At 31.1% G+C, this 206,140-nt stretch overlaps 9 protein-coding genes and 1 long non-coding RNA gene across 12 annotated transcripts; 5 read left to right on the forward strand and 5 right to left on the reverse strand.

The window, feature by feature from the left end:
• Window positions 1-3,716: 3,716 nt before the first annotated feature.
• Window positions 3,717-4,776, forward strand: LOC134709296 (uncharacterized). Its single transcript, XR_010105943.1, has 2 exons — window positions 3,717-4,199; window positions 4,392-4,776. It is a non-coding gene; the product is annotated as an uncharacterized LOC134709296 (long non-coding RNA).
• Window positions 4,777-16,442: 11,666 nt separating this feature from the next.
• Window positions 16,443-102,696, forward strand: LOC134710664 (spectrin beta chain, non-erythrocytic 2-like). Its single transcript, XM_063571050.1, has 86 exons — window positions 16,443-16,493; window positions 24,715-24,839; window positions 27,982-28,149; window positions 33,313-33,429; window positions 36,267-36,337; window positions 39,422-39,502; window positions 40,048-40,163; window positions 40,416-40,528; window positions 41,102-41,289; window positions 43,582-43,764; window positions 44,151-44,193; window positions 44,588-44,719; window positions 45,180-45,262; window positions 45,396-45,534; window positions 46,128-46,336; window positions 46,832-47,009; window positions 47,664-47,864; window positions 48,328-48,423; window positions 49,090-49,203; window positions 51,499-51,711; window positions 52,364-52,601; window positions 52,835-52,932; window positions 53,489-53,575; window positions 54,094-54,159; window positions 54,454-54,584; window positions 55,108-55,167; window positions 56,154-56,280; window positions 56,566-56,630; window positions 56,933-57,014; window positions 57,344-57,421; window positions 57,754-57,881; window positions 58,220-58,379; window positions 58,869-58,946; window positions 59,312-59,451; window positions 59,753-59,876; window positions 60,179-60,325; window positions 60,592-60,765; window positions 61,436-61,656; window positions 61,965-62,151; window positions 62,784-62,984; window positions 63,422-63,538; window positions 63,758-63,871; window positions 64,110-64,292; window positions 64,796-64,941; window positions 65,786-65,900; window positions 66,618-66,728; window positions 67,322-67,501; window positions 67,915-68,118; window positions 68,617-68,766; window positions 69,135-69,239; window positions 69,680-69,865; window positions 70,220-70,375; window positions 71,804-71,992; window positions 72,476-72,562; window positions 74,281-74,399; window positions 75,067-75,295; window positions 75,565-75,686; window positions 76,054-76,114; window positions 76,387-76,488; window positions 76,829-77,017; window positions 77,398-77,475; window positions 78,125-78,388; window positions 78,784-78,930; window positions 79,332-79,469; window positions 79,850-79,975; window positions 80,329-80,459; window positions 80,786-80,972; window positions 81,305-81,505; window positions 81,898-81,993; window positions 82,554-82,688; window positions 83,032-83,214; window positions 83,618-83,809; window positions 84,293-84,448; window positions 85,051-85,268; window positions 85,823-86,012; window positions 86,463-86,561; window positions 87,133-87,315; window positions 87,667-87,780; window positions 90,514-90,608; window positions 91,305-91,909; window positions 92,388-92,576; window positions 93,650-93,703; window positions 95,813-96,079; window positions 96,412-96,465; window positions 96,927-96,955; window positions 100,277-102,696. Exons 1-86 carry the CDS (start codon window positions 16,475-16,477, stop codon window positions 100,499-100,501), a joined length of 12,402 nt encoding a protein of 4,133 aa, XP_063427120.1. The 5' UTR covers window positions 16,443-16,474; the 3' UTR covers window positions 100,502-102,696.
• A 977-nt stretch (window positions 102,697-103,673) lies between these two features.
• Window positions 103,674-108,575, reverse strand: LOC134710552 (uncharacterized). Its single transcript, XM_063570922.1, has 3 exons — window positions 108,506-108,575; window positions 107,401-107,560; window positions 103,674-103,980 (listed from the first exon to the last, which is right to left on the reverse strand). The coding sequence occupies exons 1-3, from the start codon at window positions 108,549-108,551 to the stop codon at window positions 103,674-103,676; spliced, it is 513 nt and encodes a 170-aa protein (XP_063426992.1). The 5' UTR covers window positions 108,552-108,575.
• Window positions 108,576-110,282: 1,707 nt separating this feature from the next.
• LOC134710667 (cysteine-rich PDZ-binding protein-like) lies at window positions 110,283-116,001 on the forward strand. The gene is made up of 6 exons (XM_063571054.1): window positions 110,283-110,405; window positions 110,940-111,005; window positions 111,321-111,375; window positions 112,077-112,156; window positions 113,049-113,066; window positions 114,082-116,001. Exons 1-6 carry the CDS (start codon window positions 110,315-110,317, stop codon window positions 114,144-114,146), a joined length of 375 nt encoding a protein of 124 aa, XP_063427124.1. The 5' UTR covers window positions 110,283-110,314; the 3' UTR covers window positions 114,147-116,001.
• Window positions 116,002-119,544: 3,543 nt separating this feature from the next.
• LOC134710668 (uncharacterized) lies at window positions 119,545-123,636 on the reverse strand. Its single transcript, XM_063571055.1, has 2 exons — window positions 123,597-123,636; window positions 119,545-121,276 (listed from the first exon to the last, which is right to left on the reverse strand). The coding sequence occupies exon 2, from the start codon at window positions 121,256-121,258 to the stop codon at window positions 119,552-119,554; it is 1,707 nt and encodes a 568-aa protein (XP_063427125.1). The 5' UTR covers window positions 121,259-121,276; window positions 123,597-123,636; the 3' UTR covers window positions 119,545-119,551.
• Window positions 123,637-127,042: 3,406 nt separating this feature from the next.
• Window positions 127,043-130,196, reverse strand: LOC134710553 (E3 ubiquitin-protein ligase TRIM71-like). The gene is made up of 2 exons (XM_063570923.1): window positions 130,141-130,196; window positions 127,043-128,771 (listed from the first exon to the last, which is right to left on the reverse strand). Exon 2 carries the CDS (start codon window positions 128,750-128,752, stop codon window positions 127,043-127,045), a length of 1,710 nt encoding a protein of 569 aa, XP_063426993.1. The 5' UTR covers window positions 128,753-128,771; window positions 130,141-130,196.
• A 2,922-nt stretch (window positions 130,197-133,118) lies between these two features.
• Window positions 133,119-180,132, forward strand: LOC134710676 (myosin-9-like). 2 transcript variants are annotated; one of them, XM_063571062.1, is made up of 25 exons: window positions 133,119-133,273; window positions 141,534-141,619; window positions 143,346-143,457; window positions 143,740-143,875; window positions 151,672-151,749; window positions 152,606-152,660; window positions 153,521-153,619; window positions 154,389-154,444; window positions 156,150-156,213; window positions 156,553-156,662; window positions 157,375-157,456; window positions 158,084-158,156; window positions 158,574-158,637; window positions 159,330-159,440; window positions 161,258-161,329; window positions 165,816-165,951; window positions 167,042-167,173; window positions 168,048-168,186; window positions 170,903-170,982; window positions 171,593-171,745; window positions 172,720-172,822; window positions 173,695-173,738; window positions 174,017-174,179; window positions 175,339-175,362; window positions 179,809-180,132. In XM_063571062.1, the coding sequence occupies exons 1-25, from the start codon at window positions 133,213-133,215 to the stop codon at window positions 180,072-180,074; spliced, it is 2,499 nt and encodes an 832-aa protein (XP_063427132.1). In that variant the 5' UTR covers window positions 133,119-133,212; the 3' UTR covers window positions 180,075-180,132. The 2 variants fall into 2 exon arrangements, with proteins under 2 accessions (XP_063427132.1, XP_063427133.1); XM_063571063.1 differs by lacking the exon at window positions 175,339-175,362.
• Window positions 134,216-140,715, forward strand: LOC134709297 (uncharacterized). Its single transcript, XM_063569462.1, has 4 exons — window positions 134,216-135,942; window positions 136,223-136,347; window positions 139,299-139,457; window positions 139,779-140,715. The coding sequence occupies exons 1-4, from the start codon at window positions 135,837-135,839 to the stop codon at window positions 139,875-139,877; spliced, it is 489 nt and encodes a 162-aa protein (XP_063425532.1). The 5' UTR covers window positions 134,216-135,836; the 3' UTR covers window positions 139,878-140,715.
• A 984-nt stretch (window positions 180,133-181,116) lies between the features above and the next one.
• On the reverse strand, window positions 181,117-192,595 carry LOC134710677 (sorting nexin-6-like). Of its 2 annotated transcripts, XM_063571064.1 has the most exons (15): window positions 192,548-192,595; window positions 192,400-192,453; window positions 190,524-190,625; window positions 189,999-190,109; window positions 189,350-189,471; window positions 188,533-188,656; window positions 187,974-188,069; window positions 187,504-187,521; window positions 186,550-186,655; window positions 185,834-185,909; window positions 185,243-185,282; window positions 183,986-184,168; window positions 183,560-183,623; window positions 182,161-182,246; window positions 181,117-181,506 (listed from the first exon to the last, which is right to left on the reverse strand). In XM_063571064.1, the coding sequence occupies exons 1-15, from the start codon at window positions 192,551-192,553 to the stop codon at window positions 181,453-181,455; spliced, it is 1,242 nt and encodes a 413-aa protein (XP_063427134.1). In that variant the 5' UTR covers window positions 192,554-192,595; the 3' UTR covers window positions 181,117-181,452. The 2 variants fall into 2 exon arrangements, with proteins under 2 accessions (XP_063427134.1, XP_063427135.1); XM_063571065.1 differs by lacking the exon at window positions 187,504-187,521 and having other exon boundaries at window positions 192,548-192,566.
• Window positions 192,596-196,070: 3,475 nt separating this feature from the next.
• On the reverse strand, window positions 196,071-200,061 carry LOC134709298 (DNA ligase 1-like). Its single transcript, XM_063569464.1, has 5 exons — window positions 199,894-200,061; window positions 198,992-199,153; window positions 198,321-198,364; window positions 197,164-197,434; window positions 196,071-196,485 (listed from the first exon to the last, which is right to left on the reverse strand). The coding sequence occupies exons 1-5, from the start codon at window positions 200,057-200,059 to the stop codon at window positions 196,103-196,105; spliced, it is 1,026 nt and encodes a 341-aa protein (XP_063425534.1). The 5' UTR covers window positions 200,060-200,061; the 3' UTR covers window positions 196,071-196,102.
• Window positions 200,062-206,140: the final 6,079 nt, after the last annotated feature.

Genomic DNA, 206,140 nt, shown 5'->3' on the forward strand with positions numbered 1-206,140 from the left:
TTAATAACTTTCTTAAACTATCCTGGGTTTGTACCAAATATGGACAGAAGCTTGTTTATGATCTAAAGATGATATACATAAGTAAATTTTGTAAAAAGATAAATCCGTTTTTTTGGTATTTTACTTTTAAATGGACTTAAGATTTTCTGCCAGGAAACAACACATTTGCTCTGTGGTTAAATTTTTTTTAAATCTTATAACTTTCTTATACTCCTTTTACTTTGTACCAAACTTAGACAGAAGCTTATTTATGATCAAAAGCTAGAATTTAGAAGGAAATTTTGTTAATATTTTGTACCTGTGTATCTGTATTTTACTTATAAATGGACTTAGTTTTTCTTCCAGTTAACATAGCATACAGTCTGCAGTTAAAGTTTTTAAACATTTATTAGATTCATAAATTATCCTTGATTTTTACCAAACTTGGACAGAACTTCAGAAGATTCTTACAATCAAAAGATAGTATCAAAAGGAACATTTTTTATTGATTTTTTTCCTCATTTTTGTTGAGCCTGTGATTTTCAGCAAAAGTAGGCGAGACACTGGGTTCCGCGGAACCCTTACAAATTTTTTCTTTTGTCCAGTACTTTTGTGTATTGTTTCTACTTGTTAGGAAGATGTCTTCTTTCCCCTCATGAAAGAAATGTGTTTAAATTTACACTAGAAAATTTGCCGAGATTTTAATGTGTTCAGTGTATATTTCTGCACTTTCTGAAATTTTATCAATTGTTTAAATTTTATACAGATATGTATGAATTTTTGTGTTTTTGTTTTTATGTGACCAAATATTTTATTGATGACAATGAAAGGCTGTGCTGTTTCAGAATCAAAATTAGTGTTTATGATTTCACATCTAGATATAATTACACTGTTTGTGTTATATTCATTCTTTCATACCAGGTTGTTTTCCGATAATGACAATAATATCATTTCATTGTATGATTTTAAAAAAATACCCAGAATGCTTTAGATTCTGAAACAGCCAATGAAAAGTTTTGTTTTCTAGCTGGTTATATAAATGTTTATCCCATACTCATTACCAGTAACTTACTTACAAATGTGATAGTTTAAGTTAACAGACTGAAGTTTTTAATTATATTTTAATCATGTTGTAATTATTTTAGATTGTAGAAAGTCAGTGATAGATCATCCTAAGTTAATTAAAAGTGTGTGTCCCTCGGACTCCCTCCCCCGGGGTTACTTCCTATTTTTAGTGGTACGAGTTTGCAGCAAAACTTTATCAGGGTCAGTTTTTCATGCTCTACTTGTTAGAACAGGGTATACATTTTCTGAGTGTTTGTAGAACAGGGTATGTTTTTCAATATTTCTGTTTAGAACAGGGTATGTTTTTCAATGTTTTCTGGTTAGAACAGGGTATGATTTAGCAAGTAGTGTTGGCACAATTTTACTCGAAAGGATAGTCAGTAACCCCCCTGTGTCCCTCTAAAGTAGTGTTGAATAAGAATTATGCACGATATTTCAAATGTTTTGATGAACAGAACTATTTTATAATTTGAAAAACAAAGTAAGCTCATTTTTCATGAATTGGGAGCTATAATTCCGTCACAGCTGACCAAATAAAAATGTCTTCTGCTAATGCTTTACATGTCAGTACCAAAAGTCAATATTTTATAGCTTTATGTATCTTCACAATTTTGAACCGTGTTGAATTATGTTGTTAACAATTGTATTTTACACATGAAATGTTAAATGTGTTGTTTAAGTTGTTTTTTTATCATTTTCCATTAGCTATTAATTTTGGGCATCAGAACTTATATTTTAAGTTAACTCCCCACAAAAAATGCAGACACATTAAGCCAGATTTAGATATTCTATTTTGCATAGGGGAGATAATCCAATTTCTTTCATTTATCCTTATAGGATAAGGATAATGTCTAATTATTTAAATTATGTCCTTTAAAAAACATGTAAAAGTCCAAATGGAAGGAAATCAGAAGAGGAAATGATTGGTATTGAATATAAAACCTTACAAAGGTTGTAGATTTAGTAGTTTTTCTCCCAAAAATGGAGAGGGGAGCATAATTGCCAAGTGACATGATATTCGCGTGTAATACACGATTTTTCAACGATTTACACGCGTGAATTTTGTCACATGGTGTGTACACGCTTTTCACCACTTGACACGCGTTTAGGGGACATACATTTGTTTTTTTGTGATTGTTGATTATAATATTTAAATGGTTGAGCCAAAGAACTTCCAAAACTTACATAAACAGCCACTTATGGTTTATTGTTTTTATCAAATAGAAAATGTGGTTTATGTTAGATTTTAATCATAAATGTTTTGAAACTGACTAAAATGGTAAAAGGGCCTATATGGTTAAAATTAACAGATTTTTTTTGTTGGTGGTTAGAAATTAATTTGATATTGCTAATTTCATGTCTCTATGATTGTAATATTAACCTGCATTCAAGACTACAGTAAATATATCCAACTTTTTTAATTTTATTTTACTTTTGCTTAAGACCAGACTATTTTTCCCCACCAAATTTTTGTTTATTCAGTGCAAAGTTTAACTTTGATAATTCTAGTCAAATGATGAGCAACTGCTAAAAAAATTGTAAATTGAAAATGAAATCAGTTTTGATAATTGAAACATTGCATCATATCAATATTTTGGGCATACAATACTGTAGTTATTGCATTAGAATATTTTGGTTAGAGATTACTATTTTTCTTATCCTTTTTAAAATAGCTATCATATAGTGCACACAAACCATAGCTTAACAAACTGAAAAATAGAATGTAAAAGTATATAATTCAAGAAATTTTATGTGGAAGGGCATCAATTGAATGTTCTCTATTGTACAAATATTCCTATGTTGATTTTTAGTCTGCAATATGCCATAGATTTACTTGTTACATTGTATTTTTTAGTTTTTATTAATAAAACATTACCTCATTTTAATCGTTTTCTTTGATGTCCTAGTCTTTTAATAATATGCAACTTCAAAAGTGTTAGTAGATATATGGTCATGTAGATGTCTCTTATTCAACAGTAAACCCAGGCTTACAAAAGGTCTTCCATTTGGCTGTGCAGGATGAAAAATGTGCAGCTTCTCTGTCAGAAAGGAGATTTTAAAATTATTGCGTCTTGAGCTAGGAAATTGCCATGCTCTGTAATAGTTAAAGAACCATTACAAGAACTTAATAAATGAACCCATAGGTGGCCAGTTGCAAGCTTAAAATGATCTCTTATTTGGCCATGTATAATGAAAAATGTGCAGCTTCTCTGTCACAAAGGAGATATTTATTCTTGTGTCTTGAAATTGCCATGCTCTGTTTTAGTTTAAGAACCATTACAAAAAAAATATAAGTGGACCAATATGTGGCCAGTTGCAAGGGAAATTTCTGTCCCAATGTACCAGTCTAAATTTACCACCCTTCATTTCTGTCAACACACTTTGCAAAGCCTACAAAGAGGTTTATTCTTTTGTTCTCATCCTGAATTGCGTCAGATATTTGCCACTGGACTTTTAGCAAGCAACAGTTAATCAATTTATAATCTGTTTGATCATTATTAAGACCGATATCAAACTGCTTAGTGTTGATAGTGTAGTAATTGCAGTTGAAGACAAACTCACTTAAACCACTCAGCCATAGATGCCCATGTTCCTTAGTACATGTACTAGTAGGTAAGCTTGTCTGTTTACAGTAAGGATTTCTCTTCTTTGAGTATTGAATAAGGTCCTTTTTGTCGAGCCTTCGACTTTAGTCGAAAAAGCGAGACTAAGCGATCCTACTTTCCGTCGTCGTCGGCGGCGTCCACAAATATTCACTCTGTGGTTAAAGTTTTTGAAATTTTAATAACTTTCCTAAACTATACTGGATTTCTACCAAACTTGGACAGAAGCTTGTTTATGATCATAAGATAGTATCCAGAAGTAAATTTTGTAAAAATAAAATTCCATTTTTTCCGTATTTTACTTATAAATGGACTTAGTTTTTTCTGCGGGGAAACATTTCATTCATTCTGTGGTTAAAGTTTTTAGAATTTTTATAACTTTCTTAAACTATCCTTGGTTTGTACCAAACTTGGACAGAAGCTTGTTTATGATCATAAGATAGTATCCAAAGTAAATTTTGTAAAAATAAAATTCCATTTTTTCTGTATTTTACTTATAAATGGACTTAGTTTTTTTCTGCGGGGAAACATTACATTCACTCTGTGGTTAAAGTTTTTAGAATTTTAATAACTTTCTTAAACTATCCTTGTTTTGTACAAAACTTGGACAGAAGCTTGTTTATGATCATAAGATAGCATCCAGAAGTAAATTTTGTAAAAAAAAAAATCTATTTTTTCTTTATTTACTTTTAAATGGACTTAGTTTTTCTGTGGGGAAACATTACATTCACTCTGTGGTTAAAGTTTTTAGAATTTTAATAACTTTCTTAAACTATCCTTGGTTTGTACCAAACTTGGACAGAAGCTTATTTATGATCATAAGATAGTATCCAGAAGTAAATTTTGTAAAAAGATAACTCCATTTTTTCTGTATTTTACTTTTAAATGGACTTAGATTTTCTTCCAGTTAATACTTCATACAGTCTGCAGTTAAAGTTTTCAAAACATTTATTAGATTCATTAACTATCCTAGATTTTTACCAAACTTGGACAGAAGCTTCTTACAATCAAAAGATAGTATCAAGAGGAATATTTTTATTGATTTTTTTCCTAATTTTTGTTGAGCCTGTGATTTACAGCAAAAGTAGGCGAGACACTGGGTTCCGCGGAACCCTTACAAATTTTTGATTTGATCATCTCTTCAAAGTTTGTTTAAGAATGAGGGACGAAAGATACCATTGATTGTAAACAAACTGACAATGCCATGGTTAGGCTAAGGTTAATAGGGTTAGGGTTTTGGATTTTCAAATATTTGAAATTGGCACCCTTTATGTTAATAACCTGATCAATCAGAAATTATCTTGCATAACGAGATGAATCTGTATGTATCAATATCTGTTCACATTACACTTTCATTTCAGTAATAAAAGCTACAAGTTAAATTTGCCAGGGAGCCTGTATTATGCTCACCTGGTATCCATTTCGTTATTCAGAATAAGATTTATCAAAGGTTCCATTTATCAAATCTTATATAGTCCTTATATACTGGGACTGTTATACTAAGTGAATTCATTAGAAAAAATAGGATAAAATTGAGAATGGAAATGGGGAATGTGTCAAAGAGACAACAACCCCAACCAAATAAAAAAAACAACAGCAGAAGGTCACCAGCAGGTCTTCAATGTAGCGAGAAATTCCCGCACCCGGAGGCGTCCTTCAGCTGGCCCCTCAACAAATATATACTAGTTCAGTGATAATGAACGCCATACTTATTTCCAAATTGTACACAAGAAAATAAAATTAAAATAATACAAGACTAAGACTTTATATGATAAGGAGCCCTTATCATATAAAGATGAAATATTTTTTTGAAGATCTCAAAGAACAATTATTAAAGGAGATGCTTTGAGAATGTTTGTCAATTCAAATAAAATATTACCTTAAGTGATCATAATATTCTTTCCAAAAAAAACAATTTTTGTGGAGGACCAACCATACATCATTTCTGTCAAGATATGTGAATATTGACCAAGCATTTTCAGAGAAAAAGACAAAAATGTTATCATTAAGGCTTTTAACATTATGATTAAAAGTTGCATCTGGAAGAAAGATGGAAATATTTGTATTGGCCTAGTTGATTTATAGAATTAAAAACAAGAATGTGTCCATAGTACACGGATACCCAATCTGCTATATCATTATCTATGTTTAGTGGACCGTGAAAATGGGGTAAATCTCTTATTTGGCATTAAAATTAGAAAGATCATATCATAGGAAACATAAGTACTAAGTTTCAAGTTGATTGTCCAATTGTTGATTGTTCAACTTCATCAAAAACTACCTCGACCAAAAACTTTAACCTAAAGTTGGACAGACGAACGAACAGACGGATGGACAAACAAACGCACAGACCAGAAAACATAATGCCTATAAATGGGGCATACAAACAGCGATGTCCCACAATGACTATGTGTCAATGGGAACCCTGTGCCATGAATGCATGTTCGCCACCCAACTAACATTGAGTGAGAATCGTTTGCATAGGTCTTTCAATCATTTTCCCTCAAAAGTTTTAACCAGTTTGCCATTTAGTTCCTGATCACTGGTAAATGTTGTCAATCATAACCTAAGATTGCCTGTGTTGAACATGTTTCCCCTTATGCTATTGGAACCTTATTACGTTTGTAGGATGATTTTTCAACAGGGATTTCATTTATCATTCCTTATTTTTTTGTTAAAACAGAGGCTTTAATACAAAAATGTTTTAGGATTGTTTGAATAGGGTCTTTCCAATTATGAATTCCTGCAACTTTCCTATTAGTTTGTGTTGTTGTTTCTACAGAGGAAATTTGTTATTTTTTTCTTCAATATAACGTTACTATAAACAGCTGTCATTCAATTGGGAGATAAAGCTAACTATAACACCGAGATTAATTAAACAAAGGCAACATTAGTATACATATTGCTGTTCAAGCGTCAGCATATGTCTGTACAAAGCATGAAAGTCAGGAATATGACAGTTATTTTCCATTCTTTCTGTTGGTTCATATAGTCGAGCGTTTCCCATTTTGTCATCATCGCTTTTTTGGACTTTTCAATTTGCCTTGAAGTTCGTATTCAATTTGTTGATCATTGGCTTTTTTCCATACACGACTCTTGACTTGTCAAGTTTTGTTTATATAATTGTGGTTTAAATTGTTCCTATGACCGTTTACTTTTTATTCTATCCAATACGGCAACATTAACCTCGTCTGATGAAAAATCAATCCCCTTAAATTTCAAAATATTTCATAGTTATATAGGCAACGTAAATTTGTGTACATTGGCAAATCAGAATCAAAGGTTGTCATTGACAGCTAGCCTATGTTTTTTTATTGTATTGGATTCAAATTAGAAAATGTTTGTAGAACATCTTTTTATACGGTCTTCCAATTGTTAAGCCTCTCAATTTTAGAACCGTTTTACTTTGTAGTCAAGTTCAGAGAAGATAAATTGCATGGTCGGTCAGCATCAAAGTTTGCCTTTGTTGGCAATGGTTCCAATCCTTGAGTCTGGAACAAATCAGTGATTATCAAAGATATGGGTCTCTTTCACACTGAGTCATTCCTGACGGGGGTTGTTCAAATTGGTTTAATGGTTTCAGATGATACTACAAAAATGTGAATTGCCCAAACGATGGACGGACAGACAAACAAAATGTAATGATTAAAGCTCGAAATGACGTATGGGTCATGCGTGATGAAGATACACTGATCGTTACTTTAAAAGAAATTATCAAAACCATTCGTTGTAATTCGAAGGGAAATAACTCTTCTTCTCTTATTTCTGTACAACTTAATTTCACCGACCAACAATAACACTAATGAATAAATATCTGCATATATTTAAACGTATGTATTCGGAGTATTTTTTAAACCGTCAATAGTTTTTCCTGAACATACAAAGAATCCATCTCATCTTACTTTTACTAAATTAAAGAGATGTTCTTTTTACTGAAAACATAAATATTTGAATTACTTATTTATGGTAATCTTCCTACCAATATTTATTATGACTTTTCTTTCCTAATTTTTATGTTAATAGTGAAATTTCGTTGTCTTCTTCGTGTGGATTATCCTTTTCAAAGTTGACTTGATATGCGTGTATTTGAAGAGACGTCTCAAATTTCAGTGAATGCAACAATTCCATTACTAAAGTCTTTTATAGTGGTAATCTTCACATAACTGCATCATAAATTATCAAACTTTCAATCACTTTTTTTTACAGAAAACATGAAATTTATTATGGAAATGTGGCTTTTCACAATCAGCTTTTATGGTAATGTTATTAAGTAAGCTTACGTGAGTTTAGAAATTATCCTCAGAACCTCCTTGTTCGTTATTAAAATAGACTTCTTAAAAAGGGTTATTGTTTGATCATTGGGTCTAGAATGCTGCCTTGCTTTCGCTTATTTTTAGTTTAGAGTATGCAAAACGCTTAAAAGTCAGTAAAATAACAAAAATACCGAACTCAGAGGAAAATTCAAAACGCATCAAATGGTAACACCAAAAACTCAAACACATCAAACCAACGGATAAAAACTGTCATATTCCTGACTTTGTACAGACATTTTCTTACGTATAGAAAATGGTGAATTAAACATGGTTTTAAAGCTAGATGAACCTCTCAGTTGTATGACAATCGCATAGAATTCTATAATATTGACAACGATGTTTATTTTATTTTATTTTTTTAGCATAGAAATCTGCACGCAGGAATTTTTGTGTTATAAAAAAAACTTATTTTTTAGGTCTTTTTAGTATGGAGCATCGTTAAATGGAGCAAGTAACACCAGTAATCAAACATGTTAAACTTTTGAAAATGGGCTTCCTATAATACTTGTACAAACGGTGATTAATTGCAAATCTTTTTGTTGAGAACTAAAACAAAAATCAATTTAAGAAATAAGAAGATATGCCAATGAGACAACATAACTCTCCGTCAAATGACATTGTGTAAAAAATAAACCATTATAGGTCAAAGTATTTGTACACTTTAAAGAGAACATTTCAATCTTATTTTGTATAGCAGGCTTAGCTGCTAAAAAATCCAATTTTCCTCTCTTTTCACATATAAAATATAAAAAGTATGAAACCATATCTAGTTAATATTTTTGAACTTTTAGACATCATGATTACGATATTGCAGACCACTGACTGATTGTGCTTGTTAGCGGCACTGAACGGTAAGGATTGCCTCTATTTATCAGTGGAACCTCAACCTCAAAATATCATGGTATACTATCATATTTTTGACATCTAATTCCGCCCAGTAGGCCCTTACCCAGGTCTTAAAAAAATGTCGAACCACTGAAAGAAGTTCAGTTGTTATATGCTCGATCATTTGTATAGTTAAAATAAATCATTGAGTTTTGACTAAAACAATTGTTTTTTGAACAACTGTATATACTATACTGATCTATACTGTGTGTCTCTGGTGACACACTGAGTTAATGCAACTAGCTATCTCATTATTATTGCACAAACAATATTGTTTGTGTTATTTTCAAATTCAAACGATTATATAAGTACTTTATCTACTTATTCCTGTTTCATAAAATTAAAACACTCTATTTTAAACCTGAAATCAGTTACTTTTTTTTTTATCTGACACGAGTGACTCAGTTATTTAATCAATGAAACATTAAAGGGAAAATTCACGATTTTTTACTTATGGTTTAAATATGTTCATTATGACATAATATATATATTCACAAAGTTTTATCGCTATATGTGCAGTAATAAAGGAGAAATTCAATATTAAATGAAAAAATATTAACTACTTCCTGTAGGTCGTGACGTTTTCTCCTGGTTTTTGCATGCCGGGATTTAAAATACAATCATTAAAAGTCTTGGTTTTTAATCATATTTTAACGTAATCGTAAGCGCGCCGATGACTTATGCTTTATCTAAATAACCATCCGATAATAAGAAGATAAAACGCACAGGCGTTCAATTGTTCATATTCATGAGATAAATTTTCTATGTTAAACGTATATATTCGAATTATTTTTGTAGACAACACAAAAAGTTATAAATTTATTTTTTAATTAATATATTTTCGGACTGATAAAGTGAACAAAGTAAAGTACAATAATCTGTAAAGACAATATGTTGGTGTACTCTTATTGACCTTTTACTATCTCTGCTATGACTTGGTTGATACGATGTGTGTATTCACGGTTCTGTGGCAATACTCGTAGATTGGTTGTTGAAATTGTTATTTGCACTTCGGTATTTAACCACGCCTCTCGGGCACACCTTGCCAGGTGTGACTGTCTATTCGGATCAGTGAATTATAAGACAAGAGAGCATTCAATACACATATTTAAAATATATATTCAAGTTGGTGACAAATAAAAATTGATCGCCGTGGAATTATTTAATTATGTTTGGTGCTATTATTCATTTGAATTCAAATAAGTTAATTTACTAAGAAATACACAATTTTCGGTTAAAGACGGGAAACTTAAATCATATGTCCGATTAAAATGATTTACACCTTTTACCTTGATTGATGTCTAATAAAAAGGAGAACTTAGAAATTATAAATAGCTTTACCAAAGTATTTTTATTTGTCTTTATTAGGCAAATAAATGAATGAGAACACTTAGATTTAGACTTTTTAAAAGCCACGTATAAATTAATAACTGGAACTCACTGAAGATAACTGTACCGAAGCGGAATATAATATGAACGAATAAAGAAAAAATATTTTTCTACTTGAGAAGTTTTAAAAAATTGACAGCAAATTTAAGGTCTTCTTGGAATGGAATCGAAAAATTACGAATAGATATTCTTTATCAAGTGTGAAAAACGTCAACCAAATTTAATCATAATCGGGGACGTCCTGATAAAATTATATAGTCTTCGTCTCACAACGTAAAATACTTAATAACTATTTGACCAAAGATGTTTAAAAACAAAAGACAACGAATTTAATGTCATCTTTCCCTATTTTTGAATGTAACTATAAGTCTGTTCAACTGGCAAGAATACCCCTAAAGCGGACAAATATCTGACAAGCAGTTTATTCTTTAAATTTGCTGTCACTGAATATCAAGAAAGAAAAAAATTCCGAAAATGATTTGAAACTTTAATACTCAATAGCTTTTCTATAAAATATTCACATCCATCGGGGATTATTAGTGAACGTTCAGTTGCATATGTCGGAACAATTGTGGTGATGACGAATTTCTTTCTTTATTCGAGAACAATCTAATTGATATATATATCTGTGATTTTACTATGTTCATAACTTCGATGAACCAAAGCAAGTTATAGATAGACCTGTATTTCAATCAAATTGGTCCTCTTCTTCTTCTTCTTTTGGTATACAATAGTCTATCGAATTGGATGATTACATACTGTTGGTATACGTGGACTAGTCTACTTACAAAACTTTTACCCCAATTTGCACAAAATGTATGTTTCTTTCTTATGTTCAATGTATACATGTATATATTTTAAATTGCGCTGTAGTTCTGTAACTTTCTATCCGGGCGTATAAACGAATCGTCGACAAGTGCGCACATTTTTTTAATCAACATTTCTGGAATGATCCAACTATGTCCTTTACTATTGACAACGAGTAAATATTACATTTTCCCAGAGACATATAATACAATTATATGTCTCTGATTTTCCCAAATTAACCCTTGGAAAAAATACGTATATTTGTATATCTTCAATTTTTTTTGTTTTTGTTTCATTTTTTTTTTTATATAAATAATATTCTTTACACCAGAAATTTTATTTATAAACAAGTGTATGAGTTAAGTAATGACTAGTATATAATATCACTTTCGGACACGCAAGACAGAGATGTATATTATACATGCACCTGATAGTTCAAAATGGAAAGTTATAAGTTATTAAGTTATCGGCCGTGTACACTAATCAATACCTACAGAAGTGAAACGATGCATGAACTTGCAAGCCCGACAGGAAATCGGCTGAATACCTGGAGGTGTCACCTTACACCCCTCACAATACCTTTGGGAGTAATACCTTAAGCCATGCGGGTGATCAGTGGAGCGAAGATCCTAATTTATTTGAATAAAGTATATTACGTTAAAGAATTATGAACGAATTAGATTTTCGAAAACAATTTTCACGGAACACTTATTTATGATTTGAACTTTGACTTTTTAACTAATTCCAATATTAACAGTTTAAAAATAACAGACTATATGGTTATTAAAAAAATAAGAACATTTTCCGTATCAAGTTAGTTAGTCAGATAAAACAACCGTACGATTGACAAGATATCGACACGTAATTAAGACTACATCGGTTACTGTAGTTTTGTTTCTTTGTGGTTTATAGACATATCGTGATTTCTATTTGGACATTTTAACAAAATGGCGGAAGGCAGAGAACTGATACTCAAAATTTAAAATCGATGGTGATCTCTTATCTAGCGGAATAAAACTTTAATATTTATAAATTTGAGCATTTTTATACAGAATGTACATAATATCAATTTTTGATTTTTTTGCGAAGTTTCCCTTTAAAGAAGAAACATATTTCGATAACATAAACTTGATCACAGTCCGAAATATGTCTGCGGTTTTAATCCTAGAGTTTTAATAATTTAAGCATTCTGTGTATTGAAACGTATTACGCTACTGTTGATCTTCAAGGGAACCGCCCACAAAATTGTATTCATTCTTGTCACTAGATGTCGCTATTTAGGCGCACCTGTGTCAGGTAGACATCGGGTGGAAGCCATATTTAGCACCTTATGTTTGAAAAGTTCAATTGAATATCTGTTAAATAATAGTTTTGTTATAATACGAGGGAAATACAAACAAGACAAATATATAATACATCTGTAAAACGGATTATGATATTGTAGCGTGCATAACTTGGTGAGTTTACATACCTGTGACAACTATAAACACGGGACACTTATTGCACATTGATTACTTTTATTTCATGAAATGTTGTTCTTAATTTATTTAATGACAGCTCTTCAAAACATATGCATAGTGATCCTGAATGTTAAGATGACTAGTTTTAATATTCGAGAACAGGTTTTATGTATTTGATTAGCATGACAAAACGTCTATCTTTAGACAACAGGTGAGAGACCGAGGGTGAGAGAAAACTCTTTTGACCTTGCAAATTAATACATTGTTTATAGGTTCTGTTTACATTAGGTACTAAAAAGTATGTTTTAGTAACGTTTATGGACAAAACTGTAAAGACAAAACTCATAAATACACGGATTATGCACGTACCCTGTCCCGCCAAACTTTTAAAAAGTGATACATCTTAACACCAAAAACCAGCAAAATTACAGCTACCATCCTATTTTGCCCTCACAACTTTTACCTTATCCATTGATACACGATAGCTACATACAGTTTCAGTCCTAAGCCTGCATGTATGCTTGCATTGTTTCAATTTTTGATAAAAAAAAAAACATCAACCATTATCGTTATGAGGGGGATAGGAGAGGTCCTGATCCTGAAGTCCCGGGCTTAAAAACACAAAATCCCGAAATCCAGGGCTTAAAATCATGAAATGCCAAGACCCCCAAATTCTGAAAAAGAATTTCCAGATCCAAAAATGTTCAACCCCGAAATCTGGAGCTTAAAAAGACCTGATCCCGATGTCCTGATAAAGGTCCTATCCCCCCTCCATTATGTCATGTATGTACAAGGTACATAAACTTCTGAGGTTAGGTTTTAGAACATTTATAAGATGGGGTTTGGAGGGGTCCTGATCCCGAAATCCCAGCTTAAAAACATGAAATCTTGAGGTTCTGAATTTAAAGAAATTTAGAATTCTGATATCCTGAAATTCGAAAAAAGAATCCTAGATCCCAAAAGAACCAACCCCGAAATCCCAAGCTTAAAACACCAGATCCGGAAAAAGGTCCTGCCCCTTGTTATGATATTGTACTTATTATGTTTATTTATGTTGGCCTAATTTGTGTTGTATGGCCTGATAGTTGTTTACCAAATAATCTTATAACTGTGCAGTTTAGGAATCACTGGAACAATCACAGAATGATTAGAACTTTCTAGAATGATCCTTATAAAAGATGCGTAATTTAAACTTCTACGTTATTCCAGAAACTTCCGTTGTAACTTTCCAGAATTTTCCACAATGTTCCGTTCTAGCGTGTTCTAGAATAATCCGTCACAACTATATATATACAGACACTAAAGTTAAACTCTCATAATTAAACTTGGACATAGACATTAATAGACATTAGTATTCACAGCATTTGGATTGACACTTTTATTCTACAAACAACATCATACTGGATTGTGACATTAGTAGTGAACGTAATATTCAAATTGGATTCCGAAAGATTTCCGGATACAGATAAAGATAACAGATTGGACTCATATTTTGACAGTTAAGTTAACAGTAATATTTGTGTAATACCTTTTGTAAACTTTTGTATATTAAATATTGTTAAATTTTACTATTGATTTGTGTCTTTTGTTGGCTACAATTTAAAGGCGATTTCTGGCCGTAACACCCTTTTTATTAGAGGAAAGCTATTCCCTTTACCGTCAGGGGTCAATAACCATTTTCGGCTACCAATAGCATCATATTCATTAAAATTTTAACATGAATTGTTAAAATATCCTTATCATGATTTGTAAGGGGTCTCAAATAATTATCGTTACTGTTATTTTTGGAAAAAAATAATGTGATTCTTCAAAATCATTTGATTTTGTTATCGTCTAAAAGAAAGGGCATATATTTTCATGCATCAAAAATTACCGTCAACATCATTCATCAAGAATTTTTACCGTTATACGTATGTTATTCGTCATGAAAGTACTCCCATTATCACCCTCTTATAATGCACAATATTTATTATTATAATATAATAATCATGTTTCCTTTATTGTTAAAGTATAATAAGGTCAGGGTTTTTTAATTTGTTGGTTTACAGATTTTCTCCATGAAAAAGTTGGGTCAGCCAGTCAGAAATTTTCTTAAAAAAAAATCTCTCAAAACAGAAAAATTTGCAAAAAATATCTATTTCACCTTTCTAACAATTAATCAATATGTTTGATTTGCTATTTTATCATCATTTCTTATATAATAGTTTGATGAAATATTATTGCTTATACATGTAGATGCCATAAACATCGCATGACATTGTCTAATAATTTTAAGAAAAAGGGGACAAAGACAAAATTAACTCGTCATTTCACAAACGTAGCCCTTTTAGAATAAATTTCAGAAAACTTGGTCATAATGATCTTCAAACAGAAAAAAAAGAAAAAATGTTGTATGAGAATAAGTCTCAACACACATGTCAAAAACGTAATATTTCATCAACTGGAGAAAGGAAATCAGGTTCTTCACTTGTCATGCATTCTCCTTTATTTATATCCAAATGGAAATGAACTTTATGTGAAATGGGTTTTAAACATGGGTTTCGTTTTGAAAAATTATTTGTGTGAACTACATTTCAAGGTCAGTTTTGATTGATTTGTCTATTTTAGAGATGTAAATTGGAAGTTTTAGTTTTCACACCAGATTAAAGTATTATCTATTCCGTTAGTGGTGAATGCATTTCATTTCATAAAAAAAAAAGATTTTTTTTGCCATAATTAATGTTTTTGTTAGTCGGCAGGAATAAAAAACCATAAAAAGTCTATTTTATTTTTATACTTCAAATTGGCAAAATTGGGTAAGCAGATACGTAAACCAACAAATTAAAAAATCCTGGCCTTATATGTAAATCAGGGTGTTGTTTTCTCTTTTGAACTGATTCACTATTTATCATTGTGTGGATTTGTAACGATTACTATAAATACTTTACCATAAAGGTTTTGCTCCTTGTTAAAGGCTGTTTCAGTGACCTGTATTTATTCACATCTTTGTTGAGTTTTTTTCCTGGTTTTTGATACATGTACATTTTCTGTAGTTATCTCATTAGCATAAACCAAATTTTGTATGGTTGTTTAAAGCAGGTTTGAATATTTGCATGAATTCTGAGATAGTTTTGTATGAGTACATGTAGTTTAAATTTATATGTATGATACATTCATTCGGTTTCATACATTCCATTAAAAAAATGACACTTTTACCATTTTTTTATTTCTTAAACTGGGAAAAATGGGTTGCCATTTGCTTTTTCGTTTAAGTTAAAAAAAAAACCAAAAAAACCTACAACTCTAAACAAGCTGTACTTGAACATAATTAAGAAAAGAATGCTCACTTTAATTTTTTTTTCTTCTATAATCTGATTTGTTACATAGTTGTTATATCTTGCCAAAGAGGGAACCAATTTTGAACAGTACTATTGATTTAGAAAAAAAAAAAGAATGACATTGCCTACATGTAGATACATTGTACATGTATGCTTATTTAGAGAAATTTTTTTCAATCAAATTTATATAATTAAGAATTTACTTGCAAATAACGAGAGATAATTGCCACAAACTCTCTTTCATGCAAGAGAAAAAGTACTCGCTTCAAATTAATATTATACAATCTTTATTCATGTTTTAGCAAGTTTTGCAGATATTAAAAGGAAATAACATAACCGATTTATATTTTTGAATAAAAAGGAAATAACATAACAGATTCATATTTTTGAATTATGTCGATATGATGACCTGACAAGGTTGAATGTGATCTCATCCCTATAGCCCTTTAGCACATGTCACACATACCTACGTTTTTAAATACATGTATATTATTGAATTCTTCAATGATAATTCTGATTAGACATGACACTATTTTGCACTTTGAATGTATTTGTCATATCTAATATGCTCTTGGGGCTATGTTTGTAAAATCGTAGATGGGATTATAGTATAATTTTATACAGGGATTTGAAATCAGAAGGGTAAATCTTTCACCATGAGTGTTTGTTTATCGGGTAAATATTTTTGATTTCATTTAGAGATAGGGGTTTTATGAACATTAACAGTTTGTTTATGGACTTTGGTATTATGAAGAAAGTAATAGAATTTCAATTTATTGGTCATTTTGACCACAATACCCTTTGATATGGCCTCTTTTAAAAGGGTAGGACGATTTGCTTTCATTTATAATTATTTAACTTGTGACCTGATAATCAGAATTAAGATAGTTGGCTGAATATTGAATTACGTTTACTATTAAAATTTAAAGTCCACTGTAGTTTGACCAAAATGTAAATACATGTCTAAATTTGTTTTTCGTTTTTATCAGATTTATATATTTATATATATTCTCATTGGTCTAGATCTTGAATTGTCTTTCAAATTGAACCACAAAAAATATAGAAAAATAATCAAAATTATCTTGTAGCTATAAAAAAATATCTTGTAAAATATCCATATCAATTTTCTAAAGCAGGTATATTATCGTCTTTTAAAGTTTGACATTCCAATGTGTACATAAGTTTTTGAAGGGTCATCGACTTTCAAGTTCATAAATATTTCTTTTGTAAAACTAGATTTGTTTTATCATATAGTTTTACATACTATATTTATAGATTATTATTTATGAGCTAGTATTGTGCCAGAACTAGTAATTTTTCATTCGGTATTTTTCATACATGAACGAAGAATCCTAGGTATTTTAATCCTGTTTCATAGACTCAAAATGTGATCACATTTGTGAATGATACATGTATAAAACATAATTTGTTCTGATCAAATTGCTTTTTTGGATAGAAGGTAGCAGCAGAGCTAAAAGCAGAAGTTTGAAATCCTACATTTAGTCCTTAGAAAAGTTGTTTTGAGGGGGATATGGGGGATAGCTTGATATTAACAGTTGAAAAGAAACCAGGCTGTTTGTCTTCCCATTTTGTCACATCAGGCTTTTACAGATAAACTACATGTACATGTGTATGGGTTCTGGTCTTTGTTGAAGCAGTATGGTACCCAAATATCCACTGTTACTTTAATGTATGTCATTTAATTAGTATGTTTAAAATTATTGGGCATTATGCATTTGAACATTGTCATACATGTACCTATTCTCCTTATTTGAATAGCACAAAATTTGTAAGGTCAACTCTGCATTTAGAAACAATTACCAAATTAATAAACTGCTTACATTCAGAAACATTTGCCACTGAACCATAAGTAATCAACAATTAATCGGCTTTCAATGTCTTGGATGATGGTATGATGTTTTGTTTAAAATGACTAAGTTGGACATAGTATGGCTCTCCATTCCTCATTAAGTTGCAATGAAGTTATTGAAAAGGGTACCTGTTAACATGGTTAAACAGATGTGAGTTCTCAGTACACTTGTATTTGCTCTACAGCTAACATGGCTAAAGAAAAAAACATGCTGACATCTGCATCTAGTAATTTCTGTCCTGATATTGTGTCTGATCCCCATATAAATATATACAACGTCCAGCTGATATGAAAGTACCTGTATGAGGTTTATGGCCTTTAATACTTACATGTCCACTGAAATATACCTCATTTTGTACTTGAGAGTTCTTTTGACAGTAATAACCTTACACTTAAGTGTTTGATGGTGTGTTAAATGACTAGGAATCGGCTATACATTATAGTATACTATATGCTTACTTGAGCATGCAACGTTTTACTACCATGTGAAAGTGTTTTATGTTGTATTTTTATATGGGAGGTTGAAATTTTCTTCCTTGTTAGCATTTGGTTATGTCATAGAAAATGTTTGGAATATTATTTTTAATTAAACAGGTTGTATAAAAAGTTTATGATGTGTGATATTATCAGATTTGGTATTTTCAAATCCATATGCTTAAAAATGTTACAATACTATGAACTAAAAAAATGCTGTTATTTTGTAATGAAAAAATAGTTTCCTTCACAAGTTCATGGTCTTTATACATTGTTATACATGTAATAAGACCAATGAAAGTATTTGGGGTCATTTTGCAATTGTTTTGCTCAACCATTATTTTTTGGAGGTGTACATTCAAACACATGATCACTCTGTCATGATACTTGAGTTCCTGAATATTAATGAGTCTTATATTGTAAAAAGAATGAGCTCATATGCAGTAAGAAGAACAAGCATCGAAATGAAATTCATGCAGTTTCAAGTCTAGTACTAAAAATTTCTGAAAAGCTCTCTTAGTAAGATGTATAGAATAAAACCCAAAATTGTCTTGTTAGTAAATTCAACACAGTTTTTTAAGCAAACATTCCAATAATATAGGTTTTAAAAGAACGATTGCAAAGATATTTAAATTGCACATTCAATGCTATCTTCTTTGGTCTATTTCAAGTGATCTATCTATCCTAGTTGTTTGCAGTGTATAGTATGTCAAAAAGCTAGTTAGCATTGTGCATAGGACATGATCTGTACCGGTCTGGTTGACTGGTTTGAAATAACGACACATGTTAGTTGAAGACCCTGAACCATAGCTTTGTGATATGTCACAGAGACAAAATAATAATTTATTCCTAACATGGAGGATAGTTTATTACTGCTATAAAAATAAAAAGTTGTCATATTGCAATGCATTGAACCTATTAAACAGGTGTTGAATGCATTCTTTAAATTTTGGTGCAATGTGATTAACCTCTTGTTAATATCAGGGAGTCTAGTTTAAAGAAATGAATGTACATATAAAAATGTAACATTGGGATGCTAAGTAATGTAATTAATGTATTTCTAATTAACTTGATTCTTATGTTGACAAAAAAGTCCATTTGAAATAAAACAGACTGGAAGTGCTGTCAGCTGAAATTTAGAGATATAGTTAAAATTTAACTCCTGATGCAGTTCCTACGTGTAGCTTGATCAACCTGTAGGCATATAAGCAGGAGATAGGGTTATAACCATATTGGTGTTCGAACATGTTATATTTTCTGTTTTCTCTGTTGAAAAGATGTAATAATATTATAACTAACGGTGCATATTTACTGCACCATTTGTCTCTTCTGTGAAGCTCATGGCCAAATTATTTGAAAATTCTAAACTTATTAATAAATTAATTGAAGAGATGGAATTTTAGATTGTTGCTTTTTATTTTTTTTAAATCTTATATATTGGTTGACATTTATATTTGCCTTCCTTTAAAGTTTAATGTCTTTATCTGCTTTATCACATGGAAGTAATTGTTTCATGGGTTCTTATACATGTTATATGTATGATAAAAGGAAATAAATCTGATTGAAAGTTGTCTCATTGGCAATCATACCACATCTTATTAATGCATGATGATTATTTCTTTGTGAAATATTGAACAATAGCTCGGAGCTGGATGTACTTTACTGTACTAATGTGTGTTATTGAAATGAAAGTTCAAGGAAAGTTTTTAGGCAATTCAATAACAAACAAGATTGCTTGAGGTTAGATTTGAGATATGCTTTTAGAGTTGACTTTCGTCCATGTTGCAGTCAACTTATTTCGAAAAAAAAGGTCAGCTGTAAAAAAGTTTGGCAAAGTTGACCTTAAATGGATTTATCAGGGCCTTTTATAGCTGACTATGCGGTATAAGCTTTGCTCTTTGTTGAAGGCCATACAATGACCTATAGCCTTTAATGTCTGTGTCATTTTGGTCTTTTTTGGATAGTTGTCTCATTGGCAATCATACCACATCTTCTTTTTTATATTGGTTAATTTCTGTTTGGTCCCTTTTGGATACATAGCTCTGCAACTGTTTCGATTCTTATGCACCATTGGGTGTCATATACTTAGCTTTAAGCTTTCCCAATGACAGTTAATCTAGAACACATGCTATTTATAACTTGTTGATTTCATTTTTTCTGGGATTTCCTTTGCACGTTGTCACTTATCTGCCCCTGAGGAAAATTGCCATACAAAAAAAAGTAATAATAACACAGGATTATTGAGAAACAGTAGTTTATTATTCAGTTTAGAGACTAAGGGACTAAGTTGATGGTCAGCCAATCGAGGTATTGATTACCTATTGGTCATCATTACTGTCAATCGATTGACCATGTCCCTTTGATCTCACCAAATTAGGTTTATGGTCAGCTTGATCTCAAGTGGTTTAAATCCTGACAACCCCCTTATTAAAAATAATTGATTCTGTATTATAAATCTTGGAGGAATTGTTTGTTTATGAATTGTCTTTTGTTTATTGTTACTTGAAGGATAATGTACACATGCCAGTCAATGGGGTATGACAATAATTGGCCAGGATGCATGGGTGTGTCACTAAAAATAGGTCCTCAATATAACTGTTTAGAGCAGGAAATAGCTGATTTTGTTGCAACACTTTGAATAGTTGACTGTCTTTCCTTTAGGTGACTTATCACCTCTTAAGCTTCCATCCATATTGACTTTTGATGAATTATGCAGCAAAATTTACTTTACTTTGTGTCTTAACATTTTAGATACATGTAGCATATAAAATGTATATGTCTCTGAATATTTTAAAAATAATTACATTGCATCTACATGTACATGTAAATAGATAAAGGCACTTATCTTATTTCATAATTGTTAAGCTATTTGAAATAAAATATTTTGAAGTTAAATAATGTATGTTTCATAATGTCACAACAGGTTTTTGACCCTAACATTTGCTATGAAATGAGATTTGAAAAATTATTGCTCATTTGAAGCTAACGGAAGCAAAAACATACATTTGACGCTTGACAATTAAGGGCATTTCCAAACCTTATATGAGTCAATGATTAAAGTTCAGTTTATTTCACAAATTCATGTTGGTCATATCTTGTAAAGGCAAACAAGAACAGTCTCTGTATGTTTGATATGGGTTTACATTTTACATTTCTTGTCATTATGGATCATAAGTAATATGGCTATAATCTCCTGCAAATAATGTGCTTGTTATCTTTGGAATTTCTGGAAATCACCGCCAAGTCAATACAATATTAATTTGAAAATTTGACGGAGAAATTAGTCTAAATTAGAAAATTATCCCAAATGTTTGCTATTAAAAGGAATCTCCATGTTTGCTCAAGACATAATATTTAGATAAGTAGTGTTCGATATTAATAATTTAACCGAGGATGTTAATCTTGAACACAGTTTCCTATAGGAAATACCTGGTTGTTTATTGAAGTGCTTAAACACAACATGACAAGATTTCTAGTTTATATTTGAATCTATTGTTGTTTATAGACGGCCTTGAAAAGTTTGGAAAGGAATTGAATGGTTTGGGTTTCTTGCCAAAAATTCTTGGACCATACTGAATATAAATTATATTTGTGTTTGAAAGTTTAAAGTTTCTGATGTTAGAGATTTTTAAAAGTTGTTGGCAAATCTTGGATCATACGGAATATTGACCGTATTCGTATTGTAAGATTAAAGTTTCTACTGTTGGAGATTTTAAAAGTTGTTGGAAATTCTTGGACCATACTGAATATTGAACGTATTCGTATTTGAAAGTGTAAAGTTTCTGATGTTAGAGATTTTTAAAAGTTGTTGGCATTTCTTGAACCATACGAAATATTGAACGTATTTGTACTGTAAGTTTAAAGTTTCCGATGTAGAGATTTAAAAAAAGTTGTACGGTAGGCAATTCTTGTTATATGACACGAATAAAAGTGCAATTATCGTGATTAAATTTCTTTTCTATACTTTCATGATGTAAGATTAATCACATTAAATGAATCCAATGCTAGACTAATTCATACTCGATTCAAATGTAAATTTCCATTTAATCAGAGGATATACAAGTCTTTGGAATACCTTTTGTTGTCCAATTTATGCATTACACACACAATAAAGTTAGGGAGTCTATATATTAAATGCATAATTTATGGTTATTGACTATCGTATCAATATAGTATGGTAGCTCGATGAATTCATTTCAAGGTAAGACTAGAATAAGTTTTTTGTTCTCAGTTACAGACTTGACCGAATTTCTTGATCGGTTTTTGGTTTCAAGTATAAATATTTTTTTAAGTTAAAAAAAGGGAAATCATTTGAATATGCGTTTTACATAACACTTTTTGAAGAAGCTATTTAACTGCTTGTTTTTGATTCACCCTGGTTAAAGTTAATGACCCAGAAAGATAGGTATATTGTATCTATGTAAATTTACAGGTATAATGTGAAATATTTTCATAAGGTTTTTTCTCAAAAAATGGAAGGTAGGAAACTTTATTTTTCTATTTTTTTTTATTTACACTTTTTGAAATTATTTAAATTTTTGTTATTTTTATGTTAATTCACCTAGCGCAAGCCATTAATATTATTTATTACATGCATAAGGAAATTCAAAGAACAAATTTAAAAGAAAATATGCAATAAAAAGGTTTAAAAGCATTCTTTTGATGATTTTCATATTTAGTACATAAAAAGTAATAAATTGGCAGGTACATGTATATGCACATCATGGCTTGCTTACGGTTAAATAATCTCTATGCACTTTACTCTTAATTTAATCGTGCTAAAATGGGTGTAATAGCGGTAGCAGTTTGAACCAGTTAAATATGATAATGTATATGTTAATGTCTCAACAAAAGTACGCTGGTTGCAAAGGATATTTTATTGTTATTCACCTGAGTGATCTTTTAAATGTTGTCGAATAAATTACGCAACACATATACATGTATAAATAATGTGTCTTGCATGTCTTGTATGTGGTGTCCTCTTAATTGGATAGTCTATCTCATTCTTGTTGAAAAAGAATAGACATCTCATTTTAATTTTAGTTTCTTGTGTATAATTTGGAGTTTAGTATGATGTTCATTATTACTGATCTAGTATACATATTTGTTTAGGGGCCAGCTGAAGGACACCTCCTGGTGCGGAAGTTTCTTGCTGCATTTAAGACCCATTGGTGGCCTTTGGCTGTTGTCTCTTTGGCACATTCCCCATTTCCATTCTCAATTTTATCTCAAATTGTTACCGATGTGATTCTAATTCTTGATATTAACAAATAGACATCTCAAATTGTTACCAAAGTGATTCTTGATATGACTGCTTTGTAACCTGTGTTGTTGTAAAGGAAAGACATTTGCCACTGGACGTCAAGCAAACAACAAATAATCATGAAATTTTACCCTGCTAGCCTATGGGAGCATTAAGGGACTCCCTTTTCTGTCAGTCCGTACATCTCAAAACCACTTTCCATTCTTTAACTTTAATTTGCCTTAACCAAATGATATGAAACTTATACACAATGCTAAGTATTAATAAACACAGATGAAGTTCAAACTCTGTTGGTGTCTCTTCTCTAATGTTGTGTCCCTTTATAATGTTATACATGTATGCAAGCAGGGGCATCATCTGCATCCCATAGATACATGATTCTCTATTTATTTGAATAAGTCGTTCGAATAGATCCTTTGTCATGAGTGTTGCACTATGTACTTTCTAGTTTTCTGGCTCAATTTGTCAGACATAAAAAATTTAGAGGGCTATACAACTTGAAATAGCAGAATTCAAGTAACAGAATATCATTTCAAATTGCATGTACATGTACAATGTATTTCAGTATTTCATGTATTTTGATATATGTACATGTAATTTGGTCAGTATCGATAAATCATAAAAGTAAAAATCACGAAAGAAACTTTGACCATAAGCCATGCATAGCTAACCCTCTTAAGTTGAGTTAGTTTTCATTATACATTTCTATTCAATTTGCCAGAATTCACAATTATTCCAGATTCAAACTACTCCCTGTTTGTAGATGCTTTGAATGCTTTGCTATTTTGCATTCTATACTTGATTTTGGAGCCTTCCATGATAAACCAAATGTGCAAAAAGCTGTCCGGCACTGTACTAGTACTTTATGTTGGCTTAACATATTTATTGAGTGTCTTGATATTCATATGATAAAGCAAGATTACATCAAAATGTGAAAAAACTTAATACTCCTTATTAAAAGAATGTGTATGCTGGTTGTTAAACAGAATTGCAATAAAAAATGTGTACCAAGTTTGCAACCACTTGCAAAACTGGGAAATAGCAGAGCTTGGGCTATGAGTATAGCAGATTTTATAGGGTTCTGTAAAGCATATGAATTACCACATATGGAGCATTGACCTTTCCTTAATCAAATAGTATTATATGGCTGATTTAGCCAATTATGTGTTAGGGCAAACATTTGTAAACTAGAGTATAGATTGAATAAACGAAATCAATGCTAATGGTAGCCTCATCTGTTTATTTGTATTTTAAAGGTATGTAACAGATTTTCTTGTTTTTTTCTACAGATGGAGGCATGTCGGTGAAGGATATTCATCAGTTTGAGAAGGGCCGAATCAAGGCCCTTCAGGATGAGAGAGTCTACATCCAAAAGAAGACTTTTACAAAATGGGCAAATGCCTTTCTGGAGAAGGTAAATTTTAGATATGTTATGCACTGTGATGTATTTATAAGAACTAATGTTTTCATTTTGCTTAATTGAAATCAATAATAAAATAATTACTCTATGAGGCTTAGGTAGCCGGGTTGTCCAGGTAGATGGTAGAGGTTAAATACTATACACATGTAGTGATTCAGCTAAAAAACCAGCTTGAAGCTGTGAAAATTCTAGAAATTTGATACTGAAAAAAACAGGGAGCAGAAAAGGTCAAGGATTTCTTATGACCTTCAATTTTAATTTTTTAATATGGAACATAATGTTTTGGTTATTTCTAATATTTCATGGGACCGTTGTTTTGTGTCATGCATACCTCCTAAATCTCTTCTTATCCTATTAATGTGTGATGAATGCTATTTTAATATCTTTGTGAAAAAAATGATGAGAAAGCCAGTTTCTTGAGTCTTTTTATTACAAGTTATTGATGTATTATAAAGAAATATGAGAAATTTATTCTCCTTTCACCAGCAAGACAGCTTTATCACACGGTAGAAAATCTACATAATATTATCAGCTGTGCTTTTGTCCGTTTCCTTCCTGTGTTTAACTAGACTTTCATCCCAATCACCTGGACATTTGGTTTTCCAATGGGATTTCCTGTCTGTTTGGATACATAGGCATTAGGTTCGACCGCTCAGACCACATACCACAAAACAATAAATAGTTTTCATTTTATGAACTTCGTTTTGTGTAAAAATGACAGTTGAATATCATTTTTGATTATGACTATTGTCAGGTGGATTTGCCGTTACTTAGAAACATAAATAGTCTTGCTGTTAGATTTATTTCAGTACTTTTATCAGAGATATCCAATAAAATGATTAGCTAAGAATTTAAATGAAAATTCTTTCAAACTATATTGTTTGATAATAAGAGGTCTGGTGACCAGACTGTTTGACTCAAGTTTAGTTTGTCTAGCCTGGACACTTTTCTCATGATACTCATAAACAAATCTTACAATTTGTACCTTCAGCATGTGTCCGAGTGTCTACGATTTTAAAATTTTATGGTGTTCTTCAACTTTCTTTAAGTATACAAAGTCTGGTGAAATTTTATTTGATGAATGCCATACTATTTCATTATGTTTGCATGCAATCTAAAAACATGTAGTATCTTTTAATACGAAATTTAAAAAGGAATTAAATATTTAAACATTATTTTGTTAAAGATTAACGTTACAGAAGATGATAATCTAGTAGAAATTCTGGAGCCACGGGCAATTTCATTAATGATACCTACTAAAATGTTCTTTTCACGAAACTTGACTTATCATATATAAACTTTATTATGAAATAATTGTAAGATCACAATTATTTGATTGTCTGCCCTTAATCCTGTGTAATATTGTTCAATGGTCACTGCTTGATTTAACGATATAATGGCATACAAAACATATCTACCCATACAGAAAAAATAATTATCTTGGCACACAAGATTGTCTGTTATCCACAAGTGAGTGGTTTTGAGCTATTTAAAGTAGGTCAGATTTATTGTTTGTCAACACCTGATTTTTTACCGATTTTTGTTCTTTTAAAGGTCTTCGGGGCTTTTACAATACGTTCAACATGTTCAATAGGTTAATAAAATAAAAACGTTACCGATATCTTGTAAACCAAATACACATACATATGCTTTCAATGCACCTATTCAATGCATTAAATGTTTAATTTTTCCCATCGCATTCGAGAGGTGTGCATTTCAACACAGGTGAAATGTATCACCTTTTATATTTTAATATCAGGTAAAGTCATTAGGCACTTTAAAATTCATTGTAAGAAAACAGGTTTTCACCAATGCATGCGGTTACAGTGATTCGTCTTATTTGTGTAATATACGAGACATACTAAACATTCACAGTCATACCATTAGACTGCTAGGTTTTTTTTAAAGAACAATCCATCTACTTTTATAACAAGCCAATAAAAATGACGATAATTTGTAAATGCCTGGAGATATTTGTTTTTACTCACTTTGAAACTGATGATTTGCCAATTTTAATGACCTAACATAACTTAAATTTTTATATGATGAATTTGACAGATGTCCAAATTCGTCTTGTCCATCATGTTCTCTTTATAGGGCAATGATCTATATGTTTCAGACCCTTTCAACAACAAAAACACGTAATCTTTTATAATGTGTTTTTTCACTTGTAAATGAACTGTAGGATTGCCTGATCCTCATAAAATATTTACTGATCAATGGTCTCTACACTGAAAGTATTTTATACTTTCATCAAAATACCTGCAGATACTTTTTGAATTCTTACACAAAATGTCAGCTGCTATGCACCCGTGATGCAATCTTGAAATTCATAGGAGATTGGTCCATTGTATTACAGCGTCATTTGTAAAGTAGATTTTGATGGTAGGATGTATTTTTAAAACACTAAAATATAAGATTTTGATTTAAGAATTATGAATTAAGGTTTTAAACTAATGTAAAACAAATTTTAGCAATGACATGGCACCCTCTCAGTCTCTGAATGATAGTACAACAGTATGATACTAAATGAGTACTATCAGACATAGATCTTTAAAACGCAATTTACAATCTCAGCATCTACTAAGCAATAATACAACAACCTTATTTATGACAGTAAAATCCTTAAATAAACGTTTGGTACAGCTTTTCCCTAAAGTGGCAACCTAAAAAGGTTTCCCATAGCAAAAATCTGAAGCTCCACCTAATAAGTATGCCAAACCATTGTCTTGATTTAGATGAAACTTTCTCAAAATCTTCTTAACTAGTGCAATTGTGCACCTCCAACAAATGTATTTCTTAATTGATCTCAATAATGTTGGGGGTGGCATAGAAAAGCAAAAGACTTTCATTGTATTTGACTATTTTGGTGTTAGTCTTTGAATTTAAAAGCTCTGTTCACGTCTTCTATAGGATATACTATGTGATGGTGGTCATATTCAAACTTAAGGAATTGAAATTTGTATTGAAAAGAACTCCATCTATAAAAATAAATATAAAGTAGGAAAATAAAACTAAGAATGGAAATGGGGAATGTGTCAAAGAGAGAACAACCTGACCAAAGAGCAGATAACAGCTGAAGGTCTCCAATGGGTCTTACTTGCTTACTAAAAGTATCTTTTCTTGTTTCTTTCAGGCCAGATTAGAAATAAAAGACTTGTTCACAGACTTGGCAGATGGAAAAATACTAATGAAATTATTAGAAATTATTTCTGGTGAAACAATAGGAAAACCCAACAAGGGGATGATGAGGGTACAGAAAGTTGAAAATGTCAGCAGATGTCTTAAATTTCTTATAACTAAGGTAGGTGTCTACTGTTTAATGATATACATAAGGGAGTAGACCTTGGTTCAGGGAGATAACTCTTAAAAAATCTGTTATGCGTTTGTAAAACTTAAGTTTCATCAATGTATTCCCATAGCATTTACCTAAAACAAATCAGAAATAATCTATGTAACTTAGAAGCTTAGAACATATTTTTGTGAAAATTGTTGACACAAACGTACTGACGATTTTAAGAGTTATTTCCCTTAACATAAAGAAATAGTTGTCCACATATTTTTGTTTCATAGTACTTAAATAATAGGAAATTAAGCAAGCTTCAATCAAGAAAGTAGGAATCATTTGTTGTTGTTTATTACCTTTTGTTTTTTATCTGAAGAATTTGGTGTTTGTATCAGATATCAAGTCAAGAATTCAGGGCAATTTAGAGCTTGTCTTCTTGTGGGCAACTATCCACTATTTAAAACTCTGTGGTTATCTTGATTAACTTGTATTTTGTGGTTGCTGTCTCACTGTTCAGTGCCTTCTCACTCCGTCTATTTATACCAGTTATATATATTTTCCATATATAGAAGTTTGAAAATTGCTTCTGTGACTATTGGTCACAAACTATGAGGGACAGAGGGTTTATAAAAATGTTCTTTTTGTCATTGTCATGAACATGTATAAGGAAACTAGCTGCAATATATGAAATTATTTCAATTACTTTAAAATTTTATCTGTTAAAAATTTCACTCTCATGCTAAGGCCACGGTTTTTTAATTTGTTGGTTTACGGATTTTCTCCATGAAAAAGTCGGGTCGGTCGGTCGGAAAAAAAAAGAAAAAAAAAGATTTTTCAAGACAGAAAACTGATATGCAAAATAAAAATATATTTCACCTTTCTAATAATATGTTTGTCATACTATTTTGTCATCGTTTTTAAATTTTAGTTTGATGAAATATTATTGCCATATTATTGCTCAGCTGTAAGAGACATCGCATCACATTGTCTAATAATTTCCCGTGAAAAAAGGTGGTAAATGGAGAAAGACGAAATAAAATCGTCATTTCACAGACAAGAAAAACAGATTCACGGCAGTTATTTGATTTAGCTTTTAATCAAAACTTGGTGAAAAATAATAAGCACGAAATCTGATAAAGAAAAAAAAAGAAAAACGTCGTACACAAATAAGTTTCAACACGCGTGTCAAAAACGTAATAGCCTAGTCGACTGGAAAACGAGAATATCAGTTTAAATAATCTGTTGTCATGCATTCCCGTTTTTATCCAAATGGACGATATTTTTTTATTATCTATGAAACAAGAAAATATCAAATGATTTGTTAAAATTCAGTACTTTAACTTGATGTCTTGAACTTCCACCTGTCCACATTTGGACAAGTCTATTTCTATGAGAACATGCATCTTACGGACTGATGACAAATAAGGGAAACGAAGTTATTGTGTAATTGGTTTTAAACACCAGTTTCGTTCCGCAAAATTATTTGCGTAAACGACATTTCAAGGTCATTAATAATTGATTTGTCTATTTTTAGAAACGTAAACTGGAAGTTTCATTTTTTCACAACAGAAAGTGTCATCACTTTTGTAAGGGATTAATGCATTTCATTTCTTTAAAAAGGATATTTTAATTATTTTTCATGGATAATGCATTTGTAAGGGTCGGCGAGAATAAAAAAAAGCCTGAAAATTCGATTTTATTTTTATTCTAGAAATCGGAAAAATCAGGTTGGCGGATCCGTAAACCAACAAATTAAAAAATCCTGGCCTAACAAGAGAACTTATGTTTGGTTAAAATGGAATTTGTTAACTAGTTTATAGATAGGTTTCTGGTTAAAAGGCCATCTAAGTTATTTTCTATTATCAGAAATTGTTTTTTCTATATCTAGTATCAAATATTTCGTCTGGTTCTTTACAAAAATGTCCCTTATTCATTTTGTTGTTGGCAATTTAACAAAAAAATAACATAAATTTGGTTTTAGGTACTAGTACTTTGAATAGAACTCTGCATTAAGATGCAAAGAATGAATACATGCTATTTGATAATGATTATTAAGGAAATGTAGTCCAGGTCTCATTACATAGAATGTGAATTTAAAATGTGATTTGATTAATTACCTCATAGGACTTACACAGAGTGCTCACAGAGCTTTGATTATGTAATTTTCCTTTTGATTTATTGTGTTCTAATGTATAGTGACAAAAATTGAAGCACTTTCAATTTAAAAGCACCATATTAAGTATAAAATTTGTAGGAGGTTGAAAAATGTACAAAACAGGTGCAGTAATATGCATTTACTATTTTGTTAACTCCACATCACTGATAGGAAACTTGTGAAGCTCAAATGTTAATTCAGATGTTAAGTCTCCGTGTTACGGAAAGAGGCCAGGTGCCAAGAAGAGCACTTTGATATCTTTTGAAGTATTTCTCTACTGGGTACGATACACCCCTATATAACTATGTTGTCAGCTTAAATCTCAACATTCTTTATCGTACTGTGAATACTACACTATAATCGTAACAGGTAGCTTTTTACCAATGCAAAGTTTTAAAGGTTTACAATACGATAGTATCTGAAGATTATCTCTCTGCATTGAATGACTAATTTATTTTTAGTTATCGTATATAAGAAAGTACACGCTTAGTTGTTTAACAAGTTGACATTTAAAATGTACAAAGTTTTCTTAATTTGGTGTTGTTTCGGAAAACATGGTTGAATATGTTTATTGAATCTGATACAATTATTTGATATTTGAACCAAGAGAGTATTTATTAAAATAGGAAAAAGGAAATATTTATACATGTATTTCTTATATGGGCCTTGATATTGCTAAATGATATTAAAATCAAATGAAACATTAAAAATAAAAACTATTAAAGTTCTATAAAAACAAGTAAAATTCATTTTATTAGTTGCCAAAATTTTATTCTATATTTCCCTTACCTTCACCTTATTTTTAATGGGAAATAATTATTACAAAATATCCAAAATCCAAGGGAAATTCAAAAATGGGAAGTCCATATTAATTGAAAAATCAGATGCTTTTGATAAACGAAACAAGTGAAAAACAATGCCATATTCCTGACTTGGTACATGCATTTCCAAAGAAAATGGTGGGTTAATATATATAGATAGCATTTGAAAACACTTTTATGCTTGCTGAAATTAAGACTTAAACCAAAATCAGTCCTTGATGTTGATTGTTGATTCAATAATCAAAAATATAAACACAAATATCGAACAGTATTCGTGGGAGTCAAAGCAAAGAGTGCAAAAAAATGTTTTCGAAAGATTGATGGATAGATATATGTCTAACCTCCAGCAACAATCTTACAAACATTTTCAGGATCAAAACAACTTAATAAGACACCAAAATAAACCCTGCTATGTTGAATTCTAACATGTTTTAGTAAAAGGTAAAGACAGTTTGCAGGTATGCATATCACTCCATGTGAACACATTAATATGACAATAGGTCGTCAACCCGTCTACAGTTCTCACAAAATGCACATGGTGATTAAGTCTTGTTGGTGAATCCTGGTGTTTGTGAGTGTTTCACTCTGATATACCTCCAACACTGTATATTCAATAGTATATGACAATAGTGAAAAATGAGAGTGAAATCACTCTATATTATAATCACCCAAAATTACCCAGTTTCACTAAAATTCACTCGACAAGTAATATTTTTTAACATAATACTTTTATGTGTGCTTGTATTGCCCTTTTTGTAAAAATAAGTCTGACTTTACTTTTGCCCATAATTGAAAGACAAAAAAGAAAAAAAAGAAAAATAAAGAAAAAAGTTGAAATGCAGTAAAAACAAATTTTAGAAGCTTTAGTCTGACTTTGGAGGTATATAGTTAGTGGCATATGCTAAAGGATTAAGCAATGAGTTAGGCAATCTGACTGTTAGCAAAAAATAGGACCTCACACATCCATGGGTAGACTGTAATATCATGAGACCACAGAAGCAGTTTACATTAAAAAAATATCTTAGTTGACCTAAAAGTAGATAAGCTTATTGTCGACATAATTTTAAACATTTTAAAGTAGTATATTATTTCTATATTTATGCAGCACAATTATATATGATGAATTCTGTATGATATTAAATAGATTTATTTCGTTTTACCTTATATAGTAAAAACCCTAGTGTTAGTCATAGTGGTTAAACACAACCATTTATATTAAAGTAATGCATGTCTTTTTTTACTTGCGGTTTTGTATGGTACAAGTAAATATTGAATTGTTTTTAAAAGTGACGATGCAAAACTGTAAAGCTTTAAAATCAAGTAGTAGCTTGTATACGATCAATCTAGGTTTAGGTGTGTTATTTTTTTTCAAGGCCATCTTTGACATAAATAATGTATAGATAAATATACTTCATTTACATATATTACATATCAAAATATCTTTACACATTCGTATTGAATGTTAGTATAAAAGATAACAGATTTGTTAGATCGATATTTAATATCTGTCATAACTGAGCTGATATGTCTTTGATATGTTTTATATTTATAGAAATATTTAAGATCAGGGGTTAGAAAAACGCAGTATTCTCTGGAAGGTCTTTAGCTCATATGAATTATGATGGGCCAGCAAGACCCTAAGTTAGCTTGCCTAGTTAATTCTATTAGAATACGTTATACATTGAAACGTTAATTTTGGTATGGTCTATGAAATACAGGTAGTTGATTTGTACGGTCTACTTTATTTTGTAAGGTCATTGTAATTAATGAAGGGACTGTCTGGTTTTTTTGCCAGATGAACAATTTTATTTTTTTAAACATGTTTTTAAGCAATCATATAAAAACCCAAGTATATGACTTACCAAGGTCATATATTAAATGTCATCATCACCCCAAGTTTTTTCTAAACTTTCTTTTCATTTCCTAAGCAAACATGCTAAAGAATAGGTTTGTTTTTTCTAAGCATGTCAAGCTTCACATGATCTAGGGAACCTTTCTACTTGTCAACAATAGAACTTTTTCACTTTAATTGCATAGCTCAAAATATTCAAGAATTTATTTTACTGATAAAAACTATCAGGTGAACAATTTTTTTTTCTTTCAGCCAATTCAAATATAAAAATTGTTCAGTTGAATAAATAATTAATTGCAGTTTGTAATTGAAAGGAATACTGTAATAATTTGCAATATTATTTCTATCTTCAGGTGTATTTTGAAAATATTGGAGCAGAAGATATTGTCGATGGAAATCCACGTCTGATCCTTGGTTTGATATGGACTATTATTCTCAGGTTTCAAATCCAGGAAATTACTATTGAAGTGGTAAGTACTGCTAAGACACGTTCAGTAATGACTGCCTTGAACTTGCAGTGTAGCATGAAGTTTTGCTCCATGTTGAAGGTCTCACTGGAATGTTTTTGTCAAGGGCATGTAGCTATTTTGAGTTATGATTTAATACGCCAAAATAGATATAGGAAGATGTGGTATGAGTGCCAATGAAACAACTCTCCATCCAAGTCACAATTTATAAAAGTAAACCATTATAGGTCAAGGTACAGTCTCAAACACAGAGCTTTGGCCCACACCAAATAGCAAGCTATAAATGGCCCCCAAAAATTACTATGTGTAAAACCATTCAAACGGGAATGCCTGTATTTTACATAGAAGGGTTGTCTAACTATACTGGAATTAATATTGCTAAGAGGCCTTTGCAACCCAAAATTGCTGATCAGACCAAGCCTTTTTTTTAATTTGAGACGTGGGTTGTCAGCAAAAAAAATCATATCGATGACATCATTATTTCAGAAATTTGGGTGGATACCAAACCTTATCTACTTTATAAAAATTTCTTTACCAGGAAATAATCATATCAGCAATATTTTGCATATTACTGAATTAATATTGTACTGCAAAAGTACACATGTAAAGCATAATTTTAAAAGCACTGTGTTTTATGTGATAAAGAACAAACTTTGAATATCCTGATTTCTCTAATTCTATGGAAATTTATCCCTTTTCGAACCCATTGTATAAAAAAATTTAATCAACGTGTGGTTGCTGGTGATCTCAGAAGATCATTGGATGATTTTAAGGGTCATGACCTTTTTGGCTGACTGGATGAACCAAAATATGATAACAGGTGTTAATGAAATTGACAACTTCGTGCAATGTGAAAGGCACTCGAAGGGGATTTTCGGTAAACAAAAAAAGAAAATGTCTTTTTAATCATTAGAGAAACAGATTCTTACATAGTTACTCGTGGATTATCGGATTTATCCAATCTCGATAGTTAAATTATAAATTTTAAAGTACTCGCCGAGGCGGCTCGAACTTTAAAATTGATAATTTAACTATCTCGATTGGATAAATCCGATAATCCACTGGTATCAATGTAAGAATCTATATTTACGATAATCATCCAGTTGAACAATTTAATTTACTTTATTTTTTAACTAGTTCAAATACATAATTATGTTAGTATGTTTATAATCAATAAAAGGTCACCATGAGGAATGATCACTGCCAAACATTCTTGACAAAAGACGTCTGCTGAAAGATCAAAGGTCGAATTTCTGGGTGTGGCTTAAAACAAGTGCAATAAAATCATATGAACAAAAATATTGCATGAAATATATTATTCTTATGAACAGCTTGTCTATTGATGTTTTGAACAGATAAATATACATACTTGCATAACAATAAAGTTTTACAAAATAAACAATGGCTGCTTTGTACACTTCATGAATTTATAATTCATAGCCAATTGTAAATGCTGATGGGGTTGTTACAGTGAGTATTTACACTATATTCAGGATTCAGAGTACAAATGTATATAAAACTTACCCTGTATTTACAAAAGAGATGATTTAATGAATTATAATCAGACAAATCCACTTAATCCAGTTCTCTTAGCCTAAAAGAAAAAATTTTAAAGTACAAAATATATGGTATATGAATTTGAAAAAAAAAGATAGCCTCGTTTAATCTGATGTTGAACATTGAAGATTGTAATAAAGTTCTCTAGAATGTGTTAGAAAGAAATGAATTTGAACGAACTGATTGTAATTAGTCCATTTGAAACTAAGTTACTTTTGGTTTGAAAATGCAATTGTTGCACTATAGGTTTTGTTGTCTGTCCTTATCAAGATAGTCTATTTCTTACTAATTTGTTCATACCTCTTCCCATTAATTGTTTAATGCATGATATAAAAGACAGGCAGTTGAAAGTTCCCTATTTAAGAATTTGGATTGATGAAATGTTCAAGAAGCCCGGTGAATAAATCAAGTTGGAAAAGGTTCAAAATAAGACCATGTTAGGCTGTAAATCTTCACTGAGGACCAATTTAAGACAAATTTCCAGCTAGGAGCCTGTATCTGTAGTTTTAAATGGGATACACTAACTTTAATCTTGTTTAGAAAATATGTATGCCTGGGTCTACACATTATGTTTTGCATCTAACTTTCTGTTAGTCCATCTGTACTGTATCTGGTTCAAGTAAAAGTTAAAGTAACTGATTACTAAGATAATGTTTCGTGTTGTCAAAAATATCAATTGTATTTGATAAGTAATTCATACCCTATAAGGAGATCAATTTGGCAAATAAGTAATATTATAGGATGAAGATATTCTGTATGTCGATCATCAGTGGGTCATATATTTGTATGATCAAAATCTAAGTAAAGCCTTAAGAATGCTTAAATCCTTGGTGAAAATATTGTCTGCTCTTATATGAGATAACTTTGTCATGAATGTAAGATAATATGTCAGTAACCTTTAAGAAAGTAAAATGTGAGGGGATTTGTTCTTTTACATGAATAAGTCATTTCATAGAGACTGTTTCATACACACAGAGCTAATTGAGAGGCATCCTCACGAATTATAAATGAAAGCTTCCAACTTGGATCTTTCTTAAAAAAAAATTATAATGTGAAATTGAATAGAAACTGTATTGTCAGTGTTAAAAGTCTGTGAAAATATCTAACTGGAATGGATGAGATGTAGATTACCTGGTAATAATGAAAAGAGAATTTGTTTATGCAGCTTTATTAACTTTTATTGCCATTTCATTGTCTAAGTGCAGGTGAAATCTTTTTCAGCTGAGGTGGAAGCAATATTGAAATGTCTTATTCTTTAAAAAACTACATTATGTATATTTTAGGATGAGGAGTCCACGGAAAAAAGGTCTGCTAAAGATGCTTTGCTATTGTGGTGCCAAAGAAAGACTGCTGGGTAAAAATTAGAATTAGCAACTTTTAAAGCAGTGCTTTTGACATATTATGCAACCTATTGATAATTTGGTTAATGTTTGTAAACATATTTCAATTAGTCCATGTTTATTTTTGCATAGATTTGACACTTTTAAGTTATTTTTTGATCTTTTGGTACAATAAGGTCCTATGAAATATTTAAATTGTGTTTACAAATAAATTTTAAGAGGTAACTTGTCAGATATTACAAGTATTACAAGCAAGTCAGGTTTCATTTTATTGTATGAAAGGTTGTATAGAAACCACATTGACAAAAAAAGATTGGAAAGATACATCTTTGGCAGTACCACTTAAATTTATAAAATTTAGATTTTTGATGAAAGTAAAACTAGATTGGTCATCATACTTTTATATTATATATACTTTTGTAAAATGACTATTTATACTTCAACAAAGGCATGCACTAAGATATCTTTTAGAGGATTTTAAATGTATTCTAACTCTGATTGAATATAAATTTAGTCTCGAAAGGAGGTCTAAGCACACATGAGAATTTAAACCAAGCTATGTTTTTGACACCATCTTGGTTCAGGGTCAAAGAAGTAATTGGGATTTAACCACAAGTTAATTTTACTAAAAACATTTAAAGAAACCGGATACTTAAAAATTCACACAGTAGTACCGGGTAATTAATACTTTGATATTGAATGATACCGAAATGAAAAATGTCATGATGAACCAAATAATTGACGGCAAAAAAAAAACTGTTCTGTGAATTTCGTGCATTGTTTGTTGTAGACCTAAGCAGGATCAAATACCTCAAATGACAATAAAATGTTTTTCTAGGTTGTAAAAGTAAACATTTTGAATTGCAATAGGATATTTTGAGATCAGTATATATGATATATCTTTTTAAATGTAAATTTTTAGTGTAAATGATCTAAATAGCTATACCGTGTGAGTAGTGCATTAGCTTACGGATGAATTATAAAAAGAATGAGGAAGGCATTTTATTTACTTTATTTACATTTTTTTATCTTTAAAGTTGAAACAGCAATGCTTTGCATGGGGTAGTTAAAAAATAATTTATAAGACATAAATGTTGTTACTTATTAACTCCACCCAGTAATATTTTTTTAGTTGGGACTGAATAACAGATGTCAAAATGAGAATTATATATCAAAAAGAAGATGTGGTATGATTGACAATGAGACAACTCTCCATAAGAGACCAAATGACACAGAAATAAACTACTATAGGTTACTGTACGGCTTTTCATATAGCTTGTAAATCATTAAAACAAATGACAAGTTTCAGAAACTTTAAAATGAAAGATTTGAAATATGGCCACATGACGTATTACTTTAGTTTTCTTAAATGTTCTCATCCAGGTGAATGACATTCTTAACAACAACAATAATATAAGGATAAGATTGAATTTATGATGAAAGAGAAAAAGTTTCACCACACCCTTGGACTAGAATGAAAATGTAATAGATAGGCGAAAAGGGATCGGCAACTCTTTTTACAGAAAATCATAAAAAAGAAAAAGTGCTTGTAGTTCGTGAACATTTCAGTATAACTTACTATTGTCTTTTATGGTATGATTTTTTCCTGAAAAATTGCCTTGTGTATTTAACTTAATAAAACTTTGTTTGTGCATGAATGTGACAAATGTTCCCTTGGTCAAAAACTGTCCTGAATTAAACTTAAATTAGTCAAGAGTTAATGCTTTTGTCATCTTGGAGAATAATTGTGATGTCATGAGACATAATCAAAATTAAGTTTGCCAAATCAAGTTTTTTTGGTATTAAATAGGTAATTTCACAACTTTATCATTAATTTATGTGAGTTAAACTGAACGGAAGTTTTTATGAAATATCAGGGTCAATTTTGACCGTTCTTGAATCTGCTGCTGTTTATTTCACCATTTTGTTTGCACAAAATTTATATTAGAAAACTATGTTCAAACGAAAAAATAGTTTAGTGTGGCCTTAAGAAGATTATTTTAGCCAATAATTGTGATATGTGTAACATTATATTATAATACTTGTGTTTGACAGGAAAGGAGGTCGTAGCAGGTGACACATTATATAGATTGCTTACCTCACATTCCATTGTCACATTTAACCTTTACCCTTTTTGATTTAAATATATAATGTGTGATAGTGATTTGTTTATAAACGAGATATATATACAGCCTTAAGCTGTTCTTGTGAAAACGTGGTCAGTTATATGGTTAAATCATTGTTAATGTAAAATTCACTTTCAAATTTTTGCTTTATATTTGATTTTTGTCAATAAAGTTCAAGGCTCTTTAGAATTTGAAGTTTCACAGCTATTTATTTGAAAGAAAACAACAATGAAAACATTTTGCTTAGTAAGGGACATTTTCAAGATTTAGCAATATTTTTTTATAAAATAAACAAGATGAATGAATTTTCCAATTGCTTTATTTATAGTTTCAATTTAGGATAAGGTTTATGTTATTGTTTAGATTACTATACATAGACCTTATTTTTCCACATATATTGCAAAAGCCTTGTTGCTTTATCCCTTATTAGATAGCCCCCTTCAATGCATGAACAAATCAGCAACCCAGCAAAATCTAAGCTAAAACATAGAGAGAAAAATAATTTTGAGTTGGAAATTGTTATACATAGTAATGATTTCTGCAAATCAGTAAAAAACAAAATTAAGTCATATAACATTCAGTCATGCAGTCTGGCCAGATGTAGAAATTGACTGTTTTTCATGTCATAGTGTTAGAGCACAGTTTGACGTTGGCGTGTTTTCACATTTGTTTATTTGTTAATTTTGTTAATTCTTTTTTTTGAAGAAGGCATGTTAGTTGCTTAATTTTTTTATGTTATATCTATTTTTACAACGAATATTTATTCACAGTACATGTGTACCAAATTCTAAAGGACTATGGGTAATTCTCTGCTGAAAAATAAAGTTATGCCATTGGCTTAATATCCATTGAATAGACTGTTGTTAACCAATCACAACAGTCTGATGTACTTTGAAAATATTACCCAGAATGCTTTAGAATCTGAAATTCCACTTTGATCTTCATAACATTATTTCACTTTATTTTCTTCAGGTATCCAGGGGTTAATATCACGAATTTTACGTCAAGCTGGAGAAATGGGCTTGGATTCAATGCTCTCATACATGCACACAGGTATGAATATATAGAATAAGAGTAAATATAATGTTAGTAAGAATATAAGGGAATATGTCGTGAATATTTTTGGAGCAGCACACAAGCAAATACACAGCAACCAAGACTATTAGTAACAGAGTTCAGAATATTTCAAGAAACCATGCAAGCAAGATGAATGTTCACTTCAAAAATCAGAATGATTTGCATGCATGCCTTGTAGTCATAAAACTTTAGAGCATGATTATCGTACTCAGATTTTGAAATCAACCAATCACGATACATGAATTGGAACTTCAAGCACAAATATTACACTCCTGTATCTGTATTCTCAGACCTATTGAAAAAACCTTAATAGGAAACAGTGTTTAGCGGTCATAATATTTCACCTCAATCAGAGGAAGCATTCCTACACCACACAGCAAGTTCTAGTGGAAGATACAAAGCATAAAATATTACAATACTGGTATATATAAATTTTACTGCAACCATGCAAATTCATGCAAAGAAGATGCTCTTTACTGAAAAAATATCGCCTTTGTTACATGTTAACTTAATATTTTCAGACCTGACTTGATAGATTATGATGCCTTACACCCAGAAGAACATGTGAGCAACTTGAACAATGCTTTTCTTACGGCATCTAGAGAACTGGACATCCCTAGAATCTTGGACGCTGAAGGTATGTCCAAATTATGTTTGTTTAACAATTTTCCTCCAAGTGGTCGATTCTATTTAAAAAAAACACCATAGTTTTGAACTAAAAATTCTCAGTTGAAAACAAGATGTTCAACTTTGGCAGCTTTGATTCAAATACTTAAAACTTGTTTAAATACTTTAAATAGCTGTACATGTAAATTTTAAAGTGATCAATATTTTGGAAATGCTTTTGTGCAAGTGAAACTTATTCTTAAATATATATGTGTTATTGTAGATGTGGATGTTAACAAACCAGACGAGAAGAGTATTCTTACTTATGTAGCTTCATACTATCATTATTTCGCCAAAATGAAGAGTGAAATGACTGGTGGAAAGAGAATTGCTAAGGTAGGTTATTGTACAGGAATTTAAACTGCATCTCAGTGGTTCCATTACAACTTGTCTCATGTTGAATTGATGCATCATACCTTCATAGTTTTAATTTTTTTAGATTTCTTCTGTATACCACACTATAGTAAGCTATAGAAGTCTGTGGCATAATAAATTGTAAAATAATTCAAGAGTATTATACTGATTTAAGCATAACTGTATAAATGAAGTTCTTTACAGTAAAATAAGACTTTCAAATACACTGAAACCAGTTATCTAAATCAACCCCCTTCAGGACTGAAGAATTATTTTAAGACAAGTGTTTGATTATACAGGTTCTAATTAATAAATGTCTAGAGATCTTTGGAGCAGGCTAGGTCTGATTAAGACAGGTTTCTAGTTTAATTAGAGTTTGACCAGACCACTTTTTCTATACTAGAGATATAAATGTTCCATAGAAATATATGCTGAAGGAGGCCTAACCACAAAATCAAATATTCACAAAAATGGAAGTTTTCCTCAATCTTAGAAAATAAATACACAAAATTGAATGAATCTACAGCATATTTAAGGAATCTTACAATTTTACAGATCTTGGGAAGTTTAATGGACATGGAAGCCATGGTGGACGACTATGAAACATTGACTTCATCTTTACTGGAATGGATCCAGTTCACAATCAAAAGACTTCAAGATAGAAACTTTCCTAACTCATTAGAGGGAATACAAAAAGAAGTTGTCAAATTTAAAACATACAGAACAGTGGAAAAACCACCAAAGTAAGTCTTATTAATGTTTTATCTATGATGATTGATAGCCTATCTTTGCTGGGTGATACTGATAATTGATAATCCCTGACAAGGAAGTGGGTATTTATAGGTTTTATAATGAGCGAGAATCATATATTGCTTGATATCAACTTGAGTTATCTAATTTTAAATGAAGACTTTAGCAAGAATATAATTACTATTTAAACAAGATAACTAGACTATATGTCAAGGGATATCCAATTTTAACGAGTTGTTGAACCATATGGTCAGCACTCTTTTTGTACAAAGTGATCTAGTCTTTATAATTAACACATACAAATATGACATTGTATGTCTTGTTTGGTCATCAAACTTTAACATCCAACATTTTAAAACTTTGGTGCGCTTGGGTTAATTGTTGCACCTATCTAGATACTGATGTGAAAACTTCAAATTCAAATAAGTAACTACTGATGGCTGATACACTCATGTCTTTCAAACTTTGGTAGGATGTTATTTTGTAGTTTTCCACAATTTGTTGTTTTTGAATTCTTGATTCTAAAAAAGTGCCCTTTATTTACCTGGTCTTCACAGTTTGTCTTTACTAAGTGATTATGATGTTTACATATTGCACAAGACACTGGTCCAGGGTTGAATTCTGTTTTTTCTGTATACTTAAAAGATGTCTTTTATGATATAATTCATACCTGCCAAGTTTTCGAAATGCCCATGGGGGTTTTGCGTGCAAGATGGCTGCCATACTCCTAAAAAACCTTCAATGGGGCCTTCAAATTCAGTGTAATATTGTTTTTTGGCTTCTTCATACTTTTATAAGCCTCAATTCATTGTAAAATGAATTGTTTTGTTAAAATTGTGGACATAATTGCTCTTTGAAAATTTCAATTTGGGAGCCTCCATGGGGGAAATCCCCCGCAAATAGTGACAGTTGGCAGGTATTGATATTTTTCTGTAATTGGGTTGCTAACTCTTTTACATATACCCAATTATCCTTTATGATATTTTAGTTTTGTTTTAATTCCTTTTTCATAAAAAAAAATCAATATGGCTTAATTATGAATAGTGAACTATAACAGATAAAATAATTTTCTTAATTAAATATCTTGCAGTTTTTAAACATAGAAATATAAGGATTGGTTTTTTCGATTTTCATCAATAGCAGCTTAATTTTAATTTTTAAGTCACAAATTGAAAGGCGGTTTTCATTTACACATTTATATCTATGATAGGACATAATTAATAAAATGTCTGTCAACAATAATAGTACAGATAAAATTGAAATATTTGTTGATCAAATTTTCGTTGAATGGGATCCAAGATTGAGTAAAGTTATCATTACAAAGTCAACAAACATATCTGTCGTCTGCTGAGATAAATCTATAAAATATTTGAATTATTTCAAAATTATATAACCTGTATGATTAGAATTTTATTGCATAATGTTATTGATTTGTAAAATATTAAATGCAAACATCTCGTATTCTTATTTAAATAAAGGAGTTGTTGATGTGCAATGTTAGATTACATAAAAGCTTGATTTTATGACACATGAAAATCATATAGTACTTAGGATATATGAGACATGGCACATTAAAATACAAGTCCACTAGATATTACCATAATCTGTTTTGCTGATATTTTTTGTTTTTATGGGGAGGTTGGGGGTTTGTTTTGTTGCTAGCTTTACCTTATTGGTTACCTCTAATTGATTTTATGAGTATGCAATTTATGGAACTATGAATTCTAGTCAGAAATTGACAAAAAACATTAGTTTTGGACATTTTCTTTGTAGTCCCTTTTGTTTTGTTCCTGTTGGATGTGGTTTTGTCTGTTTTTCTACCTCTGACATTTTGTGATTGTCTTTACTGTCCTTCCTGTTTTCAATGATAGGTTGTCATTACTATTTTTAATTTTTTTGATCAATTGTTTTGCTTGTCTGTCCTTTCCAGGGATTGAGTAGTTCATCAACCGTCATCACTGAGGTTGCAAAGTTCCAACAATGGTCTTAACTAGTGGGTGTGACTGGTCTTAGTTGACTTAGATTGCCTTTCGTCTGTCTGAAATTTTGAGACTCTTTCTTTGAGAAGTCTAGCAATCAACGTCAGAATGAAAAAAACTCTCTATCTTTTAAACACAATTCTCCAAAAGAAAAATACAAATATCATTGTTTAAATAATAAATTCACAACAAGTTGTAGCATTGGGTAAATGCAAAGAACTAAAATGATCAGAATGGTATAAAGTTTATTTCTTGAATCTGAATTTGCCAATTATATATTTTTTATTTTTGAATGAAATCTTTCAGGTATAAAGAAAAGGGTAATATAGAAGTACAGTTTTTCAACATTCAAGCCAAACTGAAAGCTAATGGACAGAAACATTACACACCACCAGAAGGCCTATTGGTACATGATATAGAGTCAGCATGGTTAAAACTGGAAAAATCAGAGCATGAACGGGAGGTAGCCATGAGAGATGAAATGATAAGGTATGTAATCTTCCCCCTCTCCCTCCTTGCTGTTAATAATATTTAGGGCCATTGTTACCTATTACCTGGTTGTTATAGCTTCTGAGCATGAACCAAATGCTGAAAAGATGCAGTGGAAATAAGATCATTTTTTTTACACTGGTGGTTAGAAAAGGACTAGAAAAAATTGCTTACTGGTTCTTGTATAAAGGGATAAACTGAACAAACACAGAAAGAACCACAGTTTGGTAACTATAAAGATCTATGTTTTGAATACCTAGTTCTTCAAAAATGATTAGATTGATAATAGATTTGAAAAAAAAAACCAATTAATTCCACAGGTCTTTTAGAGCAATTATTTTGTCAAATATTAAAGATCATTTTATTACAAAATTTTATCTTTTCAGGCAAGAGAGATTGGAACAGTTGCATCAAAGATTTCAGAAAAAGGTAAGGAGTTATGTCCCTTATATGCTGTTCCAGAATTAAACACATTGGAGATGGTATTAACTTTTATAAGACCCTGACCATCCATAGGATAAAACTATTCATTTTACTTGTAATTTTTAAAACAGAAAATGCATTATCTATTTAAAATAAAATTGAGAATGGAAAAACTTTATGATATATGTTAATCAAATGATATGTGTAAGGTTCATTTTGAACATTTCCAAGTGACATTTAAACAGTCATCAGATTATGAATGCCAGATTTTATTATGGCAATACTCGTCCAGTCACTTTATTGGCATAAATAAAAACCTCACAATAGATTCTGAATGTACAATATATTTTATCTGATGTACAATTTGAATTAATTGGTTTATAATTATTAACTTTTACAGGCTGAAATACGAGAACAATGGTTATCAGACATGTCTTTGATATTAGACGAGAAACTTGTCTGTAGTAATGCTGCACAGACAGAGGCATCCATCAAGAAACATGAAGCTATCAGTGCAGAAATACTGGCTAGGGTAAGTCTTGAGAATTATCAAACCTTGAATCCTTCAGGTTTATCTGGGTTTAAGTTTGTAAATTCTTAAAAAGTTAGAATGTTTTGTTTAGAGATGACCCATGACAGAAAAGTGCAAGTGCTTTGATATCCAATTATCCGATTACAAGGTGTGATATGGTTATGACTAGAGTTATTGTCTGGACAGAGAACACATCTCTCAAAATTTACAGTAAAATAGATCAATCCAATTTTTGACAAGTATTAGTTGCTTTTATTACATAAATTAAGGAAATGACACAAAACTTGCCATGAACCAATTTTAGAGATCTGTCCAGAAATAGAATTTGTGTTTTGTAAAAACAATATAACAGCAGAAAAATTTGAAATCAAATCTATTATTTGATGATAAAAAAAATTATGCCAAAGATGAATTTGTATAGCCTATATAAACTGACATTTTGATGATATTTTATTTACAGAAAGACAGATTCAGGGCTTTAAACGGTTTAGCCAAGGAACTTGTCCAAGGGAGCTACCATGCTAAAGATGCTGTAAACAAAAAGTAAGATAAAGCTTTATTCAGAGGATATTTTGATTTTTTTCTTCCTACATGCTGTAAACCAAATTCTTTGCAAGTATTTTCAGAGTCAGATCAATTGACGTTATCCAACAATAATCAAATGATTTTTTTGTAGAGATCAAGACATAATGATGAAATGGAAGAAGTTATTAGACAAGTTAGAAGCTAGGAAGAAAACATTGGACGGGTTCAGCAATTTGATGAACAGCTTCAGAGAGATAGAAAGTATTGTGGAAGAGCTCAAAGAAGCAGAGGTATTGCTCATCTTTATTAAAAAAAATAATTTAAAAAATGGAAACTTATTTTTACCAGTTTGTTTGTAATTTTTGGCCTATGTTTAATAACTCCTTTTGAGAAAATTTCAAAATATCTACCTGATTATTTAAAGAAATTTTGGGTATTTATTTTTACTGTTTGAAGTCACAATTTTATAGTACCTTAGTTTTTTTAGGGGTGTTAATTTTTAGCTGATTTTTGCGGATAGAACAAAATCACCAAAATAAATTCTGTCAATTTAAAAGTGCACATGCAAAGGTATTGATTAAAGTTTTGAATCTGCCAAAATATTTTGTATGCCTTATTCAATGAAAATCGCAAAATTTTGCACCGGCGAAAATACCCCCCTATACAGTATTATACAGCTGATATAGTTTTTAACCAAGATTCTTGCAAATTGTTATTTTCATTTTCATTTTCATTTTGATTGTTGATGAAGTTTCTGAAACATTATTAGCTATTGAGTTGAATATTGCTCAATTGAAACAGCTTAAGTTTAGTTAGCCAAGATGCTATTCTTAATGATTTTTTTTTTGAAAGCATTTCTAATCATAAACATTTGTTTTGTCAGGCTAAAGTGAAAATAGACGACAATGGTAAACATTTACAAGCCACAGAGGATTATTTACAACAGCATGCCTTGGTGGAGGCTCAACTTCATGGTCTTGGTAAACGTGTTCGTAACTTAAACAGACGATCTAAAAATATGACAGATTTGTCAAATACAGAGGGAGCTGTGCTAGATAAAAGATTAGAAGATTTAAATGCAGAATATAATAGGTAATAAGTTAAGTTTGATTTTATGCTACTATACTAACAACTTGTCGAAATTGGTGAAGAAAGGCTGACATAGTATCTTGATGTACTCCAAGAAAGAGATTCTTATTTGTCACTTTGTATTATAAAAAGGAAGTACAGGAGATAAAACTGGAAACCAAAATTGTTTATTTATTGTCAAGTAATATACCATAAAACAAAATCAAAGACAGTCAAGTATTGAAACTGCAATACAGAAAAGGAATTTCCTTTCATCCAGACCCATGTAAAAAGTTGGATTTCTGGTGTCATATATATAATGAATGAAACAACTATGCATTCAGTTAGGGCGTGCATATATGAATCAAGATTGCAGGTCATAGAAACAAGGTAATACTAGGTATAATCTCCAGTCATTTTGTATATGCTGTTGCAAAATGGACATTAAGCTAGCAACAATCAATGATTTTTAAATGTAACTTACAAACCTATAGCGTAACAATATTTATCTTTATACAGAGTAAATGATTTAGCCAATGATAGAAGAAAGAAATTAGATGTAGCAAAGAAATATTACCAATTCTTACAAGACGCTGAAGAAGAAGAGAGATGGGTTCAGGAGAAAATAGATGTTTGTGGTGCTTCAACAACGGGCAAAGATTTAAATGCTGCTCTAGTCTTACTCAAGAAACATGAGGTAATATGTTTACCATTAGTTTAGTCCCAATATAAAGATTAGAGGGTTTGGTATGATTCTTAATGAGACTTATATCCTTAAAGAGACCTAAAGATTTGGGTGTAGACAATTACAGGGGACCATGTGGCCTTCAACAATGAGTAAAATTCTATGAATTATGAAAACCCAGATAATGAATTCAAAACAATACTTTTCTGAGAAAATAATAACAATCTGATATAAGCAATGAATATTTTAAGAAAATTAATTACAGCAACCAACATAGACCAAGGTTATTACAGAAATGTGTCGTACCAGCTGAAACTGGTATCATATTACATCACAAGAAAGAAAACTTATGTGAGGCTTAATAAGACTATGCTGTTCTGAGGCACGGGTCGAAAGAAAAGATTCCATGGGATATTATGCAGTTTGACATTGGTATTGAAATTGAGGGTCATCAATTTTGCATATTTGCCAGTTTGAACATTCTATATTGTATTCTACAATTGAGAGTTAATTTTTCCTACTTTTGTGAAAAATAATATTTGTTATGAGATTTTATGTTTAAAATCAGACTGAACATAATTGATATGCTTTTATGATATCTTGAGCAATTTTACGATCTCGAGAAACACTTTTCTATTTATTTTAACTAATATGATTTTAATTTAGGGCCTTGACGGAGATATGAATGGAAGATGGCCATGGTGTGAGAAACTTTGCAACACAGGCAAAGAACTAATGAATGGTGGTCATGAGGCAAAGAAAGAAATCAATTCTAAAATAAAAAATCTAATAGAGAAATGGGACAGACTAAAGAAATTAGCAGCTATTAGAAGGACAAAGATAGAAGATGGAATTGAAGCACATCAGGTTTGTTAAGCAGACGGTCAATTAAGCTTGAACCCAATTGGAATGTTAGTGTTATGGGTCAAAGATCAACAAATGAACTTGGAAAAATCACAAAAGTGTATATTGAAACAAGATTATGGTAAAATGTGAGATGAGAGACATCATTTTAAGATTTTTTTGTATGGTTAATTTGAGATAAAAGAATACAGCAATTCATCATGTTGTGTGATGGATAAAGCAGATTATTTATAGAATTGATTAGAGGATATTCTATCTAAGATAAGAATTCTTTTGTACGGTTCTCTTTTCAACCACAAAACACCAATGTTTTTTTTTTAAGTTTAACTAACACAAGTTTTAGTCAAACTTTTTTTTCCCCAATTACCTGTAATAATTATTATGTTTTTATTTTCATTACATACTTATTTTCACCATATCCACTCAGATGTAATGAAGTATTAATTTGCTTTATATTTCTTTGTAGTACTATGCTGATGCTGATGAAGCTGAGGCATGGTTGAAAGAAAAGATGCCCTTGGTTTGTAGTGACGACTACGGAAAGGATGAAACTGGTTCACAGGTAAATGTCTTTTACATTATAAAGACTTTTTTTATTGCTGGCATGGTCACTTATGAAATCAGTACATGTATGAACCTTTGGTTACTGCCTAATAAAGCTGAAAGAAAAGTTCTGAGTTTTGATAATGAAAGGAAGACTCAAAAACATTTTTGACCAGTTTTTTCTATATGTACATTATCTAAACAAGAATGTGTGGTTCCCTAACAGCTCTTCTATAAAAGCATGCAAAACAAAACTTTGATCAACTTGCTATGTTTGCTTTGATGTTTGCAAACAATAGGTAGGCGGAGTTTCAGTCTGTTTTATATATACTGGGATTTGATTGGACAATAAAAATTGATATGAAATGAAGTTAATGTTTATTGTCCAATCCAATTCCAGTATATAATAAACAGACTGAAACATACTACCTACCTGTTGTTTACAAACATTCAAACAAACATAGCAAGCAAGTTGATCAAAGGTTTGCTTTGTATTCTTTTATAGAATAGCTGTAACAAACAAGCATATTTAACTTTTTACACAAAGTACTGGTTCATAGGGTCCAAGTTTAAAGTGGTAAATTTGCCTTTAGATAGAATAATGATCAACTTCTGTTTAGGCATGGGAGGAAAGTAGCATAGAATATTGTTCCATTAAAATGCAAAATTACACTATTAATTTCAGGCACTTCTGTCTCGACACAATAGATTGGAAGGGGAGATAAGAAGTTTTCGCAGTGAAATAGGTCGACTTGATGAGTTGGCTCAGTTAATGACCAAAGCTGCCACAGAGCATAATGTAAGTAGGATTTGTTTGTAACCTTTTATAATATATGTTTGAATAGTTTTACACTAGTTATTTTTGGGGCCCTTTATAGCTTGCTGTTTGGTGTGAGCCAAGGCTCCATGGTGAAGACATTAATTTGACCTATCATGGTTAACTTTTTACAAATTGTAACCTGGTTGGAGAGTTGTCTAATAGGCACTTATACCACATCTCTACGTATGCTTTAAAAAGATGTTATGTTAAGGATGTACTTTGGTGATTTAAGGTAAAATTAAATGAATCAAGAATTCAAAATTGATACTTTAAACTGAAAGAGTATTGGTTAAGGATCAAAATAAGCTAAAAATATTGATAGGTCATGGAGCTCCTTTTTAAGATATTTGATTTATAAAATATGGAGGGGAAAAAGCTGACTCAGACTTTTACCTTATATTCGCATTGGAATTATTTGTGTCTCGATCAAAAGAAAGAAAATCAAGAATCTGCTTAAATTTTGTCAAATGACTTTTTATGAGCTGTTTAGTCTTATGAAGTTATGTTAAAAGATAAATTTGTGTTATTGGGCAAAATATTTTACCTTGTATAGTATGGAAAAACAGTGAGGAGTCCGAACATTTGACACTTATTCCAAAACCCCACCTAAGTACATCCTTAATGAGAAGTTGATTTTGGACTTGAAGATTCCAGACATTAAACCGAACAGAAGAAATCATTCTTGCTTGTGATGAGTGATGAATGAAACAGAGTGATTGATAATGATTTGGGATCACAAAATCCTGTCATGTTTCAGAGTGAAAATTCACAATAATAAATGCTTTGATTTGATTTAAGAATTTTACAATGTATCAAAAATATTGTCACTTTTGTGCATGTGGGAATTCATTAGACTTGGTTTGAACAAGGAGAACAAGCTTGATGTGGAAACCAGGGCTTCCAAAAAAGTCATATATTCCGGTCATTTGTATAATGTCCGGTAAAAGACCGGCTGGGAAAAGCATGAAACGGTCATAATTTTTTTAGTTTTCAAGGCTTTTTCGGTCATTTTAATATAATTCACGATCTTTTTGACCCAACATTTTGCCTTTAACAGCCATACATTTCCGGTCATAAAAGTGACATGTTGATTAATTACTATCAAAACAACCCTTACTTCAATACTTTCTAATTTTAATCAAGGCTAATAAGTTGTTGGACAGCTGAAAACTATACCTGTTCAGGTGACAGGTAAACTAATTTCAGTACCGGACATCGTATAAATTTAATCGTTCCATTCACAATTACTTTCGTACATTTCAGCGGTTTGTATCTAATTGATTTAGTCCAAAAGATCAAATTTATAATAAATACATTTATAAACTTGATTTGATGAAACATTTAAAAAGGTTTTACATGAAAAAATCGTCAGAACTACGTTGTATGAAGAAGAACACGTGTGCGCATGTGCACAGGTGTGAAATTCAATTATGCATCCTACATTTCTTCAAAATTCTAAAACTATCATTGATACCTGTACCTAACATTCATTTCAAGTATTTTGTTTAAGAAATAACGTGGAAAGAGCTTCTTCGCTCAGTCGTGCTATGTAAACGTACACGGATTTTACGTATCCGTTTATGGTCCATGTTTTACCATTGTCAAGTCAACATCCGGTTTTGAAAAATGTGACTTTAAAAAGGAAAATAAAGTTCTAGACAACGTCAATTTGCACAAATAAAAAGTCTTATGCAGATATGACCACGCTGATGTGCAGCCTTTGAATGATGCAATGCCAATTTTAACAGTTTATGACAGAACATCAAATTTTTATCAAAGTAAAGTTTAATATCGTTTTTAATCTAATGTCAATCATTGGGATGGCCATCCATTGCCATCTGATTACTATAATTGCCTTTTGTGACTTAGTCTTGGGGATTAAAATTCGGATCAGATATAAAATGTCCGGCTGGCTCAGAAAATTTTTGGAAGCCCTGGTGGAAACATTGAAAAAATTATAAAACAAACAAAAAATCTTTTCTCTGAGCTGTCGTTTTACTCTCATTAAAGCTATTTTCCAAATGAGTGTAGTTTAAAGGTTTGGTTGGCTTGCTTGCTTTGTTTATATAAATATTGCCCAAGCATCCAATAACATTATACAAGCATAAGCCTGCCTATCTCTTTATTGCAGATGTAAATCTTATTTACAATGCTTGTACAAACATTTATACAAACAAAGCAAGCAAGCCAACAAAACATTTAAACTACATGCATTAGGAAAATAGCTCTAATGGTTATGTTTCTTTAAGTTTATTTTATGACATCCTGTTTCAGATTTCCATAGAGAAGTTTATACCACAAGAGAATGGAGATAAATCAGAGGATGAAGACTCAGTGGACGAGATGGTTGATGTTCCCACGGAAATAGAGGTAGAGGAAGAAGTAGAGAAGGAGGTCATGCAAGATGTGATAGAAACCAGGAAGATTCCACAAGTCAAGGTTTCCCATGCATATATAGGACAGGGAATGAAAGTGGAGAAGGGAGATGTAAGTAAAACAGGAGAAATAGAAATGTTTCTTTAATTCTTGGTGGACTTTTATCCTCCATGGATGCAAGATACATTTGATTATTTTTAGGCCCCTGCTGCAGCAGAGGGGAGTGGATTAAGTTTGACCCTTGTCTGTCTGTATGTCATCTCTACGTAGGTCTGTACATCCCTAAATTGTTTTATTATCAACTATTTGTTCATTTGATCTCAGTTCTCCATTAGTCAGACATTTATTATAATGACACACTGTCTTGCCTTTTTCTGATTTTTTTATCAATAATCTTTCGAGTAACAGATTCTACCACAGAATTATATGCAATATGCCATTCCTCCATTCAAAACAATTAGTTTTAAAACAAATTAAGTGATTTATGAAATCATACTGGCAACTGAAAATATGAATATTGCAGGAATTTTTAACGTTGTTATCTCATGTAAAAAAAGACTTATATCAGTGTTTTCCATCCAAAAAGCTATGCTATTCACTATATAAAAATAGACTATATTTGTTACTTTGTTTGAAGAAAAGTATGCAGAATTCACTGAGATTATTTGTCTGTCTATCAAAACTGGTGTTTTGGTTGCAGAAATGTTGATATATAAAAGTAAATTATTTGATATGCACTTTAATTTCCAATTCTTACTTTTAGCTACTACTCCTAATTCAAAGGACAAATTCAGACTGGTGGCAGATCAGAAAAGGTGACGGAACTGAGGGATTTGTACCTGCCAATTATGTCAAGGAGGTCCAACCTAAAGTGTCTCAAAAGGTCATACGTAAACCAATGAAAGTCAAGGAAAAGGTCAAGGTCAAGAAGACTGTAATGAAAAAAGAAGTTCAGAAGAAAAAACCAGAGAGAGCAAGTAAATTAAGAAGAGCTCCTTCAGGTAACATTTTGATATTTTACAATATTTTTTTTTAAGGTTCTTATGTTTCTTCTGCATTAAAAATGGAAATTTTAGTAAAAATTGTAGGTCCTTATTTGCCTGAACGAAATGAACTTATGAATATTTTTTGGCAAAAGAGTAGAATACTGTTTCTTCATATTATATTAAAAAAATGTATATTTATACATTAGATGCAATAAGATTTAGAATGTATCATCTTTAATCTATTTCAGTGAGATCTAAAACTAATCTTCATTTCGACAAGGACAATGTTGACAAGAGACAAAAGCAGCTTAATCTGAACTACAATAAACTTGTCAAATTATCACAGGTATTTATGATATACATACATATGAATTGAAACAAGAAAAACGTACAAGTGATGCATATTATTGAATGTAAAGAATAAAAAAATGGGGAGGAAAAACTTGACAGAGATAAGCAACAGTGATATGTAAAATTTCTTTAATTTATATCAAGAATCATATTTTTTATTGTTCATTTTATATGAGGGTGGTAATGGGGTACTTTCAGGATGAATAATGGTAAAAATTCTTGCCAAATGATGTTAATGGTAATTTTTGGTGTATGACGATAAAATATGCACTTACTTTTAGACAATAAAAAAAATCCAATGATATTGACGAAATGAAGTTAACTTTTTTTTTAAAGTAATGGTTATGATCTCCAACAAATCAGGATAAGGATATTTCGACAAATCACGGTAAAATTTTAATCAATTTGAAAATGGACATTTGACGCCTAACGGTAAAGGGCATTACTACCCTCTTATATGTGTCTTTATCGGTGTTTTATATGGAAAAAAATAGCTTTTATGGTAAATTTTTTATTCTTGAATTTCATTCAACATTGATTTTATGTTTAAGGCCAGAAGAATAGCATTAGAAGATGCCAAGAGGTTATTCAAGTTCTATGGCGATTGTGAAGAATTTGAATCCTGGATGGTGGAAAAGGTAAATCTATTATTGTCATTTGTTTTGTATTCACAGGGAATTACTTAAGATATAAATAAAGAGTTTCTTTTGAATGATTTCTCAATTTATTAAAAAAAGAAAATCATTTATCATCAGGTTATTTTTTTTAATCATTGAGTTTTGTGCAAGTTTGCCATTTTAGAGTCTTATGCGCTGTTGATAGTTCTTTTTTGCTCAGTATAAGAAAATAGTTTTACATCATGAGGTTAACTTGTGTCTTCTTGGCGTTTATAAAATTGTGACTGGAAATGGGGAATATGTCAAAGAGACAACAACCCCACCATAGAGCAGACCTTCCAAATATTACCTAGCATCCTTTAGATTGTGACATCAATTTGAATATTTTGTGATCAGTTTAAATTCATAAAAAGTAAAAATCTATCAAAAGATATTGGAAGAAAGTGTGTCAATTTTTTTGAATTTTTAAATATTTCCAATTTCAATGTTTTTTATATAAACAAGATGCAATGTAACATTGAATACTTTTTCTCTTACAGGAACAAATTCTAACGAGTAAAGAAAGCCTGTCTGACAACATGGATGCTATTAGAAAGAAGTTTGAGGTAAAAGTTAAAAAGAATCTATAAATTCAAACTTTGAAGACAAAAAAATAATTTCAGATGAAAACAAATTGAGCCTAAATACAAACTAATCAAGGTGACCACTTCAGTTTGAAGGGAAGTAATTTATCACAAGATACCTTGTTATGGGTTACATTTTGAAATAGGTGAAATTAAGGACATTTACAGAATTTCTTACTACATGCATTGAAACGTGCAATGCAAAAATGATTATTGTCTGTTGTGGAAGCGATCCTATACCCAATCAGAATTGGCAAAATCTGCTTTTTCTTGTAGAATTTATTGACAAGTTTAGCTGCCAACAAAGGAAGATTAGATGATATAAACAAACTTGCAGACGAAATAACTCAATCAGGAAGCGGTCAAAAAGATATAGTTAAAAAACGTCAAAAAGATATTAACGACAGGTATGTTATAAATACAAAGTAGATAAATATTAACATTGGAGAAAGAACTTAAATAAGATTTACATAAAATACCATGTAATGATGCATCTGGTATTAAATAGGTTTTGTTGGAATTGAATAATTCAATTGGTTAAATGTTTTAAAAGAATAGTAGGGTTTTAAAAATTAGAATTCATCTTTGAGACAGACTAGGGGTAAATCTTAATAAATTACCTGAAGAAAATTCACTCAAATAATGAATGTTGATTATGAGATGTGATAAATTTTTGAATTTCACTTCTTCAAATTTTAATTGATCTTACTGCTAGAAAATAAAGCAGGAAAGTAGTGTTGTCTGACTTCATTATTATTTTTGTAGACTTTCAGAATTTTCTTAAGAATTGGGATTAGCGAAACATGACAGTTCTACATTGTGAAGAAAATATCAGTATGCAAGATTAAGTTGGTATCTCTATGGCAAACACAATTTGTATTACATATAAAGGGAAAAACAATGTATTACATATATATGTAATATTTACAGGTGGATCAGATTGAACAAACTGAAAATGGAAAGAGAAAAGAATCTGGAAGGTGCTTCAAGGTAATTTTTCAATACTCATACATTTAAAGCTACAATAGACCATTTTCATATTAACGACTTTCAACTCCAACGTTTATACTTTTTCAACAGATTACCTACTCTGTGGTAGGACATCCTGGTACCGAGTTACATAAGAGCAACATAAAGAAGTAAAATCAAACTTAAACTGTACAATTTTCAGCAATAATTACAAATGTAACTGCTTCATATATTTTTTTACATGACTTAATCATTGGAAAACAGTAAACTTACCCCTCAGATTACACTGATTATATGTTTGGTTTTACTTATTTTGGATGCTCTTACTCAACCAGGATGTCTTAACAAGGTAACCTGTCAAAAAAATATAATTTAGAATCAAAAGTCTGTAATATGAATATAGGCCAGTTGTGAAATAATTTGACAATGAATATTTGAAACTACTTACATGTATGTATTTATCTGATTGTTACTTAGAATAAGCTGTAATGAAAAGAGGCTTTTTAAAAAATAAATGTTCAATATAGTATAATGGTATTGATCAATTTTGGTGTCTTGCCAACATGAGTATATAGTTCAGTATGGTTTGTAGGAAAACCTCTGCAATTTTATGTGAATTTTTATAAGATTAAATAGAGAGATATGAAACAGAGAAACACTAACATGTTATTAATAAAATTGAGAATTGAAATGGGAAATGTCAATGAGACAACAACCTGACCAAAGAGCAGAAAACAGCCAAAGACCACCAATGGGTCTTCTTCACAGTGAGAAAATCCTATGCCCTGAGGAGGTGTTTAGCGTGTTTAGAAAAAATTATGTACAAGTTAAGTGAAAATGGCCGTCTTACAAAACTCCAAAACATATAAATGAACTAAGTTTAATAACATGTGCTTTTCTCATCTGTTATACACCTACTCCCTGTTTAATTATACTTTGAATTATGAGTGTAGGTATGCTTAGCACTTCAACATTCTTTTTATCTTGACGGTCATTTTGTATTACAGCATTGAGTTGTTCCAGTCAACATGTGATGAATTAGCAGACTGGATCAAGGAGAAAGATAATGCTATGAACACTGATGACTATGGCAAAGGATTACAGGCAACTATTGCCTTACAAAGGAAACATGCTGTAAGTAGTAGGCAAAGTTTAAAGGCAATTATAGTAGGCATAGAATTGTAAGAAACTTTGACAAAAAGAGGAAACATGCAATATGTTTGACAAACTATTTCAAGCCACTTCAAAAACTGTTGCATTTAGTTTGAATATTTACATTTAAATTTTCTTCGGACAATTACATACATGTAAAGAAGATTGGAGTTAAATTTAATGCAGGGTAAAATATCCTAGTTGGATTTTTGTTTAAGAAATTTTGCATGCCATGTTCTCAGTTGAGCAATTCATTTTGTTTTTCAGAATTTGGAAAGAGAATTGAATCCAGTTGGAGAAAAAATGAACAGGATGAATTACCTAGCCGATTCGTAAGTTTATATTTATTTTTCAGTTATATTATTTTATTGCTAAATCCCCTTTTAAGTTCTTTTACACTTAGAAAATGAATGTATTAATATCTTCTACCAACAAATAGATATTATTTTTGTACCTAACAAGAGTAATGGTAAGGAGGAGTTAACCTTATCAACTTTTCCTCCATTTTACTTCCTTTTTAAACCCACCTTCGGTTAAATGTCAAGGAAAAGAATTTGTAGATTTTAAAATTGATTTAGTTTGATCAGTTGTTTTGATTGAAATGGAATATATTTGATTATACATGTATTTGTAGAGTGAGGTCAGCCTATCCCGATGAGAAAGGATATGTAGATAAAAGACAGAAAGAATTACAAGACATTTGGGATGCATTAAAGGTTTGTTTTAGTCATACAGCTATATCTTTTTTGAGATGGTGCAATGTACAATGAATTTCAGTAAGCTTTGTTAAATGGATTATCTTCATTTACAAAATTGTCATTTTAGCTAATCAAATCATTGAAGAGGTAGCAAAAGAAATGATATGCATTTGTTTCAATATCTTCAATGGCTTATGGAGAATTCATGGTTGACCTATTGAAACATTTACATGCACTTTAAAAAATAATGCAAAATTGAATTTTAAACAGTTTTGACAAAGTACATTGCTGATTTTAAACATTTATTTAGATTGAAATGTAAAATCATTTGTGTGTTTTATTTACAGAACAAACTGGATGATAGAAAGAAGAAATTAGACGATGTTGGTGAATTACATCAGTTCAATGATGACGCCAAAGATCTGGTGAGTAAAGGGTAGATTGCCTATTAGGAAAATGTATACTGTAAATTCATAATTGAATTATTCAAGCTAATCGTTGATGATCTATTATATTTGAAGGTAAAAATAAATAAATGGGAATCATGTACTACCATTTGAGGTTCAAAAAATTGACATGTTCATGTACTTGCAATGATTATTTTAATTTTAATCCTGCTTTATTTTTTGCATATGTAAAAACTTTCAATTTTTCCTATTCTTCAATGTGCAAATATTTTTTTATGTTTTCACATAAATTTTCACATTATTTGTTATAAAATAAGCTGATTATTTAGGTTTTTTTCTCAATATTTTAGTTATCATGGTCTGGTTTAATGAAAGCCAAGTTGGCCAAGTCAGATATGCCCAAGGATGTACAGGCAGCAGAGATAATGCTAAAAGAACATGCAGAGTTATCTGAAGACATTCAGGCACACAAACCAAAGTAAGTGTATTGTATACTTTTGAGATAAATTTGTGCAGCAGGTTTTCCAGCTGATTTTATAACTTTCGAATTATGTTTTTAAAGTTCTCATGCTTTGAAATGAATGACCTTTGAATTTATTAACCCAGACAGTGATTTGAAGACAGCCAAATACATTGCAAAAAATAAAGGGAACCCTGATCAATATCTGGATATCATTAATTTAATTATTATGTGACCAGTATTGTATCATGTGGTGAATATTTTTTTAAATGTGAAGTTTCAGTAAATCAGGATTTTGAATTGAAAATAGTTATTTTATTCTTGAGTGCATTTAAAAAAAAAATCATTTTTTTAAGGTTTGTTGATGTTCAGAAGTTAGGAAACAGTGTGTTGAAGAAAGATCCTAAGAATGATGACGTAAAAGGTAAATTACACAAACTACACGAGGATGAGGCTGTTATTGATGACATGTGGCAGAAGAGGATGGACCAATTACAGGATGCACACGACCTACAGGTAATTATCATAGGGGTCTTGTTTTGGTCAAATGTTATGTGGCTGGTCCACATTTGTGTGTAGTTTTAATAATTAGTGTTACAGGATGCAAATCTTACTTAGAATAAGGAAATAATCTGATGTAAAAGTGATTAGAGTATCTTCATACTAATTGTACAATTTAGGCTGTTCAGTTAATATGAGGGTCTCTTGATAAAAAAATTACTGCTGCTTCTTACAAAGGTAGAGACAGGTAACTATTATACAGAGAACCTCCTAGCTAGAGATAGACATTTATAAGAGCAAGCAAATCACATTTTATCTTTTCCATTTCTGATTTCTTCTCTTTTTAAAGCCATGAAATAGATCCGAAGGTGGCGTAAATTACAAATGAGTGAATCAATCAATGCAAAAAAGACTGATGTGATGTGACTTTAGTAGTTATTTGGAGAAAGGAAAAAATTAAGAAATTCGAAATATTTTACATACTAAAACTATTTTTTCTTATAGGTATTCAACAGGGATGCAGACAATATTGATCTGGTTACTGGAGGTCATGAGAAATTTCTGGAGTTTGCAGAAGTTGGGGTAAGTTTGCATTTAAAACCACATTTGATTATAAGAAGATTGAAATCATTTATCTATATTTCAGTTCTTTTGTATAACATACAATAGAACTGCAGTTTAGGAATTCAGACTCCTTGAGGTTGTAAGTTTTATACGCAGAAAGTGAGAATGAGAATGTTATGAACATTTTCTAGAAAAATATCTTAAAGTAGGCAAAATTTGATTTGTATTTGCAAGGATATCTGAAAATTGCTCAAATATTTATTTTTTACATAGAGAAATAAATGAAAATTGCCATGTGATACTCATTTCCCCAACTTCAGCATATACTTATTTCAGAAACCTGATAATCAGAAATTTAAATGTTTAAAATTATTTTTTTGTAGAAAACAGTTGATGATGTTGAATCTCTAATGAAAAGACAGGAAGATTTTGAGAATACCTTACAAGCTCAGGACGATAAGGTTAAAGCCATGGATGAGTTAGCAGACAAACTGATTCGTGATGGTCATCCCGATAAAGACCAGTATGTACAAATATGTCTAAAAAAGAATAAAGATTTTAGATCAGATTTACTAACTAAAAAATAAAATGCATGTGCTATGTATTATTTTCCAATTGGGCAATTCTCTAATTATATCAATAGCTTTTTATAAAAAAAATCAGGCTTTAACCACAGCATATTTCATTCCAGCATTTTATTTTCAATAGACAACATTTTTGATGATATAAATTCTGTGAATTCTAGCATATGGCTTAAGATTGTATGCAATTTTTGTTATACATTAATGTAAAAGATTATTTACTTAAGATGTTTTCTATTTCAGCATTGATAAGAGACGACAAGAGGTTCTAGATAGAAGACAGAAGGTGAAAGACAGAGCAAAAGAGAGACGGGATGCTCTGAATGCAGCTCAAGGATTCCAAGAATTCAAGAGAGATTCTGATGAAGTAAATATATATTAAAATTTTGTGTGTTAGTGTTTATCTCTTTCTAAATAGCAATTATGATATTGTTCATTAGTCAGTGGTGAAAATTTTTTTGTATATTTTTTTATAGATGGACTATACTTGCAAACATGTCTTACCTAATTCCTTTGCACATCAAAAACCTTTTCAAATTTGACTATTGCATCATCACATACAGTTAAAATTCTTTGGTAATTTAATCCTTGAAGTTGAATCCACACAACATTCTGTCTGAAATGGGTTAGGTCTAAACTGGTGTTCATTGTGTATATTTTTGTTTACAGTTATCTTCTTGGATGAAAGAGAAATACAACACAGCAACAGATGAGTCTTACAGAGACTTGACAAATCTGACAGAGAAACTGAAGAAACATCAGGCATTTGAGGCAGAACTTAAAGCCAACAACGACCGTTTGCAAGATATTAATGAGGTGAGTGTGATAAACTAGATAATTATGGATCCTTTAAGAATCAGCAATTCTAACATAATGTGATGCTCATTTGTTAAATCTGAAATTAAATACTTTTTAAAAGTGTCACTGTCAAAATTGAAAATTTCAGAAATATTATTGACAGTCTAAACCAACAGCAACAGCAAGTTCTATTGTAACTTGTAGAAAGGAAAGTTCAAAATATTTTGAAATGATAACTTAATTAATCGTATACTTCTTTGACAAATTTTATTTTAAAATTTCAGCGAGGAGATGAATTGGTATCAGCTGACCATCCAGATAGTCCAATAATAAAGACTATAGTATCCGACCTAAATACACAATGGAAAGATCTGTATGATAAATCTTCTGATAAAGGAAACAAACTGAGGCAGGCAGCAGATCAACAGACACTGAACAGGGCACTAGCTGATGCTCAGGTATAAACTTGTTTATCTCCCCTTTTTATGACTGCAGAAGGGGATCGATCTTACTATATGACATCTACAGTTTCATCAATGTGAAAAATTTATTAAGGTTTATTAAAGACTTTTAAAGGACAGATACATTGTAAATTTAAATTTTCCTAATGAGTTCAATTTCTCCAAGCACCTTCAAGGTCGTTAAACGTGCCCAGTAGTATTAGAGCTCAATTTGATGGGGCAAAGAATTTACTGAGTGCTGACAAATTTGGTAGTTACTGACCTTTGTCATAATGTTTTATTTCTGTTAAGGTGGTACCCAACACTTTCACTTAAATTAATATGGCTCGTTTAATTTTCATAAAATTTTGTCAAAGTATTTACTTTGAACCTTTGACTAAAATATACGAATTTCAAAAAATTTGAACCAACCGTTTTATCAGAAAAAATACACTGGTTATATAGCAGTTTGACAAACACTTATTTTGATCATTGAGAAGCTTAATATTCTCTTATGAACACTACGTCACTAAAACGTTCTGCTGATTTTACAGAGTTATCTCCCTGTAGTGTTAGGTACCACCTTAATATCTTAAAACATGCTCATTATGACAACAACCTTTTGATCAGTCAGTCAGTCAATCAAAATGTGATGCCGTGGTTAATGTATCAATTCAATTTGTTATAGGATAAATTGGATGAAATGGAGAAATCTGTGGCTAATCCTGACCTTGGATCTGACCTTAGAGGAGTGAAGGAGTTGTTAAAGAAGCACCATAATCTAGAGAATGATCTAGTAGGATTGTCTGACACAATACAGGCCATTACATCTCAAGGTCAAGAACTGGCCAAATCTGGACATTTTGACAAAGCTGGAATTCTTAAAGCTGTTGATGAATTTAACGACAGGTAATGTACTTTCCATTTTTTAAAGGAGATTTATATTTTATTTTACAAATAAGGATAATTACAAGGGTAACGATCATGTACAAATACCATTGGTGAATTGAAAAATGAAATGCATGATAAACCATCAATTATGTTGAAATACCAAAATATATTAGAATTTATTTTAGTTCAATATGATAGTGTCCCAATGACTAGTACATATGTTATGTGATATTCACTATATTTGTCTTTAAAAAATTCAAAGTTTGCATTGAGTTATCTGTTTGAAAATTAAAAAAAATATAAAATATATTTTGTTTAATATTCAGATTTAAGACTTTAAAACCAGCAGTAGATACCAGGAAAAACAAGCTACAAGACTCGTTACATTTCCATCAGTTTAAGTTTGATGCTGATGAAGAATTACAATGGATAAAAGAGCATCTTCCTGCAGCATCATCCACTGAGTATGGCAAGAGTTTGATTGATGCTCAGAATCTTCACAAGAAACATCAGGTTTGTAGCGATATATAAAGATAAAATACAGTAGAAAAAATATTTCAAACAAAGTTCTCACAAAGTGGTGGAAATAAGGTTTTGAACACTATAAAGACTAAAGTTTGCAAGGAACTAACACAACTTTGGTATTTTGCAGTAGGCACAGTTCAAATGATATTGAGGACAAGCAAATTTTTTCAAGGACTACCAAGAGAAAAATTATTTCGACAAATATTTTGAGAACTCTGTTTCAGTTGAAATGCTCTTGCAAACCTTATATGCGGTGTGATGTATAGAATATACTCATGAAATTTATAATTTACTTCAAGGCTATTTTATTTCAAAGCATAGATGTAAATTGAAAGTATCTTGGACAGTTTAAACTATTATAACAATTGTATATGTTGATAACTATTGTCACACTCACATACCTTTACTGTGTTGATAACTATTGTCACACTCACATACCTTTACTATGTTGATAACTATTGTCACACTCACATACCTTTACTGTGTTGATACAAAACTTGTTGGATATCAGTTTAAACTGATTAAAAAGGAGATGTTATTCAATGACCAAGATGCATTTGTCATGATAGTATGGTTTTATGTTTCAACATCTATAAAAGTTTACAATTATTATTTTTTAGAAACTTGAATTAGAAATAAGTGGACATTCACCATTCTGTGAAAAAGTGTTACAAACTGGCAATCAGTTGATAGATCAAAAACATTTTAATTCTAAAGCTATCAAGGACAAATGTCAAGAATTACAGCTATCATGGGACGATTTACTGAGCAAGTCTAAAATACGCAAGAAGAATCTGGATATGTCTGTACAGGTCCAAAAGGTAAATTTGATTAATAGTTATAAATAACAGAATTTTCCATAACTCTCTAAGTAGAAAGAACAGCCATTGAAGACCTCTAATTTTTGAAAAAGAAAATTTTACATTACAAGAACAAACTATTCTATGATTATCTCCCCTAACATGGCTTACTGCATTATTTCAACAGCACAGTCAGAAGCATATGCTATTTCTCCCCTCAGCAGGAATTTAATCATAACTTGCTTAAACAGCATTCTGCCAAAATAAGATATCTATTATCTTCATGAATTGATATAGGTACATAAGATTTTTTTAAGGGAGGCTTTGTATGTATATTGTATGAAATAACAGTAATGAACCTGGTAATCCTTCACATAAAAAATGTATTTAATTTAAGAAATTGTTTTTGTTTAATTGCTCATAGTTATCTTAATATGAATAATCTATTTGATTTTAAGGTTTTATCTGAAGTAGCAGAACTAGAGAACTGGATCAATGATAAGATGACTCTAGCTTCCAGTACTGACTATGGTAAAGATGAGGCGTCCGCTGACAAATTACTCACAAAGAATAAGGTAAGTTGTTTTGAAAACCAAATTGAACATTAAATCTATATATAAAAATATTTAGTAAATAAAAAGGATGAATGAAACTTATACACAAAAAAAAAAAAAATGGAATTTTCAACTGTTGAAACTACCTTTTTCTCTGAATCTCAATATTTAGAAAAAGAATTTGTTTAGCCTGGCATTTTAGTATACATGTTTTATTCATATTGTCTATATCTATTATAGGTGCTAGAAACCGACATTCAGACCTATCAGGGAATAGTAACAGGTCTGGGAAAAGAAGCTCAGAGATTATTTAAAACTGGTTGTCAGGACCCAACCACACTCAGGAAAGCTCAGGTAAGGAAAATAACTATCAATTACACCTCATTTGTTCAAAATCAAATGATTATATTGAAAAGATTTTCTAAAATCATGACAGTGCAAATTTATTTTACAATATTTTTTCTTCCATCTGATAACAAAAAATAAGTTTCTAGTGAAATTATTTGATGAAATAAAAAAAACCAAAAAGACATTTTCTGATACAAGAATTTTAGTAACATGTAAATTTCAATAAAAATATTTGAATTTACAGGATAACCTTCAGGATCACCTGAATAAACTAAAGAGATTAGCAGCAGACAGAACTCAGAACCTAGAACAATCCAAATGGATGTTTGCCTTCAAGAGAGAGACCACAGACTTTGAGGAATGGATCAGTGAACAGATGCAGTTGGCTGCCTCTGAGGAATATGGACAGGATTATGAACATCTGCAGGTATTATATATAAAGTTATCTGGGATTTTCTTTCAAAGCATATGGTGCACCAAGGGTAGGAACTTCTGTAAATGTTCTGTGGATACTCTTGTTTATATCCAGCGAAAAACCAAATTTACCTCTATATATTGATGGCTTTCTTAAGTATGATATGTGTTTTTAAAAGAACAGCCCTGGTATATTGTATTTATTTGTACAAAATTGATGAATGTATTGGTCTTTCATACTGAATACTGGTGGCGGAAAAAGCAGGCCAAATGCATGAAGAAAATTTGGAGCTTAAGAATAATTGACCATAAACCTGTGAACAGAAAATTATTGTAATTTAATTTTGGAAAATATTGCATTTGCCTGACAAAAATTTTGCGTAGGTTTGCTTCCAAACTACGACATAGATTTTTATATAATTGAGGGAACAGTAAAATAAGTTTTAAATTATTCAAATAAGTGACAGAAGTTATTGAATTATATTGTATGTACAAATTTAACATCTTGTTTTATAGATATTACGGAACCGATTTGATGAGTTTAGGAGGACAGTAGAGGCAGGTACAGAGAGGTACAATAGATGTGAGAGATTAGCTAAATGGTTACTAGAGGATAATACTCCATATGAGGATGTGGTGAAAGAGAGGCAGGAACAACTCAGGTAAAGCTATTTCTTTTTAATGTTGACTTCAGAAATATAGATTCTTACACTGCAACAAGTGTATTACGATATTTCTCCACTCGAGACAGTTAAATTTTAATATTTAAAGCGCGAGGCTTGCAGAGCTCTTTAAATAATAAAATTTAACTGTCGAGGTTGGAGATATATCGTAATACACGAGTTATAGTGTTGAAATCTGTTTCTCTTATGCTTTTTTATTATTCTTTTTCAAATATTTTCAAAAACTTGTGCTCTTTAAATGCGACGTCATCAGGCATTGTAGCCTTTTTTCGTGACGTCACAATAGGAAAATTCAGAAGAAAACAAAACATTTAGATGTCATAATCAAAATTTGACTAATCATTTGCCGAGAACAGATTTTTCACTAGTGAGGAGAAATATTTTTTTCACACCAGTCAGGAAATGTGAAAATAGTACAAAAATTAGAGAATTAAAGTTTTATGTTTGATTTCTGTTTTAAAATAAAAAATATGGTAAAAGAAATGTTTGATTCTAGATTATCAATAAAATATATCATGTGCATTTTAAAGAGAGTTGGAAGATACTAAACAGATATTTAAAATGATGAATTGATGACAAACTAACAAGACCTTAACAAAAATTTAAAAAAGATCAAAAGAAAAACAACATATAAAACTAACAACTGAACGATGGAAAACTTATTAAAACTCATTTAATTCAAGTTAAAAATTAATTTTTAGTTTTATTGAAGACCAATTTATAACTGAATGTAAACAAAAAATATTATGTTAAAACATTATTTACTTGGCCTATGAAATTGAAACTTATATTACATGCCATAAATGTGCTTGAACATTTACAGGGAAGCTTGGAATGAGTTGTTAGAACAAATAGAGAACCGAGATGTCAAGTTATATGGTGCTGGAGAAATCCATAGGTTCAACAGAGATGTGGAAGATGCATTACAGAGAATACATGTAAGTTACAGGTTTAGTGGTCTCAGAACCTGTCTGTTTTCTTGCGATTCTTTATGAGATGGTAATTTCAAGATGACAAAGTGTTTATCGAGACTTGAGACAATTTATAGGATGGTATGGTTAGTTTTAGTTATAGTTATCAAAGGTACTAGGATTATAATTTGGTACGCCAGACGCACGTTTCGTCTACATAAGACTCATCAGTGACGCTCATATCGAAATAGTTATAAACCAAACAAATACAAAGTTGAAGAGCATTGAGGATCCAAAATTCCAAAAAGTTGTGCCAAATACGGCTAAGGTAATCTATGCCTGGGATAAGAAAATCCTTAGTTTTTTTTGAAAAAAAATTCAAAGTTTTGTTAACAGAAAATTTATAAAAATGACCACATAATTGATATTCATGTCAACACCAAAGTGCCGACTACTGGGCTGATGATACCCTCGGGGACGAAACGAGGCATCGACCCAGTGGTGTAAATAGTTATCAAAGGTACACTTGCCTATTGTAATGGTGATTGTAATTTTTAAAGGTTGTTTGGAATTGAGATACTGTCTTGCATGTTCATGACACATTCCATTTAACATGAGTGCAAGTATGGTTGTACAAAAGAAAGTTTTTATAAAATGAATATTTTCCAATAAAATTTGTAAATTTCAATCATAAGATATATATTTTTATGAAGCCTGACACAATTTTACTTCTATTTTCTTTAGGAGAAATATGCCAGTATACCAGATGATACAGGAAAAGATTTGGCTACCACACAGATGTATATCAAGAAACATGAAGGTTTTGAGAATGAACTGGTGGCATTAGAGGCTCAGGTAGGCCATGGTTATTTATATGAATTCTGCATGCATTCTTGTATCTCAACATAATAAAATCAAATACTGTAAATTCAGAAATTATTGCGAGGTTTTTATTATTGTGAAAACTGGACAGAGTTGTAAAGGCAATAATTTAAACTCGCATTTTGAAATGTTTTATATGAATTAAACAGGTTTTTTCTCAAAATCGTAATAATTAAAATCACATTTAAGTCTAAAATGACAAATTGCAATAATAAATGCACACAATAATTTTTGAATTTACAGTAGTGATTGAGTGTGTGAGATTTAAATTTTTAAGGATGAAATCATGGAATTTTTCATGTGGATCATTGTCTAGAATGTTCAAGATTGTTGATAAAGGTTTAAAGGGATATTCATCAATAGTCTGATCTTTGAACAGTGTCAATTCTTTGAAAATACCTGGATGCAGATTTCATATGAGTTGACTGTATTGACTTCTCAAATTACTGACTTTTTTGCAGTATTATTTTTATTAAACATAATTGCCAGAGTTTAATGGATAACTTTTCAAAGCGAAAATTAAAAACAAAAAGAGCTGCAGTAATAACTTTGAAATTGTCTTGTAGTTGCAAGTTTTGATAGAAGATTCTACAAGATTACAAGAGACTTACCCTGGAGAGAATGCTCAGCAGATAGAACAATTACAGGCCTCTGTTGTAGAAAACTGGGGTGTGCTACAAGACAGGGCAGCTCAAAGGAAGGATGAACTCTTGGCAGTGGCTGATATGCACAGATTCTTGGCTGATGTAAGAATTATGAGATAAATTAACTTATGAAAACAATAATACAATTCAGTTCAAATTGTAAGGATTCTGACTGGTTGAAACACTTATTGCATCTTTAACTAAAATAATGAGATGAAAACATTGATATGAAATTTGATAGGCCTGATTCCAGTGCATGCTCAATCTGGAAACAGTTCATATGTCATTGGGACAAATTTTGAAATGGAATAATCAAAAATCTGTTATCTCCTGTAATAGAAAATTGAGTATAAACAAATGTATGCTTATGTTAGCAGAATAACTAGTGGAATTAGAACTAAATGGGAAAATAATTTTGATTAATAAAACTCAACTAAAGTATTCATGACTTAAAAGAGAAAGGAAGATAAGAAAAAAATGCATTCTTATTTTGACACATCATGTGAATATTTTAGGTCAGAGATCTTTTGAGTTGGGCTAAAGAGATAGAGAATGAGATGTTATCAGAGAAGACAGTTAGAGATGTACATGGTGTTGACTTAGTACGGGCACGACATGAGGAGCTGAAGCTTGAGATTGATGCTCGAGAGGATACATTCTCCACGATATCACAGACAGGAGAGGCCATGGTACAGGACGAACATCCTAACTCAGAGGAGGTAAACAATGGATTTACTATGGTAACTTAGATAATGTTGATATTAAGAAATTTGTTCAGTAGGTGAAATATTAATAAATGTATATAAGTTAACTTGTTGTAAGGAAGATTATAAAGTATTTCCAACTGTGCAAGACCTGTATGGGTAGACTAAGTCATTTAAAAAAAAAACTTGATGTTAATAGTATTTTAAATGCTAATACAATATATTTTGGTATAAGACTACCAGTAAATGTTCTATTCCAAGAAGGCATTATAATTGGATGAATTTTTGTAACATTTTGCAATATGTCTGTATGTGCTTTTCAAATTGAAAATAATTTATGAATAATACATGCAACAGTTCATTTCATTATCAATAAAAGAGTATTTGAATCAATGTTTCGAAAAATGCTACACTCTGCAGACTTATACTAAGACAGGTTTAGTTTATAATTTTTTGGATTTTTTCAGTTCACAACTTAAATATATTTCATGATTGAGTTTTTATGTTTTGCAGATTACAGAAAAAGTCAAACAAGTAGAAGAGACAAGAGAAAGACTAAGAAAAGTATGGGAGGACAGAAGACAACATTATGAACAACTTTATGGCCTACATACATTCCTTAGAGATGCTGAGCAGCTCAATAATACCAGCTCATCACAAGAGGTAACTATATTGCTATTTGAGTGTGTTGGTTTATGTTGGGTTTTTTTTTCATACAAAGTTATGTAAGAGAGGAATTGAATTTGTTAAGCGAAATGTTTTGTAGTAATATACCATGAAAAAAATATAAGTGCATATTGTATGCATTAAGTTATAATAAATATGGCTATTGATATAACATCTTTCAAAGCAATTAAAAATAAGAGAAATCATACTACCTACTTGCCAAGAAGCATACATTTGTAAACCTTCTCTATGTTAAAAAAAAAATGATCAAAACTGGAAAAAGAACTGACTAGTGATGACAATTGATATTGACTGTTAATCTATATCAGTCTACATAAAACTTATATCTAACACTTTTTTTATAGGCTTATTTGACCAGTGCTGAATATGGAGACACAGTAGATATGATAGATAGTCAGATCAGAAGACATGAAGCTTTTGAAAAAGTTCTGGATGTCCAGAATGAAAAGGTATGTGTAGGAAATAGGAAATATTTAAAATCTTGTGACTACATTCTTCCAACACATGCATGAAATATTTGCCACTGGATGTTAAGCAGCCATGGGAATAATTTGCAAAAATAAGAAATATTTTAGTATTTTTTCCCTATAAAAATTAATGTGATACGCTGATGGAAACTTCTAGGATGGATAAGAAATAAGAATGTTGTATTTACACACCTTTATCAAAAAGTGTTAACATAAGAAATAAAATTCCATTATGTAATTAGAATGAATCATGAACAGAAACAAAATGTTCAGTGTTTTCATAAATTGTAGTTCTGTGATAATAGAATTAAGATTGAAAACAGGGATTGTGTCAAAGAGAGAAGAAACCTGTTCAAGGAAACAAAATGGTCTGTTTGAAAGACAGTATTGAATATGCATTTTATTTGTCTTTCGTTTTCCAGTTAAATGCCATACAAAACCATGGACAAGAGATCGTAAACAAAAAACATTTTGAAGCTCCTCGTGTTGCCAAGGTGATTGAAGAAGTCACATTGCGGAGGGAGAATATCAAACAACAATGTGCTGGTCGCCATAGAAACCTGGATGATGCTATGTTGTATGCACAGTTCAACCGAGATGTTGTAGAGGTATGCATTGAAATATACAGAAAATATTTTTTTCTTCATGACCAACATGGAGAGAATTTAATGTGTGTTTACTGTTAATCATTTTAGGAAAACATTTTTTTACAAGCAAGTCGAAGAGTATTGATATTCATCGGTGATTTGATTTAACAATAGTGAGATACATTGTACTCATGTAGAAAGAACTCTGATTTTGACAGTACACTTTCACTAACTCCTTGTCGAAACTCTACAATATAAAAATAAAATCATGGGGTCTAAATACATTTCTTGTTTTGAAATCTGCAAAAATGAATAGCTCAGAAAATAGGTATAGAAAAATCTTAAATTTAATTTTAAATTATTGATTTTTTTCAGACTGAAGGATGGATTGATGACAAATTAAAGGTTGCTTATGAAGATAACTTCACAGATGTCACAGATTTAGAATCGAAGATGAGAAAACTACAGAAACATCAAGCTTTCGAGGCTGAATGTGTGGCTAACACTGACAAAATAGAACAAATCAAACAGGTATTGATATATGTATGATATTCTCCAGTGATAGGTTTTTTGGGGAATTTTGGACAGACATACAGTGAAACTTCTCAAAACCGGCCGCCCGTCGGACCACGGGATTCGGCCGGTTTTCAGGGGTGGCCGGTTTAATGAATTTGAAATTAACAAGAGTTACTTCCCTTCAATATAAGAGTTACTTCCCTTCAATATGTGTGCATTTGTTTTTTTTACCATGTATTGTACCTCAATCATAAAGTTTGTTTTGTTGTGTAAATTTAGCTTTGTATTCTAAATTGATTATGAAATATTAAAAAATCATTTGTATCTTTATTATTTTTTATTTTGCAGGAATAACAAATAAAACTATATAACAAAACAATTTTAATATCAATATCTAATATTATTGAAAGTTTAAAGCTACACTCATCGATACCATACGATGTTCATATAATACTCCATAAGCAATGCATACACATTAAATCATCACACCTCAAACTAATAACACACCCTTTAAATAAACTAAAAAGGTTTAATAAATTTCAATAGATTATACCGATGATAACGAATTACGATTATATTGCAAAAGTCAAAGTGAGTGATTAATTTTTTATAATTTGCATAATTTTTTTTTTTTTAAATCATCAAATAAAGGAGCCAAGCTAAAACATTTAATGATAATTAACTTACATCGAGCTGCTTACATCATTGATTAGCGTGGGTGAAGATCAAAATCTCTCAACCGATAATTTATTCGGGTATTGATTTGACATTTGACAGGTGAACACTTCTCAGTGGCCATGCAGGTGTCTAATTGACCGGATTAACTTGTTTGTTTATATAACAGTATTATATATGGACTAATGATTACAAATGAGAAGGCCGGTTTTATGAGGTGATATTTTATTGATTTTGATTACACAAATACACAAATAACGGCCGGTATCCGGTTTAAAGGGGTGGCCGGTTTTATAAGGTTACCTGACCGTTTATTTACATACACGCCGGCCGGGACTTGCGGTTTTGGCCGGTATGAAGGGAGAACTGGTATTAAGAGGGACCGGTTTAGAGAAGTTTCACTGTAATATGATTTTCAGTATTTTTCAGTATTTTTCATCAAAGATTTCTTTTTATTAGATCAAAATTTAAAATTTAGAGGGAGCATTAATTATTCTACCCCAAATTTATTTTTAAAATAAAAAAATTAGGGAGAGTATTATTCTATCCCAAATGTATTCCTTTTAATAGTTTTGTTATCACTTATGCATGCTAAAATGAATATCACATATACTGTCCATTCTGATAGAAAAATAATTGATGATGTTTGATTGTATTTGTTTTATTTTGAATAGATTTTCAAATATTCATATACTCAATTATTGTTAGGAATGATATCTATTATATTTCAAAGTCTTCTTATTTTCTTTTTTTTCTAAAAAACTACAGCAAGGTGATGTGTTGAATGCAAAGAAATATAAGCCAGATGAAGTTCGTCAATCACTACAGAGATTGATGTCAAAGTGGAACGAATTATTAAAGGCATCTAATGATAGAGGCAAAGGTCTTGTGGAAGCTAAGGATATCTTGGAGTTCAATGAACAAGTTGACAAAGTGGAAATGTGGATCAGGGAAAAAGTGAGTAGAATGAACAAGTATTACCTTTCTCAATAAGAGTGTAGGATGTCACTTTGATGTATGCTATCAATGCATATATTGGATACATGACCTTTTATAAAGTTACAAGTACAATGGAGTCCTGGATAAAGTATTGTTCATTATATGAATGAATAAGAAAATGGATGGTCATATTTTAGCTCATCTTGTATTGCCTAACTGTTCAGTATGACAATATACATGGTAGCAGCAATATACAGATCAATTTGAATTGAAGATATAGAAGACTAAAGAAGATGCAACCTTAGATTATTCCCTGCTCCTTTTTAAAAAAAAAAGATAACTATCTTATTTGTTAATGCATGAGATTCTAAAAATAGAACAATAGAATCTATTTAATAATTACTTAAAGATCCAGCCTTTTAAACTTCTTCATCTTTAGTAAATTTAGGATAAGATTATTGTTTCTATTAACCACTGATAATGAATATCTTTGTATTACAGGACTCATTAGTGAATGCAGGAGATTTGGGACGTGACTATGAACATTGTTGTGAACTTCAGAAGAAAGCCAATGATCAGGAATCTGCTGTGAGTGGGTTATTCCAATATATTAAAAGGGATTTCAAGATTGGTCCAATCTCTAATATTGAGTGAATTTGACAAATCTTTCATCTTATGTATATTGCTTTTGTTTTAACTAATGCTCAGTCAGCTTTTAATCAGAATCTTCCTTGTGTTTTTCATTATGACAGATTGCAAAGTGTTTTAGAGCTTTTTTTAGCTTTCAAACTAGATTTTTTAGTATGTTTGTATAGTATTGTTGTAATTCATTTGCATGATTTGTCCTATTCCTTTGTTGTGTAGCTACATTTATTTTCATATTTATGCAGATTAATTTGACTGTTTGAATTTCAGGACTCACTGAGTGTAAGATTTGTTTTTCTAGTAGATCAATTTTTTTCTGTAATTTTTTTCACCCTGTTCCTATGTTTTCCTAGCTTGTAGAACTAGCTTTATTAAAAATTGATTTACAGTAGACTTGTATTGGTTTCAATTTTTATTTTTAAATTCTTTAAAGTTAACAATTTTAGTTTCAGAAATAAAAATTGACCGTGGATTTTATTTATGAGTATGAAGTTTACTAATTAATTAAAAAATGTCATGAAGCCTTGTTCTAAATGGCCGCCAAGCATGGCTATGCAATTGCTGCAAGATCTCAACCTTTCACCCATATAGATATTTTCTCACTCTTACTTCACCTCCCTGTACTTTCTTTATATACTTTTTATTGAAATTGATGACTTATTACTGAATTAAATGTTTTCAGCACAAAGAACACATGTTTTAAAAAAAAATATCTGGACACCATTGTTTCATTCTTTTCAAAATAGAGTTTCTATTTGTGATTCAGACATGAGTGAGATTTATAAAATTTTGTATTTCAAAATTTGTTCATTGGCTCCTTCATACAAACCAAATATTATGCATTGCCGCTTTGATTCCATATTGTAATATACTTGCATGTTGCATGAAACATATCCAACCTTTCTTGTGCTGCTTCACCCATGTGACTTGTCCATGATAATATGTTTATAAAATGCTGGGAAATGTTGTCAGTTGTTACATGCAGTGGGGTATAGTGCTGTACTTTGGTCATATTTGGCCAAATAAGATGGATGACATAAATTTCATAAATTTCTTATTAAAGAAATGTCTACTTTAAGCAGATTCATACAAATAAAATACTGTAATTTATAAAACTAGTTATCAACAATTAGAAATTACAATTCAGAGAAAGAATTTTATTGGCCTCATCTTATGGTGCTATAATTATGGGGAAAAAAATCTATTTTTAGCGGAGGCTATAATTTTTGATACATAGAAATTTTATTGGGGGACAGTAAATTGAATGGTTGCATTTAAATATGATAGGCAAGTATAGTGAAAAGTAGGCACTTAGGAAAAATTCTTGCTATGATTTATAGCTGCATTGAAAGATGTCTTCAACCCATAAACTGAGAATAAATCTGATCTCACTTTTTCTGAATCATCTCTCACATAGGATAAGCATGATATCATTAAAATTATTTGGAAATAAATACTAATCAGTAATTCAGTGCCAGTTATTTATAAGACAAAGACTGTCTTCTGCATAAAAATTAATATAACTTAAACGTTTTAGTACTCTGTGATGTATGCTGTATGTTGTGTCATTGTTGTAGGATAGAAAATGTATCTCAATCTGTGATTTTTTTTCTTGGAAAGCTGTGAACAATGTATTTATGTTAAATGTTGAATCTTTACAGGGAATAACAGTGGACAACGGTAGAATAAAATTCATCAGTGATTTAGCAGATAAACTGATTTCTCAAGGAAGAACTGACACAGGAATAGTGAAAGAAAGACGTGATGCCATGAATAAAAAGTAATTGTCATTTATATATGTAATAAATGAAATGACATATTTAACAAAAAAGCTTGATTTTTACAAATTCATGGAGTATTTTTTTTCTACTTGGATCTATTTTTCTGTTCATTTCATTCTGTTATATTTGATGCATATTCTTTAAACCATGCAAAATCTTTCTTCAAATCATTTAAAGTTTTCAAAATTGGTATCATTTAGTTTCTTATGTTGACATTCTCCCAAAAAGACTGACTGCTTCAAATTTTTAAGATTTGTCAGTGTTACATTGGACACAAATGAAGCTTGTTTTTATTAGAAACTTGCCTGTGTTTGATAGACATTCACTACCTGTACTTAAAATTTTGACCATTTGTCAGTCCTACATTAATAGTCAAAAGTTAAAATGAAAATAAGCAGACTTGATTGCCATGAGACAACTATCCAACAAAGTTCAAATGAAGACGATGTAAAGCAATTAAAGGCAACTGTTCAGCCTTCAACAATGAGAAAAACTTGCACTGATAGCTGACTACAAAAGGCTATAGAAAGGATGTGTCATGAGAAACAATTATGTATTAGATTAAAAATATCATGTTGTCTTTGTCTGATGAATAGGCCCATACCACTAATTAAATGTCCTATGTATTGTCTGACAATAAAAAAGATTTTGTTTTCTACTTTGTAGATGGAAAGCAATACAAGGTGAACTTGAGCAGTATAAAAAAGACCTGTCTGGTGCTTTAGAAATCCATGCATTTAATAGAGATGTAGATGATATAAATGATCGTATGAATGAGAAGGCTGTCCTACTCTCTAACGAAGATTTAGGAAAAGATCTTCCTAGTGTGGAAGCACTACAACGTAAACAGGAAGAGACGGAAAGAGATATGTCTGCTTTACAAAACCAGTTAGAGGTATGATTCATTACGATTCAAATAAAAGTTTATAGTATTTAAGTATGTTTTTGCTAAAAAAAAAATGTTTTCCTATTGTTTTATTCATTAATTTCACACATGTGATAGATTTATTCCTGATTTTTTTTTTTTTTTTGTACACAGCCCATGTGTTGATGTGAGCTAACTTTCTAAGGAAAGAATTCAAGAAAAACGCACACTATAAGACAACAAAACTTGACTTGATACAGGCATTGAATAATGTGTAGTCTTTTTTTTCTCCTTTATAGAAATTAGAATCATCAGCAGGCAGATTGTGCAAGAAATACCCAGAGAAAGCTGAGTCTATTAAAACTAAACAGAAAGAGGCTGATGAAAACTGGGAAAAACTGGAAGATTTGTCTGACAAAAGGTTAGTTAGACCTTTTATATATCATGAGATCTATAAAAAAAAAAAAAAAAGGGTAAAAGGTGCATAGCTTAATCTTAAGGATATAATTATGCATTCTCAAAAAATGTTTATTGCAAGTTTTTTTTATGGAAAAAATTTAACCAATGGCAAATCTATTATGAATAGGACAAGCTGAAACCTGTGTGGAGATGAAGTAAGGGCGAATTATGGACTTGATATTCCTGCTCATTATTTTCAGATTATAATATTTGTAAAAGTTAATTTCAGTCCAAAGATACTGGATATATGAATAAGTTTGCTTTATAAATGCACAAAGTTTTTATAGATTTTGAATATCACAACATAACTATTACTTTTCTTTTAACAGAAAAGCTATGTTATCCAAGTCTTATGAACTCCAGAAATTCTTACATGATAGCAAGGAGCTGGTATGTATTGTTATAACTTGAAATATGCCTTTAATCAAACTTTTCATTATGAAAGCAATATCAACTTTGTTTACTACCTATTAAAGCTGTAGCACTAATATAACTCAAGCCTATCAAAGAATTGAATAGATACTTAAATGTAACAGAATCTATTGTCACCTAACAAAATAATGTACAAGAAGTCTAGGAATTTTCATGATAAAGATAACATCAATTTCAAAGAATATTTCAAATACCATTCCTGTTGTAATATATTTTTTTTTATATTAAAGGTCTCCTGGTCAAATAACATGGTCAGTGCAATGAATTCTGGGGAGTTGGCTAAGGATGTACCTGAGGCTGAAATCTTCTTACAGCTTCATCATGAAAGAAAGGTAAATATTATTCTATTGCCAGTTCTCATTCTACAGACCAATATTTAAGGACTAGTTTTACAGTCCATTTGCATATTATCTCTGAGTTAGTTGGTCACTGTTAGATGAAAAATATTTCTTTTAAAAGAATTTTACACTTTCAATAGGGTCCCAATACACAAATCTGCATACTAATTGTATGAACTGTACTAATTCTTTCAAGCAATAACTTGCAAGGCTCTTACTCTATTTTTTATAATAGACAAAATGGAGCTATTTTTTCAATGTCAACTTGGTTAAAACAAATTCCAAGCAGACGTCAGTGTATCTATAATACATCCATTATTATACACATTTTTAGGCTGAAATAGATGGTAGGAAACCAGTTTTTGCTGCAGTAAGAGAACATGGAAATAGATTGGTCAGTGAGAAACATTATGCTGCCACTGATATACAGAAAGCTATAGGACAGTTAGATAAAGCCAAACTATCACTGAATGGAGCTTGGGATAAACGAAATAACCTACTCACACAGTGCCATGATCTTCAGGTAGGATAAAACTTTTAACTGTTTTACTTGTATAATTTAAATTTCATCTGAAAACTTCTTTCTTGGTAATATGTAACCATGTTTACATAGCAGTATACCACATTTTCATTAAGTCCTGTCATTCCAATTATCAGCACAACAGACATTTTCAATCCCCTATATCCAATCCTTAAAAAAGAAGACATACAAAGAAAAACCCACACCAAACAACCAAACACAGGGTATTTGTATACAGATAGACTGACTTGATACATTTATATAAAAAAAAAGGTTGGGTTAAACCAGCTTTACCTGCACACATAACTCCTCTTTTGCATATCTAGAAGATAGGATTTTAAAAAACTTAAATAAGGATTAAAACTAATATATTCTACTTGTAGATGTTTAAAGAGACCTCAGAACAGACAGAGACATGGATAGCTTCTAAAGAAGCCTTCTTAGCCAATGAAGATCTTGGAGTAAGTAACTATATACACTACAATTAAAGAAAATGTGCAATGGTCGTTTTCATGTTCATGTTTGACAGTTACTGTTTTTTATGGAACACATTAATTGAAAGTCATGATTCAAATTTTTTTACCCAGAAGTTAGTTGCATGAAAATTACTTTCAAATATATAGATATGTTTCTTTTTTAGACTGAATGTCCTAAGTCGGGAATCTGATGTACAGCAGTTGTCGTTTGTTTATGTAATTTATTCGTGTTTCTCGTTTCTCTTTTTTTATATAGATTAGACTGTTGGTTTTCCTGTTTGAATGGTTTTACATTAGTAATTTTGAGGCCCTTTATAGCTTGTTGTTTGGTGTGAGCCAAGGCTCCGTGTTGAAGGCCGTACATTGATCTATAATGGTTTACTTTTAAAAATTGTTATTTGGATGGAGAGTTGCCTCATTGGCACTCACACCACAGCTTCCTATATCTATGAATAAGAATTTATATGATACATAATAACACATTCAAATGAGATCTGCAGCAGTATTTTATGTTGTTTTAAAATCTGGTTCTGTTAGAAATATTCAAGTGGTCACTCTTACTGACTTATCTCAATATTTGTGTACTGTCTGAAAATGTAAAGAAACTAAAAGATCACCATCTTATTGTTTTCAGAACACATTGTACAGTGTAGAAGCTCTCATCAAGAAACATGATGGCTTTGAGAAGATGACCATGGCTCAAGTCGACAAAGTGGACGATATGAAGCAGTTTGCTGATAATTTAGTAGAGCAACAACATTATGCTGTCAATGAGATTACAGATCGTTGTCGGGCAGTTTTGGATAGATACAAACGTCTGCTGGACAGCATGGCTGCTAGAAAGAAAAAGTTGGAAGACTCCAAGAATTATCAATTATTCCTTAGACATTTATATGAAGTAAGAATTTTCACATTTTTTACAAAAAGTGGAAACTATGATCTTACATTATTTCAAGAGGCAGAACTAGAAATTTTTCGAAAAGGACACATACTGAGAGAAAGCTTTTTTAAAAGGTTGTTTTTTCACGCTTTTTTTTATAATAAAACTTCATGTAAATGAAAGGAGATATAGATTAATCTTTGATTGAAATGCATTCATAAAAAAATATTTTATCACTTTGTCTTTAGTTATTTCATAAAATGAAAAATATATCGCACTATTCAAAAGATGAATGTGAATCTTGTTTATTTTCATACGGTTGCAATTTGAATGCTTATTCCTCTGAAATATTAAATTTATATTGAAATTTGTATGATAATTTTCAGTATATGTTTCAAATTAAAAAATTTTAGGTATCCAACTGGATCAATGAGAAGCTACAGATAGCATTAGATGAGTCATACCGAGACCCTACCAACCTTCAGGCCAAGATACAGAAACATGTAGCATTTGATGCTGAGGTGTCTGCCAACAGAAACAGGGTGGATTCTGTTAAAGATGTAAGCTTTTATTTACTTATATGCAGAGTTAAAAACTAAAAGTTGTGATTAACTAAGAATTTAGATTTATTGTAAGTTCTTCCGTGAACATAGTGCACACCAACCCTTGAAAAGTTCTTGTGTATAGGCTTGCCTAGAACTCGGCAATGAGCAATTTTACATTTAGATTTTGAGAACCATATGAATTATTTATGTGTTTTTAATGTAACCTCTTGCTGTATTTTTACATGAAATGAAAAACAGGCAATTGCATGATGGGGAAAAAATGTTACCACATGATGTTGCAGTTAGTGGCATTTCAGAGAAATTAGGCTATTATGGAGAACTCTTATTTTGGAAGTTTAAACAGTTTGTATCTGTAAACATTATCTGATCTTCATTTCATTTTGTTTGTTTTACAGGAGGGTCAAGGACTGACAGAGGAGAAACATTATGCCTCAGATGATATCAAGAAACGCTTACAGGAGTTAGAACTTAGTTGGCAGGCCTTGATAGCAGCAAGTGCTGAGAAAAAAGATAGATTACAAGATGCTTATAGAGTAAGTCAAATATGTTTTTTTATCACAGATTTTAAAGAAGCTATTGTATATTTTATACCTAAAAGATATGGAGAGGCAATAACATAGGAATCACTCTTATGTATCCTTTTGTTCATGAATCTGGTTAAAATGTCTCCTTTTAAACCATAAGACGGACTTGCGTTTTGAAAGTTAAATAGAGCAAGGCTATTATTTTGTGACCTTGTTACTGTGACTTGAAATTTCGAACCAGTTAAATGGTTTGGTTTAATAAAACAAATTGAAGAGGTACAGAATTTTGAATAAACTGCAATAGGTGGCGAGTAAGCCTTACAGTCAAGTCACAGTTACATTACCTCTGGTTTAATGAAAAAGATTTAATGAAATATTGATTCTTGTAGGCTTTGATGTTCAACAGAGTGATTGATGATCTGATGGTATGGATGGACGAGGTTGAAAACCAGCTATCTTCAGAAGATCATGGGAAAGATTTAACATCGGTTAATTATCTTCTAAAGAAACACCAGGTATGTATTCTTTTTTCACTGTATGAAAGTAAAACAATTCTATAAACTTGCAAATTGGAAAATCTTGCCTTCATGCAGTTTTCAGTATTATGACGAGCCATTGGGGATGACCTACATCGTTAACATTTCCAAGTTGTTTCAAAGATTGCAAAGGTCTAAACTCTGTTATCAAACTCAGTAATATTTGTATTTTGTATAACTTCTTTAAATAGAATATCCTGAACTATTTTTAATCAGGTATCATATAGACAATTGTTAAAATCTGTCCATTAAAACCGCTTTTGAAAAACTGGAAGAATATTAGATATAAATGTCTTTTTAATTGTGACATACATGTACTTTTGCTTTAACAGATGTTAGAACAAGATATCACAAATCACAAAGAGAAAGTAATGGACATCAAAGACGCTGCACAGGTCTTCAAGGACACTAAACATTTCATGAATAAAGAATTACAGGCTAGAGCTAAGGAAACTTCAGATAGGTAAGATATAAGTTTCTAGGATCTGTATTTACCATGGGTTATTTAGTAGAGAAATTGTTTCTGCCAAAATCGAAGTAAACCTTCAGGGCTGAACTACCTTAAAGAAAAATATTAGAAATGCTTATCTGTCATGATAAAAAAAAAGATATACAAAAATTCTTCACTGACTGCATTAACTTTCTCTCAGGCAGGATTTGTCATATTTCATATTAATGATTTTTTATTGACTTCCAAAAGGCAGAATTTGATATGATTAAACTTGGTAAAAAGTTTTCGTCTGGAACTCTTTGTCTGGAATATATTAAAATATTTTGGTCTACTTCTAGGTATTCTTCACTGATAGAACCATCTAGAATTAGGAGAGATAATTTAGAGGATGCTCAGTTAATGTACCAATACTACAGAGATATAGAGGATGAGCTATTATGGATAGAAGAGAAGAAACCAGTCGCAGCCTCTACAGAACTTGGAAGTTCACTAGTCACTGTACAAAATCTGATGAAAAAACACCAGGTATGATAATAGGCAACTCTTTCAGGATAAGGCATATAACAAGGTTTTTACTATAAGAGTTCAATTATTTGTATGATATGAATATAGTGGTTAATAAAAGATCAGTTATAGTTATTTTTAGAAACTAATGCATCCTGTGTAATATTTAGAAAGGTGTTTAACATTGAATATTTGTCCCATGGTTATACATATTTTGTTTCCTCCTGCAGGTGCACAAATAATGATATCACCTATAACCCTGAAGATATTGTACTTTTGAATAGTGTCTCAGCAGTATATTTTGATACATTGTTTAAACTGAAATAGATAAGATTTTTATTCCTTCATTTTAGACAATGGAATCTGAAATAGTTGCCCATGAACCTTTGATAGACTATGTTGCCACCTCTGCAGAGAGAATGGTCAAAGCAAAACATTTCGCTTCAGAGGACATTGAACAGAGACTACAAGAACTCCATACACAACTACAAGAACTTAAAAAATTAGCTTCTGTCAGAAAGAAGAAACTTCAAGAATCTGTTGAAGCTCAAAAGGTATATTTTATAATATTTGCATAAGTTGTATAATGCATAAATCAGAACTTTTTATAATGAATTAATTTCAAAACAAATTTTTTTTTTTTTTTTAAAGTTTACTCGAAGAAACTAACATAAAACAACAAATATACAAATCAGGATATGTGGTATGATCGACATTCAGACAACTATCCACCAGAGATGAAAATATATGGATTGTAAAATAAATTTAGAATCTTTCAATGCTTGTGTTAATGAATCAAGTTCTTTTCCAGTTTCCATTTGATTCAAGTTCTATTTTTGACAAAACTCAAAGTTTTATGTACTTTGTTTTACTACTGTGTTTGAAGTATCTGCTTTAATCATCTTCTTACTGTCTTTATCTGTATTTGGCATCTCTATGATTTCAGTTTTACACAGAAGTATCAGAGGCTGATATGTGGATGGAAGAGAAAATGCCAGTATTAAATAGTCTTGATTATGGTAAAGATGAAGAAGCCGTGCAGGTAATGATTTTCTGTGACCCATTTGTACTCGAGGGTTGCGTAAAGATGTACAAGTAACACTTCTGTTATGTAATGATTCCTTGATTTCACCATGTACTGGATTTGACGTTTGATGTTTAAAAATGCATATTTTGGTATATTCAGGACACTTTTGATAGAGAACATCAAAATGTTTCTACTTTTGACATTGTATGAAAAATGACAAATAACATTTTTTTGTCACATAGTTGTTTAAATGATTCAAAATATCTTAAGCCACTAGGAACATTTAGTTGTTTGGTTGGTAGTAAGACAGACTTGATTTGCAATAGTTGTGGCTGATATTACCTGATTCAAAGTTTAAATTATGATTTCATATTTAAATTACCATGTAAATACATTTTGAAAATTCATCTTGAAGCGATTGAATCCAATTGAATTAGATATAAAGTATTATTACATCTGCAAGAAGACTTCACTTTTTAATGGTAATGGATAACCTATAAAATGTTCTGTGAGTGATTTTTTTTATTTTACAAATTTGTACTATTTGATTGACAATTATTTTTTGTCTGTTTTAGGTTTATATAAAGAAGTTAGACACTTTAGAGAGAGATATAGAAAACTACAACAACAATATATCAGAACTAGGTTCTTTGCAGAGGTCACTTGTAGAAAAAGGTCACTATGACAGTGAAAATATCAAGAAACAGCATGTAGGTTCAAATTTAATGAAAGACAGTTAACATATGGACCTAATTTTTTTTTTTTAAACCTCATATATATAACAGATTTTTGATATTCATTAATTTGTCGATTTTTTTTTCATTTCCATGTTACAGGTTTTATGACATACCATTAAACTGATTGCATTTTAAATGAAATAAAAAATTTACAAGCGGGAAAATCTGTTCCTTGATAGCATTACTAAATTCAATTTTCTGAACTTTGTCTATCTATTTAGTTCCATTTTTAATTAAATGAAACTTTATAAACGAGGAAAATCAGTTATTTGTAAGCATTACTGAATTAAATTTTCTGAACTGTCATTTATTTTAGGAATCAGTAGTGACAAAGTACAGTCAAATTCAGGAATTAACCATTCAGAGACGATCAATGTTAACTGATACAAAGAAACTATATGAATATTATCGTGAAGTAGGTGAAGTAACGACATGGATTTCTGAACGTATTGTGACAGCTAGTTCTGAAGATTACGGACAAGATCTGGAACACGTTGAAGTGAGTTTGTTATAACAGTTACATTGTAGTCTTATAATGTTTGTTTCTACAGCAGAGCAATTATATATGGATTACCACAATAAGGTGAAATACTTCAGAACCTTCTGCAAGTAGCTAAACTGGTTTTGACTTGAATGGTTGTCAATTGTATTTTAAATGGGGAGTATGTTTTACATAATAAACCATCAGTATGACTTTACCTGAACATTGAATTTCAGTGTTGGCTGTTTAGGTTCAATTAATTTGCCATGTACAAAGTTTGCTTGTAGTATATATATGAATAAATGGTTAAAATGTTATTACTAGATGAAAATTTGAAAATTTTAAGTTTAAATTGGTTATTTTTTTGTGTTTAATAATTTCTTTGAAATTTTACTGATAATTATTTTCCCCCTAATTTCAGATTTTACAGCAGAAATTTGAAGATTTCATGCATGATGTTAACAGTAATGAATTTAGAGTAGTAAATGTAACGACAATGGCCACACAGATGATTGAAGTGAAACATTATGAATCAGATGGCATCAGTAAAAAGTCTGAGGAAGTTAAACAAATGTGGACAGAACTTCATGATATAGCAAAAGCAAGACAAGAGGTAAAGTATAGATTTATAAGCAGGTACAAGATTTTCCAATTTGTCTGTCATTACAGGAACTTTGATTTCTGTATATATTTCCATTGAAGTCAAATATTGAAAGGATTTGAATGTTTCCTGATGTCATTTAGTCAGTTTTTACAAAATTTAAGTACAACATGTGAAAAAAATTTATGTTCTGCCAAATTTTGAATATGCAGATATTTTTGATTTCCTACTTGTATATGCTCCTATTTTCAAATTTCCTTAATCAATCTCATCTGTCAATACCATATACTAATCAATAAAATTGGGAATGGACAATTCGGAATATGTCGAAGAGACAACAACTGGACCAAAGGGGAGAAAACTGCCCAAGGCCACCATTGGGTCTTTTTCAGTTTCAGTGACATGAAAAGGATATCACACTAAACTTTGAAACATAAAAAATTAATGAACTAAAAAAAAACAATATATTTTAAACTTAATTTGTATCCTTTTCAGGCCCTTGAAGCTGCCAAACAGGTACATATGTATGGTAGAGATGCAGATGACACGCTAGATTGGATACAAGAAAAGGAAGGAATTGTGGCTAGTGAAGATTTTGGTCACGATTTAGAAAGTGTCAGAGCATTGATTAGTAGACATGAAGGGTTAGAGGTTAGTTGAGCATGAAAATGGTATTAAATTTTAATTATCAAATTGAGGTAAATTCACACCATACATCAAAACCATTCAACATTTTACCGATTTATTTTATCAAGACCTAAATTACTGTAAATTCAGAAATTAATGCGAGGTTTTTATTATTGCGAAAAATGCGACTGAGTTGTAAACACAATAATTTAAACTCGCATTTTGAAATATTTTATATGAATTTAACAGGATTTTTCTCAAAATCGTAGAAATTAAAATCGCCTTTAAGTCTAAAATGACAAAATCGCAATAATAAATGCACGCAATAATTTCTGAATTTACAGTAATAAATGTAAATCAGAGTGAAGGTATCAAATAATTGAGAAAACGAAAAGTCTATTTTATAAGAAAACAATTTACAAAAAGCAAATATGACTGACATGAACCAACCACAACCAATGAACTAGGTTTCTGACTTTGGACAGGCACATAAAGAATGTGGTGAGGTGAAACATATTTGTGAGCAATCAATCCTCCCAGTTCAACTGTCTTCTGAAATCTACTTTACAATTAATTTGTCTTCTGATTTCCATACTCAGATATTTCATACAGAACTTCTTTTTTAGAGAGATTTAGCTGCCATTAGTGTTCAGGTTGAAGACATCACCAAGGAAGCTGAACGATTAATGTCTTCCTTCCCTGATGCTCAGGAACATATAGCTACCAAACATGAGGAAATGGTGAAAGCTTGGAATAACTTAGTAGAACAAGCAACACAAAGGAAGGAAAAACTTCAACAAGCTGATCAGCTACAAATCTATTTCAATGATTATAGAGAATTAACGTAAGTCTTTTCATTTGTGAACCTATAAATTCAAATACTGTGGATTCATTTATTTTCGTGGATACCAATTTTCGGGGATTGAGGAAAACTTACATGTTCGGGGATATTTAATTTCATTCTTTTGCCGAAGTCTGCATTCAAGCCTATAGAAAATTTGGTATTCATTGAACATTTAGTTACGTGGTTCACCTGTACCCACAAAATCCACGAAAATTGGTATCCAACGAATAATAATGAATCCACAATATCAGAATGTTTCTTTTAAACAAAGTTAGCTAAATATGATAAAGGAGTAAGAAAAGATTGTGAAAATGGTAGAAATTTGAGAATCATTCCTATTTGTGGACATTTTTAAAAAGGAAGAGAAAAGTTGTGAAAGATGAAGAAGAATTTTTGCATGAAGACAAAAGAAATGATAGCAAATTATTACAATTATTATTTGGTTAAGCAAATTAATTTGATGCAAGATTTCTAAGAAATCACAGAAAAATTGCATAAACCATGGATATTTTATAAATATAGTATTATAGACTAATCTTAAACATCTTATTTAGGGCATGGATAAATGAAATGATAGCTATGATCAATGCAGAAGAAGTTCCAAAAGATTTACCAGGAGCTGAAGCTCTGGTAACCAGAAGTAAAGAGCACAAGGCAGAAATAGACAGTAGGAAGGATCCAGTTGACAAATTCTTACATATGGGTCAAATGATGATCCAGAATGGACATTTCTTGTCAGAAGAGGTCAGTAAAAAATGCCTATGCTATTGTGGAATGTCTTGACATAACCTAATACAATTATAAAAAAATGATATAGTTTATATGTTTCAGTTGTAAGTCGTACGTTTTAGTCAGTAAGCTCTGTTAAATAATCCAAATTTCTTTCTTTAGAAGAAATTATTCTTTGAAAATCTGTGAAAATCCATTTGAAAATCCATTTAAAAATTAAGTAAAGAAATAGACCAGGCAGAAAACATCTGTACAATTAAATGGACATCATAGTTCCCATTTGCAAATGATGTCCCTTTCATTATGCAGGATTATGTAATTTATAGCTAGTGAGACAAGTTGAAGGTTTCTAGATTTAGAACACTTTGATGGAGTGTTTGTTATGTAAGGATTCCAGTTTAAACTCTAATCCAAGGTGAACACTGTCATATATTTCAAAACTTATACAAATGTTTTATTTTTAAGATCCAAGAAAAAGTAAATGACTTAAATGATGCCTGGAATACTCTACATTCAACATATGAAACCTACAGAGTATTGTGTGAACATATCCTGGAGGCACAGGTGTGTTGAAAATTTATTTTCATAGTGATGTTGAAATTTTTTTGTTTCTATAAGGGAGATAATCATTTTGATTTTTCAGTTATTTACATCATTTAAGGAGGTACCTAACACTACAGGGAGATAACTCTGTAAAGTCAGCTAAATGTTTTAATTATGTTGTGTTGTAAAAGGAATATTAAGCTTCTCAATGATCAAAATTGGTGTTTGTCAAATTGCTATATAACCAGTGTAATTTTTCTGACAAAACGGTTGGTTCAAAATTTTTAAAACTTTTATATTTTTGTTAAAGGGTCATAGTAAATACTTTTACAAAATTTTATGAAAATTAAACGAGCCAAATTGATTTTAGTGAAAGTGTTGGGTTCCACCTTAACAGCAAAATTCTACAGAATTTTCATTTCAAATTGATAATATTTTCAGTATGTGTAAAAGATAATATTGGGCATACTTAATTGAGAGAACAACAAAACTAAAAAATCTATTCGATCAATCCAATTTTATGTTTGTTTGTTTTATGCTGTGCTGAACCAAGATGAAGTATTCTATTCTATTCGTTTTGTATATATTTTAGCAACTGAAACATGAGATGGAATCTCTGGAAGCCTGGATAAACATCAGAGAGCCAGGTATGAAGGAGAAACAATTTGGAGAGAGTATCCCAGGGGTAGAGGAACTACTGAGAAGGCAGGATGATTTTGAGAAAACTGTTGATGCTCAAGATGATAAATTTAAATCTATTATTCGTAGAACTGAGGTAAGCAAACAAAAAATAAAATTGAAATTTAGAAATATTTATTTTTCAAATATCTTTTGTTTGCAGTAATTGAACAATTTTTTAATTGAATTTTTGAAATAATTATACGTGAAATATCATTTCTAACTTTTAGGAAGAAGTAAAGAAATTTCAATGATTTTTTTTCAAATTTTGAAGTGGGGGTAGTGGTGTTGTGGCAAAATTAATTGTTTGAAGATCAAGATTTATGGCATCAAATAATATTATGATCAGTTTTATGGATATTACTTTATTCTTCAAGCACTATTACCATTCAGAATAAATTTGTTTTAGTTGAATATGTGAGTGGCACAATTAAGTTTATTATTTCAGCTTGAACAGTCACTTTTAGACCAGAAAGAACAACTAAAACAGAAAGAAAAGGCTATGAAAGAAATGGAAAGATTAGAAGAAATTAGAAAACGAGAACAACAGAGAATTCTTGAGGTTTGTTCAGATTGTACTGATCTGATAAATTTGTACAGTTAGATGTATTTGTAAAGATTTTCATTTAGCCTTATACAAAGAAAGTTTTTAAAGTAACCTAAACTTAATATAGATATTATTAATATTAGTTTCCAAATACATGTATCCCCTTAACCGATGTAGCAACCACATCCATTCACATCAAATATTTCAATGTTTTTAGATCCTTGTACCCTACCCTTTAGAATTATAGCTTACCCTATACTCTTGGGTGTAATGATGATATTCCAATGCTTTTAAGATTTGCATATTGGCTCAATAGCTGAAATGTTTTGCTTCAGTGTGTTATTCATCCAAAATATAACGACACCAGTGCCTGCACACTGCTTTACAAAGCTTTAAGGAGGGCGTGAATTGGAAGCTTTTTATTGAGAGACCATTTAAGACGATAATCAACAAATCAAGCTGATGCTATTAGAGTGCACCTACACATTTTTTTAGGTGCTAATAAAGTGCACCTACATTTTTCCTAGGTGCCAATAGAGTGCACCTACATATCATGCATGTGTGCTAATATAGTGCACCTACATATTTGTTAACATGAACATTTTTGTTTTACAGATTCAGAGATCAGTATGTTCGATTTCATTGCTTATATAGAGTTATTTTTTTGTTTGCTAGTGCCACTGCTTTTTAAACCTCTATCATCACATCACTATTTTGTTTGTCTTATGATTCATGTGTTCATCGTTTAGAAGTGTTTCCCTTTTATGTTTAGTAGAAATGTTATTAGACTAAGCAAAATTGTGTCTCTTGTGTGAATGCTAAATGTTGTTGTATTATTTCTGAATGAAAATATAACTGTTATATTGTTTTATACTAGCATTTTTAATGATTGTTTACTTATTGCAACTAGAGAGATAGTGTTTCTTTAATCGAAGTCAAATAGTTTAAAGCTTATGTTTGACATAATTTATAAACCAAGGAAGATTTTATATATTTTGAAGTATTCCTTTGTATTTTAGTTGAAAGTTACATTTGCCTAAAGAAATTTCTAATTGGTTTACAACGCAGTAGCCAATTTCTTCAAAAATAAGAAAAAAGAATAAGTGCATAAATTGTTGCACATTCGTGACAAACTTGTACATCTTCGGATCAATTTTCTTGCTAGATTTATATTGAGTAAACATCCAAATTAATCTATTTCTGTTGTTTGTTAATTTAGTTTTTGTAATTTTAATATTGCATGCTGTATAATTTTGTTAGACACAATTTTGTTTAGTTCTATTATTCACTTGTGTCTGTTAGACACTTCCTTTTAATGGTATTGTACAATTAAAATGTAGATAGTATTTTACCAGGACGGAGAGGTGAAGGCTAAATTAAATCTTTATGCAATATAGTAATCAAAAGGAGTAGAATAGAAACCTAAGTTTGGTATAAGTTTTTGAATACAATCAGATATGCATAATAGTTAGAGAGTTCTTAAAAGAAATATATATATGTGCATATATCTTTGTTTACCTGATTCATTACTTGAGATCATATTAAGGAATAGAGAGATGTTTAAAACTGGGGCAAAGATCCAACGAGACATTTTCATTATACTGTGGATTCATGTATTTTTTTCTTGGAAACAGTATTTTTTTTATTTACCAAAGTCTGCATATAGGTTAATAATTTCTTTGCCTTTGTTGAACATTCAAATTCATGGTTAATCTTAACTCAATCAAAATCTATATAAATTGTTATCCCAGGATTAATAATGAATCCACAGTATTCATTGATATGAAATGCTTACTGTACCACATTACTAAGATGAACAGTTTGCTTTGAAGCAGATCTAAAATTATGGGCTTACGTAATTGATTTATATCATATCATGAGCCATTATGGCAAAGGCTTTTTATCTGTGAAACTGTTTTACTTGCAGAGATTCATTATTCTAAGATTGTTGCAAAAACCGTTTTAAAAGTAACTGCCTGAATGTCAAAATTACTCAAGTTAAACAAACAAATCTCTGTTTATATGACTTCTGCATGAAAATCTAAATAGAATTTCTGCAAGAAAATAAGTTACAAAAATGTGTGCAATAAAGTCTACTTATATAAGCAGTTTATAATAACCATAGCCATTCTTGTGCGTCTTTACCCTGCTGTTAACAGGGAAAAGATCATATGCAATGCTTCTTGCGGTTCTCTCTTTCAAGAAAACAGGTGCCTTTAATCAATGCTTAGTTCAGACTTGAAAAGGATCTATAAAGAATCTAATAATATAATTCTTTTGAGTGTCATCAGAGAGTGATCATAAAGTTCTTCATAAATTTTTGTAGACTTTAAAACAGACAAGAAAAGAGTTACTTAGACTTGGAATACAAACAAGTTTTCAGTAACGAGAGGAAAGTTGGAATACAAACAATTTTTCAGTAACAAGAGGAAATTTGGAATGCAAACAAGTTTTCAGTAACGAGAGAAAATTTAGAATACAAACAAGTTTTCAGTAACGAGAGGAAATTTGGTTCAGTAACGAGAGGAAATAATGTTTTTTATTAAGCAATATGAAGAAACAAAAAGTAGCAAGTTATCACTTATCAAATATATCTACCATTTGCAATGACAAACAAATACAGACTTGATGCATTACCACAGCGACAGGCTTTCTTATAGTACATATGTAGACTAATCTAACCTTATTATTTTATCTTTTATTTATATTGGATCTGTTTAAACCTCATTTGTGTAATTTTTTAAACAGGAGAGAAACAGAGAGGAAGAACAGAGAAAAGCAAGGGAAGTTCTGTTACGGAAACAAAAAGGAACAACTGATTCTTCTGAAAGTGATGACGATAAGTATGTATATGGTTGATCTTTTTATATTTTGATAATAGTTATTTGTAATTTTTGCGCTAGGTCACCAATTACTGGCTTTGAAACAGCTAAAAGAAGTACATCAAATAGAGTTATGAATATCTCTATATGAATAAGTTAGTGTATGAGTGCAAATGAAGCAACCCTCCATCCAAATCACAATGTATGAGGGGGTATAAGAGGGGTCCTGATCCCGAAATCCTGGTCTTATAAACACGAAATCCCGAAATCCCAGGCTTAAAATAAAGAAATCCCGATGTCCCGAAATTCGAATAAAGAATTCCAGGATTTGAGAGGGTCAATTCCTAAATCCCGAGCTTAAAACACCAGATCCCGGAGTCCAGATAAAGGTCCTATCCCCCCTCATGTATAAAAGGTTAACAAATATAGGTCAAAGTATGGCCTTCAACACAGAACCATGGCTCACACAGAACAGCAAGCTATGTAGGACCACCAATAACTTGTGTTAAAAAATTCAAACAAGATAACAAACTGTCTGAACTATATTAATAATGAGAAACAAGAAACCACATATACACCATACCAACAAAGGACAACCACTGGACAACAGGCATGCTATACATATTTGAAAATTGTAACTGTGAATATATACTGAAAATCTTAAATAATCTTTTAATTTTCAATGCATCTGATTGATTCACTCCTTTCCTTTTGCAGAGATGACAAGTTAGATGTTAGTACTGTGAAAAATTTGATTGGACGATCTCATAGTATCAAATCAAGTAAAAAGGATGATAAGAGAATTGAAATCAGACGTGCAATTAGTTTTAAAAATCCTGCAGGGGATGGAACAACTTCTCCCCCACCCCTAGTTCTTCAGAAAGCGTTAGGTTTCAAAGAAGGTGAAGGAGTTATTGTTCCTGATGAGGAAGATCAGGAATTTTCAGCACCTCATCTTCCAGAGGCTCCACCTCCTGAAAGTTGGACACACGTAGAAGTTGAATCTGCCGGTACAAACTTAACTAAAAAGGAGAAATTATCTCCCCCTGTTAGTCCTAAATCTAATAAACATGTTGAATCTCTTAAAGACGAATCTAAAGAAAAGAAAAAACGGACACCTAGTTTTAATATTAGAAGGAGAACTAGAAGTTTCAAGGATAAATTTAAATTACCGGAGAATTTACCTCAAGCCCAATATGAGGGTATGTTAGACAGAAAGCAAGAACATCAAAGTGGTGGTAAACGTGCTGCAATACGATCATGGAAGAATCTTTATACAGCAGTGTTCGGTCAAGTCATGGCCTTCTTCAAAGACCGGGAAGGTATGTAAAACTTCTATACATGTTTATTTCAAGCAGTATTTTATAAGCAATAGAAAAAAACATGGTTTTCTATCATAAACCTCTTACCATTGGTTTGAGATGCTGGAGTAATATACCCCTCAATTTATATGAAAATAAATCATTGATAACAGTTTCAGAAATCATTCTTTCTGGCTTCCAAAGAGTTGCCAGTTGCAAATGTAAAAAAATAAAAGCAATAATATATGATTATATCATACAGCCTTTGACAGTAAACAGAGCTTTTCACCCTAAAGGAAGCTATAGAAAATCCTTACCTGAATACTACCTTGCAGTTGAGCTTTACAACAAATATAAAAGAAAACCAAAGAATCAACATGACTACATCTTCATTCCTCAGAAAAATTACAAAATTGTGATGTTGTTTTTGTATGATGTTATAAACTCACATGTTTTTAAATATATGAATATAAATAACCATATTATACTATTTTAAAAGCTTACTTGGAGAAAACACCAGTAGCACCATGTGTATTCTTACATGAAGCATTTTGTGAAGCTGCCATGGATTATACGAAAAAGAAAAATGTCTTCCGTCTTCGTCTTAAAGATGGATCAGAATTTTTGTTCGAAGCCAGCAACCATGAAGAGATGAATTCATGGATTGCCTTAATCTGCCACCAAGCAGGTATGTCAGGCTCAATATCTATATGCATGATTTTTATATACCAAACACCGGCTAACATTTCACATTACAATAATAATCTAAAACATTACCACTGACCACAACTGTAATGCCAGAAAAATATGAGAATGTAAAAATTTCATTCTTTTTGGTTCTCTTAAAATAGAATATTTCACATTCAGGTCTACCAATAATGACCTTTTTTTAGGGTTCAAGATAATTTGGTGGGTACTTATCATTGATTTAACAATAAATGTAATTACTCAATGAAATTTTCTATAGGCTTGTATAGAGAATTTATAAATCCATGAAATAAATATATACAATGTTTTTTCAACCCTTGAAAAATTTGTACCCTTGAAAATGAATCAACCGTATCTGTATTTCTAGTTATGAAAAATTCTTGACTCCTATAAACATTTCTTTATCTTTGTCAGTTGGCATTATAGTTGTATAGATTGAATACTTACAATGTAGATTGACAATAATTTCTCAACCAAATCATGTTTATACATTCTGAGAGGTTCCCTTTCTAAAATGTTTAACTTACATTGATATTTTAACAACCTAACATACATACATGATGATTTCCCAAAGTTGAATGTTTGGCTTTTGAAGTAAATAATCTGTTATTACCTAAAACAAAGTTTGTTATAATTCTGCAGTCTTACCTTGTTCTTCAAAAAGTTTTGAAATAATAGAATTTTCATTTATTGAAATGCTTCACATATTTTGAATTTTCTGCTTAGCAAATGTATCTGTTCTTTTTATGAATTAATTGTATAAAGAGAAAAAAAACTTAAGTACAAATTTTTCTGAAAGTAATTTTTAGACTAAATGGTCTTTCATACCCAATTTCATGAGGTTTGACTATCAATTCCATGTATAGTTCAATATATATTTGTCCTTAGTTTAAATTTATATGCATGATTTGTGATAGTATTTGAATGATATAATTAGTTTGTCGTTATTAAGCATACTTGCTGAGAATATTGCTTGTGCTTTTCGAATGTTTTACGATTTTTTGCATGGTATTTAGCATATGATTGTACATTATAATATTGCGTTGATTTCAGCTGGTACCCCAGTACATGCAGACTTTTTTAGAGTAACAGATGAGGATAGCGGAGGTGACCAATAGTTGTTTTAACACTTTTTTGCTTCACTTACGATTGTTTGATCTGAGTAGCCAAATCGCACATGTAAAATGTAGCCGCATGTTTCAAAAGTAGTTTTTTCGTTTACCATTTGTTCTTTTTTTTCAGCACTTAAATTGTTGTCTTTAAATTGAACCTCACCTTGTTTTACCTTTTCGTAGACTTCACCTTTGTATATTTTTTTGTGGTTCCCACCTTCCTAAAAGATTACCTCCCCTTGGCCACACATTTGGCTACTCAGGACTGGTTTGATCATGCGCATCAGCTTTCCCGGCACAAATCACCATGGCGATTTGTTTTACAGCTTGTAACATCCTTATTCTGTGGTTTTGATGTTGTTTAATTTGCTATTATTAGATTTTATTCTAATGGTAACATAGAATTTAGTTAGTAGAAATTAGACCTGCTATCTGCTCATGACAGAGAAATTTATTCACCAGCATTTTGCAATTGGATTTTTAATAGCCTACGCAGCTTAATTTTTGCATTTTTCATAAATTTTAATTGATTCAATTTTATCACAAAGATAATGTATTATATTTTTGCATTCATTTATAAATCTTATTTATTCAAGTTTCCCTATGATGATGTATTTTATTTTTGCATTGGATTAAAACTTTTTTTTTAATCAATTTTCCCTCAAAAATAAAATATTTTATTTAATCAATTAAAATGTTTCTCCATAAGTCTATATTCATTGTTAATTTTTGGATAAATAAGGATAGAATTGGCCATTATATAGCAACAGGCAATCTCAAGGCACAGATATTGACTCTAAATCTATTGATTATTCAAGACTGGTCCAAATTTGTTTTTTAAAATGACAAAGTTCAGCCCTTCTGGTTGTTATGGAATTTGTCGGTTATGAATTCAGTTACTCTTTTCACCGCAAAAAAAAATCAACATAAGTTTAAAAACTTTAAATGTGTTTTTTTTTAATATTAATATAATTATTTAACATTTGCAGTAATTAGAGAATGAATTTTGAAATGGCCAAATACAAAGTCTTTATGCTGTTGACTTATTTGATCATTAATGTTAATTATTAGTTTTTAGACTTTTTTTGTCGAAGCAATTTATTAAACTTGACTAAAAGAAAAGTACTTTGGTGATTTGGTACTAACATTGGTGCTGGATTGAAAATAAGATTTTAGCAGAAATGATTTTATAACCAGAACACAGAAACAAGATTTATTTTATTTGGGAATATTTCTATCATACCACATAATAGAACTCTTTAGATGGTATTTTGATTAGAATTAACTTATGAACTAAGAATTTAACCATTCTAATGTGTGTTTATTTTTGGTTTTAGATTTAACTTGTAGACTAAGAATTTAATCCTCCTTTGATTTTTTAACTGGGTTTTTAGATTTAATTGGTAACCAAGAATTTAACCATCCTTACAGTTTTTTGTTTGAGTTTTAATTTAACTTTTTATCTTCTTAGTCTGGTGAGGATTGATTTTATTTGTAAACTAAATATTTAACATAAGCAGAAAAAAATTGTTTAATACATTTAAGGAAGAATTAACAGAAAATATTTGTGGAGCCTTTTTATTACTATTTTTGTTTTGCACCATTGTATTGTCAAAGCATTACTTCTTAAACTTTTCATCTTTAAAATTACAACAAAGACCATGTAGAAATATTCAGGAAAGTGATGGAACTTCAACTTGAATATGATGGTATTTCCCAAGTTTTACCAGAGCAAGACATGTATTAGGTTCAGTCTTTGTCCGTTTTAAGATCACTCTGGTAAAAGATCTAAATAGAATTGATCACTTTCAAGAATATTTGTGTATGCTAGAAGTCTTGACTGAAATATGACTTATTTTGTCATCAGTATTCTGATTTTGCATGAAGGATGTTAACACTGAAAATTAATGTGGCATGCCTTAGAACCTAACAGCACATGTTAATACAGACACTTTGCATTGGTCGGTACACTGCATGATGTTTTATTGTGTTTTGTTTTTTTTATAAAATTGGAAAACAATGATGTACTGTTTGTATAAACTTATTTATCTTCATTTTGGAATAGAACATTATGAATAATAATTACTCATCTATTTTCTAACAGCTCAAGTCCCAGATGAGCACCATGTACCAGGTGATCGGTCAGCAAGTCCAGAAGGGCGAGCACGTAGTATTTCACCTTTATCTTCCCACAGAGAATCGACAGAAATCAAGGAGGAAGATATGGACAGACTAAATCAAATGTCCCAAGTAGGATCAGAGTCACCACAATTTTCAAAAGAAAGCCCTCGACCTTCACCAAGGAATTCTAAAGAAAGTCCCCGCCCCTCACCACGTCCAAGGAATGTTAGTGGACATAGTCAAGGATCAGGTAATTTGATTCATTTTAATTTCAAAATAATTTTTGTGCCTTATTTTAAAAGTCAAAGACCAGATTAAATGTAAAGCATGTGACAAATAATTTTTATAGTACTTCAATGACCTTATTACATCTAAAAAAAAAAACACAATCATATGTAATTTATTTTTTAATTGAACAAAAAATTACAATATAACTTCATTTGTTATTATTGCATTGGACTATGAGTGCGGCTTAAATGGTCACCCAAGTCGTGTAGATTAAATCATATACTGACTTGCTTGGTCAATAACTATAGCAGAAATTCTTAATATCTCTAATAATGCATTGATTTTGAATTATAGAGGGTGACGACCATGTGACAGCTCTTCCAGAATTAGACAGAGTTAACGGAGATGGTGAGTTGATATTATACCCTACTGTAGATGCTATATTTTTTAGTGTGGTTTGAAAAAAGGAGATTAAGGTGATATGTTGTTGAAACAGCAATCTGACAGAACAAAATTTCAAATGACAAAGAGGCTCTTGAGTATTTCTGGTTTAGAACATGCTTTACTATGCCATCAAAGTGTTATCAAGTTTTCATGCAACTAGTAAAGTTAAATTTGCCTCAATATTTCTATTTAGCTTAATTTGACATTGCATAATGAAAGCTATCCCTATTGCTCAGACTTGTCAAAATAAACAGAAGATGAGTTTATATGAGTTAAGTAAAATTATTTTAAGAAACTGCTGTAACCAGTTTGCTTTTAGAGGTACTTCCATTTAACAGGAATCTTCATTCCAAATTTTTATAAGCATTTTTTACATGCTTCAAACCATCAAAAATTTTTTAAAATGATTTTTTTTTCTATTTCAGATCATCCACAAGAAGAAGATTCTGTAAAAGTAAGTTCAATTATATATGTTTTTATTAAGTTAAAGTTCAAACAGCACATCATCAGCACGGCTATTGACAACATGCAAATAGATATCAGATCTTTTATTTTTATAATTAATCTTCATAATGGAGATTAATTTAGACTCTGTTTTAGTATTAGATACTATCCTTTTATTTATGCATGATTTTAAATGTTTAAAGTCAGTGTGACTATTTTTACAGTGATACTCCATAACTTATAAGAGTGTTGATGAACAGTTTTTTTTTTTGCTGAGTGAATATTTGCAATTTTTGTGACAAAAAAGCAAAATCCATGACAAATTCTACATTTACTCAAACTGTACATTTACCAAGAATTCTTAATTATTTACAGGTCATTTAAAGGTCAGATAAGAGTTGAATTCAGTTGATTAATATAGTTCTTATACGACCGCAAAAATTAAAAAAAAATTTTGGTTGTATATTGGTATCATGTTGGCGTCGTTGTCGTTGTCGTCCGAATACTTTTAGTTTTCGCACTTTAACTTTAGTAAAAGTGAATAGAAATCTATGAAATTTTAACACAAGGTTTATGACCACAAAAGGAAGGTTGGGATTGATTTTTGGAGTTTTGGTCCCAACATTTTAGGAATAAGGAGCCATAAAGGGCCCAAATTAGCATTCTCTTGGTTTTCGCACTTTAACTTTAGTTTAAGTAAATAGAAATCTATGAAATTTTGACACAAGGTTTATGACCACAAAAGGAAGGTTGGGATTGATTTGGGGAGTTTTGGTTTCAACAGTTTTTGGAATTAGGGGCCAAAAAAGGGCCCAAACAAGCATTATTCTTGGTTTTTGCACCATAACTTTAGTATCAGTAAATAGAAATCTATGAAGGTTGGGATTGATTTTTGGAGTTTTGGTCCCAACAGTTTAGGAATTAGGGGCCCAAAGGGTCCAAAATTAAACTTTGTTTGATTTTAACAAAAGTTGAATACTTGGGATTCTTTGATATGCTGAATCTAAAAATGTACTTAGATTTTTTATTATTGGCCCAAATTTCAAGTTGGTTCAAATCGGGGTCCAAAATTAAACTTTGTTTGATTTCATCAAAAATTGAATAATTGGGGTTCTTTGATATGCGAAATCTAACTGTGTATGTAGATTCTTAATTTATGGATCCTTTTTCAAATTGGTCTACATTAAAGTTCAAAGTGTCCAAAATTAAACTTACTTTGATTTTAACAAAAATTGAATTCTTGGGCTTCTTTGATATGCTGAATCTAAACATGTACTTAGATTTTTGATAATGGGCCCAGTTTTTAAGTTGGTCTAAATCAGGATCCAAAATTATTATATTAAGTATTGTGCAATAGCAAGAAATGTTCAATTGCACAGTACTCAGCAATAGCAAGAAATCTTCAATTGCACAGTATTGTGCAATAGCAAGAAATTTTCAATTGCACAGTATTTCGCAATAGCAAGAAATCTTCAATTGCACAGTATTGTGCAATAGCAAGTATTTTCAATTGCACAGTATTGGGCAATAGCAAGAAATATCTAATTGCACAATATTGTGCAATAGAAAGAAATTTCAATTGGAGTTATCTTTCTTTGTCCAGAATAGCAGTTGAATCAATATAAATCATTGTTTTATACAATAAACAATATATATTCACTTTTACTACCAACTGATAAATTAAAACAATCCTTACCATTCAGTGATAACATGCACTTTTTTTACATTTTAATATTGTATGATGTATTTAAATGAGTAGTTATTGTTGCAAACTCCATTAGAAATTTGAATTGAGATCGGTTTTGAAATAAAGGAAAGGGAGATGTGAAGAAAAAAAATTAGGGGGGGGGGTCAATTTTTTTTCATTACAGATTTCATAAATAGAAAGAAAATTTCTTCAAACATTTTTTTTGAGAGGATTAATATTCAACAGCATAGTGAATTGCTCAAAGGCAAAATAAAAATTTTAAGTTCATTAGACCACATTCATTCTGTGTCAGAAACATATGCTGTGTCAACTATTTTATCACAATCCAAATTTAGAGCTGAATCCAGCTTGAATGTTGTGTCCATACTTGCCCCAACCATTCAGGGTTCAACCTCTGCGGTCGTATAAAGCTGAGCCCTGCGGAGCATCTGGTTGTTTCTGATCTGACTTAAGAGTGAAGTTTTCTATTAAAAAAATGTTTCTTAACATGAATCTTACCAAAATTGTTCTACTCATAAGCTTAAAATTAATGTAACAAAAAATTTTATCAGTGTGTGGGCTTTGGAAAGTTGATATTGTTTTATCTTTTTTTATGCCAGATTTATGAGCATTATGTTTTCTGGTCTGTGCGTACATTTATTCATCTGTCCCACTTCAGGTTTAAAATTTTGGTCAAGTTCTTAATAAAGTTGAATTCCAATCAACTTGAAATCAACACATGTTCCCTAAGGTATGATCTTTTAAATTTTAATGCCAAATCAGAGATTTTTTCCCCATTTCCACGGTCCACTGAACATAGAAAATGATAGTGCGAATGGGGCATCATGTACTAGGGACACATTCTTGTTTAATTCACATAGAATGAAAAAGATCTGTTTAAAATTAGATTAAAGTTTATTAAAATAAACAGAATGATTTATCAATAAAAAGCAGATATTTTGACATGGATTTCTAAAATAAAGGGAAATTATAAATAATTAAATATTATTGTAGTGGTCAAAACTTCTACTTTTGGTAAGTGAAACAAAGGTGAAGGATTCCAAAAATACTCTTAAATCCAAAGCTATTTTATTTAAGATAAAACCATTAAACCATTTTAAGACTATTTTATTTCAGATTAAACCATTAAACCATGTTTTAAGAAATTAAAGGGTTACAAAAAGATTCAAATATTGTATGCATTTATAACAATCCTATTTATTTTGAAACCTAACCAATTTGTCCTTCTGTGGAAATGCATGCTGCTTTTTGTACTTATTGTATCGAATATATCATATCAAATTTCATCAGCTTACAATTCTTTTAAAAGATCCTGTAACAACTTAGAAAATAATTGGCCCCTCAAAAAAGTAGCGTTGTAGAAAAAAAATTAAAACAAGCTATCTCTTTGATTTTTAATTTGATATGTCTTGGAAAACTTGACCTGGATCTTATTAATTTAAAAACCTTATTTTAGGTTTTCTTATTTGTTGGTTTGAACCATGATTTCTTTGTAAGATTACGTTTTTTTTTACAGCTTATAATGTGAATATGATAGCTTGTAAACATATGTAAATTTGATTTCTTGCACCATGGATATGGTAAATAAGAAGGTTTAATTTAATGATTTCAATATAATTTTAGTTTCGACAGAAGTCTTCACCTCGGGCAGAACGACCATTTTCTGAACCAAACATTCATCCTACAGATGATCATGATCATTTGAACGAGAAGGAAAAGAAACATAGAAGCATGTTTGGCTTTCTGAAAAAGAAGAAAGACAAAGATCACACGGAAGAACACAAGGAACACAAAGAACATAAAAAGGACAAAAAACATAAAGACAGAAGACCTGATGCAACATTATAGAAAAACATTATAGCAACAATTGTCTTCCATAAATTCATTTAGAAAAAATGTAGTGGCTTCAGATGCATTATGGGTATTTGAATGGCTTGAAATTCACAAAGGCTATTAAATGGCTAACAATACTTGTTAGATGTTAAAATGGCTTAGAATTCACAGTGGCTGTTTAAATGGTTAAGAAAACCCTTTGGTTATTTTTGTAAATGACTTAAAATACAGATTGACCATTACGGTTACATTACTCTTCAAAATATTTATAGTATGTGGTTGTTTTCATCATTCACAGGGTTGAACTTTTTATGGTTAAAAATAACTTCCAGGATTTATAAAAAAGCCTCTCATTTATAGATATACTTAAATAAAAAAATGTGTTTATTTCATTTTTGAAGGGTAAAAGTTCGGGCTTTTAGACAAGTGTTTCATTCCATACATTTTTCGTAAACTTTCATATAAAAAGATTTCTTACATCTGGTCAGTAAAATATCATTTATTTCATTCATTCATGTATGAACATAATTTTGTTTAAATGAGAACCATTTTTATATAGGTTAAAACTTAGAATATTTTTTGTGTCACAAAAAGTCACAAAAAATATTATTGTTAATAATTTTCAAATTCTACAAACATGATATGATCTCAATTACAATTCAGGGCAAAACAGTTACAAGTTGTTCTTCAAATTTCTAAAATTTGTTAAAAATTCTGTTAGTTGTTTATGTATGAAACAGTTATATTGTTAAATATATGATTCAAGTTTGAGTCTGTAAATAAAGAAGTTTCTTTCCAATATGCACAAAAATGTTGACAACAACAAATGTGATAGCTGTTGTACTATATTAAGACACAATTTATAATTGTTATTATTGTTTGTTTTGTCTCACTGTCAGAATTCCATGACTGTATGCATAGTTGTGAACTGGCCAATCATATTGCACCATTTATTGAGAAGGTGATGTCATGAATATTCAGTAATCTTTCAACAAGAAAGAAATATTCATTTCTGTTGAGGATATGGTCTGAGAAATCTTCATAGCTATGTCTCCATTAAAATTTAAAATAACCAGATTTGTAATTTGAGTATAGGATGATATCATAATGTTCTGGAATATTTCTTATTAATATGGATCAATTCCAAATTTGTGCCCAATAAATGCATATCAATGCATGTATACAAGGTTTCATTTAACGCTAGTTAGTTCATGTAAATGTATGTATGAATTATGATAGTATATATATAGAAGTGCTCTGAAATATGCATATATATGTGTGTGTAAACGTATGTGTAACTTATGGACCAAGTGCTATAGCTAGCAAAGTAATAAAATTGTTGTTTTATGCAATATTAACTGTTACTGTATATTTTTTATATTTCTATTTTGTTTAGATAGTTAATGTTTATATATAGATTTTTTTTATAAACTTTATAAATATATATGCAAACTATGGGACCAGTTCAGTTTCGATTGTATTTTGTACAAGGGACCAGCTTTGTTTATTTTTAGTGTGAAAAGATCTGATGTTCAAATAAATACTCCTTTCTTGAAAGCTATTTGTGTAAAAATTCCAACAGAATCTTGATTGAAAAAAAATTATTATCAAAGAATCTTAAAAATAAAAGCAGATCTTAAATGCTTCTACAGTGGGACCAAACAAGGATAATTTCTGAGGTTTAGAGTGGCATTTATATCAATTTTAATTTAACCTTTAGATTTTCTTTAGTTTTGGATTTATTACTATTGAAATCTTCTATATTTATTCTAAAGTGACGAATCCTTCAAATTGTTTTGAAATTCCACAATATTGCAATACTCATGTATTTATAAACGTATAGGTATTTTGACATTATATAGGAATTCCAACTATTGTTAGGTGGTAGCACAAAGTGGGTATTCTTTCAATTTATTGTCTTGTTGACTTAGTCATCTGAAATCTGCTGTCATAGTCGCAGAAAACCAGGTGGCATCTTTACCTATTTTTGCACCCGCTTGGCAAAAGTAATTTCTTTATATTATACACAGAGAAAGGTTGTGATTAGGCTATTTATAGATGTGTACAAAATATATGCTTATTTAACAGATGCCAAATACATTGTACAAGGTTTAACATATCATCAGTATTTGTTCATATATATATATATGCTGGTAAATATAATTTTTTCATGAGGAAAAAAATAAAATAAATAAATTGATATAAAAATAGTCATGTGTTTTAAGTTCTTTAGTCAAATACATGAGTCATTGTATTTGACTGGTAGATTTTTATTAAGTGAATGAGTAAGCATTGGGTTGTTGACAGTTTTCTGCTCTTTGGTTGGGTTGTTGTTGAAACATTTTCACTGATTTAACCTTGGTTGCTGTCTTCTTAAGATTTTTGCATTCTGTTACCAAAGGCAAGATGTTAGTGTATGAATTGTTTTGTCTTCTGTCAAGACTTTTAGGTATACATGATAGTCTGATAATAGTCATTTTTAGTTCGTCACTTATTTTCAAGAAAGAAATTCTATGCAAATAAGATATATATTGTTGTGTCCACACTTGTTTTTACAGCATTGCAGGGATGAAAAAACCATAAGTCCTTTATTAATAAAAAAAAACAGTTTGAATTTCAAAGTTTGATATTTCATTATTTTTTTTATTTTATAAATGCTGACAGAAATATGGTTGATATTTTATAGTGTCAACTGAAAATAGTACCTCTAACATGATTTATAAGTTGAAGCAAAGTCTGGGTAGGGATGCATATTCCTTGTTGGCTTTCATTTAAAATCCCTCTTAGCATGTCAGGCTTTTACATAGCAGGATATCTCCATCCTTCATTGATTTGTTATTGTCCTGAATATGCATGTAATAATGGTTGCTGGACTTAAATCATTCTATGAGACATGCTAAAAAAATCATTCTATGAGACATGCTAAAAAAATCATTCTATGAGACATGCTAAAAATCACACAAAAAAGCATGTTCAAAAGGTCAACATATGGTGTTCAACATTACTGTTTGGTTATTCTGGTGGTCCTGCATATGTATTGCAGAGCAAGCCAATGCAAGTAGAGAGGACATTTCTAATGGTTATAAAGTCCAAGCCCTTTTGCTTTTTTTTTTGCATTGTTCTTGCAACTAAACATTTTAAACTTTAGATATAAAAACAAAGAAACTCAAAGACTTGATTAAGACTATTATTTATTGGTAAAAAGAAAGGTTTCTTCATTTCTAGTTATTTTATTCCATTCATTAATCTCGCCATTCATAACTATAAAAACTCCATGTTTATCCAAAACCTGTAATGCTCCAATAGCAAAGCCCACATTAAAATCAGCATCACTGTCTTTAAAGGCCTCGGGTAGAAAAGCTCCAGTCAGAACCACAGTTTTATCTAGCTGATGTTCTGCCAAGAATGCTCCTGTTTCTATCATTGTGTCTGTTCCATGGGTGATCAAAATTTTCTTGTGTATTGACTGTTTACAAGCATTCAGTATTTTCTGCCTGAAATAGTGACAATGATTAAATTTAGACATATTTAAGGCTTTCAAATTTGCAAACAATTCACACATTGTTATAAAAGTTAATATGCAAATGATATGCATGACTTATTTTATACCCCGGCTTTAAAAAAGGGGGGGGTATACTGTTTTACCTCTGTCCGTCCGTCAGTCCGTACGTCCGTCCGTCAGTCAGTCCGTCCCATGAATATTTTTTGTTGCATTTTTCTCAGGAACTACAATACAAGGATTTCTGAAATTTGGTTTCAGGGTTTATCTAAGTGAGCTATACCGTGTGATGCATTTTCAGATTGATCACACTTGACAACTTCCTGTTTACCGAACACTTGTATGATTTTACACATGATAGCCAAGTTGAAAATTTTCGTCACATTTTTCTCAGGTACTACAATACAAGGATTTCTGAAATTTGGTTTCAGGATTTATATAAGTCAGCTTTACCATGTGATGCGTTTTCAGATTCATCACTCGACAACTTCCTGTTTATGGAACACTTGTATGATTTTACACATGATAGCCAAGTTGAAAATTTTCATCACATTTTTCTCAGGAACTACAATACAAGGATTTCTGAAATTTGGTTTCAGGATTTATATAAATCAGCAATACCGTGCGATGCGTTTTCAGATTCATCACTCGACAACTTCCTGTTTACGGAACACTTGCATATTTTTACACTATTAATATTATCCACTTGCGGCGGGAGTATCATCAGTGAGCAGTAGCTCGCAGTTTCACTTGTTTCATATGTACCTATCATACATTAACCTTGATAATAAGGAAGTATTTGCCACTGGACATTCAGGCAACACTATACCCTACATTGACCTAGGTCTTTAGAAAGTATTTGCAACTGGACATTCAGGAAACAATAAATCAATATACCCTACATTGACCTGAAAATAAACATGAAGAATTTGGCAATGAACATTAAAAAAATACTGACCAATTTACCTGAAAATGCATGAATTATTTGCCACCTGACAATAAGGGGTCAATAAATCAATTACCTCACACTAACTTGAAGTATACATAAAGTATCTGACACCAAACTTTCGGGAAACAATGAACAATCTACCCCTGTTGATTATAATATGCATGAAGTATTGGTCACTGGATATCAGGGAAATAATCAATCAATTTACCCACATCGATTCAAATATGTATGAATAGTTTGCCACTGGACATTAGGGAAACAATAAACGGATAATACACATCAATTCAAATATGCATGAAGTATTTGTCATTGGACATTTGGGAAGCAATAAACCAATCTACCACCACTGACTTAAATATGCATGAAGTATTTGCAACTAGACATTAGGGTGACTATAAATGTATATATCTACCCTACAACTACTTGAGTATGGTAATGCATGAAGTATTTTCCACTGGACTGGAAGTAAAACTAGAGGCTCTAAAGAGCCTGTGTCGCTCACCTTGGTCTATGTGAATATTAAACAAAGGAAGCAGATGGATTCATGACAAAATTGTGTTTTGGTGATGGTGATATGTTTGTACATCTTACTTTACTGAACATTCTTGCTGCTTACAATTATCACTATCTATAATGAACTTGGCCCAGCCGTTTCTGTGGAAAATGTTACCGGTAGTAAAAATTTACAAATTTTATGAAAATTGTTTAAAATTGACTATAAAGGACAATAACTCCTTAGGGGGTCAATTGACCATTTTGGTCATGTTGACTTATTTGTAAATCTTACTTTGCTGAACATTATTGCTGTTTACAGTTTATCTCTATCTATAATAATATTCAAGATAATAACCAAAAACAGCAAAATTTCCTTAAAATTACCAATTCAGGAACAGCAACCCAACAACGGGTTCTCTGATTCATCTGAAAATTTCCGTGTCAGATTTGCTCTAAATGCTTTGGTTTTTGAGTTATAAGCCAAAAACTGTGTTTAACCTCTATGTTCTATTTTTAGCCATGGCGGCCATCTTGGTTGGTCTGGGGGGTCACGCCACACATTTTTTAAACAAGATACCCCAAAGATGATTGTAGCCAAGTTTGGATTAATTTGGCCCAGCAGTTTCAGAGAAGAAGAATTTTGTAAAAGATATATAAAATTTATGAAAAATGGTTAAAAATTGACTTAAAAGGGCAATAACTCCTAAAGGGGTCAACTGACCATTTTAGTCGTGTTGACTTATTTGTAAATCTAACTTTGCTGAACATAATTGCTGTTTACAGTTTATCTCTATCTATAATAATATTCAAGATAATAACCAAAAACAGCAAAATTTCCTTAAAATTACCAATTCAGGAACAGCAACCCAACAACGGGTTGTCCGATTCATCTGAAAATTTCAGGGCAGATAGATCTTGACCTTACAACCAATTTTACTTCACGTCAGATTTGCTCTGAATGCTTTGGTTTTTGAATTATAAGTAAAAAACTGCGTTTTACCCTTATGTTCTATTTTTAGCCATGGCGGCCATCTTGGTTTGTTTGGCGGGTCACGCCACACATTTTATAAACTAAATACCCCAATGATGATTGTGGCCAAGTTTGGTTTAATTTGGCCCAGCAGTTTCAGAGGAGAAGATTTTTGTTAAAGATATATAAAATTCACGAAAAATGGTTAAAAATTGACTTAAAAGGGCAATAACTCCTAAAGGGGTCAACTGACCATTTTGGTCATGTTGACTTATTTGTAGATCTTACTTTGCTTAACATTATTGCTGTTTACAGTTTATCTCTATCTATAATAGTATTCAAGATAATAACCAAAAACAGTAAAATTTCCCTAAAATTACCAATTCAGTGGCAGCAACCCAACAACGGGTTGTCCGATTCATCTGAAAATTTCAGGGCAGATAGATCTTGACCTGATAAACAAGTTTAAACCTGTCAGATTTGCTCTAAATGCTTTGGTTTTTGAGTGATCAGCCAAAAACTGCATTTTACCCCTATGTTCTATTTTTAGCCATGGCGGCCATCTTGGTTTGTTTGGCGGGTCACGCCACACATTTTTTAAACTAGATACCCCAATGATGATTGTGGCCAAGTTTGGTTTAATTTGGCCCAGTAGTTTCAGAGGAGAAGATTTTTGTAAAAGTTAACGACGACGGACGACGACGACGACGGACGACGGACGCCAAGTGATGAGAAAAGCTCACTTGGCCCTTCGGGCCAGGTGAGCTAAAAAATAGGACACAATAAATAAATCTACCCCACAGCAGTATTTGCTAATTGCCATCTAGAAAACAATACATTAAGCAAACCAACTCTTATCTATACATGCTTGAAGTATTTGAAACATGACATTAGGAAAACAATAAATGAATTTTCAACAATACAGAACAATAAAACAAAACAATACTGACGAATTGTGTTCAATAATTGACCCAAAATCACAACGTACATAATCCATTTACCTTTCCTCTTGGTTTATATCTTGACTGTCTTTCCTGCAAGCTGTTATAAATTGCACAGAATATGGAACTTTTGCTCTGGAAATGATTTTCTGAGCTGCTGGTTCTTCTATTTCAAAGGCATATCCTAAATGTGTTCTAGGATACCTTTTATCAATGGTACCTGAAACAGATTGGGATCAATTACAACTTATGATATCTATAATTTAGTGTGTATAAAGAATACTGAGGAAACACCGGCTTGTTTGTAATATCTTATGGAACATTGTCATAAAAAGCCACTGGCCATTGAAATTATAAAACAAATAACTAAATAGATATAGGAAGATGTGGTGTGTGTGCCACTGAGACAACTCGCCATCCAAATAACAATTTAAAAAACGTAAAACATTATAGGTCAGTGTACGGCCTTCAACACGGAGCATTGGCTCACACCGAACAACAAGCTTTAAAGGGCCCCAAAACTACTAGTGTAAAACCATTCAAACGGGAAACCAATCTATATAATCTATATAAAAAAACGAGGAACGAGAAAGCTTGCTACACACGTTCATTTCTCTATTTGCAATGGCTAATAAATAGTCCAGGCTTGTGTTTATACAATCATTGTGCTATTTTCTATACTCTTTGGTCGGGTAGTAGAACCTTTGACACATTCCCTTTTCCATTCTTACATGAGAACTTGTGGTGCGATATCCAAGGAGACCACTCCGGTCCAGTTCTTCGTATTCAGTATTGTAAACTTGGCCATATTGAGGTAACTTGGTTGTACTAATAAAAAAAATGTTTTTAATAAAAAAAAATAGCCACTCCTGACCCATTTGTTGACAAATAACTGCTTAATTATCTCTAACCAGTGACAAATCACATACGCTCGTTCAGTAAATGCTTTCGGATCAAAGGGTACAAAAAGAGAACAGCTGAGTTCATGCAGCACGTCTGAACAGGCATGTCTTGTGCAGAACCCCGTTAAAAATAAGAGACAGGAAAGGGGAAATAATACGGAAGACAAAAACTCTAGTAAAAACGTAGATTACGTATAATACAAGTCGGTTGCTATTCCAAACTCAAAGCAACGGAGCTACACTTAAAATAGCTGTTTACTTACCTCCTGTTTGTATAATAAGAATTCCGTTTCTGTTCTCGCACATCATGTCAGATTATCAGGTATAAAAACTGAAACAAAAAAAGTATTCAAAGTTCTTATATCATATATGATAGTTCTTTACAAAACTGTGCGATATTTCGGATTCAGTCAGCCTGATTTTGATAAAATTTATAACTGCATCTGGATATTGGAAAACTATATACGTAGCATTTTTAATTCCAGAAATACATTCATGTTAAATCTTGTAACTGAAAGGGTCTATAGATCTGAATGTATAGAATCAGGGACTTTCTATTGTAAATATACTAGTATAGAATGTCCCTGATAGAATGTTCAGGAATAGTGCCGAAAATATGCATTGTTTCATTTTGCCGTTATAATAAGCATTAAAATCAAATACTTTAACTCAAGGATCACTTCTGCTGCAATTAAGGTCTTGCTGACTTTTACTGGCATCAAACTCAGTATCAATTCTTTATTTGAAAGTATCTCCCAATTTAATTGTATTTATTAGTCTCACAGTTGATTAGGGTATTATACTGTACATCATCTAGTATAGATACCGTATCGGCGACAAGACTTTGACGGCGAGTTATGCTATATATAGCAATTATTTCACAATTTATCCCGTAAAAGCTGGTGGTCAAATAGAAATGTATAATTGAGTGAATTGTCACGATAACAAACTTGAAAAAAATAAGAGACGAAAAACGCCCCAAAAAACACAATTTGATGTTCATTTTCTACCAACCGAAACTTGCATATTATTTTTCAACATAACATTTAATGTTTTTGTTAGCAATTTTTGTTGCTGGCTATTTTTTTTCAAAGTTTGGTCTATCTTGTCTCTGTGTGTTTTTCTTGTTTTGTTCCTATCACTTTACTGTCCGTTTTTTTGTATGTCCGTACTGCGTCCTTTCCCCTTAAAGAGAAACAACAAATTGAAAGTTCCAACTAAAAATGCTTCATGTACTCACAAAACTATGTGTGCCTTTTGACGTGTTCCTAACTCAGGATCTGGTTAATTTGGTTAATTTGTAGCATTTGGTTCATTTGGAATTTTATAGTCATGATTGAATGCTGTCGTTTCAGTTAAACATGTTAAACAATACTCCTGTCTAGCAACGTAATTGTACTAGTTGAATGAACCTATTTGTGTGGCTAAAAAAGTATTTTTTATGGGTTTCTGTCTCTCGGATGCCTCAGTCATCCCTATTGTCGGAAGTTCATTGTGTGAAAGATGATCAAATGCTTAGTGGGTCATTTTCAAAAAATGTGGATATTTCAGTTGTGAAATAACTATACAAAAAAATATTCAATTTTCAACTTTAATAAATGAAATTGAATAGTTTAACAACAATACAACCTGAAATAAAAATATGCAATCTTAAATGCTACTACAAACATATTTAAAAAAAAAATAGAAACAAGTATGGGACAAATGTCAACTACATAACGGATTAAGTTTCGGTCGCTAATTTTTTTTTAATTATATTTACCGTTTGCTTGATATATATTTCTATAAAAACCACCAAAAACTAAAATGTGTATCTAAAAATTGGATAAAAATATTTACACTTTTTTAGAAATATTGATTGTACAAGAAAACCCACATTTTTAAAAAAAGGCCCTAGTAATGAAAAGTGATTTTGGGAAAACAATTTTGTTTTCATATATATAACTGTAAAGTTTATATGACAATAAAATATTTGATTTGATTTGATTATAATATTTACGGTAAACATTCCGTAAACTGCGTAACCGGGTTTGGTTTTAGTATTATTTATTGCAACTGGTACTTATTGTTTCATGTTAAACTCATCTTGCTCTATATCGAAGAATGAAGTGACAGTTAACAGTCGAAGAAAACAAAAACAAACGAAGATGGTTTGCGAAAAATGTAAGTTATGAATTTCCATTAACGACAGTTATCATTGGGGCATTTTTCTATTTATCCAGAATCTCAACAGTTTGATCTCTTAAGATTTCGTATCCACACGTAAACAAGTAAATAGTTGTAATGGTATGACACACACATTGATAGAAATCACAGGAAATAATCTCTGTGATCTGTCTTCTCAAACATAATATAATTGTTAATTTCCATGAGATATCGATGAAGTATGAAAACTTATGTACCACAGTTCAATTATGTGAATACACACATTTGTGAGATTAAATAATTGAACAGACCTGTTGTCAAAATTCATAATTGTACACAAACAAAATACCTGACCTTTTCTAAAATGTGTTAAAAAGATAAAGAACATACTAAATTAATGAACTTTTATGATAAATTAAGTTATGTCATAACATATTGTGCCGTCAACTTGGAAGAAAAAAGTGATGTGACAAGAAGATTTCTCATGCTTTTTATATTGAATCAGATAGTTTATATATTTAATTGTTTTCAAACATTTGTCTTTAACTATAGGTGAGAAGAAACTTGGAAAAGTAATAACACCAGACCCATGGAAAACAGGAGCCAGAAATATAACTGGTTAGTTTCATAGTAATAAAATATGTTCAATTATGAAATAACTTTTATATCAATAGTCATGCTAGTACATATAATATATTAAATCATTCAAAGTAAACTAAAAACTTATTTACTTTATTTGCTGACTTCAAAATATTTGATATATTGTGAATTTCTGCCAAGATCAGCTTTTTCAGTTTGATTGAAAAGTTTAGAAGACAAACTGAAAATAAATTTAAGTCTTTCTCACCAAAGTATTAATTACATGTACATATAATTCAATTGTAATACAGAACTGATGTTTGTTTCTTATAAATTTGTATTCAATGTTTTCAGAGGGTGGAGGAAGAAAGATTGGTGAAAACAAAGCTCTAACAGCAAAGAAAAACAGGTATATGATTGATATGTATATATATTTATATATAGTTAAATTGTCAGCTGTTTATTTTTTTTGGTTTTATTCTTATACTATTGTTAATCTGTTTAATATATTCTCATATTTTCTCCTGGTATAACTAATGTTCCATGGTAAAATACTTGTTATATTAATTCTAACAATATACCACTAATGTTTTTTGTTCTTATACATGTATGTCAGAGTTGTAACAATGGTGTTTAGTTGTCCAAAGTAAAAGGTATATGAGTTATTATTTGCACATTTTACCAAATTGTAAAAGAATCCAATCATAAAGGGATTAAACTGATAATGCTCCAAACCAATTCATTGTTGAAAATTTATATTATGCTGAGTTCACACGTAATTTGAATTGGATTCGCATTAACTAATTGGAATTAGTTTAATTCACATTCAAAACGTTTTACGTCCTAAAGTCAATTCTAATTTGAATAACATTGCCTGTCAAATTCGCTTTACTGTCCACACGACGTTAACTTTTCATTCGTATTCACAAAGGTGTATTTCTAATGCGTAGTAATAAAAGCAACAGATCTCACGACTTGTAACAGAAAAGTTGCATAATTTGGTTAAAAGATAAGTTGTTTCAAATCTATATAACAAATATTGTTCAGACAGACCTATTCTTGTTTGATATATAAAGTATGAAGTTCCGAGTTTTTTTGTTGTTTTTTTAGATTTGCTCCATATGAAGGATTTGCTAAGTGTAAAATATGTAGATCATCAGTTCATCAGAAAGGATCTCATTATTGCCAAGGTGAGTCAACATTTCACTCTTCAGTGTTTTATAAGTAATGGAACCTTGTTCAGAGAAATAGATAACTTACATGTATCAAGAAAGAATCTACATTGAAGGCATAGTAATCAATATCTTAATAGAAGTGAATCAGCCAAATTTATATGTCCTTTAAAATAGCTTAGAATTAAGTGATTCCACCTAAACAATTGTAGCTTAAAAAATCAATACTTCACTTTTTTGGTGAATTGTAACACAACTGGTATAAACTGAAATAGAATAAATCACCACTAAAAATATTGGAAACAGAAAGACATTAAATATCTAACAGATGAATAATAAGTTGTGTTTAGACTGACACAAATAACTGCAACAAGGGTTTAGTTCATGAAATTTCCATTTCCTTGTTTGATATATATTATCAATTAAGATAATTCCACAAGTCAAACTTTTATAGAATAGGATTTAGTTAACCAAAACTTGTATGATAGAATACTAGTATATAAACAAATTTTATTAATGCGCAACATCTGATTGGAATTTTATAAGGATTTTTTTTATGCCCTACCTACAATATTGGAGGGGCATTATGTTTTCTGGTCTGGTCCTTTTGTCTGTCCTGCTCCAGGTCAAAAATTTTGATGAACGTAGTTTTTAATGAACTTGAAACTTAGTACACATGTTCCCTATGATATGATCTTTCTAATTTTAATGCCAAATTAGAGATTTTATCCCATTTTCACAGTCTACAGAACATAGGAAATAATAATGCGGATGGGGCATCCATGTACTATGGACACAAACTTGTTTATTGTATATATGTATTCAGTGCAGGTGCTTAATTATCTTTTAAATGATTGCTTTACATTTTTTCATTGAATCATTTTAATTTTTTATGATCTTTTATTTTCAGGATGTGCCTACAAAAAAGGTAAGTTTCTGCATTATTTTGTAAAACTTAGTCATTAATGAATAATTGTATCCAAGTAGAAATTATTTTTATCCATTGCCTAGTCTAGTATATTGGCCTGTCTGTGTCACCTTGTATAAGGGAGTATTATGTTTTCTGGTCTGTCTTCTGTTGTGTACCCCCCATCTGTTTTTGGTTAAGGTAGTTCATAATTAAGTTGTGATCACATCAACTTCTAAGTATGTACACATGTTTTTAGCTCACCTGGCCCCTTCTGTTGCCATTTTTGTATGAATTTTTCAAACTTCAATCGTATCAAAACTACAGATATAACGAATAATAGAGATAGGCCATTTTGTACATACACCAAGGGGAAACTTGATGCAAAACATTATTATTTACTGTTTCATTTCATTTTATAGAAAATCCACAGCCTTTAGTACAGAGATTTGTGTTATAAAATTTGAAACATAGATTACTCACTTGCTTTACTTTGATGTGCTAGTGTTTATTTTTTACAAAAAATTCTAATCAACCTGTAAATTCCTAAATACCTTGTGCTGAGTTACTGAAGTGGAGTGCACCTTAAAAGGTGTACTTGATTTGTTCCATATTTTTATTTGTTTTAACCAATAACTACATTAATAAACTTGTTTTAAGGAAATCAATTCTAGCACTGCATGCAATAATCCTCTATCTATCAGTCATCAAATTGCCAAATATGAGAGTACAAGGATAAAGGTTGTGGATTTTCTATAAAATGTCCATATGTTTAATATCATTGAATCAACACAAGGGTACATAATCCTTAAATGAGGGACTGTCCCTCAGAACCCATGTTGGTTTTCTATTGTAGAAAAATAAAAAAAGAATAAGTTTGCCCTTTTAACTAAAATAGGGAAGATTCAATATATTTGAATCAACTTTTCTAAAAAAAAAAGGGGGCTACTGATTTTTTTTTTTTTTTTAAAGATTGTAGTCCATGGATATTCCAAAATTCACTGATTGAGTGATTTAATAAATATGTTTTTTTCAGGTATTTGTGCAATGTGTGGAAAAAAAATAATAGAGACAAAGAACTACAGACAAACATCAGTATGATATTGGTGATAATGACAATGTTTAGTGATAATTACAATGATAGATGATAATTACCTGTATGGTGATGATTACCAGGTGTAGTTATAATTACAATGTGTAGTTATAACTACAATGTGTGGTGAAAATTACATTGTGTAATAATGATTACAATTTGTATTTTGATCTTTTACATTTTCTGAGCTTGAAAGCAAAAAGAAATGACAAACATGTGTACCACATATATGTATTAATAGTTTAATATGGTTAAAAATCATTTTGTGATCTGGATAGTATCTTAGTTTATTAAGGTCAGGGACCTTTTTCATGACAAACTTTAAGGACACTCAATGATTTGGACATCAAGTCAAACAAATCTTCCAAAGCATTTGTTTCATTTAAATGATAAGGATAATTCAGAATAATTTAATTTTGGATGTAACACGTTGTCTGATTTGCTGATGTTATTTTGATATCAGCCCATGGACATATTTTAGACGTGTGACCATGATGTCATCAACGATTTTTCATGGTTTTCTACGGTTTAAAATGGAAATTAGAATTATATCATAAGATATGACTGTAATATTTTTTCTGTCTATTCGAAATAGCATAAAGAGTGTGGTGCACACTGTTAAATAACCCGCTACACGCATTATTCAGTGTGCACCAAAATTTTTATGTTATTTCTTCATAGACAGAAAAAAATATTATAGTTATTCCTTAAATAAACGACTTTTTCAGACTTTTGCTAAAATGATTACCTCCCGTTTGTGTAAAGAAAGAAAACAGATGGGGAATTTGAAATGTTTATTACTATTAAAATTAGAAACATTTTTACCTTAAAGAATGAAAAAGAGAAGAATTCAAATAACATCCAGCTTTAATTTATGTTCGTAATTTTTATATAGGATTTTTTGTCACCATTGAATTGTATTTATAATTTCAAGACATGATTTTACATTGTTGAAAAGAGGAGAAAAATATACATTTCATTATCATGTACTTATTTAGAGGAAGAGATATTGTTTGTGTGTCTTTGCATACAAGATGATAATTATTTAATATGTGAAAGTGAAAGTGTGCATTTGTATCATTTATATTTAAAAAGTTGTTTGTTGATAATGTGTCAGTGTGAGTGCTTTTGTTTATCAAGTTAGAAGGACCCTGTTTTTTTTTTCAAAGATGTTTATTTTCAAGGAATTTAATTATAAGTGGAAAGAATTGTACTTAAAGGACACTACTCAAACAAATTACTCTGATTTTTTTTTTATTGAAAACTGGGGATACTGACAATGATCTTGCTTTCTCAACTTTTCAAAAAATAATGCAAAATCAGGTAGATTTGCAACTACATTGATTCATTCAGTTTAATTAAATTTTTTTCAAATTTTTCCCTTGAATTGACAAACATACTACAGATTGTTAATCTTTAACTCGGGACTGTATTGCCAATATATGTCTTTGAGATTTAGAAATGTGAGAGATAATGTAATCTGTAATCTGTTTTTTTTTATGTTTTTTTTTTGCCCAATGTTGAGGCATTATGTTTTTCGGTCTGTTGGTTCATTCATCAGTTTGTCCAGTCAAGGTAGTTTTTGATGAAGTTGAAGTTCAATCAACTTGAAACTTGAATACATATGCTCCTTAAGGTATGATATTTTTTATAAAAAAAATCATGGGCCTCTAAATATATTAAGTAATATTGCAAGTGGGGCATCCATGTACTATGAACACATTATTGTTTTCTTATTTTTTAACCTAAAAATATGTGATCATGACTAATTAAAAATGTTCATTATAAGTATTGAATTCAAAATTCTTTGAAAAAAGTTAGAAATTAAAAGTTGTATAAGTTTAACTAATAAAGAAAAAGGTATCAACTCATTTACTGTCACATATATTTTTATTTTGGATATATTTCAATATCATTAGGAATTTTTGTTTAAAAATATCATGCTGTTTTAAACACATGTACAAAATGTATGTCGACTATGTTATATTTAAAAAAATGTTTATAAAAAAATAAGCAATTAATGTTTTAGTTTTATTTTTGTTGAAGAAAATTTTATTATAAAAAATTGAAAAGATATTGGGTGTAGGTCAATGTATCTATAGTTGTAAAAACTAATAATAGAAACAACGATGTCTATATAACTATAACATACACAGCTACTTTTGCATAGGTACTATTTTTGTACTAAAATATGTAGTACTAGAAATCTACTTTTAAAATTTAGTACTATCTCATTACTTTAAAATTATTGTAATATTTAGGTACTTGTATTTTACAGTACCTGATTTGAACTAAATATTTTGGTACAGAAACTATACAATATTCCATGCTTGAAAATCATAATTTTAAGAGATTCGAAATAGAAAAACTTTCAAAATGTTGAAAATGTAATGGTAGTAACCAAACAAATGTAGTATCTAAATTTCAAGTACAAATTAAGTACTGTAAAATACAGGTACCTAAATATTACAATAATTTTAATGTAACAAAATAGTACTGAATATTAAAAGTAGATTTCCAGTTCTACAGATTTTTAGTACATAAATAGTACCTATGCAAAAGTAGCTGTGTATATAACATAGCTAAACTCATTCTGTATCAATTTTTTCCAAAGTGCATGGCCACTAGATAAAAAGGTAGAAAAAGTAATTCCCTTTCAACATAAAGATGTGGATGGCACTTTACATCAAAGCTCCTAAGTAACTTGTACAGGTTAAGTCATGGTACTAAAATTAAAAGTGTAAACTTTCAAAGCCAGCAGTCTAAATGTTCACCGTCTGTGCCATATGATTGCATCTAGAATGTTAGAAATTATTAAGTATGTACTATTTCAGGTTATTGTTGAGCCTGCTACTTTGTCGCAGATACTCAACATAGTGATATTGATTCTGCAGTGTCTTGGCGGTGTTAACTACCTTCTTAAAAGCTTTATACCTTAGAATGTGGAAGAAATGGATGCTTCATACTTTGTATTTCGATGCCTTATTTTACAAAGTTTCCTTCTGTCACATGTTCATTGTCCTTGACCTTTTTTTCATTGTTCAGTGGCTACTAGAAAAGAGATTTTTTGTAATGTTATTTTCTCTCTTATTATGATTTAGTATGTTTGGTGTATGAAAAGGTTGTAAGGTGCACATTTCCAACTGGAAGGTGTTATCTGACCTTGACCTCATTTTCATTGTTCAATTGTTTAAGGTAAGATTTTATGTTTTGGTCTGTTTTTCTTAAACTGTATGCTATAGGTCTTCTATATTTGGTGTATGGAATGATTGCAAGGTATCGTCTCACCTTGACCTCATTTTGGTGGTTTATTGGTCAATGTTCATTGTTTGTTTCTTATATACTATTATAAGCAACAGGTTAAGAATATTGAAATAAAGTTAATGCATATGTTGTGTACAAGTTATCATTTTGTACAAATTATAATTTGTATTTTGACTTAGTACAAATTGTTATCTGTACAAAATCTTCCTGTACACATCATAATTTGTACAAAATCAGGCTAAATTTCACTTATAACTTGTACAATATTTTACATGATATAATCTTTCAAATAAAATGATAAAAAATATCAATTACGAATCATTATGAAACACACTGATAACTGTATATACAAAACTATAACAACAATACTTCTATTTGTTGGAGCAGGTGGGCAAACATTGACCTCAAATTACACAATAAATACTGCATTTTTCATTTGGACTTCGAGTTTTTAAAAAAGAAAAGATAAAGTTGTTAATCAGGAATTTGTGTAACAGACATAGAAGAGTCATCAATAGATTCTAGTTGGTTTCTGCTTAAAAAAGGGGGGGCGATAGATACCAAAGGATCAGTCAAACTCATAGATCGATAACACTCCTGATAAATTACCAACTGTTGTCACTCCCCATCTGATAGCCAAGACTTCCTTCTTGTCCTGGCACTGTATAAGCCAAGCAATATGTGGAATTTTAACGTGAAGTTTAATAAAACTATATTATACTCTAACTAACTGACCAAAAATGTCTGTCCTTCTATTGAGCTCAAACTAGCCAACGTATGGCATGTGGCTGTTGTCTGCTCTACGGTCGGGTGGTTGTCGCTTTGACATATTCACCATTTCCTTTCTCAATTTTATTTTAGGGTTTATGATATGTATATAATCTGTTGGAAATTACTATATTATACATTTGCAGACATAATCAGAGAATATGCACAACAGACTGGTTGCTGTTAACAGTACACAATCATTTTAAATTAACATATTTTGCCAAAAAAGCATAATGTCAAATTAGCCCGGGAAATAAAGATTTGTCAAAAATAGACCCGGGATTTCAGGATTGTACCGATCCCATATCTATCTTGTCTATTCTTTGAAAAAAAGAACCTATCATGCACTTTTTATTATGGTTTGATCTAGTTCTCAGATATTATAAACAATAGGTCAATTATTATATTTAGTGTATGGAACAAACAATGTTGTACATATAAAAAAGAAGATGTGGTATGATTGCCAATGCCGGAGACAACTGCATACAAGAGACAAGACAACAAAACTTTAGGTCACCGTACGGCCTTCAACAATGACCCATGTCCGCCTGACTGTTTTTATATTACTTTGGCCTTAATTTCATGGCTCATTGGTCAATGTTGATTTTGTGGTCGGATCTGACCTTGATAATGTTAAGTTAATGTATTAAAAACTTCACAATAAAGACGTTCACTGCATTTGTTTGTACCTGTTGTTCAGGGGTTGTTGTTTGTTGTGGTTCACTAGTGTTTATCCTTTCTTGTTTTTTTGTGTGTATGGATTAGTTTTGGTTTTTCTGTTTAAATTGTTTTACACTAGTCATTATGAGGCCCTTTATAGCTTGCTGTTCAGTGTTAGCCAATGATTTGTGTCGAGGCTGAACTTTGACTATTTCACTTTGGCCTATAATTGTTTACTTTTCATACATTGTGACTTGGATGGAGAGTTGTCTTGTTGGCATACCACTTCTACTTCTTTCTCTTTCAACATAAATTCAATCAGAAGTGAATTAGGCGAGACATTTCAGAGTGTGCACTGTCTTGACAGAAAGGTTAGCATAGTAAAGTTTAGTTTCAGTATCGAGTTTACTTACACCACAACTAGTTTAGCTTAAAAGGAACATAGTCTTAGACATTTAAATTATTTGATTTGCATAAAGGTAACAACTGAAAGTCCTTCTGATGCATACTATTACTGTTTTCCTTTTTTGAATGATATGTTATGTGTTCGGAAATATAGGATAAAAATGTCTTTATTAAATATATATGAAAAAGTGAATAAATATGTATTTTAATAATTAAGGATTCATATGCCTTCATGAGGAAAATGAAATGTCCTTGAAATGATTAGACACTATGTCTAGGTACAATTCTATTCAAAATAATAAAATAAAAGAGCATTTCAAACTTTATAAACAAAACATGTCTGATATGATTTCTCATTTTTCTCACCACTTATATGACTTGACACTATCATCACTCCAGTTTCTCTGTTGATGTCTATAGCATAAGATTGTTTGATTCCATCAGCATCTGATAGTATTGTCTTACAGTTCTTACCATCGGGTGATACTACCACGATACTGTTGTTTCCATAAGATGCTATATAAACAAACCCATACTTGTCTAATGTAAGTCCTTTTGGTTTGTCAATGTATTGATGCTGAAATGTCCATAGAGGTTCACCAGTGGCTTTGTAGCAGCAGACTGCATTTTCTCTGAAATTGGTACCATAGATATTTCCTTGGAATAATGCAACACGAAGAAGTCCTTCCATTCCTTCTAAGATTGTATGAGACATGTCACTCAGATTCACTGTAGTACACTGTCCGCCACTACTAATGACTAATATTTTACCATCACTTGCTACTCCAAGACATGCATGAGAAAGTTTAATTGATTGAATAATTTTACTTCTATTTACATCCACCAGGACTGTCTGGTTTGCTGGTCCTAATGAGACAGCCACTGTATTATTCATGACAAGGCAACCATCACATGGAAACTCTGTGAATGTTACTACTTTTCTGATAAAAATGCCATCATTACTGAACAACAGTAGTTGGTTACTGTTGTTATCAAGTACTATAAAATTCCCATCAGGTAATATAAGACAGGCAGATATATATAAAGACTTTATATCTTTTGAAATTGTCAGTCTTGTCAACAAGGATGGTTTTATTTGTTCCACTCCAGGACCTTTTGGAATCAAGTGCTGTGCTTGATCTTTTCTTCCAGCCTTTATTTTTAGAGTTGAAGTGGTGGTATTGATATTGATAATTCCAAATAAATTGACATCTTGTAAAAATGATTGAAGAGCAGATGAAAGGTTGACCTCTAAATTTTTTTCAATGAAATGGTCTCCACTTTCTAAATCTTCTATATATTTTGTGGTTTGTGATGTAATTTTCTCGATCTCTCTTAGAGCAATAAACCTTTGTAGCTCTGTAGTATATCGTGTCGTTTCAGAAAACTGGCTCTGTATTTGGTTTATCTGACTGGCTCGCTGTTCCATTTGTTGCACGAGATTGGCCATGTTTGATTTAAGCTTGGAGTATTTAGACTCTAAATCATTAAGTAAGTCTTGCTCTAATTTGTCTAAGTTATCATCAATCGATTTCCTCATATACCGTATTTTCTCGATGGCTTTTGTGTTCTGAGTATTGGAGGTAGTGATCCTGGTTTGCAGATACTTTATGGCTGTATCTATGTTTTCCTTCACAATCTTTAAATCTTTTTCAAAAAGTTGCACTGAGGCAGATGATTTGACTTGCTGAAGGATATCTGACAAAGGTTTCATTTCTTGACACATATTGTGTTTATCAGTGACACACTGGACACAGCATGGACAGGCATGGAAAGAACAGTAAAGTTCAAACTTCTTCTTGTGGTCTCGGCACTGGCTACTTATTTTCTGCATGAATGTAGGTAACTTTTGGTAATCATCAGCTGACATGGTTTTATGGTTCTTAGACAGATGTGACTTGCTGTGAGGTTTTTCACAGTCTCCACAAAATAAAACCTCACATTCTGTGCACCAAGTGACTGCTGAATTGGAGATTCCATTGTCATTGCAAATTGTACAAAGTTGTTTGACTGATGAGGCCATTACTTTTTCTCTCTACATCTGAAATATATGGGGGAAAGCTCTCTATAAATATGAATGAGTAATATAACAAATAATTTGCCGAAAAATATTACTGTAGTAAGTAATCAGTATTATGAATAGATTCTACAAGTCCCAATATCTCATGACAAAACATATGCTAAAGCTATATGTATTAGGAAACTGTAAAAAGAAAAAGAAAAGAAAAACAGGGATCAGCAAGACAAGATCTTCAAAAGTGCAGCTTTCCAAAATTATCAGTTGACTCCTTGAAGGAACTTAAATGACGACTTTTATCATTTTTGTTTTGTTTTTACGTACTATCTTGAAAACTATAATGAAAAGATAGATTTCTAAACTGCAAAGTTTTACATATCTACAAATAGATCAAATAGAAGAAATTGTTAATCCGCTCTCTGTAAGAATTAGTGAGAACTTTAGATTGGCAGAAAGACAAAATCTATTTGATTGAAGAGGTATGTCAACTTCTAATATGAGTTATTGTCCTTTAAGATGGATTTTTATGACCCATCCCCATCTAGGGGGCATTATTTTTGTCGGTCTGTGCGTCCGTTTGTTTGTTCAGTCGTTCTTTTGTCTGACTGTCTGTCTGTCCCACTACATATTTAAGGTTTAGGTCAAGTTAGAATGAAATTCAAAACAGTGTGGCTGTGGCCATTTATTGACACATTAAATTCATCCATTGACTAGGACAATTTAGGTTAACGTTTGTATGTAACGACCACTGCTCACTTTGCACTTTTAATAGACTCATAAACTATGGGGTCACCAAAGGTTCTCATTACCTAAATAAAGTAATTCAAAAAAATAATCAGAAATAACACGATGTTTTGATTGATATCAATTATATTAAATCAAAACTTAAAGATTATTCCTGATTAATTTTTCGAATTATTTTATAATTAAAGGCGTTTAGAAGCCTTTGGTGACCCCACAGTTTAAATGTCTAATGTAGGTACGTCTTGAACAGTGGTCGTTACAGACAAAGGTTCACGTAAATTGTCTCAGTCAATGGATGAATCTAATCTGTCAATCAATAGCCACAGCCACACTGTTTTGAATTTCATTCTAGTTTTTGATGCAGTTTAAGTTCAATTAATTTGAAACTTAGTGCACACGCATATGCTATAACCTTTTGTATGCTTATGTTAAATTAGAGTTTTTATCCCAGTTTCACAGTCCGCTAAACATAGCAAATGAACGTGCTAGTGGGTGTTAAAGTGTTTTTTTGGGTTTTTTTTGGTCAGGGTAGTTTTTTAGTTTTTTATGAAATTGAAATCCAATCAACTTGAAACTTAGCACATTGTAGTTTTTTATGAAATTGAAATCCAATCAACTTGAAACTAAGCACATATGGTCATTATGATATGATCTTCACAATTTAAATGCCATTTTAGAGTTTTGACCTCAATTTCACGGTCCACTAAGCATAGAGAATGGTAATGGGAGTTGGTCCTCTATGTACTATAAACACATTCTTGTTCCTTTTTAGTTTTGTTTTGGGAACCAAAAGGTATGCTTGCCTAAGAAAACTTCAAATAGCTTAACTAGATCTACAAATAGGTCATATCTGAAATTAATAGTTAACTTAAATGATATTTTATTTATTTTTGCAAATTAAAAGCAGAGAGACCATGAACAACAAAAAATAATCAGTCAAACATCAACTTTATAGTCCACCAAGGTATTTATAAGTTGCACCGAATGATCAAGTTGAGAAAAATTATAAGACTCTTAATTTCGAACCTTAAGTTCATTCTCGGAGTGACAAGAGAAATTAAAATATATACAAAACAAGAATGTGTCCTCAGTACACGAATGCCCCACTCACACTATCATTTTCCATGTTCAGTGGACCGTGAAATTGGGGTAAAAACTCTAATTTGGCATTACAATTAGAAATATCATATCAAAGGGAACATGTGTACTAAGATTGAAGTCGATTGGACTTCAACTTCATCAAAAACTACCTTGACCAAAACATTAACCTGAAGCGGGGCAGACGGACAAACGGACGAACGAACGAACGGACGCACAGACCAGAAAACATAATGCCCCTCTACTATCGTAGGTGGGGTATAAAAAGAGTGTACTATCTCCTTGAAATTTAGGGACTGTGTCAGAATAATATATCATATAAACATGATAAAGTAAATTTTCCCTTTCTTGTGTTGGACATTTATTATGATTTTACTTTCTGTTTTAAACATTCAAGGATTTCTTGCTTTATGTACTGATATACTATTGCCAGAGTTTAATGAAATTTTTATTTTAGTTAATTAAATAACTGTGCTATTGAACTATTTGAATCGATTCTTACCATGAACATTTTGGCGGAAAGAAATTTGAACAGGGAAGTAAAATGTCTAATATCTGGGACACTTCCGTATATTATTGATTCAAATAGAACTTCTTATCCCAACAGTTAAATGTCTGTGTTTGATTATAAATTTGATACACTAATATTTTTTTTTTTATTTAAATGCGTGTGCTTTCATACTTACTTAAAAACACTCAACAATTTTTAAAGAATCTCCAATGTGTGTAATCACACAAATCTGATAAATATTGTTTTTGACATTCAATTAAAACAACTTTCATATTTTAATTATTCATCAAACATCTTTAAAAAAATATCAATTTTGAATAAGTTTTAGTATAACGTAGTCAATAGTTATAAAAGATATCAGTATTATAACTACGTACGCCAGACGCGTGTTTCTACCTTTTTAATGACAATACATGTAACCCATTAAGGCAGATGAAGAACTGCATGATTTAAATTATAGAAACAAAACATTATTTGAATCTGGAATAATTTTGAATTCTGGAAATTGATAAGAAATTTATGATGAAAATAAACCAAATTAATGAGACACAGAGGGGAGGGGTAGTTAGTTTATACAGAAATAAAGCAAAGGAAATTTGAACCTAAGTCGTGCAAGAAGGGCTAAACCCCTAAAGATGGTTAGTTTTCATCATACATTTCTTTTTATTTTAACATAGATTAGAATTATTCCAAAATCAAATATTTGCTTTTTTAAAAGATCATATACTTCTTAAAAAAGAAACATGTTTGTACAAGATATTCCATACAGAAATACTTGTAATAATTTTATTAAGACAAAAATATATTTTTTGGCACCTCCCCTAAAAATTAATAAAGCTTTGACCGCTTAAATAAACACTATTTGTATTTTTAGTCAACTTAGGTCAAAATATTTCACAATCTTCGTGTGTTTTTGGCATATTTAACCTTGGCCGCCATCCACTATCCAAATAAAGGCAACAGTAGTATAACGCTGTTCAAAACTCATAAATCCATGGACAAAAAACAAAATCGGGGTAACAAACTAAAACCGAGGGAAACGCATTAAATACAAGAGGAGAACAACGACACAACACCGAAACAGACCAAGCATCACAGTTTTGATATTGACGAATTCTATATCGAAATTGGAATCTTTTGGTTACAATCATTTCGGATCATAGATGGCGGCCAAAGTTATCTTAACGCTTTTAAGTCTGAAAATTGCAAAAAATCGACATATTTTGACAAAATGTCTAAAATGGGCTTCGTTTTCGTGGTTCATTGGTCATTGTTCATAGTTTGTTTCTTATATACTATTATAAGCATCTGGTCAAGTATATTGAAATAAAATTAATGCATATGTTGTGTACAGGTTATTATTTTGTACAAATTATAATGTGTACAAAACAACTGTACAAATTATAATTTGCATTTTGACTTTGTACACATTGTAATCCAAAATATTCCTGTACACATTATAATTTGTAAAAAATCAGGCTAAATTTCACTTATAACTTGTACAATATTTTACATGGTATAATCTTAAAAATCAAATGATAAAAAAAAACTACGAATCAATATGAAAGACACTGATAACTGTATATACAAAACTATAATAACAATACTTGTATTTGTTGGAGCAGGTGAGCAAACATTGACCTCGAATTACACAATACATACTGCATTTTGCGTTTCAACCGCCTTTACATTTCTAAGAAAGAAAGAGAAAGTTGTTAATACGGAATTTGTGTAACAGACATAGAAGAGTCAAAATAGATTCTAGTTGGTTTCTGCTTAAAAAGGAGAGATGAAAGATACCAAAGGAACAGTCAAACTCATAGATCGATAACACTCCTGATAAATTACCAACTATTGTCACTCCACATCTGATAGCTTTCCTACTTGTCCTTGCACTAGTACTGTATAAGCCAATCAATATGTGGAATTTTAACGTGAAGTATAATAAAACTATATTATACTCCAAGTAACTGACAAAAAATGTCTGTCCTTCTATTGAGCTCAAACTAGCCAACGTATGACCAGTCTTTTAGGGATGATATATAATCTGTTTGAAATTACTAGATTATACATTTGTAGTAATAAATCAGAGAATATACACAACAGACTGACTGACTGGTTGCTAGCTTTTTAACAGTACACAATCATTTTAAATTAACATATTTTGCCAAAAAGGCATACTGTCTTATAATGCCCGGGAAATAAAGATTTGTCAAAACTAGAACCGGGATTTCAGGATTGTACCGATCCCATATCTATCGTGTCTATTCTTTGAAAAAAAGAAGAACCTATCATGCACTTTTTGATTTGGTTTGATCTAGATCTCAGATATTATAAACAATAGGTCAATTATTGTATTTAGTGTATAGAACAAACAAAGTTGTACAAATAAAAAAGAAGATGTGGTATGATTGCCTATGCCGGAGACTTCTGTGTACAAGAGACCAAAATGACACAGAACTTAACAACCGTACGGCCTTCAACAATGAGCCATGTCTGCCTGGCTGTGATTATATTACATTGGCCTCAATTTCATGGCTCATTGCTCAATGTTGATTTTGTGGTTGGATGTCAGGCACTGCAAGCAACAGGACCACTATATTTGGGGAATATAATGATTATAGGGTGTAATGTCTGTCTGGCTTGGTTTATTTTACTCACTCGGCTCTGAACTTGATAATGTGAAAGTTTAAGTACTAGTAGTAAAACCTTCACATTAAAGACTTTCATCTGCATTTGTTTTCACCTGTTGTTCAGGAGTTGTCGGTTGTTGTGGTTCACAAGTGCTTATCCTTTCTTGTTTTTTGTGTATGGATTAGTCTTGGTTTTTCTGTTTGCATTGTTTTACACTAGTCTTTCTATGGCCCTTTAAAGCTTGCTGTTCAGTGTTAGCCAATGCTTTGTGTCGAGGCTGTACTCTGACTATTGTACTTTGACCTATAATTGTTTACTTTTCATACATTGTGACTTGGATGGAGATTTGTCTAATTTGCATACCACTTCTACTTATTTCTATTTCAACATAAATTCAGGCATAAGAAAATTAGGCGAGACATTTCAGAGTGAGCACTGTCTTGACAGGAAGGTTAACATAGTAAAGTTTAGTTTCAGTATCGAAAATATTTACACCACAACCAGTTTAGCTTAATACGAACATAGTCTCAGGCATTTAAATTATTTGATTTGCATTAAGGTAAAAACTGAAAGTCTTTTTGATGCATACTATTACTGTTTCCTTTTTTGAATAATATGTTATGTGTTCGGAAAAATAGGATAAAAATGTTTATAAATATAAAAATATATATGATAGTGAACAAATATGTATTTTAATAATTTAGGATTTATATGCCTTAATAAGGAAAATGAAATGTCCTTGAAATGATTAAACACTATGTCTAGATACAATTCTATTCAAAATAATAAAATAAAAGAGCATTTCAAACTTTATAAACAAAACATGTCTGATATGATTTCTCATTTTTCTCACCACTTATATGACTTGACACTATCATCACTCCAGTTTCTCTGTTGATGTCTATAGCATAAGGTTGTTTGATTCCATCAGCCTCTGATAGTATTGTCTTACAGATCTTACCATCTGGTGATACTACTACGATACTGTTGTTTCCAGAAGAAGCTATATAAACAAAACCATTTTTGTCTAATGCAAGTCCTCGTGGGCTGGCAATGTCTTGATGCTGAAATGTCCACAGAGGTTCTCCTGTAACTTTGTAGCAGCAGACTTCATTTCCACTGACATTGGTACCATAGATATTTCCTTGGAATAATGAAATACGAAACACTCCTCTCATTCCTACTAAGATTGTATGAGACATGTCACTCAGATTCACTGTAGTACACCGGCTGCCACTATCACTGATTACCAAAGTTTTACCATCACTTGCTACTCCATAACAGTTGTGAGAAAGTTTAATTGATTGGATAATTTTATTTCTATTTACATCTACCAGTACTGTCTGTTTCTCTCGTCCTAATGTAACAGCCACTGTATTATTCTTGACAAGGCAACCATCATATGGACTCTCTGAGAATGTTACTACTTTTCTGATAAAAATGCCATCATTACTGAACAACAGTAGTTGGCAATTGTTCCTATCAATTATCATAAATTTACCATCAGGTAATATAAGACAGGCAATCATATTTAAAGACTTTATATCTTTTGGAATTGTCAGTCTTGTCAACAAAGATAGTTTTATTTGTTCCACTCCAGGAACTTTTGGAACCAAGTGCTGGGCTTGATCTTTTCTTCCAGCCTTTATTTTAAGAGTAGAGAGGGTGGTATTGATATTGATATTTCCAAATGAATTGACATCTTGTAAAATTGATTGTAGAGCAGATGAAAGGTTGACCTCTAGATTCTTTTCTATGAAATGGTCTCCACTTTCTAAATCTTCTATGTATTTTGTCGTTTGTGATGTAATTTTCTCAATCTCTCTTAGACCAATAAACCTTTGTAGCTCTGTAGTATATTGTGTCGTTTCGGAAAACTGGCTCTGCATTTGGTTTATCTGACTGGCTCGCTGTTCCATTTGTTGTATGATACTGGCCATGTTTGATTTAAGCTGTGAATGTTTAGACTCTAAATCATTAAGTAAGTCTTGCTCTAATTTGTCTAAGTAATCATCAATCGATTTCCTCATATACCGTATTTTCTCAATGGCTTTGGTGTTCTGAGTATCGGTGGTGGTGATCCTGGTTTGCAGATACTTTATGGCTGTATCTATGTTTTCCTTCACAATCTTTAAATCTTTTTCAAAAAGTTGCACTGAGGCAGATGATTTGACTTGCTGAAGTATATCTGACAAAGGTTTCATTTCTTGACACATCTTGTGTTTATCAGTGACACACTGAACACAGCATGGACAGGCATGGAAAGAACAGTAAAGTTCAATCTTCTTCTTGTGGTCTTGACACTGGCTACTTATTTCTTGCATGAATTTAGGTAACTTTTGGTAATCATCAGCTGACATGGTTTTGTGGTTTTTAGACAGATGTGACTTGCTGTGAGGTTTTTCACAGTCTGCACAAAATAAAACCTCGCATTCTGTGCACCAGATGACTGCTGAATTGGAGATTCCATCGTCATGGCAAATTGTACAAAGTTGTTTGACTGATGAGGCCATTACTTCTTTCTCTTTACATCTAAAATATATGGATAAAAGCTCTCTAATATGAATATGCTGGGAGTGAATCGGTTATATAACAAATAGTTTGCCGAAAATTATTACTGTATTAAGAAATCAGTATTATGAATAGATTCTTCATGTCCCAAAACCTATGCTATGGCTATATATTATAAGGAAACTGTAAAAAGAGAAAAAGAAAAAAAGGAATCAGCAAGACAAGATCTTCAAAAGTGCAGCTATCCAAAATTATCAGTTGACTCCTTAAAGGAATCCGTAATATCTATAAAACTATAATGAAAAGATAGATTTCTAAAATGCAAAATTGATCAATAAGTACTACATATCTAAAAATAGAAGAGGGCATTATTTTTGGTCGGTCTTTGTGTCCGTTCGTTTGTTCAGTCGCTCTTTCGTCTGGCTGTCTGTCTGTCCCACTGCAGATTTAAGTTTTTGGTCAAGTTAGTTTTTGATGTACTTAGTTTTTTTGAAGTCCAATTGATTTGAAACTTAGTTCACACATTGCTATAACCTTTCTTATGCTTATGTTAAATTAGAGTTTTGATCCCAGTTTCACGGTCCACTAAACATAGCAAATGAAAGTGCTAGTAGAGGCCACCAAAGTGTAAAGTTTTTGGTCAGGGTAGTTTTTCAATTTTTGATAAAATTGAAATCCAATCAATTTGAAACTTTGTACATATGGTCCCTATGATATGATCTTCCCAATTTAAACGCAAGTTTCGAGTTTTGACCTTAATTTCACGGTCCACTGAACATAGATAATGGTAATGGGTCATCTATGTACTATGGACACATTCTTGTTCCTTTTTAGTTTTGTTTTGGGAACAAAAGGTATGTTTGCATAAGAAAACTTCAAACAGCAAAAATTATCAGCTTTACCAGATCTACAAATAGGTCATATCTGAAATGATGGTTAACTTAAATGATATTTTATCCATTTTTGAAAATCAAAAGCATAGAGACCACGAACAACAAAAAATTATCAGTCACACATCTACTCTATGTATAATCTTGGAGAGTCCACCCAGGTATTAATGAAGTTGCACCGAATGATCAAGTTAAGAGACATTATAAGACTCTTAATTTCTAACCTGAAGTTCATTCTCGGAGTGACACTGAGAAATTAAAATATCTAGAAAAAAAGAGTGTAGTATCTTCTTTAAATTTTTGGACTGTGTCAGAATAATATATCAAATAAAGTAAATTTTCCCTTTCTTGTGTTGAACATTTATTATGTTTTTACTTTCTGTTTTAAACATTCAAGGATTTCTTGTTTTATGTATTGATATACTACTGCCAGAGTTTAATAAAATTTTGATTTTGGTTAATTAAATAAATGTGCAATTGAATTATTTGAACATTCTTACCATGAACATGCTGACAGAAAGAAATTTGAACAGGGAAGTAAAATGTCCAATATCTGGGACGCTTACGTATATTATTGATTCAAATATGAATTCTTATCTCAACAGTTAAATGTCCTTGCATGAATATAGATTTTTACTTGTCATACTTACTTAAAAGCACACAACAATTTTTAAAAAGCACTCAACAATTTTTAAACATGTAAAGAATCTCCAATGTGTGTATTACACAAATCTAATCAAAATACTGAAGTACTGAACATCGGATGACCGCAAGGTCTTGCGGATGGCCAAAACATAGCACTTGTCACAGAAAATAATTACACCTCTATACCTGAAACTGAGGTTAATTTACAGAAAAATTTCATTTTTTTTTAAGAGACAAGTTCGTGCGTGAATGATAAATAATGACAGGAAATTCAACTTCGTAGTAATAACTATTGCATTGTAGTGATACAAATCAGTATACACTGGTTTGTTGTTATATATTATATTCATATAACAGTTAATGTATCTATAATTTTCATCCATTTGTATATCATTATTTTCTACTTATGTAATAATAGTACAGTACAAGTGCATGGTGGAGAATAGTGAAGTACAAGTGCATGTATACTAATAATATCTTTATTTAGAGAGAGCAGAGACATATATACATATATATGTCTCTGGAGAGAGTAACTCATTTGGATTACACCAATTTTCAATAAGGCTCTCTAAATAAGGCTCTGTATAGTGGCCGGTTAATTTCATTTCGCATTTTCGGATCGCCCTTCTTATTCTATAGGGCGAAAACGCGGAAGTCGAAAAAGAAAAAAACGCGAAGACGAAAACGCAAAAACGCGAAATATTTTTTTCTTTCCGATTTCGGTTTTTCGACTTCGCGTGTTCGCCTTTTCGCGTTTTCGACTTCGTGTTTTCGCCCTATAGAATATGAAGGGTGGAAACGCGAAAACGCGAAATGGACAACGTTGCGAAAACGCGAAGTATTTTTTCTTTCCGATTTTGTGTGTTCGCGTTTTCAATGATTATAAATATTATCAATGATTTTTTTACTTATATCTAATGACAACATTTTCATATTAATAATTTATGTTATAAACAAAAATATCTTTATCGGTATTCGTTGAAGAGATGTATTTATAACAATAAGGAATGCCATTTTGCACTCGTTAATATCCGCGTAGTTATCATTAATATAGATCGATTAAAAACCTAAAACGAATATTACTTAATGGAAATCGAGGCGATAGCAAAACACCGAAATGTCCTCTCGGTCATCCGCTGTAAAATAAAAAAAACGAATATTACGTATTGGAAATCTAGGCGATACCGGAACGCTCACACGGTCATCCGTTTTTAAAATTATGTTTTTACTTTCATAACTTTTTTTTTATTAAACATCTTAAAAAAAAAAGGGAATTAGTTTTAGTATATTAACTTAGTAAACTTCCATGACAATACATGTAACTACTTGCATGATTTCAAAAATTAGAATCAGAAAAATATTTCAATCTGGAATAATTTTGAATTCTGGGAAATCGCTAAGAAATGTATGATGACAACTAACTTTTTTATTTACTGTTTAAATTAACCATCCCCCCCTCTCATTAATTTTAATGAGAGGGGGGGTTAATTTAAACAGTAAATAAAAGCAAAAGTAACTTGAACCTAAATCGTGTAAGAAGGACTAAACCCATAAAGTTGGTTAGTTTTCGTCATATGTTTCTTTTCAGTTTAACATAGTTTAGAATTATTCCAGAATCAAAAATTAGCTTTTTTAAAAGTTCAATTACTTCTTTAAAAGGAAACAAGAGGCGGATTTAGGGGGGGGGGGGGGGGTTGCTTATATAGGGAATCACTGAAGCGTGACTGGAGCGGGCCCCCTCTTATGTCAGTCAGTGGGCCCCCACTTATGAAAATTTCTGGATCCGCCACTGGAAACATGTTTGGACAAGATATATTGAAGAAGAGAAAACTTTGAAAATTTAACTTAAAATGGATACCAAAAATAAGGATTCCATGTAGTACTACGTTTCAAGGATATGTCAGCGTACAAACTAAATGTATCCGTACGTCAAAGATAAAACTCAAAATATCCTCCGACATTTGATTGTATAGCAGTGTATAAACTGGAAGGTCTCTGGGGAAATAGAAAAGAAAACTAGATGCATGGGACATATAACTTTCCAAAACATTACTCATAATCCATCGTTATTAAAAATATGGCTACTATAATATTCTTTAATATCAATATATGCACTGTAAATCAAAAAAGGGTAAGAAAATATCAAAGTCAAACGAACAATTGCTAGGATGAAACCAAAACTAACAAAGTAGCTTTATTAAAAAACCCTAAAAAAAACCACAGCTTATAGTTAGACTAAGGGATAACATCAATGTGTTCAGAGTACAAAGTCCTTCAGAAATGTAATAAAGCTCAGTTGAATCAAGTTTTAGATTACAAAATCAAGTACCATCTTTTTATGATGGACACACGGACGGACAGATGAAAGGACGGCCAGGCAGACGGAGTGATTGACTCATAAAAAAAAACACGTCCGATGAAGGACCCCACCGGCTGAAGTCCAATTTTTCAGACATGAATAGGCCTATTTGAAACATTGAAACATTTTTGAAACATTTTATTTCACTAAAGGCCTCACATGAGGCATGATAGTACAACACTATAACAAACATATTTACAAATGCATGAATAAATGGGAAGGTAAATATCATTTATAAATTGACATTACAATTTTACAGAATTTGGCTAAGCCAACAAGAATAAATTTATCTTTGCTGTTCATTAAATTAGAGAAGCTCATAGTATTTTTCATTTTACAAATATCTGCAGGCAAAAATTTCAGCCTTTCAGCATTAAAGAAAGTACAATCATATATATAATGAACATTTACGGTAATTGCAGGTGCTCGATTATTATCTCCCCTTACAAAATCTTCATTTTTGGAGGTGATTCATTGACAACAGATTTGTTGAAAAATGGAGTCGTAATTTTAAAATTTAAGTTGAATAGTTTAAATCACTGTCCTTAATTGCATTTAAAATATCATCATGTCTGCAAAGCATTTGATGCCAGAAGTCAATGCTGCTGTAGAGAGACTTCTGGAGCTAGGTAAAGTCCGTCAATGAACTGCAGATGGGTACACGACAACTCGTACTTTCGGCAAGTCGCGTACTCAACCAACTCGGTACCCTACTTTTACCAACTCGTAACCATTTTTTATTTGATATAATTTATCAAGTTTATATGCATAGTTATTGTAACTTTCTTTCGTATATCATTATATAGCAAAATACAAATAAAAAAACAACTTTCATTGTTAATAAAATTCAATCATAATTGTTTTAAATAAGCTTATAAAATGCTAATCGTTTATTATGAGTACACAATATGTAACGGGGTGTTATGTGGCTAACAAAACCAATCCAGTAAAAGTTGATAATTTTATTATTGGCACCAGACGTATTCAATATAATGAAATAAACGCCCTACAAAACTTAATAAATACAATTATCGGTCGTCCCACTGTCTGTATGACTCTGTTCAGATCTTAATATTATTCCGTATCATGTCTTTGTGACGTCAAATACGTTGACCCGGCGTTAATAACTTTGACCCGGACATATCAGCGACGTCATAATGTTTGAACGGACGTTAATAACTTTGACCCGAAATTATCAAGTCATCTTTTGTGTGCTGGTGAAACAAAGAAAACACTTCTGAAACACGCAAATATAGCCTGATAAATCGATAATCAGATTATCTGCATATTGATAATGTAAAATATCAACTGCTTGACAAAATATGAAGGCTTTTTGATCTCGTTCACTACGCTCACTCGACAAAAAGCTTCATATTATGTCTCGCAGCTGATATTTTATGATATCAACATGCAGATAACCTGATAATCGGTACTTATAATTATCTGCCAATATCTGTATTAAAATCATAAATATAACATTCAACATATATAAACGCATTTACATAACACAATGCACAATAAAACAAAGTATTTATACATTTTTAATTCTCATATTTTCTTAATCTGTCTGAATTATCAAAAGAAAATAACTTTAACTTTACGAAAATGTTCTCGGAACTTTATCATTAAAAATACACCAGGTCGAATACTCCCGTGAATATGATCAATAAGTACATACGATCGATATTACTGTTATCACGCAATACACATGAAAACTATTATATATAACTCAAAAATATACCTCCTCGTGCAATTATGATTTGCACACATGTATTAAACTAAGTAAAATATAATTATCTTAGTATTCTCGACAAAAAGGTGTCGGCAATCACTGTATGTAAACAATGAATTATTTCTTCACGCTCATGTTAAACTGTATGTATTTATTTATCGTAAAACGGTCCAAATGACAATTCTTCTTAATTTGGAAATACTTTTCAATGTAATAGAATAAAAATAGAACATAGAAAACATTTACACATTAACATGCACATTTCACCAGAAATATGGAAAACATACGCTCACGCTAAAATATTATGTTTTTAAAAAACATTAATATACACATACCAAAATTATGGATTTTAGGCTCACTGACCACTCATACTTGTGCGTCAAGGATGTGCATTCACTGTAAAAATAAGAAACATGCATGCAATAAAGTGTTAGTTTAACAATAATAGCGAATCTCGCATTACTAGAACTAATTTGACAAATGCGCGCTAAATGAACTATATCAAACCGAAAAATACAGAAACCCGACAATAGAAATTATCCTACACATACCTGATATTTTCAACTATAACAACCACATGACTTTGGACAAATCTTCAATACAAAAGAACATCCAACCCCGTCAACTTTCAGCAGCGAACTAACTGGATAAATATCTACCCGTAAAACGAAAACAATAACCAAGCGTGCATGACTAGCGGGAAATCTATACCCGGACTAAACTCATTTGCATAACAATGTAAAGATAATTCACATTATATAAAGAGACCAGTTTCTATACAATAAATTCTAACACTTTAATTAAATGATTAAAACAATTTATTAAAAGATTTAACTGCTATCTTTTTATTATTTATTTTCTGACTTTTATTATTTTTATAGCAATGGTTTCACAATAAATTATTTAGATTTTTTTAGTAACTTTTATTTCATAAAATAAAACACATATATAAAATTATATTCACAAACATCACAAGACCACTAAAAATGTCACTATTACAAATATGCTAATCAGTGGTCATTAGTGGATAACATGTACCTACAAAAATAGAATGGATTGGTTAAAAGTAGTTTAAACAGAGAGAAGTAAATGAAAACAAAAAATTGGTATAAGTGCGGCACTATGAACATCAAAGGCCGTTGATTTATACTTAAACAATCACCATCCTCACCGAAAAGAAAATGCTGGCTGACCCGTGTTAAGAGAGAGCCATATCTCTTGCACGTTAAAGACACCCTTGTAGATTTCGAAAAAGAGTAGGCTAATGCCGCTACAAGGCAGCACTCGCACCCGCAAAGTGGAAAGGGATTAAAATAAGTTGCAAAACTTGTTTCCCAATCCACTATAAATAAATATGTTTAAACTAAAAGAAAATGCATGGCTTAAATGTTGTAAAAACCAAGCTTAGAGAAAAAATATATAAACTATGGTGAAATGTATGATCATCTTCAATTGCAATCATGGTTCGTCCACGTTGTAATGTATGCAAGAAGACTGTTACGATTCGACAAGATGCTTTTCAATGTGACACATGTGACAACTGGCAGCATCGTCTATGTGAAACTGGTAAGTTGATTTATGTTTTATTTGTTTGTAGAAATTAAGCCCACTTACCTTAAACATTCTTTAACCATCGTAATTGTGCCGTGTATTTGCAAATAAACAAGGGCCCTTTCCTAAATGTTATCATATCTTTTATCTTTTTAAAATTGAAGTATAATTGTAATTTTATATATATCCTTTTACATTGTATGTAGTCAAATATATAACAGAAAAAAAGTATTATGTTGTATTCCACATGTTCCATGCAGACTTTCGATATATAAATTGTGTAGTTCTATTCAAGATGACACCTTACCAGATCAACTTACAGATGCTATTGATCAGCCAACATACTCAGTTGTAGATGGTGCTTCTCAGCGAGGAAAGCGTAAGCTGGTTGATGTAGATGGATATACTTACACAGTAAAGGTAGGTTTTATAGTAAATATTCTCTTGACCATTCTATATTGTGTAGATAATTATCTGATTTTTGATAAGCTACAAAAATATTGAGTATGTTTTAATTGTACTGATTAGTTGAAGATGATAATATAAAAAAGAAGATATGGTATTATTGCCAATGAGACAACTATCCATAAAAGACCAAAATGACATAAACATTAACAACTATAGGTAACCGTACGGCCTTCAACAATGAGCAAAGCCCATACCACATAGTCAGCATGCCCCGATAAGACAATGTAAAACAATTCAAACTAGATAAGCATGTATATATATATATATACAGGGGCGTAGCTAGAAAGAAACGACGTGGAAGCAAGTTCTGATGTCAATTTCATCATGGAACACTTTCTCTACAATGAGGGGTTCATTAAGGTTCATCATAACAAACGGACAAATATGGCTGTATTTACATGCCAAAAATTACTCTGAGTACAGACTTACCTGTAAAGTTGGAAAAGTTTTAATGCCTAGCATCCACTAGATATAAAAAAGTTAAATCCATTTTGTGTTTCAGAAAGATAAGATCTCTTTTGGATTTTGATGGGCATTTTTTTTCCTTCATGCAAAAGGTGTGAAAATTGACTAAGTTGTGGAACAACTATGAGATGCTCCCTCAGGTAAAAAACCGGTTTGTATTGTTTTCATTGTCCTTAATTGACCTGGACACCAGGTATCTTCACAACTATAGGTGAGTTAAAGAGTTTATCTGAGTCAGTGAGTGGACAGTATCAAAGTAATGCAGGTGTTTGTTTATTTTTGCACCTTCTGAAGAAAGGAAAAAAAATGCCCAGCAAAAACCAAGAAAGATTTTATCTTTCTTAAACACAAAATGCATTTAACTTTTATATATCTAGTGGATGCTAGGCATTAAAACTTTTCAAACAGCACAGGTAAGTCTGTACACAGAGTAGTTCTTGAGGTAAAAATACGGCCATATTTGTCCATTTGTTATGATGAACCTTAAGGGATGCAAATAAGCTTGATATTTATGTTACGATTTAAAAAAACATCAATATACTAATTTAAGTTGCAGTATAAAAACAATATTTAGTCAATATCACAAAAATAAAAACTTGTTTGTAACCAACGAAGTTCGTATAATATTGTATTAAAATGGAATTCTGAGGTTTTCTATTCTATTGTCTTTGATTCAGGGAGTCAACATGGCAGCTCCTTCATTACGAAATGTCAATTTTGGATTTGACGGTAGCTTACGAGAAAACATGTAAATTAAAAATCGGAAATATTGGGTTTGAGAATTAAACATATTTTTTCTAGCGGTTATTAACGAAATAATTAATGCAAGTTAAAGATGTACGAGAATATTTGAGCTTGATCTAACAAGGAGTAAAAAAGAACAGCTCCACACACGGCATACCAACCCTCGCTTCAGTATTTAAATTAACTTATTTGTCCTAAGCTAACGCTCAGGATAAAATTCGAATATCACGGCCCAGGCCATGTGTAAATTTCCAACAAATCTATGGCTTCCATGAATTATTTCTTCAATAAATCTTCTGAATAGAATAACAAATAAACAACTCATATTTTTGATAAGAATTTACTCAAAATTGTCCAAAATCTGCTCTTTGGGTCTTGGAAGAAAGAAACTTCTCTATTACTTTGTCAATATTCACACTGAAATCCCGATGAATATGCAGTAATGCTATGTAACTGTCGTTGTTCATTGTTGATCGTACATTTGTTTTCAATTACATATGTAGTACCGTGACTGAAAGATCTCCATCATGGTATGGTAGCACTCGAGAGATGTTATAAACCAGCGTACGCGTATGATGGAGATCTTTCAGTCACGGTACTACATATGTAATTGAAAACAAATCTCAATATTGTCTGAGACATACGAAACTGACCTGTCATGGCATCGAGCGACCTTCCAAATTGAATTCGTCAAAATTACATGACAGGTCAGTTTCGTATGTCTCAGACAATATTGAGATTTGTGATATTTCCTACATTATGATGAAGCAGATACAGCCCAAAGAAGATAATACTTGAAGTGACTCCACTTTCCTGTTCCCTTATCATATGGTCTAAAAACGCTAAAAATAATAAGACTGATTTCCAATAATGGTTTGGCCATGGTTGCAGGGGGATTGACTCCGGTAGTTTGTCGACCACTTCGCCTCTGCATATTTAAACGATATCGAAGGGATCTAATAATTCTAATGCCGATTGGTACATCTCATTTCAAACTGATGAACTGTACACTGTGAAATATTCTCCAAAACTACATGTCTTAGACTGAATATAAATTCAAATCTTGTAAAAGTTACCTCCTGATCTTGTAATTTTTTTTTATTTTGAAACCAAATGTCGTTATTTAATGATATATTTTATTAATTAAAAAGTTGACAACATAGTTGTTTCCTTTAACATTCAATTTATAAATTTGGATTTTGCCATTTCTTTTTTGCATGCCGAATCAATGTACACGCAACTGCGTGTAAGTGTATATGGAGCCACGATCTTTTCTGCATGACTCGAACAGCTTCATCAACACTTGTAACTATAGGTTGTCAAACTAATATCCAGGACACCAACAGTCTCCGACATTAAACAAATATTATAATCATAATAGTCTAAGATAATACATGCATCATCACGCGTCGCTGTCCGATTCCAATTGACAACTCATTTCTCTCTCTCTCTCTCTCTTCATTTCTTTTTTTTTTTTTTTTTTTTGTGAAAATGACGTGGATGCACGTACTGTCGTGCTTCCGGGTAGCTACGCCCCTGATATATATTTGTCCTGTATGATCAGATATTTGTAATGCTATTTTTACCCATCAGATAATTGTTGATGAGATTTTTATTTTTTACATATGTATGAAAATGACAATAACTAATTTTTATATATTTAATAAAGCATTCATTATTAATTTCAAAAACAGAAAGGTGATTCAACAACCTGGTGGTGTTCAGTTCGCAACAAGACAACCAGTTGTTTTGCTACTGTCTTACAGAAAGGTGACAACTTTACTGCTGGTCGTAAATCCCACTGTCATACTGCAAACCCTAGTACTGTTACAGCAGTCAAGATTACAGCTCAGGTATTTCTATTTTACTTTCCTTCAATCATACACAATGCTAATACAATAAATAGAATCAGATTATGAATGAGACAGTTGTCCTGAACATGAATGAAATATTTGCCACTGGACGTTAAGCAACCACCACTCAGACTCAGACAAGACAGCTATTCTTTAGATCAACCAAAAATATGTTGATGTTCGCAAGACAAGTGTCAAAATGTATACATTTTTCATTAAAAACAGATTATAATTAACTTTCGTTTTTTTTTTACCTATTCTATTATTTTCATTAATTAGTACTTGTGTATATCATTTTTACATTATTTCTTCATATTTCAGGCTAATAAATCAGGCTCGCCAAGATGTCTTCAGGTCTGCAGGTGCTATTGTAGAGACAGCTATCCTCCAACATTCAGACCCATCCCAACCAGCAGGTAGCAGTATAGAGACGGGGATTTAACCGCAAGTCAACTTATCCGAATGTGTGGTTTGTTGAACGGTCGGTCTGCGGATTAAAAGACATTTCGTTTTCTGAATGAAAACCGCTCAATGGTTAATTATGTGATTGAACAGTATTGAACATTTATTGAACATGTAAACTTTTTGAGATGAACAGTTATATGAAATGAATTTGATTCAGATAAATCAAATTATTTAATGTATTGTTATTCTTATCTGTTATTGATTATAGTATCTAATAAAAAATATATAAATCTTTTGCAATTTGCTTTATACATGCATATGCTTTCTGGTTTCAAAACTATTAGAAATGCATTCAATATACGAAATAAGACATATAAAAAAGAAGATCTCGTATCATTGCTTATGAGACAACTCTTCACAAGAGACCAAAATGACACAGAAATGAACAACTATAGGTAATCGTACAGTCTTCAACCATGAGCAAAACCCACCCATACCTCATAGTCAGTAAAACAATTCAAACCGAAAACGAACTGACTGCCATACTTATATAAAAAAAGAACAAAAAACAAAGTGTTAACACATCAACAAACAACGTGTTTATGGCAATATTCAGTAAAAAATCTCTCCAAATATTCTAAGGATCGAGCACACTTTGACACTTGAGGATTTTTTTTTAGATATAAATCCTATCAGTAGATAAATCAGTAGGTAAATAATAAAATATGAAGCATTATAATGTTAAAAATATTTTCTACTAACACGAAAAAACTAAGACATGTTCAACGCAATGTTCAGTAAAAAATATCCTTTTCATATTCTATGGATCTACCTCAGGGTAAACTGGGATACTTCAAGGAGTTAAAATATCCATATCTATGGATATAAACGTAGAAAACTTATATTATAATGCTAAAAAAATATTGGGTACGACTGAGTAGAAGTACGAGTTGGTAGAAGTATGAGTTGGCTGAGTACGAGTTGCCGAAAGTACGAGTTGACATGTATCCACTGCAGAACAGTGTGAAAAATATTTTAAAATCATATACAATGTATATATACATGTAAGACTGTCAAATTGATAAATCGGTCCTTTCTGAAGTTTCTGGTATGTAATAAAATGTGTGCAGTCACACATGTACAGGAAAGTGAAAGTTGTCTTCACTGGATTATTTAGCTAAAATAAGGAATGTGTAACTTGAAAAATGTTATAACATGTACTATGTCTGATGAATACAAACAAAAACATAGCAAGAAACCCCAAATTATAAAACATAAAATAGTATGGAAATATTGAAAAGGGCACAAGATTTTAACACATTTTGTTGGTAATATACAAATAACAGCAATGAACAGGAATGCATAGAATTACTTATATATGATAATTAAATTACTTTGCTTGACAAGAACTTTTGCAAGTTGATTTAATTGTAGACCTGAAAAATGTAATTATATTAAAACAAAACATGAAAAGTTGATAACTGATTAATTAGAAACAAATTAAAATTCATGACTTTTTTCTCAGATGGTATGTCTGTATGTTTAAGAAAATGATGTTTAAAAAAATGACAGTATATGACTATTTGCTTTGTGTTAGATTTCTTAGCTTGTTATATTCTGTAATTTGTTGACATTAATCTTCATTAATATTTTGAATGATTTTTCTTGCAGCTGATCGCATGAAGTATGAAGAATTTGGATTTCTGGATAAAGATGTTGTCAATATAGACAAAGTGATTGATTCCATGCATGAGCTGGTATGTACATGTAAATATCATGCCATGTAAAATAATACATATTTACTATACCATACTAGATATACCAAACATACTCAACATGTTGACTGACCAGTATACCAAATACAAATTAGACACTTCAAAACTACTGTGAAAGTACTTTTATTTGTGGGGAACCAATTTTCGTGGCTTTTGCGGATGACAACATCCACGAATTTAAGTGTCCAACGAAATAAAACAACCATTATCCAAATAAAAGACATGGAAAGATCCCCATGTAGGTTTGACTACTGATATGATCTAGGGAATATTTTTGAAATCTGAGATACTATAATAGTAGTTACCTGGCAACTATAAGCATAATTTTACAATTCAAGATACTTTTACAGCATTTGTTTACATGTATGTTACTGTTTTCTGTAGATGAGATGTTTATGGCCTAATAATGGTCTGTAATCCGTTGATCACTCTATCTGGGCAAGGAATTGTTTAGATATACAATTCCTTGATCTGGGTTAATTAGTTTGTTCACAACGATTTACACAGGTCAATAAGATTGAGATTGGAAATGGGGAATGTATCAAAGAGACAACAACCCGACAATAGTATAAACAACAGCAGAAGGTCACCAACAGGTCTTCAATGTAACGAGAAATTCCCGCACCAGAGGCGTCCTTCAGCTGGCCCCATAACAAATATATAATTGTTCAGTGATAATGAACCCCATACTTATTTCCAAATTGTATACAAGAAACTAAAATTAAAATAATACAAGACTAACAAAGACCAGAGGCTCCTGACTTGAGACGGGCGCAAAAATGTGTCAAGGTTAAACATGTTTATGAGATCTCAACCCTCCCCTATACCTCTAGCCAATGTAGAAAAGTAAACGCATAACAATAAGTACATTTAAAATTCAATTCAAGAGAAGTCCAAGTCTGATGTCAGAAAATGTAACCAAAGAAAATAAACAAAATTTCAATTATACAAAAATAACAACAGACTACTAGCAGTTAACTGACATGCCAGCTCCAGACTTCAATTAAACTGATTGAAAGATTATGATTTCATCATATGAATATCAGGCACAATCCTTCCCGTTAGGGGTTTAGTATCATACCATCATAACATATATGATTATATGGTATGCAATGTTTACTTTGCAATTTCCTTCAATCCAGGCAATTTGTAACCTTCATTTCTTATGGTTAACTTTTTCAATTTTAATTTTAAGAAAACTAAAATCCACAAATTTAAAAACCCATGAACATGCAAATGTTGCTCAAACCAAGAAAATTGATACCCATGAATTAAAGTATTTCACAGTATATAAATCTAGAAAATAACACAACAAATATGTTTTGCATTTGCTGTTCCGATGAATTGTAGAATAAACCAAACCAAACCAGTCACGTGACATCACTTAGTCTTGATGAACCCTGCAATACATTATTTTTCTACTATACTACGAAACGCAGAAAAATATACTTGTAAATACTGTAGCAACATTAACATGATTAATTAAATCATCTATAAGAATTCAAAACAGTCATGAATAAGCACAAATTTATATTTTATATTTTTTGGCTCATTGAAGCAAATTATTCAAAATTGTTTGTTCAAACCAAGGTTAGAAATACAGGTCAGTTTGCAGAATTAAGGGGAAAATAGGTAATTTGTTGTTTGTTTGCAGTAGATTGTTGAAAAGGATATTTTAAAATATGTTTTTTTTTTTATATATTTGTAGGAAAAGGAAAGAAGAGGGGCTCATGATTTACTAGAAACAGAAACAATACACGCCAGTATTCTCAGACATAAATTACAGTTTCTACCACCATCAATTAAATCTGAGATAAAAGGTAAAATAGACATTGAAGATGAATTTCATGTCCAAATATACTATAGAATACTAAGAATATTGATTTAGTTCAAATTTTTGCTTTTTAAATGTAAAGAATATTTTTTTAAAGTTTCAATTTATTGCAGAAACAATAAAATAATGAAAATAAGAAGAATTCACGTTCTACAAATAAGACAATTTTTTTTAACAATTTCATGATTATTTTAGAAGGATTATGTCTAATTATTGGATTATCAAAGATATGATAGCACTAAAAGTAAGATCTTTTTTATGATTGTAGAAGCTGTGTATTCAGCCAGACAGGACAATGCTGAGGCTTTAGACAATTTGAAAAAGAAGTTAGAATCTATAAATAACAATATAAAATATCTAGAGGAGAGACAACATGACTTAGAGGGTGATTATAGTACCTTACTGTAAGTTTGACTTACTGGACTTATTACATAAACCATTAATGTGTTTACCAGCTTTTATTGCAAATGGTTAACTCCATTTAATTTCCATAGAGCTAGTTTAAAGTCACAAATTTTAGGATCCTTTAATCCAGACTTAACTAATCGATCAGATCGGTAATCGAACAATAATCGATCATATTTGATCAGTAATCGATTGATGACAAGAAGTCATCGATCAGTAATCGATTAAAACTCTCTCGGGAGTGTGATTGATTAGATTACTGATCGATTTAAGATTGATTACTGATGGATTAGTGATTGATTAAAGACAGATTAGTGATTTTATTATTATTGGGAAAACAGTGCTATTCCAGAAATAAGCCACCCCCTTATGGAAGACATCAGTTGTGAAACAAAAATTCCATGAAAATATTTTCACCATTGCCAAAAATTTCTGGAATTCCAGAATTTACTCAGTAATACATGTTTAAACAATATGCAGTTGTAACCAAGAGAAGGGTATCTAAAAGCTTAGTCCTAACATATTACTGATTAAAAACTACATTTTTGTAGGTTTACCCGTTTAATTAGTACAATAACTATGAGGTCTTGAAAGGCTATTGTATTTTTTCTTTTATGCCTTTCATTTACGGATTGCATCAAAGCAAAATTTAAAATAGCCATCCAAGATGTCATAATTATTGATATAAAAACCTAATTATTATATGTGTGCATGTAACAAATTTGGTTGTAGAGGGGTCTAAATACAGCACAACTACATTTTCCAAAAGACCAAAAGAGTGAAAAAATAGATTTAAACAATAACATTTGACTTGAATATAGTAGTATATATATGCTTCCATGGTTTGATAAATATTTGATGTCTTTTAAGGCAGCAACCATTTGATTTTCTAGGGGGGGGGGGCTATGGGTTTTTTTCTACAATAACTGAAAACAAACTTTTTTTTCCAAAAATAAAAAAAATGACCAACAGAAGGGGTGGTCTCTGCTGAAAGTTTCTCTATAATCAACATATCCCCCCCCCCCCCATATCCCCCCCCCCCGAAAATCAAATGGTTGCTGCCTAAGTAAATGACCTTTGTTAACACATGAAAATTAATTTTGACATATAATATCAGCTTCAGACACTTGTGATGTTAAAGATGAAAATTTAAACCAAGTTAATATATATTTAAATCTGTATTTTTCATAAATAAGGATTAATCAACACAAATAAATTGTGCAATTTGAAACTTTAGATGAGATTTAGGTTTTGTCCAAAAACATTATTTACAAATGCCAGATTTTAGGTCACAACTAAATAGCCAGAAAATTTACCAATTAACAGAAAATTGATACATCATTTATTCAAACACACTTGTTTGTCTTCACAGCAGGATATTGTAGAAGACTGACCAGAAATGACCAGCTGTGGACTATTACTCTACTATGGATTGCAAAATACTGATAAAAATAAATAGATTGTTATCAGAGTCAGGAGTCAGTGGAAAACTGTCTATTGACTTTTGAATTTACATACAGAAGATCCCCCCTTTTTTCTTAAATTTCAAAATAGTCTTAATACAAGGCAAAAGTGGAGTATTTGTAGTTAGTGTTTTATTTTCACATGAAAGCATATATAACTAAAGATATAAAGTAAAATGATTATAAATAAGAAATTAAAAATGTTTTTAAAAAGAATTGAGTATGTGCCTGCTGTGTGTGTCTGTCACAAGTCAGGAGCCTGTAATTCAGTGAATGTCGTTTGTGTATGTGTTACATATTTGTTTTTTTATATAAGTAAGGCTGTTATATTCACCTTTGATATGTAGTTGCATAGTGCAACTACAAATCATTGTTCCGGCCTTTCATTGATATTGTGTAGCAAGCTTAGAGTTTTTTCTGAAAATATGTTGATTAAAGAGAAACTTTCAGCAGAGACCACCCCTTCTGTTTATCATTTTTTTTATTACTGTTTTAGTTCATTGATTTTTAGCTCACCAGGCCCGAAGGGCCAAGTGAGCTTTTCTCATCACTTGGCGTCCGTCGTCCGGCGTTAACTTTTACAAAAATCTTCTCCTCTGAAACTACTGGGCCAAATTAAACCAAACTTGGCCACAATCATCATTGATGTATATAGTTTAAAAGTTGTGTTTTGTTACCTGGCCAACCAATCAAGATGGCCACCATGGCTAAAAATAGAACATAGGGGTAAAATGCAGTTTTTGGCTTATAACTCAAAAACCAAAGCATTTAAAGCAAATCTGACATGGAGTAAAATTGTTTATCTGGTCTAGATCTATCTGCCCTGAAATTTTTAGATGAATCAGACAACCCGTTGTTGGGTTGCTGCCCCTAAATTGGTAATTTTAAGGATATTTTATTGTTTTTGGTTATTATCTTGAATATTATTATAGATGGAAATAAACTGTAAACAGCAATAATGTTCAGCAAAGTAAGATTTACAAATAAGTCAACATGACCAAAATGGTCAGTTGACTCCTTTAGGAGTTATTGCCCTTTATAGTCAATTTTTAACCTTTTTTCGTAATTCTCCATGATCTTTTGCAAAAATCTTCTCCTCTGAAACTACCGGGCCAAATTAATCCAAACTTGGCCACAATCATCAATGATGTATCATGTTTAAAACTTGTGTTTTGTTACCCGGCCAACCAACCAAGATGGCCTCCATGGCTAAAAATAGAACATAGGGGTAAAATGCAGTTTTTGGCTTATAACTCAAAAACCAAAGGATTTAGAGCAAATCTGACACGATGTATAATTGTTTATCTGGTCTAGATGTATCTGCCCTGAAATTTTTAGATGAATCAGACAACTCATTGTTGGATTGCTGCCCCTAAATTGGTAATTTTAAGGATATTTTAGTTTTTGGTTATTATCTTGAATATTATTATAGATGAAAATAAACTGTAAACAGCAATAATGTTCAGCAAAGTAAGATTTACAAATAAGTCAACATGACCAAAATGGTCAGTTGACTCCTTTAGGAGTTATTGCCCTTTATAGTCAATTTTTAACCTTTTTTCGTAATTCTCCATGATCTTTTGCAAAAATCTTCTCCTCTGAAACTATTGGGCCAAATTAATCCAAACTTGGCCACAATCATCAATGATGTATCATGTTTAAAACTTGTGTTTTGTTACCCGGCCAACCAACCAAGATGGCCTCCATGGCTAAAAATAGAACATAGGGGTAAAATGCAGTTTTTGGCTTATAACTCAAAAACCAAAGCATTTAGAGCAAATCTGACACGATGTATAATTGTTTATCTGGTCTTGATGTATCTGCCCTGAAATTTTTAGATGAATCAGACAACTCATTGTTGGATTGCTGCCCCTAAATTGGTAATTTTAAGGAAATTTGACTGTTTTTGGTTATTATCTTGAATATTATTATAGATGGAGATAAACTGTAAACAGCAATAATGTTCAGCAAAGTAAGATTTACAAATAAGTCAACATGACCAAAATGGTCAGTTGGTCCCTTTAGGAGTTATTGCCCTTTATAGTCAATTTTTAACCTTTTTTCGTAAATCTCCATGATCTTTTACAAAAATCTTCTCCTCTGAAACTACCAGGCCAAATTAATCCAAACTTGACCACAATCATCATTGATGTATCTAGTTTTAAAATTGTGTTTTTTTACCCGACCAACCAACCAAGATGGCCGCCACGGCTAAAAATAGAACATGGAGGTTAAAAGCAGTTTTTGGTTATTACTCAAAAACCAAAGCATTTAGAGCAAATCTGACATTGGTAAAATTGTTTATCTTGTCAAGATATATCTGCTCTGAAATTTTTAGATGAATCGGACAATTCGTTGTTATGTTGCTGCCCCTAAATTGGTAATTTTAAGGAAATTTTGCTGTTTTGGGTTATTATCTTGAATATTATTATAGATAGAGATAAACTGTAAACAGCAATAATGTACAGCAATTTAAGACTCAAAAATAAGTCAAATGACCAAAATGGTCAATTGACCCCCTAAGAAGTTATTGTCCTTCATAATCAATTTTTAACAATTTTCATAAAATTTGTAAATTTTTACTAACATTTTCCACTGAAACTACACAGACAAGTTCATTATAGATAGAGATAATTGTAAGCAGCATGAATATTCAGTAAAGTAAGATGTACAAACACATCACAATCACCTCAACACAATTTTGTCATGAACTGTCTGCTTCCTTTGTTTAATTCACATATACCAAGGTGAGCGACACAAGCTCTTTAGAGCCTCTAGTTTTTATAATTTTGAAAAATTTGTTAATTTGAATTTAGATTTTGTGTTTTTTTTATTTTCTAACTATTTCAACTTATTTTAATAAATGTTGAATTAAGTGTTTCCTGGTAGAATTTTGTCTTATAAGAATATCAGTTTATATGTGAGGTTTACTTGATGATGGTCATTAATTAGTTCTGCACAGTGAAATGTTTTGAAGGAATTGTGACATTCATACAAACTATTTTATAGGTCATTTCATTAATTCACCAATGTTCTATTTCTTTTGAATCCTATGGATAGGTTTTAATGGGATATATATGATACACAATGTAGCACCTATTGAATAATCTGTTTTAATAAGATGCCAGTATTTCCTGAATACTTTTTGAAGTTATTCTGCTTGAAGATGATAATATGTAATAAATGATACATAACATCTATTTTAAAGTTTTTCCTTTTTCTTAATTTTATCTTTTCTGTCATGGAATTTGATAGAATTTGTTTTACCAATTTCAGTTAATAAAATAATCTTTCAATAAAGAGTCAGGTTTGTGTTTTTATGTAAATGAATACCTTTGCCTGTAATATAGGATTTAAAGTTCCAAATGGGTTGGTTTTGGATTTTATGGAGATGTTGGAATTTTTCCGTAACACCAGTATTTTCATGTGTTTGTCTTTGAGTATTTCAAGGTCTAGAAATTTTATGGAATGATTATTGCATTTCTGAGTAAACTTTAGCAGGTAGTGTTGTTGAATAAATTGAGTGGTAGGGATGAGCTGGTCACCATGGTCACTATTTTGAGCTCTATTACATATTTCATGAAAAAATCTTGAAATTTAGATGGAGGTGAAGTTTTCAACTTGCCTGTTTATTTCACAAGTGTCTGAAATTAATTAGATGTCAGAATCTTATGATGTTTGTTAATGTTTCCATCAGTGTGGTCAAATCAATTATCTCTAAATCAATGTTCCCATGCAATCTTACTATTTATTTGCTGTTTGTGCTTTTGATCCTATTATTTTGACATTTTAACCTATTTAACATTAACAATATATAATAATGAAACATTACATTACTACAAATGTATCCTGAAAAGAAATTCTGATGTGTTTAGAAGAAATGGCAATGTATCTTTCATTTGTTAAATACATGTATTATACTTTAAGTTTATCTTATTTTCATAAAAAAACCCACATTTATATACTTTCATGACAGATTTACATTTTTGATAAGTAAAAATGTGATATGGGAACGGTTGGGTACATGCTGGATCCAAATTCTCATAGAAATAATGTTGTACATCATATATAATTAGTCCAAATAATTATTACATCTTGGAAGGCTATTTTAGATTTTGCTTTAAACCTTCCGTCATTGAAAGGCGTACAAGAAAAAATACAAAAGCCTTTCAAGATCTCATAGTTATTGTACTAATGTGGCGTAATCAATTCCATCTAAGATTTGATGGTCAGTTCTTAATCAGTTTAATGATCTTTCATCTTGTTTAATGTGACACTTTATACGACACTTTAGTTGCACAGTTGAACTGCAATAGTTTATCCAAATAATCTAAGACATTAATCAATGCCTTACATAAATTAAGAACATGTTTATAGTACGACCTTGTGAGAAACTTTATAGATTTGGTCAGTTATATTAGCTTGAAGTAACACGTTGTTTTTAGAGTGGAATTTAGTAACGTTTTATATTGGAAGTTTTATATGTGAACCATCAAATATATATTATATATACATGTACTTTTTTTAAATACGATTAAACATGTGAACATCAACTCTGTGACTTTGCGGTGATATATATATACTACATGTATAGCTAGTTCCCTATATTAATGGACAAGATGCTGTTCTCGTTCCCGGATAATGACAAGTAGTGCCAACACACAAAAACACACAAGAGAAAGCCCCGTTGTTATATCAATATACACGGGTAAACCTACAAAAATGTAGTTTTTAATCTGTAATATGCTAGGACTAAGCTTTTAGATACCCTTCTCTTGGTTACAACTGCATATTGTATAAACATGTATAACTGAGTAAATCCTGGAATTCCAGAAATTTTTGGCAATGGTGAAAATATTTCCATGGAATTTTTATTTCACAACTGATGTCTTCCGTAAGGGGGTGGCTTATTTCTGGAATAGCATTGTTTTCCCAATAATAATTAAATCACTAATCTGTCATTAATCATGCAATTTCTAATCCATCAGTAATCGGTCTTAAATCGATCAGTAATCTAATCGATCACTAATCCATCGGTAATCGGTCTTAAATCGATCAGTAATCTAATCGATGACTTCATGTTATCAATCGATTACTGATCAAATATGATCGATTAGTGTTCAATTACCGATCTGATCAATTAGTTAAGTCTGGTTTAATTAACGCAAAATTATGTCTAGAAAGTTTTCGCCAATAAAAAAACTAGCATTTTAAATTTTGATTATCGTCTCCTCGGAGACCATATTAAGAATTGAACAATGGACAGTCAGTGCGTGAATGCTTCTTACTACCTGATTGGAAGATATTACTAGACGTGAATAATCAAAAGTTTATTGATTGGTTAGGACAATTCAAACCTAGTAAATGTCCTTCAATCCCGTAGAGTATTGGATTTGTCCTCACTATTTTAGCAATTAGAATTTGCCTGGTCATTAATCATGCATATTCATGATATTGTTACACAGGTAACTTTTATCTATAAATAGCCGAATCTTGTGGAGTTTGGTAGCATGTGTGGTATAATTTTTTGATTGATGCATATGGCTATTCTAAATGAATTAATCTACAAAGCAAGAACACTTTCCATTTTCTTCAGCTAAGAGACGGCTAGCCTTTTTTGAAAGGGTAATACTTGTAGCATTATTATACCCTCGCTTTAAAAAAGGGGGGTATACTGTTTTACCTCTGTCTGTCCTTCAGTCAGTCTGTCCGTCCCATGAATATTTTTCATAACATTTTTCCCAGGAACTACAATACAAGTCAGCTATACCGTGTGATGCGTTTTCAGATTGATCACTTTACAACTTCCTGTTTACCGAACACTTGTATGATTTTACACATGATAGCCAAGTTGAAAATTTTCATAACATTTTTCTCAGGAACTGCAATACAAGGATTTCTGAAATTTGGTTTCAGGATTTATATAAGTCAGCTATACAGTGTGATGCGCTTTCAGATTCATCACTCAACAACTTCCTGTTTACCGAAGACTTGCATATTTTTACATTATTAATATCATCCACTTGCAGCAGGGGTATCATCAGTGAGCAGTAGCTCGCAGTTTCACTTGTTTAATTCAACATTTCCCTAGGATGGGAGGTCACAGAAACAATGTCTTTTTTTAATATAAATTTGCTGCTTCTTCTTTGCAAGCAGCATTATGGAGTAAAAGTAAAAACTGGTCAGCTCGAAGTCAGAATAATGTGGGAATTAGCATGTTCATAATGTGGCTCAGCATGTAGGTCTTGTACCAGCAGGGTTGATATTCCCATTATATTTTTAAAGATGTAAGATTGTGTATAAAACATTCCCCAATAATCTTTTTCTTTCAGGCCAGAAAGAATTTCAGCATCAAAGGAACATGAAGATATCATTCAAGAACTTAATGAGAAAATGGCAGAGAAAGCTGGGTTTGTTTTAAAAAGAATTTGATGTATTTCAGTTGTGTTGTATAATTTGTTGATACCAGTTATGTTATTTGAGATGAGATGAACTAGTGTGATTGGTTAAACAGTTTGTGTGTTCAATCTTTCAACAAACAAAATTTGACTTATCTTAATACTGGTAAAGTGTTATAGAATTATGAAAATACTGCAAATTTCCACACAGATTGAAATTACCAGAGTTTCATTAGAAATTTTCTAACTATCACAAAATGTTTTTTACCTGAAATTTCAAGGTGAGAAGGGGTGTGTAACTATAACTATCAAAAAACAAAGGGTACAAATTATTGTTTTTTTGTAATTGGTACACATTAATGTGTAGTTGTTGTGGATACAACTTGTGTATTTTCATGGCTATATGTTTCTGTGTTATTGTTGTGGTAAACAACTTGTGTAATTTGAATGGATACAAGTTGGGTTTCTTGTTTGAATTGTTTTACATTGTCTTATCGGGGCCTTTTATAGCTGACTATGCGGTATGGGCTTTGCTCATTGTTGAAGGCCGTACAGTGACCTATAGTTGTTAATGTTTGTGTCATTTTGGTCTTTTGTGGATAGTTGTCTCATTGGCAATCATACCACATCTTCTTTTTTATAGTATTTTGGTACAGTTTTGTGGGATTATTGGTGTTGGTACCAGTTATGTAAATTAAGTTCAAAGAATAAGGACAATGTCTAAAAACCCAAAGCCACGGCAGCTGGATTTTTGTTTCCAAAATATGATTCTTATACTTAAATAGGAAAAAGTTATTATTTAAGATATAGTTAAATTGTTTTAAAACCCATTCAAATAGTATAATATCATGTCATGATCTTATTTTAGACTTCAGATTGTTCTTAATGAAACAAGAGACCAAGTGAGACAGACAAACCAGAATGTAAGTTTCATGTTTCGATCATTATTATTTATTTGCTATTATGTAAGTTTTTAGTCTATTTTATTCAATCTTTCAACCTCAAATTATTAGGGACATATATTGAAAAATTTTGAAATAATGAGACTTTACAGTAGAAGAGTCTTAGACCATGTATTGGTTACATGGCATAAAGTTATCTCCACTTGGATACATACATGAATGTTTTGTTATGCATTACTACACACATAAGTATACTTATAGACAGACAAACTTTCCTGATCTATAAGTTATTTCCTTTCAGGAGAGATGTTGACCTGTATCATGAAATCCTCCATTGTATAAAATTAAAATTAAACCTCAGAACAGGCATTCAAAGGAGTTAAAATTCCATTTAGCACTGTGTTTGTGGCGCATATAAACTAAGTCAAAACCATAGTATATGACATTGAAAATTACATATGATTCGTTATAGTAGTGCTTTTGTGCTTACAATCTCAGGGAGATTTTGAGAAGTTTGCAGGATTATTTAAGAATTGAATGCTTCTTTTTGTAACTTCATTGGGGTGTTAAAGCGTTGACTGAAGTACATTTTGTATAAAGCGCCGCAGCGCTTCATTCTAAAAATGTGCGCACGGTCAACGCTTTTACATTTTTTAGCTTTGATCATGAAAACACGAATTTTATAATTGTTTTATTTAATTTAAGTGTGCACTTTATTGTGGGACCACGTGTTATCATGAATGAAAAGTTTTATTGAGTAATGTAATTGCTTACCCAAAAAAACACGAGATGTGCAGTTAACCATCAGAATAAAAAATTATAATGAAACATACATCTAATGTAATTATATGTGTTTAATTGTAGTTTTTGTTTGTTTTCAGATTGTAGATTTAGAAGATGGTATTTTACAATTGAAAGAAGATTTAATTCATGAAAGAACAGAGGCTAGACATGAGAAAAAGAAACTTAAACAACTTGTTGTAAGTGTCTCAACCACAAAGTTAACAATATCTTTCCACCAAAAGGACAAAAATGTAAACAACATTTGTAAACCAACTTATTTTCAAGAATAATTTATTTCACATTTAGTCCTTATTATTCACAGGGATTTAATTATACCCCCGCTTTGAAAAAAGGGGGGTATACTGTTTTACCTCTGTCCGTCAGTCCGTCCGTCTGTCCGTCAGTCAATCCGTCCCATGAAACTTTCGTCACATTTTTCTCAGGAATTACAATGCAGGGATTTCTGAAATTTGGTTTCAGGGTTTATCTAAGTCAGCTATACCGTGTGATGCATTTTCAGATTGATCACTTGACAACTTCCTGTTTACCAAACACTTGTATGATTTTACACATGATAGCCAAATTGAAAATTTTCGTGTGATGCATTTTCAGATTCATCACTCGACAACTTCCTGTTTACCAAACACTTGCATATTTTTACACTTTTAATATTATCCACTTGCGGCGGGGGTATCATCAGTGAGCAGTAGCTCGCAGTTTCACTTGTTTTGTATTTTTCAAATTTGCACGATGTTGTTTTAAATATTAATGATGATTAATTTTTCATCATTTTTCTGAAAAAAAGTAGGCAAAGGTTTGACTCATTAAATGGGAACTAAATGCACAAAAAGACAAAGAACTAATCTAAGAGCACTCAAAGTAATACATGTAAAGTATAAAATGTCATTTTTTGTTAATTTACATTGTTTTAATTTCATATTGATTTTATATTTTTTCTTATTTCAGTCAGACACAAATTCAAAAACAAAAATGCAGAAAGAAGAAAATGTTGTTATGAAAAAGTAAGTTGTTGTTTAGAACTTGTTATCTTAACATATGACAAAAAAATAATAAACAATTAAATACAAACACCTATTCCACGTCTAAAATAGATTTTTAATGGTGTGCAGATGCATTTTGTTGTATTTTGTCGGATTTTTTCACATATTCTACACAATAGAATTGAGAATGGAAATGGGGAATATGTCAAAGAGATGACAACCTGTCCATAGAACAGGTAACAGCAGAAGGTCACCAAAAGGTCTTCAATGTCGGGAGGTGTCCTTCAGCTGGCCCCTAAACAAATATATTACTACTTCAGTGATAATGGATGTCATACCAAACTCCAAATTATACACAAGAAACTAAAAATAAAAAAATGCTTCATGTACACATCTGATTTCAATGAATGTTGCAATAAATGCACAGTTTATTATACCCCCGCTTTGAAAAAGGGAGGTATACTGTTTTACCTCTGTCTGTCAGTCAGTCCGTCCGTCAGTTAGTCCATTCCATGAAACTTTCGTCACATTTTTCTCAGGAACTACACATCCACCCTTTCTGTAATTTGGTATCAACATTTATATATGTCGGCCATACTATGTGATGCGTTTTCAGATTCATCACTTGACAACTTCCTGTTAACAGAACACTTGTATGATTTTACACATGATAGCCAAGTTTAAAATTTTCGTCACATTTTTCTCAGGAACTACAATACAAGGATTTCTGAAATTTGATTTCAGGATTTATATAAGTCAGCTATAAGGTGTGATGCATTTTCAGATTCATCACTCAACAACTTTCTGTTTACCGAACACTTGTATGATTTTACACATGATAGCCAAGTTGAAAATTTTCGTCACATTTTTCTCAGGAACTACAATACAAGGATTTCTGAAATTTAGTTTCAGGATTTAAATAAGTCAGCTATACCGTGTGATGCGTTTTCAGATTCATCACTCCACAACTTCCTGTTTACCGAACACTTGTATGATTTTACACATGATAGCCAAGTTGAAAATTTTCGTCACATTTTTCTCAGGAACTACAATACAAGGATTTCTGAAATTTGGTTTCAGGATTTATATAAGTCAGCTATACCGTGTGATGCGTTTTCAGATTCATTACTCAGCAACTTCCTGTTTATCGAACACTTGTATGATTTTACACATGATAGCCAAGTTGAAAATTTTCATCACATTTTTCTCAGGAACTACAATACAAGGATTTCTGAAATTTGGTTTCAAGATTTATATAAGTCAGCTATACCGTGTGATGTGTTTTCAGATTCATCACTCGACAACTTCCTGTTTACCGAACACTTGCATATTTTTACACTATTAATATTATCCACTTGCGGCGGGGGTATCATCAGTGAGCAGTAGCTCGCAGTTTCACTTGTTTACATCTAAATATTAACAGCCACAGATATGTCTGTATGAATCTATTCAGCTGGCCCCTAAACAAATATATATATTACTTCAGTGATAATGGATGTCATACTAAACTCCAAATTATACACAAGAAACTAAAAATAAAAAAATGCTTTATGTACACATCTGATTTCAATGATTGTTGCAATAGATGCATAGTTTATTTACATCTAAATATTAACAGCCACAGATATGTCTGTATGAATGTATATATTTATTCATATCTAGTGCAGCTATGAAAATTAAGATTTATTGTTGAATTTGTTTTACAATTGCATAATTTTTTTTCTAGGGAATTAGATCTTATTCATGAAAAACTGGTAGACAATGAAGGCCAACTAGATGCTGTGAGAAAGGTAAGGTGTTTACTGTATAGCTTCTAAATTCCATTTAACTAATAAAAAGCAAAATAGAGAGAAAAGTAGTATAATATTAATGAACACATAATTCAACTTTGTTTTGATAAATCTGTAAACATATTCGATTCAGTGATATGTATGGAAAATTTAAGCACCATATAGTTTTTTATGATTTTGATGGAAGATAACAAGGGCGACAACTCATAAATTTATTATCTGTTGATTTATTCTTCGTTGTCTTCTCATTGTCACATTGGGGTTGGAAAAAACATGTTTCCATGGTAGTTTCAAGCAATTTGATTTTATTACATTGTTATTTTTTGTTTATTTATACAGAGTTTACAAACATATGAAGATTCAAAGGCAAAGTTAGAAGCAGAAGAAAGACAATTAAGTGACCAGTTAGCAAATAAACTCAGACAAAATGAAGCATTGAGGAAAAAGGGGTATACTATTAACTTATGATAAAAATACTGTTGGACTTGCACTCAAAATACATTCATCCTACCCTCAAAACACATACAGACCCACTCAGAATCAGAAAACAAACAATCAAAATGCATGATTTTGTGTTTCTAGTACACATTTTGTACTCCCAATATTGAGTAAAGTTTTATCATTTTTGAATAATATGCATTTTTTCGCCAAATTTTTGAAAAAATTTCAAATTTGGTTGATATGCAACCTTCACTAAAATGAAGCTTAAACCAAGATCTATCATTGTTACATATGAAAATTAATGAAAAATGCATGATTCTAATCTTTTCAGGCTCTGAAATGTGGTGATTTAGCTGATTTTTGAAAGATTTTACCACGCTTAACAACCAAAAAATTGTTTCTCCGTTACCATGGCAACCACTCATATTTTGCCACTCAAAATTATTTTTTGAGCGGTATTCATTTATTGCTCCTTCTAGGCCAATTATAGAACAAATCTGAAACCTTCATGTATCGCACTCTGCCTGGTTCTTACAAAGAGCTGTACTTAAGTGCTAGAATTTTTCCTGTTATGATACAGAGACCATTACATTAATAAATTTACATTTATACAGTTAACCAGTGAACAAACATGTGCAATTTTGGCATGATGTCCTACTGATACTTATTCCAGATCTTGTTTTTACTTTTATAAAATTATATTGGTGTTGTATTTTTCAGTGTTGCAATAATTAATGAAGATATGAAGTTACAAAAACAATATGAAGACACAGAAAGACTTTTACTGAAAAAGTTCAAAAAGGTATTAAATGATATTGTATTTAAAAAAGAGGGGGGAAAGATACCAGACGGAATTCAAGCTCATAGATAAAAAAATAAACTGACAGCGCCATGGCAACATACGAAAAAGACAAACAATAGACATACAAAAATCATAACATAGAAAAATAAAACTAAGCAACACGAACCTCACCAAAATCTAGGTGTGATCTCAGGTGCTCCAGAATGCTAAGCAGATCCTGCGCCACATGTGGCACCCATAGTGTTGCTCACGTTACTACAAATAGTTTATTTCAGAAGTCACATTCCTGAGAAGGGAACGGGAAGGTGGTAGTTACGACATTAAGAGCATGGTTTAATCCAGAACCTGTTTTTCCATATCTATTACCCTTTTCAAAATGTCAAATCAATTTAATCCCAATTTAAAAAACAGAATCAGAATAATCTTCAGTCCTAAAATTGTCAAAACTAAAGAGGGCCAAGTTTATAATTTGGTTATAAGTTTATATACCAGAATTTTTTTTATTTGTTTGATTTTGTACTCATTGTTCAGTAGTAAGTCATGTAACGTATATCAAACCAATTGATAAAATATTGTTTCATGATTGCATAATTTTTTATATATTCAAATATGACATTGTCATTTTAGCTTGAAACAGAAACACAAAGAGAAGATGATAGAAATTATGAGCTTGAAGGACAAAAGCTGGAATTGCATAGTGGCAAGTTTTATATGTTTATTTATATAATTGCCAAAAATTGATATATAAATAAAGCTTTCACAATGATTTCTTTTTAATCGAATACAGAAAAACTTTGTTAACAACACACCTAAGAACATTGTCGAAACCTAGTTCATTTTCTGTTAGGCTAATATATACCAAACCTTATTTGCATATAAATCAGATTTGATATTTTTGATATCTCATTACATAAATTTTCTGTTAAATGAAGATCAGGTTCAAAAACAGAAATGATATGAAAAAGTAAAAGCTCTAAGACAGAAATCAAGAAATTTAATCTCTGCAAAAAAAACCTTTTGCAGCATCAGATGACTCAAATGACATAAACATTGCAAAATTTTCTGAATTTACAGTAAGTAACAATTTTATCAGTGTTTTTTTCTCCTCTGTTTTAAGACCTTGAAGAAAAAATGTTACAAAGACAGGAAGATTATGAGGAAGTCAAAGCTTTAGATGGAGCGTAAGTATTTTTAGTTTTATTTGAATTTATCATAATTCAAGTGATGATAAATACAAACTGCTCCAGATCCTTTTGAATAACATGAAAATGAGACAATATACCAAATTTATAGAGTAATTCAGGACAGTCATCCTGAGCTCACTAAATATTTTATAATGAAGAACTGAAAATGACACCATAATGAGAGCGTGAGATTTTCTCTAAAATCTGAGTGCAATAGAATGTGAAAACAAAGATTAAAATCTCTCTGATTCCTTGATCACAAAACAGTTTTGATTTGATTTGATTGAGACACCAGAATGAAGTTGGTAGATCAGCTCTACAATATGTCTGCCTTTTTCAGATCCTGAAAGTGAGTTGACACACACACCACATTTCCCTTTTCCAGTTATTGACAGTTGATTGACACACACACCCTGTCTGCCATTTTCCAGAGTATGACATTGGATTAAGAAAACACACCCTGTCTGCCTTTTTTTCAGAGTCTGACAGTGGATTGACAAAAATGCCACATCAAAAGCAAATTTAACATCTTGCCATCATTAGAATGCAAATGTAAAAGGTCTGTTTCATCTGTTGACTTCTCGTTTCTAGACCCAGACAGTTGATTATCAGTAATAAAGTCATATGCACATTTTACATACAGCCACTATTTGAATCCAAACTAAAAACGAAATTTCTTTTTTATATAGTTTGCAAGATCAAAAAAGAGAACTTGGTATCAAAGCTGAACTAGTTGGTAAGATGCAGGCAGAAAATGTAGAAATGGCTGACACAATGGAAAGTCTAGCTGAATCTCACAAGTAAGTTACTCCCCTTTGTAATTTGTAGTGACCTCCCTGACTGAGCAGGACATTGCCTCAGTGTTTTCATCAAAAATTTCCCATATCATTCTGTTTATCAGGGAATTATGAAATATCTTCTGTTTCTGGTGACTATAGCGTCACATCCATAACTCTCTCCTATAAAATTCATACCTTTCAACTTTTCAAAATGCCTTATGGGTGTTTTACCTGCAAGATGGCTCTTACAGCCTACAAAATCTTCAAAAGGGCCTTCAAATGTGATTTATTGATTTGTTTCAAATTATTGACAAAATTGCTCTTTCAAAATTTTAATATGGGAGCTTTCATGGAGGGAATCCCTCACAAATAGTGACAGTTGGCAAGGTATGAAAATCTAATTTCAGATAGCATAACATTATGAAACATAATGGGAGAAACTATGACCTGCCAAAAAATTAACTTCTATGATGACATTAATTTTAGATGTGTGTGAAATGGCAGATGTTTATTGTTTAGTTTATGAAGTGAATTTATTTGCGCACATGAAAACAGGAAGGTCTTCCAGATTAAGTTGAAGTGTTGTTAAAAAGAGTATTTATTTATTTCTTAAATGTTTATTTTATGAGTTTTCATTACAAGCAATACACTGAATATTATTAGGAAGGGAGTAGAAGAGGATGAGTAAGTCCCAGAGCATGTTGTTGTCATACCCCTACACTGTGAATCTATTGAGGCATGCTGGGTATTGAGGAAAAATGAAGAGTGTAATCTTTATCAAACGCAAATGTTTGCTATCACTTTCTTTTTTAAAATTTGTATTTTCAAAGTTTAGATACCGGTATGTATAAAGGGAAATTTAAGAAAGAAAAGTAAATTGAAAATATGTTTAATAAATTATCAAGCTTTGCATAGATGTAATACATGCATAAGGTTGAAAGGTTGAAAAAAAGATATACCAAAGGGAGATAATTCAACATCTAAAAAATAAGCTGACGTTTATATAAATCAATTTAGTTATTTTGTTAATCAACTTTTAAAAATGTGAAAATTGTTTATCCCTTAATGACTTAATTTTTTTTCATTCCAACTATGCAGTCTTTATATAATGCATGGTGCAGTGGTTGAATATCTTACAGTAACTTGATTTTGTTTTCTTCACCGAAATATTGTAGCATGAATTCTGTCTCACTTATTGTGTGGTATGACATGTGTTGTCTTACAGGTTTTTCATTGAGACATAGCAGTGTGAAGGAAAATGTTTACCAAATTATGTTACACTTCCCTCTGCATGACCAAACCATTCACTTATCCATTATTATCCTAAATTGTGTTTCTGTGCCAGAAGTCCTTCATCTACTGTGAATTCATTTATTAAACTTACATTCCCATGGATATTAAATGTCTTCGTTTTGCCAAGGCCTTAAAAAACAAGCCTATACAAAATTTGTAATTCCTTGGACCATTTTATTTGTGGTTCGGCTGTACCCATGAAATCCAGGAAAAATTTCTATCCAATGAATGATAATTAACCAACAAAATTAACCTATTTCCTTGAAATTACAATCCTTCACAGAAAAGGACCATTGTCTTATTCTGAAATAAATTTACTTACCGTTTTTAATTTTATGAATTGTTGAACAATCATGAACTGTAAGTAAAGCTAGTGTATCACACAATAAAACTGTTTTAAGATTTTCCAATTTTGTTCTTAAAATACATTTAAGTTGATTATATTAAAGAACCAGGATGAAGAGAAAAATGTGCCCCTTCTCATATTCTTTATATTTGTGATACTCATTCATTGTGTTTATACATTTGTTACTCACTACTTTTAGGGCAGTTCTTGCACAACTTAATCAACAGATAGAAGAATTCAGAGAGCAGCTAAATAAAGAAAGGAAAGAGAGGTAATATAAGGGAAAGTTTTGGGATTCATCTAATTGCATGCACTCAGTTAAAAAAGTTAACATTTAAAAAAGTATATTTTTTTTTTTTCACATTGCATGTAATAGAACAAAACTTTTTGAATGATTAGAAGTTTATTTTATATTAATCACACTGCATGTAGATTTGCACTTTATAAGTAACTACTACTACACATGCATGCACTTCATTTTTCATTTTGCACTTATTCTGCAAACACATTTTGCAAAGACTTGCAGCAGAAAAAAAATACTGAAATAGCAGAAAAAAAATACTAAAATAGCAGAAAAGAAATTACAAGAATGAAAATGTACTACTGTGAATTCATTATTATTCGTTGGATACCAATTTTCGTGGGTTTCGTGGGTACAGGTGAACCACGAAATATAATGTTCAACGAAATGTATATTTTCAATAGGCTTTGTATACAGAGAAGGTCAAAACCAAGAAATTAGATTTCCAGGAATATGCAAGTTTTCAACCATCCACGAAAATTGATACCCACGAAAATAAATGAATCCACAGTATTAAGGGAAAATACACTTTTTGTACCACATTAGTGTGTCATATTTTCTAATAACATAGAGAGACATTTGAAAAACTTATTGAGAAGCAAATAGCAGAGAAGAAGAAGAACAAAGAGCAAGAGTTTGTTAGGTTATATTCTGAGCCATCCCTTACACCCACACCTTCTCCTCCACGGTAAGGTCGGTGACAGAGCTATATCGTATCAGACTAATAGTGTGACCATGCCCCAGCAACATTAACAGTTTTATAAGGCTTTCCGTGACAAAAACTTGTAAATACGAAACTAACAAGTGTTTTATACACAGATACATATGGCTATATGTGTGCTCTGTAGAATCAAACTTATAACGTGTGGATATGCCTAATGTCATAACAAATATATATAACTACGGGTGACATTGCTATATAATGATGTATGAACAAGCCTTTGTAATATGAGGCAGGCGTTACCTGTGAAAGGGGAGGAAGTCCGTATCATTTTTTTTTTTTTAATTCTAACATATTTTAATGAGATGTAAATACCGCAATACTTCCGATGTTGGTCTTGTTGTTGGTGATTTTAGTTGTGAAGTCATTTTAGTCATTACATAGTTTTCAATGTAAACAAAGAAATGCTATCATCAGGTAACAGGTTTTTTTCATATCAAAGAATAAAATAAAATTGTTATTGTGCTCATTCCTATATATTACTGGACTGAAAAATATATATTTTACTCAAAGTCTCATGACAAACGAAACCAAAAGAAAGAGATTTCTGCCTATAACAGGAAAAGTCAGAAAAAAAAGTTATCAATTTGAGTTCATAAGTATAGAAATTATAATTATTTTTTTTATAATTATTTATTTTTATTTATTTTTGTACTGTAATAGGGGACTTTGTACCCATATTATATCCCATTTACTTGTTAGACCTATATAAGCTTGTAGGTAATCCATCTATATCATGTTTTCCAATGATTGTATGTTTGAAAATCCTAATATTCGCTGTATAACACTTGTATTTTAATATCATTTATTATATAGTGTGTTCTTGCCAGATCTTTGTGATAAATTACCTACGATTAATTTTTAAATGTGTTCAACTAACAGTTGTTTTATTTTAGCCGCAAAATGTTTTATAGTGATGTTGAATTAAATGGGATAATCTATGAGGGTTTGGATGGGGTTAAATGATTAAAGAATAATGCCCTTAAAAAATGAAGATTAGAGAATAACAAGCAAAAAAAATGAAGATTAGAGAAAAAAGGGGTTAATTTTTTGAAGACTAGAGAAAAAAGGGGTTAATTTTTTAAAGATTAGAGAAAAAAGGGGTGAAAATTAAATGTTTACAGAATAATAGACCCCCATCCAGACCCTCATCTATATTTCTTTAGCACTACACATGGTCACTAAACTGTTTTATCAACTTTTTACTGAAACTTTGTGCATGTCCTTTATACAGTAACTAAATGTTTTTGTGACAGAGCTTTTATTCAGCATTTTTTTATACAGACAGAAACTGAAATTCTATTCCATACACCACCAAAGAATGTATGCCTGAAATATACGTTTGTCTAGAAGATAGTTAAAAAAAAACATGGGGTCAAAAATGTTTAAAAAATAAACTAGAAGTCATATCTCTTGCACAATTATTGTGAACAAGGTTTGAAGCTGTCTAAATTTTGGTGTACATCAAGTGTGAGTGTGTTTTGTAAACATGGTTTTTTGTGTGTGTGTTGTTTTTTTTTTTTGGGGGGGGCAATGTATGCCTTCTGCTATTAAGGTATGACTTTTTTAAAATAAGAAATGAAAACTTACTAATATATAAAAAGCAGTTTTATCTGATGAAAAGGTTAACTGTTTACTTTGTTTCGCTGTTCAATTTTATTTAGTGTTTAAATGGAACAAAATAAGCAATTGCATGTTAAATTCTTATGGTAGGTATATCACTTCAAACTGTTGCAAGCTGATTTAAAATGCAAATACATGTATAAAAACAAAATATTTGAGTTCATTTTTTAATACTGAATACTTGAATGTTTGACATTTTTTCCATGTTGAAATTTATTTTTTGTTACCACAAAAGTGACATGGAATAAAGAATTAAGGTATATATTCTCATTTATATTGTATTATTATATAAGACAAGCATTAGAAAAGAGAACAGAGGAAAAAGATAGGCAGAAGAAGAAATATGACTCTCTTGGGTAAGGAAGCATGATGCTCATGCAAGGATAACAAATGCTGTTGTGATGAAAAATAATAAGAATTTTCATTGCATATAATGGACAATACTACTGCTCATTAACAAAGAGAATGAACATTTTTACTTAATATTTTATTGCATGTATAAAGTATGTGAGTGTTTTTGTAAATTGAAATTTGTTGCATGAATAGAATATATAACTTTTTTTGTGATTTGTAGTTTTGAATGCTGAAATACAATTACAATAGAGTGAGATGTGCTAATCTTAATATTTTGAATTTGAATTTTCCATTTTTATCCATCATCATATACAGATAGTTTTTTAAAAAACAACTTTATTGGGCTTTTTTTCATTGCTTGAGGTTATATGATGACCTATAGTGTAAATTTCTGTGTCATTTGGTTTCTTGTGAAGAGTTGTCTCTTTGATAACAATGTTACCTAGTGATCTAAGATGCTGACTTGATACATAGCAGTTAACGGCTTCAAATTCATAAATAAAAGACTTTTGAATTAAATATTTTACATTTCATTTTTTATTCACATTAAAACTTATCTCCCTTTCCATGGTCTATTTTGTAAGAGTTTGATTTGATTGATGCAAATACTTGTGTATAGGTGTTGCATTTGCTATTATAACCTCCCGTTTTACTGTTTTATGTCTGTCAGTGTTTCCATCCCTGTCAGTCAAATCAAATTTTGGTTCTTGCCAAAAAAATAACATTAATAAAAGATTAATTTTTTTAAAACAAGTTTTTAGACTGTGTTATGGTAATATATTTTAATATTTCCGTCTTTCTTAACACTGAAAAAGAATATGCTGTAACTCTGAATAATTTTGTGAAACAAAGTGAACATCTAAGATAAATTTCAAGATTGAATTATGGATATGATCTTAGGGAATAACTTTCAGTGCCTTTAGAAGTTTTAAGATAGATGGCATGGACTATAATAGCATTGTATTTTTTTGTTTACAATAGAAATCATTGATATTTGTATATACTAACCAATTTTCAAACCTTTTAAAAAAAAATACTTAATTCTAGAAACTTAGAGATTTTTTAAGCTCTGCCTGGGAAATTTTTTTTTTGATATCAGCATTATTTTATTTCAAGAAGGTTACAAAAAATGAAACATAGGCTCTGAAATGATGAAATTGCAAGTAATTAATTGATTTGTGTGTGAGAGAAAATGACTGATGAGTTATGTGAAGGTGTGTTTATTGCACTGTTAATGTTATGGAGAAAAGATACTTTTTATTTTCAGTAATATTTTTTTTTATCTTTCAGTGCAGTTTAAATTTTGCAATGCTTTCCAACATTGGTATACGTCTTTAAGTTTTATTGATGGCATATCAAGTTCTTTAAGTGTTTTAAATAATAAGCTATAAATAAAGATACATTGTAAATCTATCATTCATACGGTTTTTTTTCAGGGATAGTGATTTTTTTTTATTGTTTATGTTGACAATAATAAATAGTACAGTATAAAACAGTTTTTCAAGATATAAGTTCATATATATTCGTGTAATGATAATAGATATACCTGCAATTATTGAACCTACAAATTCAGTATGATTTTAAATTAAAAAAAAATTATTCAAATCAATCATGACATAAATGTATGCTTTAAACTTTTCTTTGTTCTGGAATGCACTTACATATTAATAAAAGTGAATTTTATATATATAATTTGTTTCATTGTCCCCCTTTGTTAATAACATGGTTTTGAAACCACAAATTTGATTTTTCTTATAGATTGAATGTACAGAACCAGAAAAACAATGTATCTAAAGACATAGAAGAAATGAAGATGGATAACCATACCTTCCTTACACAGATGAATACTCAAATACAGGATGGAAAAGTTCAACATCTAGAACTTACTAATGAGGTAGGTTCAACATCTTAAACTTGCTGATGAGGTTAACACTTTGTCCTCTATATTTTCTTAGGATCTTTAGAAGCTTGAAGGCAAACCACCTCTTTTTGGGGATTGAAATTATGGTTAAAACTCTTTAAAAGTTGACCAAAGTAAAGATAATTAAAAAAAACAACACATAAAAATTCCCAGACCACCATTCCTGATGATATGTGAATTGAAGGAAATTGTCAAACCATACTTTAGTAACATGGCTGTGTGACTACGTCATTGACACAGATATCAAAATAATCATAGATCATCATACAGAAAGACAGAACAATTGGAACAATAATTCAGTAAAGCAAGACTGGGTGGTCTTGTGGTTGTGTGTTTACCAGAGTGCCAAAGATGTATATAGAACCCTGGCCAGGTCAAACAAAACATTTTAAAGTTGTTATTTGCTGTTTGTCTTCTAAGCCAGTGCAATAAATAGTAAAAACACAGACTGGTCAGCTTTGAGTCAATACAACTTCCAGGTAGGATGACATGTCTTCTTGAGGACTTTTGCCTTGCAAACTAACATCATTAAAAATCTGTTCCAGTATTTAATCTTTATCTTCTACCTTTAAAAGGCAATCTACTTAAAAATAAGTTGTTAGGATTTCTTGAGTTCAATTTCTAAATGATTATAACATGGTAACAAGATTTTTTAAATTATGCCATGTATGTTTGCAAAACCTTAAATGAGATTATAGCTCGAAAGATTGACAAAGGATAAATTACTATGGATTCATTATTATTCGTGGGATATCACTTTTCGTGGATTCCGTGGGTAAAGGGGAACCATGAATTTAAATGTTTAACGAAATACAAATGTTCCATAGGCTAGGAAGCAGACTTTGGCAAAAACACGAAATTAAATAGTCACGAAACTGTAATGGTTACTGAATCCACCAAAATCGATACCCAGGAAAATAAACGAATCCACAGAACTGGTATTGTATATAAGAGGTAAGAACAAAATGATCATCATTTAATTGTTCATTTTGAAAGTCCATTGATGAAATCTATGAAAAAAATCTGTAAAATGGACATTTTGTTTATGAAACTATATTTTTAGGGAACATCATTACAAAAAGAACTCAAGGAAGATGAAAAAGAAATAACAGATTTGGAGGGCAACTTGACAAAAGCTCAAGATGACTACCAGAACATGTTTGATGCTATGAAATATAAAGTTGCTAGATATGAGGTTAGTTTGATATGAGGCGAAGTCAAATATGATCAATCTCTTATACAGTTGAAAGAACGACAACTATGTTTGTAAAGGAGATTAAAACCCGACATAAATTTAATGGACCAGATAAATTCTGTATTAGGACAATTGCACACTGTGTAACGAATTTATCCTGATTTTAATATATTCTATATTTTTATATTCGAATTCAAAAATTAGGACAATAGCAACCTAATATATTTAGATATTTAATCTAATACTGTGGAAAATAAAAAATATTAGGACTTTAAAGCAACTCAAAACAAGAATGTGTCCAAAGTACACAAAAGTGTCACTCGTGCTATCAACTTCTATGTTAAGTGAACCATGAAATTGAGATAAAAAAATCTAACTTGGCAGTAAAATTAGAAAAATCATATCATAGGTAACATAAAAAGTAAAATCACAAAAATACTGAACTCAGAGGAAAATCAATACGGAAAGTCCATAATCACATGGCAAAATCAAATAACAAAACGCATCTAAAACGAATAGACAATAACATGTATACTAAGTTTCAAGTTGATTGGACTCCAACTGCATCAAAAACTACCTCGACCAAAAACTTTAACCTGAAGCAGGACAAATGAACAAATGAACAAACAAACAAACAAACAAACGACTAAACCCACAGACCAGAAAGTATAATGCCCCTCTACTATCATAGGTGGAGCATAAAACTTTTTTTTATGAGGTCATGTCATTGGTATCAGGAAGATATTTGCAATTGATGTACCGGTAATAAAAAATTGTACTGAAATTTGTTAGAACAATATCAGCAAATCAAGTTGCAAGAAATTACTCTTAATCAGGATAATATTATTTATTTCCTACATATTTTGTATTTCAGCAAGAGATTGCAGAAATGGAGCGTGCAATTATTGATAGGAAGAACGATATTGAAGAGAAGACTCCAGCATACGAAGATCTAGAGAAGTTTTTTGAGAATCGCACTAATGAATACGATGTGCTAAAACGTAGCATAGCTAGTATGTTGATACTGTCTCTGTTTCTAAAGAAACGTCACATAGGTTCAGATGATAGAGTGTGCTGTGTGTGTGTGTGTATTTATTTATAGTATCATTTGAGCCACAGTGATAAAGTCCCCCAAAGACAGCTGTGGAATAGTTATAGTATCACATACCAGCTATGTATTAAAATTCTGCTAACTTTGCATGTGTGTGGAAAATGTTGTCACTGTATTATTGGCCCCAACAAATTGTAAAGGAAATAATGCTGTTATGAGAGTGTATGCAACACTTTGTCGGGTAAATTTTGTCATTGTTGGTTGGGTGCAACAACTTGTCAGGTAAATGTTGTCATTGTTGGTTTGGTGCAACAACTTGTCAGGTAAATTTTGTCATTGTTGGTTGGGTGCAACACTTTGTCGGGTAAATTTTGTCATTGTTGGTTGGGTGCAACACTTTGTCGGGTAAATTTTGTCATTGTTGGTTGGGTGCAACAACTTGTCAGGTAAATGTTGTCATTGTTGGTTTGGTGCAACAACTTGTCAGGTAAATTTTGTCATTGTTGGTTGGGTGCAACAATTTGTCGGGTAAATTTTGTCATTGTTGGTTGGGTGCAACACTTTGTCGGGTAAATTTTGTCATTGTTGGTTGGGTGCAACAACTTGTCGGGTAAATTTTGTCATTGTTGGTTGAGTGCAACAACTTGCTTTAGAAATATTGTCACTAAAGAGTTGGATGCAACATCTATTTTTATTCCACTGCAAAAAAATAATATGTTTGTTTAATGCTGTCATGTCGTCATTGTCATCGTAAGATTTATCAAGTATCCAGACAATAACTTTAGTTTAATTGAATGGATCTCTATGAATTTTGGTCAGAAGGTTCAATACCTCAAAAGGGAGGTTGGGATTGATTTTGGGGTTATGGTACCAACAGTTCAGGAATGAGGAGCTATATTAAAACAAGCATTTTTGAAAGAAAAGTCTTGGATTGAGTTTGGGGGTAGTTGCCCTAAATTTTCAAAAAAAGAGTAAAAAAGGGGTCAAACACAAGCATTTTATGAGTTTCCAGACAGTAACTTGTGTTTATGGTTATGGAATGGATCTCAATGAAATTGTATTACAAGGTTTGGAACTTCCATATTTCAAATTTTCAATCGGAAATACTGTATCCAATGACCTTGTCATCCAACCAACATGGCCGCCATGGCTAAAAATAGAACATAGGGGTATAGTATAGAAGTCTAAGGGAAAAATCAAACAATTTTAAATGGTCCCAAATAATTATAACTACTGCAAGACTACAATGGGATGACCTGCTTTTGATTTAACTACTAGGACATATTAAACCAAACTTGGTCTCAATTATTACTAAGGTATCTAATACATTTGTACTATTAATTGTGATTTTTTTTCTCCAAAACAACAGTAAATAAAGGTGAGCGACAGGCTCTTGAGAGCCTCCAGTTTGGTTTGTCTTATCTAATTGATTGATAAAGTTTGTTATTGCTGGATTGGGTTCAACTATTTGTTTGATAAATGTGGGGTTGGATAAGACAATTGTTCGTTGAATGTTGTCATTGTGGGTTTGGATGCAATAATATTTTGATAAATGTTGCCATTCTTGGTGAGCTTAACAAATTTTCTGAAAAATGTTTACATTTTGAGTTGAGCTTATCAAATAGTCTGACAAATGTTGGCATTTTTGGGTTGGGCGTAACAGATTGTCTCATAAATGTTGGCATTTTTGGGTTGGGCGTAATAGATGGTCTTACACATGTTGGCATTTTTGGGTTGGGCATAACAGACTGTCTAATAAATGTTGGCATTTTTTGGGTTGGGCGTTACAAATTGTCTGATTAATGTTGGCATTTTTGGTTATGGGGTAATAAATTGTCTGTTTATGTTGTCATTATGATTGCTGCAATATTGAAATTCTAAAAGAACTTGTAAAAAGAGAAAAAAAAAAAGAAAAGTGCAAAATGTATTACCGTTCAATAATAGGCTGATTTCTACATTGAATTTCACTTCAAATAAGTCAGACATAGCCAAGTTATTCAGGGATAAACATAATTCAAGGGATATAACTCTTTTATGACTGTTTTTTATAGACAAACATGATGTTTTAGTTCAAGATTTTATAAATACAAGGAGCCTAGTTAGTTAGTTATTGGTGAAGGTCATGAAACATTATTATTTTGCAGATTTATAACCAACGTTGAATAGTTTATAGTCTGTCCTTGCTAGATTTTCTGGTTTTACAAAAGTTGAAACTGTTACCATGGGAATAACAGATATTACAGCATGATGGGGAAACTATCTATAGAATATGATAAAATAAAAATCTTGACTCTTAAATGAACTCATTGAAAAATGTATATATGTTAATGGTTTTTGTTGTAATCAACAATTTTAATAATGACTTTGCATGTTAATTATGCTAACTATGTGAGATTTACCCCAGAAATTTTAACATTTGAAAAAAAAACCTTAAGATTCAAAATTTGCCTTCATGTTGCATGTACCTAAAAGTAAAATGAGGTGTTCCCATTTCATATGTAATCACCAACTTGTTAAAAACAGGAAAACTCTAATTGCTAGAAAAATGAAACATAGTTCATTTGTATTATGTTAAGTGATATAATTCAACTAGCAAGTATTAACAATAAACAAATTGAATATTTATATACTTTTTATAAAATTAGAATTTTTTGTATGCATGTAAATGATTATTACAGAGATGAGACAGAAAAAATCTCAGTTAGAAGACAGCATCCACAAAGATACAATGAAAAAACAACAAATGACAGAACCAAGGGTAAGGTCACTTCAAGGTTTCAAAATCCAATGCATTCTGGGAAAATGTTTAAAAGCAGAAATTAAAACATACCTGTAGGGTTGAATGAAAAAGCTGATGACATTATTTTGATATTGGTTATTTTAACATAATGCTTTTATATTTTCTAAGTTTTATTTTGCTAATATTCAGATTTTAAATTAGTATTATGCATAGATAAAAGGTGAGTGATTCAGACTCATTAAAATCTTGATAGCTTACAATTTTCAGAAAGGCTAGTGTTACAAATTAATTTAATGTTAGAATATTTGCCACTAGCGTAAGTGGTCATGGGTTTTATACTGCAGGTCAATCCAAAGTCTTCATAATCAGTAATTGATGCTTATCTGCTAAGACTGGTAGGCATGTTAAAAATCCTACCCAATGTGTCAATTAAGTACAAAAAAGGCTCCATAATAATATCCAGTCAACATGTTCTTATCCTGAATATGCATGTGATAGCTGCCACTGGAATTTAAACAGCCATCCATTTTAATAGAAATAACCAAGAAAATTGGTCAATACATAAATTGTACCAATTATCCTAATCATATTTTCCTAAAACTGGACTAAAGGATTTCTTTATTTCCAGGAGAAACTTAAAAAAGATTTAAAAAAGAAAAGAGATGAAGCCATATTTCAGCTTAAAAGACATGGTGAAGATCGACAGAAACTTGAAAAAGATATTTACATTGCTGGTTGTAAATTGAGATCCGTCTTGGAGGAGAATCATAAATTTGAGGAGGTAATTAGGGCAAACCAAATTCATTTATTGCTACAGCCTTTCCATTAAAACTTATAAGGTATCAAGGAAAATCACTTTTAAATAGCTGCTTTGGGTGATTGTTTGGACTGGGTTAACAGAATAGAAAATAGGATGCTAAAATGTAAAGAATAGGGAATAACGGGCTAAAATAAAAATACAGGTAGAGAAAATGGATTAGAAATTGAGAAACACATAAATCAAAACCCACCATCCAGACACTCATGGACGCTCATGTGTGGTTATATGACCACTGCAAGATTAGTATAACAAAAAAATCAAAATCCTAAATTAACTCTATGGATGGGTCTCCTATTTTAAAAGAGCCTTCACAAAGTACTATATATGTTTTAATGGAACAGCCCTTACTTACTAGCTTCTAAAATATTGGGATCAACTTTTTCTCTTGATTGAGGCTAAAGGTATGCTATAGATATAGGAAGATGCCGTGTGAGTGCCAATGAGACAACTCTCCATCCAAAAAACAATTTATAAAAGTAAACCATTATATGTCAATGTACGGCCTTTAACACGGAGACTTGGCTCACACCGAACAACAAGCTATAAAAGGCCAAAAAATTACTAGTGTAAAACCATTCAAATGGGAAAACCAACGGTCTAATCTATATAAAACAAAAGAAACAAGTAACACATTTAAATTACATAAACAAACGACAACTACTGTACTACAAATTCCTGACTTACAACAGGTGCAAACATTAGCAGCATGATTTCATTTCACAAGATTTAGAAAACGATACAATAATGTTTATCAGTAAAATAGTAGATTTTAGGAGTTTCATAATTAGGTCAACCATGATTTATTTTTCACTTTTGGTAAAAATGTCTTTTTTTGAAGAAAGTTTCTTTTGCAAAATTAAAAAATATAGAATGATATTTTGGTTGTTGTGTGTTTATTTTAAATATATGTACATGTAAGTTTTTTCTATACATAGGGGTGTGATTATTTAAGAAAGGAAATAACAGATATTCATCAACAGATGATTGACAACGAAAAGATCAAGAATATGTTGGGCCTACAGTTACAAGAATCTAAAGGTATTTGATGATCAATTTCTTGCTTATTAAGGGTTTTTTTTATGGAAATTAATTCCTGGTTCTATATTATTTCCCTTTTATAGATACAGGGGCGGATCCAGCCATTTTAAAAAGGGGGTTCCAACTATATGTCCTCATTCAAATGCATTGATCGGCCCAAAAAAAAGGGGGGTTCCAACCCCCCGAACCCTCCCTCCCTGGATCCGCCAATGAGATACCATGCGTTTTTTTGTCATCCATTTATATTACACAAATATATTGTCAAATTGTATCTTTTTCCTGGTTTTGACGCTTGCCAAGATAGATAAAAGGAGATGCTTACCTAAATAATGCACCTTCAGTTCACAATAGTTTGATAGCTTTTACACTTTCTTTTGTGTGTTTTCCAAGGGTAAGTGATATAATAACAGATATCAATATACTTCTCTAATATTTAGAATTTGAAGAAGTTCAAAGTCACAAACTAAGTTGTGGTGTACAGACCTCAGAATCACTCTCACATATGTAACATCTAGATAGTTTTATTCCTAGCTAAAACTAAATGTTTTATTCCTAGGTAAAACTGAATGTTCTTGTTTGGTGCATTTTATTAGAGGTTAAAAAGAAAAGTGTCTGAAAAAAAACTTTTTCCTCCTTTGAAAAATTGCTTCTTAAAATCATTGTCAAATAAGTTTGAAGAGATTCAATCTTATAAGGGAATAACAAGTTTAAAAAGTAAGCCATGCCCACATTATTATAGCTAAGTCAGTTATCTCCATTAAAAATAATACTGAATGTTCTCCTTTGATGTATTGAACATTTCATTTGAATGGAAGCACTTTTACAAGACTCTAATAAAAAAGAAAACTAATAAAACTAATTTTAAATTTTAGGTCATTTAGTTGAGAGCTGGGATGTGGATAATCAGATCCAAGAGGTGAGCAGAGAAGTTGTAGTTTAAGTGAATTTTAGTTTGATCCCTAAACCCCAAAATATGTAGAACAGAGAAAAGATAAAATAACTGTAATAGTTGAAGCTAATTTAAAATAATTTTTGTAGGAAATTTAAGTTGCCTAGGGTCACACTATGTCAAAACTGTTCACTATGCTTAGAGTTGATTTCAACATTTCATCTGAAAATGAACAAATTATAAAGCAAACTTCATCATGGCTTCAAAAATTTAATTTTCCCATCGTATTTATTTTTTTAATTTAGAACTTTGCTGAAAAGGACCAGGAAGTTCTGGCGTTATTTGGTGAAATTCTTGGTAGGACAGACGAGAGAAGGGACAAGATCACAGAGATAAGTTCCAGACTAGAAGATGAGCTACTTATGTTAGGTGGTTTCCTTGACAACTTGTCAACTCGTAGACCAAAAGGTATGGTATTTGTATATGTTTGCCACTAGTTGTCAGAAGTGATTTTTTTGTAGATGTTTTTTACACTTCATTGCATTCTAATTTTTTATATGAAGCTTAGATGTTACAAAGAAAATAGTTGATATATATTTAACTTTGAAGGGAGTCATTATCATGACCAGTTTTGACAAATTTAAGAGAAGTTTTTTTTAAGAGGTATAGAAATGGACACTTCAGGAGTCTGTATATTAAATTAATTAAAAAAAAATATTTTGACTTTTTATTAAATTAGATTTATTTTGTCTTTTAAAAAACAAATGCATTTTTAAGATTTAGCACTCTTTTATTGTGATCTTACATTTGCACCACCACTTTTGTTTGAATGTTGTTTATTTTTCAAACCCGTTTGCAGTGGTGTTTTTCAAAACAGAGTTTATTTTGATTCGTTTTATATTATTTAAAACTTCTGAAATATATGTTTTGTTTATATTTTTTCTTAATTTATCTAAATTTTAGGGCTTTTCTAAGCTTTAGTAAATTAATGCCAGTCATCTTTATTTTTTTTTGGATACATGTTTATATCCATTCCTTATGATATCAACAATTTTTATCAATTTGATCCTTTCATATCTTTACAGCATTATTTTAATCAACAACATTTGAGTTACCATGACCTATTTATTTAGAAGGGAAAGCTGTTTATTAAGGTTTAGGTCTGGGGAATCAATAATTATGCATGTATATTAGAGATATTTCAATATTTGCCAATATAAAGTTTAAAAAATTTCAAAAACAATTTGGTCACTGTAACATATATTTAACAAAAAAACTCTATTCTTTCATAATAGGTCAGTGATATTCAACAGCTTCCACTCTCACTGCTCTAGCATTGGGAGTTATGATTTACACCATCCCATCCCCTCTTGCAAAATGCCTTTCATAAGAATGTTTTAACAAAACAAGCAAAAATAAAGTTGCAATACCCTTTTTCTCTGGTGATAACCTAAAGAACAACTCAAAACTTTTATAATCCACATTGATACAATACAATACAGTAAGAACAGGGGATTTAAGACAGTTTAATATTCTGTTTGGTTTATTTGCATGTGACTTTATTTCAGCATCATTGTATAGTAAGTACTAGACACCCGTAGTAATTTTATAGATTTTCATTTTTTAGGAAAGAAAAAAGTTACTTTAAAAGGTATTGGTTACCAGTTCACTGTGTTGATATTGTTCAGAAGTAAAAACCATGATGTTTGAGGATTTTTTTGTGATAGAAAAAAATTATGAAAAGAATGCTAAAACTTGCTTACTTCCCCTTCATTAGGTATCTGGTGGAATGCTGTCTCATTTGCCATATTATCTCCTTATTGTTATATGACAATTAGCACTATTTATGTAACAATAGTAAAACATTTCAAAGAAGAATATAATGACAAATTTACAATTAAATTCTGTTTCAAAATAAGTACTGTCCTACATGATTTTATTTTGGATTTGTGTTCACTATAGCTAAGCAAATTGTAGGAATAAGAAACTTTATTATAAAGCTTTGAATAAATGGCAAACAGTTAAGCGAACAGATAGAAGTACTTAAAAAAAATCTTATCTCAATCTCAAAAAAAAAAATTTTAATTTTCCAACATCATGGTTTTTCCAGTTCTGTTGTAGTTGCCATGTCAATTGCTTTATACAGTTGCATCATTAAAAATGGTCCATTGAATGAACAAAACTTCACACAAATAGGCAATCACAACATAGACTTATAATTCACAAAGTATAGAAATCTCCACATTTATAGCATGAACAGGTATTAAAACCAATTACCGATATGCTCCCATTGGTATCCCTATTACATCAAAAGCCTTGTTTGTGTTAACTTATTTTCTTGCATGTTATGAGGTATCTTTAAAAACAAAAATCCAATGTTGAAACTCAAGTTGCTGAGGAGGAACTCAGGTTGTCACCCTTTTAACCAGAGAAATACTGATTTTAACACTTGACAAATGTTTGAAAAGGTCTTGTTGAAATTTAATTTTTAAGAAAGTTGTTAACACTAGAATAGGTTTTGACTGTAAATGTTTTAACAACTACATCTGTATTCAACATCTGGCAATCTTATTATATACCATGTGTAAAACTTGCCTCTCCCTTTCAACCATCTCTTATTACCTAAAGAACAATTTCTTGCCTACCCTTTTTCAAATATTTTCTTGTGTCTATTAAATCTTCATATTAGTATGGTCCAACTCTTACATAGTTTTTATATGACTGCAAATTTTGAAAAAAATTTCGTCGTATATTGCTATCACGTTGGCGGCGGCGGCGTCGTCGTCCGAATATTTTTAGTTTTCGCACTCTAACTTTAGTAAAAGTGAATAGAAATCTATGAAATTTTAACACAAGGTTTATGACCATAAAAGGAAGGCTGGTATTGATTTTGGGAGTTTTGGTCCCAACATTTTAGGAATTAGGGGCCAAAAAGGGCCCAAAAAAGCATTTTCTTGGTTTTCGCACTATAACTTTAGTTTCAGTCAATAGAAATCTATGAAATTTTGACACAAGGTTTATAACCACAAAATAAAGTTTGGGATTGATTTTGGGAGTTTTATTTTCAACAGTTTAGGAATTAGGGGCCAAAAAAGGGCCCAAATAAGCATTATTCTTGGTTTTCGCACAATAACTTTAGTTAAAGTAAATAGAAATCAATGAAATTTAAACACAATGTTTATGACCACAAAAGGAAGGTTGGTATTGATTTTGGGAGTTTCGGTCCCAACAGTTTAGGAATTAGGGGCCAAAAAGGGACCCAAATAAGCATTTTTCTTGGTTTTCGCACCATAGCGTTAGTATAAGTAAATAGAAATCTATGAAATTTAAACACAAGGTTTATGACTATAAAAGGAAGGTTGGTATTGATTTTGGAAGTTTTGGTCCCAACAGTTAAGGAAAAAGGGGCCCAAAGGGTCCAAAATTAAACTTTGTTTGATTTCATCAAAATTGAATAATTGGGGTTATTTAATATGCCGAATCTAACTGTGTATGTAGATTCTTAATTATTGGTCCCGTTTTCAAATTGGTCTACATTAAGGTCCAAAGGGTCCAAAATTAAACTTAGTTTGATTTTAACAAAAATTGAAACCTTGGGGTTCTTTGATATGCTGAATCTAAAAATGTACTAAGTTTTTTGATTATTGGCCCAGTTTTCAAGTTGGCCAAAATCGGGGTCCAAAATTAAACATTGCTTGATTTCATCAAAAATTGAATAATTGGGGTTCTTTGATATGCCAAATCTAACTGTGTATGTAGATTCTTAATTTTTGGTCCAGTTTTAAAATTGGTCTAAATTAAAGTGCAAAGGGTTCAAAATTAAACTAAGTTTGATTTTAACAAAAATTAAATTCTTGGGCCTCTTTGATATGCTGAATCTAAACATGTACTTAGATTTTTGATTATGGGCCCAGTTTTCAAGTTGGTCCAAATCAGGATCTAAAATTATTATATTAAGTATTGTGCAAAAGCAAGTCTTTTCAATTGCACAGTATTGTGCAATGGCAAGAAATATCTAATTTCACAATATTGTGAAATAGCAAATTTTTTTTAATTAAGAGTTATCTTTCTTTGTCCAGTATAGTAAGCAAGAAATATCTGCAAGAATTTTTTTTAATTGGAGTTATCTTTCTTTATCCAGAATCAACTTAAATCTTTGTTATATACAATATACAATGTATATTCACTTTTTACTACCAACTGATAAATTCAAATAATCTTTACCATTCAGTGATAACAAGCAGTTTTTTTACATCATGTATTTAAATGAGTAGTAATTGTTGCAAACTCCATTAGAATATTTTAATTGAAATTAGTTTTGGAATAAGGGAAAGGGGGATGTGAATAAAAAATTGGGTTAAATTTTTCTCATTTGAAATTTCATAAATAAAAAGAAAATTTCTTCAAACATTTTTTTGAGAGGATTAATATTCAACAACATAGTGAATTGCTCTAAGAGAAAACAAAAATTTTAAGTTCATTTGAATACATTCATTCTGTGTCAGAAACCTATGCTGTGTCAACTATTTAATCACAATCCAAATTTAGAGCGGAATCCAGCTTGAATGTTGTGTCCATACTTGCCCCAACCGTTCAGGGTTCAACCTCTGCGGTCGTATAAAGCTACGCCCTGCGGAGCATCTGGTTTTATCTGAATTGAATGTAGTATTTATTCTTATTTTTTCTTCAACCTACTGTGAAACACGCTGATAGTGTTCCAGTCCAATAGCAAATATTTCATGCATATTCAGGACAAATTAATAACTACAATAGGGAGGTCGACCAGAATGAAGGGCAGGAATTTTTGTCTGTCACTGGAAAATATGGGTTCTTGGAAAGGGGGAGAAATTTTGCTTGCAAAGGTGGCCACTTTAGATCCCTCAGAGAGTTGTCTTATGTTGTTTCATTTGCCTTTTACAATGTTTTAGGTTGAAAACATATATCCAACCACTCTTATTATTGTTAAATGTTGTTAAAACATATTAAATTGTTATTGTTGTAATATGAATAGTCCTCTTCCCAAAATATGTTGCTTATTCATATAAACTTTCATTGAGTCTATAAAAATACATGTACTTGGGGGGAAATGATTTTCAGCTTAGCTGGACTAAAGATCCTAGTATTTTCACTTCCAGCTCACCTGAACTGTAGAAATATTAGTGATTATCACTTGAACAGTCACCTGAATTATTAACATTAACAGATTGATTTTGGCAAACCATATTTTTATTTCATTGAGTAAGAAGGCCTTAAAAAATGTTTGTGTTGAAAGGAATTTCATTTTAGCTAGAATGTTTGTTGATTTGATGATTTTCCATCTTTTGCCTCCATATAATGACATGTTTGAAGTTGCCAGATGTTATGATTTAAATCTGAATAGCAATTATAGCTCATGGTTATAACAGGTATTGGGACAAATGTTTTAATATATGTGAACATTTTTTTTTACCAACTTATATCAGGTGGTCTCTGACATCAGCATCAAAGTGCCAAAATATTTTTATACTTTTATGCTAATGATTTTTTTTTATAGTGAATTAATCCTATACCTGTAATTGCCTAGATGAGTAGATATTTGGAAAGGGATTTTTTTTTCTCTTTCAGGAAATTGGGTCTTAAAAGAACTAAATTTTTAAAAATCTACCTATTCAAACTGAATTTTGACCTTCATAAAAAAAAACATGTTTTGAGCATGTTCAAACCATTTTATCAAAAAGATTTTCCTATTAAAAATAATCAACCAATAGGTCAAACTAATGAGTCATGGTCAATATTTTGTTAAATGGATACATCATTCCTAATGAAGGCATTGTTTTAAACATTACTTTTCTTTAAAATCCATCTTGAGTGTTATTGTATGTAATTATATTACAGTATATCAACACTGGTACATGTATTTACATTTCATAAGTTCGTAACATTATAGGTCAGTAAAATTGTGAGTAATCAGGTGAAAAATGTGATTTCTGAATTAGTGTTCAAAGTTTCATCTTTCAAGACTTTTTAACTGTATCAAATTTGAGCGTAAAATTACATAAATTTTTAGGAATGCAGACTGCATATACAAAATTCACAAATTATTCTTCAACTTTTTCAGATACTCCTGTAGGAAGCAGACATCCACATAACACAGGGTCAAGGTCAGTGAGTAGAACAAGTCGCCGTGACCCACTAGATCATCTCAGTAAGCGACCAGAGACAAGTGAAGGACGATTTAGTGCATTGGAAGCTCGTGCAGATCAAGAAGAGCGTGATTTAATGGTTACACCTAATGTTCAGGACAAATATTCTCGGCCACCTACAGTGGCTTCAGGGAAAGTTGTGACAATATCAGATGTAAAAGATAATGAAGCGACAAAGTGATATATTTGTTTGTTTGTTTGTTATTTATATGAAATAAATTTGTTTATATTTTTACAATAATCTTAGCTTATTTCATATTCTTTCAGTTACCTACAGTTTAATACATGTAGCAAAAATGAAAGGACTTGATAAGCAAGACCAGATCTACAAATAAGTCCACATTTGGTGTTTTATGTACTGTAGTCTATACAAAACAAAAAGTCCACCTTTCAACACTTTGATAGGCAAGCTACTGGATTGAGAAACAAATTTGTCTGGAAAGTTATATACATAGATGTGTTTCTTTGTGTTAGGAGACTTTGTAGCCCAGTTGGTTATGTAGTTTATATAAAGTATCAACTCAACACTGGGGTTTGATTCTGAGCCTAGCACATGTAATTAATTGACTAGGATTGTCAGTTTTCTTGCTGAAAGTCAGTAGTACTGTGTGGGAACTTGTTTGTGTTTATGGGTGAAGGAAGCACAACAACAATATAGTCAACATTGCTGTTAAAACACCAACAATCAATCAATCAATCCTTTTACTGGTAACACCATACAAGACTTCAAAATAAGAAGTTACAGTTTTATTGCCAAAGAGATAATTATCCATCAGATACTAAATGACAGAGATGTAAGCAGCTATAGGTCAACAATGAGCAAAAACTGTATAGTACAGCCAACTTGGGACATGAAAACATAGAATATGGCAGGATTATACATGTTTGAGACCAAAAAACATTACAAAAACTATTGACAATTGTGTAACAGCACAACAGAAGAACAAACTGCCAGTTTTATAACTAAATCTTGTAATTTCATTATCTTCTTCTGACTTACATAGTTGATCAAGGTAAAACATATCAGACTATTCAGAGTACTTCCTTACGAATTTGTCTATTTTTTTTTATCGTATTCTACCCAATCAACACTTTTTGCAATGGTGCCACAGATAACTGTTTATTTAGCACACTTTATGTCATTTAATTTTATTTACACCAAGCTAAATATACAATTTAGTGACCTCCTATATTCAGATAGAGTAATGTAACTTCAACACAGGTGACAATTTGATGAATTTAATCATAAGGGATCTGATATCATAAATGTATTCACACAGTTAAAAGACTCGCTTTTTATAAAGTTATAGGAAATAAATAATAAAATTACAATAAACCACATGAGGCAATCTTGTAATTTGATTGGTGCAGAATATCCTGGGAAGTTACCATGTGACTGATGAAGTGTGTAATAATCTTTAATATTATTATTATTGTTTTATGACCCAATCATCTCTACTCTGTCTGTACAATTGTCAAATATAGAATTATATGGTTGATAATGTCTCTCATTCACAGTCCAACATTCATACACGATAAAAAATAAACAACCACTTCTACTACACTTCCTCCTTTAATGCATTTATGCAGTTCCGTAACAACTGAACCTGGGCCTGAAAATAGAAAAGAAGATTTACTATTGTTACAGATAAGGGTGAAGGTTTGGTACCATTAAAACGTTTAAACCTGTTGCTCTTGTTTGTACCTATCCTAATTAAGGAATCTGATGTTCAGTAGTTGCCATTTGTTGATGTGGTTCATAAGTGTTTCTCGTTTCTCGTTTTTTGATATAGATTAGACAGTTTGTTTTCCATTTCGAATGGTTTTTTTGAGGCCCTTTATAGCTTGGTGTTCGATATGGGCCAAGGTTCTTTTATAAATTGTCTTGGATGAAGAGTTGTCTCATTGGCACTCATACCACATCTTTTTATATCTATTCATAAATACAAATGAAGAATTATGTTTATGAAATATAATTGTCTGGAAAAACATGATTTAACATTTATCTTGAGAAAAAAATACCTGCAACAGTCTTTTAGACTAATGATGTCTACACACCTTGAATGTAAAAACAAATTCGAGAAATATAAAAATAATTAATTTTCTTGTATGAAAAAGCAATCTTTTAATTATAACACATATACATTATGTAAGCCCAAATTAACATGTCAAACAAATTAACAGTTAAAATAAAACAAATTTATTTTGGAATAATTGATAACATTTTTATTTTACTTCATATTTAAAACATCAACTACATATATTACCTTGGAATGTTTAAGTTCTAATTCAGCCAGGTCAACTAAATGTTTCTTGAAATAAGATATTCTTCGACTCTTAAATTCTGTCAATTCTGAAAAATGTCAAAATATGTTTAAACTCAAAACTACCATTCAACACTTAAAAACAAATATATATTGTTTTATAGCTAAGAGCATGCATGCTAAGATTACCAATTATATAATTTCTTTCTGCAAAAGTCTGATTTTTATCATAGCTTTTTCAATAACTCTTGGTAAGATTTTAATAATTTGGCAAATAACTTTTAAATCTCTGCTAAAAGAAGCTACTGGGATTTTGAGCTAGTATCTACCCAACTCATTAACATTGATGTCAAATTCTATGCTCATTGGGTATCATACAAAAGTATCAAACAAGTATCGAACAGAAATTCTTAAAGACAGATGAGAAAATTACTTGCAGTTCACCTCTGATGTTTAGTATACATAGTGTTGGCATTGCTAAGGTATTTAGTTTTTCTTTGACTTATGAATGTCCCCTTGGTATCTACTGCCTTTTTTTTTTGCACAGTATAACTGAACATTGTAAATTTACTCACCAAATTATTTATATTACCCAAAGGTCAAACACTACTTTTTTCAATTACATTGCACTTACTGTGAAAGTACTTTTATTCGTGGGGTACCAATTTTCGTGGTTTTCGTGGCTGACTTTAACCACGAATTTAAGTGTCCAACGAAATAAAACAACCATTGTTCAAATCAAGTCATGGTATAAAGATCACCATCGGTAGGTTTGACTATTGATATGATCTAGAGAAATATTGAATAACGCCAAATCTGCGAATACTTTGATAGCAGTCACAGAACTACAACCGCATGCAGGATTATACCCATTTAATCTTTAATAACCTAAACTGTACAACGTTTGATCTTTTTATTCTCATAAAAAATATTTTTGATCGACGAAAGTCAGATTTCCGGTATTGATATGCTAGTATGATAAAGTGTTCATTTTATATCCTCATAGTTCTCGTACATATGGGAAATAATAATTTCATGCTGGGCTTGATTTTGATAAGATTTATTTGACAATTGAAGATACGTTTAAAGCATTTGTTTATGTTACTGTTTTCTTTAGGTGACATGTTTATGGCCTAATCAACACCTTTGATGGTCTTTAATCTGTTGATCACTTCATCATGGGTTAATTAGTGCTATCACTACGATTTACATGGGTCAATGTTTACTTTGCAATTTCCTTCAATCAAGACTATATGTAACCTTCGTTTAAAAGCCTTTAATTTTTCAATTATTTTTTTTTTATTAGAAAACTAAAATCCACGAATTTAAAACCCCACGAACATGTTAATATTGATCAAACCACTAAAATTGATAACCACGAATTAAAGTACTTTCACAGTACCTTTTTTAGCAACTTCTGATATTTTTTCATATTTCTCACAACAGGTTTGTTGGTTCTTTTCTGCCTGAAAATTATAACAGAGTGACAAAGATATAAATTATTATCACATATTTCAATAAAACAATTTTGCCCTCGCAATTATCATCCAAAATAAGTTTGCAGTTGGTATTGTGGAAGGTCAAAGTCTTCAGGATAAGCATAGTAAGAAGAAAACAATCTTAAAATATTGGTTTGGACAGATGAGGCATATATCTATTTAGTTTTATTAATTTATAAAACTCCCAAATTTATATATTTTCTTACATACACTGGAAACATACATTCATAACTTTTACAAAAATATAACAGCTTTCTCTAATTTCAATGAATTTTTAAAATCTGTTTCATTTAGAAATTTTTGCTAATCAATGTATAAATCTATTTTACCTGTGCCACCTCTTTATTTTTGGTTCTAGCTTTTTCTAAGGCTTTATTGGCATTTTCATAATCGACCAATGATCTGGTTCGTCTGTATAATAAATCCTTGCCAGCTGACGAATCTCTCATGTAATATCTCAAAGTGTCACTTAATTTCAAATCTTCGTCTGATGCTACTCTACCTTCCAATTTCTAGAGAGGAAAATTAATGTTAATAATAATAGTATTTTCATCATTAAGAATATAGCTAGATTATGTGTGTCAATAAGAGAACAAGAGAGACCATCTGAAGATCTAATGAACATAAAATTAAAATCTTATTGTGAAGTTTTCTGGTTTATTTCTGTCATAAAACTGTAAGTCACTTTATGAATAAGTAAAAATAGATTTCATTTACATATTGACATTTTTTATATTCTGATTAAAATTAAGTAATTCTCCATTTACATTAAGTTTTTTTATGTATTAGGTCCGAGAACACAATTAATTCGTAGTGCATTTCTTTTAGAACATAAATGAAAATTAAAAAAATCCCACCTGCGCTTTCTCAATGAAATTTTTACAGTATGTTGTACTATTTTTGGGACAAATTATATCAAAATTATAGAAAACTTCATCGCCTCTAACTCAAAATATGGACAATTTTGTGTTTAGGGTGTCTTGAAATCTTTTGACAGCTTCCAAAGTGCTAATTTTTAACCTTTTTCAGCTGGACCAAATCACTACTTTCCTGTAAAATTCTGAACCCAAATTTTTTTAAAGTGTAATTTCACCCTTCTACTTACAATTTGAGGCATTAAACATGGAGAAATAAATTTGGAAGGAGTAAAATTAATGGCAAGTAACCCACTGTTAACACTAGGGACTATATTCGTGAACAACGAAAATCAAGGGACGACAATTGTGGTCTCGGACCATTATTACAAGAGCAACATGACAAATATCTCATGGGAAGCAAGATCTGCTGATTGATCCCTTCAGGAGCACCTTCAATCAACCTTTCGTCCAATATGTTTTTGGTGTGTTAATTTCGCTCAGTTTTAAGGTTTGTATGCAATATTTTTTGTAAACTGTTTGTTTGTCTGTTTTTTAGATTTTTTATATCTTCATTTTTTGCCATAGTTTTGTCAATTTCTCTTCCATTTATGAAATTTGATTGTTCCTGTCAAAACTATGTCTCTTTTTTTTGACAATGTGTTAACAAACTAATTTTTAATTTTAGTCTTATTTTTATACTGCTGTACTAGTTTTACTTCCTCAACTTACTCTGGCTTTTTCTAATGCTTCTGCCAATTTCGTAAACACCCTGAAAAATAAAACAGAATCCATTAATGCTAAGAATGAAGATATACTTTAGGATAAATTGATCAAAAACATGCAATATTGTGCTTCAGTAAAAATGTAGACAAAATCTTCCTTAAAGAAAATTTTAACAAACTTCTAACTTTCCATTAAGCAATAACCAGAATGTGTCCATAGTACATGGAAAACTCACTCGAACTATTCATTTCTATGTTCAGTGGACTGTGAAATTCAGGTCAAAACCCTAGTTTGGCATTAAAATTAGGAAGATCATATCATAAGGAACATGTGTACTAAGTTTCAAGTTGATTGCACTTCAAATTCATCAAAAACTACCTTGACCAAAAACTTAAACCTAAAACAGGACAGACGGACAAACAAAAAGATGCACAGACCAAAAAAAGATAATGCCCATAAATCCAATTGGAGAAACTCATCTATTACTTTATTATTTTAAACCAATCAGACATGATGTCAGTTGATACATATTTGAAGAATATTACACATAGAATAATCAATGAGTTTAGGGAATGGAGAATGTTAAACTAAACTTACTTATCTAATTCTGTATTTTCTATTGTTGCAAGTTGCACAAACCCTGTCGATATTTGTATATAACTGTCCGCTACATCTACAAAACAAATAAAGTTACTGCGTCAGTTTTGTAGTTGCTTGTCTTTAAATATGAAATTTGTTAAGTACTGAAGACTCCTTATCTCCTTACCCTTCCATTGCACTTATGAAAACCCCTGAATTTTTTTGGGTAGGGTTTATGTTGTTCAATACTTAGTTTTATATATAGCGTTTTGTAGACTTGTTGTTTGTCTTCCATTGATGATCATTTTTACCATGGTTTTGAGAGTTTGTCTTCCACTTCTTGTTTTTGATTTCCTCTTTTGGTGTTTTCTTTTATTTTAAACATGAATTTTACTAAGAAGTCTATTATTGCAACATCTGGATTGGTAGCCTTCAGCTGTTTTTATGTTTTATTTGCTCTATGATTGGGTTTTTGTCTCTTTGACATATTCCCCATTTCCATTCTTAATTTTATTTAAAAGTTATAAATGAATATAAAATCAGTTAAAATTTTACATTTCATTACGGTATCTTTGTTCCACCTTTCATCATTTATATGTAAAACAATGGTTTACAATTACAAAGTATTTTTGGTGTTCATACCGACTGAAAACATTTATTATAAGTGGATTAAGGAAGGCATAGCAATTCCTGAACACAAGAGTGATGTGATGCAATCTTTCTTGAAAACTTACTTTTATGGCATCTTGTCATTTTATCAGATTTGCCAGTTCCATCCTTTATTTTTGTATGGTATTCTATTAAAAATACTTTTTGTTGTTCGAAAAACTCATCCACATCCTACAATAAATAAGTAACATTTTCAAAGATATATGTCAAGAGTATTTTTAAAACATGTTTTGCCGTGTTAGAAAAACCTTATAACTATAACATAAAAATGTAGCCTACAGTAAATATTTGGAAACATTTAAATAAAAAAACAAGATATCTCAAAATAAAATGAAAAAAAAAAAGTTAAAGAAAAGCAAGCTTTTAATGTCTATTGATTGGTCAAATAACCAATTTTAAAACATTTTGACAGCACAATACTGTAAATCAAATTTAATATCTAAGGGAGACTTCATTTTGCATATAACCCTTACAAGCTCATTTCACAATTTGCAAATTTGATTTGTACTTAAAAAATTGGAAGATGTTTGTTTTTACATATTCGTGACCATTTAAATTCCTCTTACTCTTGCTGGTTTGAAGAGATTCACTATGTATGAATAATAAGCCTATAGCTGGCAATTGATGAACAATGGTGATTATGATGAATTGGTCTTTAACAGCCAGTGGCAAATTTCACATGCAGATCAGCAAGAGATCATAATAATAAAGAGATGAATATGAACCCAGTTTTGTACTAGCCTGACAGAATAAGATACTGTCATATACTTCAAAGAAATTCAAACATAATCCCTATGAAAATAAGATGTGGTATGATTGCCAATGAGACAATTCTCCACCTGAGACAAAATGACATAAAAGCTAGCAACTTCCGGTCCCTGTACAGCCTTCAACAATGAGCAAAACCTAACTTCATAAGAAGTTGTAAAAGGCCCTGAAATGGCATTCATACATTTCTATGTTGGTAAAGAAAAATATATATTTAAGAAGAAAAAATACTTGATATGCAATAAACTTACAATTTCACTCTGCATTTTCTGTGTAAACAATAACGTAAAACATTTCTATTTAAAAAAATATTCATCCATTCTCAAAGTGTGCAAGTAGAATGAAGAAAACCTCTTAGGAGATAGTTCTTATGTTCAATTTTTTTTTCATTGGAAAACTTTTCACTTACCATAGCTGATCATTTAAGGAGGGAAATGTCTTAGGAAAATGGTTGAGCCTTGTTAATTTAAAGATATGAGTATACCAATAACATGAATATATAAGAGTACAGTTGGTTTTTGTTTTAACAATTTCTTGATATAGAAATTTCAAATGAAAGATAGAACTAAAACAACTAACATGAGCAAATTTATTTAGACAACCATTAAGATAATTTTTGTCATACAAATAAACATATGATACAATAACTTTAAAATATTCCCACAATGAATTTCTATATTTACAGTAACCAAAAAACTTCATTTCTATTTTTACTAATTACCTTCTGTCCAGATAGAAGTACTTCATCTGCTGTTTTTGTCAGAATTTTGAAAAATCCACCTAATTTTTCTTTTTTGTTCTTTCCTCTAACGCTCAACTGTAAAAACAGAAACAATCATCTTAAATAAATTATATAAATACTACCGGTATGTTATATTGTATTGATTTTATACTTGTGAGTCATAAAATAAGGGTCTGATTCTCTCAGTCTAATTTGTCCAGAAAATTTGACCACAATGGCTATTCTTTTTTTGGTCACTTTAATTGACAATCAGACTGCAACACATCAATATATACTTTATAGGACAAATAAGTTCTTAAAAAAATTCTGACAAATGAGTGATTTATATTTCACTCTTTTCTTTCCAAATAATTGGCAATTAAAAATGTAGTGAGCTTTTCTTTTTTAGTTGAACACCTTTTTATTGGGGCATTTTCATCAAAATCTGATTTGAAAAGTAAAGATTTATGATACTATAAGATCAAAATTAATAAAAAGGCAATCAATTTGTTAATACATGAATGGTTTATGGTGTTTACAAGTACTAAATATTACATACATCTTGATCATATTCAAGAAAAACCTCAAAGTTAACATCATTCCTAAGTGCAGGATGTGCCGCAATCCGTTGTAGAAACACTTCATGCATAGCTACTGTCTTCTTAAATGTGGCTAAATATTCTCTAAAATAAGATACAAAATAAAATTTTATCAACACAAACAATTGTTTGATAGCAAACCAGTTATTTTCATAACAAATTATTATAAAAACTGAATTCAATTTAATTCTCTAATAAATTTATACATGTAGTATGATATATTGGATGGTCTTACATATTAAGTGAAAAGACAAAATTATCCTTTTAAAAGTATGTTAGATTAAAATTGAGTATAAACGTTCCTGATGCAAGTAAATCAAGAAAAGCATGTTCCATGCAATAAGTATTTAAAGTGTTATTTTCATTTTTCAAAGAACCTATTTCTTTCATATATAAACATAAAACTTCCTTTATATGCTAGATAACTTATACATGATCTGACAATTAATGTTTCAATATGTGAGAATCATCTGTAGCAGTACAATGAATGATCAAAGGGAAAAACAAAAAAATTGCAAAAGCAAATTTACAGATCTAACATTGTTGGGTTGATGTTTAGATGAGATGTATATAAATAATGTTCACAGCCATGTATCACTATCGCTGCTGGTGATCAGATGGATAAATCTGTTGTAGAGTTGTCACTGGCTCAGACATACTTATATATATATATATTTATATAAAAATTTCAGTTCTTTATTTAGTATATGTAAATTTTACTACATAGTTTTTGTGTCTCAAGTGTATTAAAACATTTCTGAAACCTGTGCTGCTTACGCTTCAAGTTCTTGCTTCATTTTCGTGAATTCTTCCTTTGTCATTGTGCCTTCACCCTCACCCAATCTTTGTAACTTTTCTCGGGAAGCATCAAAGTCTGGTTTTGGAGGAGCTGGTGGTATCTGTAAATAATCAAGACAATAACTGTGTCAAACTTATCAAAAGTCAGTTTAAATAGTACTCATGGAGGAAAAATTATCCATTTAAATCAATGGCTTAGATAGGGCAATTTTTGTTGTGTTTCATTGAATTGTAAAGTTTACAAAGAAAAGAATATGCCAAGTCTTTTTCTTTTACCATGACATTTCTTTTTTTTTGTTAAATTTTTTCATGTCTCTCTTTAAAGGTCAAATTTTTAGCTGCACTCTGGTTTTTGCTATTGTGGCAAAAGGTTTGCCTTAAAACCCATAATGTCAGAACAAGATTTTTCAGAAGGAAAGGGAAGTCAAAGTTTGCAAAAATATACATTTGAAACATCTATATATCAATTGAGAAAAACAAATCTCCAAGAAAACTTCCTGCAATATGATATCATTGCACTCTTGAAGTTACAATTTCTGTAATTAAATATATTAAAATTTAGCATCTCAAGTGGAGAAATATCTATTTCATTGAATTCTTAACAGAATCTATTTATAAACACACTTACAATAATACCAGCATAATCTTCATTCTCAACATATCTGTCATGTAACCAACAAAACTCTTCATGTTGTCTTACAACTGAGAATTCACCTTCCTTAAATCTGGACAATGAGGTCTGGAAAAAAAGCAAAAAGTTTAAAGTATATTTGGAAAGAAAAAAAATTAAATTAAAAAATTTTTTTTTTTTTAGATTTAATCAATCTTGATATTTCATGTTAGATATGTTTCAATTTTCTTAAATTGACCTGTACAAGGTCAAGTTTTATGATTGTAGTGTTCTTTCTTTTTCTTTCAGAAAGCGTAACATAGGTGTCAAAATATTAAGCCATTTATGTTGATTTTCTTTCACAACTTCTTACTTTTTACTGATTGAAAATCCTATTCCATGAAAACATTACATATGAAATAGATTTAAAAGCTCATTAGAATCTTCAGAAACATAAAAATAAAGAAAATTTTAAAACCACATCCTGTTATGCACAATGAATTTGATTGGTGCTGTGTGAATCATTTATTTTTTTATCCTTACCTTGGTGTGCACTGTAAATTTGACTTTATCCCTCTCACTTAATGCATCTGATATGTCAACAAGTAGGGATGTGTCTGTTAAATCCACTGTAGAAGATCTTGGCTGTATAAAAAATGATAAAAAAAAAAATTTACCTGTACATTGTATGAATGATTCAATTTTATGAACAATATTCTTTTTATATTAGATGATGTTGAGGGGAAAAAAAATGTCAAACAGAATTAACAGATACACATTCATTGTTCAGTTGACCGTGAAATTGGAAACAAAACTCTAATTAGGCATTAAAATTAGAAAGATCCTATAAAAGGTAACATGTGTACTAAGTTTCAATTTGGACTTGCAACTTCATCAAAACAAAAAACATTAACATTGAAGCGGGACAGACCAACGGACGCACAAATAAAAAAAAACATAAGGCCCCTAAGCATGCTTAGTGGGGCATAAAAATCTATTATCACACCCAGATTCCAATTACCAGAAATTTGACATGTAACTACGAATAAAGAAAGGATCCAATTGACACAATTTGAACAAGAATTAGTTCCCTTTTTTGGCCATTAAGGAGGCCTTTCTGTGCGAATAAATCAATAAATCAGCCCAAAATAACTTACTTTTCAGAAGCTAGACATCAGAGAAAGGGTTTGTTAAAGATATTTTTTTTGTTTAGCCTAGCACAAATACTGCAATCTTCATTGGAAGTAAAAATCTTGTTATAGACTTGTGTGTATAGAAGGTTTCAATTTGGTTTACATGTACATGTACAGTCAAGTAAGAAAATCAACAATAAAACAAAAAATTGTATAGATAATTGAAATCCATGTACACTGTTCTAACTTTTCTGTCAAAATGGTTGCATAAATTGTGAACTCATACAACAATCTCAATCACTTTCTATAGATTCTTAATTTCATAGAAATTATTGGTAACATGCATTTTTACTTGTATACACTTTATGATTTATGTGCATTAAAAAATGTGTAAGAATTTAAAATGCCTTTCTTTTCATCAATAACAGCATCCACTCTAAAATCCATTTAATAAAAGTTATATTAGGTTCAATAAAACCAGATTTTAATCACTCCATCAAACCTGACTGCACAGTACTATTTACAACTAATTATCTTAATTTGATATGTAACTAAAGGTCTAAAGCCCTGTCAAACCAATAAAATATCTTGTTTTTGACAATTTGACTTTACAGGCTATACAGTACATTTATATCAAGGCTGAAGGTATGAACGTCACTCTCTTTTATACACTATAACTTTAAGTGCGTTGTTAGCCTGCAGCAGAAGTGATCTTGCGATGTATATCTATATGTGACATTATGTACATCTGATTTCAACTGGAGAGATGCACGCTTGATAAAGCTAGTTGGTCTAGCGAAATATTGCGTTTATTTTCATCATTTTGTAAATATTTTAAACATTATTATATTTACATACTAAATAGTGTGTTAAAATTACATTGTTTGGCAATCTATATATATATATATGTGACATTATGTGTATAGTTTATCAAATAGACATTGCTCAAGAGGGTTTCTCTAGTCTTTTTTCTACACATTCTTCTTGATTTCCTGAAGGTAACAAAACATTCAATATTTTTATAATAAAAGTTGTTTCAAAGAAACCGCCCACCTCAATACATACTTTTATTTTTAGTAATTACTAACATTTAGATTATCAAATTGGCAAGTGGGACAAATGATTCGACAAAGCTGACACTGTCAGTTTTCCACAAAACAAAGATAAGTGTAACGATCTATGATACTAATGGGTCTGGGACAGATAATCTTTTATAGTGATTCAGAAAGTGAGATCTCTGTCATGCAAATGTCATGTCTGGAAAATAGAAGGGCGACTTTTCATACCTTGTTGTTGTCCTGCTCGCCCGCCAGCAGGTCGGGCCCGTCATCCAGTCCATCCTGAAATACAAAATAAATGATCAATTTAAATATAGAACCGCGGTATAATATTAATTAAACAAATTTCAAAACCGGAAAAATGTTCGACACCCACCATCATGGCTGCAATTATCACGTGATGTGTATACAGATCTGACCGCACTACCACTTTCACATTCATAAATATGCGGAAGAGAACGTTCGGTTTTACAAACTTTTTTTTGACAAAAGGACAACGCAGTTACGAAATCGATTAAAAAAGGGACTAAACAAACAACAAAGAAAATTAAAGACTTTTGAGCGACAACAATACCAAAGAAAAATTAGGAAGGTATACGCAGACTCCCTACTCAGAGTCCCCTTAGCGGGTTGATATATAAATAAGTTATCAAAGTCAAACCATAAAAAATGTAACAAACTTCGAAAACTGTCGGTCATGTGAATCTTTTAACCTTTGTAACTTGGCCTAATGTGATTTTTTTTTACATTGAATTGAACTGAACACGGAATCATGAGTTCTGACAAATGATAGACAAAACTGATTCCTTTCAAAACGTGAATTACTGGGTAATCTCTGGTGCGCAGTAAAAGTATGATGACATCGCTTTACTAAATGATTTTAAAACGTTTACCATTCAATATTGTTTATTAACAGGAGTAACCGAACCTGCAACAACACGGTACCACAAACAACGCGTGGTACCCGTCGTGTTGCTCATTTATGTACAAACTCAATAATGAGTACTGTCACATTCCATATGCGCGGTATATTGAACGAGTTTTTGGCTACAACATTGTAACATATTCGTCGTCATCATACCTGCCAACTTTCAAAATGTCCATGGGGGTTTTATGTGCAAGATGGCTTTAAAGTCCTAAAAAACCTTCAAGGGGGTCTTCAAATGCATCTTAAAGTTGTTGGGGTTTTTTTTGCTTCTCATAGTCATTATAAATTTAACTGTTGTTTTTTTTAATTGTTGACATAATTGATCATAATTGCTCTTTGTGTCGTATCTGCTTCCTCGTGTTGAAGGAAATATAACAAACGAACAAACGAACAAATATAACAAATCTCAACATTGTCTGAGACATACGAAACTGACCTGGTATGAAATTTTTTATAACATCTCGCGAGTGCTACCGTGGGGATCTATCAGTGTACTACGTCTGTTGAAATCAAATGTACGGTCAACAGTGAACAATGACAGGTTATCATTGCTAGCATTACTGCATATTCATCGAGATTTCAGTACGGTAAATATTGACAAATAGATAGAGAAGCTCGTTTCTGCCTAGACCCGAAGAGCAGATTGTGGACAACTTTAAGTAAATTCTGTATCAGAAAACTTGTGTAGTTTATGTTTTCAATTAACCATGATTTACTTTATTCAGAAAATTTATGAATAGTTTTACATTTACAATAAGTCCTATCTATATGTTACTCCTCTTCAACTGTCCTATGACCGAAAACTGAAAAAAAACCATTTTCCTGCATAAAAGGGTCCCAAAATTTTTAAACCTCGCTCCGCTCGGTGGTAGCTAGGTGCTTGCACATCATTTCTTTCTAGCTACGCCCCTGACTTGGAACCCTTGGCAAATAGATTGATTATAAGCAGCAACATTCTATTCAGGAAATCATGGTATAAATTGAAGATACGGAGTATCTTTTTAATTGGGAGATATTGGAGCACCCGATTTCACCACTGGCTTTTTTAAAGGTATCTTGCGCTCAATCTTGAGTTTTATTTAGTGATGTTTGGTTGTCTTTAATGTTTTAGTCGTTTTTAGTGTTGTGCATTGTTGTCTAATATTGGCCACATGGTCTTTACCATAATTTTTTAAACATATTCTGTAACATCCATAGGGAAACACAGAGTTTTCTTACTCAGAGAAAAAATTGATGAGTATATAAACGAAACATTGGTCTGGCGTACTACACCGTAAAAAAAAGAGAAGAAGTGGTATGATTGCCAATGAGGAAACACTCCACAAGAGACCAAATGACACAGAAATTCACAACTATAGGCCATCGTATAGCCTCAGTCAACAATCATGGAGCAAAGTCCATACCGCATAGTCAACTATAAAAGGTCCCGAAATGACAAATATATTTAACAATTTAAACGAGAAAACTAACCACCTAATTTATGTACAAAAAATGAACGAGAACATATATGTAACACATCAACAAACTACAACCACTGAATAACAGGCTCCTAACTTGGACGGGCACGTACATACAGAACGCCGTGTAATGCTTTGATATTTTTTTATAGCTCGATTTATAAGATAAAATATTTGAAGAGCAATACAATTGTAAACTTTTATTTGATTGTATAACTCTTGGTATTACTATCATCAAGATTTCGACTTTAAGGTTATAAATCATCATTTTTTGGACACCGATTCTGAAAATATGATTAAAATGTAGATCTCTGAGTTCGTTATCCTCATATATATGATATTATATATACCAGCACTCGAGTTAAGATTAAATTGCATTGTAATCAGACTAACGGAAATAATGTGGTAGTATTACTAAGTTTGTGAGCGCTCAAAACTCCTCACATCATAGGACAGTTGTGCAACTGAACACTACAACATAACAACAAACTGTAAAAACAGCTGAAAAAATGCTGAGGTCATCATATAGTAGCATATAAACCCTGGAGAAAAAACAAAATTGACGTGCCTTACTGAATTTCATTGTTTGTTCTTATGGTGTGTTGTTGCAACTCTCACCCAGAATATTTAATGATGCTTAGAGTGTTTTGAGAACTAGCAAACAATGTTGAACCTTGACACATTATTTGTGTGTCTTCGCCAAGTCGGGAGCCTTTAATTTGGTGGTGGTCTTTGGTTTGTGTCTGCCATATTAGTATTGTGTCTGTCACTTTTAATAGCATTGTTAGTCTATGTTTTTCTAGATTGAATATGTCACTTAGAAGCATCTAGAACTTACTATGTGTATGGGTTTTGATTATAGATGAAGGCCGTAAAGTGTCATATAAATGCATACATTTAAATCTCTGTGGCTATATGTCCTGTTTTTTTGGTTAAGGTAGTTTTTGATGAAATTGAAGTCAAATCAATTTGAAACTTAGTACACATGTTCCCTATAGTATTCTCTTTCTAATGTTAAAGCCAAATTTTTTTTTTTATCCTATTTCACGGTCCATGGAACATGGAAAATGATTAAGTGGGGCATCTGTGTAGTTTGGACACATTCTTGTTTTTAGTACGTGTAAGGTGGTGAAGTACAAGTTGAGTTCTGTTTGGATTAACTACCTTCACAAAATTACAGCTTTTGGATCAAAGAAGATACTTTTATTTTTGTTTGAATGTAGCTGATGGCTTTATTCTGGTTCGTTTGTATTCAATAAAGCCTGACTCAGAGATAATTTTTTTGTTTCCAGTTACGGGCAAATTATATCTTACGAGAGGCAGGTTCGTGTGTGTACTGTCCTCCCTTTATATACGCCTTCATCTTCGCTAGCCAAGGGTTACGATCCACTCCCGCTATTTTGACTTCTCATTCAGAAAAAGGAATATAAAAACCGTGAAAAACATATATAAAGTTTAATGTTAAACAAAAAAAAGATTTATCAAAAAGAATATGAAAACAGTGAAAAACATATATAAAATTTAATGTTAAACAAAAAAAGATTTATCAAGCTACGGCGTTATCCTTATCTTGTCGTTTGTGACAAGAAAAGATCCTGAAAAATGCAGTAATGTTTGCTGAAAATTTATTCTTTTTTCCATCATTGGTGGTATGTATTCTATCAATGTTTTCTTTCTTGATATCCATAGTTTGAGAATTTTTCTCCTTTTCCTTTATGATTTTCTCTTCCCCTTTCTTTGCTTTTCTATTCTTCATTGCATTTTCTTCATCCACAGTGTGTGACTCTTTCTTTTCACAGTCCTTCTTACTCTCTGTAACTTTCACTGCTTTGCTTTTCTTTCTATCGTTGGTTTTTTTCTTTCCATCTAAAGTTTTGGCCGGTTTCTTCTTTTCATTATTGACACATTCTTTCTCTCTCTTTTTTATTTCTGTAAAAGTAAGTGTTTCAATCAAATAAGTTCATGCAGTTTTGAAATTAAAATAAGTGTTCTATATTCAGCAAGACACTAATACTAATTAAAGATCAACAGACGAAAAATGTGTTTTTTTTATTGCATTCAACAGATATTTCAGTACTAACTTGATATCAACTATTTGATCCTGTTTTACTTTATATGATTAATTAACTGAATTTCAGACTCTTTTAAAGAAACGTTTTGCACAAAAAGCGTCAGCGTCAGAAGCAACTGGATAAGCCACTGGACATTCTCACCGATTCATCCATTTTTTTATTTTCTGCGCAAATCTGACAATCTTAAATTTTTTATATTTATGTATTTTATTTCTATTGAATATGTTAATAAACAGGTATGCCATCATAATTTTGTATTTCATTTTACAATATCGTACTGAATTTGTTAACTCAAGTATTGTTTTTGTATTTGAATGTTTCTCTGTAAACTTGTATCATAAGTTATAGTTGGCTTTTTTTTTATAGTTTCTAATCATAGTTTTTACATTTGAAAAATGTTGGTTAAAAATTTGTAAACGATTTTGTATGATGATTTAATCATCATTGGCAAGTTAATTAGAAAACATTGCACCATATCTGATCACTGATGGAGAAGAACCCCGAAAGTGTCTATTTCAATAAAATGAATATGTACCTTTCTCCAACATCTTTAAGGCTTTTTTCTCCGCCTTTTCAAGTTGCTTCCTTTTCTTTTCTTCCTTCTTATGTTGTGCTTGAACATCCTTGCTGTACCTTATCATTATCTTGTCTACTGCTTTGAAATATAACTGCACAACTTTTTCCTCTTCTTTGGCGATTTTCATTTTTATTATCTCCTCTTTCTTTGATGTGCTTCTTTCCCTTTTTTTGTCTTTTTTTGTTTGTTTGGTAATAGCTCCATTTAAATCAAAATTCTGGACTGTATCCTATAAAAAAAAAGTACCCATCGTGTATGCAAAAGATGACAGGAATGACTTGAATATTGGACAGTACAGTTGATTACATCAACCATGCAACAACACCCCACTCCGCAGAGAGAAAAAAACCAGCATACTAGTATACATGCACAAAGACCTATGGTGAAAATAGCCATGTTTAGTAAAGGCACACAACATGTAGTGGGGTTACACTAGTGTGCGTGTTCATATAAAAAAGAAGATGTGGTATGATTTCCAATGTACAAAAGACCATAATGACACAAACATTAACAAATATAGGTCACTGTAAGGCCTTCAAGGTTGTTTTTAAAAATAAAACATTCAATTGAAAATCTTCAAAGTACAGCTACCAACAAGATGACCATTTATAAGGGCATAATTCGGAAAGCAGGATAAAAATTTGCAAGCGCCATTACAACAGGCTCCAGTAGTTATATTTGTTAGAGCATTTTCAATATGAACTTTATCAGAAGCGTGTTGTTCAGGGTAAACAACTGCAAACCATTTACTGTAGATTCAGATTTCAAGTAGTATTTTTCGTTCTTTTTATCGCGCCGTTGCTGCTTTGTCCAATGTTTAATCCAGTTATGAAATATTTGCTGCTGAACATTATTGTATTAAACTAGCAATTAATTAACAGTTATTTAATCTTACATCAAATAAGTAACAAAGCATTGTGTGATCGCTTGGTATTTTGATAATGTCCAATCAACGGACAACGAACATGGTGTTTTCTTTACGTTCAGTGGCAAATAGTTTGTGCATATTTAAGACAAAGAAATGCAAAAAGAGGCCAATTAATATTTCACAGTATATCAAAAGACTACTGTCATCAAGATCTTTCCAATTCTAATTTGCCAATCTTAAATTGTACCTTAAAAACATATCTGGCATTCTTCAGTGTTTTCTCTGTTGGTCCTAGAAAATGAACGAAATAAATACAAACTAAAATGTCAAGACGATATAAATAAACTTATAAACTAAAATATGAAGACGAAATATCAAAAAAAAATCTTAATATCTACCTATTTCCCCTTAATCAGCTTAACAATTTAGTGTTGTTAAATAAACGATCAAACACTGTGCTGCTATTCAGCTCAGAGTTATTAATAACATAAATTAATAAAGAATTAGGCCGTTATTTTTTCTCGTTTGAATTGTTTTTTACATTGTCACTTCGGGGCCTTTTATAACTGACTATGCAGTATGGGTTTTGCTCATTGTTGAAGGCCGTACGATGACCTATAGTTGTTAATTTCTGTATCATTTGGTCTCTTGTTAAGAGATGTCTAATTGGCAATCATACCATATCTTCCCTTTTTATATATCTGTAGGGATAACTGTTGGAACGTATCATTTTAAATATTAAGCAAGAACCAAAGAAACCAAGCAAGTATATCAACTTAATTATAGAGAAGATTTTATAAGTATGTCTTACTGTGTTTCGTCCATTTTTCTAAGATTTCGAAAATACTATATATTAAAACTAAGCTCACTGGTATACAGAAACGAAGAGTAATGGAATTCCAGAAGTGACCTCATTACCTGATGCTGTCATTGATGCCTTATGCTGTTCAACTTCGTCTAGTGATTCCCCTAAGTCTCTAAGTATGTCATCTACACTTTGAGTGTCATCTGGAACTGTCAATTCATTGTCTTCTGTCATTACATTTTCTTCTGCAGTCGTGTTCTGATCTTTTAATTTATCTAAATGGAGAAACAGGCTTTTTTTAGTCTTGTGTGATTTTTAATTTTAGTTTCTTATGTATATTTCAGAGTTTAGTATGACGCCCATTATCACTGAACTAGTAGTATACATTTTTGCTTTGACCAGCTGAAGCACACCTCCAGATGCGCGAGTTTTTCGCTGCATTGAAGACCCATTGATGGCTTTCGACTGTTTAGTTGTCTGCTCTTTGGTCGGGTGATGTCTCTTTGACACATTCCCGATTCCCCATTTCCATTTTCAATTTTAAATATACCACAATGACGTTGAACATTGCGGAGATAGCAGGTATACTGTACATGATGCGACAACAACCTAACAGCTCAAATAAACAAAAGTACCCGGCAGTGATAAATTTAAGTTACCACTTGTATAGACGCGAGGCGATGGTGATATTGACATATTGTAAGGCTTGGAAACAGAAAACCAGAATGACATTTTTTTATCTGAGAAAGGTCCATTATTATACATTGAACATATACTTAGTTTTGACTAAATACAAACATATCTACAATTTGTCACATAATTTAGATATATACCCAATCGCATCTTTATAAATATATTTCACAAAACATAACGTAATCATTCATTCATAGGTTAAGGGAAATACTAGTAGTGGTCAATAAATTTACAAAAGAATCATAAGCGACGATCTTTAGTTTGTTTATATTCAGAAGTGTAAGCTAGGACAGGGGAGGAAGACTATATTTGACAGACATACCTAATTGCTTTATCAAGTCAGTTTCTCTGTCTTCCGCTGCTCTGATATCAATCTCGACTTCTGTCCACTGTTCCAATGTAAATTTAAACTCTGCAACTCTTATGATGGCTTCAGATAAGCCCGTCGCTGCCTGGTGTACATTCTTTTCTTTGTATGATAACTCCATACTTGACCTGTTGATTGTGGAGTCAAATGATACAATTAAAAATGCATTGTGAAATCCATTGTAACCCCTCCCCTATATCCCCCTAATAAAAAAATCTGCTAGCTTAACTACAGATAGATATAGGAAGATCTGGTGTGAGTGCCAATGAGACAACTCTCCATCCAAACAACAATTTTAAAAAAGCAAACCATTATAGTTTAATGTACGGCCTTCGACACGGAGCATTGGCTCACACCGAACAACAAGCTATAAAGGGCCCAAAAATTAGATAGTATGCTGGTATTTTATAGGAATACTTAATGTATTGTATAAATGGACACATAAATCTATGTTCATTCTTAAACATTCATTGAACAATGCATTTATTTAAAGTAAAATCAAATGTATCAATCCAAAATGTGTTTGCTAATTTCCATCTTTTCAAATGGCACACAAACCCCGAAACCACGATAACTATAGTCAGAATTCAAAATTGATCCATAACTTATATTCTTTTGTCTTTTTTTTTCAAAAATCTAGTAAAAATCGAAACTTAAGATCAACTTTGCTGATTATAATTCGATATATAAGGACCAGAACGACCAGACAAAGAGAAGCTCGACTTTGTATTGCATGCCTTTTATCTGAAACTACTACTGCGGTATAGTTATCTCGGATTTTAAGGTCAAAAGTATATTCAACATATTAATATTCGCAATTTGACACATCAAATTAGAACAAAACCTATGGAAGTCTAGAGGATTATCAGCAAATTACAGATTTCTCATCAACACAACAATCTCAGTTCAAGACAATGAAACAGAAGAATTACAGATGACGAAGTCCTGAAGGTTTTAGAATAGAAAACAGAACAAACATGAATAGTACTTGGTTAAAAGGTACAATAAAAAAAACTCACCACACTTCTCTATCTTCTAAAAAGCTTCACGGGATCTATCTTTATACCTCTAAAAAAATCCTTTTGCTTCTGTCGGCGATAGTTCGACGATAGCGTTGGCAGCGGAGATGTTTGTGACGTCGAAAAGAATGGAATTAGCGCAAGCGCAACGTTTTCTAGGATTCTTATTCTGTGGTAAATGTTGTAGGTTGGTCTGTTTAGTGTTGTGTGGACTGTTGCACGTTGGTCTGTTTAGTGTTGTGTGGACTGTTGTACGTTGGTCTGTTTAGTGTTGTATGGACTGTTGTACGTTGGTCTGTTTAGTGTTGTGTGGACTGTTGTAAATTGGGCTGTTTTAGTGTTGTGTGGACTGTTGTACGTTGGTCTGGTTATTGTTGTGTGCACTGTTGTACGTTGGTTTTCTTTTCGTCATTGTGTTGTCAGTTTTACGTCAACTGTGGATAGATATCGTATCACACAAGATGCAGTGAATGTATAATTATGTTTAGCTTATACAGATTTAAAAATGTGCAGTTAATGTACATTTTTACAGAGTTGCAGTTTATACAGCTTTAAAATATACAGTTTATTTACAGCTTCACATATGTACAGTTTATATACAGCTTTACAGATGTACAGTTTATACAGGTGTACAGTTTATATACAGCTTTTACAGCTGTACAGTTTATATACAGCTTTACAGATGTACAGTTTATATGCAGCTTTACAGATGTACAGTTTATATACAGCTTTTACAGCTGTACAGTCTATATACAGCTTTTACAGATGTACAGTTTATATACAGCTTTTACAGCTGTACAGTTTATATACATCTTTTACAGATGTACAGTTTATATACATCTTTTACAGCTGTACAACTTATATACAGCTTTAACAGCTGTACAGTTTATATAAGCTTTACAGATGTACATTTGATATGCATCTTTATGATTGTTCTGCAAAATTACTTGTACTAATAAGGGGAAAAGAAAGTTACGATCTCGTTCAAACAGATTAAGTACTCTGACTTCACTCTAAGCAATTTTTAGAATTTGTTGATACTATAACACCTATTTTTTCACTTGTATCTGTATGTTTTGTTTGTGTGTGCGTGTGTATGTGTGTTTTGTACCAATCATCGATTATTTTTTTAGATATAGAATAGTTGAGAGGTTGGAATACTTATTTATCTTGAAAATTTACACATTATTGTTCTTGTTTCTTCAATTTCAACGAAAATAAGGAGATGTGGTATGATTGCTGTTAAGACAAATTCACCAGAAACCAAAACCAAATCAACGCTAAGACACTGAATGGCTTACAACAATGAAAAAAAATTAATTCATACCGCAGTAAACTATAAAAGGTTCCAACATGACAAAATGTCAAAACAATTTATCCAAAACAGAAAAACAAATGGCCTGATACCAAAACAAATGAAACGTGACAAATATGACAGACAAGCAACAACAACCACTGAGTGACAAGTTCCAGTTTGGTTATAAGTGTCACATCTTTGGTTGTCTGCTGCATTTATTTGTAACTTAGAAAGACCGTCTGAGGGATTTCAAGAATATACGCAAGACATTTCATGGACGAACGAACGCGTCCTCTTCGAAAATGAGAACATTCAAGCAAAACAAGATAAAGTTTTACATACTTTTTTCAAGATGCTTTACCGATTACAATTAAAGTTAGTTAAAAGTTTGTACTAAGAGACAAAACTGTAAATTATTTAGACACACATGTGGTCATGTTACTATCAGAATCTAGTCAAAATTATTGGATTTTATTACTAAGTACTTCTGAAATATTTAGGAACTCCATAATTCGATTTAAGGATACACTGAAAACGATATTTTACATTCTTATTTCATAAAATGGAAGTCCTGAATAATTGAGGATATCTTTAAATCGAATAATAGAGGTTCTGGAATATTTCAAGAGCTTCTTTAAAATACGATAATTTTGAATACTGAATCCGTTTTCTTTAAAAGTGCATACACCCACTGCACTATTGATTAAAAGTGTTTGTATGCAGTAATTTTATGTTTTTATGTAACAAAAAACATTTGTTATGATAGGAAAATTCAAGTAAACAGCTGTCTCATTGGCAACCATTCCACAACTTTTTAATGTTAAATATGAAAAACAAAAAAAACAGAAATACCAGTAAGTTACAAAACACTTTATAACTTCCAGGAAAGACAATCACAATTATTTATACTTTTTATTAAAGTTGGTGAAATTTAAGTACTTGAGATTTGTAATAAACGGATACTTATGACGAGGAAAACATAATGAATTTGTTGTAAATTATGAATTGCAGTGAGGATAATGTATGGAAATGTCAAAAAAAGTTATGAGCATACACGGACACTTAGTCGGGTCAGAGAAAGTGGGTTTTATTGTTACCTTTAATTTACATCCTACTGCTTATCATAGGATAAGCTCAATGTGATCATTGAAATGACAAGTTATTAAACAGATAAAACATATGTTTGATCAAAACTCTTTCAGCAAAACTGTATTTTAGATTTGATAAACCATATTCTGCTTGAGGATTTCTAGTAAGTTACTGCAATTTAGTCCATTTTTGGTATGTTGTTGTAACTTACTTTAAATATGGCTAATACTAACAATGACCACTGCCCTTTCCTCGATCTTGAAATCTATATCACTAACGGAAAGCTGAAAACTAAATTTTATGATAAAACATGATTTTTCATTTTTTATCGTGAATTAAAATGCAGACTTCTTATACGTTCAGGTATTTCACATGCATTTTTTTCTGGAAATATTCTTTATAAAGCACAAAGGTGTCAGTATTCACCTCAGAAACTAAGAAAACCTTTGAATATACTTATAAAGAAGGGATATAGTTACGATACCAGGCGCGTATCCAGAAGGGGGGGGGGGGTCCGGAGGTTGGAACCCCCCTTTTTTTGGACGATCAATGCATGTGAATGGGGACATATAGTTGGAACCCCCCCCCCTTTTTGTCCTGGGTTAGGACCCCCCTTTTTTTTTAAATTGGCTGGATCCGCCCCTGGATACTGTTGTCAGGTCATTAAAGATTGCATATTTTGGCGTTAATATTGATTCACTTATAGGGTCTTTGCATCGGAACTAAACACAATTATTAAAAAACCAGTTGTTGGCATGACACGGCTTATGTTCTTCTCATATATGTTATGATGGTATGATACTAAACCCCTAATGGGAAGGATTGTGCCTGGTGTTCATATGATGAATTCATAATCTTTCAGTCAGTTTAATTGAAGTCTGGAGCTGGCATGTCAGTTAACTGCTAGTAGTCTGATGTTATTTATGTATTTTTGTCATTTTGTTTATTTTCTTTGGTTACATCTTCTGACAATAGACTCGGACTTCTCTTGAACTGAATTTTAATGTGCGTATTTTGTCTTAGATGCATGTTTTTTTTATTGGTTAAATTGTAAGTGGCTTTGAACTAGCTGTCAGATAAATGCGAGTACTCTCAGATCTATTCATAGTGTCTTTTTATGTCGGGATGTATAAGTACCCGGCCACGTTCACTTGTATTTTTGTCCATCTGATGAGTTAAGCCTTTTTCAACTGATTTTTATAGTGCATTCTTATGTTGTACTGTTATACCACTATCCAAGGTTAGGGGAGGGTTGGGATCCCGCTAACATGTTTAACCCCGCCACATTATTTGTGTATGTGCCTGTCCCAAGTCAGGAGCCTGCAAATTCAGTGGTTGTCGTTTGTTTTTTGTGTTACACATTTGTTTTTCGTTCATTTTCTTTTACATAAAATGATAAGGCCGTTAGTTTTCTCGTGTGAATTGTTTTACATTGTCTAATCGGGGCCTTTTGTAGCTGACTAAGCGGTATGGGCTTTGCTCATTGTTGAAGGCTGTACGGTGACCTATAGTTGTTAATGTCTGTGTCATTTTGGTCTTTTGTGGATTGTTGTCTCATTAGCAATCATACCACATCTTCTTTTTTTTATATGTATTTTTATGCGTTTACTTTTCTACATTGGTTAGAGGTATAGGGGAGGGTTGAGATCTCACAAACATGTTTAACCCCGCTGTATTATTGCGCCCGTCCCAAGTCAGGAGCCTCTGGCCTTTGTTGGTCTTGTATTATTTTAATTTTAGTTTCTTGTGTACGATTTGGAAATTAGTATGGAGTTCATTATCACTGAACTAGTATATATTTGTTTATGGGCCAGCTGAAGGACGCCTCCGGGGGCGGGAATCAGTTCTCGCTACATTAAAGACCTGTTGGTGACTTTCTGCTGTTCATTTTTTTTCTGGTCGGGTTGTTGTCTCTTTGACACATTCCCCATTTCCATTCTCAATTTTAATCATAAAATTTGATTGCCTCACTATGTCTGTAAAATAATTTGGGCCATGATCCCTTACTCTCAGTTCCTTGATCCCCAATCAAACCCTCCTTTAAACCTGTGTTTTTAACATTATATACATATATGTTGCTTGGTTGAGTTCTATGGTTGAGTTCTATGGTGAAGTTACACTTTGGAATCACATATGCTGTGAAACAAGCTCAACAAAAATGTTAAGACTGAACTATGAAATAAAGATGACACTCTCTTTTGTGCATTGTAGATAGTTTTATTCAGTGGTCAAGTTTTGTTTTAGTGATCTTCTTTATAATTTTCTTGTATCTGAAGAGCAGACAACACACGTACCTAAACACCATATAGGACATGATGCAGGCCAGGTATACCAAACCAATCAGATGTCAAACGTTTTTTTTTTAATTACGTCACTTATTCTGCATAAAATGTGAAGGTTGCAGAAGAAAGTTATTCTGCATAAAATGTGAATGTTGCAGAAGGAGCACTTATTCTGCATAAAATGTGAATGTTGCAGAAGGAGCACTTATTCTGCATAAAATGTGAATGTTACAAAAAGAGCACTTATTCTGCATAAAATGTGAAGGTAGCAGAAGGAGCACTTATTCTGCATAAAGTGTGAAGGTTGCAGAAGGATCACTTATTCTGCATAAAGTGTGAAGGTTGCAGAAGGAGCGCTTATTCTGCATAAAATGTGAAGGTTGCAGAAGGAGCACTTATTCTGCATAAAATGTGAAGGTTGCAGAAGGAGGACTTATTCTGCCTAAAGTGTGAAGGTTGCAGAAGGAGCACGTATTCTGCATAAAGTGTGAAGGTTGCAGAAGGAGCACTTATTC

Source organism: Mytilus trossulus, chromosome 3, assembly GCF_036588685.1.
Source record: "Mytilus trossulus isolate FHL-02 chromosome 3, PNRI_Mtr1.1.1.hap1, whole genome shotgun sequence".
NCBI classification, from domain to species: domain Eukaryota; kingdom Metazoa; phylum Mollusca; class Bivalvia; order Mytilida; family Mytilidae; genus Mytilus; species Mytilus trossulus.

What these genes read in the sequence shown, in the direction of transcription:
- LOC134710664 (XM_063571050.1), top strand. An exon ending in TCAACCGAGATGTTGTAGAG is followed by an intron (nt 69,866 to 70,219) that starts GTATGCATTGAA and finishes GATTTTTTTCAG; the next exon opens with ACTGAAGGATGGATTGATGA. An exon ending in AACAACAGAGAATTCTTGAG is followed by an intron (nt 87,781 to 90,513) that starts GTTTGTTCAGAT and finishes TTTTTTAAACAG; the next exon opens with GAGAGAAACAGAGAGGAAGA.
- LOC134710552 (XM_063570922.1), bottom strand. Translation starts at nt 108,551, where the DNA reads ATGATGTGCGAGAACAGAAACGGAATTCTTATTATACAAACAGGAG. An exon ending in TCTTATTATACAAACAGGAG is followed by an intron (nt 107,561 to 108,505) that starts GTAAGTAAACAG and finishes AATCTGTTTCAG; the next exon opens with GTACCATTGATAAAAGGTAT. An exon ending in GATATAAACCAAGAGGAAAG is followed by an intron (nt 103,981 to 107,400) that starts GTAAATGGATTA and finishes TCACTATTTCAG; the next exon opens with GCAGAAAATACTGAATGCTT.
- LOC134710668 (XM_063571055.1), bottom strand. Translation starts at nt 121,258, where the DNA reads ATGGCCTCATCAGTCAAACAACTTTGTACAATTTGCAATGACAATGGA.
- LOC134710677 (XM_063571064.1), bottom strand. An exon ending in ATCAGAAGTTGCTAAAAAAG is followed by an intron (nt 182,247 to 183,559) that starts GTACTGTGAAAG and finishes GACATTTTTCAG; the next exon opens with AATTGACAGAATTTAAGAGT. An exon ending in TAGAACTTAAACATTCCAAG is followed by an intron (nt 181,507 to 182,160) that starts GTAATATATGTA and finishes TTCTATTTTCAG; the next exon opens with GCCCAGGTTCAGTTGTTACG.
- LOC134710553 (XM_063570923.1), bottom strand. Translation starts at nt 128,752, where the DNA reads ATGGCCTCATCAGTCAAACAACTTTGTACAATTTGCCATGACGATGGA.
- LOC134710676 (XM_063571062.1), top strand. Translation starts at nt 133,213, where the DNA reads ATGTCTGCAAAGCATTTGATGCCAGAAGTCAATGCTGCTGTAGAGAGA. An exon ending in TGAGACAGACAAACCAGAAT is followed by an intron (nt 152,661 to 153,520) that starts GTAAGTTTCATG and finishes GTTTGTTTTCAG; the next exon opens with ATTGTAGATTTAGAAGATGG. An exon ending in AATAAAGAAAGGAAAGAGAG is followed by an intron (nt 161,330 to 165,815) that starts GTAATATAAGGG and finishes TTTTTCTTATAG; the next exon opens with ATTGAATGTACAGAACCAGA.
- LOC134709297 (XM_063569462.1), top strand. Translation starts at nt 135,837, where the DNA reads ATGGTTCGTCCACGTTGTAATGTATGCAAGAAGACTGTTACGATTCGA. An exon ending in GATATACTTACACAGTAAAG is followed by an intron (nt 136,348 to 139,298) that starts GTAGGTTTTATA and finishes TTTCAAAAACAG; the next exon opens with AAAGGTGATTCAACAACCTG. An exon ending in CAGTCAAGATTACAGCTCAG is followed by an intron (nt 139,458 to 139,778) that starts GTATTTCTATTT and finishes TTCATATTTCAG; the next exon opens with GCTAATAAATCAGGCTCGCC.
- LOC134710667 (XM_063571054.1), top strand. Translation starts at nt 110,315, where the DNA reads ATGTTAAACTCATCTTGCTCTATATCGAAGAATGAAGTGACAGTTAAC. An exon ending in GAAGATGGTTTGCGAAAAAT is followed by an intron (nt 110,406 to 110,939) that starts GTAAGTTATGAA and finishes CTTTAACTATAG; the next exon opens with GTGAGAAGAAACTTGGAAAA. An exon ending in AGGAGCCAGAAATATAACTG is followed by an intron (nt 111,006 to 111,320) that starts GTTAGTTTCATA and finishes CAATGTTTTCAG; the next exon opens with AGGGTGGAGGAAGAAAGATT.
- LOC134709298 (XM_063569464.1), bottom strand. Translation starts at nt 200,059, where the DNA reads ATGGAGTTATCATACAAAGAAAAGAATGTACACCAGGCAGCGACGGGC. An exon ending in TGACTTGATAAAGCAATTAG is followed by an intron (nt 199,154 to 199,893) that starts GTATGTCTGTCA and finishes TTCTCCATTTAG; the next exon opens with ATAAATTAAAAGATCAGAAC. An exon ending in GGCATCAATGACAGCATCAG is followed by an intron (nt 198,365 to 198,991) that starts GTAATGAGGTCA and finishes TTCATTTTCTAG; the next exon opens with GACCAACAGAGAAAACACTG.